The sequence below is a fragment of the Brachyhypopomus gauderio genome, chromosome 18 (genome assembly GCF_052324685.1).
Source record: "Brachyhypopomus gauderio isolate BG-103 chromosome 18, BGAUD_0.2, whole genome shotgun sequence".
Classification (NCBI taxonomy): domain Eukaryota; kingdom Metazoa; phylum Chordata; class Actinopteri; order Gymnotiformes; family Hypopomidae; genus Brachyhypopomus; species Brachyhypopomus gauderio.
In genome coordinates, this window is record NC_135228.1 from 3,562,510 (window position 1) to 3,833,631 (window position 271,122).

General features: G+C 44.0%; 12 protein-coding genes and 1 non-coding gene across 31 annotated transcripts in view; 2 read left to right on the top strand and 11 right to left on the bottom strand.

The window, feature by feature from the left end:
* lhfpl2a (LHFPL tetraspan subfamily member 2a) overlaps positions 1-16,397 on the bottom strand; it is a 43,095-nt gene extending 26,698 nt beyond the window's left edge. The window contains exons 1-4 of one of the 13 annotated variants that reach the window (XM_076980201.1): positions 16,198-16,397; positions 6,033-6,094; positions 2,174-2,231; positions 671-776 (exon numbers count right to left, since the gene is read on the bottom strand). The gene's annotated coding sequence lies outside the window, so the exon portion shown is untranslated. Of the gene's footprint in view, positions 1-670; positions 777-2,173; positions 2,232-6,032; positions 6,095-15,861; positions 16,070-16,186 lie in introns of all 13 variants that reach the window. The other 12 variants (XM_076980199.1, XM_076980200.1, XM_076980197.1 and 9 more) reach the window with 12 other exon arrangements.
* Positions 16,398-32,426: 16,029 nt separating this feature from the next.
* Positions 32,427-32,498, bottom strand: trnad-guc (transfer RNA aspartic acid (anticodon GUC)). The gene has a single exon. It is a non-coding gene; the product is annotated as a tRNA-Asp (tRNA).
* Positions 32,499-34,390: 1,892 nt separating this feature from the next.
* arsb (arylsulfatase B) lies at positions 34,391-38,680 on the bottom strand. The gene is made up of 8 exons (XM_076980253.1): positions 38,139-38,680; positions 37,848-38,034; positions 37,364-37,554; positions 36,682-36,889; positions 36,056-36,299; positions 35,856-35,926; positions 35,445-35,597; positions 34,391-35,190 (listed from the first exon to the last, which is right to left on the bottom strand). The coding sequence occupies exons 1-8, from the start codon at positions 38,400-38,402 to the stop codon at positions 34,928-34,930; spliced, it is 1,581 nt and encodes a 526-aa protein (XP_076836368.1). The 5' UTR covers positions 38,403-38,680; the 3' UTR covers positions 34,391-34,927.
* Positions 38,681-39,359: 679 nt separating this feature from the next.
* Positions 39,360-58,763, top strand: kif20a (kinesin family member 20A). The gene is made up of 19 exons (XM_076980246.1): positions 39,360-39,508; positions 40,544-40,731; positions 40,932-41,051; positions 41,642-41,761; positions 41,930-42,068; positions 42,305-42,480; positions 42,586-42,670; positions 43,025-43,237; positions 43,413-43,524; positions 46,422-46,496; positions 50,267-50,410; positions 52,229-52,397; positions 52,497-52,649; positions 52,869-53,008; positions 53,136-53,238; positions 56,465-56,750; positions 57,096-57,187; positions 57,410-57,547; positions 57,831-58,763. The coding sequence occupies exons 2-19, from the start codon at positions 40,552-40,554 to the stop codon at positions 58,173-58,175; spliced, it is 2,790 nt and encodes a 929-aa protein (XP_076836361.1). The 5' UTR covers positions 39,360-39,508; positions 40,544-40,551; the 3' UTR covers positions 58,176-58,763.
* A 585-nt stretch (positions 58,764-59,348) lies between these two features.
* On the bottom strand, positions 59,349-65,448 carry cdc23 (CDC23 (cell division cycle 23, yeast, homolog)). The gene is made up of 16 exons (XM_076980281.1): positions 65,294-65,448; positions 64,487-64,559; positions 64,261-64,398; positions 64,107-64,149; positions 63,733-63,838; positions 63,089-63,221; positions 62,438-62,615; positions 62,244-62,341; positions 61,857-61,938; positions 61,599-61,752; positions 61,346-61,465; positions 61,096-61,171; positions 60,948-61,009; positions 60,707-60,785; positions 60,337-60,456; positions 59,349-59,595 (listed from the first exon to the last, which is right to left on the bottom strand). The coding sequence occupies exons 1-16, from the start codon at positions 65,401-65,403 to the stop codon at positions 59,428-59,430; spliced, it is 1,740 nt and encodes a 579-aa protein (XP_076836396.1). The 5' UTR covers positions 65,404-65,448; the 3' UTR covers positions 59,349-59,427.
* Positions 65,449-66,656: 1,208 nt separating this feature from the next.
* LOC143482109 (UPF0461 protein C5orf24 homolog) lies at positions 66,657-74,280 on the bottom strand. Its single transcript, XM_076980372.1, has 3 exons — positions 74,062-74,280; positions 72,834-73,453; positions 66,657-68,722 (listed from the first exon to the last, which is right to left on the bottom strand). Exons 2-3 carry the CDS (start codon positions 73,451-73,453, stop codon positions 68,497-68,499), a joined length of 846 nt encoding a protein of 281 aa, XP_076836487.1. The 5' UTR covers positions 74,062-74,280; the 3' UTR covers positions 66,657-68,496.
* A 546-nt stretch (positions 74,281-74,826) lies between these two features.
* Positions 74,827-85,623, bottom strand: ddx46 (DEAD (Asp-Glu-Ala-Asp) box polypeptide 46). Its single transcript, XM_076979758.1, has 23 exons — positions 85,506-85,623; positions 85,115-85,291; positions 84,901-85,023; positions 84,687-84,768; positions 84,426-84,594; positions 84,053-84,255; positions 83,002-83,112; positions 82,727-82,892; positions 82,504-82,624; positions 82,161-82,336; positions 81,653-81,774; positions 81,445-81,523; positions 79,248-79,330; positions 78,884-79,048; positions 78,626-78,788; positions 78,040-78,233; positions 77,780-77,917; positions 77,538-77,687; positions 76,981-77,199; positions 76,418-76,636; positions 76,119-76,263; positions 75,445-75,518; positions 74,827-75,192 (listed from the first exon to the last, which is right to left on the bottom strand). The coding sequence occupies exons 1-23, from the start codon at positions 85,520-85,522 to the stop codon at positions 75,145-75,147; spliced, it is 3,144 nt and encodes a 1,047-aa protein (XP_076835873.1). The 5' UTR covers positions 85,523-85,623; the 3' UTR covers positions 74,827-75,144.
* Positions 85,624-86,558: 935 nt separating this feature from the next.
* On the bottom strand, positions 86,559-89,551 carry camlg (calcium modulating ligand). The gene is made up of 4 exons (XM_076980388.1): positions 89,246-89,551; positions 87,998-88,449; positions 87,838-87,903; positions 86,559-87,529 (listed from the first exon to the last, which is right to left on the bottom strand). Exons 1-4 carry the CDS (start codon positions 89,406-89,408, stop codon positions 87,338-87,340), a joined length of 873 nt encoding a protein of 290 aa, XP_076836503.1. The 5' UTR covers positions 89,409-89,551; the 3' UTR covers positions 86,559-87,337.
* A 2,404-nt stretch (positions 89,552-91,955) lies between these two features.
* LOC143482204 (NACHT, LRR and PYD domains-containing protein 3-like) lies at positions 91,956-155,095 on the bottom strand. The gene is given in 14 exon segments (XM_076980499.1): positions 91,956-96,675; positions 98,496-98,672; positions 110,219-110,395; positions 110,642-110,818; positions 111,372-111,548; positions 111,808-111,984; positions 112,136-112,312; positions 126,547-128,317; positions 140,592-140,778; positions 140,884-140,941; positions 143,282-143,398; positions 147,957-148,070; positions 151,621-151,699; positions 155,019-155,095. Coding segments are annotated over 13 exon segments (3,372 nt in total). The 5' UTR covers positions 151,662-151,699; positions 155,019-155,095; the 3' UTR covers positions 91,956-96,653.
* A 31,816-nt stretch (positions 155,096-186,911) lies between these two features.
* On the bottom strand, positions 186,912-214,174 carry LOC143482199 (NACHT, LRR and PYD domains-containing protein 12-like). 2 transcript variants are annotated; one of them, XM_076980486.1, is made up of 17 exons: positions 214,013-214,174; positions 212,214-212,361; positions 211,976-212,057; positions 210,841-210,957; positions 209,165-209,281; positions 208,903-208,960; positions 208,571-208,775; positions 206,636-208,412; positions 200,614-200,790; positions 200,248-200,424; positions 197,933-198,109; positions 197,438-197,614; positions 195,008-195,184; positions 193,638-193,814; positions 193,143-193,319; positions 191,389-191,565; positions 186,912-187,367 (listed from the first exon to the last, which is right to left on the bottom strand). In XM_076980486.1, the coding sequence occupies exons 3-17, from the start codon at positions 212,026-212,028 to the stop codon at positions 187,361-187,363; spliced, it is 3,750 nt and encodes a 1,249-aa protein (XP_076836601.1). In that variant the 5' UTR covers positions 212,029-212,057; positions 212,214-212,361; positions 214,013-214,174; the 3' UTR covers positions 186,912-187,360. The 2 variants fall into 2 exon arrangements, with proteins under 2 accessions (XP_076836601.1, XP_076836602.1); XM_076980487.1 differs by lacking the exon at positions 212,214-212,361.
* LOC143482216 (uncharacterized) lies at positions 202,283-207,115 on the top strand. 6 transcript variants are annotated; one of them, XM_076980521.1, is made up of 6 exons: positions 202,283-204,283; positions 204,387-204,624; positions 204,700-204,951; positions 205,147-205,452; positions 206,710-206,820; positions 206,980-207,115. In XM_076980521.1, the coding sequence occupies exons 3-5, from the start codon at positions 204,820-204,822 to the stop codon at positions 206,734-206,736; spliced, it is 465 nt and encodes a 154-aa protein (XP_076836636.1). In that variant the 5' UTR covers positions 202,283-204,283; positions 204,387-204,624; positions 204,700-204,819; the 3' UTR covers positions 206,737-206,820; positions 206,980-207,115. The 6 variants fall into 6 exon arrangements, with proteins under 6 accessions (XP_076836636.1, XP_076836632.1, XP_076836631.1 ...); XM_076980517.1 differs by lacking the exons at positions 206,710-206,820; positions 206,980-207,115 and having other exon boundaries at positions 202,283-204,296; positions 205,147-206,644; XM_076980516.1 differs by lacking the exons at positions 206,710-206,820; positions 206,980-207,115 and having other exon boundaries at positions 205,147-206,644.
* A 6,197-nt stretch (positions 214,175-220,371) lies between the features above and the next one.
* Positions 220,372-234,449, bottom strand: LOC143482218 (ribonuclease inhibitor-like). The gene is made up of 5 exons (XM_076980523.1): positions 234,279-234,449; positions 233,900-234,076; positions 228,511-228,687; positions 228,055-228,231; positions 220,372-220,842 (listed from the first exon to the last, which is right to left on the bottom strand). Exons 1-5 carry the CDS (start codon positions 234,338-234,340, stop codon positions 220,698-220,700), a joined length of 738 nt encoding a protein of 245 aa, XP_076836638.1. The 5' UTR covers positions 234,341-234,449; the 3' UTR covers positions 220,372-220,697.
* A 27,701-nt stretch (positions 234,450-262,150) lies between these two features.
* LOC143482356 (NLR family CARD domain-containing protein 3-like) lies at positions 262,151-269,348 on the bottom strand. The gene is made up of 6 exons (XM_076980700.1): positions 269,263-269,348; positions 269,084-269,149; positions 264,945-265,061; positions 264,560-264,617; positions 264,209-264,413; positions 262,151-264,063 (listed from the first exon to the last, which is right to left on the bottom strand). Exons 1-6 carry the CDS (start codon positions 269,346-269,348, stop codon positions 262,262-262,264), a joined length of 2,334 nt encoding a protein of 777 aa, XP_076836815.1. The 3' UTR covers positions 262,151-262,261.
* Between the last annotated feature and the right edge of the window lie 1,774 nt (positions 269,349-271,122).

A 271,122-nucleotide genomic window follows, 5' to 3' on the forward strand; every position in this document is an offset into this window, starting at 1 on the left:
ACAGGGTAGTGTGAGACAGACAGTCAGGGTAGTGTGAGACAGACAGGGTAGTGTGAGACAGACAGGGTAGTGCTGCTTTCCCCCCACACAATCGAATATTTATTCAAAATCAAATTTGTTTAATCAAATTTTCACAATAGAATGTCTGGTTTTATATTATATATAATCATATTTAGAATACTTGTTGACAGCAGGAAAACACACAGACACACACACACACACACACACACAGACACACACACACACACACACACACACACACACCAGAACCGCCAGACCCCCCCATCTGGAAAACCCCGCCATGAACCGGCTGGCTGCCGGTGAGGGTGCAGGAAGCCCGATCAGAGAAGAGGTCAGAGACAACAGGACGTGAGACGGAGTCCTATTTTCGTCCTGCCCGTTGGGACCCAGGCCCGTGTTTATTGTTGGAGCGGCTTTTCCTTCTTTCAAACAGCCTTGGCAGGTGGGGCCTGAACAATGTCACACACTACCCCGGGTCCCCTGCACCTCGGGGTAGAGCGGCCCGCTGAGTTGAGCGCTGACCTTGGTGGGCGAGTTATGTGTGTGGGTGAGGGATCAGGAAGGGGACGAGTTGTGTATTGGGGTTGTGAGGCATAACTGCATCATTTTATGATCGATTATGAGGCTCAACTAGTCACTGTCCACCTACCGGTGCAGGTGATGGGCTGAGTGGGCGGAGTTTCAGCAGGCTTCCTGTGGTTCCGTTAGCAGTGGTCTCTCTCCTGCTCACCGCCACGTCCTGGGGGCTCGGCCTGCTGGGGAAACACAGGAGGAATCTTCAGCTCCAGCAGAGCTTTGTGCTCAATCACCAACCCACAGACTCCCATGGTCCTCAGCTCACTGGTCAGGAACCTCCACAGGCCTGGCCTGCTGCCAACAATATGATTCCAACTAAAACTCTGACACACACACATACTCACTCTCTCTCTCACTCTCTCTCTCTCTCTCTCTCTCTCTCCATCCGTCTCTCCCTCCCTCTCCCCCTCCCCTTTCATTCTCTCCTCCATCCTCCCCCCCTTGGTTTCCCAGGAGTGGGGTGAGTCCAGGTGGTGTGTGGTTGTAGTGGGTGGAGAAGAGACGGGGTGCATGCCCAGCTCCATGAAACAGCGGCCCCAGTAGGGAGGGGGGTGTTTGACCGGCTACGCTGTGTGTCTTTATAAAAATAAAACTGCAATCTCTGCAGTCAGTGTGTAACAGGAGTATGGATCCTTCACAAAGAGCCATTGTGTTCATCTCTTCCCCCGGAGTCCGGCTGGCTCGCTCCATGAGTCTGTGAGTGTGTGAGGATGGGGGGGGGGGGGTCGGCATGACTGCACACACACACACACACACACACGCTGCCCGCTACACTGCACTCACAGCGACACCTACCATCAATACTTCAAGAACCACTCAGACCCCAGATCAATGCCTACAAACCACACACTCTTCACAGCACACGTCACACCAGCAGAGAAGAGGAAGACAGAGAGGAAGACAGAGAGGAAGACAGAGAGACGTGATGATGGCTGGAAGCAGTCTCGGAATACTAAATAAACTGATTTTAAAGTACCAAATGATCCGGTGTGGACGAGGAGTGTCATCTGTAATACGACGGTGATCTGTACAGAACAGCAGCATGAAGACTTTCTGTGTCTAACTGTTGGCACATTCTGATGGATGGTGTTTCATAGACAAATAGTTGTATTTTTATCTTCATGTATATCTTTTTACATCTGGTGTTGTCACAGAGCAGTTTTAATAAGAACATGGGGTCCTAAAGAGCACAACATGGCTACAGTGGTGAGGAAAAACACCTCATAAAAAGTCCTGACATCCATTTCCAATCATAAAATTACAGACATTACAAATGACAACTGTTCTCTACCACAAAACACACACACACACACACACACACACACACACACACACACACACACACACACACAAGCAAGCATAAACAAACCTGCACCTGCACACACAGATATGAGAAGTAGCCCCTCAATGCAACAGGAAGAGAAAGACATGAATATTAAAGCCTCACTGAGCAAATGGAGGGAGTGAGAGTGAGAAGGACAGAGAGAAAAAAGAAAGACAGAAAGAGTTTGTGAGAGAGAAAAGAAACACAAAAAGAGTGAGAAATCACAGTATGTGTGAGAGAGAGAGACCTTACCTCTGAGGGCTCCATGAATGATTTTCAAGCTGTTTTCTAACAGCAGGGCAAAAGCCAGCTAATGCAGAAGAATCACACACACACACACACACACACACACACACACATACACACACACACACACACACACACACTCACACACATACACACACACACACACACACACACACACACACACACACACACACACACAGAGTGCTGTGTGAATAGCACAAAGGACTTCACTTAGATATGGAACAGGCAGACAAGAGTATCCGTAGAAAAGGAAATGAAGAAAATAGAAAGAAAAAGAAAGAAAGAAAAAGAAAGAAAGAAAGAAAGACTTAAAAGAAACTGGTGACAGGAAGAATGATGGTTAGAAAGGGAAAGGAACAAAAGAAAGGGACAGAGAGAGAGAGAGAGAGAGAGGGAATGAGTGTGTGTGTGTGTGTGTGTGTGTGTGAGAGAGAGAGAGAGAGAGAGGGAGGGAGCGAGTGTGTGTGAGAGAGAGTGATTGAGGAAGAGGGAGGGAATGAATGAGGGCGATATTATGGGAGAGAGAGAGAGAGAGAGAGAGAGAGAGGGAGACCCTGATCTCCACATGTGCTCTTTAGCAGGACTTTAATGAGAGGTATCTGAGCATACTCTAAAGAGTTACATACACACACACACACACACACACACACACACACACACACACACACACACACACACATACACACACCCCTCTCCTTCCCATGAAACTGCCACAACCCTGTTCCAATGTCTATAACAGCTCCTAGTACTTCCATTACAGTCTGACATTTCAGGTAGAAAGGTCTCACAACCTTCCCAGAGTTTCAATGTTTAAAACTGTTCTTAAACAATGGAGAGACAAATAAATAGAGAGAGGGAGATAGAGAGAGAAAAAGAGTGAAAGGAATTAAAAGACAGACAGAGAGAATCAGAGACAGAGCATAATGAGGGAGAAAGAGACAGAAAAAAGAGACAGATGGCAATGGGAAAGAGACAAGAGTACTGAGAGCGAAAGCTGAGAGAGAGACAGACAGTAGTGAGAGAGAGACAGACAGTAGTGAAACAAAGAGAACTCAGTTCAGCGTCAGCAGCAGATCAAAGACAGTGAGAAGGCCTTCCAGAACCTTCCATTCAGAGCCACAGCAGTGAGGAGGCCTTCCAGAACCTTCCATTCAGAGCCACAGCAGTAAGGAGGCCTTCCAGAACCTTCCATTCAGAGCCACAGCAGTGAGGAGGCCTTCCAGAACCTTCCATTCAGAGCCACAGCAGTAAGGAGGCCTTCCAGAACCTTCCATTCAGAGCCACAGCAGTGTGGAAGCCTTCCAGAACCTTCCATTCAGAGCCACAGCAGTAAGGATGCCTTCCAGAACCTTCCAATCAGAGCCACAGCAGTGTGGAAGCCTTCCAGAACCTTCCATTCAGAGCCACAGCAGTGTGGAAGCCTTCCAGAACCTTTCATTCAGAGTCACAGGAGTAAGGAAGCCTTCCAGAACCTTCCATTCAGAGCCACAGCAGTGTGGAAGCCTTCCAGAACCTTTCATTCAGAGCCACAGCAGTAAGGATGCCTTCCAGAACCTTCCATTCAGAGCCACAGCAGTGTGGAAGCCTTCCAGAACCATTCATTCAGAGCCACAGGAGTAAGGAAGCCTTCCAGAACCTTCCATTCAGAGCCACAGCAGTGTGGAAGCCTTCCAGAACCTTCCATTCAGAGCCACAGCAGTATTGAAGCCTTCCAGAACCTTCCATTCAGAGCCACAGCAGTATCGAAGCCTTCCAGAACCTTCCATTCAGAGCCACAGCAGTGTTGAAGCCTTCCAGAACCTTCCATTCAGAGCCACAGCAGTGTGGAAGCCTTCCAGAACCTTCCATTCAGAGCCACAGCAGTGTGGAAGCCTTCCAGAACCTTCCATTCAGAGCCACAGCAGTGAGGAGGCCTTCCAGAACCTTCCATTCAGAGCCACAGCAGTGTTGAAGCCTTCCAGAACCTTCCATTCAGAGCCACAGCAGTGTGGAAGCCTTCCAGAACCTTCCAATCACAGCCACAGCAGTGAGGTGGCCTTCCAGAACCTTCCATTCAGAGCCACAGCAGTGAGGTGGCCTTCCAGAACCTTCCATTCAGAGCCACAGCAGTGAGGAGGCCTTCCAGAACCTTCCATTCAGAGCCACAGCAGTGTTGAAGCCTTCCAGAACCTTCCATTCAGAGCCACAGCAGTGTGGAAGCCTTCCAGAACCTTCCAATCACAGCCAGGGTAGCCATGCTGCCTTTGCTGCCTTCTCCACCTCTTTGCGGCCTTCTCTACATCTGCACTCTTTCTTTTCTCTCTCCCTCTCTAGCCCTCTTTCACTTCTCCTGCCTTCATCTTTTGCCCTCCTTTCTGTGAGGTTTATACATAATGAGCACACACACACACACATGCAGAAGCAAAAGTAAATGAACACACACACACACACATCTGCAAACAGAATCACTGCCTCACAGATGGACAGGCCATGAGTTAAGGAATCCAAACCTTCAGAGGTTGTTTTATTCAAATGAGAGAAAGTATAAAAAAGGATGCATTCAGCTCAATGCACTTGTGAAATGACAACTGATATTTATGCCAACACACACACACCACACCCCTACACACACATGCACACGCACACACACACACACACACACACACACACACACACACACAGACAGACAGCTATTCCTGTTAAAGGGATGCGGTACACCCCCTTAGGTCATTAGTGGAATTACAGAAGTGTCCAAAACTATAATTAAAATTTTAAAATTGCTGTGTGTCTGTGTCTGTGTGCCTGCAGACCATACACCAGGCATGACATCATCATCATCATCATCATCATCACAGCTGACTCATGTAGCCACATAGCAGGACCTCGGCAGGACCATCCTGCTTGATGCCTGATCAAAAATAACCCAACTTAAGCACAGCCTTAGGAGAGGAACATTACGCTTATACAACATCCTTATATGGCAGCCGTATACTGTTATAAAACCAGCACTACAGCTCTGTATCACACACCAGAGGAAGAGTGAACTATGTCAGCTCTGTATCACACACCAGAGGAAGAGTGAACTATGTCAGCTCAGTATCACACACCAGAGGAAGAGTGAACTATGTCAGAGGGTGCAGGACACAAATCACAGGGGTGACCAACCTGCTTAGATAATCTCACAGGTGGAGGAAGGCCAGCTGGAGTTCTGGTGAGACCAGTCCTGACCACAAGTCAACACTCTGTGAAGCCCAGCCAATCACTGGAGTTCTGGTGAGACCAGTCCTGACCACAAGTCAACACTCTGTGTAGCCCAGCCAATCACTGGAGTTCTGGTGAGACCAGTCCTGACCACAAGTCAACACTCTGTGTAGCCCAGCCAATCACTGGAGTTCTGGTGAGACCAGTCCTGACCACAAGTCAACACTCTGTGAAGCCCAGCCAATCACTGGAGTTCTGGTGAGACCAGTCCTGACCACAAGTCAACACTCTGTGAAGCCCAGCCAATCACTGGAGTTCTGGTGAGACCAGTCCTGACCACAAGTCAACACTCTGTGAAGCCCAGCCAATCACTGGAGTTCTGGTGAGACCAGTTCTGACCACAGGTCAACACTCTGTGAAGCCCAGCCAATCACAGGAGTTCTGATGAGACCAGTCCTGACCACAGGTCAACACTCTGTAAAGCTCAGCCAATCACTGCCAGCCTCTAAGAAAGTCACACAAGCCACTTCCTGGTCTCACACTACACCAGACGTCCAGTCAGACACAGCGGTGTGCTAATGCATCTGGCACATGGATCAGGACTGTGTGTGTGTGTATGTGTGTGTGTGTGTGTGTGTGTGTGTGTGTGTGTGTGTATACGTACGTGTGAAAGAAATGCAGGAACCGAAGGAAAACACCTGAACGCCTTCACAACGGGTATTTCCTCTGGGATTATGATGAAAAACAGAGGCAGCACATGTGAGAGAGTGAGAAAAATGGAGATGGAGAGAGAGAAAGAGGGAGAAGAAAAGGAAGAGAGAGAGAGAGCATTCATATGTAGGTGAGTGTTAGGTAAACAAGACCCAGAAGCGTCTCAGATTAGCTCATCATAACACATAATTCACAGTGCCCCAGTAGACATGCAAAGGTTGAGAGGAACTTTTCATAAAAGTATGAATATATGCACAACATATATACATATATAATATAAGTATATAAGTGTACAAACTAAACCTATAATGCACAATTGATCCCTGTAATCACTCTGTCCTCATTATCACAACATATATACATATATAAGTATATAAGTGTACAAACTAAACCTATAATGCACAATTGATCCCTGTAATCACTCTGTCCTCATTATCAAGTAAATAAAAAATCTGCGAAATGTCCATGGTTAAAAAAAAAGAAAAAAGCAAAAATAAAACATATTTTTATTCCTAAATACGTTGCACAGGCAACAGAGAAAGGATTTCAACTAAAGAGATTTTGAGGGATTTTTTTCCAAGACTGAAGTACACTGAAACTCTGGCAGAAGCTGGAATTCAGCCTCTGCTCAATCGTTTACGGTGTTAGTGTGTACTGTTCAAACACCCAGCGACAGAATCATCAGCTTCATATTTCTTGTTTTTCTGCTCTACAACTGACCACAGAGGGCTTCTCATAACACAGACACAATCACAATAAAAAAAAGCTCATATGAGTTTGTCTCATAACACGCAGTGTAAACACAATCATAATAAGACTGGTTCACTGTGGTCTCCCCTGTCTGATCCTGGACAGGCGTTCACACACCTGGGATTTAGATCCGCACCAGCAATACTGAAGGGGTTTCTCAATCACACTGAATTCTAATTTAAATCTTTTGGAATAGCAATTTTACATGTGAGAAAGCAAGTTTGTAGAAACCTTAACAAATCCTGCATTAACACTACAAGTGTAGATGAAGTTAGCAGGAACTCCAGAAAACCGTGACTTTGCGTTCCATCATTGTTGGAATCATTCTGACAGGACAGAACTGCACAACAGAACGGGACAGAACAGGACATAACTGGACAGAACAGGACATAACTGCAGAACGGGACAGAACGGGACATATCAGGACAGAACAGGACATAACTGCAGAACGGGACAGAACGGGACATATCAGGACATAACTGAAGAACAGAATGGGACAGAACAGGACATAACTGCAGAACAGGACATAACTGCAGAACGGGACAGAACGGGACATATCAGGACATAACTGAAGAACAGAATGGGACAGAACAGGACATAACTGCAGAACAGGACAGAACAGGACATAACTGCAGAACGGGACAGAACGGGACATATCAGGACATAACTGAAGAACAGAATGGGACAGAACAGGACAGAACTGCACAACAGAATGGGACAGAACTGCAGTGATATGGAACATAAGACAAGCACGGAATCTCCTCATTAGCAGCCAGTGAGCCCAGAAAATGGGCCGGAACATATGTTAGCATTCCACACAGACACTAAGCCCTGGATATGGGGGGTAGAGAGGAGGGGAGACGGGGGTCTGACAGGGGCAGAAGGGGTTGTAGGCAGGGGGCAGGAGGGGAGATGGGGTATAGAGAGAGGCAGGAGGGGAGACAGGGGTCTCATACATTAAACATGCAGCTCTATAAAATAAACAAGAATAGCCATCTGCTAAGGTCCCGGGCAGACGGAGAGGACCCAAGAGAGAGGGCAGATGTCCGAGCTCTGCAGCTGCCCTGCACACTGCTGGACCTCATGGCTGAGCAGTGAATCAAAGGGACTCCACACCCCCACCCCCACCCACCCCTCCACATTATCTCCCTTTCGTCTCTCTCACTTCCTCTGTCATTATTTTCTCATCCCCCCGTCCCCTCCCACTGGCTATCTTTGAATCTACACATCTATTCAGTGACAGTAATCTTCTGTACATCTCACTGTATCTCTCTATCTCTCTCTGTCTGTGCATTCAAGTCTTTCGCATAGCACACTCTCTCTTCTTCTTTCTCCGGGTGTTCGAATCTTACACAACTCATTCTCCTGTGGGTGTGTGTGTGTGTGTGTGTGTGTGTGTGTGTGTGTGTGTGTGTGTGTGTGAGAGAGAGAGAGAGAGAGTTACGATCTAACACAGCATGTACATGCAGTTATGGGGAAACCCAGCACCCTGCAGTCCTGAACTGTGTCACTGGTGTTCTGGGGCTCTGGAGAAAACCGTGAAGATCCAGTCTGCCTCTAGAACCCGTTCTACAGACCCTTTGCATCAATCATCGGCTGACAGAGGGAGCAAGCTGAAACAGTAAATCAAAGGTTAGCAAATGATTACAGCATAAGCACAACCAGGCCCTTCAGAGGCCGTTATTCACCTCCTCAGATGTGGGTGAACAGATACACCTAGCAGGGTCAAGGCCAGGAGAGTAGCTGCCAGAAGCCAGCAGGATTAACCCTAACCCCTAATGCCAACATCAGCTCTTTCACCTCACCCCAGTTCCACTGCACCGTCAGCGGTTTACCGCCCACCTCGGGCCTCCCAGCCAATCACCTCCTTCCTGTCCAGCAGTGGGTGGGGTGCAGAGGTCAGAGACAGGCATTCGTTGGACCCTGGTGCCCAAGGCTTCCTCTTAGAGACACGGAGCCCTGGAGATGAAATAACTAACACTGCAGTGCACCAATCACAAGCAAGACAACTGCAGGAGGCTCTGATCATATCTGACTACATTTGGATATGATCAGAGTGATGGATTGATGCCTATGGAAAACAGTAGGGGGTTGGAGAGGTGTATGGAACGTTAGAGAGATGGAGAGATGGTTGGAGAAGTGGAGACGGTTGTGAAGGGTCAGAGAGGTTTAGAGCTGGAGAGAATATTGGAGAGGTACAGAAAGAGTTGGAGAGGTTTATAGAGGGCTAGAAAATAGAGGGAGCATTAGAGAGGTGGAGAGAGGATTAGAAAGGTGTAGAGAGGATTAAAGAGGTGGGGGAGGATTAGAGAGTTAGGTGGAGGGGTGGAGAGATGGAAGTTGTAGGGAATAAAGGCCTAGAAATACAGGTTGGTCAGGACTCAGCCTGAACACAAACCACTCAGCCTGGACACAAACACTGTCTGAATACAAATTCCAGACAGCCAGTACTGTTTATTGGTCCAAAAGCCACTATGGAAAATGTATTTTGGGAGTTTGGTAGATGGTGCCAAGGTCAAAGAAACAGACCACTCCTCCATCACACAGACCACTCCTCCATCACATAGACCACTCCTCCATCACACAGACCACTCCTCCATCATATAAACCACTCCTCCATCACAAGACCACTCCTCCATCATATAGACCACTCCTCCATCACACAGACCACTCCTCCAACCAATAGACCACTCCTCCATCACAAGACCACTCCTCCATCATATAGACCACTCCTCCATCATATAGACCACTCCTCCATCACACAGACCACTCCTCCATCATATAGACCACTCCTCCATCACATAGACCACACCTCCATCATATAGACCACTCCTCCATCACACAGACCACTCCTCCATCACAGTGACCACTCCTCCATCATATAGACCACTCCTCCATCACATAGACCACTCCTCCATCACACTGACCACTCCTCCATCACATAGACCACTCTTCCATCACACTGACCACTCCTCCATCACATAGACCACTCCTCCATCATAGACCACTCCTCCATCACACTGACCACTCCTTCATCACATAGACCACTCCTCTATCACATAGACCACTCCTCCATCACATAGACCACTCCTCCATCACACTGACCACTCCTCCATCACATAGACCACTCCTCCATCACACTGACCACTCCTTCATCACATAGACCACTCCTTCATCACATAGACCACTCCTCCATCACATAGACCACTCCTCTATCACATAGACCACTCCTCCATCACACTGACCACTCCTCCATCACATAGACCACTCCTCCATCACACTGACCACTCATTCATCACATAGACCACTCCTCTATCACATAGACCACTCCTCCATCACATAGACCACTCCTCTATCACATAGACCACTCCTCCATCACACTGACCACTCCTCCATCACATAGACCACTCCTCCATCACATAGACCACTCCTCCATCCCATAGACCACTCCTCCATCACACTGACTGCTACTCCACACAAACACATACAGCAGGAAACGATCACAGCATCAGCACACATGGAAACAGGACGGGTTCCACATCAAAGGAATGCGTTTACACCAGAAAAGCCTGAGGTTGATTTAATCATTTGATGGCCTGAGGTGGAGTTAGAACCAAGAGGAAGAGAAGCAGAAACTGAAGCTCTGGACGAGAGTAGCATGTGCAGTTTGATGTGTTTCATCCCTCTCTTATCGTCACAGACGCGTATCAGATTACATCTGTGTTTTTTCTCCCTCCCTGTGTGTTGTCTTAGGCAGGACTTGCTCTTGAACACACGTGAGTATCAGACAGGGCATCTTCATTTACCTGTCTGACTGACGCTAGGACAGACAGGAAATGATCCACACATCTGTATGGGGTTTGTAGTGTATGTAGTGTCCTGCACAGCTACTGACCTGAAGCCAATCACAGAGAATATTCGCATATGTAAATGTGTGTGTGGTCCATACTTGTATAAACTCGTACCATAAGGTATGTGTTGTGTGGTTATAAGCACTAGTGGAGTGTGTGCAACTCAGTGTCAATGTGTCAGAGTCTGTCCCAATTTAATTACAACATTCTTCATCACCCCTGAGTAAAAAATACACAAGACTACATGAGCATGTACACACACACACACACACACACACACACACACACACACACACACAAAGACACACTATTTGGCTACAGGTCATAAAGATGGATGATTCATGCGGGATGTCAAAATACTACAGGACTTCTCCGCACATCTGCCAGGCTTCTTGAAAACAGTCGTGATGACGATGAAGATGACAATCTATTATGTAAAAGGTTAACAGGTTGCCTTGGTGACAATGAAAGCCCAGTACAACAATGTCTGAGTCACTGTAGGCTGCTCTGTGGTAAAGCTGTGTGGTCTTTCCATTACTAACCACAACACAGTGGCCAATGGCATGAGGAACATGCACACTGGCCAATAAGGAGAAAAGCAACATTCACAGTGGGCAATGGTGTGAGGATCAACCTTCACTGTGTCCAATGGTGTGAAGATCAACTTTCACAGTGGCCAATGATGTGAGAACTGACTGGCATGGCGTGACCAATGGCATGGCCAACTTTACAATAACAGCTGTAAATAACACGAAGCTCCTGTACTAATAACGAAACACATGTACTGTAATACTGATAAATAAGTGCAAATGGGAGTGTCTGACAAATACTTTAAATGTAAAATTAAAAAAAGAAACAGGAAAAGAGTGAAGTTGCTACCTGTTGAAATTACACAAACTTAGGGTTAGAGTGCAAAGACTATACCGAGCTGCTAGACGTCATGAAAATAAATCAGCAAAGTCATATTTATACACAGTAAGAAAAACATGTCTCTTCCATAGAGACAATGAAGCACTACAGTAACTCAGAATAAGATTGCCTGCTAAATGCTGTGAATGGAACCGGCACGAATCACTTAACATGCAACTATGTGCTAGTGCATGTGTAACGATCAATGAAGTAAAAATGTGCTAGAACCACATCAGGAACTAGTGGAAAATAAACATCAGATATCCACCACCTGTCCCAGGCTGGGACACTCAAGTTCTGTGATTGGGCTTTATGGCCCCTCATTTACATACAGCTGAGGGCCAGGGGCCCTTGGGGCCTCTTTCAACCAGCCAATCAATGGCCACAAAATAGCAGCATAATATCTGCAACCAAGGCAACCTGGCCTAAGTGGGGAGAGAAAGCCGCTGTGATTTTCTCTGGAACTCCGTTGTACTGAGTACAGCTTTCCATTAAAAACAGTGATCCGCTTTGCCAAAGAATTACTTGTACTGGATCACACAAATGTGCTGAATATAACTAAACATGGAGATCATTTAATACCATATCTGAACATTAAAAACAGAAAAGTGGCCATGGTCTTAAGGTTCTCAGCCAACACATTTTTGATTTTATTTATTTTATTGTTTTTTTTTGCTGTGGAGTTTGAGTGTTTCAAGTATAAAAGATTTAAAATTATTAATGTTTCCTGCACTGATAAATATATTTCAAACTTTAAATTCTTAATTATGTTACTTTATAAAACAGTTTATGTTACAATCATACTCATAACATAACATTTTGATGATTTCATGAGTTTTCACTACAGAAGAATTTCAAATGTGTATTTTACCATGCGGTTTGCAAAATATGCATACCGAACATGGTTTGGCTGCTATTATTTGACAGTATTTAAAGCACGTGGAAAATGTGTGTAAATATTACAGTGATATATACAGTGTAAATATATGGTGTTAGCACTGATGAAGAGCACTAACAGTTTTCTTTCCAGGGGAGCAGAGGGCCTGGAGCTCAGGGTGGCCTTGCAGGGACCACTCTTCAGACAGATTAATAATGCAGGAAGGCTGAGGGGGCCCAGAATACAGCCCTGTTGCACACCCTCCCCAGGGAGGAGGCCCTGCTCTCACAAAGCAAGATAGAAATTGCCGTTAACTGTTCCAACAGAGCCCAGAGGGGGGGCTGGGGAGAATGGGGGGGGGGGGCAGTACACCTCCCCCTGACAGCTTTGCAAATGTCTTATTCCGGTGGAGGAGCCAGTGGTATTCTGCAGGAACACACCCTGCTGCTTTTCACAGAAAGGAACATGCTGGGAGTTTGTGTACCATCCCTTCATACACACAGACACACACAATAACAATAAGAGACCTGTCTTTATAAGTGAAGCTTTTGAAGGATACAGACAGCAGAATTGAGGGGAGCAAGAGTAAAAATGTGCTTAACGTGGCAGTGAGTTACAGGAAGAATGAGAAAGCAAGACAGAGATAAAGGGAAGTGGAAAGGTTATCCAAGCACCGCCTGATCTGATCAGTCTGCATGACTAGAGTACAGCTCATCACACAAACTTCCAGAGGCCCACAACTAGAGGCATGGGGGGAAGGGGTGATCTAGAGAGTGACAGAGTGAGTGAGGGGGTGGCAGAGTGAGGGTGAGAGAGGGGGGGAGAGGGGGAGCTAGAGAGAGATATACAAAGGGGAGTAGAGGAGGATGACACAGGTAGGCACATAAGAAAGAGAGAGAGAGACAGATGAAAAGATAGCATCAGAAGAGGATCTAACTTATAGGGAAAAAAAGTCACACACACTCACAAAGTCCATCACATTTTCAATCAGATCTTTCTTTCCCATTACCACTCTTTTATCAGTCAGTTATTCTCTCCAAAAACTCCATCTGATATCACCTCAAAGTATTTACTCTCTGAGCAATTAAACCTCTGAGTATTTACAAAACATATCCAGGACATTAGAGGAGGCCCCACTGCTGAGGCTTCTGTGACTCTTTGGAATCTACGAGAGACACGGCTGGTTTTAATCCAATCAACCGTGCTCCTTTAGGGAGAATCGGATGGAAAATCTCCACCACGTAATGTGACCCACTTACAACCACTCCTGTTTCAGCAGAACCGGCCGCATCCAGATCCTGTCAGTTTAACTGCCGAAATTTGAATTTTCTTACTGTGGGCGTTCACGCAACTGCTGGAAATCCACATTTCACCCTGCTGAAGTTGACCAAAGCAGAGCTGAGCAGCTTGTGACCGCGTTGATAATTACCAAAAAAGAGGAACACAAAAAGTGCGGAGATAGCTTAGACACGACCTCTGACCTCTTTGATTCAATTAACGTTCCAAACTTCTCTCTATTTCACTGTGGCTCCTGGTTTGGGTTTCAGTTTTACACAAATACACTCACAGACACTCACATACCCACTCACAGAAACACACACGCACGCACACACACCCACACACAGATACAGACACACTCTTGATGGGTGACATTGCTGCTGATATAACAGCAAAGCCTCACAAGTGAATCTCCCTGAAACTGATACTGACACTGTACTGTAAAGGCTAATCTCAGACAGCTGTGTGGGAGTGTGAGCAGCTGTGTGTGTGCTGCGGTTCAACACCACCGTAAAGCAGCCTGGTGCCTTCAGACGGCGATCAGCTGACGCAGGCGTATTATTTTTAAAAAGGAGACGAAGAAGAAGAAGAGACTTGAAGAAAAAAAGAGAAAGGGCTGAACTCGCGGTTGGCGGGGCAGGGTGTGTGGTCTCGGACCAGAGAGGCCCGGGATCATCGCTCTTTATCAGGCATTTCCAGACGGACCGGGGTGGCAGGCGCAGGAGGTTCTCCGACTGCTCTGATTTTTCCGTTCTGTGATACGGCAGCCGCTGAGCTCGGAGGGTTTGAGAGAGGGGAAAATAACCAGCGCCATGAAAGACTCCTCTCCTGGTCCCCATGAAAGATTCTCCTCCTCCTTCTCCTCCTCTCCTGGTCAGCTACATCTCAGGTCAGGCCGGCCCTGTGCTGGCCAAGCCTGGGAGTATGGGCAGGGCTGTGGGCGGGGCTATGTGCGGTGGGAGGGGCCATGGGGGTAGGGAGGGGCTAGGAGAGGTGGGAGGTGCTGGAAAAGGTAATGCTCCACCCTAAATGCGTTCAGTGCCAGGACGCCACCAGCTGCACTTTGTGACCACAAAGCCACTTTATTCTTAGTTTAAAAACATACAGCCCAACGATGACCTAAGTGAAGTCGACAACCTCAAACAGGCCAGAGGCATAAAAGTCAGCAGCCAGGCATTCTGGGATACATACAGTCACACCGCAGTACGGCCCCAGAGTCGCTGCTGTAAAAGGGACAGTGTGTCCACGCTGCCAGAGCCTCAGATGACCTGCGACCTCATTTAAACAAAGGTCATCAGGTTCTGGGGGTTTTGTTTCTCTCTCTTTGCATGAAGACCAGTTTTTAACACTAAAAGCAGTATAATAGAAGTAGCACTTAAAAGACAGAATCTGCAGCCCACAAGAACAACGGGGTGTAACAGGACTTAGAAATGCAAGGAAAAATCAATAACTAATTCAATGAGCAGTGCTTGACTGGGGGGTAATTGTACTTTTCCTCTGCAAACTCAACCCTGCCCCCAATCACAGAGGGGAGGGGGGAAGGGTGACATGGGCTTATCACGTAGGTAGATGCAATTAGTTTGGTAAACAACACCGCAGTTCTACAGAAATGCCTTACCCTGAGAATGCAATTCTTCTGCACGTACAAGAAACTATAATTAATGACCCCTAGGGATGTCCCAAACCACGACTCCCATGCACTCTGATTACAGGTACACGGGTTATTCTGGATACAAAACAAGGTCTCCAGACTGCAACCTAACACGACCCTGTGGAAGTGCGACCAGGGTGCGCTCTGAGGGGCAGATTGATATATTTATGTCCTGGTGATATACGGTTATTCCACCCACTTCAAAGCAGCGGGTCGTCTGTCTCCTGAAGAGGTATCGTTACTCTGATCCAGGTAATATGACAACCCAAATATCAGCCGCGCTGCAAGTTAGTGAGTGAATTAAAGATTACACAGCGAAACCAACCGTTCAAAGTTGTGAGTAAAAGCACATCAACAAACAACAAACTGAGTCAATACGATGTAATCGGATGTAATATGTGTATTATTCTGTCCTCATTCTAAATAAAAGCTTTGACTGCTGCTTCTGATCTGTGTCCAAACCCACCTAGTGCAGCCAGAGGCGCTTAAAGAGGTTAACAGACACACGGTGGGTTTGATGAATAACCTGTGCGTAAAACGGATCTCAAGTCAGCAGCATAAAAACGCGTTGAGAAAACTCGGGGAAAATATTCTCCTGCTTGTCTTGGCAATATCTCTTCAAAAGAAAAGAACACACTGGGCTCCACGACTGTCCTGGTCTTCTGGCAACCTGACTGGGGTTTGAAGAGTAGAAGGACACACACTCAGTACTGACCACTTTAACCTTAAATCTGAAGAAGAACTCCAGAAAGTGGAGGAGAAACCGGCGAATTTCATAAACGGTTACTCACGGAGTACTCACGTCCGTGCACGGTGACCGGGCGAACTTCTGGTGGTCCGCTGAATGGAGTAAACCGGTCGGTCAAAGATCCAGAGACGTGAACGTGTTCGGCGCTCTTCTCGTCTCGCTTTTGAACCCCGTTACTTTCGCGTGAGTGGCGTGTCTTCCTCCCCCCGCGCGCGCTCGGCGGAGCGGAGATCTCGCGCGTTTCTCCGCGTCTCGTGCAGCCTTCGTCCAGATGTGTGACGTTACACACTACCACACGGTGAAAGTGTCCTCGCGCCGTCGTTCCTCAGAGCCAGCCTCAAAATGTCATTTACTCACAATAGTGTACGATTTTGTTTGTTAAAAATCTCTTAAAACTCTTAAAACAAATTACAAAAAAGTTTTTAGAATATTTAAATCTCGCTAAACAAACTATATGAAACAAGTATTTCACTCAGACATCATGAGTGGGTGGAGTGGGCTTCTTAAATCATATTTATCACACAATAAAAACAAACAAAAAAACACCCCAGATCTGAGGGCTCGATCAAATGATTGTGAATTGGAGGAACAGGAGGTGTTGTGTGGTGTATGGTGGTCGGCCCTGACCTCTGTAAACCGCGTCTTTAGCATGTTATGACTGGAATCAAGGCAGTTGGTGGTATGAACAGCTGCGGGAGGCTAGGTGTCTCTCTCCTCACATTACTCCTGTCTGACCCAAACTAACGAACTCAGAAACTGATATGAGATTAGAAGCAGTGCCCTTCGTGCCTGATAATCTTTTTTTAAAGATTCTGGTATGGATGGCTAAAGCCGAAACTTTTCTATGAATTTGAGATTTGACTATGTCTGCATTGTTTAATAATCAAAGCCCTCGATAGCCTGAATACCCACTGGAAAGCCTCAGATGTTTGGTGGTGATGTCAGTAATTTACAAAAAGTAAAGGCTGTTGATACTTTACAAGGCTGTTGGTGTTGGTACTTTACAAAGGCTGTTGGTGTTGATTCTTTACAAAGGCTGTTGATGTTGGTACATGGCTGTTTGTGGTAGGCTATTACTTTACAAAGTTCAAAAGCTCTGTGTCTTTGTCCTTTTTTTAAGTTGTCAGTTAATAAAATGAAACTTTGTGTTCTTAATCCAAAAACATGTGCACTTTTGTCACATATCAAGATGTCCCCTGCACTTTTCCAAGTAAAGTTACGCCTGTGTACAGTTGGCTTGGTGAACTTTTATCCATCATGTGATAAACTGATCAGAATTTACTCCGTGTTCTTCTTTTCCTTCTTCTTCCAAGACAAAGGAGCGCAGCCTTGTTGATGGCTGGAGGTTTTCAGAAGTTTCTGGGTGTATTAATATGCAATGGTTTTAGTTTGTGATAATGTGAATGTTTTATTTACCTAGGGATCAGCATCTCAGGCAGTTCACCATTCTAGTCCTGCTTACATGGACTCTAAGGAACTCTGTGAAGCATTCTATCCATAATCATTTTCCATAGTCATTTTTATATCTTCTTCTTCTTCTTTCGGCAATTCCCGTTTAGGGGTTGCCACAGCGGATCAAACTCCTCCATCTGGCTCATAGTCATTTTTATATAAGAAATCTTTTTTAAGGAAATGGTTGGTATTAATGACATATGATCCTAACCTGTACAGCCAGCAAACACACACACACGCACACACACACACCACACAACCCCCTTGTTTGGAATACCAGTCTGGAGTAAGAATTATGAGCTTGCAGACGGCATTCCCGGAGCCGTATCCGTGTGGACATGACGAATCATGGTACACGTGTTCCTTTCTCACTGTATCCATGACAACCCCCCTGCAATCCACCATCAACAACTGCTGCACTCAACGCTGGGGCGAAGCTTTTTTGCAGGTCTAAGATCAGCTCTCCCTTCACAAAGACTGGCCTGAACAAATCTAAAGAGATACCCTAGAACTGAACTCAGATCAGAGTCAAAGGGCAAAGTCTGTCAGCGCTGAGGCATCATCTCTCAGGCACGCCAGTGATTCGTCCCTCAGCCCCAGCTGAAAAAACAAAGGCAGACAGTGAGTGTCAGAGTGAAAGGTTACGGCTGAGACTCATGTTAGGGTCAGCTGTGCATATCGAAGTGGAGACCATCCGTTACACCCTGGAAGGAGTGCATTATGGTTGGGGAGAGTTCGGCTTTCAGTTAGAGGCAAAAGTGGGAAGATGAGACTGAACAAAGCCCTATACCCTACGCCCCACGCTGAGCCTGCATTTGGTGGAGATGATAGAACTGTTTAGCTACATTTTGCTGTTTGGTGGTTTCCCTTACACTGTCTGTCTTGTAATATCCTAACACACTTCATGAGATAGTGCTAGTTTAGGGCTAGTTTAGAGCTAGGGTTAGTTTACACCTAGGGTTTGTTTAGAGCTAAGTTTAGCTTAAAGTTATAGTTAATTAAGCGCTAGGGTTAGTTTTGAAGTTATTTTAGACATAGGGTTAGTTTAGACCTAGGTTTTCTTTAGAACTAAGGTTAGAGGTAAAGTTAGTGTAGAGATAAGGTGAGTTTAGATCTAAGGTTAGCTTACAGGTTAAGGTAGTTTTGAGATAAGGTTAATTTAAAGCCAGAGGTAGTTTAGAGCTACTATAGATGTTTCACATGAGATTCAGTCCAGGGACATTTACCAGTGGGTCCAAAATTTTCCAAATATCTTTCATCTTTACTGAGAAAGGATTCAAGGAGAGTTTACTGTGATATATGAGAAAGTGTTCACCAACAATTTTACATATGCTGCAAAATGATTTACTAAACAGAGAGGCCAGGAGTCATTTCCTATGGTCTCGTGTCAGACAGGTGTTACATGTGAATTACAGATGAGCTGATTCAAGCCCTGTGGACCAGTGACCAAGCAGTCGAGTTTCTGAAAATGTGTGATGTTGTGAAGCATTACTTGTAGTGATTTGGTTTGATTTGACTGGCTGTAGCCAGTCAGGAAACATGAATGTCTGGACCTAAAATGTCCACGCCATCGCTCCTGAGCTTTTGGAGAGGACCAAAACAGAGGACCAAAACAGAGGACCTAACGGAGGACCTAACAGAGGAGTGGCTGTCTGAAATTCCAAGTGTGCACAGCTGTGATCTCTTCACAACACCCTGGATTTTCTTTTATTCTGTCAGAAGCGTACACAGGGAAGCATACGTATATACAACTGTGTGTGTGTGTGTGTGTGTGTGTGTGTGTGTGTGTCTGTGAGTTTACATCTGCAGGTGTGATCAAGTAAGAACTATGCATGCATATACTTCCTTTACCCAATTAGTTCTCTTAGACAACAACTGGTACAGCTGAATCAGATGAAGCAGAATGAACAGATAAGGCAGATGGAATGGTTCCATGTTGCAAGAGGTCCAAACCCCACTTTCCTCCACTCTCCACCACTCTGCTGTCAGTCATGCCAGATCCCGAGACAAAGGTCGTTTCCCACTTTGGGTCGAGGTCTTCCACCCTCTGTAAGGGGAGTTTCCTGTGGAATACAGCAGGCTTCAGGTCACAGAAGCCAAAAGGTCATCCATCAGCATGCGACCATATGTGGGTCGACCAAATGTAGGTATGTGCTCTGAGAATGTTACTGTAAACCACAGTGTTTTTGACTGGTCTAGATATTCCACCAGGCAAAACAGAAATTGAAAAGTATTAAATGTCTGCTTTCTGCATGTGTGTGTGTGTGTGCGTGTGTGTGTGTGTGTGTGTGTGTGTGTGTGTGTGTGTGTGTGTGTGTGTGTGTGTGTGCATGTGCAAACAAGAGGTACATGTCTCTTCTGCTGTAAAGGACTTTATGTACAATGTGTGACTTACTCATGTAATATGGTCACGGAGGTCATTGAGAGGTCATTGAAGAATTCCTCAAGTGCACATGTCTGAGATCTGATAATGCAGCTCTTTAGGGAACAACCTGTTCTTGGGACCGCAAATCCCTTATCTCATCAGTGCTTAGGTTAATAGTCCTGGTGGTCAGCCTCACAGGCCACAGCCTCTATGTGTAGAGTAAGGCTGGTTAGTGTAGGCCCCATCAGTGTGATGATGGTGAGCTTAAACAACTCCCCAACCTTGGACCCCCTGGAGAAGCTATCATCCAGCTGACGCTGGTCTACCTGTATGGACTATATACTCTATTGTCATAAAGTATGGACTGGCTATTAACTGGGCCAAACACATTTATCAAACGCTCTTATCCAGAGTGCCTCGTGTCCTGACAGTGCGTACAGCCGTCCTGCGGCGTCCCGCAGCTGGGACACAGTTCGAAGAGATGCCATAGCTGGAGGCACGTGTCTCTGAGTGGTCATGTGGTAGGCCTCACTGTCCCAGGATGGTAGTTTATAAAGGGATACGGTGGGAACGGGCAACCACTAGAATGTAACAATATGTATATATGCCCTATATGTGACAAGCTGTAGTCTTAGGGCAGTCATCCAATGGTTAATTTTCTTAATGAACATACAGTAGACATTGTGTGTACATGTAATGTTTTATGACTTCCTTTGGAATGGACTGTCCCTTAAAAATATGTCCTGAAGGAATATGTAAGCAAATGTTTATTTACAGTGAACTGCTATCCACTTACATAGGATTATTTTAGTTAGGCTGTTCTCAACACATAGCCACAGCACACAAGACTGGGTGCTTGGGATACCCTGGTGTTTCAAAGGGTGTGTCCTTCATGTCTCAACAGCAAATCCTACAGAGACACACATCCATTAACCATTAACCAGAACAAGGTGAATAAGGGGTCGTAACCTTTTAACAGCAAACCCTAAAGCTGAGATTGTTTATGTTTTTGCATTTTTCTGTGTGACTGTGTACTTTCAGCACTGAGAAGCAGAATTTGGTCTCATCACCATCTCTACAGTCACTACCCTTCATCATCATCATCATCGTCATCATAATCTCTAGTCACTACCCATTATCACCATCATCATCAACATCATCATCATTATCATCTTTACATTCATTACCCTTCATCACCATCATCATCATCACCAAACACTGCAGTGTGATTCCCAGTATGCACCATTCTGTGTGGAGTTTGCATGTTCTCCCAGTGTTTGAATGGGTTTTCCCTCTGGTTTCCTCCCACAGTCCAAAGACATGCATTGATCGGTTGTATGGTGAGCTGTCCTTTGCCAGGTGATGCTGGCAACTCCCCAACCATGGCAACCTCTCCAAGTGTCTGAACAGTGCATGTCTGATAGAAGATGTCTGAACAGTGGGTGTCTGATAGAGGGTGTCTGGACAGTGGAGGTCTGATAGAGGGTGTCTGGACAGTGGAGGTCTGATAGAGGAAGTCTGATTAGTGCAGGGGTGGCCAACCCGCGGCTTGCGAGCCGCATGCGGCCCTTTGCCTGGTTTCATGCGGCTCCCCAGCCGGTCCGCGGGCTCACCTGCACAAACGGGGCGACACACTGCTACATTTTCGTGGTGCGCGGTTAGTTTACAAGCCTAGCGAGCCGCTAATACTTTTAAAACCGGCGTAGTGGAAAACACGCATTTGACTGTCTTCACAGCTAATAATTTACACTCGCCACCCCCCCCGCTCAACAGATTACACTCGCCCATGTACGATGTGGCTTTTGCCGTAACACAGTAAGAAAAGTGGCTCTTGGTCTATGACGGGTTGGCCACCCCTGGATTAGTGAATGTCTGTTAGAGGATGCGTGGACAGTGGATGTCTGATAGAGGATCTCTGAATGGTGGATGTCTGATAGAGGATCTCTGAATGGTTGATGTCTGATAGAGGATCTCTGAATGGTTGATGTCTGATAGAGGGTGTCTGGACGGTGGATGTCTGATAGAGGATCTCTGAATGGTGGATGTCTGATAGAGGATCTCTGAATGGTGGATGTCTGATAGAGGATGTCTGAATGGTGGATGTCTGATAGAGGATCTCTGAATGGTGGATGTCTGATAGAGGATCTCTGAATGGTGGATGTCTGATAGAGGATCTCTGAATGGTGGATGTCTGATAGAGGATCTCTGAATGGTTGATGTCTGATAGAGGGTGTCTGGACGGTGGATGTCTGATAGAGGATCTCTGAATGGTTGATGTCTGATAGAGGATCTCTTAATGGTGGATGTCTGATAGAGGATCTCTGAATGGTTGATGTCTGATAGAGGATCTCTGAATGGTGGATGTCTGATAGAGGATGTCTGAACAGTAGTCTGATGAATGCCAGGACTGCTCCAGCTTCAACAGTGGTGAAACAATGAAGCAGTAAAACACGTACTGAGTACAACAGCCACGGTGTAGTAGAGGTGAGAGACAGAGAGGTGCAGAGAAATGTAGTGACCAGAATACATCTCCTCTTACCTCTGTACAGTAAACACAAGTTTAACCTGTCAGAGTTCTCTCTCTCCCTCTAGAACTTTTGGCAGTATAATTATGGATCATATAGAACCAATCAGTGTTCTCTGATCTGAACTGATTAGGGCTTTGCCTTTCTTCTGAACCAATCAGTGCTCTTTCCTGACTCTCCCTTTGTCCTGAAGCAGGACTCTCTCTTAAACTGAACTCTCCTGGCCAGGCACAGTCAGGCATCTGCAGGGAGACTTTGTTTTTTAAAGCTAGGGTGTGACATTTCAGTGGTCAGACTGTTTAATGGAAGGAACACTGACTATGCGGATCGTGGCATTTCTGCTGGTGGTTGGAACATGAGGAGGAGAATGTTCCACATGGTGTATGCTTCAGGTAAAATGGGGGGGTCACATCATGCAGGGCGGACCGAATGTCCAGTCTTTGGAGAGATCTGTCAAATCAGCCGCCAACTCTAGTTGGTTAGTTATTACGCTCATGGCAGCTTCATGAATGTCATAACTCCAACATTTGTCAGTGACCTTCAAGATACATAGTTTCTCCTATAGAAGTGTCCAAAAACATCCTGACAGATCACAGACGAATGACAGTATGTCTGCACTGCAGCCTTCTGGGACACTGATGGCATCGTATATTAAAGACAATTTAATGTCTATGATAAATCAGCCTGAAAGGGCAGCTTTCATCTCTCTCTCTCTCTCTTTCTCTCTCCTCCTCTTTCTATTTTTCTCACTAGCTCTCTCAATTCAATTCAGTTCACTTAAATGGAACTTTAAGTTCCACTGGTATTGCCAAAGCTTTGAAAGCTTTGAAGAAGTAAGCTTTGATGAAGAAAGAAACTCTCTTTGTCTCTATCTCTGCCTCTATATTTCTATCTTTCTCTCTCTCTCTCTTTCTGTCTCTCTCTCTGAACATCAAACACATTTCTTTGTGAAGCTCCTTGACTCTTCCCACTCTTCCATTAAGACTGCAGCAGTGTAGTCCTGTCAGCACTCAACACGCAGTGATCTGATCTTCATAAACACGCAGTGATCTGCTCTTCATAAACACACAGTGATCTGCTCTTCATAAACACACAGTGATCTGCTCTTCATAAACACGCAGTGATCTGCTCTTCATAAACACGCAGTGATCTGCTCTTCATAAACACGCAGTGATGTGATCTTCATAAACACGCAGTGATCTGCTCTTCATAAACACGCAGTGATGTGATCTTCATAAACACGCAGTGATCTGCTCTTCATAAATATGCAGTGATGTGATCTGCTCTTTATAAACATGTAGTGATGTAATCGGCTCTTCATACGCAGTGATGTGGTCTGCTCTTCATAAACATACATAAGTGTGATATGCTCTTCAGAAACACACAGTGATCTGGTCTTCTTAAACACAGTGATCTGGTCTTCATAAACACAGTGATCTGGTCTTCATAAACACAGTGATCTGGTCTTCATAAACACATAATGATCTGGTCTTCATAAACACACAGTGATCTGGTCTTCATAAACACACAGTGATCTGGTCTTCATAAACACATAATGATCTGGTCTTCATAAACACATAATGATCCGGTCTTCATAAACACACAGTGATCTGGTCTTCATAAACACAGTGATCTGATCTTCATAAACACATAATGATCTGGTCTTCATAAACACATAATAATCTGGTCTTCATAAACACACAGTGATCTGGTCTTCATAAACACACAGTGATCTGATCTTCATAAACACATAATGATCTGGTCTTCATAAACACATAATAATCTGGTCTTCATAAACACACAGTGATCTGGTCTTCATAAACACACAGTGATCTGGTCTTCATAAACACATAATAATCTGATCTTCATAAACACACAGTGATCTGGTCTTCATAAACACATAATAATCTGATCTTCATAATCTGGTCTTCATAAACACATAATAATCTGATCTTCATAATCTGGTCTTCAACACACAGTGATCTGGTTCCTCCCACTCAAAACGTTTGCACTGCTCCCCCCGCCCCTTATGAAACTAACAAGGAAAGAATCCATTGTTTCTAACACTCAAAGACTTTTTTGTTGTTTACATAATACAAGTTGTGAAGGGGATGGGAGATTAGTGGGAGCCTGAGGGAGACACATAATCAAAACCCTCATAATCTAGCAGTGTAATCTGTTTTGGTGGAACAATGCACTAATCCCTCCTAATCTGGAAGTGCTTTAATGTTTGTACCTGCAGTTATAATCTCCACCCCTGGAGGGACATTGTTGCGATCCGTCACCATCGCATCAAGATTTTCTCTTTCATATGGATGTCTCTCATACACTTCCACCGTCACGCTGGGAAAACTCCTCAACATGATCGAGGAACGGGGAACAGCTTACATTACTGTCTAACCATTCACGGACTTCAATATACAGATTATTTTGACTCCTATGGTGAAGTGATATAGAGCACTGAAGGTAATCCCCCCCCCCCCCCCCCCCCCAGGCTAACAGTGGTATGCCCTGGCTAATATTAAGCCATTCTGGGAGAATATGAAACATTCCACTGTGTGTCAGTGGGGGGGAAGTCCTACAGTCATAAGACTCATTGTCTGGGATTTCCTGAGGTCTTTCCCAACGTGGAGTTTGGCCTCGTCAGCTAGATCACCATGTATTCAGTTTTTTTCGGGTTTTTTCAAGTTTAATCAGTTTTATTTCAGTATTAATAGTAGTATCTGTTTACCAGAAGGTTATTTTTGCTTCACTTCTAGATAATGTATAACATCTTTTTAAAAGCTTGCAAATAATGATGACCCAGAAATCCATGAGCACAATACTGCAACGGGAGTATAGTGTGGAGATATGGTATGGGAATTCAGTGAGGGAGTATAACATACACATAATGAGAGAGTATAGGGTGACTGTAGCAAGGATGTAATGAGGGAGTGTGAGTAAAGTGAGACATAGGGAGAATGAGAGAGAGAAAGAACCTGTAAGAGGTCAAGAGATCAAATCATAATTTACCAGTAGTGTGCGTGTAACAGGACTCCTCCATGTACAGATAGGCTTGATTTATGAAAGTGTGTATGAATGTGTGTGTGTGTGAGAGAGAGAGAGAGAGAGAGAGAAAGAGAGAGGGAGAGAAAGAGAGACAGATAGAGAAAGAGACATAAAGAGAATCAAATGCTTCTGTTACCCCTGTGTGGGGCAGATTTGTGCCTGTCTATCCTCAGCATTGACTCTTCTGTTGAGTGTTATACCCTCCCAGTCATTTAGTTCTGACACACAGCATCTCTTCTAAATGCTCCATGGAGGTCAGACCCAGGTGAAGACCTTCATCACCATCCAGCAGCTCAGGGCAGATCCAGGTGAAGACCTTTATCACCAGACGAGCTCACGGGTGTTTGTCACTCAACAGCACCTCTTTACTGTAACATGCCAGGTGAGGCAGAGACGGCCGTACAGGAGAACACGTCATTTATCGAAGTATTTAAAGCAGCGTATCACTGGTGTTGAACACAGAACACGTATCAAGCTCACAAAGACGCGCACGGGACAAGACGCACACAATACATACTTAACACACAATGAGCACCTTGTGTAGCACTTTGGATTAACAAGACGGGAGAACACATACACAAACAGCTACACCCACAGGAAGTACATATATAGACACAGACTAGGGAGGGGTCCGGGGCTGCAACGTGACTTTTACAATATTTGGAGAACCATGATTTCCATGTAAGTGCTGATGACCGGAAACTTACACGTACACACTTGCACAAGATCATCTCTAAAAAATCTGCCTATTCATTCAGCCATTTCAGTCCCTTCACACAGCTGAACGCTTTGGGAGATTTATCTGCAGACATTCCCAGCGAGGAAGAAGACTGCAAAATTCACACATGATGTGGTGTGAATGCACGTCTGTCCCATGCTGTATATGGAGATCCACCAGAGTGTTCCTCTGCAATTAACGCTCGTTTTAGCATCAGAGAAAAAAAAGACTAACCAGTTACTCTAATCTCGTTCTCACCACCTCCTGTCAGTCTTACATCCCTTTAAGAAAAGTGTGAGATGTTTGTGAGAAGCGTGAGAATTGTGAGAGAAGCAGGAGACGTTTGAGAAAAGCAAAGCCACGGTCTCAGACACACACTCTTACCACAGGCATCATGAGACATGAAGCAGAATGCAGCAATGCATTATTACAGACAAAGACACACACAGACACACACACACACACACACACACACACACAGACACACACACACAGACACACACACACACACACACAGACACACACACACACACACACACAGACACACACACACACAGACACACACACACACACACACACACACACACACAGACACACACACACACACACACACACACACACACACACAAACACTTACCCCAGTGGTGAAAGGAAGGGACTTCAGTGGACACTGGTTGCCGTTGGTGATAGACTGGGTGGTGATTTGTGGGCTTGGGCCGTGGCCGTGGGCTAATTTTAGCCAGAGAGAGTGCTTTTACTCACACCACCTACATCAGCTTGTGTGTGCGTGTGTGTGTGTGTGTGTGTGTGTGTGTGTGTGTGTGTGTGTGTGTGTGTGTGTGTGTGTGTGTGTGAGAGAGAGAGAGAGAGAGAGAGAGAGAGAGAGAGAGAGCGAGAGAGAGAGAGAGAGAGAGAGAGAGAGAGAGAGAGAGAGAGAGAGAGAGAGAGAGAGAATTTGAAGCACAAGGACATAAATGGCAGAGATCAGTAAAGACTGAAAGTGTGAGGAAAAATGAACTTTTCATTTTATAAAGTGAACAGCTGTGGTCTGATGTGAACTCCCATGTCCTGGAAGTAGAACATAAGTATCACTAGTAAGTTTTCAGTCTGTCTGTCTCTTACATTAACTGGAGATAGCATACACGGTAATATCTCACTTTAAAAGATCATAGATAACAAGTTTTCCCTGACCAGTCAGAGATCATTATCTTTGTGATGTTAGGCTCCGTCCGAAATGCCGTACTTCCCTCCTATTCAATACGCCAAAGCAGTACGTGATAACAGGTAGTGTGTCCGAGGTTATGAAAACTGACCAGTCACCTGCTGAAAGAACACGCTGCTTTAACGCTTGAGCAGAACGTACTGCATAGAAATCTAGTGCCTACTATACATAAATACTGCATTTCGGATTCAGCCCTAGTCTTACTGCAGGTCAGAGGTCATAGTCTCTGTGATGTCAGGTCAGAGGTTATGGTCTGCAATGTCAGTAATACTGCAGGTCAAAGGTTACAGTCTTTGTGATGTCAGTCTACTTTAAGGCTTTTAGAAAAGTTTTATTTGAAAAAACTATCCATGTTTACCTCTGTCTAAACATTCAGAACTAGCTTTCCAAATGTGCTGTGTGATACTTTCATCTGACTGATAAAATCATCTGTTCAAGGATATCTCTAGCTGTTGCAGTCTCTCTCTAGCTAATCCAGTCTCTCTAGCTAATCCAGTCTCTCTCTAGTTAATCCAGTCTCTCTCTAGTTAATCCAGTCTCTCTCTAGTTAATCCAGTCTCTCCAGCTGTTCCAGTCTCTCTCTAGTTAATCCAGTCTCTCTCTAGTTAATCCAGTCTCTCTCTAGTTAATCCAGTCTCTCCAGCTGTTCCAGTCTCTCTCTAGTTAATCCAGTCTCTCTCTAGTTAATCCAGTCTCTCCAGCTGTTCCAGTCTCTCTCTAGTTAATCCAGTCTCTCCAGCTGTTCCAGTCTCTCTCTAGTTAATCCAGTCTCTCTCTAGTTAATCCAGTCTCTCCAGCTGTTCCAGTCTCTCTCTAGTTAATCCAGTCTCTCTCTAGTTAATCCAGTCTCTCTCTAGTTAATCCAGTCTCTCCAGCTGTTCCAGTCTCTCTCTAGTTAATCCAGTCTCTCCAGCTGTTCCAGTCTCTCTCTAGTTAATCCAGTCTCTCTCTAGTTAATCCAGTCTCTCCAGCTGTTCCAGTCTCTCTCTAGTTAATCCAGTCTCTCTAGTTAATCCAGTCTCTCTCTAGTTAATCCAGTCTCTCCAGCTGTTCCAGTCTCTCTCTTTAGATATTGCACTCTCTCTTTATGTTCTGGTACTTTTTAACTGCTCTAACTCATCTGGCTGTCTGGGATATTCTCTATGGGAAAAGAATATAAAGAGCAAAGCAATGCGGTCAGTGTGGTGAGTATGAGGCAGTATAAACCCACACACACGCACACACACACACACGCACACGCACACACACACTCACATCGCACACACACACACACACACACACACACACACACACACACACACACACACACACACACACACACACACAGCCCAGCCACTTTATTAGGTTCACCTTGCTAGTACTGGGTTGGACCCCCTTTTGCCTTCAGAACTGCCTTAATCCTTCGTGGCAGATTCAACAAGGTACTGGAAACATTCCTCAGAGAGGAATTGACATATTGACATGATAACATCACACAGTTGCTGCAGATTTGTCAGCTGCACATCCATGATGTGAATCTCTCGTTCAACCACATCCCAAAGGTGCTCTATTGGATTGAGATCTGGTCACTGTGGAGGCCATTATAGTACAGTGAACTCATTGTCGTGTTCAAGAAACCAGTCTGAGATGATTCGCGCTTTATGACATGGTGCATTATCCTGCTGGAAGTAGCCATCAGAAGATGGGTACACTGTGGTCATAAAGGGATGGACATGGTCAGCAACAATACTCAGGTAGGCTGTGGCATTGACACGTGCTCAATTGATACTAATGGGCCCAAAGTGTGCCAGGAAAATATCCCCCACACCATTGCACCACCCCCCACACCAGCCTGAACCGTTGATACAAGGCAGGATGGATCCATGCTTTCATGGTGTTGATGCCAAATTCTGACCCTACCACCCCACCAGACCAGGCAACTACAACTGTCCAAATTTGGTTAGCCTGTGCAAATTGTAGCCTCAGTTTCCTGTTCTTAGCTGACAGGAGTGTCACCTGGTGTGGTCTTCTGCTGCTGTAGCCCATCTGTCTCAACGTGTTGTGCGTTCAGAGATGCTCTTCTGTATGCCTCAGTTGTAAACAACTGGTTATTTGACTTACTGTTGCCGTTCTATCAGCTCGAATCAGTTTGCCCATTCTCCTCTGACCTCTGGCATCAATAAGGCATTTAGCCCACAGAACTGCCGCTCACTGGATATTTTATCTTTTTCTGCCCATTCTCTGTAAACCCTAGAGATGGTTGTGCATCCCAGTAGATCAGCAGTTTGTGAAATATTCAGACCAGCCCGTCTGGCACTAACAACCATGTCATGTTCAAAGTCACTTAAATCACCTTTCTTCCCCATTCTGATGCTCGGTTTGAACTGCAGCAGATCGTCTTGGCCATGTCTACATGTCTAAATGCATTGAGTTGCTGCCATGTGATTGGTTGATTCAACATTTGTGTCAATGAGTAGTTGGACAGGTGTACCTAATAAAGTGGCCAGTCAGCGAGTGTATATATATTATATATATACACAAACATACAGTACACATAAACTCATAAACACATAAATGCACACATATTCCTCACACACACACACACACACACACACACACACACACACACACACACACACACACACACACACACACAAACACACACACACACATTCGTCCAGGCCAGAAGAGGCTGGCTTGGTGAGCTCAGCTCTGCAAACCACAGAGCAAACACACAATCTGGACCTCATTTAGGTGCCTTTCTTCTCTGTCCCTCTAACTCTCTCTCTCACACACACACACACACAGTCACACACACACACACACACACACACACACTCATAACCTTTCCCCTTTTTCTTTAGTTGGTCCATTAAAGTGAAAGCCATGCTGCTTTCTTGCTTCTTTGTGCTGTCAATCCAAAACCAAAAACAAAAAGAAAGTTTTGTATAAAAAAAAATGAATAAGCCATCAGCACACCAAGCTTCTGAGTGCCAGATGTGGAGCAAGAATGGAGTGAGGGACGGACACACACACACACACACACACACACACACACACACACACACACACACACACACGTGGACAGTAAGCCTCCCCAGAGAGATGGAAAGCACAACCTACCAATCAGACAGCTGCATGTACAGGAAGTGGAGAGGTGGGGGGGCGGGTCTGGCTGGAGGAAGCCATGTCTATAGACTCCAGCCCCTTTCTGGAAAAGCCCTTCTCATCTTCCCTCACTCCCCTGCTCCCTCTCTCCATCTCTCCCTCCCTCCCTCTCTCCATCTGTCTTTCTAGCTCTCCCATACAGTTAGCCTCTCTCTCTGTTGTCACGGCAGTGTGAGCTCCCTCTGAGTGGAACAGGGCCACGTTTTGGGGCTCTTCAGGGCTTCAAACATCCCTTCACCTTTCAGAAATCTCTCTGAGCTCATGGGGCCTCTTCCTGCGCACCGACGAGCCAACAGCGAGAAACAGAGTCACTAACGAGAAACAGAAATGTAGGCCTGGCTGGAACACGGCGGACGTCACAGTTAAACTAAACAAAAGACGTCAATGCTGCAGTGTACCGATGAGTACCGTGTAATGGAAATCAAGGACTGGATGATGAGAACTTTCTTCTGGAAAGTTCTTAATTCAGATTAAGCACTGCCACATGACCTGAAGGCCTGTAGACGTGAGCTGTCTGAGCATGTCTTGTATTAGTACATCTGACCAGGCCGTATGTTAGTACCCATTGTATAAGTACATCAGAACATCAGACAACTGTCCTGACTTTGCCGAACAAGCTCCAGGTGGTCCAGATGTACAGTCTTCACTTATATCACACCACCATACCCACCACTGAAAGTCTGAATTCGTGTCCTGAGACCTGATACACTACCCCGTCTGTCTTCTAACATCCTCCATGTCTGCTTCCATCAAAGGTTCAGCTGCAAGTTCGTACTTACTATCTAGAGCTATTCAAACTATGGCCTGGTTCTGACAGACGAGGTTGCCATACAGAGATAAAGTTTTTACAATGCACAGGGTACCTTGTTGCAGTGATGCAGTGACACGCACAGGAAATACTTGGAATTACACCAGTTCACTTTCCAACGTACTGTTTAAATAAGTCTCTTATAGAATAAAAATCCAACCTTATTTAAGAAACAACGCGCCAGGTATTTTACATAGTTAGGCCTATATATATTTATTTCTTAAACAGTCACCTTTATGGAGGGTTAAGGAAACGAGAAGAGCTCAACCGACTCAGGTGTTCAAATGAATTCAGAACCAGTGCTGTATAGAGAAGTTTACCATAGCACCCTCTAGCGGTACAGGAGAGAACAGCAGCAGAAAGTCCTTTGTCGAAGATATATGGGCAATAAAGTAACACTAGTTATTAAATTCAAGCCTGACTCTTTTAATATTTAATATATTCTTTAAGAATAGTTTAACGTTTTAAAATAAAAAAACACGTTAACGTTTAAGAATCTTTAACGTGTGTTTTTATTAAGTTTTGGTGCTGTTTGTTGAAAAAGCCTATCTTTATTATTAACTCAGAGCAGATCTATGTGCCACTTATCAAAAACATCCGGATAATTTCAAACATCGTAAACTGATTTTAGCACTGTACAACCAAATCATGCGCAGAATTCCCAGGTGAACCGCAGGGGTTTTTAAAGCAATATGTCAGAATCTCACACCTTACTATGTAGAGATGTGAAATATTCAATCCTCGTTGGTTAACTCAGAGACCTGTTTCGTTCTAAATGTAACACATTTATCTATCACAGGGTCCCCAACCTTTTGCAACTCGCGGCATACTGAATTCACCACAAAATGTTCCCACATAGCCTAAAGATTTAATCGACCATTTAAAAATCTACAGCACAGCAATTGTGCGCAATTGAACAGAAACAAAAATGAACACGCATACCATAGACGAGTACTACCCAGGCCAAAAGTTTGAAAATCTTGTAAAAGATACATTTTCTCCCCGTCGGGGAATCGAACCCCGGTCTTCCGCGTGACAGGCGGAGATACTGTCCACTATACTAACGAGGAAGATACTATCCGCTAAACTAACGTGGAAGATAGACTAACGAGGAAGATACTGGCCACTAGCCTATACTAACGAGGAAGATACTGTCCATTATACTAACGAGGAAGATACTGACAACTGTACTAATGAGGAAGATATTGTCCACTATACTAACGAGGAATATACTGTCTGCTATACTAACGAGGAAGATACCAACGAGGAATATACTGTCCATTATACTAACGAGGAAGATACTGGCCACTATACTAACGAGGAAGATACTGTCCATTATACTAACGAGGAAGATACTGACCACTATACTAATGAGGAAGATATTGTCCGCTATACTAATGAGGAAGATACTGACCACCATGGGCGTGGGAGTGGGGGGAAAAGTGGACCTGACTTCCCAGGGCCCGTGTAGGGAGAGGGGCCCATTTTGCTCATGTGCCTCATTTATAGGGGCTCACTGACATTGAGAAGAGCGAAGGGACCCTGCTACGATATACTTAGAAACTCTGCACAGTACACTAAATAAAAACAGCAAATAAAAAACTGAAAAAAGGTTATGATTATTACAATCTCATTATTGTAAACAAGGATTAAATGTTGTTTTACTCACTAATCGTTCAGCGCGTTATTTAGACTGTTTAAAGGGTTTGAATGACCAGTAACAAACACAGCAGTTGGTATCACCGGCTGTTAATGCTGATAAGTTATATAAGTAATCAGGCCTGATAGTTTTCAGGCGCCACGCCGGAATTCCGGCGTACCTGTCCGCGAGAAAAAAAAAATTGAGGGGGGGAAAAATCCGTCAAATCATAATGATAAACCACACGCGCGCGCATGCTATCTGTTTTGAGGCCGAAATATGATCCTTATGATCCTTACGAGGTTCCCAAGTTACGATTTTTCGTGGTTACTACACATCTCCCATTTACTGTATAAAGCCTCGTTTGGACCTAAGTGGTTCTGCGTCGTAAACGGAACTTGGTGTTTGGTGTGCGCGGCGTCAGGATTAGTTAAACGCAGCTATGGATAAAGGTATTGGCCAAAAGCCTAGCTTTAGGATAGGATAACTGCGTATAGTACCTTATTTACGTACAGTATGTACGTATGTTCCGATTTACACCGAAAATCGATTTACGACGGATCAACGTCGTAACCCGGGGACCGCCTGTATTTCAGACATCGGAAGAGCTTCAGAGGTAGCTACAAGATAAATTCAGTATTTTATCTTTATTCTGATTAAGTAAAATTTTTATCAGAAATATAAGAGTGCTTTTTTTTGAGCCGGTACAGGTGGTCAGATGATCTGGTTCATCCTGGCCGCCTTACGGCGTAAGGTGTAATACATGAACAAAAGCACAAAATGTATGTCCTAATAAACCAACACAAAATATTTATTAAATTTATTAAATTATATATATATAAACTAACTATAATCATAATACTTGTAATTCTTTTAAACTTTATTTGCATAATTTCTTTGAGTTGTCTGGTATCCTATAATTTACTAACAGTAATGAATAAATAATTAATCATGCCTGTTTTTAACATATTGTGTCTAATATAAATCTTTAGGTTACAGCATTTTCTCAGAATATTAATAGAAATTAGTTTTTATTTCACTATAATGAATACCTGACTTATTTATTATTAATTAATTTAAATATTAATTATTAAATATTCTAAATATGGTACACTAACACTCCACCCCCCCCCCTTCCCCCCCGCTCAGAAAAAGTTCAGGCTCAGGAATTTTTCCCACTATCACCCCTGAAGTAATTGTTTGATGTATTAGGTATTGTGTGTGAGCCACTTCCGGATGTGTGTAGTATGACAGAAGTGTGACTACACTATGACTGTAATGTGGTCTTACACAGCGACAGATATGGCTCGGTGAAACAGATCGTATAACAGAAAGTTTATTTACCAGCAGGAGGGCGCATACAACGGTTGAATGAAACTCATTTCGATATGTCCTGTTTTCATGCTGCTGTTAAAAGTAACTCTGACATGCTAAAGTTGTTTCACTAGAGCTCTCCAGTAGAGAACAGCTGGATGCTACACTGATCATACAAATATCTGCACTAAATGCTACACTGATCATACAGACCTGCTGTACATGCCATATATTATTCCATACTGATTATTTCACCAGTTTCATTTAATTAAGTAAGATGTAAAACTGTTCTCATAATGTGCTTGTGCATGCATGCACACACACACGCGCGCGTGCGCGCGCGCGCACACACACACACACACACACACACACACACACACACACACACACACACACACACACACAAACGCAGTGGCTATATCCCTGAGCTGTCCAGCATTTGCGCCACACAAGTATCATTAGAAAAGTGCATCATCTCTCCATCTGCGAGACCCAGAAGACGTCAAGAGACTCCACAGGAACGTTCTTCTGAAGGATGATTCTTTATCACTCCCAGGGGCCCCATGCCCCCAAGGGCTCAGGGTCGCACCCAGGGTCATCGGGGGGGAAGTTGATGGGCAGTGCCTCCTGTTGGTAATGCTGCAAGCGTTTCAGCAGCAGGTTGACCACATCTGGGTGTTGCGCGGAGATCTCATGCCTCTCTTCAGGGTCGCGGCTGATGTCGAACAGCATCACTTGTTTGAGAGGCACAGGTGTGGGTGTCGGCCCTACCTGGGCCACACCTGGAGGCGGGAACCACAGGGGACAACCTGCAGAGACAGAGCAGCTGTGGATCACAACTGGGATCTGGTAGATCCATCAGACAGTATCCAATAGAGCCAACTGATTCATAAATCAACACTTTGGCGATCCAAGCTTCAGTGAGATATGACAGAATGACTTAAGCACACAAACCAAGAAAACAGTTTAATTGGTGGACTGTTTAAAAGAGTCAGAAAAGGAGGGAGAAGACAGGAGATGAATGAAGCATGTTCAGTGAAGTACTGACTGACACAGCTGTTACCTGGGTAACCTGTCAGAAGCTTAAAGTTGCCATAACGAATGGCAGCATGTATGGAGATGTTAAAATGTGGGCGCGAGTCTTGGTGAGGCCCCAAAGAGACGCGTCTCAGTGAAGTTAGCAATTCCTCTTCAGAGCCCACATTCTCTGCAGTACCTAAGGATGAACAGAATAGAACAGAATAGAAATTATGGTAAAGATAACTGATGAACTGCATTCATTAGGATATGATACGGTAGACAAACGAGCACACCCCAAAACAGGCACACTGTTAAGAAACTGAGCAAACAAATGATTTAGTGAGTTTAGATGCTGAATAAATGTTATTTTTTATTTTTAAAATGTACATTTTTGTTAGCATGCTACTGTTTATTGTTTTCGGTTTTATTCGGTAAGATTCCCTCCCTCACTTACATGGTGCAATGTCATCATACAGAGGGTCGATATTGTGCAAGAGCTCCACTCGAGGAGACGCTGTCCCTTTACTGACACACACACACACACACACACACACACACACACACACACGTTTGGTTTTCATGTACTAATAGACTATTGGCTGATACAAATATGTTAGATATATTTATTTTATATATTAGATCTGCTTCTGTCACCTGATGGCGTTCCAGACGTTAAATCCATCCAGTTGTTTTGTGCCATTGGTTGATCCACCAGCCAGCGCGACCAGCGTAGGCAGCCAATCAGAAATGTGTATCAACTCTCGGCTGATGGTTCCCGGCTGCTCCACCAGGGGGCCAGTGACAAAGCCCACACCCCTGACTCCGCCCTCCCACAGTGACCACTTTCTGCCCCTGAGGGGCCAGTTGTTGCCTCCTTCAAGCGTTTGCCCGCCATTGTCTGTAAGTTGAATTGAAGAATTACAGATACAATACAGAATTGAAGTATACAGAGAGAACCAGTGTTAAAATCTGGGATACAGTGACATATAGTGGAGAGCTGGAAGTTGCCTTACAATGGAAGTTGGACGCTCTAACAGTTTAATCTGCAACTAACTCTTTCTTTAGTTACGTTTGGCTCAAATGTTTGAAACTGAGTAATATCTGGGAAACTTTAGCTGCTCCAGAGAGACTTGCTGTGTAAATATTATGTGTTAATGTGTATGTTAATGTGTACGTTAGCTTTAGCTCCTGAGCTAAGGAGTCAAACATCAGCTCTGGTTCATGTCTACAGTGTCAATAAAAATGTTGTTGTTCGGTATAAATTATCCACAGGCTCGTACCTGTAGAGAAGATCAGGACGGTGTTGTCCCACAGTCCAGCGTCCTGGAGAGCCCTGCTGATGTTCCCTACGGCCTCGTCCATTGCAGACACCATGCCAGCGTACACCCTGCGGTGCTTGTCCTTGATGGACACGTAGGGGGCGATGTAGCGCTGAGGCACCTCCAGAGGAGAGTGGACCGCCTGCAGGGCCACGTAGAGGAAGAGAGGCTGCACGCACAAATGAGAAGAAACTCAAGGCCTTAGTGCCACCTTGACACTGTCAAACCACAGTGAACCAACCAATCAGTTCACGCTGCACTTATCCATCCAGATCACAGCCAGCTAAACGGATGTTTTACAACAAGCCCATTTTACTCCAGTCATTACTGCAATCATGACTCTTCTCTGTTGAGCCACTGTAACTGACAGCGTTTCTCAACACGTCTCAGTAATGACACCATTGTGGTAGACTGGCAGTACTGCGCTCAGGAAGCCAAAAAGGAAGAAATGTGATTGGCCAAATCACATGCAGTTCATCTTGCAAGCAGATGTAGCTTAGCCTGCTTTCAATGCATTTTTAGGAGATGGGCTTCTGTGTTATGGTGTTCTTAAGAAAAGCAGTTTTACAACCAGCAGTCAATATATGCTGGATAGTGACTCAGTGTTTCAGTGTAACAGCCTGCAAGGCATGTGTTTGGGTACCTTGTTGGCTTTGTGCTGCTGTATAATGCTGGCTGCCCTGTGCGTGAAGAGCTCAGTGGAGTAGGACCCACTGTAGCCAGAGGCCACCTCCTCTCCCTCTCTCAGGTCCAGAGCACAGCGTGTGAGATTCAGAGGGGTGATGAAACTGCACCGCTGGTGAGTGTAGTAATCCTCAGAGCCCGTCAGGTAGCCTGGTGGGACAGAGGGTCAAGACACGGGGTGAAGACACAGCAGTGGAGGAATCAGACCATGCAGATCTGCTCCTGGACATGAAGAACCCAGGCTGATCTTCTCAGGAAAGCACTTAGCTAATCAGAACACGGCTTCCTTATGTCATCCTCTCACAGAAAACAATTTGTGCAGTAAACTCTTTGTAAACGTGTTATTTTTTGCCTCATAGTTTAACAAGTCAAATAACGTAAGCCTGCTGTGTATGGTAACGTCTCTTCACAGAGACGAGTCATCTGGCCACATTTCAACCCACCAAAGTAGGAGTCGAAGCCGCGGCGGGTGGGCAGGCAGTCTTTCCTGTACATGCCTAGGTGCCACTTGCCCACCATGTGGGTAGCGTAGCCCGCCTCCTTCATCAGCTGAGGAAGCATCTTCTCCCCCAGGGGAACGCAGTACGGCTGGCATGGCCAGATGATCTGATGCTGCATACCTGTGCGGATCTATCACACAAACCTTTACAATTAAGAGTGGAGACTCTTTCTCCCTCAAACCTGCAGCAAAGTAGACAAGCCACACTTAATGTTTAGAGTTGATCACCACTCACCTGATACCGTCCGGTCATTAGCTGGTTTCTGGACGGCGTGCACAGCGGCTGCACATAATAGTTTTCTAGTCTAACTCCTTTGGCTGACAGACTGTCCAAGTTAGGAGTTCTGATCTCGGATCCGTGATATCCGATGTCATTCCACCCGAAATCGTCAGCAAGTACGAAAACGACATTTGGAGGCGGTTTGGCTTCCACACGCAAGGCATTTAAAAGCAGTAAGAGAGCTATAACGACCGGAATAACGCATGTAAATGTGTGCATGTTTGAGTAGCTGGACGCCACACTGTAAACTTCACTTCCTTGCTTTATTTACACTGTAAACTTCACTTCCTCGAAAGGCGCGATTACTGAACGTGAATTGTTTGAGTCCTCAGTTGTAAAAAAACATGTAAAATATGTATCTCCATGGCAGATATAATGAATATAAAACACAGAAAATCCCTTCTATGCGATCGCCAAGTTAGCGAAACACATTCGTGCATCCACGGTGTAAACGTTATGAGTGTAAACTCAGACCCACGTTGATCAGTCGGGCGACATTTGGTCACATGAGTTCGTCATATGTTCAGACGTCATGACGAGTTATTTTTCTTTATAAGGCATAACAAGTTTTTTTGAAGTTGTTCCCTATGATTAATTACAGATAAGCATTTCTAAATGCTTTGCTGATATTGGTCGGTTGTTGATGAAGAGCATAAACAACAATTATTAATACTAATAATATTAACAATTAATATAATTAACAGAGTACTAATAGCAGTAGTAATAGTAGTAGTCATTATAATAGTAAGTAATAGTAAGAAGTAGTAATAATGGTGTTTTCAGCGTTAAACAGTTAAACATTCATTCAGTGTTTGAATTTGACAATGAATAAATAAATATCACAATATAAATAAATTTGTCACGAAATAAATGTGAATAAAAAATGTAAATATTTATGTGGAAATTGAAACGTTTGGTTCAACAGTTTTGATCTGCCTGTCCTTAAAATAACCTAATGTAGGAAAAGACCTGCAGCAATTTTTCACTTGCTTCATTAATGTTCATTATCTGTACATGTTTTTAAATTCGTTAACATTGATATATATAATTCTACAGGATCCTGTAATCAAATTCGTAAGAATTTGCGAATCCGAATTACTGAAATTATTTTGACGAAAGCACGCCGACCAATCAAATCGAGCGCTGTGGGCGGGGCTGAGCGTCGCGCACCGTGATTGGTCGGTTCTGTGGGGCGCGACGTTTGAACGGGTCGTTGATTCAAACCGAGTCGGTGGTGGTGGACGTGCGGCTGAGGGGGCTTTATACCACGGGTTCAACGATACAGACCGAGCACGCTACAGACCCTACAGACCCTACAGACCGAGGTAAAACACGTAGTTTTAACCACGTCTGTCATACTCCGTGTCGATGTGTGTATTTATCTAGTGATCTGGGGTAGATAACCTAACAACTACCGCAGGCCTGCGTCTCTAACTGAACTACACGGATATAAGTTATGATCTGTACACTCGTAGTCTCTATACATGTTCTAGTAGAGTTATATGTTTATAGACCTTTAATATCAAGTGATATGGTGCTAATGCTGGAGACATCCAGTGTTATGAGCTAGTTAAGTGCTGATATTACTGTAATATTACTATAACTGCTCTATAAACACGAGAACATGGCTGTGGTTATCTTAGTTCAGTGTGATGACCTCTGTGAGGCCTGTGAATGTGGACACCAAACATTTAGGGGAACTGGACACACTCAGCAGTCAGAAGATCTGCTGAACACACAGTTTGTACAGTATATTAACTAGATTATTGGGCTCGTTTAAATACGCCCATAGTGTAGGTGCAGTTGGGCTGCTTGCCAGTTGTCTTAATAAACGGTTAGTCATCTTTATAAATGAGTAGTTATCTTAATAAACTTTTAATTATATTTAAAGACATGGTTGGTTAACTTAATAAATGATTAGTTATCTTAATCAACGGTTAACTGTCTTAATAAATGGTTAATCTTTAAAACGTTTAGTTGTCTTACACACACCCATCACATAGGTATGTTATATAATTGGGCGGTTACAGACTTGTTCGTCCACTGGTCTTCTACCGCCTACAGGATCACTGCCAACTTAAACTTAACGTACTGTTGTGTTAGCAGCAGTTTGGATGTTTGTGTCCCTGCTGGGTTAAGCTTGGTCTGCCCTGGGTCTGAAACTGCCCCTTGATGAAGAACTGGAGGATAGCCAACACAAACCGCACAACAGCCATTGATAAACAGTCTCTAACCATAGCCTGTGGTTTTTAAATATCTTAAGTTATCTGTACTCTTTTATTTGTAAAATTTGTGAACTCCATGTAATGTACAACGAATGTTGGATGAGTATGGATGGATATCTTGACTGTTATTGGTAGGTGCCGAGATGTCAGCAGTGGTGCCGTCGCCGGGTGCCGTGTTCTCCGATGAGGACGAGTGTGGTGCGGTGTTTGAGTCCACGGCGGCAGACCTCAGGGGCTCCGTGCGGGTCCAGCTCTTTGGGGCACCGCTGCCGGAGCTGTCGGTCATCGCGCCCACAATGGAGCTCAAGACTCCCGCGAAGGAGGCACGTTCGTCTTTACGTTAACTTTAGTTTACTTTAAAATATACTGCCAGGTTACTTTTTTAAACGACAAATTTTTTTCTTACATTTTTTCTTACGTTACATTGGTTAATGATGTAATTGTGGTTGCAGAGATTCTTAAAAAGCCCCTCTGTGTTGAGCTGGTCAAATGTGTGAATTCTTTGTGCCTCTCCTTTGGGCAGAGGGGGCAGTCCAAGCCTGGCCTGAACGCAACAGCCAGCGCAGACCCAGCCGACAAGCTGCAGGTGTTCCTGCGCATCCGTCCTCTCACGGCGGCGGAGATGGACAGAGGAGAAGACCAGGTGAGCTAAATTAGGCTTCAGTGGGTTTGAACTTCTCCTAAGTAAACGGACTTCACTGGGTTTGAACCTCTCTTCAGTAAACAGGCTTCAGTGCACATCTGACATCCCAGAGACATGGGGGTTACAGCACTGAAGGGTTGAAACTCTAGCATTTCCACCAGATTCCTGTGGTTTAGTAACAGCTGATACCTGAGCATGCCGTGGAGCGAGATTCATGGAACTGGTTCTTGTGAAATTCTTAAATACATTCTGGAAGAAAAGGTGACTTGACAAACGTACTGATGGAAAACACCTGCAAGGAAAGATGACCTCAGTGTTGCGGAGGCTTCATAGGGAGCTGAGAACTGAGGACACTGTAGCTTCCACTGAGAGTTTGTGGAGTTGGGGACTGAGGGGACTCTGATACACCCCCTTCCCCCAATACTACCAGCCTGAGGAGACTGGTGTTGGGGGGGGGTGAGACCGAGGACACTAGTGGTGTTGTTTTGGGAGGTATCGGTCTGAGGAGACTCTGTTGTATTGGGAGTTATCATCTGGGGAGACTCTGTGCTGTTGCGTGTTGATATAGGCCTGTGTTTGTGCATTCGCAGGGCTGTGTGAGTGTCCAGAGTGAGGACACTCTGCTCCTAAAAGCCCCTAAAGACTCCCACAGCATGAAGAGTGCTGAGAGGGGCATCGTGCCCAGCCTGCACAGATTCAGCTTCACACAGGTAAGCAGCCAATCACTGCACAGATTCAGCCTCACACAGGTAAGCAGCCAATCACTGCACAGGTTTAGCTTCACACAGGTAAGCAGCCAATCAATGCACAGTATGTGCTGACAGTGAAGTTATTTGCATCTTTCACCAGAGTCTTTTGCTCTGTTCAAATCTGTTCAGATTTTAGGCCCGGAGGCCTCCCAGCAGGAGGTGTATGACCAGACCATGAGGGAGATGGTGCGGGATGTCCTCCGTGGAGAGAACAGGCTCCTCTACACCTACGGGGTGACAAACTCTGGGAAGACCTACACCATACAGGGTAAGGAGATGTATGACGTGCCTTGGGTCTACAGGAAATGTACGATATACAGGACAGGGACACATATCTACAGGACATATGGGACAGGGACACATGACTACCAGCATCTACAATGTCTCAAAACATTAAATTCTTATAAACTCAATTTGGGGTAGTCTTATAAACTCTTTTGAGTGTTCTGAATGGTGCTCACTAGCACCACCTTGTGTCTGATGTGGTCATCTTCTCCCCTCCAGGCTCGGCCTCAGAAGCAGGCCTGCTGCCCCGCGCGCTGGTCTCCGTGTTCCACAAGCTAGCAGGACGGCTCTACCCCGCCATGGACCTGAAACCCGTGCTGAGTCAGGAGGTCCGGCGGCTGGAGGCGGGCGAGGTCCGTGCCGAGAGAGTGCGGCGCGACGCCCTGCTGGCTGAGGTGAGTGTGGGGTGTCCGTGTCATGTGGTGTCACCTCTGCGATGGTCACCTAACCCTGCTGTTTGTAGTGAGGTGCGCTCCTGATTATTGTGTGTTGCCTTGCAGGTGGAGGCGGTGAAACCACGTGGAGGCGTCACGGCGGACTGGGACAGTGGTGTTGCGGGCCTCTCCACCGCCACATATCTGGAGGGTGAGCACCTGTCCTCCATGTCACATACACATGATTCAAACACACAGCTGGTTAGGAGAGGTCTTGCAGACAGCACATTCACAAGTTTAGAAATCTAGAACTTAGTTTGCAAAAAGGTCACCTGTAGATAAAATAAATCTAGTGAACTCCTAGGGAACCACGTGATTCTTTTGAAGGAGAGGATCTTTCTGGCCATCACTGTCAAAACTACGTGATCTCCAAACTAGACACAGCCATGGGAGAACAGATGCCAGCTATAACGGAAACGGTTTATCCATATTAAACTCTAATACTGAGACACAAACAGCTCCCAGCTGTAGAGTCGGACCCTAAGCACACGCACATCTTCCCCAGATTCGGATGCTGTGTGTCTGGAAGCGGACGGACTGTCTCTCAGCAGTGGGAGTGATCTGGAGTCTGGCCTCCAGTACTCCGTCTGGGTCTCCTTCTACGAGATCTACAACGAGTTCCTGTACGACCTGCTGGAGGTGCCACCATCTGTCCACAACCGCAAAAGGGCCACGCTGCGTCTGAGCGACGACAAATATGGAAACCCCTATGTGAAGGGTATGAGTCCACACACACACACACATTTGTGCATTCACACACAGAGACATGTATAAACACATGGAGTGATGGGTTAAACAACATCTCCCTGTAATTTATTCCTACATTTCTGTGTGAGCCAGAGCTCACTGTGCTGCTGTCCTTATGGCTCTTCTGTTCTCTCCTGTGTGGACAGACCTGACGTGGATTCAGGTGCGCAGCGCTGAGGAGGCGTGGAAAGTGCTCAGGGTTGGACGCTGTAACCAGAGCTTTGCCAGCACACACCTCAACCACAACTCCAGCCGCAGGTACCAGCACACACCTGAACCACAACTACACACTTACCAGCACACACCTCAACCACAACTCCAGTCGCAAGTACCAGCACACACCTGAACCACAACTACACACTTACCAGCACACACCTCAACCACAACTCCAGTCGCAAGTACCAGCACACACCTGAGCCACAACTACACACTTACCAGCACACACCTCAACCACAACTCCAGTCGCAAGTACCAGCACACACCTGAACCACAACTCCAGCCGCAGGTACCAGCACACACCTCAAACACAACTACACACTTACCAGCACACACCTGAACCACAACTCCAGTTACCTGCACACACCTCAACCACAACTACACACTTACCAGTACACACCTGAACCACAACTCCAGCCGCAGGTACCAGCACACACCTCAACCACAACTCCAGCCGCAGGTACCAGCACACACCTCAAACACAACTACACACTTACCAGCACACACCTCAACCACAACTACACATTTACCTACACGCACCTCAAACACAACTACACACTTACCAGCACACACCTGAACCACAACTACACTGTTACCAGCACACACCTGAACCACAACTACACACTTACCAGCACACACCTGAACCACAACTACACACTTACCCAGGGTACCCGCGGGTCCTTAAAAAGTCTTAAAATGTCTGGAATTTTATGAGGGGAGGCATTAAATTATTATAAGTGTGTGTTGTTCAGTTGTTCTGGCGCGATGTGAACTTTGCCGAATCTAGCACTAGGACCATGCAGAAAATAACCGCTCCAGGGTCCTAGTGCTAGATTCCAAGCGTTGGAGTATACGGCCTCAACAACATCAACAATTTTCGTCCCCCGCGGTCAACAATTCTCGTTCGCCACCCCCCCAAACAACGATGTGGAACACACCTGCATCCCCAGTAACAGTATTATTTTTTCTTGTGAGAGGTATTAAAAAGGTCTTAAAAATCATTGAATTTGAGATTTAAAAATGTGCAGATATCCTGCTTACCAGCACACACCTCAAACACAACTACACACTTACCAGCACACACCTCAAACACAACTACACAGTTACCAGCACACACCTGAACCACAACTACACATTTACCTACACGCACCTCAAACACAACTACAGTTACCAGCACACACCTCAAACACAACTCCAAGTACCAGCACACACCTCAACTACACACTTACCAGCACACACCTCAACCACAACTACACATTTACCTACACGCACCTCAAACACAACTACACAGTTACCAGCACACACCTCAACCACAACTCCAGGTACCAGCACACACCTCAACTACACACTTACCAGCACACAACTCCACACTTACCAGCACACACCTCAACCACAACTACAGTTACCAGCACACACCTCAACCACAACTACAGTTACCAGCACACACCTCAACCACGACTCCACACTTACCAGCACACACCTCAACCACAACTCCAGTTACCAGCACACACCTCAACCACAACTCCAGTTACCAGCACAAACCTCAACTACACACTTACCAGCACACACCTGAACCACAACTACACACTTACCAGCACACACCTCAACCACAACTCCAGGTACCAGCACACACCTGAACCACAACTCCAGTTACCAGCACACACCTCAACCACAACTCCAGTTACCAGCACACACCTCAACTACACACTTACCAGCACACACCTCAACCACAACTCCAGTTACCAGCACACACCTCAACCTCAACTACACACTTACCAGCACACACCTCAACCACAACTCCAGTTACCAGCAGACACTTCAACAACTACACACTTACCAGCACACACCTCAACCTCAACTACACACTTACCAGCACACACCTCAACCTCAACTACACACTTACCAGCACACACCTCAAACACAACTACAGTTATCAGCACACACCTCAACCACAACTACACACTTACCAGCACACACCTCAACTACACACTTACCAGCACACACCTCAACCACAACTACAGTTACCAGCACACACCTCAACCACAACTACACACTTACCAGCACACACCTCAACTACACACTTACCAGCACACACCTCAAACACAACTACAGTTACCAGCACACACCTCAACCACAACTACACACTTACCAGCACACACCTCAACCACAACTCCAGTCACACACCTCAACCACAACTACACACTTACCAGCACACACCTCAATTACACACTTACCAGCACACACCTCAAACACAACTACAGTTACCAGCACACACCTCAACCACAACTACACACTTACCAGCACACACCTCAACCACAACTCCAGTCGCAGGTACCAGCACACACCTCAAACACAACTACACACTTACCAGCACACACCTCAAACACAACTACACACTTACCAGCACACACCTCAACCACAACTACACACTTACCAGCACACACCTCAACCACAACTACACACTTACTAGCACACACCTCAACCACAACTACAGTTACCAGCACACACCTCAACCACAACTACACACTTACCAGCACACATCTCAGCCACAACTACAGTTACCAGCACACACACCTCAAGATTCTTATTTTGAGAATGCGTATTCTTTTGGGCTGCACCTTGAGTTTTGGATGAACAGCATGTGGTTTTTTGGTTGTTTGCACATAAATCATTCTGTTCCATTCAAGTTACACCAAAATCTACGTTAGCAGTTTTCTGACAGAATTTCACACACATTCCTGAATATAACAGGGATCATGTCTCACAGAATTACTTGTGTAGTATGTGTCTGGACCTCAGTTTTTATAAATATTAAGTTTTGACTTTCAACAAAGAATTTGATTTACAGACAGTGTCTTTACCCTTTGACCCTTGGACTACTGTATGTTTGCCCTTTGACCTTCTAGCTAACATAGTGTCTTTGACCTTTGACCTTCCAGCCACAGTATCTTCACTCTTCGCGTTCTGCACATCCAGCCACAAGCTGAGCCGGGACTAGGAACACGAATCAGTGAGTAAGTGAAACCACCCTTGTGTGTAATGTGTGTGTGTGGAGGTGTGTGAGACCTGGCGGATGTGTGTAATGTGTGTGTGTGGAGATGTGTGAGACCAGGCGGATGTGTGTAATGTGTGTGTGGAGGTGTGTGAGACCTGGCGGATGTGTGTAATTTGTGTAGAGGTGTGTGAGATCTGGCGGATGTGTGTAATGTGTGTGTGTGGAGGTGTGTGAGACCTGGCGGATGTGTGTAATGTGTGTGTGTGTGTAGAGGTGTGTGAGACCTGGCGGATGTGTGTAATGTGTGTGTGTGGAGGTGTGTGAGACCTGGCGGATGTGTGTGTGTAGAGGTGTGTGAGACCTGGCGGATGTGTGTGTGTAGAGGTGTGTAAGACCTGGCGGATGTGTGTAATGTGTGTGTGTGGAGGTGTGTGAGACCTGGCGGATGTGTGTAATGCGTGTGTGTGGAGGTGTGTGAGACCTGGCGGATGTGTGTAATGCGTGTGGAGGTGTTTGAGACCTGACTAGGTGATACTGTATGTATGTGTGATATGTATGTGTGATGTATGTGTGTGTGTCCCAGGCTGTCTGTGTGATATGTGTGTGTGATATGTGTGTGTGTCCCAGGCTGTCTGTGTGATATGATATGTGTGTGTGTCCCAGGCTGTCTGTGTGTGACCTGGCTAGGTGATATGTCTGTGTGATATGTATGTGTGATATGTGTGTGTGTCCCAGGCTGTCTGTGTGTGACCTGACTAGGGTTGCAGCGGTAACCGGTTTCACGGTATACCACGGTATTAAAATGCACGGTTATCATACCGTGTGCGTCTGCTTATTACCGGTAAAAAGCAAGCCAGCGGAGAAACTGACCCGCGCATGCGCAACTCCGCTCCGGTTCAGCTACTCAGCACACAGCGGTGAGAATGACAGAAAGTGCATCAGACTTAACAAATGTTAAAAAAAAAAAAAAAAAAAAAAGCTAAACTAAAATCAGCGGCGAAAATGACGTTGGCTCCACCCGTGCGCGAGGGTCTCGCGCGCTGTCGATTCGCGAGGTCGTGCACTATGCGCGCCGCGCCTCAGCGCAATGAACAAAGTCATGTTTGCAGGGTTCATACACCTTTATAAGGTGGAATTAAAGCACTTGTACGTAACTTTAAAGGTCCGTTTCAATATTTCCCAACACTTAAGTTAAATATTTATACATATACTCGAAATGATTAGCTTTTTCATCACATTATTTAATGGTTGTTTATTTTCAAAACGACCAATCTTAACGTCTTCACGTTCTCTCATTTTTCGTCCGGGAATTACAAGAGGCTCGTATTTGTTAACGTAAGACAAAAGAACTGTGCCGAGTCGCGCGCTACGGTCACTAGTGAAAGTATAATTCTAGCTTTTTATGGTCCTTGCTTTCACTGGATGTAAAAGACGCCATTAATTTACATGCGTTCATTTTCAAATTCTAACGTGTCTGTTTTTCATATGCTAAAACCAGACTCGGTGTGAACGCCTTAAAATAGAAATCTCTATTGTGACGGTCATGTCAGAAATAAATCCTCTCTTTCTGCAGTATCTGGTTATATTCTAACTTGGCAGTACAACGGACGTTTACAACAGTTGTTGATCAGACACTGACCCAGGCTGAGTTTATCAGATACTAAATAATTTAAACTTAAATAATTGTACTGAAATACATGATTTAGGTTTCTCTAATTTTGCAGTATTTATATAAACATGTTTACAGCTTTTTTTTTTTTTTTTAAAGGAGACTTTTTGTATAGCTACAATAGTTCCAGGTTTCTACAATAAATAGTTAATTGAACAAAAAAACTTGTAATTTCTTTAAGGGTCAGTGTATCTTTTAATAATATACAAACTAACTGTGATACCGTGATAACCGTGATACCGCGGTATTTTCTGAGACGGTTATCATACCGTGAAAATCTCATACCGTTGCAACCCTAGACCTGACTAGGTGATATGTATGTGTGATATGTATGTGTGTGTGTCCCAGGCTGTCTGTGTGATATGTATGTGTGTGTGTCCCAGGCTGTCTGTGTGTGACCTGGCTAGGTGATATGTCTGTGTGATGTGTATGTGTGATGTATCTGTGTGTGTCCCAAGCTGTCTGTGTGATATGTGTGTGTGTGTGTCCCAGGCTGTCTGTGTGATATGTATGTGATGTATGTGTGTGTGTCCCAGGCTGTATGTGTGATGTGATATGTGTGTGTGTCCCAGGTTGTCTGTGTGTGACCTGGCTAGGTGATATGTCTGTGTGATATGTATGTGTGATGTATCTGTGTGTGTCCCAGGCTGTCTGTGTGATATGTCTGTGTGTGTGTGTGTGTGTGTGTCCCAGGCTGTCTGTGTGATATGTATGTGTGATGTATGTGTGTGTGTCCCAGGCTGTCTGTATAATATGTATGTGTGATGTATGTGTGTGTGTCCCAGGCTGTCTGTGTGATATGTATGTGTGATGTATGTGTGTGTGTCCCAGGCTGTCTGTGTGATATGTATGTGTGATATGTGTGTGTGTCCCAGGCTGTCTGTGTGATATGATATGTGTGTGTGTCCCAGGCTGTCTGTGTGATATGATATGTGTGTGTGTCCCAGGCTGTCTGTGTGTGACCTGGCTAGGTGATATGTCTGTGTGATATGTATGTGTGGTGTATCTGTGTGTCCCAGGCTGTCTGTGTGATATGTATGTGTGATGTATCTGTGTGTCCCAGGCTGTCTGTGTGATATATATGTGTGATGTATCTGTGTGTGTCCCAGGCTGTCTGTGTGATATATATGTGTGATGTATCTGTGTGTGTCCCAGGCTGTCTGTGTGATATGTATGTGTGATGTATCTGTGTGTGTCCCAGGCTGTCTGTGTGATATGTATGTGTGATGTATCTGTGTGTCCCATGCTGTCTGTGTGATATGTATGTGTGATGTGTGTGTGTGTGTGTGTCCCAGGCTGTCTGTGTGATATGTCTGTGTGATGTGTGTGTGTGTCCCAGGCTGTCTGTGTGATATGTATGTGTGATGTATCTGTGTGTCCCAGGCTGTCTGTGTGTGACCTGGCTAGGTGATATGTCTGTGTGATATGTATGTGTGATGTATCTGTGTGTCCCAGGCTGTCTGTGTGTGACCTGGCTAGGTGATATGTCTGTGTGATATGTATGTGTGATGTATCTGTGTGTCCCAGGCTGTCTGTGTGTGACCTGGCTAGGTGATATGTCTGTGTGATATGTATGTGTGATGTATCTGTGTGTCCCAGGCTGTCTGTGTGTGACCTGGCTAGGTGATATGTCTGTGTGATATGTATGTGTGATGTATCTGTGTGTCCCAGGCTGTCTGTGTGTGACCTGGCTAGGTGATATGTCTGTGTGATATGTATGTGTGATGTATCTGTGTGTCCCAGGCTGTCTGTGTGATATGTATGTGTGATGTATCTGTGTGTCCCAGGCTGTCTGTGTGATATGTATGTGTGATGTATCTGTGTGTCCCAGGCTGTCTGTGTGATATGTATGTGTGATGTATCTGTGTGTCCCAGGCTGTCTGTGTGATATGTATGTGTGATGTATCTGTGTGTCCCAGGCTGTCTGTGTGATATGTATGTGTGATGTATGTGTGTCCCAGGCTGTCTGTGTGATGTATCTGTGTGTCCCAGGCTGTCTGTGTGATATGTATGTGTGATGTATGTGTGTCCCAGGCTGTCTGTGTGATATGTATGTGTGTCCCAGGCTGTCTGTGTGATATGTATGTGTGATATGTATGTGTGATGTATCTGTGTCCCAGGCTGTCTGTGTGTGACCTGGCCGGTTCTGAGCGCTGTAAGGAGCAGCAGAGAGGAGAGCGGATGAAGGAGGCGACCAACATCAACACGTCCCTGCTCACACTGGGCCGCTGCGTCAGTGCCCTCCGACACAACCAGACCAACAGGTCAGGAGGAGGAGTTAGCCTGCTTAATGAGGAGGAGGAGTTAGCCTGCTTAATGAGGAGGAGGAGTTGGCCTGCTTAACCCTCTACTGCACGGTGTTGCCATATGGCAACATACCATTTCTTTGCAATTTCCTGGTATTTAAAAAGAAACTTCAATACTGATTGGCTTTTACATAGAACCTGGGGCCTTAGTTTAACCAATTATGTGCTTGGGGGACATCACATGACATTTATTCCTTCCAAAGTCGTGCTTTTTCCCACACTGTTCCCATACTGAGGTCACCTGACGAAGAGCTGCTCAATCTACAATGATTTTGCCATTTTTTCGTCCATTTACAGCATTACAAAAAATACTGACAGATTCTGTGGGGCGTTATGACTTAATTTTATTAGAAAAATGTTTAAATTATGATAATATTGTCTTTTTATTCAAAAAATTAGGTGCGTTGCCAAATGGCAACATTGTGCAACAATGGAACAATATAGTCAGTGGAGCTAGACAGACACATAGATAGATAAATGGTGTAGGACTAGACAGATATGTTTACAGATATGCTTATATGCTTACAAATATGTTTATTCTTTTGTGTACCATGTCATAAGATAAATGGCACAAAGTGGTAGGCCACGTAAACTGACGGAGTGGGGTCAGTGGATGCTGAAGACCTGTGAAGAGGTCGCCAACTTTCTGCAGAGTCAATCACTACAGACATCCAAACTTCATGTGGCCTTCAGATTAGCTCAAGAACATTGCACAGAGAGCTTCATGGAATGGGTTTCCATGGACAAGCAGCTGCATCCAAGCCATGCATGTACAAGTGGAGGGAGATTATGGTGTGGGGTTGTTTTTGAGGAGCTGGGCTTGGCCCCTTAGTTCCAGTGAAAGGAACTCTGCATGCTTCAGCATACCAAGACATTTTGGACAATTCCATGCTCCCAACTTTGTGGGAACAGTTTGGAGCTGGCCCCTTCCTCTTCTAACATGACTGTGCACCAGTGCACAACGCAAGGTCCTTGGAGTAACGCAAAGACATGGATGGTAGAGTCTGGTGTGGATGAACTTGACTGGCCTGCCCATTACCCGATAGAACACCTTTGGGATGAATTAGAGCGGAAACTGAGAGCTAGGCCTTCTCATCCAACATCAGTATGTGACCTCACAAATACGCTTATAAAGAATGGTCAATATTCCCTATAAACACACTCCTAAACCTTGTGGACAGCCTTCCCAGAAGAGTTGAAGCTGTTCTAGATGCAAAGGGTGGACCAACGTCATATTGAACCCTATGGATTAGGAATGAGATGTCACTTTTTATTACAAATTTCTCATTGATTAATCAATTGTAACATTTTCCAGTGAACAAAACTAATTATACTCATCTATGAAAGTTCTATGATCTGTATGATCTTGTTTCCATTGTTGCACAATGTTGCCATATGGCAACGTACCAAAACGTACCCCTTAAAAAATAAATATTTCTAAAAAAACTTTAAATATGTAAATCTAAGTTCATTTTAAGTGATAAAAAACACTGTAAAAAATTTTTACATGTTGGTGTAATAATGCGTGCAGTAGAGGGTTAATGAGGAGGAGGAGGAATTAGCCTGCTTCATGAGGAGGAGGAGTTAGCCTGCTTAACGAGGAGGAGGAGGAGGAGGAGTTAGCCTGCTTGAGGAGGAGGAGGAGTTAGCCTGCTTCATGAGGAAGAGGAGGAGTTAGCCTCCTTAATGAGAAGGACGAGGAGGAGCTAGCCTGCTTAACGAGGAGGAGGAGGAGTTAGCCTGTCTCTGACCCATCCCCTGGGTTTCTGGCTGCAGGTCGCGACCCCCACAGGTGGTGCCGTTCAGGGACAGCAAGCTGACGCGGGTGCTGCAGGCCTACTTCTGTGGCCATGGACGCTCCTGCATGGTGGTCAACATCAACCCCTGCGCCTCCACCTACGACGAGACTCTGCAGGCCCTCAAGTTCTCCGCCATCGCCACGCAGGTAGAGGATGACCTGCCCCGCAACACTGCACTGTGGCCTCCCAAAATCTGCTTACCCTAAACCCCCCCCCCTCCCCTCCTTCTCTCTCCCTATTCTCAGTTGGTGCATGGTCCGTCCTCAAAGACACGTGTGGCCTACATCATGTCTCTCCTCCGGGAGCAGTCTGCCCATCCGAATGACACTACACTAATGGAGGAGGAAGAGGAGGGTGATAGTGATGATGAAGGAGATCTCACCATGTTTGACCCTGAGGTGAGTCGTTGATGGCCGTAAGCTGCTCCGATGGTCGGTGAGATTTGTTAAAACTTCTTGTCTGTTTGAGCAGTATTTACATCACAGGTTTCCATCTAGCCCTCTAAATGTGATGAACAGGTCATGTCTTGTACGAATGCTACTGTGATGGTAACACTGGCGAGGTCCGGCAGGTCCTTCAAAAGTGTGAGTGTGACTAACGTTATCATGGTCCTGCAGGCTCTGCTCAAGGCCATCGACGTCCTGAAGCGTGAGGTCCTGCGTCAGCGGCAGGAGAAGGAGGATCTGGAGGCGCGTGTGAGAGAGGAGGTCTGCTCTGAGATGATGGACGTCATCAACAGCATGCAGGACAACTTCAGGTGTGTGTGTGCGTGTGTGCGTGATGCATCCCGTCACCGCGTCGCACAGTATTTTTGAAAGCGTTCATACTTCTGCAGCATCTTTTACTTAGCAGCTCACAAACGTTTCGTCCTTCTCGTCGTACAGCATGACTCTTGAGAGCGAGAGGGACCTGATGGAGAAGAGGTGTGAGAACAAGATCAACAACCTGAGGAACAGCCTGAGAACATACTACAGCCAGGAGCTGGAGGTGACTGACCTCTTACCTTTCCCCTTTATCCTTGCCCGGCTCTCGTGTTTTCATCAGGGTTCGTACGGTCATGAAAAACCTGGAAAAGTTATGGAATTTGAAAATAGCAATTTCCAGGCCTGGATAAGTTTTGGAAAAACTAAAAATACTCAAATGTTTTGGAAAAGTCATGGAAATTTGCTTGACACAATAAATATATGTCGATAACCGGAAGAAAAAATAAACATATATAATATAGCCATGTTTTTTCTTTGTGCGGACCACTAACGTAACTTCACAGGTTAGTTCGCTATGTTAGCGTTGGACTCCAAGCGGAGCTGTAGATTGTACTTTGATGACGTGTAAATCAGCGTAATGCTGGTAAATGCCGATTCAACTATGGCTGCTTCAGTTGGACAAATACAAGCTATGGCTTGAGAAAGACAAGGACACGGGGCATGCAAAATGTGCACTGTGTGGTTAACCAACTGGTTAACGTTGGGGTTAGAGACTGAAAAGTCCGACGCAAAGCAGTTTTCGTCGTTAAGCGCGAACCTAGATTTAGACACGCCTTGATCGTAAACACAAAATAGAAAAAAACTAACAATGTTCTCGTGCGTACAGCGTGAGAAAGAGCGACCGCATTGCCGAGATGGGCTGCGGTGGAGGCTGTGCTGCTTCAGCTTATCGTACACAACACTACACAATAGTGTTGTCAAAAAAATCGATATATCGATACGTATCGATACTGAACATTCTGAAACGGTACAATACTCGTTTCCCTTAAGTATCGATTCTTTTTACATAAAATGCACTTTCGTTTGACCCACCCAAGCTGCCGTAATGCACAGGACAGTTTGTAATGCTAATATGGCAGCTAAAGCAAACGCAGTGCTGTTGGATTCGAAGCAGATACAAATGGAAAACCGAAGGATATGAACAAGCCCGTTTGCAAGCGGTGCTTTTGGAACATTTCAACGAAGGGCGCTAAAGCCTCGTTGAGTGACCATAGCGCTCGACTCCGCCCACCTCGCGCGAACCTCTGCGAGCGGTGGAGGTGGTAGTATAAAAGAAACACCCCTCAAAACAGGGGAATGCACACTTACCTGACGAATTTTAATGCTGCTTTGTGTTTCAGTGTGTTTCAGGTTTGAAAAGTGCTGCAATTTAGGCTAAAGTACTTGAAATGTTGAATGTTGAAATTGTAACTACTTCGTTTCACAACAAATATCTGTCTGACTGAACAGTTTTCTTGTATTACATTAACAAATACGAGCCTCTTGTAATTCCAGGATGAAACATGAGAGAACGTGAAGACGTTAAGATTGGGCGTTTTGAAAATAAACAACCATTAAATAATGTGATTAAAAGCGCAATATTTCGAATCATTTCGAGTATATGTATAAATATTTAACTTAATTAAGTTTAACGTGCTGGGAAATATTGGTACAAGCGCTTGAATTGAACCCTGCAAACATGACTTTGTTCATTGCGCTGAGGCGCGGCGCGTGCGAAGTTACAAAATTCGAGAGGTGCACGACCTCGCGTGCGCCGCGCTTCAGCGCGATGAACAAAGTCATGTTTGCAGGGTTCATACACCTTGTGGAATTCAAACACTTGTATGTCACTTTCAAGGTCCATTTCAATATTTCCTAGCACGAGCAAAGACACTTTGTCAGACGTTCAAAAGACGTCCACTGAAAAGCCAGAATGAAAGTTTTAGCGACGTCTTTTTTAAACGTCTATTACTGCCGTTCAGTTGCAGTTTTTGCACGTCCTGACATCCAATAAAGGTCCTAGTCAGACGTTCAGATAGAAAACTCGTCATAGACGTTCATGTTAAGTTAAAAGGTTAAGGTCCTAGTCACACTGTCAGATTTTGAACCAGTTTTGAACGTCCACCAGACCTGCAAAAATGGGTCTGGACTGACCGACGTGATACAGACTTTAACGTCTTTCTGACGTCGCATGTTTGTTGGGATAAGTTAAATATTTATACATATACTCGAAATTATTCGCTTTTTTATCACAGTATTTAATGGTTGTTTATTTTCAAAACGCCCAATCGTAACGTCTTCACGTTCTCTCATGTTTCATCCTGGAATTACAAGATGCTCGTATTTGTTAACACAAAAGAACCAGGGCTCTCAAGTCTCACGCATTGAGCGTGTGACACACGCATTTGACCGTCTTCACACGCTCACACGCCACACTTCCGATTTCACACGGCGAGAAAAAAAAATCTAGTTTATTTACCTCCGATCCATATCTATGTCGCCTTCCACTGGCGATCAATCGCGATATACAAACCCCCACCCCGCTCAACAACTTACATTCGCCACCCAACAATTAACGTTCGCCATCCCCCGTCAACAACTCTCACACTCTGACATGAATCCAAAACTTGAGAGCCCTGCAAAAGAACTGTTCAGTCAGACAGATATTTGTTGTGAAATGAAGTTACAATTTCAAGCATTTTCAAACACAAAGCAACATTCATTTGTTTGTTTATAAAAAAATAAATAAAAAGGCTTTAAAACGGAAATTAGCACCGTATCTGACTTTGGTATCGAAAATGGTATCGAATTTCAATATTTTTTTAAGTATCGTATCGAAGTTGTAATTCTTAGTATCGTGACAAGCCTACTACACAACACAACACTCCACTACACTCCACAACACTCCACAGTGCTGCCACTGCACCTCCACGCACCGCGCGAAATTAAGAAAAGTCGGTCGTAACTCCGTCCGTCGTTAACCAGACCCGTCGGTAAGCGGGAACTCACCGGCTTTTAGCCCGGATACGGCTTATAGCTACAACATTTTCCATTAAAAAAAACTTAGATGCGGCTTATATTGATATTGAAAATACGGTAAATGTTTATTTTTTCAATTAAACCATGTGTCTTTTCATTAATTGATGATATAGTGTGGAATTTTAGCCTGGATTTTTTCTTATTTTTCGTGTCTACACATATGTTTAGAGAATGTACAGTCATTGAAATTTGTCTGAAAGTCATGGAAAAGTCATGGAAAAGTCATGAAAATTAGTTGTCAAAAAAGTGTATGAACCCTGTTTCATGAGTCGTGTAGATTTGTGGGATTGTTACGATCCCGTTTGTTGGCAGAACAACAAATAAAGAACATTTGGGTGAGGGGGGGTGTCTGAATAAAAAGTGTAGGCCTACACATTCTAGGTGTGAAGTTCTGTTTGAAGAAGTGTTCTCTGGGTGCTGCGTGTGTGCAGGAGAGAGAGGAGCAGATCCGAGAGCTCACAGTAGCCCTGCAGGAACCCAGTGGGAGGGACAGCGCTCCCATTTTCCCGCCTCTGCTGGAGGGGGCGGAGCCTCGGCGCTCTAAGAGGCTGGCCTCTGTGCATAGGCGGGACACAGGCTGTGGGAAGGCGGAGCTGGGACTGTCCAACGCGGAGCTGCATCAGTGCAAGGCGGAGCTGGAACAGTGCAAGGCGGAGCTAGAACAGTGCAAGGCGGAGCTGGACCTGAAACAGACTGAGCTGAGACTGAAGACACTTGGTAAGTAGAGTGGCAGGAGGCTGCAGCCTGTGGGAGAGGAGAAGTAAGGGGGGCAATGGGCGGGGCCTATAGAGGGTATGTTGGGGAGGGTGGGCTTCTCCCAGGGGTGGGGTGTGCCTGTAGCTGTACTGTGCTTTTTTAACTTCTTTAAAAAGGTGTGGGTGAGTTTGTCACTGCCTCTTGGAGCTGAAGTTGAGTGATGGTGTGTGTGTGTGTGTGTGTGTGTGTGTGTGTGTGTGTGTGTGTGTGTGTGTGTGTGTGTGTGTGTGTGTGTGTGTGTGTCGGTGTGTGTGTGTCGGTGTGTGTGTGTGTCTGTGACTGACTTTCTTAACTGCCTCCCCTTAGAGCTGAAGCGTTTTCAGGAGCAGAAGCCCGTTAGCACCACCACTGGAACCCTAAATGCCGTAGTAGACCGTAAGCTGATGGAGGGACAGAAGGTTTGTGTGTGTGTGTGTGTGTGTGTGTGTGTGTGTGTGTGTGTGTGTGTGTGTGTGTGTGTCGTGGGTGCATATTGGTGACTGGTGCAAATATGAATATACGAATATGAAAATGTTACATAAAAAAAAAAAAACAAAGTATGTTGGCAAGCAAGCTATCGTTGTGTTATTAATCATTGTGTTACTCATTGTGTGTGTGTGTGTGTGTGTGTGTGTGTGTAGAACCTCAGGCAGCTGCGGGCAGACCTGCACACTCTGGGTCTGAAGCTGCAGTCTGGGGAGAGAGCCTGCTGCCGTAACACTGACGGAGAGAAACTACGCATCGCCCTCAGTTCAGCAGACCACACACTCGCTAAACAGGTACCACACACACACACCGCCCTCAGTACAGCAGACCACACACACACACCGCCCTCAGTACAGCAGACCACACACTCACTAAACAGGTACCACACACACACACCGTCCTCAGTACAGCAGACCACACACTCACTAAACAGGTACCACACACACACCGTCCTCAGTACAGCAGACCACACACTCGCTAAACAGGTACCACACACACATATAGTAGGTTGTAGTAGTGCTGCTGTTGGTCTGAGATCTCCTCAACCTTCTCCACCCCTCTGCTCTCCTCCCTCAGGACCAGATGCTGATGGAGCTTCACACCAGTCTGCAGATGGTGAAAGCCGAACTGCGCCACAAATCTGAAGCTCTGGCACAGCTGCAGCTGGGCTTGCAGCGCCCTCCTCCCGCGCAAGCCACGCCCACCTCCTGTAAGAGGCGGGGCTGTGGAGTGGCCACGGCCTACGTGGAGAACCAGCCCCCAGAGAAACGGCCTTTCCTGCGTTCCCTCTTCTCACGGCCCAAGACCCCTGTGGCGACGCCCACCACCAAGCACATCGCCACGCCATACGCCACTGTGCTGCGCTCCCGCCAGCCCTCCCCCCCACCTAGCCCCGCCCTCCGGCTCAGGGGCAGGTACTAACCACACCCACTGCCCGATGGCTCCTCCTCTTTATGCACACTAAGTACCAAATACTATTTTGTGTAATTGCACAGTACCCCCCCCCCCCCCCCCCCCCTCCTATCCTCTCTTAGGTTTGCCAGTCACCTGCTAAATAGCTGTTTTTTTTTTTTTTTTTTTGTTTTCCATTGTGGTAAGTGTACTCATGAAAAAGGGAAATGTTTTAATAATGTACCAGGGGTGCCTTTTTGGACAGGTCTGTAAGAATCTTCATGTTCATAATTCATCTTTTGTATTTACATATCCCTTTACATCTTGTCCTGCCTCTGCTACTGTATTGGTTTATATTTTTATACATGCTGCTGTCTACAGTTCCTGCATTGACTTGGTGTACATAGTATTTTTAAACATAACTTTGCTCTCCTGACGTTGGTTTCTTCTCTATATCATTCTCACTTTTCACTCTATGTATCATTGTATGTATCAATTTCACTTTCGTTTGTCATTAAGTAGTTTTTTCCATACTGAGTAGACATTTTAAAAGGATACTGTTAGGACGTGAGGACGCATGTCTGTACTCAGTCTGCACAATAAAAGTGTTTCCTTGTATACTCTGAAGTACAGCCTCTCTTTCTACCCCTTTCATGTTCTGAAATAAGCATCTCTACCTCTAGGTTTACATTTGTTCTGGTTTTAGATTACAAGGTTTTTCTCTTAATCCCAGTGGTCTGTACTACCCAGTTCCATGGGCTGGACTTACCCTGCTCTGTCCGTAAAGGTTAGCAGCTCCATCACCAATCCAGTCTGGACCACTGGGGTGAAGTAGCTGGATGTCACAGGCATGTAATTCTGTTTGGTACATATTTTACCAGCTATACCTTGTTTGATGTTTGCTCTACTTGGCCACTAGCACCTGTTCTCTCAAACTACAATTACAACCATCCCCCCAGACAGTGATTGAGGTTTAGTAAATCTCTAACCCCAAAGTAATCGGTGCCTGCAGCAAATGTTAAAGCCCAGCTGTACGTCTGTGTCCGAGCTGGGTCAGAGGGTGTTGGACACTCCACAAAACTAACAGTCTGCACAATGACCAATGTGCTATGGTGGTGAAGTAATAATACTGAATGTAGAAAATTATTGTAAATCCAAGTGTTACTAATCTGTCCAAATAATCTGGAGAATTTTAATTGTATACAAAATTCTTTTATTAAAAAAAACAAAAAACAAAAGAAAACGCACTCTCACAAAACTAACAGTGCACACATGGTTGGCGTTAGGGTGTGACGGAGGACAGGTCGAGAGGTGTCACTCTTCTGACGGGTGTGGTAGTGTTGGAGAGGGGGTTGAAGACACTGGGCAGGGACAGGTCTGCGGAGGACGACTCTCCCTGTTCTCGCACGGCCGAGATCTGCCTCAGCAGGGCCTTCCCCTCCTCTCGAGCCTACAGACACGGGGTAAGAAGACACGTAATTCAGCAGAACCCAAGGGACTGTTTCACTGCCCTGTGTTTGTACAGACATGTTTACACATGGACGTTACAGCACTGCCCTAAAGTCACTGGTCTGAGTGTGTTAAGGCGGTGTGCGGTGGAGACACTGGTCTGAGTGTGTTATGGCGGTGTGTGGAGGAGACACTGGTCTGAGTGTGTTATGGCGGTGTGCGGTGGAGACACTGGTCTGAGTGTGTTATGGCGGTGTGCGGTGGAGACACTGGTCTGAGTGTGTTATGGCGGTGTGCGGTGGAGACACTGGTCTGAGTGTGTTATGGCGGTGTGCGGTGGAGACACTGGTCTGAGTGTGTTATGGCGGTGTGCGGTGGAGACACTGGTCTGAGTGTGTTATGGCGGTGTGTGGAGGAGACACTGGTCTGAGTGTGTTATGGCGGTGTGCGGTGGAGACACTGGTCTGAGTGTGTTATGGCGGTGTGCGGTGGAGACACTGGTCCGAGTGTGTTATGGCGGTGTGCGGTGGAGACACTGGTCTGAGTGTGTTATGGTGGTGTGGTGGAGACACTGGTCTGAGTGTGTTAAGGCGGTGTGCGGTGGAGACACTGGTCTGAGTGTGTTATGGCGGTGTGCGGTGGAGACACTGGTCTGAGTGTGTTATGGCGGTGTGCGGTGGAGACACTGGTCCGAGTGTGTAATGGCGGTGTGCGGTGGAGACACTCTGAACCAGACACTCACGTCGTTGTAATCGCAGCAGCGCTGAGCACACAGCGAGGCCTCGTCGTACAGTTTGTTTTTGAAGTAGTACTGGCCCAGATAGCGCAGCGCTGTGCTCACTTCAGCATGCTCCAGCTGTTCCTGGGGGGCGGGCACACACACACACACACACACACACACACACACACACACACACACACACACACACACACACACACACACACACACACGTTTATAGTGTTCAGAAGGTTATAGTATATGATAGTATACACCAGTCACACTGTAGTCATAGTCAGTCTCTCTCTCTCTCTCTCTCTCTCACACACACACACACACACACACACACACACACACACACACACACACATATCACTACATTACACAGTCTTACCCCACAGGAGAAGATATCTTGGATGTAGATGATGTAACACTGGGCAGCGTCGTCCGATTCATTTAGCTGCTCGTGAAGTCTGCACACAGATTAACGCGATAGAAACAACACAAGAGCTTAAACACGCCACAGCACATTAAAGCTGGTTAGCGCAACACTAATCACACTACAAAACATTCAAGATTAGTGAGTGTTGTGTGTCAGGCAGCTCCACGACTGTTGGATGAAGATGTGCTCTTACTTGGCCAGTTTAAGAAGAGCCATTCTCTCCACATCACCCACGGAGTACGCTCGCCAGTAACACTGAGACACAAGAAGTACTGCTGATCACACAACTACAGCTTCAGACACACACACACCCACCCCTCCCTGTTTGCTGGGGTTCTGACCTTCTTGGCTTCCACTTGCTGGGAGAGCTTTTCATAGCATTCACCCAGAGCCACCAGCATACGCGAGTCATTCGGTCTGCAGAGGAAGACAAATAAAAAATAAACACAGACCGAAGGTAGGGTAGCATCTCTGCAAACACGAACACACAAACACGCAAACACTCTTCATGGAGACAGTAGCAGTGTAGTGTCTGGGGCATCTCTGAGGGGACCATCTGACAGGTGTGTGTTTGGGGCAGGTCTCACACACCTGAGCTGGTGAGCTTTCCTGTAGTAGTAGAGTGAGTAGAAGGGCATTTTGAGGATCTCGTAGGTCTGTCCAAGTCCATACCAGGCGCGGTAGTCTCGTTTGTTTACCTCGATGGCGTGTCTGAGAGACGCATGAAACGAGACCATCAGGACATACAGGTTTCACTTTAACACTTTGGACACTCACAAAACATGAGGACAGTGAGGTCAGCATGTAGCAGCCAGCTGTGGGAGGGTTCTGTTAGGGGGCGGACCTGTAGGCCTGGATGGCGGCCGAGGTGTTCTTCATCTCCATGTACTCGTGGCCCATGAGGGTCCAGGCCCCCAGGCAGCGGGGGTTCAGCTTCAGCGCCCGCTGGAAGTACAACGCCGCCTTCTCGTGCTGTGAGCGCAGGCTGTAGTAGTTCCCTACGCACGGAAACAGGGGGGGAGTCAGGTTCAGGGACCAATCACACAGCACACCTGCTCTCTGTACTGACCAATCACTGAGCAACTCCTCGTTCTGTACTCACCAATCACACAGCAGGTCTCCACTCTGTACTTGTCAATCTCCACTAGATTATGGGCCAAGTAGCTGAGCTCTGGCTTCATGCTCTGAGGGGGGGTTACACACCAGAAGACAGTTTCACCATCTCATATAGTAACACACAGCTGCTCAGTGAATCAATACAGCTAAAATCAAAGTGACCTTTAGGAAGGAATAATTAATTTACCTTAGACCCTTAGAGAAATTCAAGACTTTGAGCACAGGTAATAAAACATCGATCAATAAATAATTTTCCATCAATCAATTTCTCTCATATTATTGGGTCCCAATAATTATTTACTATACTGAGGGTTATACATATTGCAGACCAAATATCAGAAATAACAGGTCTACCAACAATTGATCGTCTCACCCTGACATACAGAAGGTTGGAGAAGGTATCCATGTTCTCGATGCGGAAAGGGTCTTGCTCCCGAAGTTCATTAAACAAATCTAAGGCCTGGTCAATATCTGGCAGAAACACATCAGCATGTCTTCATTGACTTCCCCGTTGAACAGAACTGAAGAAGCCCACATAAGCGGCTGCACGTTCGCTCAGTGACAGACCTCGTATGTTATGGTAAGCCACGGCGATCTGGGAGATGATGTAGGTGCTCTTGGTGAAGCCAGCCTCCATGAGACTCTGGTACTTCTGCAGAGCCTCTTTGATCATCTGGAGCTCAGTGTACATGTGCGCCATGAAGAAGTCTCGCACCCAGCAGTCTGGCAGGGACAGAGACTTCAGCTGTAGGGGGCGGGCAGAGGAAAGCCACTAATCAGGTTCCATTAGAAAACACCCATTCAGACTCAAGAGTGGAACGTTCTAGAAGCAGTGGGCAGTACCACTGAGCTGTACAAAGTCTATAAGCTTTCATTAAGGGTGGGGGGACAAAACAGACAATATCTCCATAAAGTAACTACCCTTTATCTCTACAGTGAGCATCTCCTAAAGCGTGTATGTGTCCAGGGCACTCAAAAGGCTAACAAAATAAATTTTCTATAGATCTCAATAACCATGAGACTAAAAGCTAAAGCTAAAGCACTTAGCATCCTAACTTTGTGTTTATTCCTGAACAGTAGAGAGACCCAGCGCACACGTCACGACCTGAAGCTGAAGAGACCCACTCTCTTACTAGACAGGCATTTCTGATTAACCTTCTGTGGACGTTTCACTTCAGAACATCACACAGCGTGATGAGAGCCTCTCTGAACATTTACCATTTCAGTGTTGGTGATGAGGTTACACAGTTCTAGCCACGCCCCCCAGTGGAGCGGAAGAGCGTGTGTGGCAGCTACGAAGATGTTCACCGCCTCCTTCAGCAAGTCCAGCTTCCGCAGAACCACACCGTACCTGAGGGGCAGAGACGAGGAGTTAGCATTGTCCCCAGGTGTAGGCAAACAAGCTCATGGTGTGGTACAGTATGTGATTGTGTGTTTGTGTGTGTGTGTGCGCTGTACAGGTAGAGGGTGAATCTGTCCAGCTCTCCTGTGCTGTGTGTGTGTTAGCTAAAGAGATAGAGGGTGAATCTGTCCAGATCTCCTACACTGTGTGTATGTGAGGTGTGCGCGCGCTGTACAAATAAAGGGTGAATCTGTCCAGCTCTCTTGTGCTGTGTTAGCTAAAAGGTAGAGGGTGAATCCATCCAGCTCTCCTGCACTGTGTGTGTGTGTGTGTGTGTGTGTGTGTGTGTGTGTGTGTGTGTGTGTGTGTGTGTGGTGTGAGGTGTGTGTGTGAGGTGTGTGTGCGCGTGTGTGAGGTGTGTGTGCGCGTGTGTGTGTGTTACAGGTAAAGGGTGAATCCATCCAGCTCTCCTGCACTGTGAGTGTGTGTGTGTATGTGTGTGTGATTGTGTGTGTGTTACAGGTAAAGGGTGAATCCATCCAGCTCTCCTGCACTGTGCTTCTTGCTGAGTTCCACCCGTAGCTCCCGCAGTGCCTCGTTACGGACCTGCCCCTTCTCTAGAGGACCTGCACCAACCACACCACAGACCCATGAGCACCACAGCACGCTCACAGTAACGGAGAACCACCCCCCCCAAGCCCCCCCCCCCCCCCCCCCCCCCCCTATCTGCAAGCACACCAACAAACAAAATCTTGCAGGAGGTGGTCAGTATTTGCATTAGTCCTGAAACTACTAACCTTGTTCATTTAACATTTTGCACTGCACACATTTCTACGTTTTTCTCAGTGTGCTGGAGCAGGACTAAAGTGAATCAGAACCAAACGGGGATCTTACCCAGGCTGTCAACCGTCTCGTCATCCTTCTTTTTCTCTCCCGACTAAAACGTGGGAGAAATAAGACGTGAACGGTCAGCATTCCAGAAGACGGCGACGCTCCAGCTACGTGAACAAGCCGAACATTTTAAAATACGCAAACAGCGTCTTCTCACCAAGTATCGCGAGTACATGTACAGGAAGTAGGCCTTCTGACTGCGACAGCCCCGCAGGAAGTAGGCGGCCCGGTCGTACTCCTTCAGGTCAAAATACGACTTGGCCAAGCAGAGGGCGTCCAGATCCACAGCGTCCTCCTGCACCAAGAAACACAGCCAAGACCACGGTCAATCTCCCATGTCCAGTCCCGGCCCAGCACAAGCTTGTCCTCAGTGACAGACTGACCTCAGCGAGCGGGGGAGGTGAGGGGAGGTCGTCTAGAGGGAGGTGAGGTAAGGAGAAAGCCAACTCCGACGCCCTGTAGGAAACAGCAAAGGTAGCTTAGGCTACAGGCTGGAGAAGGAACCATCAGTTCTCTCAGGATGAACAGGAAGTGTCTTGGCAATGGGGCAAACTGGCAGAACGTCCCTCTGCTAGATCCACACCCCACGTCTCAACTGCAAGTTTTATGTTGTGGGATCCTGGAACTGTGATGTCAGTAGGAGTGACATATTTTACAGCATGATTCCTGAAGACCATTGGTCTACACAGAAATGTCCTTCAAAAACAGAAGGAACTGGCATCATGTTTGAAGTGCCAGAAATAAAGGTCACACATTTGTCAAAGTTCATAAGGACATTTTAAACTTATTATAAAATCCAAGCAGAAAAAGAATAACATCAGTCAACAGTGTCAAATCTCACATTTTCACTACAATAGCTATCTATCACCTTCAGAAGCTGGTGCAGAAAGCAAACCCAGTACCTGTTAACGTCTAACGAGCTCTTCTTAATACATCTTTGATTACAGCATTTGTAGTTGTGTTTTCATTAGTAGCTGGCGAATCTGATCTAATGTAAGTGTAATGTGTCTCATACAGCGCTGAAGTGGACCTGCCCGTCTGGAGGCGTCCAGCTGCTCCACACAGACTTCACCCACAGCAGCAAAGAGGACAGCAGGCAGGGTCGGGCAGCTCGCCGCCTCCCTGCACCAGCACCATGCCGCACCGCACCGTCCACGGACCGTGTTTGCGCTAACGGGCTCAACACTCACCATTTGACGCTGTGTACGAGTCCCCTCTCCTTACACTGCGCTATCACCGAGATCAGCTGCTTCTTGATCTGCGCCAAGTCCCCGAACTCGCCGCTCAGAGTCGCCGCCATGTTTGGCGCGTTTTCATTGCGTCACCTAGACGTCGCAAACGGGGGCAGGTCTGCCTGTACTAATGCCCAGTAGGGCAAACGGGGGCAGGTCTGCCTGTACTAATGCCCTGTAGGGGAAACGGGGGCAGGTCTGCCTGTACTAATGCCCTCCCGGGTAAACGGGGCCAGGTCTGCCTGTACTAATGCCCTGTAGGGCAAACGGGGGCAGGTCTGTTTCTGTTTATTATGGGACATTTGCTGAATCGCATATTCATGGACAGACAAATAATAATCTCAAAAACTTTATGAATTAAAGTTTGTAGCTACAGGGAATGTTGGCTTCTTGTAGCTGCTTGGTGATAAACATTAGACCAAGAGAATGCTTCACTTAAAAATTAAACATGTAAAAAACTAAACGTAAAAAACATGTTGATGTAAAAATCAAAGACACTGAAAATCATTTACACAAATGAATAGTAGTGTTGTTTCTAAAGTACATTTACAGAATCTTCAGTGCTTTCTGACATTCATCATGTGTAACCTATGAAATGTGATGCAGTACCTGGTCAGTTGTATTAATCCTGTCACTTTATTAGCTGGTCCATGCAGATGACCCGAAGCGTCTCATCATATGATGTGGCCTGTAGAGTTACTGGTTAGCCCGTGTCTCTGTGTCAGCAGGGAGAGAGGACGTGAACTGCCCTATCACACAATACGGCTTGTCTTGTTGATGCCCTAGCCACAGACTACAGGCACCTGCCTCGAAACTGGACCCTGGTCCTAGCAACACAGTCCAGCTCTGGACTTTGAAGCAATAACTTCAGTAGTGGGGCTCTGTGACCACTACTGTTATTTACATAAACACAAACACATTTACATAAATGTCAATTGCAGAATATTGAAGAGATATTGACATCATAAATCATACCAGGACCTGGGCAGTTGGCAAGCTGCATTGCTCACAGCCAAAGTACCTATGTTTAGATTAAAGCTGATCATAAAATGTGAAGTGTTAGCATATAGACTGTTTTACTTACTGAAAAAAGCAAAGGACATCATTAATGTGTTAGCTCAGGGACGATACACTGCAAAAGTACAATGTACATGCACATTGTTGAGAAACCTGGACAAACTTTCCAATTATAAATGACAAAAAATAAGCTTTCTGTATAGCTGGCACAGTAGGGTGTATTAAAAACCTACACAGTATTTTGACTCTTTATTACAGATTAGAAGCATCACAGTCCTTGGGGGGGGGGGGGGGGGGGGGGGGTACACACAAATCTGAGGTAAATGTATTTTTCTATTAACCAGTTCGGTACACACATATCTGAGGTAAATAGGTTTTTCTGTGAAAATTATGTGCACTGTGCATCTGAGGTAAATAGTATTTCCCCTCTGTTGAGGTATTATTTCTTTAGCATCTTATAGTTAGGTTTCATGTTAGAAATGAATAGGCCTAATAACTGTAAATTAAACCTACATACACAATGTTTTGGGACCTAATTAATGAACAACAAATGGATATTTAAATGAAAGGAATGAATATGTGATATGAATGTATACCTATGTGACATGGAGACCGGAGAGGAAACCTAACACAATCCAGTCTTACGTAGGAATAATGAGCAGTATGGTTCATACCATGGTTGGCAGTTCTGATTCAGAAGTCTGTAAAGAAGTCAAGCTTAAAAATATCAATTAGGCCCTAGTGTGTGTAGTGATTCAAACATCCAGGACTAAATGGGGTTTAGCATTTTATTTGAATAACTAGGTCCTAATGTGTGTGTAGTGATTCATTTGTTCAAACAGACAGCATGCTGGTTGGTATGGACAATGGGACCTGTAGTTAAACTGATATGGTACAGTCTTAAAGCTGCAGTCTGTAAAATGTTCTTGTTTAATTTAAGTAATAAAACAACCAAAACAATTTACAACACTGTAAAACTCATCGTAAAAACAATAAGTAATTGTCCAAAATTTCGTTCAATGACTCTTCATTTTCTGGGTTAAATGTCCCGTAATTAACATACAAAATGGTGAAATCATCAAATAAACAATTCTGAATGGCTCATGAAGATGCTTTCAGAGGTGATGCTTATTTTGTTATAATGCAACATTGATACATCCTGCACAGCATTATATCAAAGCAAACATTAATTAATTTATTCATATATTCATATATTTATATATCTGTACGCCCAAAGATGAAACCTATGGGCAGAAGTCAAATGTGAATTGACCAGACTCTCAAAACAACACATTCACATCAGACCGGAGCCCAAATCTCATCTGAGGATGGGACCAGTCCTCTAAAACAAAGAAAAAACTGTGGATATTACTTCATTCAATCACATTACATTCTGAAATAATAATAATTAAAAAAAGATTATTGTAATGTCTGCTACCTTTCTAGTATAACTACATACCAATCACAACACAAGACTATATACCTTGGGTGACCACTGAAAAAGATATGAAAATAAACAAGGCTTTGGTAGTATGTGCCTTAGTTACTGTACTGTGTTTCCAGTCTTGGAGAATGTAACTCTGAGCACAGAGCAGTGTGTACTAAAAGTTATGGAGTCACTTATATCATCTGTGAACCGGGCAGATTTTATAAAATTCTTTGGTGGGGTGATGGCACATTACCGAATAGTAAACTGCTGAGAATAAACTGCATCAGTATAACTACCATGTCATTGTCATGCAGTAGTCACAAACATTAACAATAACTGCTTACCACAGAGAAAGTCTGCAACAAACACCACTGTGACTCCAATATAAAATAAAGCTTTCATGTTCCAATGTCAAATGTTAAGGGTATGCGATAAAAATATAGGTAAGAATGAAGGGGAAATTGTTGAAATACGTTATTACCCCCTCAGAAGTGAACCTACAACCGTTGGTGCTGGTTATCATCATCTAACCGTCTAGAAAGGTCTTATGCATTAGGGATGACATTATCTGGGAGCCCAACAATATTTTCCAAATAAGGTAATAAAAAACAAACCAACAAAAAAGACCAGGACGCAGTATTAAAACACTGGTGCGTCACATTTCTCTGTCCCGTCTGCTTCTACGTTGAAAAAGTTCCTGTCTGAAATCCCAGGTTTATGAATACGGTGGTACTGAAGCGTGTAAGGGCAAAGCCCCAACGCTGTCCGATTGTCTGTCGGCCCGGCAGAGGTCTGGCTGAGCGCACGCTCCGGACGACACCATGTTGCTCGGCGCTGCCGTTGCTATGGAGCTCGGGGGCGACGTTTTTTGACTTCGTGCAGAGGGAAACCCACCGACCAGGAACTGAGGAACTGAGGAAGCTAATGCCAGTTTTGGTGTCCTACACATAAACACAAAAGAACACACAAAATAAATGAGTCATGTCTTCTGACTAATTATATTAAACATTAATGAAACATTCACTATAAATCAATCTATAGGGTTCTAGCTGTCTAAGTGAATTTATAGGTTACTAGCTGTCTAACTGAATCTATACGCTACTAGCTGTGTAACTGAATCTATAGGTAACATACTGTCTAACTGAATCTATAGGCTACGAGCAGTCTAACTGAATCTGTAGGCTACTAGCTGTATAGCTGAGTTGTAAAAACAATCCTTCCTTCACACGACTTCAGGACTGCAGTCATCTGATAATACAGCGTCTACCTTTAAGGCTCTTAAATAGGGGGTGGGAACATGTTTCTCACAGTGACAGCTTGGATAACTATGCTTGTGTGGGCCTATTTAAAAAGCAAGACATTAAAAATGACCATTTACACAGGCCAACAACCATTTTGATTCCTACAAAAAAATAACAACAACAAAAAAAACCCTTCACTTAATGTTTTGTTGCACATTAAGTCCAATGGTTTTCAGAATGTCTACATCACCCATAGTTCTTTCTTTTCTGTTCTGGTATGTATGCTTATATGTCTTTATGTATAGTATAGAAATATGGTACCTAAGGAAGTAGATCACCTGTGAACTACTGTCGGACACTGGGACTACTGTTGGTCTCTGTAGAGACCATTTATAGGCATAAATCATACATTCTACATTTTAGAAGTTGGTTCATAATTTAAATGTAATAACTTAAATTATTTAAATTTATGAATATGTAATTTATAATTAATGTGGAATTTAATTGCCCAAATCACTGCTAAACCATATGTGATAGAAAAAGTCTAAAAACAAATTTGAATTCAGTGCAGAATGTACCATAAGGATAGTTTGGGGTGCAAAAAAATATCACATTTCTGTTGCCCAGTGAATTTTCTAATAGCTAATATTCATCCATCCATCCATTTTTGGGATGGGTCCAGGTTCGTGGGCAGTAGCCTAAGCAACGAGGTCCAGGTTTCCCTCTCCCCAGTCAGCTTTTCTAGCTCTTCTGGGGGGATACCGAGGCGTTCCCAGGACAGCCGAGAGGTATAATCTCTCCAGCGTGTCCTGGGTTTTCCCCGGGGTCTCCTCCCAGTTGGACATGTCTGGAGCATCTCACCAGGGAGAGACACAGGTGGCATCCAGACCAGATGCCCGAATCATCTCAACTGGCTCCTCTCTACTTAGAGGAGCAGCGACTCTACTCCGAGTGTCTCCCAGATGACCGTGCTCCGTACCTTATCTCCAAGAGAGAGCCCGGACACCCTGCGGAGAAAACTCATTCGAATACAAGCGCATAATAGCTAATATGTACAATGTAAATACAACCCATCTGCTTTTCTTAGCAACAGCTCATAGCTACCGTTGCCATGCAGAAAACTACAGTCTTTACTGTCACCGTCACTCTGGACGAAAGCACCTGCTAAATGTTTCACGTGTGCAAATATGATATGCCTGGCCAATCAAATCATCAGCAGAGGTCACATGGTCCGCAGGCCTTAAACAATACATGCAACTTCAGGATGTAGTACTAACACTTGATAACGTATGCAACAAAGTGGCGTGTTAAAAATGCAGCGTTTGACAGCTGATGCTTCTATTTCTGGTGTGCAAGACCTTTTTCAAACATGCTGACGTACATGGCAACAGCAGTGTGCATAAATCTGCATAGCTTGAGGATATGAGCCACATATGTGAAAATGGGACTCACTACTGCATATAAAACTACTGCATATATAAAACCACTGAATATATAAAGTACAAGCAGATGAAATGAGACTGATTTTCATATTGTGACTTTCAATGTTTTCTAATAACAGTCATAAATTACATATTGATAATTTTTTATTATTATTAATTTAAATTTAAATAGTGAACACTAATCTAATACATAACATTTATCATTAGTATAGCTTATTTTTTATTATTAATATTGTTATTGTTATTTCTACTATTACTGTTCAGAAAAAAAACCTACATTATGTGTATATGGTGTGCAGTCTTGGAGATCATATACAGCTGTGTTACAGGGATTTAAAATTCTATACTTTGATAAGACTTAGAATGAAATGACTAAAATGGGTTTTACTGCCAAACACTGCAACTGTCATTTACAGTATAAACGACATTTATTAAAAGAGAATCTTTGAATGCCTATTTCTGTTCAGGTAAATAGACAGGGTGGGGGTTAGTCATGTCTACAATTACTGTAATTTTGAAGGGGGGAGGGCAGGCATTTCTACAGTGAGTAAACAGGCAAAAGTGGGGGTTAGTCATGTATACAGTGGGGAAATAGACAGAAGTGGGGGTTAGTCATGTCTATTGTGGGTAAATAGGCAGAAGTGGGGGTTAGTCATGTCTATTGTGGGTAAATAGGCAGAAGTGGGGGTTAGTCATGTCTATTGTGGGTAAATAGGCAGAAGTGGGGGTTAGTCATGTCTATTGTGGGTAAATAGGCAGAAGTGGGGGTTAGTCATGTCTATTGTGGGTAAATAGGCAGAAGTGGGGGTTAGTCATGTATACAGTGGGGAAATAGACAGAAGTGGGGGTTAGTTATGTCTATTGTGGGGAAATAGACAGAAGTGGGGGTTAGTCATGTATACAGTGGGGAAATAGACAGAAGTGGGGGTTAGTTATGTCTATTGTGGGGAAATAGACAGAAGTGGGGGTTAGTCATGTATACAGTGGGGAAATAGACAGAAGTGGGGGTTAGTCATGTATACAGTGGGGAAATAGACAGAAGTGGGGGTTAGTCATGTCTATTGTGGGTAAATAGGCAGAAGTGGGGGTTAGTCATGTATACAGTGGGGAAATAGACAGAAGTGGGGGTTAGTCATGTATACAGTGGGGAAATAGACAGAAGTGGGGGTTAGTCATGTATACAGTGGGGAAATAGACAGAAGTGGGGGTTAGTCATGTCTATTGTGGGTAAATAGGCAGAAGTGGGGGTTAGTCATGTATACAGTGGGGAAATAGACAGAAGTGGGGGTTAGTTATGTCTATTGTGGGGAAATAGACAGAAGTGGGGGCTAGTCATGTATACAGTGGGAAAATAGACAGAAGTGGGGGTTAGTTATGTCTATTGTGGGGAAATAGACAGAAGTGGGGGTTAGTCATGTATACAGTGGGGAAATAGACAGAAGTGGGGGTTAGTCATGTATACAGTGGGTAAACAGGCATAAGTGGGGGTTAGTCATGTATAGTATACATGACTAACCCCCACTTCTGTCTATTTCCCTACTGTATACATGACTAACCCCCACTTCTGTCTATTTCCCCACTGTATACATGACTAACCCCCACTTCTGTCTATAGGTAGGGAATAGGTCTATAGGTCATGTCTACAGTAGGGAAATAGACAGAAGTGGGGGTTAGTCATGTATACAGTGGGGTAATAGACAGAAGTGGGGGTTAGTCATGTATACAGTGGGGTAATAGATGGGGTGTGGATTAGTCAGATCTACACTGGGAAATTCCACACATTTAACTATGTCTATTGGGGGACAAAATATAATTAAAATTTTAAGAAAACCGCCTGAAACATTAACAGCACTGAGCATAAATATATTATTAAGGCAAAATAGAGATTAAGGCCAATTTCCCAGACCCAGATTATGTCTAAACCTACACCAAAATCTATGCCTATTTTAGACAAAAAAAAAGACAAAACCCATGTCCTGAAATCCAGTGCTAGTCTAAACTTAATATGTGTCCTGCAAACCAGCCCTAAACCGCAAATTTAGCTTAGCCTGGGTTTACACTTAATCTGGGTTTGGGATTCTGGGATTCTAGCTGTTAAACTGGAAACATTGTACACCAAGTAAAGGAGAGGATACAAGATGAGAGGACATGAGAGGAGAGGAGAGGAGGAGAGGACATGAGATGAGAGGAGGAGAGGAGAAGAGAGGAGGAGATGAGAGGAGGAGAGGAGAAGAGAGGAGGAGATGAGAGGAGAGGAGAGGAGAGGAGGAGATGAGAGGAGGAGAGGAGAAGAGAGGAGGAGATGAGAGGAGGAGAGGAGAAGAGAGGAGGAGATGAGAGGAGAGGAGAGGAGAGGAGGAGAGATTTACTCATTGGCCTGCTGCTCCTTGGCGTTGGCGTCTCCTGCTTTGTGCATGGCGCTGTACGGAAACGCTGCCCCTGTGCATGTTCCATAAGCGAGCTTGTTGAGGCGAGACAGAGCCTTGATGCTGCCCGGGGGGCGGCCCGGGCTCACCTTGTACCCCGCCGCCTTGGTGGTGCCCAGGGGTCGCCCGGGGCTGGTTTTGAACCCCGCCGCCCTGGTGGTGCCCAGCGGCCTGCCGCTGCTCGTCCGGTACCCGGCGGACTTGGTGGTCCCCGCCGGACGGCCACGCTTGCCCGACCTGCCCGTCGCTTTCTTCTTCTTGGAGTCCTCGGGTTTGTCGCTTGCTTTGAGGTTCTGTCGTGTGGGGGCTCTGCCTGAAGCCCGGGGCAGGACAGGGGCCATCTGCCTCTGGCACGGGGCAGGTTTGGGGCCCTGGGAGGGAGCCGAGAGGTGGCTAAGAGACATCTGTAGGGAGGCTGGTGGGGGCGAGGGGGGGTAGAACTTGTTTGCGGGCGTGGAACATAGATCGAAGTGTGCAACCGGACGCCGGCCATCCTCAGCTAAACACAGGGGCTTTCCACTCATACAGTAATCATTACTACTGCTACCAACCTGCCGCAGCATCTGTGAAATTCACACACACACACACACACACACACAGTGCACAGTTCCATATGTTAGAGGAATTTGTATTTCAGAACAGCTCATCTTTTCACTTTACTCTCTATTTTGTATAGTACCTAGCTACGAGGCACTACTACTATTTGTTAATGTCTTCACTAAAGCACGTGCTTTTCCCAAGCCTTTGTGCCTCTTAATATTGTATAATATAAGGTGTATTCCGTAAAACAAACCGATCGTTTGCAAAGAGTGAGGAACGGAAAACAGAAAATGTGTGGACTGTCCATAATGATACGAGCTACAGCAATATATCCATGGACTCTAAACATGTAAGCATAGGTCGTGTCCATTAAAACAGCGCTGTAAGGTCTGCTATAAATCCCTAAGATATGTTTATGTGTAACATGTTTAAGATCGCAGCCCTGTACAACTCCAGCCTGGCTCGTACCGGAATGTCACCGTTGATCACAAAACAAAGAGTTTCTTTGTTACCGTTATAAAACCGCTGATACAATCACCCATCCGACTGTCAACTCGCAGAAGTGCATTTGTAAAGATGCAACTAACATTTCGGCGCATGAAACTGAAGACAAAGCAACATATCACCGTACCTTGATAGCTGTTAACGGAACGCAAAGGGTTAAACGCCAGAAACACGTCCCATCCTCCAAACTACAGTTTATTATACAGTTTATACACAGACGAACCGCTCTCCTGAATGCACTTGCGACCTATGGGGTGTTGCATGAAGCCCAATACCGGTCTGTTTTGTTTCGAAATTATTTCTGTCCAACCCGTGTGGGTTTAGATGAGAAAGGCAGCCATTTTCATTAAAAATTAATAAGTCAAGTGAGTCTGAGCATGCGCAGATCGTGGAAATAAAAGTGCTGCTTCTGCGACGTCGAAGAGCCTGATTAGCCATTACGGTCTAATTAATTTCAGTTTTTCAAGTCAGTTTTACAAGACGAGAAAACCCGAAAGGTTCGTGGACCGAAACAGCATCACACACTTCAGCACGAGGATTAACGTGAACCTAAAACCGGACCGAAACCGTCCCGATGTCGGTTCAGTTATCGTTTACATGCAGGACGTGTGAGACCGAGCCAGCAGTATAAATGATTCATTACTCTTGCCGCAGTTGTTCTTATAAATGTTTGAATAAACAACTCTGAATCTGGCCCAATCCCGCTCAGGGTTAGCCTTAATCCTTCTCAGATTAATCTAGTGTCCAGTATTAATTCATAAACACAAAGCTGAATAAACAGTACAGTTGTAGCTTCTATACAGGTACTTATGCTGCCCCCCCCCCCCCCCCCCCCAAAAAAAAAACCCATTTCAGAAAACTACCCAGAACACAATCACACCCATACTTAAAATCATTTTTGAAAACATTTTATTGTTGTAAAAAGACCATCTAAGCTACATGTCTTGGAAAGTTTATGATCAGCATACAGACACAAATTATGTGGCGTGGCTCCTGGATACACAGATGGGATCGCTGAGCAGAGGAAAACGATCAAAGTCACACTGTACAGATTGATACAGACGGCAGGGGGGAAAAAAAAAACAAAATACATTGATGGGTATATCTGAATCTGCACAGATTTATTTAAGATTAAGTTTAACCAAAGACATCCTAAAACGAACTCCGAAGAGATGGCGCTGCAGAGACGAAGACTGTTATTCTGATTCTTCTACAAAACCTTGTATCGTCCTTTCATGGCTGGTTGATAAGAATTTTGCTGGAAGGTAAGAAAACAAGAATTTAGTACGATAAACCCCAAACAATAATATTTATTAAAAAGGAAACAAAATTAAACAAAGAATAGCAAAAACAAAGCAGGGGTGGTCACTCAAACAACAAGGCTAATGAACAATTCCAGGACATTCTTATATTAGAGAATCAGTATGGAGTAATGCAGGAGAGTACTAGCAGGTCTCGGGCTGTACTGGAGTAACGAGGTTACTCAGGACAGGAGCGGCGGCTCACTCACCAGGCGGATGAGCTCCTCTTTGATGAGTCTTGTGATCTCCGCTTTGGCTTTCTGCACCGCCAGCTCATTAGCGCCTAAAGAAAGAGCCACAGTGTTTCAGAACTCACGAGTAAAGGCTCGTGTTCAAACGATCTTCCACGGTCTCTACTTCAAACATCAGGAACATACAACAGTTGAGAACAACATTCTCTAGAAGACCTGATAAATAATGATAAATATAGGCAAACTTGCCTGATAAATACCATGGAAATCATACTCTCAATACTCAGGCAAGGCAGATAATTAATGTTTAAAAACACAACCCCATTCTTGATAGAGACATACTCTCTATGGGCAGTTAAGTAATTATGGAAACATACTCTCTATGGGCAGTTAAGTAATTATGGAAACATACTCTCTATGGCCAGTTAAGTAATTATGGAAACATACTCTCTATGGCCAGGTAAGTAATTATGGAAACATAGTCTCTATGGCCAGGTAAGTAATTATGGAAACATAGTCTCTATGGCCAGGTAAGTAATTATGGAAACATAGTCTCTATGGCCAGGTAAGTAATTATGGAAACATAGTCTCTATGGCCAGGTAAGTAATTATGGAAACATAGTCTCTATGGCCAGGTAAGTAATTATGGAAACATAGTCTCTATGGCCAGGTAAGTAATTATGGAAACATACTCTCTATGGCCAGGTAAATCTTGCGCTCCCCTTCCTTGGGCTCTTTGCCTGGAGGGAAGTACGTTCCTCGGATGGTGATGGCAGCCTCGGAGTACTCGCCAATCCTCTGAAGTGCCTCCTTAGACGTCACCTTCCACCTGGCCGTCTGCAGGACAAAACGAGGATCAACTCTGTGTGAACGCTGGCGAACAGCTGAGAACTCACCCCGTCCAAATCCCACCTCCCGAGGAGAGCCCCACCCCCGAGGAGAGAGCCCCGCCCCCGAGGAGAGAGCCCCGCCCCCGAGGAGAGAGCCCCACCTGAGGGAAGTCGTTGATCTCCAGCTCCTCCTCGTATCTCTTGATGCTCTCGGCCTGCTCCGCAGCCTGCCGCTCCTCCTCCAGCTTCTCCACAGGCGTGTAGTTCAGCTTGGCGTTGATCTTCTCTGCCAGCTGCTCCGCGATGGTTTTGGCAGATACCGAGGGGGCGATCATGGTGCCGCCCCTCATGATGGCATTAGTCGCCTGCTGCATCACGTCCTGCCATAAGCAGAGGAAAGAAAATCTCAGACGCCGAGCTCCAGGAACATAACCAAACCAGTCCGATACAGGCCCGTGTCCCCCAAACCAGTCCGATACAGGCCCGTGTCCCCCAAACCAGTCCGATACAGGCCCGTGTCCCCCAAACCAGTCCGATACAGGCCCGTCTCTCCCAAACCAGTCCAATACAGGCCTGTGTACCCCAAACCAGTCTGATACAGGCCCATGTCCCACAAACCAGTCTGATACAGGCTTGAGGAGATGCAAACGCTCTACAAGTCAAACCAGTCTGAAAGCAGTCAGACCTTTCAAGACCGAAGCCCCTTTTCTCTTCTGCTGCTCACCTGCGCCTCTGCACCCAGGTTCTTCTGGGCATTGATCTTGGTCGCCAGCTTCTTGGCGAGTTCCAGTTTCTGGATGTTACCAGCAGAGGGGATTGCCAGCCCGGCGAGCCCAGCGGCCCCCGTGAAGCCGGGAGTGGCCCCGCCCCCGCTGCCGCCTGGAGCAGACAGGTCTTTCACACGCTTTTTAGAGTTAAACATGCTCTCGATCTGCTCGTCGATCTGCGAGGCGGGAAGAGGAGAGTTAGACACGCAGAGTGAATGCACCCTCCTGGCTGTGATGTCAGAGGGAACTTCAGGATGAGGTACACAAGACGCATCGGTGTTTTCATTGGTTAAGAATTACAGTACAGAAACAGGACTACTTAATTTTGCACTTTGTTAGATAGATCTACATATATACTCATCTAATTCACATTTAATCACCGTCTGAGCCTGTTATAGCTATCCATGTTTCCACACCTACTTTTCATACCCCTCCTTTTCTATTTCTAATAATTTGAAGGTGAAAGGTCATGCCCTTTGGCACAGGCACCCTCCCGACTGTGCAGGCAGCTCACATCCAGGGCGGTGTCCTCGTCGTCAGAGTCGTGCAGCCCCAGTGCTGCCTTCTGCAGTTTCTTCCTCTCGTTGGCCAGAGCGTGCTCCGTCTCGTCAAACTTAAAGCCCTTCCCCGAAAACCCACTGCTGCTCTTGATACTCTTGCCCTCCTGTTGGGAAAGAACGTGTGTGTTGAGAGAGGTGTGTGTGTGTGTGTGTGTGTGTGTATGTGTGTGTGAGAGAGAGATGCGTGTGCTCTTACAGCTTTCTGCTGTTCTTTAAACGTGGCCCACAGCTGCTCCAGTTCAGATGGCACCCCGGAGCCAGACAGCTCCAGGGCTTTGATGATGTCACCCGCGTAGCGTACCTGCTCTTCAGTGATGAACGTGTAGGCGTAGCCCTGCAACACACACCACCAACATTATTGTGGAGGACATTCTCCACCACCGCGCCTCTCCCTCAGAGGGGACAGGTCACCACCACACCAACATCCCCGAGATGGTCTGAACCAGTCCTGCTTACTTTGTTGCCGGCTCTGCCCGTGCGGCCGGCCCTGTGGACGTAGTCCTCGTAGTGGTTGGGGCAGTTGTAGTTGACCACCAGGATCAGCTGCTTGACGTCCAGCCCCCGGGCGGCGACCGAGGTGGCCACCATCAGACGACACGCCCCATTCTTAAAGTCGTTTATGATGCTGTCCCTGTCATATTGGTCGATTCCTGTGAGGCAGACCAACACATAAAAAAAACACACAGACACCCAATCAGATGCACAACATGCAAATGAGCTCTTATTCGAACACTGATCCGTTTAGATTAGCAGTTTATTCTACACAGTTATGTCACTTCAAAACGGTTGATGAGAATTTCACTTTGCCCAGGAGTTGTCCGTGGTCATGATCATGTGTGTTGTGACGTACTCTTACTGGGTGTTGGTTGTTGAATGTGGCTTGTAGAGATGGATGCACTTACAGTACCATGACCATCTGGCTGAAACGCATCTCAGACCACCTCCTGAAGTTTACTGGTCGCATTTTACACGACCAGTAAACGGAGTCTCTGCAAGGGATTCCCACAGATTCTTTTCCATTGCATGGAAGACGAAGGCTTACCTCCGTGAAGGGACATGCAGGGGTAGGAGGCCTTCATCAAGTCCTTGAGCAGGGCGTCCGCATGTTCCTGTTTGTCTACGAAGATGATGACCGAGCCTTTCTCCTGGTAGTGCCCGAGGATCTCCAGCAGCTTCAGAAACTTCTTGTCTTCCTCAATCACAATCTAATAAACAAACAGCGACATGACTGAATCACAAGGCCCTTTTCCTTTATCGGCAGTGGACACGTGGGACGTAAAAACCTGGTGCGTGCGCTCACCACGTGCTGCTCCACGTCGGAGCAGACGACGCTCCTCCCGCCCACCTGCACCTCCACGGGCTTGCTGAGGATGCGTCTGGCCAGCGCCTCCATGGCTCGGGGGAAGGTGGCCGAGAACATTACCGTCTGACGGTCCGGCCTCACGTTCTCCACGATGCGCATCACCTGCGCCGTGAGCACAAGCACTTCGTTTGTTTCTACACTAAGGAAACGGGGAGACTTCCGGTCCGTCGACATATAGCTCCCCCTCCCTCCAAATCAACCTGTACTGTACCTTTTAACTTCTCACGTGAGGCGAGAAGACTCACGTGAGACGAGGCCAGTCATGTGAGGCGAGACCAGTCATGTGAGGCGAGAGACTAACCTGTGGCTCAAAGCCCATGTCAAACATTCGGTCTGCTTCATCAACCACCACATACGTCACCCTCCGCAAGTTGGTCACCCGACCTGTACACCCAAGCACAAAACATCATGAGTAAACCATTATAAGAACAGGGAGGACACCACCTGTATAGAAGTGTAACTCGATTGAGAGCGTGTTAAGTGGTTAACGTCTACAGGCAGCCACACTAACACTAATGCTGTTTGAAAACTTCGATGGTTCTTTTCTTGCGTACCATCTGAGGGGCACGGCGGCACCTGCTAAAAGTCACATAGCAGCCACATCAAACATTTAAACAGAAGAAGACCGGCTCTTCACCTGGGAAAGAGACAAATTACAGATTACCGCGCATGTGTGGAAGAGAAATGCAAATTACAGATTACAATACACATGTGGGAGGAAAAGGGGGAGGAACTGAACACAGTGAATATTAATCAGCACTGTCACCATCTGTGAATCAACACTGTGTGAAATATTTACAACCACATGTACATGCACTGATAAAGGCGTCCCGACCCTGCTGAGGAGCAGGGCCTCAAATGCGTAATCCAAATTATGTATTTTAACATAAACGTTAACAAAAAACGTATCAAGCATCGTGAAGATTAATAAGCATAATTACTAGGCATGTTTTGGTCATATTATTTTGGAAATGTAGTAATCATACATCATTGATACTGGGGAATCTGGGCAGGGGGGCTACTCAGATGGTTATAGTAATGCTGACTGAATTAAATTACTAACTCTCCGTTGTTGATTTTAACCTAAATAAGCCTTGTTCTATGGCAGCTAGCAGTTACCGAGAAACACCATCTGCTGTCAGCAGGAAAATGAACAGAGATATGAAAAAACCCCTATAAAACATTTGCCACCAAGTTCAGGAACCCTCTCTACAGCCCTGGGAGTTAATGGAGTGAGCAGACCTTCTGGATCTCAATCTAAATCGCTCACCAGCCTGGGCGAACCTGAACCCCAACCTCTCACCTCCCCGATGAGCTTGAGCAAAGATGACTTCCTCCCACAAGCCCAAAAAGAAGGGGTGGTGGAGGAGGCTGGGGTGGAGGGTACGAATGCTCAAAGCTAACAAGCAAACAAAAGCAAGCTGAGAACATGCCGAAAGGGCGAAACCCTGCCCTGTTCACCCTGTGAGGATCGGCCAATCACAGCTCAGAGCAGCAGTCTGCAGGGTTGGTAAATGGCCCCTCAAGCCAAATCAGCTGCCCTGCCCCAAGCGTCCATCAGCAGAACGTTAAAACACACGACCACAGCACTCAAATCACAGCCTACAGCCATCTCAAGTGCACTGGGGCAGGACAGTGCATGACCTTTCACCCCAGAGTCCCAATAGATGGGATTTAGACTTCCCAGGAAATATAAATCTGGAAGCACTCAGCTTCCAATTGCCACGCCACGCACCCAGTGTAACAGCCGACCGTTTAATTTAAATTATAAAAGAAAACATTTACACAACATCTGCAAATCCAATTTGATCAAAGGCTTTTTTGCTAGACTGGAAATTAAACAGGATTATGCATTGGATTACCATTGGGTTCGAGAGCTCATCTGCACACTATTGATGCTTCATTCAGTCCAAAATAAACAGGCTAGAAAATGAACTTCTAATGAAAACAAGTGGAGGGGTGAAACCCTTTATGGTGCAGATGACCCGTCTTTTACCCTTTGAGCTGGAGAGCAATTGGTCATTGAGTACTTAAGGCACAATTTTAAAAATACACTCGATTCATTCTTTTTATTCTCATTATAAATGGTTTGTTTGACCTAAGATTCCTCAAAGCTGTTACGAGCTTTACCCACCTTTAGCTGGATCACCATGACAACACCTCAAACGTTTCAGCATCACATTTTCCAAAACAATTAAATAATATGGAAGCTTTGATAAATCACTGACATCTTTCACATTCAAATAAAAACCTCCAGCAAACCAACACGGAGATATTTTGCAAATACTGTCATTTATTAAATTCACATATGGCTCACCTTTTGAATTAAGAATAAACCTTGATATAAGGACAGACAGAAACAGACTGAGAAATCAGTCACACTACCTGCTAAAACTCTCGCCCAATCACACTGCAGACTGCAACCTCTCACCCAATCACACTGCAACCTCTCGCCCAATCACAGTTCAGATTGCCACTTGACTCGCGAATGCACTCACCACTGTTGGCGCCCAGCATGTCGATCATTCGACCAGGTGTGCACACTATGATCTCTGCTCCACGCTTCAGCTCTGCGATCTGCTCCCCAAGGAAGACACAGAAGAAACGGAGAGTTCAGCATGGTGTGGTGCTACAAACTAGAGGAGAGGTACAATGTCTCATTTTGAAGTGATTGAACTGAGTGAACCCCAGCATGGTGTCACAAACCTGCTCACTGATTCCAGTGCCTCCGTACACACACACCACCCTGAGACCCAACGGCTTGGAGAACTTCTTACACTCCTTTGTAATCTGCAGTGCCAGCTCTCTGGTTGGAGTCATGATCACAGCTAGAAGAGTGGGACACGTTTGATTATCAGGTAGTGACGCAGTGTAAAACAGTTTCAAGTGGATAACAAGTGCTCAAGTGAGCAGTAAGAGTACAGTTTGAAAAAGGATCAACATTTGCAAAGCGATCTTTTGGGATATGTGCGATCAAAACGACTATTATGAAAACAATATGACAACTTCTAGTCTAGAGTAAGTCCTGCATTTAGTTTCAGGTGTGCATGTTTAATACTGGCAATTCTGAACAATGACAACACCAAAGGCACAAAAGACTGGGCTTTTAAAAAATCGGTACTGAATAGGACAAACACAAACTGTTATAAATGTGAAGATTTGTTTATAAAGATTATTTTGTTGCTGTTGAGATACAGACAGCACAGGGACGTACCGATGGGGCCTTCGCCCTCCTCCAGGGGCCGCTGGTCTAGAATGTGCCGGAACATGGGTAAGAGGAAGGCGATGGTCTTCCCACTTCCCGTCTTCGCAATTCCAATGAGGTCCCTGCCGGACATGATGGCTGGAATGGCTTGTGCCTGGATCGGAGTGGGTTTCTCGTAGCCGTGTCTGAGATGGGATAAGGAGTGTTTGGGTTATACATCATGCATTAAAGTGCCCTGGGGGTGTGGGACCGAAGCACCTGTGTGTGTGTGTGTGTGTGTGTGTGTGTTTAGGGCCACCGCTCAGCAAGGATAAGGCACCGTGTCGGCCCCATGGTTAACGAATTCACTCACTTTTTCAGGGCGTTTAAGACCTTCATGGACGTGCCGCACTGCACCCAGGTCTTGATGGGTTTGGGGCAACCTTTGCCCTTCACCGTGATGCCCTCCAGCTCCAGACGGTATTCGTTCACCTCTGCAAGGCAACGATAGAGGTTTGTACGATGAGGTCAAACCCCCACAAATGGTGCTCAAACAAAATCAGCTTAAAAAAAAAAAAAAACAGTTGAAAACTTGCCCTCCTGAGTCATCCTGGCCATTTCAGGAACTTCAACATAGAAATTTTTGCGGTAGGACTCATACTGGATCTTCTGATGGTCTACAGGCTCGAGAATCTTGCGCTGTTTCGTCTGGTAGCCGGTGAGCGCAGTCTGGAGGTCCACTTCCTCCTCCTCAGACGAATACTACAGAGACAAACCATGTAAGACAACAACTCCTCCATTAAAAACACGTGAGACAACAGTCTAAATCAGACTTCCTGATCAGCAGATAAAGACAGAAGGTTCTGCCCACCTCCATGGCATCCTGGTCATTCTCCATCAACTCTCCCTTCTTCTTGGCACTATGAGGCAACTTCTTCGTTTTCACCACAGTTACAACCTTCGTCACGGTCATCCCACCTTTCTGTTGGGACAGAACTGATGTTAAACCTCAAAAATAGGACAAATATTTCACAGTAGTTACATTAAAACTAGTTACTAGGGCTGTCCACGACCACGGATTTTTTTGGTCGACCAATGGTCGTCATTTACTTCGACTAATCGACCAATCGACCTCTCCCCCTCCCCCTCCAAAAATAATTTCCCATTTTGACCGGGATACACATTGCCATTATTTCGCTGAGTCGCTCTGCTATGTTAGCAGCTGTGTGGCTCACTCCCAACTCTTTAGTTCAGTTATCAGAAATAAAATGCGCTGTGACCGTCATGTAACGTTCGATCTGGTTAGTCCATATATATCTGTTGTGAAACTGAGTGCTTTACAGTTTTCGATCTTGCCCTAAAGTGTTGTATTTGCTCTTAACCGCGTGCGTCACTGTTTCACGTTTTACGTTTTACCAGGCTGTATGCGGGCTTGAGGCATTCAATTAGATTTTTTAATCCCTCACCACTGACGATATTCACAGGTCGCATGTCCAGCGCTGTCCTTGTCAAACAAATCACCAACGGTAAATTCATGTCACGTCTTCCTTTGTCACGCAGTTGAAATTAAAAGTCACTGAGGCCCTTTGACGAGACGCAGCTTTTTTTTCTTTGCGACCAATGGAATTTGGTCGACTAGCATTTTTTTTGGTCGACCAACGATTAATCGATTATTTGCCGTCAGCCCTACTAGTTACAGTAGTCACACTAAAACTAAAATAACAGTAGTTACAATGAAACTAGATTACTACATTACACTCACTTTAAGAGTAATGACATTTTCCAAAATTCTGATACATAGATGAAATGTACTTATTTATTTACATATCCACATGTTTCTACATTAATTTGCAGAATTAACTTCATGCTCTAAAACAGCCAGATGTGGTGTAACTACCATTACAAAGTTCACACCCCCTCACCTTGTCATTGCCCCCTTTCATGGTGCCCATGTTGAACTTCTTGACCTCCTCTTTGACCTCCTCCATGTAGGCGTCTAAAGGGTCGAGCTCCTCGCCCGTCTCCTCCTCCATCTCAGCCGCCGCCTCGGCTTCTCCCTCCTTCTCCTGCTCCTCCTCCACCTCTCCTTCACGCTCCACTGAGGCGGGGCCTTCCTCGTCATCATCTAGAACAACAACATATAACACACAGCAAAATAAGCTTGGTTAAGCTTGGATCCATTCAACAATAAATGTCAATGATTTGTGTTCTTGCTGACTATTACTAAGGTGGTTGTAAAGTTTGTGGCTGTAACTGTTCAGCAATAACGGACTGCTATTCCCGACACAAACACACCATCGTCGTCCTCTAGACTCCACTTCTTGCCCTGCTTCATCTCCTCCAGCTCCTTCTTGATCTCCCCGATGTTCTCCATGGCCTTCCTCCTCTGCTCCTCCCGCCACTTCTCCACCCGCTCCTTCCTCTTCCTCATCTCCTCCTCCAGCGTGTTCTGGTCAAAGTCTTGCTGCACAGCATGTGAACATCCAGGTTAGTCTAACGCTGAACAAAGGCAACTAAAGTCTACAATCACCCCCCCCCCCCCCGTGTAAAACGTACATCTTCAGCCTTCTCCTCCTCTTTCTCCTCCTTTATTTTCTTTTTGTCGGCTGGCTGATCCCCGCTGTCCGTTTTCTCCTTGCTGTGACAACAAACAGAATAAGTTACATGACGTGTTTATGCTCCTGTATGGTGTCACCAGTGGGATGGACCGTGTAAGGCACACAGCAGGTAGATGTGATAAAACTCAGACTCTAGTGTCAGGGCTCCTCACCTCTCCGCATTTTTGCTACTCTTGCTGGGACCCAGAGACCCCGAGCTGCGACCTTTGCTCCTGCTCCTGGACCTCCTGCGCTCGCGACTCCGGGACCGTTTCCTCTCGCGACTCCTCGACCGCCTGAGCACCAACCGGGACACAACACACCGTTAAAGCGAGCAACGTAACCCACGCGACACTAACGGGAGTGATAAAACACGCGCGCGCGCACCTCTGGCGCTTCCTGTCCCGCGAGCGCGACCTGCGGCGCTCGCGACTTCGGGAGCGCTCGCGCCTGCTCCGGTCGCGGCTCGCGCGCTCGTCCTTCTTGGAGCGCTTGGTGTCGGGCGAGCGGCTCTTGGAGCGGCTCCCGGACCGGCCTCTCGACGACGAGCGCTTCCGGTAGTGCCTGTAAAACAACCGCAGCGTTAACGACGGGCCCGTCGGTGCACGTGCCGCTCGCGCGCGCTACTGTAGCTAGCAGCGTTAGCATGTGAAGCCAGTGTGATTAAAACAAGCTGTTTGTGTTTATCTGCCCACCACCGTCACTCACACGTACGTGTGTAACAACACAACTAGCGGAATTAATACTGTAAGACACAAAGCGGAGTCACTTATCGCACCTAGACTCCCGTCCCATGATGCGCAACTTTAGCCAGCAACTGTTTGGCTCCTCTTCTTCTTCTTCTTCCTCGTCGCCTTCTTCTTTCTCTTTGTTTATTGACGGCTCGCAGTAGTGATGTCGCGTGTTATACCGCCGCCTACCGGCCAAGAACGGGAACGGAGTTGAATTTATAGGCGAAACGTTGAATTTATAGGCGGAATGAACAAATAAATGCGTGAAATACGTGCATATATTGTAATACATACACAATTTAGGTGCAAATAACCAAATATGCTTTATTTATTTAGCTTATTTAGACTCCTATTTAATTGCCTCTATCCATGGGCGTGGTGGTGGGGGTGAAAGAGGACCTGACTACCCAGGGCCCGAGTAGGGAGAGGGGCCCATTTTGCTCATGTGCCTCGTTTACTGGCATTTATAGGGGCCCACTGACATTGAGAGTGTACAGGGTCCAGAATTTGCTGCTACGCCCCTGCCTCTATCACTCATTTCTGATGTGTAGTTGTAATTGTCAGGTGACTTTTCCACAACCCATGAACCATGGGTTCAGAGTTCCTTGTACTAATGACTGTAAGCGTCTTTGAGTTTGAAAAAAGCAAATAAATAATTATTATAATTGTATAATTATTAATATAAATGTGTGGACATAAATGCCCTAGGTAATCAACCAATTACTGCAGATCAGTAGAGAATATGTTATAAAGGCTAGAAGGATCCTTCAGCATGCCAGGATACACATGGTTTATTTTCATTACAGTAAATGCTACATTTGTGTTTCTGTGCACCTTTTAGTTTGGACCTGGCTGGCTTTCTAAGGTAATGCTGTTCATGTGACATGAACTCACGTGAACAGCAAGTTCATAAGAGTCACGTATGCCTAGGTGATGTGAACTCACAAGGGTCATTTGCGAATAGCTGGTGTGAACTCATGCACCAAAATCAGGGAAAAGTAAAATTGTTCCTCCACTGAAATGTTAAGAATGTGTAAAAAGGAATACAGCCATATTTACAGTCTGTCTGTACTTCGTGTGTGTTATCAAATGACACATGCTAAGATTTAGGTCACATTTATTGTTTGTAAATGGATTTTGGTGTTCTGGATCAGGATTAATTTCTTAATTTACAATAACAAGCAGCAGTATTTCTTCATTCTTGGTTGAAAGTTTACAGAATATATTAAAAACAACAACAACAACATAAATAACATGTATTTTACATAATTAATGTAAAAATGAAAAACATTTTTTCACAGATAATTGTTTCTTCTCAAATAAAGTTACCGATTTCAAACACAAAATACAATCATCAAAGACAGAAACAACCACAAGATACTAGAAACCAAACTCCTGCAAGTAGCACATACATCACAGCACACAATTTGTAGAGTAAGAGTTGAACGCACAAAAATAGTGCTGCTCGGGACTGCATTAGCATTAGCTCACGGAAAGCAGCTAAGTTTTTGTCCTGGGGTCCAGGAGAGAACAAAGTCTTCAACACACTAAACATAAACCTCATATATGGGACACACTGCATGCTTGAGAGAAAATGTCAAAGATTACCTGCGGCCAGCAAGAACACTGCAAAGAAAATGGTGAAGATGTATCTCAAAAGTAAACACATACGTAATTCAATCCTGTGTTTCGCTCTTAAGTGTTTACAGTTGTTTACCACGCATGATGACATCTGAGCACATGAACCCTGATGTCTGACTGAAATGTAGACATGGGAACGCCCATAAATTGTTTACATATTGGAGCAAACGGAGAAGGAGGCGGTGCGGCATAGGTGCCCACTTCCTGGACTCCATCGTCGTAACGACGCTTTCCCTAGTTAGGTTGTTTCGGAGCTGAATAAGAGCATTAGCTCGTGACACGTGATGAACGTAAAGAAATAGACGCAGAGGTCGGAGAAAACGTCGCCCATTTTCCTGTAAGTGTCCATGGAATGGTTGATCACCTCCGCTGGGATGCCAGACAGCAGAAGCGCTGCGGTGAGAACGGTGGTCTTCATCTTCTTCTCCACCTGGAGGTTGGAAACAGAGTCCCACATGAGAACTTTGCAGGGCCCTTCCTTATATGCTCAGAGACAGACCAAAACAGAGAGTGCAGCTGAGACCAGTAGCACTCCAACAATCAGTGTAATTAATAATGCAAAGTTAACATTCTCTGCGGAAAAATATACAGTGAAAGTATATAAACATACAGTGAAAGTATATAAATATACAGTGAAAGTATATAAATACAGTGAATGTATATAAATATACAGTGCCAACATGTGAAACCTCAGTAGCGTTTAATAATTCAATATGTACACCTGTGGGCAGGACTAACCTTCGGAAAGTATTTGTATAATCCCATATAGGCGAGCTGGAGAGTGAGAAACGGTGCGAATATGGACTGCAAAAAACAAGGCAAAGCACAATCAAATAAACAGTGCTGTCACCCAGGATACGGAGAAAGCGACTGGGCCTGGTGTAGCCCTCCCACTCACCAAGTACTGGCACACGAAGACCCGCACAAACACGGCCAGAAGAGCGCTTCCCGTGAGCCGGAAGAGCCGAAAGGAGTCCAGCTCCTCGCCGTCGCCACCGCCGTCCTGCGCCGCCTTCTCGCTGGCCAGCTGCCCCCTAAGTTTCATGGCGTCGTCAAAGCGAGACAGGTACTTCTGCAGGCCCCTACGTGGGGAGCGGGAGTGCAGGTCTGCGCCCGGTTCGCCCCCGGGCCTCTGCCACGACGCCCGCGCGACGACGTCCTCCTCGTCCAGGCCGGCCCGGCTGCCCAGGAGGGGCGAGCCTCTCCGCTCGGGCGTCTCGCAGGGGGTGGTGCTGCTCCCGCCCACCTCCCCCACGTATGGAGAGAGTCTTCTGGAGGAAACGGGTGGAGACCAGGTCTCGGTCCCGTCCAGGTCCAGGTGGAAGCGTGGCTCCATCACACGTCTGGATTCTTTGTTAAAGTGGAATAATGAACAAGAAGCTGATGAACTGATAGATCCATATGAAGCAAGAGTTTAATATAAACTAGTAGATCAATATGAAGCAGTAGATTAATATAAACTAGTAGATCCATATGAAGCAGGCGTGTTATTTTGCAATTTTCAAAGGAACACAAAAATCACATTTTAGTTCATCATGGAGAAATACTTCTAATTGAGACATGAAAAGAGAAAACTAAGGCTAAACCTTCACCATCTAAACATCTCGTGTCTCTTCAAAGTTGTAAGTTTAAAAAGTGACTGAAATATGAGCAGAACTCTTTTGCCCTTCTTGTAAAAAATTTCAACATTCAAATACATTTTTAATAGAAAAAATGTTATATCAGTCCCCAGTTCGCTCAGAGCCTCATGTTACCTTTTAACAGACTGCATTTTGACAAATGAAAAAAAAAAAAAAAAAACAAGTGGTGGTTGTTACAGATGGAAAACGCCCAACTGACAGACAAACCTCCATTAGTAACACCAGGAGTATGAATAATCTCAAAAATAACAGTAGCAACACCCGTAAAGGATGCACATGCAGACAGGAGTATCTAGGGATGCAAATGAAGACAGGGGTATGTGTGAATCAAATGAAGACAGGGGTATGTGTGGATCAAATGAAGACAGGTGTATGTGTGGATCAAATGAAGACAGGGGTATGTGTGGATCAAATGCAGACAGGGGTATGTGTGGATCAAATGAAGACAGGGGTATGTGTGGATAAAATGAAGACAGGTGTATGTGTGGACCGTGTGCACGTCTCACCGCTGTTCTCTCCGTCGCTCTTGCTATATCCCACTATTTTATTCATCCTGTCTTCAGAGTTCATTAGCAGTTTTCTCCTGCGGATTTCTGCGCGTTTCTGCGCAGCTGTGCGCGACGTTTTCTCCTCGTGGCCATTTTGACCAACGTCGTCTGATGTCTCCATGTTCGTGTTAAATAATAAACGTTGTCTACCTGTGGTGGTCACTTGTTCAGTGTGAGTGCAGCTTCCTCTTCAGTTACGGACACACGCAGCAGCGCAGGCCTCCATTGTGACGCACTCCAGGCGCGCGGCGATGACGTCGCACCGATGACGTGTGTGTGATGCGCGTGAAGAGCGACAGGGGGCGCCTCGATTCTGTGGCTCATGGGATTACAGAGAATCGCTGGAGCAGATTAAAAACACTGGTGCCTAGCAAACCTTTGTCATACTCCTGCCTGTGAGAAACTGTCACAGACAAACTGCCTGTGACGCTAAATTTATATACATGTTATCTGTTTAGTGAAGTGCATCTAATACAACCACGTCTTTAATATAGTAAAATAAATTATTCAAAACAAAACAGTATGAGATAAAAAAACAACTTCGAAATATTAAGCCTATTCAGAAATTTGTCACAGATACACACACACACACACACACACTGTAACGGCAGCCTATACAAAGCTAGAACAGCTTCAACTCTTCTGGGAAGGATACCCACAAGGTTTAGTGTTTGTGGGGATTTTTGACCATTCTCCCATTAGCACATATGTGAGGTCACATACTGATGTTGGACAAGAAGGTCTGGCTCTTAGTCTCCGCTCTAATTCATCCCAAAGGTGTTCTATCAGGTTAAGGTCAGGACTCTGTGAAGGCCAGTCAAGTTCATCCACACCAGACTCTGCCATCCATGTATTTATGGACCTGCTTTGTGCACTGATGCACAGTCATGTTGGAAAAGAAAGGGGCCAGCTCCAAACAGTTAGTGATCCAACTGCAGAAAGTTAGCGACCTTTTCCAACTATGCGCTTCACCATCCGCTGACCCCACTCCGTCAGTTTTTTTTTTGGTGTTTTTCCCAAACATTTCCATTTTCTTATAATATAGCTGTCAGTTGACTGTGGAATATTTAGGAGCGAGAACATTTCACCACTGGAATTCACTGAGCTCCTGAGAGTGACCCATTCTTTCAAAAATGTTTGAAAAAAGTCTACATAGGTGCTGAATTTTATACACCTGTGGCAATGGAAGTGATTGGAACACCTGATTCCGATAATTTGGATGGGTGAGCGAATACTTTTGGCAATATAGTGTATATTGAGTAGACCACAAAGATGTGATCATGTGATGTTTATTGAGCCTCTGAGCAATTTACAACACAGGATCCACAAAGGAAAGTCACAAAAAAACACCAGCAATGCTGGTCTTAAATGTGCAATTCGTTCCCAAAGTTCTTGTGTTATGGGTTCACTGCTGGTCATACAGTGCAGGGACGAAGCTGCTGTTACTGGCTTCTTCTTCCTGTTCACAATTGAAACTACTAAACGCTTTCCACAAATCACCTGACCCAAGCTCTGCTCTTCTGCTTTGCACCTTCTCGACCACAAACATCCACTGCACTCCACTCTGCAGATCCGCTTTTAACTCGTGCAGTCGCTTTCTTTGCTGCATCTTTAGAACTCATTCTAATAAATAATTTTGTGACTTTTCTCAGCATGTTTAAATACCTCAAATAAATTTGTCAGCTGAAGAATTAGCATCCCTCTCCCAATCCACACTTAAAATGGTACGGCACTTTCTTATAACCTTGTTCATAACCCTCTCCAGCATCTTATGCAATCTCATACAAGGCACCAAGCCAAACATCTGGGACCACCATTTCAACTCATCTGGTAAAAATTTTTTCTCAAAAGCATTCTCCACTTTTCAGCCCCATGATATAATCAATGTAAACTTTAAACAGCTATTAAACTTACTGAACTTTTCTTTGTGTATAATTCTTAAATGACAGCTCGGAATCAGATACTCTCCACTTTGCACAACATGGAGCTGCTGAAAGTTTCACTTTCACTTCAGGCATGGTGAACATGTGCGCTGAATTTCACACGTGTTCTTGCAGTTGGAATTCCCGACGACAAATGAGAAGGACTTACTTCCAAAGGGAATTGTATTAAATGCTTTCTTATTGGTCTAATAGAAATGTATGCAATAATTAGGTTGTGTGCTTCACTTATAATCTCAGTTTATAGCATAGCAAGCATGATGTGGACTCATGCTGAGAAGAGCGAGATTTATTAAACAGAAATCCATACTTAATAAATACATACTTGCTGTGGTTTAAATTGTCCCATTTTGCCAATTCGCCATGAATGTCATAATGAATAGAAAAAAACAACTAAGTTCAAACATAATTCAAACCAAACAAAGAAGCACATGGCAAATGAAAATGAGGACATGATTGACAGATATGGAGGGGTGTCAATTGTGACAGTGCTACGAAATGTTGAATTTTTTTAATCGAAGTAATAATTTTACATACATTCAAAATAAAATGTGGACTCAAGTCATATTTTTTTCCTTCTTCATTGTGACCTTGCACCCAGTGATGATTATTACACGCGTCTCCCTTCATTATAGAAATTTATTAAAATAATGCCAACATATTGTAATGCCAAGGGCATCATGAAGTGATTACGAGGTGGAAACAAGTGCTGGGAGGAGCAAGGTTTATTGAGAGTTTTGGTCATGGTCCAAGGTCATATCAGAAAATCCACACATTGAAAGAAACCCAACACGTAAAGATTTCTTGGATTATATAAAACAAAGAATAAGCCAAATAATCTTTACCAGAATACAGATACAAACACCAACAACAGGGCTGTATAATAGCCACCACATAAGACCAAACAAAGGTTTTAAACATACAAAAGTATATATGAGAATTAATGAAATCAATTACAACGGTTACAAAATACCAGGCAGGGAAAACCAAAATGAAAACAGAAGCATCTTGCTTTTTTAACTCCTTCAGTAAAAAGTAGTCTCAGAAATTTGGTTGTTGTTTTTAATAGTTCCTTGTCGTTTGACACCCATTGTATAACTTTAGTTCCTAACAGTTTTTATCATTTAAGAAATATTTCAAAACTGAGGTCTTTTTTATCACAGAAGGAACTAGAGATGGTTGTTCATGCTGTCACGTATGGCCTCGCCCCCTCCCTTAGCTGTCACTCCGGGTTCCCTTGTGTCTGTGTTCCCTGCCTGTTTATCCCGCCCTGCTCGTTTGTCTCCGTGATTCCTCGTTTGTTACCACACCCCCGTGTCATTGCCCGCACCTGTTCCCTGTTTAAAGTCCTGTATATATAGTCCCTGAGTGTCCCTTGTCCCTCGGCGATTGTTTTGGATGTTTCATTGTTTCTATTGCCTGTAGTGTGTTTCCTGGTTTTTTGATTCATTGCCTGTTACTCGTGTTTCCTTTTTGTTATGCCTGTGTACGCTTGTTTTTCGGACTGCCCTCCCATTATGAACCCGGACTGGCTTAGCGACGATGATGATGGTATGTCCTTGAATTAATCTCGCTCTTCTCAGCACTTGTGTCCGTCCTCTCGCTCCGCAGCGCGAGCTGCGTTACACATGCTTTTATTTCTTCTCGTTTAGATTACTGTAACAGTCTTTTTATATATTTTAATAAATCCTCCTTGGCTCAGCTTCAGTCTGTGCAGAACGCTGTTAACAAAGTCTCAGAAGACAGCTCACATTACATCTGTTCTGGCCAGACAAGACACAGGGTCTGGTTCAGGTAGGGTGCAAAGAAGTAGCATGTGTTTATTTAATCCCCATATAGGGGCAAGAAAACTATTTACAGGAACAAAGACATAAAAAAACAAAAAACAAAATGTGATAGTTCACAAATTCCTTCCAGTCACAGTTCAATCTTCAGGATACTTTTTTACTTTTAGCATTACCTGCTCTCCCACCAAAAAAAACCCCATATATGTAATGCTGTCTAAAGTCATGGCTCTTCTAATGTTTTTATTCAGCTACTTTTGTGCAAGAATGGCATATACTTCTGTTTAAAGAGCTTCTCCGTGCAGTTTCCGCCTTCTTTTGGCAGATCTGTTAAGATGATTGGCTGCAGTAAAAAATGATTGGCAGCTAACTCTGGCTGATAATTGGCTTAATAAAAATGATTTACAACGAAAGTCTAGTATCTGATTGGGTGCAGTCAAAAATGATTGACACATGCTCCGCCCTTTACCCACGCCCACCGGGGCTCCGGTCTGCAGCATTAAGCCTGCTTTATACCTCCGGACACGGACGAATTTCGTCCGTCCGTACCAAACGTAGCCTCCGTAGGGGGCCACTATACCGCTTTCCGGTTCCAATGTTATGATTTTTTAAAATACATCCTCTAGAGGGCAGTATAGTCAAATTTCCGGCACCGGCGCACCAGCAATCTCCTCCCAGCTGTTTTTGCATCGCTGTTTATCGCGATGACCTGGCACCGTAGCAGAATGTAGCCTCTAACCAACTCGCAAAGTTTCTCTTCTAACTTGAGCGTCATTTTTTAAAGTCCAGTACTCTTCTTCATTGATTTTCCCGAATTGGTGTACGTCCGATGCTTCTGACTCTCTACTGCCCCCTGATTTCCTGTTTATGTTGCTACGGATTCGTAAGCGCTCTGGCAACGGACCCACTGACGGATGAAACGACCTCCGGAACCGGACGAAAGGGTCCGTATCCGTAATTACCGTAGGGTGTGAATGGGCCTTTACCCTTCTCAAAAAATCTTTTTATAGTGCTACCCAGGAGTAGTGTGATGTCACTTCCTAGACTTTTGGCAGGAAACCCAACCCATAAAACTGTCTACAGAACCAAATCTGTTTTCTCAACAAGACAACATGGCTGCCTTCCTCTGCATACCAATCACCAGTAAGTGTTTTTTTTGTTGTTTGTTTAAATTGCTCAAATAAAATTCCCACATTTCATTACAGACATTATATAACTTTTCCTTTTTCTGTGCAGGTTCTCCCTTGGTAAGCTTATGAATTTTACTCAATAAAAAGTAAATTAACCCTCTATGGCATGAATTTTTATTTTAGGAGAAATTTTTTCATTCTAGTATTTGCTAGATTAGGGGTCCCTTATAATATATAAATAATAAAATTTGCCCCCCCACCCTCCTGCCCCCAGATTTTGGTTTGTTGCCTCAGGGCAACAAGACGCTATGAGGGTACTAAAACGCCAAGGTTTTCTGTAATTTTCATATAAGTGTAATGAGGTACAAAGAAGTATTAATCACATTAGAAGTTTTATTTCACAAATTCCACAAATGGTTTATCAATCTGTGGGTTAGAAATTAGCTGCAATGTGTGTTTGTGTTTCTGAATATGTGTTCCTGTGGGGTACAGATTGAATCAATGTTTCACTTTTTTTGGAAAGCCCAAAGCACTGCTGTACCCATGAACTGCTCCAGTTCTTTAGTAGTGAGGTTAAGGGTTTGTTGGTATCACACTGAATGGCATATACAGGGGTTGGACAATTCAACTGAAACTCCTTTCATTTTAGTGTGGAAGGTTTCATGGCTAAATTGGACCAGCCTGGGGGTCAACCTTCATTAATTGCACATTGCACCAGTAAGAGCAGTGAAGGTTCAATTAGCAGGGTAAGAGCACAGTTTTGCTCAAAATATTGCAATGCATGTGCATCCAGTGGTTCAAACATTGTATCCTGAAGACGGTGCCATGTATCAGGATGACAATACACCAATACACACAGCAAGACTGGTGAAAGATTGGTTTGATGAACATGAAAGTGAAGTTGAACTTCTCCCATGGCCTGCACAGTCACCAAATCTAAATATTGTTGAGCCACTTTGGGGTGTTTTGGAGGAAAGAGTCAGGAAACCTTTTCCTCCACCAGCATCATGTAGTGACCTGGCCACTAGAAGAATGGTTTAAAGTCCCTTTGACAACTGTACAGGACGTGTATATGTAATTCCTAAGACGAATTGGCGCTGTATTGGCTGCAAAAGGAAGCCCTACATCATACTAATAGATTATGGTCTAAAACCAGGTGTTTCAGTTTCATTGTCCAACCCCTGTAAATTTGACTGCTCTACAATAACTTCCAGAATGCCTTCAGAAAATATATCTGGAAGTGTTGATATAGGGACACAATATTGTCTGATTTTGGAAGGCTGGCCTGCAAATTAGTGATGTTGGGACTGTGGTGTGTTCTCCACCAAGGTATGTGTGAAACACCTTCCTCTGATACATCATTATCATCTTCATCTTCATCTGTTTTCAAAAGAAACCAGGAAGCATAAAATTACAATAGGTCATATACAACTGTCATAGCCCGCTGATGCGTGCGTACACACACACACACACACTACATACAGTATGTTCAGTATGACTGGACCATCATCCAAATTTTCCCCGTCACTGTCATCAATCTCACTGTCTTAAAGTATGAACCCTAACTGATGGATCATGTTCCTTACACCCATAACATGTTCTTGCATCCTTTTCCTGTGAGTAATAGTTGATAGGACAGCAAAAACAATGTTATGGAAATAAGTGTGAGTCCCTACACATCTCCATCCATGAACATGTCATTGTACAAACTAAAGTGGTCTAACTGCGCAATGTTGCCCTGAGGCAACGAATGAAAAACCTAAATTTTAGATATAGATAAAGAGAAAAAGTGTCTTTACTCAATCAAATATGCTTTTTCACATATTCATGCACATCACAGATATTTTTAAATACAAATTTAAAACGTTTAAACATGTGAAAGTGATATTGATCTTACCTTTTGCTAGCAGTGTGTCCAAGCATGCTATGCTCCAAAAAAGGAGTGCTCCACCCCCAGGTGAAAGACACACCCACACTCAGATCAATTTTTATTGGTGCCAGACTTATCAGCTGATTTAAAATGTGATGTTTTACCAAAAAAAATTTAAAGAGGCAGTGTGGGGGGAGAAATAGTGGTTTGTTGCCTGAGGGCTACACCATGCCATAGAGGGTTAAATCCTATGTGTCTTTAATTAGTTATCCACTTACAACATAATGAAACCAATGTCCATACTTGTGTGTTGTGTACATTGTGGTGGAGGGCAGCTCCATCACAGGGTGATCCATGATCTTGTGCAAATGCAGTCTGATGTTTCACTTATTTTTACCCTGTGATTGTAAAACTTTTTGTAGAAGAGATGCAGATGATCCTTTCAGATCCAGAGATGCTGATGAACAGAGCCCAGATCAGGTGTGTGTTGTCCAGATTCTGGTAGACGTGGGGAGGACACACAGCCCTGTGCTGAAGTCATGTTCACACATATTCACACTAACACACGTTACCATGGAGAATCATACACACAGTTGTGTGTGTAAATGTCTTTGGTGTCACCCTCTTCTCTGTGGTGTGAGGTCAGATCAATAGTGGCCTGATGCTGTAAGACAGAATAGAACAGAATGATGTCATCACAGAGACATCGGACTCTTCACAAAAGCTCAGTGAGTGTAAACACCAGCACACGCACATTCAGGCTAGAGGTTCCTGCTACCTTCCTCTATATTGTGTAGGGAGGAAAGATAAATGATTTTTATTGGTTTACATCAATAATATTAATCAGCCAATCCCTATTCATCCCTGTATGAGTTCTCTATGAGCTCACTGCTCCCATCTAGTTATCCAGTAACCAGAGTTGTATAATCCAGGTTCAGAAAGTAAAAGTCCTCACCAGGATTTTGCTCAAGCTTGCTAGATTTTCTAATTAGGGCAATTCAGGTAAAATTAGTGGAATCAACACAATCCAGGAATCCATGTTGTTGTCATGGTGACCGGTGTCGGCCAGAGGAGGATGGGTTCCCCCCCTGAGTCTTGGTTCCTCTCAAGGTTTCTTCCTCATGCAAAAAAAAAAAAAAACTAGGGAGTTTTTCCTTGCCACTGTCGCCCTTGGCTTGCTCACTGGGGGCTAGGACTCGGTACTTGTAAAGCTGCTTTGTGACAACAACTGTTGTAAAAAGCGCTATATAAATAAAATTTGATTGATTTGATTGAAAATCCTGGTGAGGACTTTTACTTTCTGAACCTGGATTATACAACTCTGCCAGTAACAGCTCATACCGTGGTTGGGTGTGTCCACATGATAAAAAAAAAATATATATATATACAGTCACTGCAGCAGTAGGGGAGATTTAGTCTCTTAGCATTTAGGGTGACCATATTTTTATTTGAGATTTTATTTTATTTATTTTAGGGGTTGGGGGTTTGTTGGCGAACGTTAGTTGGACCAGGACATTTCCTCATAAAAAAAAAAAAAAAAAAAAAACGGGACGCCGGACGTGAAATACGGACGTGTCCCGGGAAATACGGATGTTTGGTCACCCTATTAGCATTGTCTCTCTTGTCTCTGTGCATTTGTTATTACACTGTACTGAACTCTTTGGAACAGAATACAAACTATATGCGAGTTCTCCAGTAATTTTTTTAGTCATTCTCTCTCTCTCTCACACACACACACACACACTCATTTAGCCCTTCCATACAGTATGTGAGGATGAGAGTGGAGTATAGTAGCTCTTTTAGATGTTCAACATCTTCAAACCAGCATCGTACACACATTAAAACTAACAACCAAAGAGAAACTCTGTTGACCAAAGCATGAACAATCACAAGAAAAAAATGTCTAAACATGAAAATTAGCAGAGAGAAAGAGGGTACTGACGCTGTGTGCTTGCATACATATTTGTATGAGGATGACAGTGACAGTGATGTGTGAGAAAGACGATCTGAGCGTCAATGTGTATCTGAATATTTATGTATGTGTGAGTGCATGACAGCTAAATAAATGGTTGTATGAGATAAAACTATGAAAGAACTGATAGTGGGTGTGTGTTACAGAAGGGAGTTTGTAAGGGGGATATTGACCGTTTGTGTGTATAAACCAGTGGGGAACCGTCAGGGCCTTCTATGCGGCTTAACTGTATGATAATTTCCGCCCACTGTGGCGACGCTAGCTGGCGTTAGCGTACCACGGCTAGCTAGTTTCGATTTATTTCTTTGATGCCCTCGTGCGCATTGTTTACATATTCCGCTCCCGAGGAACACGGAGCTGTGAACCTTATTTTGTTGGAACCTCATTTTGCTTTAGAAGTTATCTAGTACAGATATTATTGTTTATTGCGTTTCTAAAGCTGTACTGTCGTCTCAGTTTTAAATTTTTATTTATTGCAGTTAATTAGAAAAGGTATACTGGTATAAACTCACTGTAGCATCTCCAGTGAAAAATGTGGATCCTCCAGTAGAGCAGAGAGCTGCTTCACTCCTGAGTCTCCTGGTTCATTGTATTTCAGATTCAGTTCTCTCAGGTGTGATGAGGGGTTTGACCTCAGAGCTGAACAGAGAGCTGCACAACCTTCCTCTGTAATACTGCACCAAGAGAGACTGCAGAGAGAAGGAGAAAAACTCTTCACAGTTACAGTTCAACACACACAGGGACACTGTGTGTGTTCTTGCAGATTTAAAAAAGTTTTAAAAAAAGGCAACACGCATATCCAGGCCTTATCCTCTTACTCTCATTGTGGCCACACAAAGCCAGCTCAAAGGAAAAATGTAACGCTTCTCGGTTAGGGTGCGGAGGCAAATGCACTAGCGAACTGAATTTAGCTTTAGTGCGGCGGGAATCCTTGTCTATGCTCACCGCCCCCATGCGACAGGTACGCACTCTACGAGGCATTCACAAGACTCACGCTCCAGGTCACTGCTCAATGATTATGGGACACCAACAAAGATGGAATACATTTACTAAACACAGAAGAAGGACAAACACCCAAGGCATAACATGAAAACCAAACTACAAAATACAATGTACAAACAATCCTAATTTCAAACAAAAGACGTAACCTAGCATTAAGACATAAGAATGAAGACACGTAGGGAAATTAGAAGGAAAGTTAAATACACACACTTCCAAACAAAACTATAACACCTCAGACAAAGAACAGACTATGCTATTTGTAAAACAATGAAGGAAGAAACTGAACAGATAACTCCAAGACAGTATACTGATGGGATACAGGGAAACAACATCAACAGGACTAACTTGAAATAAACAAATGAACCAACAACTAATGAAAATATCAAAGAGACCCTCAGTATGGCAGGGTTGCTAACTCTCACGCATTGAGCGTGAGACACACGCATTTGACCGTTTTCACATGCTCTCACGCCACACTTCCGATATCTCACGCCGAAAAAAAATATCCGGTTTATTTACCTCAGATCCACATATATGATTCAATACGTTACTAGTTCGCTAGCTCTGGCGCCATCCACCGGCGATATAACACTGAATCTGTGTCCATTTTACGTTCGCCACCCCCCCCCCCCCCCCCCCCGCTCAACAACCCTACTAATCAACACAATGAACGACACGTGAACTTATTAACAACCAAACTTGATGTATGATCCCTAAGGTGTAGTCTGAGACCAAGGTAAACTATATAACGAAGATGAAAAGGACTCATATGAAAGACAGACCAAAGAATAAAAACGTACACTGAACACTTGAATAAACAAACACAATCTATGAACCCCAAAGGTATAGTCTGAGACTAGGCAAAAGCATGAAATACAGAAACGGAAGCTTATACTAAGGACTAACCAAGGCATGAAAACATAAGGACCGCTCGACTCAAACAAGGACAATCTATGAACCCACAAGGTCTGAGGGGGAGGGTGCAAAATTAGGAAGAACTTTTAACTCTGAACTAGAAGACGAGATCACAGGACAAGAAAATACCCAAGGAAGATCACTAAGTTTACGGACGAGACACAAGGAGAAACGACACACGATACGAGCAAGGCGTGGGACAGAACGAATGTAACAGGCTCAACAATACAAAAATGACCCACACCGAGCCTTACTCACAACGAAGACAAATAAACATAATCACCAAAGAAACAAGGAACAGCTGAGACTAAATATATGCAGGATCAAACCATAGGCGGGACCAAACCAAAGGGGAAAACTGAATAAATTAAATACGAAGGAGGGAGGAGTCACATGTTGTAACGGTGGCGTACCCGAAGGTAGTGAGGGATCCATACGCAGGTGGAATAACAGGAGTTTTAATCAAACACAAGGACTGAGCAGACCCCGTAGGGAAGGCAGGCAACAGTACAAAAAGGGCAAGGCAAAAAGGAGAGTCAAAAAACCAGGCAGAGAGTCAAAAAACCAGGACAGTCCAATAGCAACAGGCAGAGGTACAGAAGGGCTAGGCAAACAGGCGTAAGACAAGAGGGCAGAGCTAGGATCGGTAACCAGGAATGCAGACAGGAATGTAAATACGGCTTGGTAATGCTACACGGGGAGGCAATACTTCGCACTGGTCTGTGTGAGCAGAGTCCTTAAGTAGGGCGTGGATGAGTAGCCGATCAGGTTCAGGTGTGCGGATCAATATTCGGGTGATGGCGCCCTCTGGCGGTCACGGGCGTGATTGCCATTCCTGACATCAGCCCCCCCTGAACGGGTGGCTCCAGCCACCCGAGAGACACGACGACGGGGACGGCCCCGGGGCCGCGGCGCAGGGCGATCCGGGTGGGCAGCGTGGAAGTCACGGAGTATGGAGGGATCCAGGACCTTGTGGGCGTCGACCCAGCTGCGCTCCTCAGGTCCGTACCCTTCCCAGTCCACCAAGTACTGCAACACACGCCCCCGTCTGCGGGAGTCCAGGATCTCGTTCACCCAGTAGGCCGGGCCACCGTCGATGTCCAGCGGAGGTGGCGGGGACGACTGCAGGTCAGGAGACAGACTGGAGGGCTGTGCAGGCTTAAGCAACGAGACATGAAAGGTGGACGATATACGGTAAGTAGGAGGAAGTTTGAGCTTGTAGGAAACGGGGTTAACCTGAGCCAGGATCTCGAAAGGCCCCACGTAGCGGGGGTTCAACTTCCGGCATGGCGTCTTCAGACGGAGGTCCTTGGTGGAAAGCCACACCATCTGGCCAGGTGAGTACGCGGGAGCCGCCCGTCTGTGGCGGTCGGCCTGGATCTTCTGGTGGCGGATAGCCATTCGGAGTCTCACATGGGCCGCCTCCCAGGTCCGTTTGCTGTGACGAAACCAGTCAGACACTGCAGGGAGATCTGAAGGTTCCCCCGACCATGGGAACATGGGAGGCTGGAAACCTAGGACACACTGGAAAGGGGTTAGACCGGTGGATGAGTGGGTGAGAGAGTTCTGGGCATACTCTGCCCAGGGCAGGAAACGACTCCACTCCCCCTGCCTGTCGCTGCAGTAGGACCTGAGGAAGCGGCCAATCTCCTGGTTCAGACGCTCCGCCTGCCCGTTGCTCTGGGGATGATACCCCGACGTCAGGCTCACTGAGATATTCAACAGTTTACAGAACGCCTGCCATACCCGAGACGTGAACTGGGGTCCCCGGTCTGACACTATGTCCTCAGGAAGCCCATAAAGCCGGAATACATGGCAGAAGATAGCCTCAGCCGTCTCCATGGCAGTAGGCAGCTTCGGCAGAGCGATCAGTCGGCAACCCTTTGAAAACCGATCTATCACCACCAGGATGCAGGTGTTTCCTTGGGACCTGGGGAGATCAGTCACAAAATCAACAGAGAGATGCGACCAGGGCCGCTGAGGGATAGGTAGAGGCACCAGTAGCCCTGCTGGCAGGCGTCGGGGGGTCTTACAACGAGCACAAATGTCGCATCGGTTTACGAAGTCCTTCACATCCTTCTGGAGCTCAGGCCACCAGTACTTTCTCTGAAGCAGCTCCACGGTCCGCAGGATACCCGGATGCCCAGAGGTCGGGGCTGTGTGTACCCACTGCATCAACTCCTGACGGTGTGTAGTAGGCACATAGGTCTTACCCCGGGGACACTCGGCAGGAGCAGGTTCGTCACGGTGAGCAGTCCGGATCTGTGTATCCAGGTCCCACTGAACGGGAGCAACCACCATGGAGGCCGGGATGATCGCCTTGGGAGGCCCCGACGTGTCGCTTCCCTCATAGAGACGGGAGAGCGCGTCTGCCTTGGTGTTCTTCGATCCTGGCCTGAAAGTGATGACATAGTTAAAGCGAGTGAAAAAGAGAGCCCACCTCGCCTGTCGCGCGTTCAGCCGCTTCGCCGCCTTGATGTACTCGAGGTTCTTGTGGTCGGTCAGGATCAAAAAAGGGTGCGACGCCCCCTCCAACCAATGTCGCCACTCCTCCAACGCAGCCTTCACCGCCAACAACTCCTTGTTGCCCACATCGTAATTCCGCTCCGCCGAAGAGAGCTTACGTGAGAAGAAGGCACAGGGGTGGAGTTTCGGGGGCGACCCATGACGTTGCGACAGAACGGCCCCTACGCCGGTGTCCGAAGCATCCACCTCCACTACGAAAGGGAGCGCGGGGTCAGGGTGTTTCAGAATCGGAGCAGAACTGAACCTCCGCTTCAACTGCGAGAAGGCGCCCTCCGCTGCCTGAGTCCATGGCAGCTTTTTCGGAGCCCCCCTCAGCAAAGACGTGGGGGGCGCAGCAACCAGACTGTAATTGCGAATAAAACGCCTATAAAAATTGGCAAAACCCAAAAATCTCTGGAGTTCTTTAACCGACCGGGGCCGTGGCCAATCACGCACAGCTCCCACCTTGCCGGTGTCCATAGCCACCCCCTGACGACTAATGTAATAGCCCAAAAAGTGCACACCCGTAGTATGAAAGGCACATTTCTCCAGTTTGGCGTACAAGTGATTTTCTCTAAGGAGCTGCAACGCTGCTCTGACATGCATGACGTGGTCCTCTGGGGTTTCTGAATAAATCAGGATGTCATCAATATAGACTATAACACAGCGATTCAGCAATTCTCTGAAAACGTCATTCATGAAAGCTTGGAACACTGAGGGGGCGTTGGCCAAACCGTATGGCATAACTAGGTATTCGTAGTGTCCGTTTGTAGTGATAAACGCTGTTTTCCATTCGTCTCCCTCCTTTACACGTACAAGATTGTATGCGCTGCGCAAATCGAGCTTAGTAAACACAGTGGCCCGACGTAACTGCTCCACTGCAGCAGGCACCAAGGGGAGAGGATATGAGTTTTTTACCGTCACTGCGTTTAGACCGCGATAGTCTATACAGGGGCGTAACCCACCATCCTTCTTCTCCACAAAAAAGAAACCAGCCGCTGCAGGTGACACAGAGGGGCGAATGTAGCCCAGTTGTAACGCCTCTTCCACGTATTCTTTCATGGCTTTTGTCTCAGGGATCGATAACGGGTACGCCCGCCCTCTGGGGGGAATCGCACCGGGCATCAACTCAATAGCACAATCAGAGGGACGATGTGGGGGCAGAGTAGCAGCGTTAGTTTTACTAAAGACGTCGGAGAAGTCAGCATACTCAGGAGGGAGACTAACTGTAGTCTGGATGACAGGGCTTTCGATGTTAGTCGTTCTGACTGCTGTATGTAGGCAACACTCGTGACACTTTTTGCTCCATTTAACCAGTTCTCCTGACGACCATGAAATGGTGGGGTTATGTTGAGCTAACCAGGGGAACCCCAACACTACGGGATGTTCTGGGGAGTGTATGACGTGAAATGACACCGTCTCAGTATGTAACAGACCCACTCGCACGCTGACAGGAATGGTGCGTTCGGTGACTGCACCCGATCCGACAGGTTTGCCGTCGATCCCTTTGATATGGAGAGGAGTAGTACACGGAATCAGGGGAACAGACAGATGGGTCGCGAACTGATGGTCGATAAAATTTCCCGCTGCTCCCGAATCTACCAGGGCTGCAACAACAGGCGCAGAAACACCCCACATTACTTCTACAGGCAGAGTCATCTTACGTATGTCGTAGGGTAGGGAGATAACAGGACTCACCCTTCGAGCGGTCGCTCCGCCACTCAACGCGGGGCAGTTTGCTCTGAAATGACCTGATTCGCCACAGTATAAGCAGAGTCTGTCCTGGACGCGCCGTTGTCTTTCGGTCTGTGACAGGCGAGCGCGTCCCACTTCCATGGGTTCAGGCTGGGTAGACGAGGGGGATACTGGGGCTGTGGTGGCTACGGCAGAACTCCTCCGTGACCGAATCAGATTATCTAGCCTGATAGACAGGCGTATCAAATCGTCTAACGACAAGTTGTCGTCCTTACATGCTAGTTCAGCTCGGAGCGTGTCAGACAAACTCTGGCGATACACGGTAAGTAGGGCTTTTTCGTCCCAGCCGCTGGCTGCGGCGAGGGTGCGGAACTGCAGGGAGTGTTCTGTAGCAGACGACCGACCTTGGCGGAGGCGCAGAAGTTGTTCCCCTGGGTCACGACCTGTTTCTGAGTGGTCGAAGACTTCTTTGAACCTGAGTTCGAATGCAGCATAAGTCTGACCTGTAGTGGCCGTACCCCCAACTGCCGTAGCCCACTTGAGGGCTCTCCCAGTAAGCAGTGACATGACGAATGCGATCTTTGCGGCTTCAGAAGGAAAGGCTGTAGGCAACATGCTAAAATACAACGAGCATTGTAACAGAAACCCCTGACAGAGACCTGGGGACCCATCGTACTTATCGGGGATCGCTAGACGCACAGGGGCGGAGTGCCCCAGACTAGGGTCTGAAACAGGTGGTGAGGGAACAGGCGGTGGCGAGGGCTGAGGCGCAGCTGACTGGGCAGTAGTAAGGGAGAGACCTTGTAGCGTGCGAGACAAACCATCAACTGCGGATACCAGTTGGTTGAGTAGCTGTTCGTGGCTTCCCAGCATGCGTCCCTGGTTCATCACCGCGGCTTGGAGCGCTGGCAGTCCTGCTGGATCCAATGGCGGCGAAGTATTCTGTAACGGTGGCGTACCCGAAGGTAGTGAGGGATCCATACGCAGGTGGAATAACAGGAGTTTTAATCAAACACAAGGACTGAGCAGACCCCGTAGGGAAGGCAGGCAACAGTACAAAAAGGGCAAGGCAAAAAGGAGAGTCAAAAAACCAGGCAGAGAGTCAAAAAACCAGGACAGTCCAATAGCAACAGGCAGAGGTACAGAAGGGCTAGGCAAACAGGCGTAAGACAAGAGGGCAGAGCTAGGATCGGTAACCAGGAATGCAGACAGGAATGTAAATACGGCTTGGTAATGCTACACGGGGAGGCAATACTTCGCACTGGTCTGTGTGAGCAGAGTCCTTAAGTAGGGCGTGGATGAGTAGCCGATCAGGTTCAGGTGTGCGGATCAATATTCGGGTGATGGCGCCCTCTGGCGGTCACGGGCGTGATTGCCATTCCTGACACATGTGACACAAAATTATTTTTTGTGTAGACGTGTAGATTTTTTATCACTTCTTCATTGTGCCTTCTAATGCCAGTCCTGAACCTTCTTCTATTTGTTGAGCGATGCTTCCCCAGAAACCCCAGCCTCAAAGCATTGTCAAGATGGCTGCAGCTATATAGTGTCTTGGCCTATGTAATATTTATTATAGTGGTTAGGTTTAAATGTAAGAATATCAGAAATTCAGATCCCTTGTAGATATGCGTGAGCTGGATAGAGAAGAAAGGTCAAAGGTCTAGTGGGGTCTCCTTCCTGTCTCTGGTTTAGTCTAAATTATTGAGGACCTTTCCTGTTTCTGTTTAGTCCCATATCTATGGAGCTTTTTTAGTGTTACCAGAACCTGAACCTGGAATCATTATTACTTGAAAAAACAGTCTGTAAAATCCATTCAGGTATGCAAAAATTGAAGTAAAAATTCAGGTTCGGGTCGAAATTCAGGTTCGGGTTGAAATTCGGGTCGGTAATGCATCCAGGATACATCTGGCCAATCACAAAACATATCAGAGGTCATTGGGAGGCGCGTCTTTCTGCTAAAGAAAACAGTGCGGTCCCTGTTTGGCGTGTAAGTAGCATGTAAGCAGCACGAAAGTGACCACGAAAGTGGGCAGCACGGTGGCTTGGTGGTTAGCACGTTTGCCTCTCAGCACTGGGGTCTTGGGTTGAAGTCCCTATCTAAGTGGAGTTTCCATGTTCTCCCTGTGTTTGCGTGGGTTTCCTCCGGGGTCTCCGGTTTCCTCCCACAGTTCAAAAACATGGAGGTTAGGTAAATTGGCAAAATTCTCCCTGAGTGTGTGGCTATTTCTCTCTCTGTTCAATAAAAAAACAAGTTGTTGTCTGAGTGTGTGTGCTTGTGTGCCCAGTGGTGGATGGTGCTCTGCCACTAGGGTCTGTCCTCTCTCCCCTTCCTGCACCCCATTCAGTCCCCCAGGGGGCTGTGGATCCCGGTAGAGAGTACGCTGTGCGCAATTGGGTGCTTCTCGTCGTTGTCTGTGATGTAGCTGTGTTAACAATTGTAAAGCGCCTTGGGTATCCTGATAAGGTGCTATATAAATTGAAACATTCATTCATTCATTCACTGTGCCACCCAGAAATGGCACCTTGTGGCAGCTGCCACATAATCGTGGCACTTAGTGTGACCAGTGCTGCGTGACTGTGGCCTCCGTTGTCCAGAAACGCCACCTGCCTCTGCTGACAGACATCTAAATAGTCTTTTGGGTGACTCTGCGTATCGGCCACTCGCTTAAATCATCCCGACGAGCCCCGAATCGTCATTTGTTGAAATGAAGATGGTTCATAACTTTTGTTTAAAAATTATGTTGAGTGAAATATACTAGCCGACATCCAGCTAGACAGCTCTATATTACTAGTTCAGAATACTGTTTAGCAATAACGTTGAATTAAGATGATAGGAGGGTATGTGAATTTACAGTGGTAGACCGTTAACAACAGCACAAAATTTAAAGCGTTTATTATTATAGATGTATGGTTATCAGTAAATGTTCCTCCACGCCATCAGCGTAATTTTAACCTCTGCGAGCAAGTGGCATCGCATTTAGTATTTGTGCAATTTGTAGTTTATTTTGCTTTGTATTGGTTTCGATTGTTAGTCTAGATTGTCAGCCGTTGTTACGACCCCACTATGTCATGGGTCTAGGTCTGGGGTGTGGGGTAGTAGCATGTACGTATTGGACAAGATGGAATTAAATGAACAATGTAAAAACCAGACGGATATGTAAAATAACTCTTTACTGCAGAGTGGTAATAAGTAGAAGAGCCTTTTCTACGCAGCAAAACACTTAACAGACACGTACGTACAAAAATACACGATTAACCATAAACCAACCAACCAAGGAAAGGAGCAGTAGACGGCACCAAAGAAAAGAAACAAACAAAATATACTACACTAAGTTAACAAAGCAAGACTCACACCTTACTAACAGAAATAAAGAAATATATCTACTACTCTTTATATCTCAAATATACCTGCGTGGGTCTTATTATTTAATTATCTAATTATTTTAAATAAAATACACACTGGCTATACGAAGTTCACCTCTGACCACGACTTTGCAGTATTACAGCAGTATTATGTCTAAATATCTAGTTAGGACAAAACTCAATTTTGTGCTCAATGAACTAAGTTAAAATCACTGTAACTCCGGAATATCATCTGTAGCGTTTTTATGCGTGTGCAAACGAAGGGACTCAGAATTCGGCACAACACGTTCGTTTGGAAAACATTCTCTGTCATGCCTGCTGCTTGCATGTGTTAAATGAAAATGAGCACTTTCTTCACTTAACTTTCTGTTCCACCCCTGACGGCTAAAGAAACATCTGCAGAAAAGCCACACCTCATTATAAGTCGCATGGTTCAAAGAGTGAGGGAATAAGTAGCAGTTTATAATCTGGAAAATACGGGTAGCAATCGCGGAGGCTCCGCTGTGGCGGGTCGAGGTCGTTCCGCTCTTCAGCTCTGTTTGCAGGGTTCATCCACCTTTACAAGGTGGAATTCAAGCACATGTACGAAACTTTCAAGGTCCATTTTCAATATTGTCCAGCACCTTCAGCTTAATTAAGTTAAGCACGTAGTCGGCTGTAACTGCACCAGCCTCAATTTGTCCAATTAGACTGTTTATTTCCTCTTTTATTCTGTCGTGAAAAGACATTTCTGCTGCTTTCAAGTCCAACTATGAGCGATTGCTTCTGACTGGAGTCTAAGCCCCGCCCCAAATTCAGGCGAGCGTTCCTATTGGACAGTGATTAGATTTCATTCTGGCACGAATACAGCTTCGCAGAGACACACAGTGGAATACAATGACGTTCAGTCGATTGCATTTCAAGGTGGCTTTTGGCACGAATTTAGCGTTTCTTTCTTTAAATACAAATCCACAAACACTGGAGCTTTTACTTTTCATTGTGGCATGTTTTCATCACATCAGTGTTTAAATCAATCTCGTGATCATTACATTTAAAGGAGACATTTATGTCAGAAATACCGTACGGTGAAAAGCAATACCTCGGTGCCGTGATTACATTTTGAGCTGTATTATATTCAATTCTGGCACAAATTCAGCGTTTTGGTTTTGAATGGTAATTCTTGTGTATTGTTTTTCAATAAAGAGATAAAGTGCATTGAAACGCATTTCATTGCGGCACGTATTCTGCATGTTTGTATGGAAAAGCAATGCATTTTGTGGATTGCATTTTCATTTTTGCCTAGTAGCGATTACATTTCGAATTGGCACTGTTCCCTCACCATAGTTTATATTTCATGTTCGGACAGCCTGCCTAATATGACCCCGCCTGTTATTACGACTCTGCCTATGGAATTTCATTTAATAAATCTCGCTCTCCTCAGTGTTTGTGTCCGCCTTCATGCTCTGCTTCATGCAGATCTTTACAAATTAATTTTTCACTAGTAAAAATGTTATTTCTACTAGTAAAAATTTTATTTTTACTAGTAAGAATTTAATTATTACATGAACAAATTATATTTTTTGATATCAATAATACAATTTTTACTACTGAAAATTAGATTTCTTACTAGTAAAAATTTAATTCCTACTGGTAATAATTTTATTTTTACATATAAACATTTAAATTCCAGCAAGGCAGTGATGGAGGCTTGAGTGGTGGTTTCCAGACAGCTTGCTACAAATAGTAAAATCAAAAGCTCTGCTGTCTTAAGGGTCAAAAATTACCTGCCACCACATTTAACTGAAGAGACTGCATTTAACCCCATATTGATATTTTTTCAACATGACATTTGATTATTTTTCCTACAGTGTTTCCTCTTTGTTAATATTTCCATGAAAGGTGTACAACTCCAGGGTCATTTTTTATCAAATCACTTACATTTCTCAAAACCCACAAAATCTCATACTCAGGCACACACACACTTACACACACACACACACTCACACACACACACACACACACACACACACACACACACACACACACAGAGAGTCTTGTGACAGTTCACATTAAAATAAACTAGTTCAAAGTTCAGTTCATACTAATGAAAATGAACTACCAGTAATTCATGTTAATAGTAAATTTTTTAAAACACTGCAGATCGCTCACAATGTAACCCAGTACAAGCCTGTTCATGTCTTGGGAACGAAGGCAGCAGATGTTTACAAAACGCTGTGAGCTTCATTTGGGTGAATGAATAGGAATAAAAGTTAAAATGGCTTGCTATGAAAACAAACTGTCATGATAGGCGACCCTGTAGCACATGGGAGATGCCCACTCAGCACCACACCTCCACCACGTCACTCCCTCACTTCCAGTCACTGTATGACACACCCCTCATCAATCACAATCACCTGTTTCTCATTTAACCCTTATAATGTTAACAAGTCCGCCGTTCAGTGCCGCGTATTCATGGAGCCTGTCCACCTTGAGAGAGTGTGCTGAATGCCCTGAACACTTCTTCCAAGGACTTTACCTCGTTATTTTGTATTTAGTGATCGCGCTGAATGCCTTTTGGTGCTCCCTTTGAAAAATGTTAAAACACTATAGAAAATATATGGTATGATTCACTTTTTCTCTCCTAACGTGGACAATTTCTTTATCGCACTACACCAACATTTTATAAACGTTACCAGTCCTCTTTGCTGCACTGAACCACTAATCACTTGCTAATAAAGGTACAGTAAGATAGCAACTCAGTAACTCAGTAACTAACTGTAGTTTCTCCAGTGTACAGTGTGGATCTTCCAGTAGAGCAGAGAGCTGCTTCACTCCTGAGTCTCCTGGTTTATTGTTGTTCAGATTCAGCTCTCTCAGGTGTGATGAGGGGTTTGACCTCAGAGCTGAACACAGAGCAGCACAGCCTTCCTCTGTAATACTGCAGTCAGACAGCCTGCAGAGAGCAGGTGAAAAACTTAGCTCAACACAAATGGACTAGCATACACATGCCATACACAAAATGTCACTTCCACTTATGCACACACTCACTAACATTAAAACACAAAGTTGAAATGAAGTGTCACCACTTCACTAAAAAAGAAGATAAAAAGAAAGGGTGTGTGTGAGAGAGACAGAGAAGAAATTGGATATAAACTGTGTGCATGTGTGTGTGTGTATAAATTACTACTATGTAACTCACTGTAGTTTCTCCAGTGTACAGTGTGGATCCTCCAGTAGAGCAGAGAGCTGCTTCACTCCTGAGTCTCCTGGTTTATTGTAGTTCAGATTCAGCTCTCTCAGGTGTGATGAGGGGTTTGACATCAGAGTTGAACACAGAGCAGCACAGCCTTCCTCTGTAATACTGCAGTAAGACAAACTATAGAGAAAAGAAAAACTCCTCACACTTACAGATCAACATACACATTGTGTGTTTATAAAAGATTAAGTTAAAGTGTGTGTGTGTGTACAAATAGAGAGAATGAGTGAGTGAATGTGTGTGTGTGTGTGTGTGTAACTCGCATGCACAAAGATCTCTCTCCCACACACACACACACACACACACACACACACACACACACTACCACATACACACAATAATACTAACCAATATGCATGTTTTGGTGTACTGGAAAACAACCATACAGTGTAAGTAAGTGAACACAGGCATTGTGTGTGTATTCACGAGAGATATGCAGTGGGGTGTGTGTGTGTGTGTGTGTGTGTGTGTGTGTGTGTGTGCATACAGAGATAATTATCAATAAATTCTGTGTATGGGAATACTATTAAATGCACTGATAGTTCATGTTTCAGAGAAAAAAGGGGGATACTGACCATGTGTGTATGTGTGAATGAGTGGAAATTGTCACTATGCATTAGTGGGGAATATTGACTATGTGTATGCATGAAGAGCCAGTAAGTCAGTAACTCACTGTAGTTTCTCCAGTGTACAGTGTGGATCCTCCAGTAGAGCACAGAGCTGCTTCACTCCTGAGTTTCCTGGATTATTGTATTTCATATTCAGCTCTCTCAGGTGTGATGAGGGGTTTGACCTCAGAGCTGAAAACAGAGCAGCACAGCCTTCCTCTGTAATACTGCAGTTAGACAGACTATAGAGAGAAGGAGAAAAAATTCTTCACACTTACATCTCAACACACACATGCGAACACAACACTGTGTGTTCATGAGATACATGCAGTAATGTGCGTTTGTATATAGGGAGTATTATCAAGAAAGTGTGTGTATGTGAATCTAATCAAAACAGTTATGATGAGTGTCTGAGAGAAAAAGGCAGGGAGGGAGGAGATACATACTCTGTGTGTTTGCAAGTGTATGTGTGTGTAAAGAGATAATAAGTCAGTAACTCACCCTAATATTTCCAGTTTACAGTGTGGATCCTCCAGTAGAGCAGAGAGTTGCTTCAATCCTGTGTCTCCTGGTTTATTGTGGTTCAGATTCAGCTCTCTCAGGTATGATGAGGAGTTTGACCTCAGAGCTGAACACAGAGCAGTACAGCCTTCCTCTGTAACACTGCAGTAAGACAGACTGTAGAGAGAAGGAGAAAAAAATCTTCACACTTACAGCTCAACACACACTCACACAAACACTGACTGTGTGTGTGTGTGCGTTTGTGTGCATGTCAGAAAGGGTAATATTGACACTGTGTGTGTAAATAGCGAGTAAGTCAGTAACTCACTCTAGTTTCACCAGTTTACAGTGTGTATCCTCCAGTAGAGCAGTGAGCTGCTTCACTCCTGAGTCTCCTGGTTTATTTTCATTCAGATTCAGCTCTCTCAGGTGTGATGAGGGATTTGACCTCAGAGCTGAACACAGAGCAGCACAGCCTTCCTCTGTAATACTGCAGTTAGACAAACTGTAGAGAGAAGGTGAAAAACTCAGCTCAACACAAAGGCGAGTATGTGTGTGTAAAGAGATAATAAGACATGAACCCTACTTCATTCTGTGGAGCTCCTCACACTGTGACACTGTGGTGTGTCGTCGTGTGGGCGCCTCCCCTGTGATCAGAGACCGGTCTACCGTGACAGAACGAATATAGCCTCAAAGGTGCCTTCACGCCGTCTTGAAAATATAATACCCAAGATTGTTGACCCTGACCAAACGGGCTTCATTCCAGGTAGACAATCGTTTTACAATATGCGACGCTTGCTCAACATACTCCACTCTCCTCAGATATCCCAGCACCTGGAAGTCATACCTTCTTTGGATGCTGAGAAAGCCTTCAACCAGGTCGAATATCGAACTATTTGCAGGCAATGTTAGATAAATTTGGGTTCAGTCCATCTTTCCTTACATGTATAAAAATTTAGTATTCCTCTCCAACGGCTAGTGTTCGTACGAATGCAATTAGATCAGAATATTTTCCACTCCATAGATGGACCCATCAGGGTTGTAGTCCTTCCCGATTTTTATTTGACCTTGCAATCGAACCACTGGCTGTAGCACTGAGAAATCAGCAGGACATAGTAGGTGTCAATAGAAACCAAACAATACATAAAGTATCACTGTATGCCGATCTTTTATGGTTTTTATCTGACCCACTAGAACCTATCCCCAAGCTCATAGATACATTACAACAATTTGGAAGACTATCAGGCTACAATTAAATTTTTTAAATAGTTTACTTTTCCCCATAAATCAACAAGCAGCATCCATCGACTACAGTTGTCACGTAGGGCTACGCCCCCCTCTCTTGGCTGTCACTCCGGTGTCTCTTTCCCCATGTCTGTGTTGTTCCTTGCCCGTTAGCTCTGCCTGGCTTGTCTGTTGCCCCGGTTTCTGTCTATCTGCCACGCCCGTGTCATGATTGTTTTCAGCTGTGTCTCGTTTTAGTCTGTCACGCCCAGCTCCGCCCTCCTCCCTTGTCCCGCCTTGTTTCCCTGTTAAATTAGTTAAATTCCTGCGTTTGCGTCATGCCTGCCCGTCGAAATCGTTACAGAATGACCGACCCTAGTAATGCAACGCAGCAGGTGAATCTTTCCCGGGACTATTTGTGTGTACACCGCGGCAGTGGTAACCAGTTACAACGGAGGTTAGAGACCCTACAGTCATTCCTAGATAAAGATTCTCGTGGTAACCCCATCTCCTTGCCTTCCCTTGCCCGTTGCCCTGACGTGTACAGTGGCTTATATTCATCCGCCGACCATTTTATTCGCCAATGTAACACGTACATTCGGTTGCTCACCTGTCCCTCTCCACCGGAGTATGTCTTGGTTTTGTTTATCAGATCCTTACTAACCGACAAGGCACTTGAGTGGGCAGATATAATCTTAACGACTCGAGGAGAGGAAGCCTGGTCTGTAGAGGGGTTTGGCACCCTGATGCGTCTTCGGTTTGCATCGGGTGTACTCCAGTTCGTCTCACCCCAAGGACCGAATTGTAATGCAGCGGTGCTCCCCAAGGAAAAGTTTGGTGTGGGCTGTGCCCTGATGCACTGCCCCCTCGTGGCCAAGGTATTTGATCCCATCCACCATGTGAGGGGTATCAGTGGCCTGAGGCCCACACCCTCGAAGGTCTCCAAGGCAGCATACCAGGCCCAGGTCTCCACGCCCGCCTGCCCGGCCCAGGTCTCCACGCCCGCCTGCCCGGCCCAGGTCTCCACACCGCAGCCAAGCAGTCTGGCGGCTCCTGATGATGTCTGCCCGGCTGCTCCGCCCCCGGACGACGACGTCTGCCCGGCCGCTCCGCCCCCGGACGAAGACGTCTGCCCGGCTGCTCCGCCCCCGGACGACGACGTCTGCCCGGCTGCTCCGCCCCCTGACGACGACGTCTGCCCGGCTGCTCCGCCCCCTGGCGACGACGTCTGCCCGGCTGCTCCGCCCCCTGCAGACGACGCCGTCTCTGCGTCTCCGGCTCCTGCAGACGACGCCGTCTCTGCGTCTGCGGCTCCTGCAGACGACGCCGTCTCTGCGTCTCCGGCTCCTGCAGACAACACTGGCCCTGCGTTCCTGCCTGCTCCAGGTGAGACCTGCCCGGTGTCTCCTACTCCAGACGACGCCTGCCCGGCGTCCCCGACCGCTCCAGACGACGCCTGCCCGGCGTCCCCGGCCCCAGACGACGCCTGCCCGGCGTCCCCGGCCCCAGACGACGCCTGCCCGGCGTCCCCGGCCCCAGACGACGCCTGCCCGGCGTCCCCTGCATCCCCGGCTCCTGATGACGCCGTCCCGGCCTCCCCAGCTCCTCTGCCTTCTGACAACGTCTCACTGGTGGTCCTGCCTGTGGCTACGCCGCTTGTGACCATCTCACGGACCCAGTCTCCTCCAGCCGTCTCCTCGCCGGCCTCAATGCCCCTGAACGCCTCCTCACTGGCCCCAATGCTTTCCCTAGACAATGCCCAGAGAGGGTTACCTACAGCTCCTGGCCCTGCAACCCCGAGGGAGTTGTCCACGGCCCATCCGCCGGACCTACCTGTCCCCGTGGATCTTCCTCCGGCTCTGCCAGCTCTTACGGACAATCCTCGGTCTGCACAGGCCCCCACAATGACTGCCTTGCCCGCATGTGGGTCTGGGACTGATTCGGTGCCTGTTTTGTGTAATGCTACTCCCTGTGTTGGTCCTGTTCTGCGCTTACCTATGTTCCCTTTGTTGCCCTGTCCCGTTCCTGGTTTCCTGTTGGTGCCTGTCCCTGTGTGCGTTTTTGTTCGTGTCCACGTGCCCGTCCCTGTGTCTGTCTTTGGAGGCTTTCTCCAGGTCCCTGTGCCTGTATCTGTCCCCCAGGTCATCACCCACTTTCCCGTCCCTGTCTCCGTCATCCTCCACCTATTTGCCTCTGTGTCCCAGTCTCCCCAAGTGTCCAGTCCTGTGCCCTCGGCCCCGTCCTGTCCGGTCCCCTCGGTTCCGCCTCCTGTACCTGTCCCCGGTCCTGTCCCATCTTGTCCTGTTCCCGTGTCCCTGCCGATTCCTGGTCCTCCCTTGGGTTTGGCCCGTAGTTCCTTGCCCCTGTCCTGCCCTGTGCCTGTTGCCCCTACCTCGCCCCTTGGTTCCCCTCGGCGGCCCGCTTATTGTGTCTCTGGTGTCTGTTCTCCCCTCCCTGTTTTGGCGTGCCCCGGAGTTGCACGCCTTGAGGGGGGGCTCTGTCACACCCAGCTCCGCCCTCCTCCCTTGTCCCGCCTTGTTTCCCTGTTGCCTTAGTCCTTTCTGTCTGTCACACCCACGTCTTTAGTATTTCCACCTGTGTCTCGTTTCTCCTCCTTGTTTTCTGTGTATTTAGGTTCCCCTGCCCCATTCCTCCTTGTCGGTCATTGTTTGTATATTCTCCAGGTCTCTTTGCTTCTTTGCCTTGCTCTCCCTCCTGTTGCTACTTTATGTTTCGTGTGCTTTGCAGTCCCGGTTGTTTCGTTCCTTGGTGGTATGTTTTCTGTGTGTTTTAGCTCCTTTGTTTCTCTGTGTTCAAGCATTGTGTTCCGCTATTTCTTGTCTAGTTAATGCCCTAGTTCCTGTCTTGGTTTGTGTTTTACATTGTAGCCTGCTCATGTCCTTAGCTCTGTAGCCCTCCTTGTTACGTATGTGTGCACTGGGTTCGTTTTCCATTGTTTATCTAATGTAGTATTGGTTCTTGTTAAGTATTCCCCGTATGAGTGTTGTCTGGTTGGCTATGGTTTGGTTCCTTCTGTTTTGCGTTTCTGGTTCTCTCCCTGGGCTCTGTGTATTGTAGGTAGTTTGGTCATCTTTTGGAATAAATTAGTTAAATTCCTGCGTTTGCGTCATGCCTGCCCGTCGAAATCGTTACATAGTCCCTGTGTATTCCTAGCCCATTGTCGGATATACGTGGTTTGTTCTTGTTGTTCTCCTGCGCTTCTAGTGACCTTGTGCTCTCTGTTATATCGTGAACGGTTGTGAGTTTTGTTTCTTGTACAGTCGCGTCCGTCTGTCTAGTGTTCTTCCCATTGCCTTGTGTTCTCCGTGTGTTGCCATGCCTGTTTATCTGTTATTCGGATTGCCCCCCCGTTATGACCTGTGACTGCTTCGATGACTACGATGATGGAATTCCCTATAATAAATCTCGCTCTTCTCAGTGTTTGTGTCCGTCCCCTCGCTCTGCAGCGCGTGACGCGCTACAACAGTAAATTCCCTTTTAAACTAGAATGGCACTCGTTTACTTATCTGGGTGTCAACGTCACACAATCATATGACGACCTCTATGACCGCAATTTGAAGACACTTTTAGAGCGTACTAAACAGGGTTTGCAAAGATGGTCACGAATTCCCATTACACTGGCAGGCCGAGTAAACATAGTTAAAATGACAGTACTGCCGCAATTTTTGTATTTATTTCAGATGATCCCGATTCTGTTAACTAAGTCCTGGTTCAACACTCTAAATAGCCATATCACTACATTTATCTGGAGCAACTCCCATTCACGAATTAAAAAGAACCACTTGGAGATGTTCAGAAGCAAAGGGGGTCTGGGCCTACCTAACTTTCTATTCTATTATTGGGCTGCCAATATCTCTAAGCTGAACTATTGGCTGTCAGTGTATGAATATAACCAAGGTCCAGTATGGGCTACCATGGAACTTGCATTCAATCCACAGCTCTCCCCTATCTCTCTCTTAAGTTGTGCCTTACCCGTGGGCCTAAGCTTTCAAGACCTGGGTCCAACTATTAAGATTTAGAAAGCACTTTACTTTTAATCAAGCAAATGTTTTCCTATGAACGTCATAGTCGAATGTTCCATTCTGACTGCATGGGGGTGCCCAAGGATGCTGCTAAGCATTAATTGTTACATGAAATGTCTTTGTTTTCGTTATATGTAGCCTTTTGTCAAATAAAATTATCATAATTTCTGTGTGTGCATTAGCAATAGTCTTCTTCCTTACTACACATTAATAAATCACACCCTGCAGTTGCACAATCCAAATGAGCGGAGCTGAACACGCTACAGGATAGTCAGCATCTGCCGAGATTATAATGGCTACTAAAAAAACTTCAAAAGTATTTTGAAAAAGATAAAGATGAATCAAACAAAGTAAAGTGCAAGTTATGTCATCAACGTCTTTCATTTCACATGACAACAACCAACATGGCATACCATTTAAAATGCGTAAGGCTGAAAAACCAGTTCAGCTGTTTGTCGTTTCGGTTGTGTCGTGTCGTCTCGCCGCGGTGCGTCTCGGCAAGTAGGCCTATAAACATTTTTTGTTGTTGTTTGCTTTTTAAACCCCGTTACTTGAAGCATTACTTATAATTTTTTTGCTGTTGTGTGGCAATTTTTAAAAATATTTTCAGGCAGGTATATTTTATTTAAAATATTTTTGACATTTTACTCAGTGCCTGTCTTACAGTTCGATATGCGCACTGTGCACTGATGGTGACTTTTTTTGTTAATGTTCTCTAACATTTCATTAATAAATAAATAAATAAATAATTAAAGCTGAATAAAGCCAACCTACCATGTTTATTCATTTATCTGAGTGTTTTAGGTTTTTACTTTGAAGTGGAAAAAAGTCCTCAATGAGAACAGGATCCCGTTTAAGGTGCTCTAGATAACAAAAACCCGATTCGACTATTAGTCGACTAAAGGGAAAATCTGACGAATCAGATTAGACTATGAAAATCCTTAGTTGAAGACACCTAATCTCTAATAACCACTTTTTCAGATATCTTCAGCTATGTAGTTTTGCAAAAAAACACCTCCCATTCCCTTCCATCCCAACAAAAATTCAGATCACATTTTAGAATTAGATCCATTTGGAAATGGGGCTATATCAAAAATTTATCAATCAATTCAGGAAATCAGTCCCCCTACTAATGAAATTGTGCTTTCTGAGGAGACCTGGCAACACAGCTTGAATTGTGTACATACCACCTCCTTCTGCATTAGACATGGACTTATTCAGTTTAAAGTTATTCACAGGCTAAACTATTCAAATGCAAAACTAGCCATAATCTTCCCTGGAACCAATCCTGGTGTAACGTATTGACCAGACAGAGAGGGATCTAACTGCGGAAGCTGCGCAGTAACAACAGCAGCGTTTTCGTGGGATGGTCAGGACGGTCCAGGGTCATAACGGGGGGGCAGAATCCGGGAGGTACAGGAGGGCTAGGCAGGAGGCGAGGTCTGGAGAGAAAGCAAGGGTCAAAGCACAGGAGATCGAACAGGCAATGGAAACGCTTGGTATGCTGCATGGGAACGGCAATACTTTGCGACGAGGAAGTGGTGGGAAGGTGTATATATGTGACTGAAAAGGGGGCGTGGTAATTAGTAGCAGGTGTAGCTGGGAGGGACATATCAGACGGCATTCCTTACAGTACCCCCCCTCAAAGGAGCATCTCTTGACGCTCTACGACGAGCCGGGGGTCGACCACGGCGTCGGGGTGCCGGAAAGTTAGGGTGCGCAGCGTGGAAGTCCACGATCATAGTGGGGCAGAGAACATCCCTCGCAGGGATCCAGGCACGCTCCTCTGGGCCATATCCTTCCCAGTCAACCAGGTATTGGAGACCTCTGCGTCGGCGTCGGGACTCCAACAATTCCCGGACTATATAGGCAGGACGACCATCGATGTCCAGAGGCTCCGGAGGCTTGGCAGATACGGGAGGAGTGGTGAAAGGGCTGTAGTGAACTGGTTTCAGGAGAGAGACATGGAAGACAGGGTGAATGCGGTAGTGTGTAGGTAAGAGGAGTTTATATGTAACTGCGTTGACTCTGCTGAGTATCTTAAACGGTCCGATGTAACGTGGGCTGAGTTTTTTGCTCCGGTGTTTCAGATTAAGGTCCCGTGTCGATAGCCATACCCTCTGTCCCGGGTGATAGATCAAAGCAGGAAGACGACGGCGGTCTGCGTTGAGCCGGTGCGTATGTAGGGCGCGTCGTAAATGAACATGTGCCATCTCCCAGGTGCGGGCACTGCGCTTCAACCACTCGTCCAAAGCCGGAACGTCGGCAGGTGTCTTGTCCCAGGGAAAGAACGCAGGTTGGTAACCATAAACACATTGAAAAGGAGTGAGTTTAGTGGCAGAGTGCACAATTTAATTCCGGGCGTACTCTGCCCATGGGAGGTACTTATGCCAATCGTGTTGGGAGACGCAATACTGTCGCAGAAACCTCCCTAACTCTTGGTTGTACCGCTCTACTTCACCATTAGATTGGGGGTGGTAACCCAAAGTTAAACTGACTGTGATACCAAGAAGCTTGCAAAACTGTTTCCAAACTCGGGAGGTAAACTGCGTCCCTCTATCAGAGACGATATCTTCAGGTAAGCCGTATATGCGAAATACATAATTAAACAGATCAAGAGCTGTTTCCATGGCTGTAGGTAGCTTCGGGCGTGGAATTAGACGACACATCTTAGAGAAACGGTCTACGATCACCATTATCACTGTGTTACCTCCTGATGTGGGCAGATCAGTGACGAAGTCGATCGCGAGGTGTGTCCATGGTCGGAGAGGAATGGGCAGAGGAAGGAGTTGTCCCGCGGGAAGAGTACGGGGAGTACGGGACTGGGCACAAATGGAACATGCCAGAACGTAATCACGTATGTCATCCTCCCAGGACGGCCACCAGTAACGTTGTGAAATAAGATATCGTGTGCGTGTGATACCTGGATGGCCTGTGCCTGCTGTGGGCGAGTTGGAGTAAACGCCCCCGGAGAGAGACGGGCACATACTGCTTACCCTCAGGACATTCGTCTGGACTAGGATCAGTGCGTAGAGCTTCGTTCAGTTCTTCTTGTACGTCCCATCTTATGGCTGCGAGGAAGCAGGAATCTTGCAGAATTCGCTCAGGTGCTTTGACTGCCTCGTCCTTCTCGTAGATCCGTGAGAGTGCGTCTGCCTTGACATTTTTAGACCCTGGTCTGTAAGATACGGTGAAGCGAAAATGGGAAAAAAAAGTGCCCACCGGGCTTGTCGTGGATTCAGGCGTCTGGCCGACTTCAAGTACTCGAGATTCTTGTGGTCAGTATAAACTATAAAGGGATGTTCCGCTCCTTCTAACCAGTGACGCCATTGTTCAAGGGCGAGTTTGATGGCCAGGAGTTCTCGGTTTCCGACATCATAGTTCATCTCAGCAGGTGATAATTTCCTGGAAAAGTAGGCGCAGGGGTATAACTTGGGGGAGTTCCCCTGCCATTGTGAGAGACACCTACTCCTACTTCAGAGGCATCTACCTCCACGATGAACTGGAGCTGTGGGTCGGGAAGATGCAGAATGAGAGCGGACGTGAAAGCCTTTTTGAGGAGTGAGAACGCTCGGTCCTCTTCGGCTGTCCAGGTGAAGCGCCGATTTCCCCCACCCCGTAAGAGATTAGTCAGAGGGGCTGCTAACTCACCAAAACCACAGATGAAACAGATGAGCAGGGCGTCAGCCACGTCGTGACAGCCTCCACCTTTTCAGAATCCATGGAGATCCGACCAGGGGAGAGAGTACACCCCAGGAACGTCATCGATGAGCGATGAAACTCGCACTTCTCTGCCTTTACATAGAGATTATGTTCTCGTAGGTGTTGTAGTACAGCAGAGACGTGTCGGACGTGTTCCAAGACAGAAGGGGAGTAAATCAGGATGTCGTCAATATAAACGAATACAAATTTATCGATCATATCGCGGAAGATCTCATCCATGAATGCGTGGAAAACGGAGGGGCTGTTTGTCAGTCCATACGGCATTACTAAGTACTCATAGTGCCCTCTAGCGGTAACAAAGGCAGTCTTCCACTCATCGCCCTCTCTGATACGGATCAGGTTGTAAGCACTCCATAAATCCAGCTTTATGAACACGTTAGCTCCCATAAGGCGTTCTTGTGACGCGGCGATAAAAGGGAGAGGGTACGCATACTTGGATGTAACGGCGTTCAGGGCACGGTAATCGATACAAGGACGCAATCCCCCATCCTTCTTTTCGATGAAGAAGAAACCGGCCGCTACTGGAGAAGTGGAGTGTCGAATAAACTCTTTCTGCAGAGCTTCAGTGACGTAGGACTCCATCACCAGATCTTCAGGACGTGACAGAGGATAAGTTTTTGTCTTGCGAGGTAAGGGGGCTCCAGGTAAGAGGTCTATTGCGCAATCACAGGGACGATGAGGAGGTAGACGACAGGCGCTATCCTTGTTGAAAACGTCAGCAAAGCTTCGATACTGCTCCGGGACGACGTCAGACAGAGGAGAGTCGGGGCTTTCCACCGAGGAGGACCGGAGGGGTAGGTGCATGCATTCGCTGAGGCAGCTGGCCTTCCACCGTATGAGCTCACATCTTTTCCAGGAGATTTCCGGGTCATGTGTAGACAACCACGGGAATCCGAGTATGATGGGATCTCGGGGTGTGGAGATGAGGAAGAATACCCGCATTTCGCTGTGGAACAGGCCTACTCGCAGTTCAATGGGACAGGTACGAAGTGTTATTATACCCTCGCCTATAGGTTGACCGTTTAGCTAATTCACCTTCAAGGGAGGTTCGACAGGTAAGGTGGGGAGGTGTAGGTGATGGGCTAGATCCCGATCTATAAAATCACCGGCAGCTCCCGAATCAACCAAAGCTGACAGGTGCGTGACTATACCTCCCCAGGATATTTGTACGGGTAGGTTTACTTGGTTATTTCTTCGGGTAGCTAGTAAGGACTGACACATAAGTGGGGATCTACCCAGCCGCAAGCACTCGTCAGCAGCATGAAGGCTAGTGTCACGTCTGGGATGGCGGTGTGCAGGATGCGGCGAGGGGGGAGTCAACACTATTAGAACAGTAAGTTTTCAACAACTTGTCAACGTGTATGGAAGCTTGGACGAATTCCGCTAACGTGAGGGTTTCACTCCTGCAGGCGAGTTCGACCTATACATCCGTTTTCAGACCGCAGCGGAATACCGTTTTCAGGGCCGAGTCACTCCATCTACTCCCTGTGGCCAGTGTGCGGAACTCCCTTGCATAGTCGGCTGCACTTCGTTGTCCTTGTTGGAGTTCGTAAAGTCGGTCCCCAACGTCACGGCCGTCTACGGGGTGATCGAAGACAGCTCTGAACAAGGCAGTGAACTGATTCTCGGACTGGAGAGCTGGGTCGTTAAAGTTCCACAATGCTGTGCCCCAAGTACCTGCTACACCCGTGAGAAATGACAGGATGAAGTGAATCTTTTGCTGTTCGGTCTGGAATCGGGCAGGGTGGTATGTAAAGTATATAGAACATTGCATGAGAAAATTTCGGCAGCGGTCAGGAGACCCATCGTAACGCTCAGGTTCTGCCACAGGGACGTTCATGGTTGTAGAAGCAGCAGCGGTGACCAGACAGACAGTTTCCTGGAGCGTAGTGAGGTTTACCCCTTGATCTTGTATGATCTTCGCGAGTTGGTGAATCGTCTCGGTGAGTGTCGTAATGGTAACTTCTGCTGGATCCATGTCATAGGCGAAGTATTCTGTAACGTATTGACCAGACAGAGAGGGATCCAACTGCGGAAGTATACCGCTTTTATTCAAATGAGTCACGTTTACAAGAAACGGCACGAGTATCACTAGCGCTAGGCGCAGTAACAACAGCAGCGTTTTCGTGGGATGGTCAGGACGGTCCAGGGTCATAACGGGGGGGGGCAGAATCCGGGAAGTACAGGAGGGCTAGGCAGGAGGCGAGGTCTGGAGAGAAAGCAAGGGTCAAAGCACAGGAGATCGAACAGGCAATGGAAATGCTTGGTATGCTGCATGGGAACGGCAATACTTCGCGATGAGGAAGTGGTGGGAAGGTGTATATATGTGACTGAAAAGGGGGCGTGGTAATTGGTAGCAGGTGTAGCTGGGAGGGACATATCAGACAGCACTCCTTACACCTGGGTGTACAAGATGTCATCATAGTCCAGCCACATTAGACCATGTGTTTTGGTCATGCAACTTATTAACTGATTTTTAGGAGAAGATTTTTGAAGCAGTCTCTTATATATGTGGGGGAACAGTGGATCCTAATCCCACTATTGCAGTCTTTGGGGTATCTCCACTGGAAGAACAATTCACAGCTCTCCAGTCAAATGCTATTGCTTTCGCTACACTGATGGCCCAGAGGCTGATTCTCCACGAGTGGAAATCAGTGAAACCCCCCTCTTTCAAACATTGGGTCAGAGAAGTACTGGCAATGATTCCATTGGAGAAGATGAGATATAATCAGACTGGCAACTGTACTAAATTTATCAAAATGTGGGCTCCTTTTATAGAATTTGTTGATAGCATAACCTTAGTTTGATGCATCATGCTGCAATCTTATTCATATGTATGGTCAACAAGTTTTTAGTGTTATTCAATTAGTCTAAGACATTTGGTATAATCTCTGATCAAGAAGAAACACAGAGCAGATAAAGAGTTTACTCTCATGTGTGTAGGTCATATTTCTTCCAGTCATTTTTTTTTCTTTCTCCTTTTTGTATTATCATTTTGTGTGTGTATAATTGCATTTGGATAGATGCTTGTGAATGTGTTAGGATAGTTACAGGTGTTGTCACGTTGCGGTCCCCGACCCCTCCCTTTTGGGTGTGTTTACGTCGTCTGCGTCTACTCTTCTGCGTCTGTGGATCTCCGTGGATGCGGTTATGTCTTGTGATCATCCGTCTCACCCGTGGCTCGTTTCGTCATCACATGGGGTTTATGTAGTTTGTCTATTTAATGTGCATTCGCGCAGTGTCCTGTGCTCGTCGTTGTTTGAGTCGTTGAGTCTGCACGTTGTGTATGTGTACATGTGTTTTTCGTGCGCTATCTGTGCTTAAGGTTAAAAATAAAAGTAACGTCAGTGCAAGCCAGAGTGGTCTCGTGCCTCGTCCTTCCAGCCGCACCATACGTCACAGAACGACGAGCCGAAGATGCCAGGCTATGCCACCAGGGCCAAGAAGGGGAAGAGGCCCAGCAGGCACCACCATGCTTCGTCCCCTGCCCAGCACCGCAAGGCCACCGCCAACCCCGAGCTGATGGTGCAGGACCCGTTATGTGCGTGCATGCTGCGTCAGGCTCGGGAGACCACAATCCCCGGGATGGCAGACTACTACCGCGAGGAAGCGGTACGGATATGGAGGGAGCGACACCCCTCTCCTTCCCGAGAGCTCTCGCCTCTGAGGGTGGGTGCCTTCGAACTCTGCTCCACCGGAAAAACCCCGGAGTGCGAGTTCTCGGAGGAGGAGGAAGGCGAGGAAGAAGACGAGGGTGAAGACCACGCTCCCTCTGTGTGTTCCGCCCCCACCGTGGATTATGGTGAGGGTGAGGAGGAGGAAGATGGCTATCCTCCTTCAGTGTGTTCCGCCCCCACCGTAGGGCACGGTGAGGGTGAAGAGGAAGAAGAGGAGGCGAACTATCCCCCCTCCGTGTGCTACGCCCCCACTGAATACTACGGTGAGGGCAAGGAGGAGGACCGGCCTCCCTTCGTGTGCTCGGGTTATACCGAGTACACGGATAGCGAGCAGTACACGGAGGAAGAGGAGGGGGGGGGAGTTCGTGCCATTCGGAGTACTCAGCTGGGACCGTGAAGGGGAGGAGGATGCCTGAGGAAGGCGTGTTCTCCGCGCACTCCGAGGGCAGCGCCATGGACTACTCTCGGGGTGAGAGCCCGGAGCAGCCCATGAGCTGGAGCCTTGGCAGTGAGGAGGAGGAGATGGAGATCGAGGACACTCCCACTGTTGAGTCCAGAGAGAGGGCGCTGGAAGGAGAAGGTCCCCGGTATGGTCGACCGAGAGGAGAGAGAGAGCGCGGGCGGGGCCATCCTGTGGCGCGCCCCTCGGGGGCTACTGGAGAGACCAGACGCGCTGCACCAAGCGGGTCCGCCGGCCGCACTGCACCTGGTGGAGGGTTTGCGGCGAGGGCGGGAAGAGGACCACCCACCGCAGCGCCTGCAGCTTCCGCAGCTTCCGCAGCTCCTGTGTTCTCCCCACTGGCAGCTCTCCTCCTGGTGCGAAGCCTGGCGCCGTCTACATGTTTGTACCTGTGTTCGTGAACATTCCCATATGTCTGCCTAATCCCCTCTTCCCTTTTGTGCATCTGTGTGTGAATGTTCCTGTTTGTGTGTTCGTTAACGTCCCGTTATGTGCGTCTAACGTGTTTTCCCCGGTCTTCCCAGGGAGGGTGTTCTAGGCTGTTCGTGGCGGACTCTACACCGAGGGCGGTCATCTCCCAGACGCAGGGCTGAGCGCTTCGGGTCCGCCCATCGATGTGGGTTCGGGGCACTTGGTGCTGTTGGCACCTCGGGACGGGTAGTGCCCTTGGTGGGGGAGTCTGTTACGTTGCGGTCCCCGACCCCTCCCTTTTGGGCGTGTGTTTACGTCAGGGGTGGCCAACCCGCATGCGGCTCTTTGCCTGGTTTCGTGCGGCTCCCCAGCCGGTCCGCGGGCTCACCTGCACTAACGGGGCGACACACTGCTACATTTTCGTGGTGCGCGGTTTGTTGTTTACAAGCCTAGCGAGCCGCTAATACTTTTAAAATCGCCGTAGTGGAAAACACGCATTTGACTGTCTTCACAGCTAATAATTTAACACCCCCCCCCCCCCCCCCCCCGCTCAACAACTTACACTCGCCGCCCGCCCCAAACCCCCCCCCCCTGCTCGACAACTTACACTCCCCACCCCGCCCGACAACTTACACTCGCCACCCCCCCGCTCAACAACTTACACTCGCCAATGCATGATGTGGCTCTTTGCCGTTACACAGTACAAAAAATGGCTCTAGGTCTCTGGCGGGTTGGCCACCCCTGGTTTACGTCGTCTGCGTCTGTGGATCTCCGTGGGTGCGGTTATGTCTTTTGATCATCCGTCTCACCGGTGGCTCGTCTCGTCATCACGTGGGGTTTATGTGGTTTGTCTATGTAATGTGCGTTCGCGCAGTGTCCTGTGCTCGTCGTTGTTTGAGTCTGCACGTTGTGTATGTGTACATGTGTTTTTCGGGCGCTATCTGCACTTAACATTAAAAATAAAAGTAATGTCAGTGCAAGCCAGAGTGGTCTCGTGCCTCGTCCTTCCAGCCGCACAGTACATCACAGGTGTCATACAACATGCATACGTTAATTTATATGTGTATTTTATATACACTCAGGTGCTGTTCTTTGCATTGCTTTGGGGGGGGGGACTACTGAAAGGGTTTGTTTTTTGTAATGTTGTCTCTCAATGATCTATAAATAAAATTATATATATAAAAAAAGAAAAAGTACTCACACAACTTTTCTGGATGCTCTGACCACTGGCATTAGTCTCAGTAGACATTCCTCTGATGGGTAATATTTCCTCAGGTCAAACTCATCCAGCTCTTCTTCTGAGTTCAGCAACACAAACACCAGAGCTGACCACTGAGCAGGAGAGAGACTAGCTCCACATAAACGATGATTACCTTGTCTGTACACGTATGTTTGGACTTCCTGCACTAGAGAATGATCATTCAGTTCATTCAGACAGTGGAACAGATTGATTGATTTCTCTGGAGAGGGATTCTCCCTGATCTTCTCCTTGATGTACTTGACTATTTCCTCTTTGCTGTGAGATCTGCTTCCTGTCTGTGTCAGTAGACCTCGTAAGAGAGTCTGATTGGACTCCAGTGAGAGACCCAGAAGGAAGCGGAGGAAAAGGTTCATGTGTCCATTCTCACTCTGTAAGGCCTTGTCCACTGTGTTCTTAAGGAAGTCAGACATCGTTGACCTTTTGACGTCATGTAGGTCTGAAGAGGTTTGATTTTCCAGCTCATTTGTGTTGTTGGAGATGAAGGAGAGAAATGCCTATAAAGCAGCCAGAAACTCCTGAACACTCAGATGCACAAAGCTGAACACCTTCCCCAGGTGCAGCCCAAACTCCTCTCTGAAGATCTGGGTACACACTCCTGAGTACACTGACACTTCTTTGACATCAATGCCACACTCTCTCAGGTCTTCCTCATAGAATATCAGGTTGCCCTTTTCCAGCTCCTTAAAGGCCAGTTTTCCCAGTGCCAGAACACTCTTTGTAGTCTGGTCAATATCAGTGTCAGATTTGCCATGGTACTTTCTGCTCTTGTGTTTGATGTGAAAGTTCAGGAAGTGTGTGTACATCTGAGTCAGAGTCTTGGGGATCTCTCCACTCTCTGCTTCACCCAACATTCTCTCTAGAACAGTGGCTGCAATCCAACAGAAGACTGGAATGTGGCACATGATGTAGAGGCTTCTTGATAACTTCATGTGTGAGATGATTCTGTTGGCCAAGATCTGATCACTGATTCTCGTCCTGAAGTACTCCTCTTTCTGAGGGTCACCGAACCCTCGTACCTCTGTTACCTGGTCAACACACTCAGGAGGGATCTGATTGGCTGCTGCTGGTCGAGAGGTTATCCAGAGAAGTGCAGATGGAAGCAGATTCCCCTTGAGGAGGTTTGTCAGCAGCACATCCACTGAGGTCAACTTTGTTACATCCCACAAACTCTCATTGATCTGGAAATCTAGAGGAAGTCGACATTCATCCAGACCATCAAAGATGAAAATGACTTTGTAAGCATCTATTAATTGTAATTGTTTTGTTTCTGGGAAAAAGTGATGAAGCAGACCCATCAGACTGAACTTTTTCTCCTTCATCAAATTCAGCTCCCTAAAAGGAAGTGGAAATATGAAGAGGACGTCCTGATTGGCTCTTCCTTCAGCCCAGTCCAGAATGAACTTCTGCACAGAGACTGTTTTCCCAATTCCAGCAACTCCTTTAGTCAGCACTCTTCTGATGGGTTTGTCTTTAAAGAGGTCATTACATTTGATGGGTGTCTCCTGTGTTGTTGGTCTCCTGGATGCTGTCTCTATCTGTCTCACCTCATGTTCATTATTGACCTCTCCACTCCCTCCCTCTGTGATGTAGAGCTCTGTGTAGATCTCATTCAGAAGGGTTGAGCTTCCATGATCTGATATTCCTTCATTTATTTTTTTACATTTCTCCAGTAGTTTGTGTTTCAACTTTTGCTGATATAAAGAGACCAGCTCTAAAACAACAGAAATACATGATAATGTCAGGAATGTCACCTGATAGCCATTAAGAACTCAGCTGTTCCTCATCACCACGCCCACATTCCAGGCATTCATATACACCGTCATCACAACACCTCGTCGCGAAGTATTGCCAACTATGCTCAACTATGTCTGAGCAGGGCTGTGTTTAACTATGGGTGTTGTACAGTGTTAGTTGTGTGACCAGGGCTGTGTTTAACTGTTGGTCTTGTACAGTGTTAGTGGTGTGACCAGGGCTGTGTTTAACTGTTGGTCTTGTACAGTGTTAGTGGTGTGACCAGGGCTGTGTTTAACTGTGGATGTTGAACAGTGTTAGGGGTCTGAGCAGGACTGTGTTTAACTGTGGATGTTGTACAGTGTTAGTTGTGTACAGTGTTAGTTGTGTGACCAGGGCTGTCTTTAACTGTGGGTGTTGTAGTGTTAGTTGTGTGACCAGGGCTGCGTTTAACTGTGGGTGTTGTACAGGTTAGTAGTGTGACCAGGACTGTGTTTAACTGTATAAAGGACTTTGGGGTCCCAGTAGACTGTGGTGCTGGAGTACAGAGTTCAGCTTCAGGAGACTGAAGACCAGCAGACTGTATCAGAGTAGGACGTGTGGACAGGACTGAGCCTACTGTGTGTCAGAGTCAGAGGGGGTTTATTGATCAGTGTTATGTTTTGTTGAATTCTAGGTTTGAAATGGATTTCTAAATTGTTCTTAACTCAGTTCTTGGTATAACTGTGTGTTCATCATTATAGGTGCATGCTGGATAGCTGTGGTGAGTGCTGGTGTTGTGAATAAGGAGGGAAGCTGGTATTGGTATTGGATATGTATTAATTTGATTCTGATGGACATGAGTTAGTAACTGTAATAGGTTCCTCTTTCTTTAGTTGAGGGGGCATTACACCCTGTATATGAACATGAGATAGTATCTGTAATAGGTTCCTTCTTCCTTTAGTTGAGGGACCATTACACCCTGTATATGGACATGAGTTAGTAAATGTAATAGGTTTTAGATTTAACCAAATGAATGTGTTTGAGTTTTTTTCCTCTTTAAGAATATTGATTTTAACATCAGACATAATACCCAAATAAAGTAATTATTACCAAACTGTGTATCTGTATTGCTGTTATCTGTAACATATGGAAGAGACAGAGAGGGATCCTTATGCAAAAGCACAGTGCTCTTTATTTGGTCACACCACTAACACTGTACAAGACCAACAGTTAAACACAGCCCTGGTCACACCACTAACACTGTACAAGACCAACAGTTAAACACAGCCCTGCTCACACAACTAACACTGTACAACACCCACAGTTAAACACAGCCCTGCTCAGACCTCTAACACTGTACAACAGGGGTGGGCAATTAATTTTTACAAGGGGCCACATGAGAAACCTGAATTGTGTCAGAGGGCCACACAAATAAAAATGACATCATTACGGTGGCCCCGCCCACCTCGCACGAACTTCCGCAAACGGTGGAGGCGTTTATACTTGCCGCTTCACATTCTGTGTAGTGTTCTCCGAAACGATGTGTTAGTATAAAGAAACACCCCTCAAAAACAATGGAAGGAACATTTACCTGACCAATTTTAATGTTGATTTTTGTTTCAGATTTGAAAAGTGCTGGAATTTAGGCTAAATACTTGAAAATGTTTGAAACTGTAACTACTTAGTTTCACAACAAATAGCCATCTGAATGAACAGTTTTCTTGTATTACATTAACAAATACGAGCCTCTTGTAATTCCAGGACGAAACATGGGAGAATGTGAAGACTTTAAACAACCATTAAATAATTTAATTAAAAAGCGAATTATTTTGAATCATTTCGAGTATATGTATAAATATTTAACTTAATTAAGTTTAACGTGCTGGGAAATATTGAAATGGACCTTGAAAGTGACGTACAAATGCTTTAATTCCACCTTGTAAAGGTGTATGAATCCTGCAAACATGACTTTGTCCATCGCGCTGAGGCGCGGCGTGCGCGCGAAGTTACAAAATTCGAGAGGTGCACGACCTCGCGAATCAACAGCACGCGAGACCCTCGCGCACGGGCAGAGCCACCGCGATTACGTCATTTTCGCCGCACGGACCCCCGCGATGTTCGAGCCACGTCGGCTTAAACCTAGCTTTAGAGCACTTCTACGGCACTTTCAAGGTCCATTTCAATATTTCCCAGCTGACTCAGGTTCTCTTTAAGCTCAGTTTCTGGAATGGAAAACCCTGAGTTTTCGTTAACTCTGAGTTTACTTACCCGGTTTCATCACTGAATCCGTTTTCTGGAATATCCCCTGTTCAGTCAGCTATTTGTTGTGAATCGAAATACACTTACAATTTCAAGCATTTTCAAGTACTTTAGCCAACATTCCAGCACTTTTCAAACCTGGAACACAATTCACAATTATAATTTGTCACGTAAATGTTCCGCCGTTCACGGAGGTTCGTGCGAGGGGTGCGGAGTTGCGTGCTACGTTCACTAGCAAAAGTATAACTTGTCGCTGATCACCTACAGTGTTTCTTGCACAGCTCACACACAAGCACGTACATCCACACGGAATTAACAAAAACGTAGCGCTTTCAAAATAAAAGCGTCACAGTTGTATTGCACGCACGACATAGATATTTGTTAAATTTATGATTGGCCTCTCGCGGGCCGTGGTTTGCCAGGTCTGCTGTACAACATCCACAGTTAATCACAGCCCTGCTCACACAACTAACACTGTACAACATCCACAGTTAATCACAGCCCTGCTCACACAACTAACACTGTACAATGCCCACAGTTAATCACAGCCCTGGTCACACAACTAACACTGTACAATGCCCACAGTTAAACATAGCCCTGGTCACACAACTAACACTGTACAACGCCCACAGTTAAACACAGCCCAGGGGGGTATTCCAAGAAGCGAGTTAAGCGATAAAACTGGGTAAGTTAACTCAGGATTCACGGAAACTCAAGAAACCGAGCTTAGAGAGAACCTGAGTCAGTTACTATAGCAACTTATGCTCTGAAGCTAACCTGCTCGCTGGCAGGTTAACTTGTACCTAAACCAGAGCTACAAACACGTCATCATGACCAGTCGGCTAAAAATGCTTAGTAGTTTGGTGCTCTATGAGACATTTTACAGCACAAGAAAATGATTTCACGGTGGTCTTAGAGGGCAAACGGTACGATTTGACTTGATGTGTATGTGACCTGGCTGGTGGGGACGGGAGAAGAAGTCTATCTGTAACCGTGCGTGCTGTGCTGAAGACGCTTCCTTCCACTCGCTGAACTGAACTGCTGCTGCAGCGCATCTGGTGTTAAAGGAAGAGAGAGGTCGAGTGTGTGCGAGGTGGTGGCTCATTTCAGGGCATTGTTTTTAAATCGCTTAGGTTTTCAAAAGATCATTTCAAACCGACCTCAGTAAAATGATGATAATAATAATAATAATAATAATTATTATTATTAAAAAACGAAGTTTCAAAAGGGCACTTTCGTTGATAAAGGGCAGAGTTGGTGGTGCTTTAGTACCACCTGAGGTCTATATGTGCACGCCACTGATTACTTACATCCACAACATTATTAAGTGTCACATTTCAAATATGACACATCGCAGCCCTCAATTCTCTCCAGATTTTTATACATCGCTCTTCGTTTTTTTGCTAGTGTAAGTTTTTTTTTTTTTTTATAGTGTAGGAGATGCGGAACCTGTCAGCAATTTAAAGCTACTGTATGTCGGTCTGTCTGAAAAGTATGTCTGGCATTAAAACGGCTAGTGCCCAGTTTTGTTGTGTTTCCTGGGCATTATGGACATCAAAGAGGAATTCTACAGCATCGTAGCTTTGTCTTTAATTCACACGGACAATAAAGAAATTAAGCATATATTAATATATAACAAACTTCATTCCATTTACATTTTAAGGATTTCCTAGAGTGATTGGTGGAACCCACATATGCTTTCTATTTGTAACGCAGCATGGGCTGCAGAGCGCGGGGACAGACACAAATGCTGAGAAGAGCGAGATTTATTACAGGACATTCCATAATCATCGTCACTAAAGCAGTCAGGGGTCATAACGGGGGGGCAGTCCGAATAACACAGATACACGGGGATAACGCAAACAAGGCAAACACGAGCAAGGCAGGGAAACGCAGAGAACACGAACCACAGGCGAACGGCAATCCAAACTGGAACAAACCACAACAACCAAACATCCAAAACAACCGACGAGGGACAAGGGACACTCAGGGACTATATATACAGGACTTTAAACAGGGAACAGGTGAGGGCAACAGGGCAACGGGTGTGTGGTAACAAACGAGGAATCACGGAGACAAACGAGTGGGGCGGGATAAACAGGCACAGAACACCGACACAAGGGAATCCGGAGTGACAGCTAAGGGAGGGGCCGCGGCCATACGTGATACTATTACAGCACAACTAAAACATGAAGGCGATTACATAAACAGAAAATCCATCCATAGAATTAATGTACAGGTACTAACCTTTATAATCCTTAATTAATAATGTACTTATCTTTAATGGTAACAAAAATAACGTAGCTATTGTAACTGACCGTTCTCCCCATCAAGATCATATGTGATGCTTCCCACCTCATCACAAATGTTGAAGCCAGATGGCCAGGATCCGTGCATGATTCCACACTGTACAACAAATTTGAACAGGGTAGGCCTGCAGTAGTTTTGCTACTTGTTCACATGCAGTGTAATAGTTAAATCATTGCAAAACCGTAGTGTGATTATAGGACACTGACGGCCTCCTTCATGGAGACAGAGGGTATCCCTGCCTGTCCTATAGCCTACCTTATGACTCCTTATTCAGATCCTGCACCTGGACCACAGTCCCACTACAATCAGGCCCACAGCAAAACCAAGGCAATAATTTAAATGACCCTAGGAATCATCGAGGCCAGGTTCCAGTGCCTGAAGGGGCTCAGAGTAACCCCTGATAGGGGGTGCCACATAATAATGGCATATGTGGTATTACACAACATTGCAACCATCCAGGAAGAGCGACAGCCTACCATCTCTGACATGCCCACAGATGAGGAACCTTACATGCATGTGGGTGACAACAGAGATGGTGGAGTTGTCAGAGACTCCATCTGCAATCACTGCTTTTCACATTAAATTATGCACCCCCCCCCAACCCTGTAACCGTTTAATATACAATACAGTCAAATTATTCCTGTAACTAAATATATTTTAGAAAATATTTTAAGAATAAGATATAGTTATGTACAGCCATACCACTTTGTACAATATTCTTATACTTCATTTTTATCTGATGCTTTTTACACCACTCAGATTAGACCTGGAATTAGTAAGTGTTCAATAAAAAAAATTAAAACCTCAATACAGTATTATAAATGTGGAGAATATAATAAAAATAATCGCACTCTTCTGCTAAATATAAAAATATCATTTTCACTCACGCATTAACTCTGTCACTATACTAGTGGTGGGACTTTACCGTGTTAATTTCGATTAATTAATTACAGGAAAATTAACACACTAAAAAAATTAACGCATTTTAACGCATGAGACACTTTTGCACTGCCACGAGTTCCAGACATACAGATTATATGGACGCACAATAAGATCATGATGGAGATGACTGAAGAGGCTACGCTGGTGGATGGGAAATTTAAATATAAGAAACTTCCAGATGGAAGTACAAACACAAATAGTGTTATTTGCACTTTATGTAGGAAGGAGTTCACTTATCACGGGAGCACTTCCACCCTTCGTTACTACCTCAACGCAAAACATGTTGGGGCTAACGCACAGGTCAGTAATGATAACTTAGCTGCTAAAGGTATTCCTAGTACGATAGGGTGACCAAACGTCCGTATTTCCCGGGACATGTCCGTGAGGAAATGTCCTGGTTTTTAAATTACCTTCATTGGACCATTAAGACTGGATTAAACTTTGACTCTGCACGCGTTTATACATGACGCGTCACATTATTTGCATTGTTGTTCGTTTTCTGTGGTCGAAGATAAAGACTTACAAGAAGCACTGCACATTGCGTCAACTGATGCAAGTTACGAACTACTGTCCAGAAAGACAATGTCGAAGAAAATCCAGCAGCTGTAGGTTTTGGAAAGGGACTGGGGATCACTGGACCTCTGTTAGCAACAAGAATTATCTTGGTGTGACAGCTCATATTATAGATGATGAATCTATAGATGATGAAGATCCAGTCATTTGCTTTGAGTCATTTGCTTTGACCACTAGGCACTATGGAAATGTCTGTGGCAGAGGCCTGGGAAATTAAAGAAAAATATACCATCTAAAATAGTATCTTCTGTTTTACTTCAATTCTTCCAATATCCTGAGCAAAACTCCCAAAATTAAACAATATTTTTGGTCAGAATTTCCAGTGTTCTGAACTGGTTTCTGCACTGTAAAAAATTTTGAATTTACGGTAATAAACTATAAAATAGCAACAGTAAAAGATCATAAAGTAGAAAACAGTATATCACTGTAACAGATGCAATAGTTTACTTTAAAAAAATAAACGGAATATAAAATTAATTTTTACAGTCATAATATGTAGAAAGCACACATTTTTTATGTTAATTTCAATATTTTAGGTAAAATATATTGGAAAATTCCGTAATGTAGTAAACAAGGAATTACCCTAAAAATAAAAAAAATATTCAGTCTAAATTACAGATTTTGCTGATGAATAGCCTACATTTCAAGTTACAGTGAAAACCATTCATCAATGAGCAAAATCGCACCTTGATTTCTACAGAAAGACGTAAAATGGACACAGATTAAGTGTTATATCGCCGGTGGATGGCGCCAGAGCTAGCGAACTAGTAACGTATTGAATCATATATGGGGATCTGATGTAAATAAACTGGATATTTTTTTTCGGCGTGAGATATCGGAAATACGGGACAAATACGGGACAAATAAAAATACGGGATGATGCCGGGACAGAGCAGTAAAATACGGGACTGTCCCGGCCAAAACGGGACACTTGACAGGTATGCTCTCCGCTCGCATTACCGTCTGGACTCGGACATATACAACTACTGCCGCTCTGTCTGACTTAATCGCCGACCGCGCTACATACACCGATCAAGTAAAACTCGACCTAGGCTGCTCCAGCTATCAGCCTGTATCCCAGCTGTTTGGACAAATGGCCGTGGCTACAGGAAATATAAACACAGCCGTGGAGTCGACACTAGTGTTTTGCGCCCTGTCCCACAAGCTACTATCTCATCCCAATCCTCCGATTCATCTGGTCTGTTTAATCTAGCTTTATTTAACTGCCGTTCGCTCACAAACAAAGCTACTCTACTAAACGACTTAATTGAACATAAGCAACTTGATATGCTGTTTCTCACGGAGACTTGGCAGACACAGGGGGACTTTATGCTCCTAAATGAAGCTTCTCCTCCTGGATTTACATACTTTTGTTCACCTAGACTAACAGGTAGAGGTGGCGGGTTAGGTGTCATTTTCAACAAGAAGGTGAGACTAACTCTGCTTAAACTACATGAAGTCTTTGCTTTGGAATATATGGCTTTAAAGGTGTCTGGCTTGTCCACTGTGAGTTTACTGTTGATATATCGCCCACCTAAACTGTCCACTGCTGACTTTTTATCTGAACTTGGTGAACTACTTACCATCGCTAGCTCCAAGTCTCCATCTCTGGTCCTACTCGGAGACTTTAATATCCATATGGACACTGTTTCATCTTTATCCACTGAATTTTTATCTCTGCTCAAATGTTTTGATTTAACTCAACATGTAGATTTTCCCACGCACAATCAGGGCCATATTCTTGATTTAATTTGTTCTGCTGGATGTACTGTTAATAACATCTCTGGTACTGGCTTGGGTATATCTGACCACAAAGTTATCACTGCTGGCCTCTGCCTGCCTATACCTAAGACCCCCTCTAAAATGACAATATCCTTTCGTAATCTTTCTGCTGTTGATTCTCTCGCCTTCTCCAAACATCTCAAATCTTCTTTATTCCCTTCGATTTGTAACATATCTAACGTTGAGGATGCTGTCTCTTTGTATAATGATACACTCGCTCCACTTAAGACGAGGACTGTACCATCCACGCACACCTCTCCCTGGTTCACCCCTGAACTACACACACTGAAATCGACCGGCAGGCACCTTGAGCGTCTCTATAAAAAAACAGGTCTTCAAGTTCACGCTATGGCCTTTGCTGAACATATGCTCACCTACAAATCTGCACTACAATCTGCCCGTTCTCTGTACTACTCCAACCTTATACATGGCTCCAGACATGACCCTAAACATCTCTTCTCTATTGTCAACAAAATTTCTTGCCCTACTACTCACACAGTCTCATCCTCTCCTGAAATCTGTACTTCTTTTCTCAATCATTTCCAAGATAAAATTACTTCCATAAACAAAGGTTTTCCTAGCTCACCCTCCCCTGACTTCTCTTTCTCTCCTCCCAGTCCTATTAACACTCTGTTTTCTCATTTCTCTCCGGTTTCTGTCAGCAACACTGCCGAAATAATTTCTAAGTCCAAATCCTCATCCAGTCCACTTGACCCCGCCCCAACTTCCCTCCTAAAGCTCTGTCTTTCGGACATAAGTACTCCTATAACACATATAATTAATCTCTCTCTCTCCACTGGTTATGTTCCCTGTTCTCTTAAAACGGCTGCCATTACTCCTGTTATTAAAAAACCTTCTCTTGATAGTTCTGACATACAATCCTACAGACCAATTTCCAATCTACCTTTTATTTCTAAAGTTCTTGAGAGAGCTGTCGCCATACAGTTACAGGCTTTTCTCACCACCAACAATCTCTTTGAGACATTCCAGTCTGGATTTCGTACCTTACACAGCACTGAGACTGCTCTTCTCAGTGTTTTGAATAACCTGCTCCTGTCCTCTGACTCTGGGCGTGCATCTGTCATTCTTCTCCTTGATTTAACTGCTGCTTTTGAGACAGTTAATCACAAAATACTCCTCTCACGTCTCTCCAGTTTTGGTCTGTCTGGCACTGTGCTCTCTTGGTTTTCATCCTACCTTACTAACAGATCTCAGTTTGTCAGTATAGGAAAGCACAAATCCATTTCTGTCCCAGTCACCCAGGGAGTACCACAGGGTTCCGTTCTTGGTCCCCTACTATTCATTACATACTTACTTCCTCTTGGTAACATTATTCATTCCTTCAACATCAACTATTACTTTTATGCGGATGACACACAGCTGTATCTGGATCTCCACCCTTCTGACTCTTTCCCTCCTACCACACTGCTGTCCTGCATCCAGGAGATAACTCACCGGTTAAACAATAACTTCCTCAAACTAAATCCTACTAAAACTGAGTTCATGATCATCGGCACCAAGTCAGCCATCTCTGCCCTCTCCAACTGTAGTCTATCTGTTGATAATATCCAGGTTGCCCAGTCTTCTGTTGTGCGTAACCTAGGCGTTTCATTTGACTCCTCTCTCACTTTCATCCCACACATAAACTCTATCCGTAAATCTGCTTTTTTCCATCTCCGCAAAATTGCCAGGCTCTGCCCCATACTTTCACTAAAAGATGCCGAATCCCTGGTACATGCATTCATCACTTCCAGACTAGATTACTGTAACTCCCTGCTTTATGGTCTACCTGCTAAATCACTTCGCCCCCTACAACAGATACAAAATTCTGTAGCCAGAGTTCTAATGTCCACAAAGAAATCTGCACACATCACTCCTATCCTCCATCAGTTACACTGGCTTCCTATCTCTGAACGCATCCACTATAAAATCCTACTCCTAACATTCAAATTTCTGCATGGTCTTGCACCCTTCTATCTCTCCAACCTTCTCCACCTTCATACCTCATCACGTCAGCTCAAGTCCTCTAACCTAGGTTTGCTCTCCGTCCCACGACACAGACTCTCTACTATGGGTGGCAGATCATTCAGTGTTGCTGCCCACACCCTCTGGAATTCGTTACCTCCCTCTATTCGCTCCTCTGACTCTCTCTCTACTTTCAAAACTCAACTCAAGACTTTCCTCTTTTCTCAATATTTCCACTCTTTCTAAGCCCTGTATTTTTCCCCTTTCATTTGTGTACAGCGACCTTGGGTTTAAGAAAGGCGCTATATAAAATAAACATATTATTATTATTATTATTATTATTATCAAGTCTTGTGTTATCATTGCTGCCTTCAGTCGAATGGTGACTGTAGAGACGCTTCTCCCGGCTGTTCTTTACTCAATTACGTTTTACGTAATGTTCTCTGATTAGTTTATTGCTGCCAGTGTACACATTATGTATCTGTGTCAGGGACAGATTTTTGAATTCAGTGCACATACAAGGCGCACTGCTGATTTTTGAGAAAATTTAAGGCTTTTCTGCTTAAAGTCTGAAAAATTGTGTAGCGTTGGTCCACTGGGGGCGGCGCTACTTCCCATGAGCCCCCGCGGTTCCGTTATTGATACGCGTTATGTGTAAGTGTTATGACATGCTGTTGTTGATTATGTATTTGATTGTGTTTTGTTAGTTTAAGTCACCCTCTATTAGTTTATGTAGTTGTACATTGGCTGAGTCTACCTACTGTGTTTGTGTAATATTACAGTGCCAATGACCTGCCCTCATGTTTCACGTATTGTGTGTAACACGCGTGATCACGGTTTCATGCGTGATTACGTTGCTAAGGCAAAATAAATGTGCCTTGTTGTCTTAAAATGCGGCAACAACTGGGCGGCCTGAGTGATGGGGGTCTGCCAGTAATTTACTGTGAAGTTGGACTTTTCAATAAAATACTGTAAAATAATAATGGTTGTAATGTGTTCTTCATAGAGATAAACAGTAAAACAGTTGTTTTTAAAATGATTCACCGTAAATAGGTTTATTTTAAAAAGTTGTTAATTTTACAGCGTATTATTGTAAGCTGTAAAAAGTCATTTTCCGTAAAAAGAACGGTTCTAAATTATGCAAATTTACAGTTGTCAAAAAAGATACCGTAGTGTTTTTTACATTGTCAGCATTTTTTTTACGGTGAAGTTCTGGCAACCACAGCTGCCAGTATTTTACCGTAAATTTACCGGATTTTTTTTACAGTGTGCACTCATCTATTGGTCTTTCTCATGTTAAATACTGAAACGCGATTAAAATGCGATTAATTTCGATTAATTAATTACAAAGCTTCCGATTAATTCGATTAATTTTTTTAGTCGAGTCCCACCCCTAATTTATATTTAATAATATCTAAATATTCTGCATATGCAGTCATTAATATTTCAAGCTAGTGGTGTGAAATACGATGCTCGGCTGATTTTCGCATTTAAATCCATGATAAATCTTATTTTCTGCGTTTCATTAAGAATGCCTTTTATAGTTACGCGTGAATGCGCTTCTGTCTGGGTCAACCTACTCAGAGTTGAGCGACCCTGATTACTTTAACTCCGATCAGCCGTTTTGGAACCGAAAACTCTGAGTATGTCAGCTCGGGGTATGACAACTCAGAGTTCAGGGTTAAGTTTAGAGTTTGGTAAACCCGCTTTCTGGAATACCCCCCTGGTCACACAACTAACACTGTACAACACCCATAGTTAAACACAGTCCTGCTCAGACCTCTAACAATGTACAACATCCACAGTTAAACACAGCCCTGGTCCAGAATTAAGATGTGGTGCATCTCAAACAGACCATATGACATAACCCAGTGTTGTCCAAACAGACCATGTGACATAGCCCAGTGTTGTCCAAACAGACCATGTGACATAACCCAGTGTTCTCCAAACAGACCATGTGACATAACCCAGTGTTCTCCAAACAGACCATATGACAAAACCCAGTGTTCTCCAAATGAGAGCAAACATGAGTTAAATATCTCTCCTGAGATTCAAAATCATGATGGGTGCTGACCTTAAAGAGACACAATACTCTGGACAGGTACTCAATTCATATAGGTCCTACCCATCAGACACAGGACCAAAGGTGTCAATTTCAGGTTCAGAAAGTAAAGGTCCTCACCAGGATTTTGCTCAAGCTTGCTAGATTTTCAAAGCCTGAGCAAAATCCTGGTGAGGACTTTTACTTTCTGAACCTGGAATTGACACCTCTGCACAGGACTAAATGTAGTTAGAGTGATACTGCCATCATAGATTCATGACCCAGATCTCTTACTGGTCTGGAGTGTGTTAGTGAGGTCTGTCTGGTTCATGACCCAGATCTCTTACTGGTCTGTAGTGTGTTAGTGAGGTCTGTCTGGTTTATGACCAAGATCTCTTACTGGTCTGTAGTGTGTTAGCGAGGTCTGTCTGGTTCATGTTCTTCAGGACGTGCAGTGTGATATTCAGTGTGACACTGCTCTGATCCTCCAACTCTTCCCCAGAGCATGCTGGGTAATCTGGACTCAGTATCTTCTTAAACCTCTTCAGCTCCTTCTTCACCAGAGAGATGATTTTGTGCTCCAGCTCCTGGTGAATAAATACCAACAATCACATATTAGTTGGATAAATATGTGGGATATGATGAACCACCTTTGCACTGTTTACAGTGAACACACACACACAACCACACACCTTGAATATGGATGCCACATGTTTTCTGTAGGGCAGCACAAATTTCTCCTTTTGTTTACTGTGGACAAACACAACACTGAGTTTAATGGGGAATATGTAGCACATTCATACTTGTAGAATACACCATTAAACACACCAGCAGATAATGTAAAATGCAGACTGGATTAACTGGTTTTATCAGGTTTAATCAGGTGGGACTGGGAGTAAGGAACACTGTCCTAAACCAGGAGACAATGATTAACAAACACAGTTATACCAAGAACGGAGTTAAGAACAATTTAGAAATTCATTTCAAAACTAGACCCCTCTGACTCTGACACACCCCAGTCCTGTCCACGTGTCCTACTCTCATTCAGTCAGCTGGTCTTCAGTCTCCTGAAGCTGAACTCTGTACTCCACTACCACATTCTACTGGGACCCCAAAGTCTTTTACACAGTTAAACACAGTCCTGGTCTCACAACTAACACTGTACAACATCCACAGTTAAACACAGCACTGGTCACACAACTAATACTGTACAACATCCACAGGTAAACACAGTCCTGGTCACACAACTAATACTGTACAACATCCACAGTTAAACACAGCACTGGTCACACAACTAACACTGTACAACATCCACAGTTAAACACAGCCCTGCTCACACAACTAACACTGTACAACACCCACAGTTAAACACAGCCCTGCTCACACAACTAACACTGTACAACACCCACAGTTAAACACAGCCCTGCTCACACAACTAACACTGTACAACACCCACAGTTAAACACAGCCCTGCTCACACAACTAACACTGTACAACACCCACAGTTAAACACAGCCCTGGTCACACTACTAACACTGTACAACACCCACAGTTAAACACAGCCCTGCTCACACAACTAACACTGTACAACATCCACAGTTAAACACAGCCCTGCTCACACAACTAACACTGTACAACATCCACAGCCTCCACCTCAATCTGTTTGAAAGGGTAAAATCCAGAATTAAGATGTGGTGCATCTTAAACAGACCATATGACATGTTTTCTGTAGTGGGGCACTAGTATATCCTTTATATCCTTTTGTTCACTGCAGTTTAGTGTTTTCCTGCTCCAACACACCTGATACAGCTCATGAAGGGCTTCATGATGAGTTGAGTGATTTTAATCAGGTGGGACTGGGAGTGAACATGTCGGAGCTGGCTCGGATGCCGTTCTTCCAGCCACCACTGGGGGCACCCAAGTCAGTCCTAGACTCAATCAGCGCAATCAGCAGTGATTCGCCTCAGCTGTTTTCTTGGCTTCATAATTAAGGAAGCTTGTTGAAACAAATCACAGCTGAATCATTTTGGTTATGCCATCATGCTTCCAGCCTTTCTCTGCATTCTCTAGTGTTGTGTATCATTACAAGGTGTCTCGCCACCTTTCTCTCTCTTACCAATCTGTCACTTATTTGAGTCTCTATCTCCTGCGCTGCTTCCTAGTCATTCTCAAGTTTTCCTCCATCTCTTTCTCTTCCTATTGATTTGACCTTTGTTTTGGGAAGGTTTTGTTTGTTGCAGCGTGTTTTGCCCGCTGCCAGTCACTCCCCCTGGCATCCTTGGTTTCGTTTTACGCATTGAGTTTTTTTTTTTTGGTTGCCTTTGTTATTTTCTCCAGTCTCTCTACAATTAAGTTTCGTTTTGCATGTGTTAAGTTTTCTACATTGCATTTAGTTCTATTTTCTTCAGAGTACTCGTAAACAACAAGTAGACGTTGTTTTATTTTTTACGCGTTAATTTGTCCACGTTGTTTTGAGTTGTTTATTTTCTATTGTGAGCCCGCGTCTCTCTCTCACACTGACGATGACTATCTTATCATCAGCGTGAGCCAGCACTTGGGTCCACCTTTCTCACAACACTCACATTCCTACATCATCATTACCTGAACTCAGTACAACACTCACATTCCATCATCATCATTACCTGAACTCAGTACAACACTCGTATTCATAAATCATCATTACCTGAACTCAGTACAACACTCACATCCCTACATCATCATTACCTGAACTCAGTACAACACACGTATTCATAAATCATCATTACCTGAACTCAGCACAACACTCACATTCCTACATCATTACCTGAACTCAGTACAACACTCACATTCCATCATCATCATTACCTGAACTCAGTACAACACTCGTATTCATAAATCATCATTACCTGAACTCAGTACAACACTCACATTCTTACATCATCACTACCTGAACTCAATACAACACTCACATTCCTACATCATCATTACCTGAACTCAGTACAACACTCACATTCCTACATCATCATTACCTGAACTCAATAGAACACTCGTATTCATAAATCATCATTACCTGAACTCAATAGAACACTCGTATTCATAAATCATCATTACCTGTGTTCTGAAGGGTACATTCCCTCACTGAAGATAGGTGGTGTTCCCATTGACCAGTCACTCTTCAAGGACACACAGCTGGATTCAGGTGGCACAGATTTCTTACCCTGAATAAGACTAATCAAATTTAAAATATTATAATTGATGCCAATATGCTAAACAATGTACATTTATAAATACTGTATGTATTTTTTGACAATATTTAACATGAAATGCTAAGAAATAATATTAAGAATGTAGTGGAGAAAGCAGAAGTTTTCCACTCCCTTTGTCAGGAGGAACACCTGATCACCTGATCTTCCTTGCCACACCCATTTCCCAGCTATTCTTATACACCTGCGCTTCACTTCCTAGTTGCAAAGTATTGCCAACGATGTTGCGTACTAACCATATCTGGTCCTATATCCAAGAATGCCAAAATTGACCATGATTCTTATAACTGTCTCTCCTAGCTGTCACTCCGGGTTCCCTCGTGTCTGTGTTCCTTGCCTGTTTATCCCGCCCTGCTCGTTTGTCTCCGTGATTCCTCGTTTGTTACCACGCCCCGTGTCATTGCCATCACCTGTTCCTAGTTTAGTTTATGTATATCAGTCCCTGTGTCTCCCATGTTTGTATCGGTTATTTTGTTCTCTTTGTTCATGCTGTTGGTTTTGTGCTTGGCTGTTCACTGTTCATCTTGTTCGTAAGTTTGCTCTGTGTTTCCCCCGTCGTGTTTAGTATGCCCGTGTACCTGTGTTACTCTGACTGCCCTCCCGTTATGATCCCGGACTGTTTCTCTGACGACGATGATGGTATGCCCTGTAATAAATCTCGCTCTTCTCAGCATTTGTGTCCGTCCCCTCGCTCCGCAGTGTGAGCTGCGTTACATAATAACCGATCTACCAAGGACACAGTGAGAGAGCGGGACTCTGGTAAGTTCGATCGCTGTAATGAGATGTTGGCTGGTTTAATTTGGTTCGACTCTCCTGTATTACAGTACGAACAAACCAGAGACAGGAATACCCCTGGCGCTGTGGGAACAAGGAGGTCTCGTCGCAGACCTAAGACAGCGCAGCCGCTTTCAGTATCGGCTGGCCTTCGCGACGAGACTCCTATCGAGCGCTCTGTGTCTGCCCGGCTTGGCGAACACTACAGGCAGGAGCAACCTGTAGTGCAAGTCGCGGGCAGACGGAATGAGCGCACAGACGAGCGTTGGCTTAACGCTCGAGGGAGGCGGAGCCGTCGGAGAGAGAGCAACGAGAGGCTTCTGTGTCTGTGTGTTCTTACAGGCTCGCCCAGGACCCCGAGGAAGAGGACCTCCCTCCGCTGACCACGGAAGCCACTCCCCGAAGGCTCCCCAAGACTTTTTTTGGGGGGAGTAGTGGCCACGTCAGTATGGCGGTCCCGCCCCCTGGTGACGTCAGTTTGGCAGTCCCACCCCCCGGTGACGTGAGTATGGCGGTCCCGCCCCCCGGTGACGTCGGTATGGCGGTCCCGCCCCCTGAGGACGTCGGTTTGGAGGTCCCGCTCCCCGAGGACGTCGGCATGGCAGCTCCGCCTCCCGAACGCACCTCCTCACCTCGGCCGCCGGTTCCAGTTCTCGCTGCCCATTGGCAGGCCATGCCGGTTCCAGTTCCCGCAACCCAGGAGGGGTCGTCCATGCCGGTTCCAGTTCCCGCGACCCAGGAGGGGTCGTCCACGCCGGTCTCTGTTCCTGCAACCCAGGAGGGGTCGTCCACGCCGGTCTCTGTTCCCGCGACCCAGGAGGGGTCACCCACGCCGGTCTCTGTTCCCGCGACCTAGGAGGGGTCGCCCACGCCGGTCTCTGTTCCCGCGACCCAGGAGGGGTCGCCCATGCTGGTCTCTGTTCCCGCGACCCAGGAGGGGTCGTCCACGCCGGTCTCTGTTCCCGCTGCCCGCCAGCCGACCGCGCCTGTTCCCGCTGCCCGCAAACCGGCCGCGCCTGTTCCTCTAGTGACTGTGCTGCCCTCTATAGGGCATGGACCCTGTTACCTTGCCTCTGTACCTGTGTTCCCCTTGCTCCCGTGTTCCGTCCCTGGTTTTGTGTTGGTTCCTGTCCCTGTGGTTGTGTCCGTTTGGGTCCGTGTTCCAGTTCCTGTGTCTGTGTCCTGTGGTGTTGTCTCCGTCCCTGTTTCAGTGCCCCAAGTCGTGACCCACTTTGTTCCTGTCCCGGTCTCGATCGTCCAAGCCGTCTTTGCCTCTGCCCTGTTTCCTGGCCCCACTCCTGTGTCTACTCCCGGTCCTGTCCCGTCCAGTCCTGCTCCCGTGCCTGGCCCTGTCCCTGCCTGTGATGCCCCGTCCCAGCCCAACTCCTGGCCAGTCTCTGGTTTCTCTGTCCCTGCTATGCCCCGGTCTCCGTGCCCTGCTTTCCCCTGGTCTGTTCCTCCGGTCTGTCCAGTGTCCGCTGTCCCTGTCCCTCACTGTGTTCCGTGGTTCCCTGTCCTGTCTGCCCTTGCGTGCCCCGGGGTGGCACGCTTTGAGGGGGGGTTCTGTCACGTGGGGCTCACCCCTTCTCCTAGCTGTCACACCGGGTTCCCTCGTGTCTGTGTTCCTTGCCTGTTTATCCCGCCCTGCTCGTTTGTCTCCGTGATTCCTCGTTTGTTACCACACCCTGTGTCATTGCCGTCACCTGTTCCTAGTTTAGTTTATGTATATCAGTCCCTGTGTCTCCCATGTTTGTATCGGTTATTTTGTTCTCTTTGTTCATGCTGTTGGTTTTGTGCTTGGCTGTTCACTGTTCATCTTGTTCATAAGTTTGCTCTGTGTTTCCCCCATCGTGTTTAGTATGCCCGTGTACCTGTTACTCTGACTGCCCTCCCGTTATGACCCCGGACTGTTTCTCTGACGACGATGATGGTATGCCCTGCAATAAATCTCGCTCTTCTCAGCATTTGTGTCCGTCCCCTCGCTCCGCAGAGCGAGCTGCGTTACAATAACTCTGTATTCTGAGATTGATACTGGATTCTAACCCCTCCTAGAGGAAACAGCTCTTTAACACCAATCCAAAGACACTAAATTTGGAATAATTCTAATAAAGGAAAGGATAACTTAAAGATAAATAATACAGGAACATCAGATCACATAGCCTTGCAGTATTCAGTGTCTGGAACATAACCATTTACATTTACATTTACGGCATTTAGCAGACGCTCTTATCCAGAGCGACTCACAAAGTGCTTTGCATCTGTTCACAGAATTCATCCTAGGTAATAGTACGGATAGGCCAGAATTCAAGATACCATTGAATCAGACTACTACTAAACAGGAGTCAATGTCATTACCTAGTGTTTTGGAAAGTTAGACATTTGCCAAGAAGCACAAGAGGTAAACAACTTAGTAGTAACAACAACCAGATAAATACATATAACCAGACAAATACATATACATATACATAACCAGCGAATAATCTACTGTGCAATCAGGACTGGTGATTGAACATGAAGATTAATTCCTGTATCATATTAATTGAAATGCTATGTAAACTGTGTTGATGCATATATAACCTGTTTGTCAAGTATAGCTCCACCCTTCACCCCTGTCTTGCTCTCGTGTGTTTGGTTCCGTTTGGTTCCATTCTCTCCTGTCAGTCATGTCTTTGTTTTGTTTCTCCATGTGTTCATGTTTTGGTTTCGCCATGTGTTCCCATCACACCCCTGTCATTTGTAACTCTGCCCCCTCATCATTGTTTTCAGGTGTGTCTTGTCTGGTTCTCAGTTTAGGCTGTGTATTTAAGTCCTGTGTTTTGTAATTTGCTTTATTGGTCATTGTGTTAATAAGTACTGTTATTCATGTATCTCTTTAATTATTAGCTTATTTATGTACATGTTTCCCCAGTTCTATGTAATAGTGTTTTCTGTCAGTATTCGTTGGTTTTCTTGGTTAGTGTTTGATTTGTATTCACTTATGAGATTAGTGTCACATTTCTATTATTCACATTAATGTAATGTATATGTATTTATCTGGTTATTGTTACTACTAAGTTGATTACCTCCTCAGCTCCAGTATGGTGAGTTACGGAAGCCTGTTAAGTCATACATGGCTTTGGAAGAGTGAATGCCAATGATATGCTTTTAGTTAAGGATGCAATGATATCCTTAACTAATATATCCAGACAAACCAATTTTTCTACTTTCAATATTGACAGCCAGGTCCTCCCTTATTGCAACACCCTCAGATCAATACTTAAATATCGAAAGAGTTGGGGATATGAGAAGCCAAAAGATCACTACAAGTTTTGTTGATGCCTAGATTTATGGCTTTTGGGTCCACCTTTATCACAACACTCACATTCCTACATCATCATTACCTGAACTCAGTACAACACTCACATACCTACATCATCATTACCTGAACTCAGTACAACACTCACATTCCTACATCATCATTACCTGAACTCAGTACAACACTCACATACCTACATCATCATTACCTGAACTCAGTACAACACTCACATACCTACATCATCATTACCTGAACTCAGTACAACACTCACATTCCTACATCATCATTACCTGAACTCAGTACAACACTCACATTCCTACATCATCATTACCTGAACTCAGTACAACACTCACATTCCTACATCATCATTACCTGAACTCAATAATACACTCACATTCCTACATCATCATTACCTGAACTCAATAATACACTCACATTCATACATCATCATTACCTGAACTCAGTAGAACGGTCTCCCTCTCTGAAGTGTTCTGGAAGTTCCATGAATTTTTCTCTCTTCATGGATACACTTGGTTCTGGTGAGCCTGATCTATTGCCCTGAATCAGACTAACACACACAATGTTTTTTTCAATTATTTGAAAGGTGTATTTGCTCAGGTCATGCATCTTCCCCATTACAATGTAATTTTCCATACTCCATACTTTACATACAAAGTGAGTGACTTTCTAAACTTTTCTTAGTTCAAATCAGTAAAAAAGTCTGAAATCATTCTCCATTTCTACGTAGCAGATGTTTTTGTCCACAGTGACTGACATCAGCCATTTACATGAACAGCACCACTGTAACAGTTTGGGGTTGAGGGTCTTACTCAGTGGTGCAGGTGTCGAGCTCCAGTCCAGGAGGACCAGAGTGCAGCACAGTTTGGTAGTTTACCTGCTCTAACACACCTACTAAACCTGGTAATGAACTGATGAGTTCAATCAGATGTGTTTGAGGAAGTAAACTGTGCTGGTCTCCAGTCCTCCAAAAGCAAAGCTGGACTCCCTTGTCCAAGGACATCAGGGGTGCGCTTCCCAAAATGTTCGTAACTCTAAGTACTTCATAACCTTGTACTTACGAATATTCTTAAATTTACGAGTGTTTTCCGAAACTCTTTGTAACTTACGTCGTACTTAGTAGTATGTAACTTAACAATATTCGGACCCGTTTGTAACTCACTAAGTAGGCCTACTTCCTAACTTGAAGCTCACGTACAGTTCTACCTCAAAAAGGACATTAGCCTATAATTAGCCTAGTATTTTTTTTTAAGTAATTACATCGCATATACCACATTAAGTGTCAATAAAAATCAAATGTACTACTTTGAATTTTTTAGCATTATCTGATATGTTCCCAATATTTAATTAAATATCTCCGTTCATCATTGTGCAGTTAATTGCGTTTCAGACTTTCACAGTTAATGTATTCTTTGCAAAGAAATGGCTACAAGTTGGCCTGTTAAGCTTGTTTTATCTTAACCATTCAAATTGATTGATCAAGCATTAGCATATACGTAACTTGGATTAAGGCTAGCAATTGTGCTTGTGTGATGAACATAGCAGCTCATCAAAGAGTATTGGCTTTGAAAAGAAGACACAATTTAAAAAGACAACATAATCCACGAAGCCATGTCGTTCGCCTGAATGCAGAACAGCATTTAAATATGAACCCCCTAGATTTTCCGGTTGATATGCTGTGTGACAGATTCTGGCTGCGTAGGGAAGAGATCATGGCCCTCCTTGAACTTGTGCAGGAGGTGCTGACTAGAGGAACGAGGAGAAATTTTGAACTTAGCCCCACGATGCAGTTACTGACAGCCCTGTGATTTTATGCCACAGGTCGATTTCTGCAGACTGTTACTAAAGTATTGCTTCGCCATGCAGCAACATATATAGAATTTCCAAGGTCTAGGCATGCATTACATGAAACCATAATTTGTTTTCATGCAATTGTAAACATTCCTGGAGTTGTTGGTGCAGTGGATGGCACTCTGATCCCCACACACACGCCCAGCCTCTTGAGCCCAATATACATCTGTCGCAAGGGTTTCTCTGCTTTGAATATAGACATTGTGGCCAAGTGGCCTGGGAGTACTCATGACTCCTTCATCTGGGCCAATTCTGGAGTGTGTCAGATGTCAAGGGACGGTGCATTTGATGGTGGACATGTACTAGCTGACAGTGGATATCCACTTTGAAGCTATCACACAGGTATTTTGTGGTGTAAGTGTTTCAGGTGGAGCTTTCTCTCTCTGGCCTGAGCACAGGAAGGCTGTGGAGATGCCTCAGAACTGCTGCTACGTGAAGGTTGTCCTGGGTATGTAGGTTCAGGTGGGGTAGATGGAAACTTACCCAAAGACACATCTATACCCCCTGGTATCCCTTCAGTAGTTGTGGGGCCCAGTATCCCCAGTGCCTTCTCCTCCTCAATTGTAAAGGCACTTGTGGACATTTGACCTCCACTTAGCCCTCTCCTTTCTGAGTTCTGCCCCCTTATTTTTGGCTTGACTAGAGAAGTCATGCCACATGCCATGCCATTTCTTAATTCCACTACATGCACTGATATTCTTGGCAATATCGTCCCATTTGTGTTTTGTTTTTATTTTCAGAATTTGAGGAACTTCCTCGAGCTTTTGAAAACAGTATACTTTTCATCTACCATTTAGCTCAGTTCACTCCACAGAAAGTTTCATTTTCTCTGCTTTTTTGCCATGGCTTTTGAATAACATGTGAAAGGTTAATTCTGTGCCTTATTTATAGCCTTGATATGCCTACGATTGGTCAGAATTGCAAAGGCAGTAGTTTTAGAGTGCTTCTCATTTTGTCTTATACTTGAAATTACAACAACTATTAGTTGGTAGTTTTTATGATTGTCATTTTCCCAATGATACTTTTGTGTCGAAATAATGAAAAAAATGTATGTAAATGGGTGATTCGGTTTTTGACTAGCGGAGCTTTTGCAGATGCAGAGGCGGAGTCAACAAAGAACTACTTAGAACTCTTTCGTAAATTTGGAGACTAAGGAGTGTCATTTAAGATCACACAAGAACATTATGATTTAGTAAATGTCCATCTGATTAGCAGAAAAACTGTGAATAACGTTGATCAGTGATTCAGTTTAGTGATTCATTTGTAATCATATTGTCACGTAGGGCTATGTGCCTTGTTTGTCAGAGGAATGTGCAGAGACAGAAAGCTTGTGTACAACTGATCAGTCAGTCTCTTCCACTAAAAACAGGAATGCTCCATATTTGGAGGAATACACATGTGAGATGAAAGCTATCTACTGTGCATTTTCCCCCCTCAGTTTCTCAGTGTGTCCAAATGTACTGTAAGCATGTGATGACAAAGGAATAAAGGAGATTTGACTGTAAACATGTGATAACAGAATAAAGGAGATTGGACTGTAAACATGTGATAACAGAATAAAGGAGATTGGACTGTAAACATGTGATAACAGAATAAAGGAGATTGGACTGTAAACATGTGATAACAGAATAAAGGATACTGGACTGCCCTCTCTCCTCAGAGTTCTTGTTCTAGACGAGACTCTCATGCTTTTTTACTTTTGTAATAAAACTCTCTTTTAACCACGTCTGAGTCCTCATCTATTTTCAGGAAATTTTCACAACAGAAGGCTTTTGTGAAACACTCCTAAACATGTCCTAAATTTGGCATTCTTAAAGTTATGTCGTTCTTAAAGTTGTTCGTAAATTTCTAAGATTGTTTGTTATCGGGAAATGCACCCCAGATCAGTCATCTCTAAACCTCCTGAATGTGTGAGTCTGGCCTCTTTAGTGCTGGTGAATGTTACAACATTCACTCTTCTTTTACAGAGTCCCACTGTTATCTCACCTCTCTCCTTTGTGTGTGTGTGTGTGTGTGTGTTATTCTCACCCACGGACGTAATTTTGGGGGGGACGGGGGGGACATGTCCCCCCTACTTTTTCAAAAGCCGGTTTTGGTCCCCCCCAGTTTTTACGGTTAAAACCAAATATTTAAATAGCGACGAATCCATGTCCCCCCACTTTTGAAATCAAAATTACGTCCATGTTCTCACCTCTGTCCTTTCTGTGTGTGAGTGTGTGTGTGTGTGTGTGTGTGTGTGTTATTCTCACCTCTCTCCTTTCTGTGTGTGCTGTTCCTCTGAGAAACTCATTCTGGATGTATCTACTCCTTCAGATTGCAGCTATAATCCTGTAAGCAAACACACGCACACACATGCAATGCATTGCACACATGTTACTTCATTACTAATATTACTTTAAAACACTCTGTATTGTGAATTCAAATGATCAGTTTAATTTTACTTTAGTAATAATGCTGTGGCAGTCATACATGGTTCAGTAATCTGGTTCTGTATCCAATCATTCTTTCAAACACTAGCGCAGATTCTCTTTTCGAGAGGAACATAAGGTCAATTACTGCACAACCAGTGATGGCATTACAGAAACAGTATTACATGTAATATTACATGTACTCTCTCCCAACAAACAAAAGACATATAGTAACATCTGTGGTCAGTTAATTTTTACTGTAATCCGCTTCATTAGGACTTTTTTCAAATGTGTGTATTTTTGGCAACATACTGTGTACACAATGAGGGATATTTACTGTAACGTACAGTTTGGAATGTAGATTAGACAAAAACAGTTTTGCAGTAAATGTTGTATTTTACTGTATTAGGGACATTACTGTAAATTGTAGCCTAACCCAAAAAATAATTACTGTAATTGTAAACAAAATATACAATTAAAATAAAAAATACATGTATTCAAAAAAGGCGGGAAACAAACAAGGGGGGTAAAAACAGGATACAAAACTGAAAAGTCTTGTTATGTTATGTAATCTTCAGCATTTGGCCACATTTTTTCATCCACATCACATCTGATATTGGCCCTTGACATGAACCTGGGATAAAACCGCTTGGTATACCTTATCCACCCCTGGCAGTCTTCAGCTGAAATGTCTCTGATTTCTGCTTCTGGAAACAGTTGTTGGTAGAGTTCATTCAAAAATGAAAGAAGGTGGTCACTGTTATAGGGACCAATCTGGCAAACCAGCACTTGCGATTGCAGGACAAATTGTGATATTTACTCCTCTCTGATTCGGTACATTACTGTACTGCATTTTATTTCAATAATCTGTATGTGCAAAAATGTGTATTACAGTAATAGCTTTTCACCTGCCTTGTTTGTAGAACTTTGCATTTTATACAATATTTAAGGTTTTGAGCCTTAGGTTTTCATTTTTGACATGCTGTGTGCAAGAATTTTTAAATGGGTGGCTCGCTGTCTGCCACCAGAGGGCAGTGAGGAGCTGGGAATGAATCAGTTCTCCTGAGGTCCCCCTGGTGGTCTCACTCCTATGTGACTGCTTCACAAAGGCCACTCATGAAGTCTGGATGTGTGCAAAGTGTGAGCTAAGATGGCCAGTAATTTACAAGTGTGAAATTCTCAGCAAGAATTTCTGTCATCTTTCCTGCCTGAGGGACAATCATGAGGGACAGTCATGCAGGATCACACAGGTTGCCATAGAATAGTTTAACATCAAGGAATCCTCACAGTGCTGAAGAATAGTGCAGCAGTGAATTCTCACACTACCGAAGAACAGTAAAAATCTGGTAAAGATCTAAAGCTTAAAGACAGTAAATCTGGGACAGTGAACATTTCAACTGGTTTTCTATTTTTGCACCTATAAAAAAAAAATTTGGCTAATTAAGGCATATAGTGAATGTCTGAATGTCAGGAAACGGTCCAGGCCTTTGCATTTTTAATAGAGTAGACAATACAATGTCCGCCCACACGAGATCTTTACCCCTTAACAGAGAACATATAAAAAGAACGAGAATATTCTCCAGTGGTGCAGGACATGTAAGAAAGTGAATGTACGAAGTACGCAGCGTGACTCCATTATATTCCTCAGGACAGCGGGATAAGGTAGCGTGGTAAGTTGTCCCAAGCAAAATACGGCTGAAAATTGTCTAACTGTTCAATAAAGCGGTTCTTGTGACAGGCTACCGGCAGGCTACTAACCGTACTACTCTCCTGCTGGGTCAAATTTTGTTCTGTCATTTTGTTGTGTTTGCACTAGGCAGGCAGGACGCAAGTACAGGAAAAGTAGGTTTATTAAAATAACTGAACCGGTAAGTAAATACAATGATGAAAGACAGACAAGGGAAACATACAGGAATACCAGAACAGGCTAACAAAACACACACGGCTACAAATACACTAAGAATGAGGAACTACCAAAGGAGGGAGCACAAAAATCTTAAAGGCAATACAAGGAAACAATACCAAGGAATTACACGATCAAACCTAAAAACTAAACAGCAAGGCAATGCAAACAACTGAAAGGAACTTAGAGAACAAACTAAAATGAGACACGATGGGTACACGGAATGAGCAAGCATACATACACTAAAATGAGAGTATACAGATGTCAAGGGAAACCAAGAAGGCATAGAACTTACAATGGGCGACAGGGGAAACTAAGAAGTCATTGAACTGACAATATAAGAATTGCAACAAAGAATGTAACATCAAACAATGACCGACACTGGGTTACAAATGATGTAGGGACAAAGAGGCAGGGAGAACATTGACACACAGAACAGGAAAACAGAGACTGACAGCTTGTAGAGGGGGGTGAAGCCAGACGTGATATGGGGAAGGGGCTAACCATGGCATCCATTAACATTCAGATTCGGGTTGGTGGCGCAGTAGCATAAACAAGCAGGCTCAGGTATCCCTCTCCCCAGCCACGTCTTCTAGCTCTTCTGGGGGGATACCAATACTCATTCTTTTGGTCACTACGTGGAGCTTGTGACCATAGGTAAGAGTCATCCCGTAGATTGACCAGTAAATCAAGAGCTTTGTTTTTTGGCTCAGCTCTCTCTTCACCACAACGGTCTGGTACAATATCCACAACACTGTGGCTTTAAAAGTAGTAAAGTGCATGTGTACACCAAAGATATTAAAATACGTAGATTACACTGTTTCTCTCTGATTTGGATGTTAGATTGCAGTGAACGATGAAATACTGTAATTCCCAGCATTTGGATTTTAAAAACACTATTTTCACCCTAAATTTAGTTTGACACTAACTGTAGGATTTTATAAGTCTTGTCAAAGAATCTTGACATCAGTGCAGTTAAACAACATGTTGCCACACCGCAATATAACAAGTCCACAAGACCAAAGCAGAACCAATGAGGAAGTAAATGGTATTGTTGCATAAACATATGTTAATGACAAAAGTTCACAGCTGACAACAGTGTTATAATCAATACACAGTCCACATATGACTTAGACAAAAACTAACAAATCAAAATAACAATGATTGAATTATAACAAAAATTGAGGTAAATTGAGCTATGAGAAAGTGAAAAATGAATCTACAGTAGGACTAAGGACTAACTATAGAAGGAGCTCTATGATTGATGTACTATATAATACATCTACTGGAGTTTCAGTACAAATTCTGAATCTACAGTACAGAATCACATACTCACAGTTTTCCTCTTAAATAGATTCATGTGTCTCTTAAAAACGATTATCCTGCTCAGTCTCTCTCACTCTGATCTGAAGCTGTTTGTTCTGTTCAGTTTCTCATATGACTCTGTTGGAGGAGGAGACTCAGATTCAAGTTTATGTTCATATTTTAACAGATTAGTATCATACTGTTACGTTTAACCCACCCCCCTATCTTGTGTCACGCTTCCATGGTTCCTATACGTTTGTCCTTACTTTGATTTCTATGATCCTTGCTGTATTTGCGTTTCTAAGTTTCCTAGTCTCCTAGCTGGTTTGTTAATTGTCTTTTTATGTTCAATATCCTTTGTTCCTCTGATTCAGTGGATAACTGTAGTCTCGTAAATGGCTGAAAACGTTGATTCGAGTTGGGTTCCTTGTGTATGTGTCTGTGGTTAACTACAGTTGCATGTATAGAGGTACTCAGTGTTTCATTTCTCTGAAGTGTGTGTGTTTGTGTTTATTTTCTCTTGTTTGCATTCGTTGTTAAAGCTGTGACGCTGGGACAGAAGCAGCAGGAGACAGAGGCTGAGGGTGACCGGTTTTATTGTCCATAACGAAACTTAAGAACTCAGACACCACGGCAGTAGAAACAGTAAAGAAAAAGAGCAATCAAAGGCAGTATTGAAGACGAAGGCAAAGACACAGTCGAGTAATAACTCTTTCTCCCATGGAGCGAGGCGGGGTAGCAAGGTGAATGCGCAGCACTGGACGGCGCGACCTGTGGAAATACATACACCCCAGCTGATTAGTGAAAGGTGTCAGTACTCCGGTGATCGGGAAGGTGGGATTGACCGAGACTGAGAGGGTGTGCTTCGTGTGGTTGTGGGCGTGCGTGTGACCGAGGGAGTGTGTGTAGGCGGCCTCCAGGCTGACCTACCATGACAAAAACGTTAACCCTAACCTGGTTAATCTACCCCCATTCTTTGTTGCTGTATGTTGTGGTTATGTATGCTTGTGTTTGTGTGTTGAATTTATTTGGTCATAGCTATTATTATTCTTTGTCTGTGTACGTTGTGTTTATGTATATTAGTAATAGGGATGCACCGATCCGATATTAATATCTGTATTGGTCCCGATATTGGAAAAAATTCTAGATCGGGTATCGGTGACAATGTGATCGATCCATGAAGACAGATCTATTTAGACAAATTCTATGCTTGTAACACTCTTCGGAGTTAGTTCAACCTTAAATATCCACTCCGACCTGGATAGAAGTGAACTTGGACAGTTAACAGGCGAGTGAAACAGAAGCACACAGAGGAGAGGTGAATCACTGACTTGTACTTGCACTGGTGTTATTCCACTTAAGCTAGGTTTATACTTTACGCGTCGAGCGAAAATGACATAATCGCGGTGGCTCCGCCAGTGCGCAAGGGCCTCGCACGCTGTTGTTTCACGAGGTTGTGCACCTCTTGAAATTTGTAAAGGCTGAATTATACTTTCGCGAGTGACCATAACAGGCAAAACTGCGCGAGCGGCATAGGAGTTTATACTTGGCACATCATATTCGTTGCAGTGTTCTCCGACACGATATGTGGTAGTATTAAGAAACACCCCTCAAAAACAGGGGAAGGAACATTTACCTGACGAACTTTAACTTTTAATTGGTTTATTTGCTGGTTGACCAAAATAAACCTGGGCTCCAGCACTACTTGACTGTTCAAACATGAACTGGTGAGTTGTCCAAAGCTCATTGAATACGTTACTTACAGAAATAAAATAAAGATAAAATAAAGAGCGGGGGCCAGTGGTCTGAGTTAGTGTACTGTAGAAAGCTAAAAAAAATTGCTCCCTTAAAGAGACAGTACACATATTTCTGGCCATTACATGCTTTGTGCTCTGCATGATATCTGCGCAAGCGAACTAGCTGAACTAACTCCTCATTTATTTAAAATTATATTTAGAATTCCTGAACAATTTCAAAGGTTTCTTGCATGTTTGACCAAAGTTGTGAACCTATAGTTTTTGTCAGTTTCAGGTTCTTTGGTATTATTTATTTTACAATGTTATAGTCATAATTGCACTGACTGAACAAATGCAAGTTGTGTTGTTTTTACACGTTTTTATGTGTGTTTAAGTGTGCTGTACTGGTGCAGAGTTTTCAAAAAACTTCTAATTCAGTATGTTTGTGTTAAAAAAAATGTTTTAAGTCGATTCAGCACTGTTATCAGATCGGTATCGGCTAATACTTGTCACATTGCGGTCCCCGACCCCTCCCTTTTGGGCGTGTGTTTACATCGTCTGTGGATCTCCGTGGGTGCGGTTACGTCTTGTGTTCATCCGTCTCACCTGTGGCTCATCTAGTCATCACGTGGGGTACATGTGGTTTATCTATTTAATGTGTCTATTTAAGTGTCCTGTGCTCGTCGTTTGAGTCATACGTGTTAGTCAAGTGTACGTTTATGTTTGAGTGTTCTTTGTCTGCGCTACTGTTATAATAAACGTTACGTGTGGAAAGAAAGCCGGATTTCTGTCTCATCCGTCGCCGTGCGCCACACGTGACAATACTAAGCCACAGATATCTGAATCGGTATCGGAAGTGAAAAACGTGAATCGGTGCATCCCTAATTAGTAAGTTTTCATGTATCAAATTTATTTGGTTATAGCCAGGGCTTAATTTGAGCCGGATCCTGCCGGAACAGGATCCGGGAACCGTTTCATTTTGAAGGGTGCATTCCGGGAACTGTCTGCCTCGATCCGGTAACTTTCAAGCCTACTAATTCATTAAAGTTATGAAGAAATATGTCTGCGTTGAACCAATTAATTGAACAAATAATTAAATAAAAGACATTTTTAAACACAAGATCCACATTTAGGCTTCCTAAATCACATAAGAGCTCTCCCTTTTAGCGATGCCTTTCTGCGTCTCCCTCATAAAGCATCCGCCCACCCCTCACACGGCAGTCCAAAGTCATTAGCATTTTTATTATTATACACAAAAATATAATAAAACAACACAAATGAATCAGTTTTACGGTTTATGTGGGTCATTAATAAAAAAATATAATTATTTATTACATTTTACAATAACAAATAGAAATGGTTGATGTGAAATATTTTGTTTTACATAGATATCAAAGGCGCCAATTTGTCAAAATAACAGCAATCAATATGTCGAAAACTTGCTTTCCTTTTTTAACAAAAAAACATCTAATTGTATTACTAAACAACTGAGACTTGAAGCAAATGAAGGCAGCGCCAGTGGAGATGTTATTGGGGCAGGTGCGAGTGTGGTTGAGTCCCAAGCTGTCACATTGTGGGGGGGCCCCCTACCGGTTGCCCCCGGTTACAGCGGCAGCGGTCCTGTTTTTGGTCACGTGATGTTCGTCCCTCAGGTGGGCGGGACCCGTGATCCGTCTCACCTGAGGGTCGTTTGTTCGTCTATATATGTCTTGTCTTTGTACCAGTTGACTGCTGGTTATTATTTCCTTCATTCGGAACAATGCACGGGTTTTTGGTTTGCACACTTTCTATTAAACCATCCTATTTCCCTGAGACTTGGCGTGATCGCTTCCTTTTTAAGTTGCTCACCCTGCCCGTCACAGAATAACCAGCCACCTTCGGAAGCCTCCAGTCTCCCTTACTTTCTCCTTCGTTCGTGGTCATGTCTCGTGGTAAGTGTTTGTCTACGTGTTTGTCGTGTTTTGTCCGAGAGAGTGTTGAGTCTGTCCCCACTCGTCCCGCCGTGTTTAAATGTTGTTTGTGTTAAAACCCGTAAGTAACACGGCGGTGACTAGAGCTGGGGACCAGTAGACTCCGCTTTTGCCCAGCAAAACTACCGGTGCCTCACATTGCGCACATCCGTTGTTCGTTATCGTCTATGTATGTGTGTGTGTGTGTGTATGTACGTTGTAGTGTTTTAATAACAACGCAGACGTGAGCGAGTGTGTGAGTGTGCCGTGGTGTGTGTGTTTCGCTGGTGGTGTTCGTGTGTGTAAGTAGACGGGTCCACCGATGCGTGCTGCGCGCTAGAATGCGTGAGACACGAATCTCTCGGCTCCTTTCGCCTCGCTCACCCGATATCCCGCGGTGACGGGGGTGAGTGACTGCGAGCCAGAGAGACGCGTCGCTGTGGGCGTGGCACGCAAGCCGCTCGCGTATAGCTCTCTCTCTCCAAAGATCTACGGATCCCGTGGTGAAAACGGTGAGAGAGAGAGCTGGAGTAGGCGCATTGCGCTCCACAGAGCGCGCGCATCGGTGGGTCCTGTCCGTTTGTTTGTGTTCTGTCCTTGCGTGTTCGTTTTGTCCTAGAGTGTAGCGTGCTTTGTTTTATGTAATTCCTCTCTTGCACCCCTCTTCACTGTGTGTGGGGAGGGGCCCATTAGAGGTCCCGTGCCACTGGATGTGGCACGGAGGGCATCTCGGGTGCGTATATGTTATATGTTGTGTTTGTGTTTTTGTTTTGTTGTTCCCCAGAGGGGCCCCCCCTAAATATGTTTTTGGGGGGGAGCTATGGGGTTCCTGAGCCACGGCATGTGGCTCAGAAGGCGCTGCTTCATAGGGAGAACTGGCCTTTGGGAGGGACCCCTGAGCAGGGAGGAACCCCTGTACCCCTTTGTAGGCTGAAGATGCCTGGGGTGTATGGACAGGGTGTCTCCTCATGCCAAGAAGGGGTCCCCTCCCCCCTGGGTATAAGGGGGTGCAAAGGTCAGGGCAGTGCGCATTATGTGTTGTGTGTCGTCTGTGTGCGTGTGTGTGTGATGTGTTGCAGGTCGCTCCTGGTGGTGGACTGCGGCACTCCCGGACCTAGTGGGGTCTCCAGGAGGAGACCCTCCCCTTCAAGCTCGGGGTGACCAGCGTGTCCCTGATGTGGATTGCCAGGGCCCTGGTCTCTGGCGCTCCTGGGTTGGGTGGAGGAATCCACCTTGAGATGAGGGGCCCCGGGAGGGGTTCACTCCCCAGGAGTCTGGGGTGACCCCTAGCGAAAAGGGCAGGGGTCAGCTCCGAGCGAGGAGGTAGGTTCCGTGGCCGCACCCCAGTGTGGCGGCCTGCACACATCCACACCTGTGACATTCGTTGGGCCATGTGCTCCCAGTCCGCACTCAGCGGTGGGGCTTAAGCAGCCTAATGGCCGGTTAGGGCGCGAGGGCCCTGTGACCGACCGGGGCGTGGTTATCGTCTTGTTGACGGCCCAGTCGGTCCAGGGTCCCGCCCAGGAGGCGAGCTAACCTGTCTGTCTTTTTATGTTTTCAGCTCCAGGACTGCAGGGAACGGGTCCCTGCCTTGTCTGCGTCCTGCGACGAGGAGCTTATGTGTGTTGTGTTTCAGCTCAGGACGGCAGGGAACGGGTCCCTGTCTTGTCCCCGCCCTCCCGCCCCTTTGTTGTGTTTTGTGTGCTGCTGCTGTAAGCCGCACATCCGGAGGGGAGTGCGGCTTTGGTGGGGGGGTCTGTCATGTTGTGGGGGGGCCCCGTACCGGTCGCCCCCGGTTACAGTGGCAGCGGTCCTGTTTTTGGTCACGTGATGTTCGTCCCTCAGGTGGACGGGACCCGTGATCCGTCTCACCTGAGGGTCGTTTGTTCGTCTATATATGTCTTGTCTTTGTACCAGTTGACTGCTGGTTATTATTTCCTTAATCTGGATCTATGTCACGGGTATTTGGTTTGCGCACTTTCTATTAAACCTTCCTATTTCCCTGAGACTTGGCGTGATCGCTTCCTTTTTTAGTTGCTCACACTGCCCGTCACACAAGCTATATACTAAACAACTAATAAAGTAAGAAACGATTCTGCACTTAAAACACTTATAAAACACACGTAAATCATTTAAAAGTAATTTATATAAACAAATTGGCTTGTTATTTTGACATTTGTGCGCCTAAGCGTTGCGTTTTGTGTGCGATCCGGTGACATTCTTGGCCTCAGTGACCCCGTGTCTCATGCCGCTGTTTGCGTTCCGGCATCGTTTGATTTACAAATTAAGCACTGGTTATAGCGTCATCATGTTAGTTCTGCCGTTTTGTAGCAACCTAGTCTTGGTGTTGTGTGAGTTAGCAAGGTAAACATGTTGCGTCGATCTCGTGTTACATATACTCTCCCAGTGCTGAATAACAGGTGTGACAGGCGAGAAGTACAAATAAAAAGGAAGCGATCATGCCAGTCTCAGGGAAAAGGGGGGATTTAATGGATAAAGTGCACAACACAAAACCTGTGATATGGTCCAACAATAAGGAAACAATAACCAGCAGTCAACTGGTACAAAGACAAGACAAATATATAGACAAACGACCCTCAGGTGACCCACCTTAGGGATGAACAAAACGCAACATGCAACAACAACAGGACAACATGAAATACTACAACTGCAAATGTTGTCTGTACCGTGACAACAGGCCCATAGTGGGTCACAGGTTAGAATGTGGTAAAGAATGCAGACAGACTAGTAAATGTACAGTATGTTGTGCATGACAGAACTACTTGAAATAACCAACAACTAATAACCTGAGAACAGTGTACTTTTCCCTCACAAAGAAAAAAATGTAGATTTAGATAGAACATGCAGTTCCCAGATCAGAGGCCCCTTCGAAATTACAGTAGAGGAACAGACCTGCCCAACTAAGAGTGTTTTACAGCCTGTTCATTGATGAACTGATCAGAGATCAGTCCAAACAGAGAGGGATGTTCAGACTGCAGGTTTAAGTCTGTGTCAGTGCCTGTTAACTGTACTGATGAGACACAGACACTGTTCAAAGCTTCTAGTCAAACCCAGTTAGAGTCAGTGAGCAGTGCTCTGAATCAGGACTCAACACTGGACTGGATTCCTACTGTTCACACTAGAGCTACTTATGTTTGGATCAGAGGCTTTCACCACATCCACACAGACTTACTACATGATTATTACACTGGAATAACAATGAAAATGTTTTTACACATTATAAAGTGATCATCGTGACTAATCTGTTGTCTGAATGTTATGTGACAGTTTATAGTTCCACATGTAATGTAGTGTGTACAATGACTGTACTGGAGTGTCTTCTGCTATCAGGATCATCAGGACTATTAATATTTGTCTGTACTGGAGTGTCTCCTCCTATCAGGATCATCAGGACTATTAATGTTTGTATGTACTGGAGTGTCTCCTCCTGTCAGGATCATCAGGACTATTAATATTTGTCTGTACTGGAGTGTCTCCTCCTGTCAGGATCATCAGGACTATTAATGTTGGTCTGTATTGGAGTGTCTCCTCCTATCAGGATCATAAGGACGTTTAATGTTTGTCTGTACTGGAGTGTCTCCTCCTCCCAGGATCATCAGGACGTTTATTGTTTGTCTGTACTGGAGTGTCTTCTCCTCTATGTCCACCTGTACTATTGTCTTCTGTTCATGTCCCAGTTTGGGAGGCGTCTCCATGTTCTCTTCTGTTACGTGGGTTTGCTACAGGGTTTCCTCCCACTGTTCATGGAGGTGGATTGGCTATCCTAAGTTCATCCTCAGAACTGAATCTTAATTGTTTTGGTGTGTGTGTGTGTGTGTGTGTGTGTGTGTGTGTGTGTGTGTGTGTGTGTGTGTGTGTGTGTGTGTGTGTGTGTGAATGCTCCTAGAAAGGTGCTGTATAAGTGTAACTTCATTCATCTATTTCATTTTCTGGCTCTTGGCCCACCTGGTCCCCACAAACTTCCATGTGATGCAGGCCTGGGGTTTATAGAGTCACGTCAGGGAGCGCACCGCTCTCCAGGTGACTCTCCACCATAGACCACAACTCTCTCCAGGTGAATCTCCTCCACTCATCCGTGGTGTCTGTGTGTGCAGGTTGCCTCCCTGGGGCGTGGCTACACCACCCACTAACCGCTCCTGGCTACTTTACCTCTCGGAGCTGACTCCTGCCTTCCTTTAGGGGTCACCCCAAGCTCCTGGGGAGTCAACCCCTACCGGGGCCGCTCTTCTCAGGAGTGCCAGAGACTAGGGCCCTGGGCACCCCATCAGACCTGGGAAATCCACCAGAGGAACACCCTAGTCACCCCGAGCCTGAAGGGGTCTCTGTCAAGAGATCCCACGTAGTCCGGGAGAGCCACCTCTCACCTTCAGGAACCTGCACACAACAGTACTACACACACCATGACATAATACAACACATATATAGGCGCCGAGGTGTGAGGACGGGGAGCAACGGCTCACCACACGTCCAACCACACCAACACAACATATAACACATATGCGCATTACCCTGACCATTCTAACCCCAGTACATATGGGGAAATGGACACCTTCTCAGCAGGAGGTGACACCCTGCTACACAATGCCCCAGGCATCCCCTGCCTTTTTAATGGGGCTCAGGGGCACCTACCGACTCAGGAATCCCTCATAATGGTCAAGGCCTCCTAATGGAGCTACGCCCTCCGAGCCACATCCTGTGGCACAGGACCCCATAGCCCCCCTCAAAAAGATTGGTTTAGGGGGTGGTGCCTCCGGGGAATTCCACACACAACAAATTTAGACACACCAACACACAACACAAAACACATACGTGGACTTACCCTGATCTTCTTGGCACCCCGAACCCGGGGGGAGGGGTTTGCAACTCAGCAGGAGGGTACACCATACAAACTAAGGGGAATTACAAGACAAAACAAACAGGAGACCCGCATCACAGTCGCCCGCTCTAAACCTCATTGTCAGACAAAGTGCTCACATATACACATACAAAAACATGGGGGATGGGGGAGCAAACATGCGAGGTGCATGCAGTCTCTATCGAGGATATCCGTATAAGGGTTGCAAACTCTAGTCACCGCCATGCTACACTTAGTGTGCAACACAAACATTTACACATGGCGGGACAAGTATAAGGCACACCCAGCTCCCTCTACATACACATACTATGAACAAACATCACGCAGACACTCACCACGAGACATGACCACGAATGAAGGAGAAAGTAAAGGAAACTGGCGGCTGCAGAAGGGGTGCTGGTCATTCTGTGACGGGCAAGGAGTGCAAAATAAAATGGAAGCGATCACGCCAAGTTTCATGGAAAAAGGAGGGTTTAATAAATAAAGTACACAAACCAAAAACTCGTGACAAGATCCAAATGAAGGATACAATGACCAGCAGTCAACAGGTACAAAGACAAGACATATAGACAAACAAACGACCGTCAGGTGATGCGGATCACCAGCTGCTGCTGTATACATGGGCGACCAGCAGAGGGGCCGCCGAACTGTGACAGAACAGCCCTTGACTCCTCGGGCATGTCTTTATTTTTTGTTTGATTATTATTTGTTAAATTTTTATGTCTGTTCTCTTGTACTATTTGCTGATTTTAGTTAAATAAACTCTACTTTGTATTTAGAAATTTAGTACAAGTGCATGACTACATCAAAGATAAAAAAATGGAAGGTGCAGCAGTGGCCGAAATGTCCACAGGTGGCGCTATAGTGCCGGAGGAATCCTCAGAAGATGATGCAGAAACAGGCATCCTCAGGGGCTGCTGCAGTGAACCTTCCTACATGGTTGATGGGGAGAACTAGATGCGATATGATGGCTGAATACCAGGGTTCCCTCCCCCATCCAGGAAGTAGGGAGTTTTTCCTTGCCACTGTCGCCCTTGGCTTGCTCACTGGGGGCTAGGACCCGGCACTTGTAAAGCTGCTTTGTGACAACAACTGTTGTAAAAAGCGCTATATAAATAAAATTTGATTGATTGATTGATTGAAGTATGGAAAACTGTTGTAGTATCTGGAGAAAAAACTCCTTTAAAGTCATTCCTTCCTTAGCCTTCCGTGCAACATATGTCAGGAGTGGGATGTGATTCGGTTGGGTGAAATGATTGTTTTGCTTTATTTATGCAAGGGTTGTGCGGTGGTTTGCAGGTGTTTGTTGTTACAATTACATGTTGACTGGACTAGGACTTATTTTTAAACTGCGATGGTAGTAGGTTTGGGGAGACTTCTGGAATCGGCAGAATGAGAATGCAGGATTCCCTGGGAAAATCGCAACGTTGAGTCAACGTGCTGAGCAAGTAAAATAAAGGAAAGTCTGACTTGCTACAGTTTTTCCTCTTACGTGGATCGAGCGTAGATACGCTTGCTGATGCAGTTTTGTTTATTTTTATAGGAGTGTTCGTCGTGGAGGTGGATGGAGTTGGGCACAGTCTGTGACAAAGCTCAACATTGGAGTAGCGGTGCACACTACGGAGGAGCGCGCAGTAAAGAGAGGACTTGTTTAAGTGATCCTGGCCAGGTCGCTTTTGGGACTTCGTGAGTTATATTATGAAGGGTTTTTTTTATCGGCGTGGGGGACGCCGATTGATTGTGTTTCTTTCACCTTCCTTGCGTGTGTTTCCCGTGTTTTAGTGTTGCTTATAAAAGGGGCGTGTCAAGGAAGGGTTGGGGGAGTGATATCAGGTTCAGCGGTTCTTATTGTCAGGGCAGGCCCCAGCACTGCCCCGCCTATAACCACCAGAGGGCGCTCACGGTCTACATCTAGTAGACGTAATCAGCAAAGATGAGATGCAACTGATTTGTTCCCTACTTAGGGAGGCCGCTGCCATCTCTTCTTTGCTGAGTTGTTTGTTTCTCTAGAGCAGTCAGCCGGTAATGTTTGTTGGTATTCTCCATGTTGCTTTTGCCCTCTCTCTTCTCTCGAGCTATTTTCTTCAAGTGTCTCACCACCTCTCTTGAAGAAAATACCTCACCGCCACCTCTCACCTCCAGGAACCTGCACACAACAGTACTACACACACCATGACATAACACAACACATATATAGGCGCCGAGGTGTGAGGACGGGGAGCAACGGCTCACCACACGTCCAACCACACCAACACAACATATAACACATACACGCATTACCCTGACCATTCTAACCCCAGTCAGTACATATGGGGAAGTGGACACCTTCTCAGCAGGAGGTGACACACTGCTACACAATGCCCCAGGCATCCCCTGCCTTTTTAATGGGGCTCAGGGGCACCTACCGACTCAGGAATCCCTCATAATGGTCAAGGCCTCCTAAAGGAGCTACGCCCTCCGAGCCACATCCTGTGGCACAGGACCCCATAGCCCCCCTCAAAAAGATTTGTTTAGGGGGTGGTGCCTCCGGGGAATTCCACATACAACAAATTTAGACACACCAACACACAACACAAAACACATACGTGGACTTACCCTGATCTTCTTGGCAGAGGGGACACCATACAACTACCCCTTACCGAAGGGGAGGGGCCCCTACCGGCTCCGGAGAACACCCTCGTATCCCTGGTCAAGGCCTCCTAATGGAGCTACGCCCTCTGAGCCACATTCCAGCACGGGACCCCATTGGGCCTCCCCCCAAAACACGTTTAAGGGGGAGGTGCATATGGGGAATTACATGAAATAAATCATGCAACACGTTAAGACAAAACACATGCTAAGACAAAACAAACAGGAGACCTGCATCACAGTCGCCCGCTCTAAACCCAGTTGTCAGAAAGTGCTCACATATACACATATAAAAACATGGGGGATGGGGGAGCAAACACGCGAGGTGCATGCAGTCTCTATCGAGGATATCCGTAAAAGGGTTGCAAACTCTAGTCACCGCCACCGCCAACTCTTCTCTCGAGCTATTTTCTTCAAGTGTCTCACTTCTGTGCCCGTTTGGGTCCTTCTCAAGTTTTCCTCCCGCTGTATTTTTCTCTTGTCTCTCTCTCTTATCGTTTTGGGTAGTTTTTTATTTTTCGCCTTCCAGTTTGGTGAGCCGGTTCTTCCCCCGGCGATTTTTGTTCCCTGTTTGTTTATCTTTTATCGCGTTGAGTTCCTTCTGCGTTGAGTTCCTTCTGTTTCAGAGTATATCTTCCCTTCTGTTTCAGTCCTCCGTGTCGGTCAATGTTAGTAAGTGCATCCCTCTATGTTTTCCTTGCCCTCGCTCTGCTTCGCCTACCCTTACGTGTTTTCTCTGTCCGTTAAGCGTCCCTAGTTGTACTCTGTGTCTGTTTTTAGCTTCCTTGTTCAGTCTCCTTGTATTCTGTAGTTTTCCCCTCGGTGTCTTTGTTTAGTTTTCTATCGGTTGTGTCTTTTATGTTATGTTACTGTCTGCAGCCCTAAGCTTTATGTTTAAGTTTGTAGCTGTTCCCGTGCGTATAACCCTGAGCCTTATGTTCGTTTAGTCCTCCTTGGTTTCTAGTTCTGTCGTACAGTTACGTGTGTGTGTTTTCGTATTAAGTCAAGAGTAGTTCTGTCGTTTTGTGGTTCTGTTTTGCCGTCTTGTTGTTTGATGTTTCTGTTACGTGAATTCTCGTGTACCTTGTAGTTTTGTCAGTCTAGTCTGTTTCTTGTTGTCTTTAATAAATTACCTAAAACTTGCATTTGTGTCACGCCTGTCCCCCTGAATCGTTACACCGTGTTTCTTTCTTTCACCGTGTGCACATGTCCCCACATAACACTTATTGTGTGGTTTTACTTTTGTGTATGGTGATATTGAGGTGTTTTTATTAGGGGTGGGATGTGATAAAAAAATGTATCAAATTAATTATAAGCTTTGTAATTAATTAATCAGTATTTAATCAGTTAATTTCAGTATTTAACATGAGAAATATTAATTTAATTTAATTAATTTAAAATATTAAGTTTGAATGATGAATGAATCAATGAACATAAGCATAAACTTCAACATCTTGTTTATTTTTCAACCAGTCTATTACACAGACCAATAGATGAGTGCAGAAAACAGAGCAAACTGTTTTCAGAACACTGGAAATTCTGACAAAAATGTTGTTTAATTTTGGGAGTTTTGCTCAGGATATTGGAAGAATAAGAAGAACTGAGGATAATCAGATGTTTTTAAATACCATTTTAGATGGTAGACTTTTCTTTAATTTCCGAGGTCTTGTTGGGGCTTTAAACTTCTATCAACCACTTTAGCCCAGCGCGTTCGTTTGATGGAAAAGAGAGTGCAGGAACAACCATACCAAAATTATAGCAATACCAAAAAGGCCTTTATTAAAACAGATATCTCTGGGGATCTCACATTCTAACATTTACATCAGAGAGACCCAACAAGTGTGTGTGCAAGCAGTCTTTATATACTATTTCTCCACCCCTAAAACCCTCAGATCTTCTTGTATACCTTACATGGTGTTGTTCGAGCAAACATGATTTTGCTGTTCAAGCAGACATGACTTATCCATTTGTTTCAACATATTAGAATATGTGTTCGAAGAAATGTTATCATATGCCAGGATATCGTAAATTTCCCCTCATCAGTCTACACATCTTCTTCAGTCTCACACTGCGGTCCTCCACTTTCCGTTGACTGGGTCATCTTCTCTTTGAACTCCTTACACAGCATGATTTGCAAGGCCCTTCTTAGGGTTCACAGCTTAACCACATCTAATGCAGTAGTTATATTTAATTCCTATATTATGTTTAATGGTAAGCAAAATATATCATTGCTAATGCTATTGCTAAGCAAAAACCCATTATCTCAACAAACCCCCTTTTGATCTCTGATAACAGAGATCACAAAATGTTACCCTCTCATCTGACTCCCCATGATACAACAGTGACATCATAGCTGCTTGTCCCTGAGGATCCCTCTGTTCAATCACCGTGCTGATAAAGCATCACACTAAGTTTCTTACGCATGGAATACAACAACAATTTTGCAGTTACTATTAAGACAATAAAGGCCTTGACCCACCATGGACCCACATACACAGGGGGCAGTCCCCTGAAGGTCTTGGTGAGACAAACATTTTATGGCTTCACATTCAAATCAAAATCAAATCAAATATATTTGTATAGCGCTTTTCACAACACATGTTGTCACAAAGCGCTTTACAGGATTTACAAGGTTAACAATACTATGGGTCCAAATCCCTAATGAACAAGCCAAAGGCGACAGTGGAAAGGAAAAACTCCCTATGATGGTGGGGAATAGGAAGAAACCTTGGGAGGTCCAAGACTCAAAAGGGAACCCATCCTCCATTGGGCGGCTGTTAACATTCTGTTACATAATAATCATCACATTAGTGCCAACTTTAATAATAATGCAGAAACAAACAAAAAACAAATAACAATAAACCAACAATAAACAAAGTCAAATAAACAATGTTAAACTAGGCCTTTAACGTGCCCCAGCTCTAGTGTTATTTTAACTCGTTGTTTGAGAGCTCCGTATCTGTGCGCGCTCAAGGGATGGTTCTGATGGTCGGCAATGGCTGAAGTGATACCACATTTCTCCTTTGCCCTTCAATTGGATGGCGTGTGATGTCTTCTCAATGACTTGGTGACTGGTAGATCTGCTCATGGCGTTGATTCTGACTTCTCCTTACACCTGGACAGAATAAGCTTCACAGACAGCTTTTTAGTGCATTTTACCTTCTTTGTTCGACCCCGTGTAACCTGTCAGTTTTCGCAAGCGCGTTGGGGGACCCCCGAAAACTTCTCACTGTCATGAGCTCATACAGAGTGAATCCTGTAACAAAATTCACTGAAGATCTTCTGGCCAACAATACAAACACATACATTTGTGCACATACCTTTACCTTTATCCTTTGTTACCATTTATCCTTTCCACTTTACCCTGAGATTGAGAATGATAAACCAACCCATATTTGTCTCAAACCCAAATTTTGTTCCACAAATTTTAGCTCCTAGCTAGTGAAGTACATCCCATTATCTAAGCATACTTAATTTAGTAAACAATGGTGCAGTATCCAGTAATTTTATTAACATTTTGCAGACTGACCTCGAGTCCTCTGCCCTGGTGGAAATGCTTCTACCCAACCTGAGAATTTATCCTCAGCCACTAACAAATACCTTAGTCCTCGTATTGGTATTACCATACCCATGTAGTCAATCTGAATTTCTTCTCCTACATACATTGCATATATATTTATACTCTTTATTTATTTTGTCGTTTTTCTGATTCTTACATATGTGTATTTCCTTACACAATTCTCTTCTGCTGTAACAATGCAAATTTCCCCACTGAGGGATTAATAAAGGATTATCATATCTTATCTTATCTTAGCTCCTGTGGTCCAGGGAACTTGCCTAGACCTGGTCTTAAAGCATGACAGCTGTTATGCACATTACAAATGTCACATTTCTCTGTCCAGTTCGCTATTATGTCAGTATGGGTGCCATCAGTAACTAAAATGTTCCTTCATTTTTGCTGCCCCATGTGCTTCAGATAACACTGATTTAATCAATTGACTTGGTAAAATCGGTCTCACATTAGGTCCTTTCCAAACCTCCTTACCTCGTTTACCACCTTTGTTTAATCACAACATTTTTCCTGTAGTTTACGTAGCTCTGAATCCTATGTCAGAGGAGACCACTGTCCTCTGCCCTGTAAACCATCTGATGGGCTCCTGTAACATATCCTGCCTCTTTTTAGCACCCACGTCTGCAGCTGCATTAATGCTGTATTTGATTGCTCCCTTTTGATAACTTGAACATTTAATGATAGCAACTCTTACCAATAGTAACAACCAGAGCCGGCCCTGACCAATGTGGTGCCCTAGGCGAGATTTTGGTTGGTGCCTCCTGCATCATCAATCATTGTGTTGATTGTGTCACTACTAAAGAAACAAATAAAAAGCAAATGACTTAAATATTACCATATAACAAGCAATAAATATAAAGGTGTTGCACAAAAAATATTTTTAAACTATTTTACATAACGTAGTGCAGAGAACAACTTTTAAATATTAATAATAAATAAAAAATAAAAATAAAAAAACAACAACTACCACCAGTGCAAATCAGGGCAATTTGCCTACTGCAACATTATTATTTCAAACATAATATAAACATAATGAACAGAGGTTTTAGTATATATTTATTTTAAGCTAAGCTAATCATAGCACCTACTAGGATTGGGCAGTATGATGACAGTGGCGGTTTTCACTAAGATCATACAGAGGGGGAAAAGCCACAATGACGATTGAGTGTTGTGAGTCAAGCGAGCTGGTTTCAAAGAAAAACACAACAGCCACAGATTGGCAACATTTTGGTTTTGTTTCAAATAAAAAGGAGACCATTGGAGCACGTCCCCACGATTTTAATTCGATAATATGATTGGTTGATAAAACTGCCAATCTATAATAAAAGCTCTCAATGTAAAAGGGCCTTTCTCTCTTTTACCTAGAAACAACGGTGTGAAATATTCTGATTGGTTGATTTTTTTATTTCACCGCTGTATGGAATGCCACCTGATCTTCCCTAACTAGCCTCACCTGCCCCTCATTACCACGGCCCCTTTCAGTCATACATATACACCTTCCCCAGCACGTCTCAGTCGCGAAGTATTGCCGACTCATGCCGCGTACCAAGCCTTTCTATTACCTGTCTGCTCTCCTGTGTTCTGACCCTCGCTTACGTCCCCGACCTTGTCTCCTGCCTAGTCCCTCTGTACCTCCTGACTTCTGCTCCCCCGGTATGACCCTGGACCGTCCTGACCACGCCAAGAAAACGCTGTTACTTATCCTAGTACTCGTGATTCCCCTGCCTGTTTCTGTGCCAGCGTCTCATTTCAATAAAAGCGGTGTTCTTCCGCATTTGGATCCCTCTCTGCCTGGTCAATTCGTAACAGAAATACTTCGCCTTAACATGGATCCAGCAGAAGTAACCATCGCGACTCTCACCGAAACGGTCCGCCAGCTCACGGATATCATACGGAGTCAAGGAATCAACATTGCGGCCCTCCAGGAAGCTGTCCGCCTCGTCACAACCTCTTCTTCTACCTCCGTGAGTGTTCCAGCGGCAGAACCTGAGCGCTACGATGGATCTCCTGATCGCTGTCGAAATTTCCTCATGCAATGTTCCATATACTTCACGCATCATCCAGCTCGGTTCCAGGCCGAGTTACAGAGAGTCCACTTTATCCTTTCGTTCCTCACGGGAGTAGCAGGTGCCTGGGGTACAGCGTTGTGGGAAAGCCAAGACCCTGCCCTCCAGTCAGAGAGTCAGTTCACCGCAGTGCTCAGGGCTGTTTTCGATCATCCCGCAGACGGACATGATGTGGGAGACCGGCTCTACGAGATTAAACAGGAACAACGTAGTGCTGCTGAGTATGCGAGAGAGTTTCGTACGCTGGCTGCAGGGAGCGGTTAGAGTGACTCGGCCTTGAAAACAGTGTTCCGCCGCGGTCTGCGAAATGACATGCAGGTTGAACCCGCTTGCTGAAGTGAAGCCCTCACCTTGTCTGAGTTCATTCAAGCGTCCATTAACGTTGACAAATTGTTATTGACCTACCGCTCCAGTAATACCAATGTCCCTGTCATTGCGTCCTGTGCGCCACCTTCCCATGTACATGATCCGAGTCTTCAGACAACAGACGAGTTTGTGCAGCTTGGCAGGTCCCCACTAACATGTCAGCCATTCCTGCCTATTAAAAAATATAGTCAAGTTAGCTTGCCCGTACTAATATCTTGGGGCGGCATAGATACAAACCTGTCTGCTTTAGTGGATTCGGGAGCAGCAGGCGATTTCATAGATCAGGACCTCGCCTACCACTTACACCTCCCCACTGTATCTGTAGATCCTCCCTTGAGAATAAATTCACTGAATGGGCAGCCTATAAGAGAGGGTGTGATTACACTCCGTACCTGCCCTGTAGAGCTACGTGTAGGTCTGTTCCACAGTGAAATGAGAGAGATCTTCCTCATATCCACGCCCCGAGACCCCATCATACTCGGGTTTCCATGGCTGTCCATGCACAACCCTGAAATCTCCTGGAAAAAACGAGAACTCGTATGGTGGAAGGACAGTTGTCTTAGAAAGTGCATTCACCTACCACTCCGGTCATCCTCGGTGGAAAGCCCAGACACACCTCTCTCTGACGTCATCCCCACTCAGTATCGTGCATTTGCGGACGACTTCAACAAGGACAGTGCCTGTCGTCTGCCTCCTCATCGTCCCTGTGATTGCGCAATCGACCTCCTGCCTGGAGCCCCCTTACCTCGTAAAACGAAACCTTACCCTCTATCATGCCCTGAAGATCTGGCGATGGAGTCCTACGTCACCGAGGCTCTGCAGAAGGGGTTCATTCGACCATCCACCTCCCCGGTTGCTGCTGGTTTCTTCTTCGTAGAGAAAAAGGATGGGGGATTATGCCCTTGTATAGACTATCGTGCCCTAAACGCAGTCACATCGAAATATGCCTACCCTCTCCCCTTCATCACTGCTTCGCAAGAGCGCTTGATGGGAGCGAACATCTTCACCAAGCTAGATTTACGCAGCGCTTACAACTTGGTCCGTATTCGGGAGGGCGATGAGTGGAAAACTGCCTTTGTTACCGCCAGAGGGCACTATGAGTATCTTGTCATGCCATATGGACTAACAGCCCCGCCGTATTCCAAGCATTTATGGATGACATTTTCCGTGATCTGATAGATGATTTCGTATTCGTTTACATTGATGATATCCTGGTTTACTCCCCGTCCGTTTCAGAACACGTCAAACACGTCTCTGCTGTGTTACAGCGCCTTCGAGAGCATAGTCTTTATGTGAAGGCAGAAAAGTGTGAATTTCATCGCTCCTCGGTGACATTTCTGGGATGTACGCTGTCCCCTGGCCAGATCTCCATGGATACGCAGAAGGTGGAAGCAGTCACGAACTGGCCGACCCCTCGTTCCACTAAGGAGCTGCAGCGATTCCTGGGATTCCCCAACTTCTGTCGCCGTTTCATCCGAGGCTTCGGTGAGTTGGCTACCCCTCTCACTAATCTCTTAAAGGGAGGGAGGACTCGGAAATTTGCCTGGACCGCTGAAGAGGAATGAGCGTTCTCACTCCTTAAGAAGGCATTCACGTCGGCCCCCGTACTGCACCTTCCTGACCCCCAACTCCAGTTCATCGTAGAGGTCGACGCTTCGGAGGTGGGAGTGGGTGCTGTTCTTTCTCAGAGGCAGGGAAACCTGCCGAAACTGTATCCCTGCGCCTACTTCTCCAAAAAACTGACAACCGCTGAAATGAACTATGACGTCGGAGACCGGGAACTCCTGGCCATCAAACTCGCGCTCAATCAGTGGCGTCATTGGTTGGAGGGAGCAGAGCACCCATTCATTGTATATACAGATCACAAGAACCTCGAATACCTGAAGTCAGCCAGACGCCTGAACCCGCGACAAGCCAGATGGGCACTGTTTTTCTCCCGGTTTCGTTTCACTGTCTCTTACAGACCTGGGTCAAAGAACATCAAAGCCGATGCCCTATCACGGATCCACGAAAAGGACGAAGCAACCCAAGAACCTGGACATATTCTGCCGGAGTCCTGCTTCCTCGCGGCTATCCGATGGGACGTACAAAAGGAATTGGACGAGGCTTTGCGCAACGATCCCAGTCCGGTAGAATGCCCGGAGGGGAAACAATACGTACCCGTATCCCTTCGGGGGCGTATCCTACAGCTTGCACACGACACAGCGGGCACAGGCCACCCCGGTATTACACGCACACGACATCTCGTTTCGCAACGTTACTGGTGGCCATCCTGGGAGGACGATATTCGTGATTATGTCCTAGCATGTTCCGTTTGTGCCCAGTCACATACTCCCCGGACGCTACCAGCAGGAGAAGTCCTTCCTTTACCTGTTCCTCTTCGGCCATGGACGCACCTCGCGATCGACTTCGTCACGGATTTGCCCACATCTGGAGGGAATACTGTTGTTACAGTAATTGTGGATCGGTTCTCGAAAATGTGTCGTCTCATTCCTCGTCCCAAGCTACCCACTGCCATGGAGACAGCTCTTGACCTCTTCCAGTACGTATTCCGGATTTATGGCTTGCCTGAAGAAATCATCTCCGATAGGGGCACGCAGTTTACATCTCGGGTTTAGAAACAATTCTGCAAACTTCTTGGTATTACTGTCAGCCTGACGTCAGGCTACCACCCCCAGTCTAACGGAGAGGTTGAGCGTTACAATCAGGAGTTAGGGAGGTTTCTCCGACAATATTGCGTTTCTCAGCACGATTGGCACAAATACCTCCCGTGGGCAGAGTATGCTCGGAATTCTATTGTACACACCGCTACCAAACTCACGCCTTTTCAATGTGTATATGGTTACCAACCTGCGTTTTTCCCGTGGGACACAACACCAGCTGATGTCCCAGCCCTAGACGAGTGGTTTAAACACAGTGCCCGCACTTGGGAACTAGCACATGTACATCTGCGACGCGCTCTACACACACGCAGGCTCAACGCGAACCGTCGTCGTCTCCCAGCATTGATTTACCACCCAGGACAGAGAGTATGGCTGTCGACACAGAATCTCAACCTAAAGCAACGGAGCAAAAAACTTAGTCCGCGATATATTGGTCCATTTAAAGTCCTCAGCAGAGTTAACGCAGTTACCTATAAACTCATTTTACCATCACATTACCGTATTAACCCTGTCTTCCACGTCTCTCTCCTGAAGCCGGTTCACTACAGCCCGTTCACCGTACCCCCTGTGTCTGATAAACCTCCTGACCCTCTGGAGATCGACGGTCGTCCGGCATACATCGTTCGAGAGCTCTTGGAGTCCCGACGCCGGCGAGGTGGTCTCCAATATCTGGTGGATTGGGAAGGATATGGGCCCGAGGAACGGGCCTAGATTCCAGCAAGGGATGTCCTCTGCCCCACTATGATTGCTGATTTCCACGCAACGCACCCCAACTTTCCTGCCCCCCGGCGCCGCGGTCGCCCCCCGGCACGTCGTAGAGCGTCAGGTGCCGCTCCTTTGAGGGGGGGTACTGTAAGGAATGCCACCTGATCTTCCCTAACTAGCCTCACCTGCCCCTCATTACCACACCCCCTTTCAGTCACACATATACACCTTCCCCAGCACGTCTCAGTCGCGAAGTATTGCCGACTCATGCCGCGTACCAAGCCTTTCTATTACCTGTCTGCTCTCCTGTGTTCTGACCCTCGCTTACGTCCCCGACCTTGTCTCCTGCCTAGTCCCTCTGTACCTCCTGACTTCTGCTCCCCCGGTATGACCCTGGACCGTCCTGACCACGCCAAGAAAACGCTGTTACTTATCCTAGTACTCGTGATTCCCCTGCCTGTTTCTGTGCCAGCGTCTCATTTCAATAAAAGCGGTGTTCTTCCGCATTTGGATCCCTCTCTGCCTGGTCAATTCGTAACAACCGCTGAGGTTTTTTTCCAGCACAAGTACGAAAAGTGGATTTGAAAGCCGATTTATAGGAAAAATACAAATTATTGGTGAAGCGTTATTAACATATATTACATATAATAGATAAAGCATCCTTTTTAAGATCAATTAACCTTCAGAGAAGGCGTTGAAGTCCCTGACGATTCGCCAATGGTATAGCGTTAATTCACCACATATTACCATTATATTACCTGTTTTTCTGCCTTTTTGAGGTCTTTACAGGGAGATGTCACTCACTCTGCGGTGTACAGAGAAACAGTAACGAGGTGCGCAGAGCGCGCGGGGGAGGGCGGGTTGGCGCGCGGGTGATAGGTGTGTTGTTATTATAAGAATTATTAATTTGACTAATATTATTAAACAATGAAATTATGATTATGTGGACTTTGCTTGTTTTCACATTTATTAATTGTTCATTTGTTAAAAAAACAAGCGCCCCCCTGGACAGCCGGCGCCCCTAGCCGGCGCCCCCTACCTAATGGAAGGGCCGGCCCTGGTAACAACACCTTTTACATCTTCTTAGCATTTAATGAATTTACCTCCTGAAGTGGTGTAACCTACTCTCTTTGTACAGAGTTCTACATGAACCACTCCTACCACGTACGCAGAGTGTGTACAGATGTTAACTTCCTTGCCTTCCACCCACCTTAGTGCTGCAATCCGCATTACAACCATTCACATGTAGCAATGTAGCAACATTTACAATGTTATAATAAGCCATGGTAAATAACAGCAGAGCAGCACCACTTATAATGTATAAATATTAAATAACTTTCTTAACACTAGAATTAGAATGAAAATAAATAAAAGAATGCTGTAGATTCCAAATAAACAATTGAGCAATGAACAAATAATCATGCAAATTAATAAAGACGGCTTTACAAAAAAAATAATAATAAAACCAACTGCAAACAAACAATGGCCAATGAACAAAAATAATTCTGCTCATAAATAAAGAAGAAGGCTTTACACAAGTGCACAGCGAGCTTTCCTGGCAGCAAAATCACTAATGAGGTCATCAAAAGACACTGTGCTACTTCAGCATTGATGCTGATGACGGCAAGGCCACTTAAACGCTCCTGTCCCATTGTTGACCGTAGATATGTTTTAATAAGTTTCAGTTTGGAGAAACTACGCTCAGCAGATGCAACTGTGACCGGAAGAGTCAAGATGATTCTGAGAGCAATCCACAGATTTGGGTACACTTCTTGCAGGCTATAACTTAAGTAATCAAACAATTTAAAACTTTAACACGTACTTACCAACAAGTGTTGCACAGGCATCATCTTTTTGTCTTTTTTTCCTCCGCTTTTCAGCTCCGGAGTCGTGCTGTCTCTTCATTGTTATTTATTTCATTGTCATGTAGGCATGTAATTCGAAAGTGAGCTCGCATTGCTACATTTAGGACCAGGGTTGCCAGATTGGGGAAGTTTTTCCATCCAATTAGTTTGTTTAGGGTAAAAATATGGCACTGGGCGAGTTTTTTGTATAGAATTGCCACACATTTTAAAAATCAATTAAAATTGTGTTGGATTAAGCACCTCTATGCATTTATTGGATGCATTCATTGAGCATTTATTGGACTGGAAATCATCACATCTGGCAATATTGGTGTTAGGTGACACAGCGAACAGAGAAAGACAGGACCGTGCCATTTCAGGGATTCGGGGCGGGGGTGGATCATGGGGGCTTTATGTTAGGCAAAAAACTATTAATTTATTTACCCCGATTAAGTAATGTGGTAGGGGCACATACATTGTTTAAAGACAAAAACTGTATCATAATTTCAACACATTTTTCAGTAAATTGGAGACCCCGCAGTATGGTTGGGGCCCTACGCAAGCTGCGTGGTCTGCGTATGCCGAACGGCGGCACTGGTGCTACCCAGAACTTGCCTGCGTCTCCCTGAGCTTCCATTACCACCACAAATCCTGATTCAACACCACCATCTCGACTCCTGAACCTGCACCCGTCTGTCCACATGTTCTCTACCCCAGGGATTGGTTCAATTTAGCTGCATATGCCACCTCAGTTACACACTCATGTGCCAGACCCTGTAACATACCATGCCATATTAATTCCTTCAAGTGAAAACATTAAGTTTTAAAACACAAAACCTTCTGTAGTGTGAACATTCGTAATTTTACAAAAGCCATGATGCTGTGACTGGTTAGAATATATAATGAATGTCTTGTGACTATGTGTGCTGTTTTATTTATTTAAACAAGTTTTGCTATGTAACAGGTTGCTGAAATAAATCAGCACCTTCCTGCCCCCCCCCCCTTTTTTTCTGAAACACAAGGGGGTGTTTCAGAAACATCTAGAGTAATCTGCCTGTGTCTCAAACGCAGCTGGTGGCTGTGAGATGAGGCCAACGTCATGAGGTCCCTCTGACCACAGAGAAGCTGTTATCTGATCTAAAATTAAGATATGGTCAAGATGATTGCAGCATTCTCTCTCCTGGAACCTGCTCAACATATCACATTAGAATAACTTTGACAAATGACATTGTTTTAATAAACCAAGTATTACAAGACTTAGCATAGCTCACACATGGAATATTAAGTTATTACCCAATCCTTAGCTATAGTGGCTCTCCTAATCATACACCAGTGTTGCTAAGCAGGTGTCAGCCTCACAGGACCACCACACCCTCAGGTCCAATATGCCCCTGGTTGCAATCTCCCATACCTGATTCTGTAGCTCTTCCTCAAATTCCTCCCCATAATCTGGATCCCCTATTGGGTCATAAAACAAAGGAACATGCAGTGGGTCGGGTGGCAGGATGCAAGGCTCAGAGTGATCCACAGCTTCTAGGCCATGGACACAGAGTGGACGCTCCTCGCAGTGCAGGAATCTGGCTCCAGAAGATGTGAACTGTGGGAGGCCATTCCGTGGAGATCACCAGTCCTAGTGGGCTACATAACACAGTAGTTTAAAAATGTCTCTTCTGCAGAGGTTATCAGGTGCAGTCTCTGATATGAGGAACTTGTGGTTAATGACCTGCTGGCCACATTGCACAGTCATTGGAACAGCTTTATGCAGACTTTGATTTTCGGTATAACGGTCATAGAATCAGTATCAGGTAAAACGCAGTTGATTGCTGAATGAGTTGCTCCCTTGTGTCAACCAGAAATGACAACCTTTGAGTACAGACAGTGAGGGACAGCATGGGGTCTGCCGCAGCTTTGGTTTGGTGCTGGTACATACGGACTTCTGGACCTCCCTTGTCCAACGGAGTTCTGAGGACACTCCCTCGACCAGTTACACTTCTGCCCACAAAGAAACATCCACCCGACATGCCACGACCACAGTTGCCAGGACAACCGTCACCACCGTTGCCCCTTGCCCGACCCCTCCCTCTTAAACTTGAGTTAAATCTCATTGGTGGGTACTCCCACCCCTGTTGCAGATAGGGAACATATTGAGGAGTCTGGGGCGGGCCCAGGACGCGTACACTGCCTGCGTACACCCTTTTCTAAACCAGTTAAGGTGTGAGCGTTGGGACCCTGGGTGTATACCAGTTTGGGACATCCAGATGTATGCTGCTTGGCTCAGATAACTTGTGGGAGTTGACTTATCCAGCCATGTGACTTTAGAAATGGCGGATGCTGCACGTACTGGCCATTTTACAGAGGGTCTCACCTAATGCTCCATTATGTCTAGTGAGGGGTACTTCATGTAACAGGTGGGTTGTGCCTGCTGCATACTAAAAAACACTTAACTTAAACAGTAACTTCACTTTAACACTAAGAATATGAAGGACCACCGTGACTATGCAAGGAAGAGAAATTTATATGTAAGGGAATGTTAACATAACACAGGGCACAGGGAGAACACCATAGAAACTAAAGCAAACTAGCGATACAAAAACAAAACATAACCTTAATAACAAAACCAGACTGCTAAAAACATGTGTAGCAAGGGAACATGTCAGTAACCTAAACCGAAGAGAAAACTGCTAGACAGGCAGATGCAAACACTAATAATGCATGAACATCTATCATACTTTCAGTAATAACCAGACATCAAAACAAACTAAGGACAAGGAGGCTAGATGAACCAGTAAAATCCAATACCGGCAAAGCTTCTAAACATTTACCTAGACAAACTTATGACCCAACTGACCAGAGTAACAGAGGGAAAAAACACAAGATCACAAACACAATAACCCACGATCAGAACATATAGATAGATAGATACTTTTATTGTCATTGTACATGTACAACGAAATTAAGCAGCAATCCTTAAGGTGCTAGGACAGAATAACAATAAAACAGTAGAACAACAGTACAAACAAAGTCTAAACGTGGGCTAAGGACTGTTAACCCTAACTGGGTGTGGACAGTGAAGACAGTGGGGTATATATATACACAATAGTGGAACATTAGCAGTAGTAGATGTGGTTATTGCACAATCCTATAGACAACACTTGAGACAGTTACTGCACTGTCTGAATAAATAAATAGTAAAAGTGACAATAGTGCATGAACACTGGGCAATTGAGGCAGATATTGTACGTTCTGAGTAGATAGAAAAGTCAGAAAAGTAGTTCAATTTGAGTAGTTCAATTTTGGAGGGTGGTGTAAAATGTCCAATTAACCAGTTCGGTGGGTGTATTTGTTAGTGTTCAGTTCCCTTATCGCACTGGGGTAGAAACTGTTTTTAAGTCTGTTGGTCCTGGATGTAGTGGACCTGAGACGTTTCCCAGAAGGCAGTTGCTGAAACAGTTGATGTCCAGGGTGAGAGGAGTCTTTCAAGATGTTAGCTGCTCTGCTGAGACAGCGGGATTTGTACAGGTCCTCCAGACTGGGCAGTGGGCAGCCAGTGATCTTCTGGGCTGTTTTGATCACTCTCTGAAGTGCTCTCCTTTCTGCTGCTGAGCTGCTACTGTACCACGTTGAGATGTTGTATGTTATCACGCTCTCAATGGCACTGCGGTAGTAGGACACCAGGATCTTCTCTTGGATGTTATTTTTCCTGAGAATTCTTAGGAAATAAAGTCTTTGCTGTGCCTTCTTTACAGCAGCCATGGTGTTTGTGGTCCAGGAGAGATCCTTAGAGATGTGAGTGCCCAGGAATCTGAAGGATGGTACACTTTCTACACAGTCCCCATTTATGGAGAGTGGTGTGTGTTCTGACCTTTTCCTCCGGAAGTCTATAATGAGCTCCTTTGTTTTGGAGGAGTTCAGGGACAGATTGTTTTCTGCACACCATATGGCCAGTCTTTGGACTTCGTCCCTGTAAGCGGTCTCGTCTCCTCCGGAAATGAGTCCCACCACTGTTGTGTCGTCCGCAAACTTGATGGTGTTGCTGGGGTGAGTGGGGGTGCAGTCGTGAGTGTAAAGCGCATAGAGAAAAGGACTCAACACGCAGCCCTGTGGAGCTCCAGTGTTGAGTGTTACACTGGAAGAATGATAGTGTCCTAATCTGACAGACTGTGTGCGATTCGTTAGAAAGTCCATGATCCAGGTGCAGGTGGGTTGGGAAAGTCCCAGGTCTGTGAGTTTGGCCACCAGTCTGCTGGGGATGACCGTGTTAAATGCGGAGCTGTAGTCAATGAATAGCATCCTCACATAGCTCCCCTGGTGTTCCAGATGTACGAGTGCTGTGTGAAGAGCAGTGGAAATGGCATCCTCAGTCGATCTATTTGCTTTGTAGGCAAACTGATGTGGGTCGAAGGTGGGTGGAAAGATGGCTCTGATGTGCTTTAGAACCAGTCTTTCAAAACACTTCATTACTATTGGTGTGAGAGCTACAGGGCGATAACTGTTAAGGTCGCTGATAGTGTTCTTTTTTGGCAGCGGGATGATTGTTGCAGACTTCAAACATGGTGGAACGATGGATTGGGACAGGGACAGGTTGAATATTTTTGTGAAGATACCACAGAGTTGATCTGCACACATTTTCAGCACTCTACCCGTCACGCCATCAGGGCCCGCAGCCTTCCTGGGGTTCACTGCTCGAAGCACCCGTCTCACCTCATGTTCCTGCACCGTGAGGGTGTGGTTGTTGGAAACAGGTTGAGATTTTGTTGTTGTCTCCACTATATCCACCTCAAAGCGAGCAAAGAACAGTTGAGTTCCTCAGCCAGTGAGGCGTCGCCCTCATTCATCACGGAGTTCCTGGACTTGTGGTTTGTGATGTGCTGGATGCCCTGCCACACCTGTCGTGGTTCATTGTTAGTGAAATGGTCCTCAATTTTCCTCTTGAAGGCAGTCTTGGCCTCCTTGATGCCTCTCCTCAGGTTGGATCTTGCCACGCTGTACAAGACACTGTCTCCTGACCTGAAGGCAGTGTCACGTTCTTTGAGGAGGGCTCGGACCTCTTTTGTAACCCAGGGTTTTTGGTTCGGATAAATCCTGATGTTTTTATCCACTGTTACAATGTCCACACAGTTCTGTATGTAGCAGAGTACAGTAGATGTGTACTGTTCCAGGTCCTGGTCCTCAAATATGTCCCAGTTTGTCCTTTCGAAGCAGTCCTGCAGCTGTGTGGAAGCTCCTTCAGGCCAAGTCTGGACAGTTTTTGTGATGGGTTGGGATTTCCTTTTGATGGGGGTGTATGCTGGGGTTAAAAATATAGAACAGTGATCTGATTGTCCCAGATGGGGCAGTAGTGGGTTTTATAACTGTCCTTTATGTTTGTGTATACTTTATCCAATGTGTTCTTCCCCCTGGTAGCACATTTGATGTGCTGGTAGAATTTTGGAAGTACAGATTTTAAGTCAGCATGATTAAAATCACCAGCCACTATGTAGGCTGCTTCAGGGTAGCCATTTTGTAAATGAGTGATAGCGCTGTGCAGGTAGCCTAGTGCTATTTTAGCGTTAGCACCGGGAGGTATGTAAACGGCCGTTACCATGACGACGGAGAATTCGCGCGGAAGATAAAACGGCCTGCATTTAACTGTCATGTACTCCAAATCAGCAGAGCAGTGATGATCAATGATTTTAGCATTTGTGCACCAGCTGTTGTGTGTGTAGATACATAGTCCCCCTCCTTTACTTTTACCTGAGTCTTTGTTTCTGTCCCAGCGAAACGCGGTGCGGCCTGTTAGCTCGATGGCTACGTCTGGGACGCGCGAGTGCAGCCACGTCTCTGTTATCACAAAAATGCAGCAGTCCTCGATGAATCTGTTTGTGGATATCATCAAACTCAGATGGTCAAGTTTGTTGGTGATTGCTCTGGCGTTGGTGAGAAAGATGCTGGGTAGCGCAGGCTTGTGTGGTTGTTTCTTTAATCTGGCCACTAGACCGGATCGACATCCCCGCTTTTGCTTCCTGTATCTCCTCCGCTTTCGCCGCCTTCCGGAGCCGACAACAATCCACGGAGCGCCCGGTGGTCTGGCTATTTCTTCCGGGATTTTGTGCGAGTCCACAAACTCTTTTGTAACGGCCTCATTTTGCTGTAATCCGATGTTTATGAGATCCTGTCGGCTGAAGATAGGGTTCGCGGTGCTAAACGAGACTTTAGCGAGTAAACATATAAACAAAAAAACGACAAAAGGGCACCAATTCGGAGAGCGTTGAGCCGCTGCGTCTATGCGCGCCGCCATATAAAACCAGGAACTAAATCCCAGACAATAATGAGATATAATCTAGGAACAGCTGAGATGGCAAACGAAGGCAGAACTATACAATAAATGTATGACAGTGCATCAACGTGCTACCACACATCTAACGTCTCCCAAAGCCAAGATCTTTCCTGCTGTCACTCTGGCATGTCTACCTCACTTACTCACTTCGCTTATCCCGGTGTGTGCGCTATCTATAACTATCTCCACCCAGTCTCTTCTAACACGCAGTTAACACTTTACCCCACGACCTGATTTACTTTTATTGTCTATTTCCCTTTTTCTTGGTCCCTTAACTCCCTTCTCGGTCTTTCCTAGTTTAATTCCTTTAGCAGGATTAGCACGTTTTTTTTTTCTATCTCTGCTCGCCTGCCTGTCTTCTGTGTGCAGCGTGTTCTAATGTTGTTCACCACTTCCTCTGTCAGTCTCTTCAGAGTGCTCAGACTCACTTCCTGAGCTAGCTTCCTGTGAACTGTCCCAGTTCCCTCCCCCCCTCCTTTTTGCTCTCATCTTGTCGAATGACTGAATTTGCATGGGGTTTTTTACACTCTTTATTGGGGGTTTTAACTATTTGGAACATGGGTTTTTTACACTCTTTATTGGGGGTTTTAACTATTTGGAACATGGGGTTTTTTACACTCTTTATTGGGGGTTTTAACTATTTGGACTGTTCTTGTTTCTACATTAACCACTGAATAGATTCCTTTTACTTCTCCCTGAGTTTTGGTGGCATTCTCCTGTGAGGAAGCTGTGGGCATCACCGGGCCTTGATAATAAGGTGGCACATTTTTCTGACTTTCATGTTGCACTTTTCACTTCGAGACTGCGATGATTTATGGTCAATTATGTCACCTAACGACACACGGTCGTCACCTGCCTTCCTGCCTTGGTCACCCATACGTTTAAGTCAGCATAACAGTAGTTGTATGAATTACTTTACAAGTCACAGTCATTTGTTCCTATAAAGTTTTCCACTCACATAAACCAACACCATAAACCAACCATTTTACATCAAACTTTGCATACATTTCGCATTTCCTCACCAACCATGTTGATAAAAAACTGGTACTCACTAGAAGTAGTCCAAAAACTTCATTGCCAGACTGAGACACCGTAAGGTTGCATCACCCTCAATTAATACAGGTTCTTGGTCCGAAACTGGGCGATTTTCGGGGTACCTCAGGTCCCCGGGACGCCTCCTGACCCAGCTGACTCGAGAACGCCGCTCGGTCTTACCGTTGCCTCGTCAGGCAAACGGGAGGGTTTACCACACCCCAGGAAACAAAAAATCACTTATCAGTACATATATACTTTACGCGATTTGCCTTATTTTATTCCTTATTCCTTTTTCCTTTTAAACCATATATTTTACCTTTAAAGCAAACCAAAAAAAGATGAAAAATTGCTATTTAATTTAGCATCGACCAAACACCATTAGTTAATCAAAATTTGGTATTATACAAATGTGCAGAAATTTTGTTGTAACAGGTATTCTGCTTTACCTTTAATTGAGCCGGCTCGGATGAACTAACGGTATTTTAGAAGACGTGTTCCAAAAATCTATCTCTTCCCATCACGTTGGAAGGTCACCAATTGTTGGGGCTTTAAACTTCTATCAACCATTTTAGTCTCTGCCACAGCCATAAAGTCCTCTGCACAGGCATCTCCATAGTGCCTAGAAGTGGTCTTCTGCATGCTCAAAGCAAATGACTGGATCTTCCATTCATCATCTATATGAGCTGTCACACCAAGATAATTCTTGTTGCTAACAGATGTCCAGTGATCCCCAGTCAGAGCCACATTTGTGGCGTTCTTCACAATAACCTGTTTTACTTCCCTTTCCTCATCATACAGCTGCTGGATTTTCATCGACATTGTCTTTCTGGACGGCAGTTCGTAACTTGCATCAGCTGACGCAATTTGCAGCACTTTTTGTAAGAGAGCGGTCTACAGTCCACAGCAATCCAGCTTGCCAGTGAATTGGTCAATTTGTCTGACGTGGACTTTGACATTTTGTTTCTTAATTTGAACCCCGACATGTGGTCGAGTGTTGACTGGTGACACTGTTTGCTTGTACTAGGAATACATTTAGCAGCTAAGTTATCATTACTGACATGCTATGTGGTATGCCTAACCCGCTCTGCTGCAATTCATCATGGGTAACGTAGTGTGGAAGCCAGTATGTTATTAACTAGCCAGTATGTTAACTATTCTCAGCCGGACACTACGTTGCCCACAATGCATTGCGCACACAACGTCAAAACCATTTCTGTCTGGTGATACATGATTTAAGCGGGACCAGCAAGAATACAGGAGGGAGGAACTTTCTCTCGTTGCGTTTCAAAAGAGAAAACAGATGTCACTCAGTTTTCAATGGAAAACAAATTCCAATTATGTCTGCCATTCATGACACACAATGTGAACTAATTCAAGTTCAAGTTCTTTATTTTAAAATGTATTGCGTTCAGTTCAACGTTCACGAAAAAATGAGCGTGTTCAATGAACGCGTTCTTTTGAACTCATTTACGCACAACACTGGTAATGGTAATACATGGTAATTAAAATGTTATATGTTTACATATGATAATAATGCTTACATATGATGATAATGATAATGATGTTTAAATAAAATGATTCATGAAAACAATAAAGTATGAAATTTTCCATTACAGCATTTATGTGCAAATTTTTTTCTGCATGCTTTTTAAAAAATTATTTATTATGGGTTGCATGTCATGGCTGCTTTGCATGATAGGATGCTGTACACCATGAAGGCAGCTGTGTTCATGTACTGGAACATTTTGAAGATGTAGTACATCATCCTGGGATCTTTTGTGTACTGGAAAACTTCATTTTGGTCATTTACTGCATACTGGGGCCCAATCAGTTTGAGTAGTGCATTAGTATGTAGTGCAGTAGTTGTAGTGTAGTATGTAGTAGACTGTAGTAGTATGTAGTACGCTGTTTCGAACAGAGCCCCAGCCTCTTCCTTTTGTCCAACCATACCAAATACGCACCGAACCATGATGTGAGACGAACTGTGAAGTTTGGGTACTGTTACATCCCTAGTACAATACTAAATATGTTTGTGTGTCTGTGTTCTGTCGTGGAAATTCTCCGTCACAACAACCGGGGTCTCTCTCTAAGAAAAGATACGAGCTCGGAGAGTGATAAATAGTGAAAGCAACACACACACACGTTGGTTACTTTACCAAATCACTCTGGTTTATTGTTCAAACCTCCAACCCTTTTATACAGTTTTAGGGGTGGTTGGTCATGTGAAACATTATTAGCACAATTACAGTCAGATGATGTATTCGTAAATACATGACATGATTGAATGCATGTGTGCCAAACATCAAATGTAAGAATAATTCTGCAATCTAAGGGGAACGTTTTCTTGCTGGGCCTGCTGTCCGTCTGGAACATAAAACGTCATCTGCCTGGAACATGTCCTCACTCCCGCCTTCTCTCTGTCTAGTCTCCTTGACCCAGTGGATGACCTCAAACTTCCTCTTTCGGTAGCACACCATGTTCTTAAAACACTTCTCTGGGAAAGCAGTTTATGAAGTCTATATTTCTGATTTTTATTACAGTTCGTTCATCATCTCCACTGTGTGAGAGACTCAGACCAGATCAGCAGATTCATATTTTTCAGGTGTGTGGTGTCCAGGTCAGATACTGTAAGAAAATGTCAACATGATCAGACATGAACACACTCACAGTCGCCTACTAGACTGTACACAGGTAAGAGAAGTGTCTCTATGACACCATTACACATTCCCTCCCACACACCCACACACAGGCTCATACATGTTGAGTATGTTTGAAAGATTCTTATTGGTTTATATCAGTAATGTTAAACAGCCAATCAGCCTAAGAGTTTTGTATGAGCTCACTGTAACCATCCAGTTCTCCAATAATAGCTCATACTGTGGTTGTGTGTGTCCACATGATAAAGCACGTTTGGGATTTATGTTACTGCAGCTGTAGGTGAGATTGTATCTCAGTAAATTCTTAGTGTTTGATTTATTAGAGAACTGGATTTTTTAGTACACTGTAAAAAATCCAACTTTTGTTTAGTTCTCGAAACTAAAGTAAGAATGTAATTTGAACTAAAAAGAAAAAGTTGGTAAGGTTCACATATCATCTTAAGTAATTTCAACAAATTCAGCTCCAACGTATTCCTAACTTATTTTCCTTTGTTGATGTAACTTACTATTTTACATTTCTTGTCCACTGTACTAACTTGTTTAATGAACGCATGCGCACTTTAAGTTAGTAGCGTTTGCTACGGGGTTTCCCGGCTGTGCAGGAGCTTATGCACGTTTGCAAGTCATTTACCTAGTACCGCAACCGCACGAGGTATGGAGTACATTTTCAGTAGTAAGTCATGTTGCAGATAAATTTACTTTATTTTCACATTTCCCAAGATTGTATACTTAAAGGGTCAAAGTAATTCTTGAGGTTAAAATCAAATATTTCAATATAATAAGCCAAATAACACTTATATATGACTATATGCCCAGCTGTCTTGTATAAACAAGTATAGAAAATGTTATTTTCAAATAAGTCACTTTCAACAAAGTTTTAATGTGTGTTAATGGTCTCATTTCCACTAAAGGCCAATGCAGTTAAGGTGTAGCAGTGTTAGCATAGTTCTAAATGTATGCAGACGTTCTTACATTAGCCTGGTAGTGTATAAGCAGCCCCGTCGACAGGGGGGGACAACCGGGTCTGTTGTCCTGGGCCCCAGGATCAGGGGGGCCCATCAAAGAGCCCAGCAATTTATTTTTTATTTAAAGTCTATAATTTTAAAATAATCTTGAAATCTTTCATTAATATAAAATTCTGTACTCAAAATAAGCTCAATGGCCAAAATATATGTGTTTTTACCTATTTGCATATTTTCCATTAAGTGCATACACCCCCGCCTCCCACTGGAAAATGGTTTGATCCAGCACCGACCGTAACTGGCTGGTACCCGCACTACAGCGGGAAATACAGTGATGGATAGTTAAAGTAAATACAGAAATCTGGAGCGCAGACAAGAAAGGAAAACATTTACCTGACGAATTTTAAAGTTGCATTGTGTTCCAGGTTTGAAAAGTGCTGGAATTTAGGCTAAAGTACTTGAAAATGCTTGAAATTGTAACTACTTCGTTCTCTTGTATTACGTTAACAAATACGAGCCTCTTGTAATTCCAGGAGGAAACATGAGAGAACGTGAGGACGTTAAGATTGGGCGTTTTGAAAATAAACAACCATTAAATAATGTGATGAAAAGCGAATTATTTCGAATCATTTCGAGTATATGTATACATATTTAACTTAATTAAGTTTAACGTGCTGGAAAATATTTAAATGGACCTTGAAAGTGATGTACAAGTGATTTAATTCCACCTTATTAAGGTGTATGAACCCTGCAAACATGACTTTGTTCATTGCGCTGAAGTGCGGCACGCGCGAAGTTACAAAATTCGAGAGGTGCACGCCCTCGCGCAAGGGCGGTGCCACTGCGATTACGTCATTACCGGGGGGGGGGGGGGGGGGGGCACATGAAACTTTCTTGTCCTGGGCCCTAGCAAGACTGTCAACGGGCCTGTGTATAAGTAAAGGACATTATTGTCAAACAATCATTTCGAGATGTTGTAAACGTCCTAATTCTGATGTAGCAACAAAGCAAATGGAAAAATAAACCGTAGACGGTCTGACGGGTCCTCACATTTGCGACTTTAGCTAGCAGGCTAGGTAGCAACCACCGGCAGTGGAAAAGAGGCCTCCCGTCCCGCGCTGCTTAAGTTACCACATATAATGAATTCTGAGTGAATGTTCTTCACGGTGTGCGATTTCAAAATAAGAGCGGATAGCGCGATCGAAAAAAAAGATTCCAAAAAAAAAAAAAAACACTTTTCAAAACAGCCTGCGGGCCGCATTTGAGTATGGGAGCTTCAGGCTTTAGTATCCTGCTGTGTGTTTCGATATGAATGTTTTTGTGACACTGTAATATGTAAATATTGAAGCAGTTCTCTCATTATTGATATTTTTAATATTGTATGTCTGTCTATGGTTATTTGTGCTTCTTGGCAAACGTCTAACTTGCAAAACACTAGGTAATGATATTGACTTCTGTAGTTTAGTAGTAGTCTGACTCAATGGTATCTCATTTTTATAAGTTGTGATAGCTTTTGTTCTCCCAACTAGCACTGCTTTGTCCTGTAATTAATTCTATGGACAAAATATTTTAGGTTAAGTGAACTCGTAATATAACTTTATATTTTGAGTTGGGCAGACTTTTGAGGGAAAAGTTCAATTTACTCAAAAAATCACTTGTAATAAGTTGACAATTTTTTTTTGTTTGCTGAACTTTTTTTTTTTACAGTGTAGGAGCTTGAGAAGCTCAAAGTAACCCAACCTTGATGACACGTAGGGCACGGGAACGACGAGGCATTATAATTAAACACCCGACACAGACAATAGAAACAAGGTTATGACTAGACGACAGAACCAACAACAGTACATGAAGCAGGAATACAATAAACATAAGAATTATGGGTGGGCATAGATTAATTTTTTTAATCTAGAGTAATCTCACTGAAATCTTGAAATTAATCTAGATTAATCTAGATTAATATGCGTGCTACCCAAGTAATGACTAAAAGTCAGTTTTTGAGATAGGGTTTCTTAATACAGAGGGTGCATTAGACCAGGGGCTCATCTCCTGTTTCCAAAATGCATCAATGACTGCTTGAGAAAGCTGTTCTACTTTGATACTTGAAGAAAAAAAAACATTCTCAATAAAATGTAGGCTACTCGTGTTCAACGGTTTATTCAGTTAAACATGAATTTGTAAGCCTACATACTGTACATTAAAAGGGGTTGATAACATGTTTATTCAGCTAAACATGATATTTGAAATGTAAGCCAACATTTAGTACATTTAACCTCACGGACGTAATTTGGGGGGGACTTTTTCAAAAGCCGGTTTTGGTACTCTGCAGTTTTAACGGTTAAAAAGAAATATTTAAATAGCGACGAATCTAGCGCTAGGACCATGCAGAAAACGACCGCTCCGAGCTCCGCTCCGGTAACACTTTACGTTCCTAAAAATGAATTTTCCATGAAGCAAACCTGGCGACTTCGTGGCTGCATCCATGTAAACACACGTACGATTTGTAATTTACAGGTTTGAAAACTCGTTCTCGCCCCTACTGTGCAATTTGGTTAGGAATACAGCCGAGCTAAACTATCAAGTTGAAAGTCATTATAGTTTGCTTACCCATTTTGACCCAGTTCCCAACCCAACTTTAAGAATAGATTAACGGCGATAATTTTTATATCGCCCGATAAGAGTATCAAATTAACGATCGCCGTTAACGCCGTTAACGGCCCACCACTAATAAGAATACATCAGGGCATAAACAATGGAGAAACTAAGAACTAAACTAAGGATGCTACAAAAGGACTAGACTCAAAGAATGAAAGTGCTAATAAACACAATGAAAACAGTAGATCTATAAGGGAGGATTTGAACACACACAGAATATAAACCAAACTAATTACACCGAAAAACCACAAGCCAGCTGATATGACTAACAATGGGGGGGGCAAACAGAAGGAAAACCAAACAAAGAAGAAACTAAGGGGGCATGAAAGCAAGATACAGAGGTGGAGGGCGGAGCTAGACATGACAGTAACTCACTCTAGTATCTCCAGTGTACAGTGTGGATCCTCCAGTAGAACAGAGAGCTGCTTCACTCCTGAGTCTCCTGGTTTATTGTCTTTCAGATTCAGTTCTCTGAGCTGTGATGAGGGGTTTAATCTCAGAGCTGAACACAGAGCAGCACAGCCTTCCTCTGGAATACTGCATCGTTCCAATCTGTAGAGAGAAGGAGAAAAATGTATATTTTTAACACACCCTACATTGCTAAGAATATTCACTCATCTTCCTTGACTCCTATATGAGCATAAGTGACCTCCCATTCCTAATCCATAGTTCAATATGACGTGGGCCCACCCTTTGCAGCTAGAACAGCTTCAACTCTTTTGGGAAGACTGTCCACAAGGTTTAGTGTGTTTATGGGGATTTTTAACCATTCTTCCATTAGCACATTTGTGAGGTCACATACTGATGTTGGAGCAGAAGGCCTCGATCTCAATCTCCACTCTAATTCATCCCAAAGGTGTACTATCGGGTTGAGGTCAGGACACTGTGCAGGCCAGTCAAGTTCATCCACACCAGACTCTGCAATCCATGTCTTTATGGACCTTGCTTCATGTTGGGAGAGGAAAAGGCCAGCTCCAAACTGTCCCCACAAAGTTGGGAGTATGGAATTGTCCAAAATATCTTGATATCTATGCGAGAAATTCAGCGTTCCTTTCACTGCAACTAAGGGGCCAAACCCAGCTCCTGAAATCAACCCCACACCATAATCCCCCCTCCACCAAATTTGGCACAATGGAGTCAAACATGTACCATTCTCCTGGCAACCGCCAACCCCAGACTCATCCATCATATTGCCAGATGGAGAAGCGTGATTTGTCACTCCAGAGAACACGTCTCTACTGCTCTAGAGTCCAGTGGCAGCATGCTTTACACCACTGCATCCGATGCTTTGCATTGCACTTGGTGATGTATGGCTTGGATGCAGCTGCTCAACCATGGAAACCCATTCCATGAAGCTCTCTGCGCACTGTTCTTGAGCTAATCTGAAAGCCATATGAAGTTCAGATGTCTGTAGTGATTGACTCTACAGAAATTTGGTGATCTCTTCATACTATGTGCTTCAGCATCCACTGACCCCGCTCTGTCAGTTTACGTGTCCTACGACTTGATGTCTGAATTGCTGTCGTTCCCAAACACGTCCATTTTCTTATAATACAGTTGACAGGAATATTTAGGAGCAAGAAAATTTCACAACTGAATTTGTTGCACATATGTCATCCTATCACAGTTCCACAATGGAATTCACTGAGCACCTGCAAGTGACCCATTCTTTCACAAATGTTTGTAAAAACTGACTGATTCTGATTATTTGAATGGGTGAGCAAATACTTTAGGCAATATAGTGTATTTTCGTGCACATACACAAACACAAAGTCATCTAAACACATCTACAGTACACATGTACACACATTCATGAGTATGTGTATCTGATTAATTGGTATAATATGTGTGAGAGAGACATAACATTTATGTCTGGGTGTGTGGAAGGGAGAGTGAATAAGCATGTGAAAGACTGATGTTTGCGGAAGAGGAAAACTAAAAGAAACCAATAAGTCTGAGAGCTTTACAGTTATAGAGGTTGATATATTTATAGCGGAAAGAAAAACAAAGAAATGTGTTAGAAAGATGCACTGTACATCTAAGAAATGAATGTTTCCTGTGTGTGTGTGTGTGTGTGTGTGTGTGTGTGTGTGTGTGTGTAAAAAAGACACAGTAAGTCAGTAACTCACACTAGTTTTTCCAGTGTACAGTGTGGATCCTCCAGTAGAGCAGAGAGTTGCTTCACTCCTGAGTCTCCTGGATCACTATGGTTCAGATACAGCTCTCGCAGTTGTGATGAGGGGTTTGACCTCAGAGCTGAACACAGAGCAGCACAGCCTTCCTCTGTAATACTGCAGTCAGACAGACTGTAGAGAGAAGGAGAAAAACTCAAACTTAGAGATAAACACACACAATATGTCTCTCCTACACATGTAAACATGCATATGCACACACAGGGTTGAGCAGTAGCCTTGGCCCGCTCACACACACACACACACACACACACACACACACACACACACACACACACACACACACACACACACACACACACACACATATATATATATATATATATATATATATATATATATATATATATATATATATATATATATACATATATACATATACACACACACACACATACTGTATAAAAAAGAGACTGTAAGTCAGTAACTCACTGTAATTTCTCCAGTTTACAGTGTGGATACTCCAGTAGAGCAGAGAGGTGCTTCACTCCTGAGTCTCCTGGTTTATTGTCATTCAGATTCAGCTCTCTCAATCGTGATGAGGAGTTTGACCTCAGAGCTGAACACAGAGCAGCACAGCCTTCTTCTGAAATACTGCACTTAGACAGACTGTAGAGAGAATGAGAAAAACTCCTCACACTTACAGCTCAACACACACACAAATGTACACACATTTGCATGCATGCTTGTGCACACATACACACAATAACACTTATACATGCCCACACACACATGCAGTGTTGCGAATAACGCCGTTATTTTAGGTAACGGCGTCATTTTGTCAGTAACGGGATAATATAATTAATTACTTTTCCTGTCGTTACAACGCCGTTGACGTTATTGGTCATTAAAAGCAGTGCGTTACTATATATTGATATACTAACAGTAATGCGAGCGGACCCCTGCCCAGGTTAGTGAGGAGTAACAGATCTCGATAGGTCACAGTTCTCGGTGTAACACCTGTTTAACTTAACAAGTCAGTAAGCGATTGGCTAAGGCAGCATTATGGTAGCCAATCAGAGCCAGTGTTTTTACACACGCGCCGAAACACGCCAGTGACACGACACAAACGGAGTAGAGGCAGAAATGGTGAGTCAGGAGCAAGCCGAAGAAAAATTAGCATTTTTAAGGTGGCGATATAAACATTATTTAAGAAAACACTTGAAGTTCTTGAATGTCTACCAGACTGGGTATTTGATTTATTTAATTAAGAATAGAGGTTTTATTGTTAAGTTTACTTCTGTTGGGAACAAACCAGTTGTCTCAGGTTGAGAGAATTTAATTTAATTTGATAAATGTAAATGCACTTTATATAGTGTAACTGTTTACGTTTTTTTTTTTTTTTTTTTACAAAGATTTGAGATTTTAAACGATTTTATCCTGCACTGGTCTGTTGATGTGCAATAAATATCAAAAGTTAAACACCTTTCTGATCTACTTATTTCAACTGACTGTGAAAACTGATATTTTAAAAAATCCTTTTTCATTGGAATATAACTTTTTTTAACTGTAATGCAAATAGTTACTTTCCCTGGTAACGAGTTACTTTTATTATAGAGTAATTCAGTTACTAACTCAGTTACTTTTTTGAACAAGTAGTGAGTAAGTATAACTAATTACTTTTTTAAAGTAACGTTCCCAACACTGCACACATGCACATATGTTACAGGTATAGAAACAAACAGTCAAAGAAATAAGGAGAGCACATGCTTGTATGTGTGAGAGATATTGACTCTGTGTGTGTGTGTGTGTGTGTCTGTGTGTGTGTGTGTGTGTAAAGACACAGAATGTCAGTAACTCACTGTAGTTTCTCCAGTGTACAGTGTGGATCCTCCAGTAGAGCAGAGAGCTGCTTCACTCCTGAGTCTCCTGGTTTATTGTAGCCCATATTCAGATCTCTCAGGTGTGATGAGGGGTTTGACTTTAGCGCTGAACACAGAGCAGCACAGCCTTCCTCTGTAATACTGCAGCGTTCTAGTCTACAGAGAGATAGACGAAAAAGCTCAGTACACACACACACACACACACACACACACACACACACACACACACACACACACACACACACACACACACACACAGTGTTTTCATAAGTAAGCAATATGCAGTGATTCAGTAGCGAACCGTGACCATTAACCTGGGCCTGCTCCCACCCCCCCCCCCCCCCCCCCCCAAAAAAATTGTTTCCTTTCTTTATTAACTGCAATAAATAAATAACTGAGACCACAGTACAGCTTTAGAAACGCAATAAAAACAATAATATCTGTACTAGATAACTTTATAAGCAAAATAAGTTTCCAACAAAATAAGGTTCACAGCTCCGTGTTCCTCAGGAGCGGAATATGTAAACAACGTGCACGAGGACATTAAAGGAATGAATCGAAAGTAGCTATCATACAGTTAAGCCCGCCCACTAAGAGGGAAGATGTGATTGGTCAATTTTACTGTCATTTGAAACTGGTATTGTGCTGAATTATAATGGCCAGGCCCTCTGTAAACGAACAGCGGGCATCACAGTCCTGATAGGGGGAGACACAGGCTGACAGGCTTCCACTTAACCCCTCACATTCCAACACAGACTGAATAGACACGGGTGAATAATTTATTTGCTTATATTTTTGTAATTGTTTAGATGTCGACTGTCAAACTGTAAGTAGATAAAATAAAATTGGATAAATTATATTATATATATTTTAGGGGTGGGACGCGATCAAAAAAATTAATCGAATTAATCGGAAGCTTTGTAATTAATTAATCGAAATTAATCGCATTTCAGTATTTATTTATTTTTCCACCAGTCTACTACACAGACCAATAGATGAGTGCAGAAAACAGTTCAGAACACTGGAAATTCTGACCAAAAATGTTGTTTAATTTTGGGAGTTTTGCTCAGGATATTGGAAGAATTGAAGTAAATCAGAAGATGTTTTTTAATACCATTTTAGATGGTATATTTTTCTTTAATTTCCCAGGCCTCTGCCACAGGGATCTCCATAGTGCCTAGAAGTGGTCTTCTGCATGCTCAAAGCAAATGACTGGATCTTCATCATCTATAATATGAGCTGTCTCACCAAGATCATTCTTGTTGCTAACAGAGGTCCAGTGATCCCCAGTCAGAGCCACATTTGTGGCGCTCTTCACAATAACCTGTATTACTTCCCTTTCCTCATCATACAGCTGCTGGAGTTTCTTCCACATTGTCTTTCTGTAGTTCGTAACTTGCATCAGTTGACGCAATGTGCAACGCTTCTTGTAAGCATTTATCTTTGACCACAGAGAACGAACAACACTGTAAATAATATGACGCGTCATGTATAAACGTGTGCGGAGTCGCGCGCTATGGTCACTCGCGAAAGTTTAATCCAGTCTTAATGGTCCAATGAAGGTAATTTAAAATCCAGGGGTGAGTTTCCCAAAACGTTCTTAGCGCTAAGTACTTCTTAACCTCGTACGTAAGAACGAGCTTACGAAGTACTTAGCGCTAAGAACGTTTTGGGAAACTCACCCCAGGACATTTCCTCACTTTAAAAAAACCCGGGACAGGATGTGAAATACGGACATGTCCTGGGAAATACGGACGTTTGTTCACCATATCGTACTAGGAATACATTTAGAAGTTATCATTAGCCTACTGACCTGCGCGTTAGCACCAACATGTTTTACGTTGAGGTGGTAACGAAGGGTGGAGGTGCTCCTGTGATAAGCGAACTCCTTCCTACATAAAGTGCAAATAACACTATTTTTGTTTGTACTTCAATCTGGAAGTTTCTTATATTTAAATTTCCCATCCACCAGCGTAGCCTCTTCAGTCATCTCCATCATGATCTTATTGTACGTCCATATAATCTGTACGTCTGGAACTCGCGCACTGAGAAACATTCCACGGTGCAAAAGTGTCTCATGCGTTAAAATGCGTTAATATTTTTAGTGCGTTAATTTTCCTGTAATTAATTAATCGAAATTAATGCGTTAAAGTCCCACCACTAATATATTTATGTTTTAAGAATATTTTAGGCCCTCTGAGAGGGTGTAGAGGGCCCTGACGGTTCCCCACTGCAGTGATTATATGTGTGTTTATATATGAGAGAGATTGAATGAATGAGTAGAAAGTCACTATGCCTATCTGATTTATACTGTGATAATATGTGTGTGTGTGTGTGTGTGTGTGTGTGTGTGTGTGTGTGTGTGTGTGTGTGTGTGTGGTGTAAAGACACAGAATGTCAGTAACTCACTCTAGTTTCTCCAGTGTACAGTGTGGATCCTCCAGTAGAGCAGAGAGCTGCTTCACTCCTGAGTCTCCTGGTTTATTGTTGTCCAGATTCAACTCTCTCAGGTGTGATGAGGGGTTTGACCTCAGAGCTGAACACAGAGCAGCACAGCCTTCCTCTGTAATACTGCAGTTATACAACCTGCAGAGAAAAGGAGAAAAGCACGTCACAATTGAGTATAAAGAGTACACACACAATGTCTTTCCCAAACACATGTACACACATGAACACTGAGCCGGAGCGTGTGTATCTGAAATGTTTGAAAGATATAGTCAACGTGTGTGTTTCATACACAGTGAAATTTTTTTGTGAGAGAAAAATCTGAGTGCATGTGTAAGAAACCGAAGAAACAGGTACAGATGTACGTAAGAGACATAAAGAGAGAGAGAGAGAGAGATGAATATTAACTGTGTGTGTATGTGTATTTCTGTATAAAAGAATCAGAAGTCAGTAACTCACTGTAGTATCTCCAGTGTACAGTGCGGATCCTCCAATAGAGCAGAGAGCTCCTTCACTCCTGAGTCTCCTGGTTTATTATATTTCAGATTCAGCTCTCTCAGTTGTGATGAGGGGTTTGACCTCAATGCTGAACACAGAGCAGCACAGCCTTCCTCTGTAATACTGCAGTTATACAGACTGTTGAGAGAAGGAGAAAAACTCACATTTATAGATTAGAACATACAAACGCAAAATGTCTCTTTCACACAAATGTACACACATGTACATGCATGCTTGCACGCACACACACCCACCAACAAATGCACACAATTTCTCTCAGACACACACATACTGTCTTTTCCACACCAACACACACACACACACACACACACACACACACACACTCATAAATGAAGCTGTAACACTCAACACCCCAAACACATGCAAAACATTAAGAGGGTGTGTGAGTGAAAGACATTCAAATTTATTTACATTTATTTTGCACTCTTTACAGCACACATCACAACACAGCTTTACAAATGTCTAGGTCCAGATCCCTAATCAGCAAGGCGAAGGCAATGGTGACAAGGAAAAACTCCCTGGGTGGTTTTAAGGAAGAAACTTTAGCAGGACCAAGACTCAAGAGTGATCCATCATCCCCTGGGCAGCCAGTAACCATCCCACACCAGGGCCCATAGAATATTTAGGATGCCGACCCCCACCTGCTTCATCACAGTATCACATCTGTAGGGTTTGAGAGGATCCCAGTCAGATCTGATAGATCTGGGAGATTTTCAATAAACCCAGGTGCAGTGGGTGACGTGATCATTGTCTGGTGTGGAGTGGCCATAGTATGTTCTTTATGTCTGTATCATACATCAGCACTAAATCAAGTATATGTCCACCTCGTATATTCTCTTATACACTGAGTAAAACAAATCGATTGTAGCATAGAACTGAAGGCTGATCTCAAAGGGTCTTGGGCACTATCAAAGTGAATGTTAAAGTCACCAACAATAACTTGTAACAAAAAGAAATCTCCAAACTCATTAATGAACTAAAAGAGGGTCCTGGTGTCCTGTAGATGCTAACAACTGAAAATGGCTGGGTGGGCTTCTTTTTACTGTCAGTGTTGTTTATGTTAATACAAAGATTTGAAATCATAACCATTTTCCTAATGTGTCATGTAACGTATTGACCAGGCAGAGAGGGATCCAACTGCGGAAGAATACCGCTTTTATGTAAATGAATCACTTGTACAGAAAATGGCAGGTGAATCACTAGCATTAAGATCATTAGTAATAGCGTTTTCTTGGGGTGGTCGGGACGGTCCAGGGTCATAACAGGGGAGCAGAATCCAGGAGGTACAGAGGGACTAGGCAGGAACCGAGGCCTGGGGAGTAAGCAAGGGTCAGAACATGGGAGATCAAACAGGCAATGGAAACGCTCGGTACGTGGCATGTATCAGCAATACTTTGTGACTAGGAAGTGGAATGAGGGCGTATAAGTATGGTAGAAAGGGGGTGTGGTGATGAGTGACAGGTGAGGCTGTTTCAGGGGAGATCAGGTGGCATTCCTTACATGTCATTATTAATAACTGCATTACTGCCTCTTAGACCAGTTAGACAAGGGCGGTGTACATAGCTATATTCATGAGCGCTGGCTTCATTTAACTCATTTAATGTTCTTCTTTGACCCAATCGAGTTAATTAAATCCATGATTAGTGATGATTTCACTTGTGTGTCATGGTTTAATTGAATACTAATCAGGTTCTAAGATTTTTTTGGTGTCTGTATATTTCCTTAGCTCAGGGAGCACCTCGAGTGCTAGAATCTTTACCAACAGGCTAGTGATTATTCTAAACATCTCAAAAGATAAAACAATCACAAACGTCAGATGTAAACATGATGTTTTCAGTTGGTTATGACTATATGCAAACCAAAGGCTCCAAAAAACTAAGGAAGCTCTGTATCTCAATGTATTGAAATTCAGAACTGTATGATGCTATGACAAATAAAATTCAAATTAGCTGATAATAGATGATAGTTGGATGATAGGACACTTAAACAGTAGCATTCATGCTAAACATTTGAAAAGAGACAGCAGCTTCAGGAGTGTCAGAGCATCAACATATGTTGCCATATACAGAGATGTGTGTGCATGTGCATCTGATTAATACCCTGTATGTGTGTGAAAGAGAGTGAAACAGCAATTGTGTCTGTGTAAGTGTAAAAAAAAAAAATCAATGTGTGAGAAACAGATACAGTGTGTTTAAGAAAGAGAGGAACATTTACAGTGTGTATATGTATTTCTGTGCAAAAGAGAAACTACTCACTGTAGTTTCTCCAGCTTACAGTGTGGGTCCTCCAGTAGAGCAGAGAGCTGCTTCACTCCTGTGTCTCCTGGATTATTGCTGTTCAGATAAAGCTCTATCATGTGTGATGAGGGGTTTGACCTCAGAGCTGAACACAGAGCAGCACAACCTTCCTCTGTAAGACTGCAGCACTTCAACCTGCAGAGAGAAGGACAAAAAAAAATCACATTTACAGCTCAGTACACACAAAGTACACACACAGTGTCTCTCTGACACACATGCACAAAATGCATGCATGTGTGTGTGTCTGTGTCTGAGACAAAGACAATAGCAGGACATAGCAGTTACGTCTGTATGCGTGCTTTTTATGAAGACAAAGTAACTCACTTTAGTATTTCCAGTTTACAGTGTGGATCCTCCAGTAGAGCAGAGACCTGCTTCACTCCTGAGTCTCCTAGTTCATTGCGGTTCAGATTCAGCTCTCTCAGGCGTGATGAGGGGTTTGACCTCAGAGCTGAACACAGAGCAGCACAGCCTTCCTCTGTAATACTGCATCTAGATAGACTGCAGACAGAAGGAGAAAAACTCCTCACACTTACAACTCAGTACGCACATGGAGATACACATACATACACACAAATGCACAGTCTCTTTATCACAACTATACATATGCTGTCTCTCCCATGCATAGACATACACATCCACAGAGAATCTATGGGGTATTGTCTAGAGGAAGATGAGAGACTCCCGACCCAACAACGCAGATGAGCTGAAGGTTCGTCAAAGCAGCCTTGGCTTCCAGAACACCTCAACATTGGACTTTCAGAACAATTCAACCTTGGCTTCCAGGTGTCAGGTCACTTCAACCTGGGTGTCAGGAATGGCATTTCTCAGTGGCTTTTTTTTAGTCGCTTTTTACTACAAAAAGTCTCTAGAGGGTCTGAAAAGTCGCTACATATATTTTAGGGCGTAGAGGGCCCTGACGGTTCCCCACTAAAATAATTATATATATATATATATATATATATATATATATATATATATAATTATTTTATAACTGCTATAAGTGTGCAAGTGTGTCCTGATTAGATTTGTCTTCTATGCTGGTAAGGTAGGCTTGAGTATTCCAATTTACTTTTGGGCTTAGACTGCTTGTTACCAGGTTGTTTGCTGGTTCTAGAGCTAATTGCTATTACTAGTTTCAGGTGTGGTTTCAGGTTAGCCCAAGGTGTGAAACTGCTGGGAGTGGCCTTACTAGCCACCAGGCAGATATATTGAGAGGTTCCGTCTGTAGCGGTATACAGCGACTAGACGGGTTACTACTTCTACCTCGTCCCATTATACATCAACACAGAGGCAATCTCCTTCAAATTTGGCTAAGTATTTCTTTCTCTCACTCTACTACTTTACCATCAAGTTACTTCACTGCTGCACTTTAAACATGTGTTTAAGCCAGACGTTCCCATAGTTACCACAAGAAGCGCAATGCAAGGAATCTCATCCATCCCCCAAGGTCGTCACATTCTCAGACCAGGGTGATGGGTGGACTCTAATTGCCAATCTGCGGTTCGGAAAGCTGACTTCATCTCAGCCTTAGCATCTCATCATTCACTGCACTTCCTGGCTTTGACTGAGACCTGGATCACTCCTGAGAACTCTGCGACTCCAGCAGCCCTATCCTCTGCCTTTAACTTCTCCCACTCTCCGAGACAGACTGGCAGGGGTGGTGGCACGGGTTTGCTCTTGTCTAGGAAGTGGAACTTCACTCCACTTTCATTCTCACATCTCTCTATATCTTCTTTTGAATATCATGCTGTTACTGTATCTTTCCCCACTAAACTTCATATAATTGTCATTTACCGCCCTCCTTCTTTTCTAGGTAACTTCCTAGACGAGTTGGATGTTCGACTGAGTCTCTTCCCCATTGATGGAACCCCATTGATTCTCCTCTGTGACTTCAATCTTCCATCGAACAAGCTGCAGTCATGTCTCGAACCCAGAGGTGTCAAGTAACAAAGTACAAATACTTCGTTACCTTACTTAAGTAGAAATTTTGGTTATTTATACTTTACTGGAGTAATTATTTTTCAGCTGACTTTTTACTTTTACTCCTTACATTTTTACACCATTGTCTGTACTTTCTACTCCTTACATTTAAAAAAATAGCCTTGTTACTGCTATTTCATTTCGACTTGTTTTCAATCCGGCATGTCATTGTTTAAAAAAAAAAAACCCTATCCTAATCACGCCATCCGGATAGAGTGAATTTGATTGTGGTTGGATGAGAAGTATAAACATATAATATTCCGACACCCTATTGGTTTGTACGTGATCCATCACACGTCACATCACACTCCAGCGAGGGCATAGCAGACGTACGTAGCTTAGTATAAAGATGTCTGTGGCAGACTCAAGAGAGTTTGTGTGAAGTGTCCCAACTAAGCAACAGCGAGGAGGTTGGTAGCCAGGATGACCAACCAACCCTTGTACTCAAGTACATTCATTTTCAATGGGCATATGTGCCCATTTTTTAACATTAACATTTTAATATAACATAAAATAACTGCTTCTAAACTGGTTCTTCGAGAATGTTGGCCACTGACAGCAAATGTTAGCCAGTTAGTAAAGCTACTTACTTTTGTAAACGGTGAACAGGAGTACTCGGTGGAAGAGCGGCGTCATTGGCTATAGCTCGTAAAACCGTTGATCGTCCGTTAACTGGTCAGCTCGCGCTACCTTTTTAAATTCGCCACGAAGATTCCAACAATATCGCACACATTCGTGTTTCGTGCTTAAACATACTATCAGATAACTAAAGAATATTGTTTAACAAACAAGCGTCATTACTAAGTGTTTCATTCTTCCTTGATGTCACTTGTATGAACTGGTGATACTGCGGCAACGTGCTGTGGTTCTGTCTGAAGTGCAAGTTAATAAAGGGTTTATAGTAATAACTGCCTTCCATCGTGGTGTTTCGCTGCTACAATACGAAATGGTGAAAGGCAGTTATTGAGTGGACATAACTTTTTGCGTGTCGCGTTCATATGTCAATGTTAAACAGTCACGGAATCTGTGCTGTCAAATTGCAGATCAGGTGTAGATGTAAAAAACACCTCTATGGGCTAGTGCACTATAGACCCCTGGGGTGCGACCTAAGCTTTTGTCCTTAATGGCTTTTTTTCCTTACATTACTTTTACTTTTATATTTTAAGTAGTTTTGAAAGCAGTACTTTAACACTTTTACTTGAGTAAAAAGCTTGAGTTGATACTTCCACTTCTACAGAAGTACTTTTAAACCCTAGTATCTATACTTCTACTTGAGTAATGAATGTGAATACTTTTGACACCTCTGCTCGAACCGCTGCTCTCATCCTTCAACCTTGCTCTTAACCTGACCCCTCCAACGCACAGAGCAGGCAACATCCTAGACCTGATCAGCAGACCAGCCCCAGCGCTGGATATGACAGTAACCCCCATGCACTGCTCAGATCATCACTTTCTATCTTTCACATTCTCCCTTACTGCTCTCCCTATCAATGCCTCTCCTTTAGGCTCGTCATTCTCTCGACGTAACCTGCACTCCATCTCTCACTCATCTCTGGCTTCAACTATCCTTACTACCCTTCCACATCCTGATTCCTTTCTATCTCTTTCCTTGGATACAGCCACAGATAAATTGCTTTCTTCACTCTCGTCTGCAGTTAACCTTTTGAGTCCTCTTTCCTCCAGGCCAGCCAGATCCTCCCCACCTGCCCCTTGGCTGACTGAAGTCCTACGCAGCAACCGGAAAGAGCTAAGAAAGGCAGAGAGGAAGTGGAGGAGGAAGTGGAGGAAGTCCCAGCTTGACTCTGACCTACACTCCTATCAAGCTCTCCTCTACAAGTTCTCAACAGAGGTTACTGCTGCCAAGTCATCCTTCTACAAGGAGAAACTGGAAGAATCAGCGTCGGATCCACGCTGGCTCTTTAGGATCTTTTCCTCTCTTCTCAAACCCCCCTCTCCCCCACCATCCTCTTCACTTACCCCGGAGGATTTTGTCACCTTCTTTGAGGAGAAGGTTAACAAAATCCGTCAGTCATTTTCCTCTTTCTCTACTTCCTTCACCAATACTCATCCTCTTGCCATTAATTCCTTAACATGTTTTTCTCCTCTTTCCACAGATGAGGTCCTACAGCTACTTAAATCCAGCAACCCAACAACCTGCCCACTGGATCCCATTCCATCCACACTCTTCCAGACAGTCTCCATGGATCTGTTACCCTTCATCACGTTCATCATGAACAGCATGATGACAAGGAGTCATCAGGCCAGGTCCCAGCTGCATTCAAGACTGCCAGAGTGGTCCCAATTCTGAAGAAGCCCACCCTGGACAGCTCAGATGTCTGCAACTACCGACCGGTATCACTCCTTTCTTACCTATCAAAAATTCTTGAGCGTGCTGTATACAACCAACTGTCTCTCTCTCTCACTCAGAACCTGCTCCAGGACCCCAACCAGTCGGGCTTCAAACCAGCACACTCAACAGAAACGGCCTTCAAAGCGGTGACTGAGAAGCTCCAGACTGCAAGAGCATCCAAATTGTCATCGGTTCTGATGCTTCTGGACCTCTCTGCAGCTTTCGACACAGTGAACCACAAGATCCTCCTATCTGTCCTCGCTGACCTGGGAATTGCGGGCTCTGCATGGAAGTGGTTTGAGTCCTATCTAGAGAGACGTTCTTACCAGGTAACATGGAGAGGGTCTACATCTGCTCCTTGCAGTCTCCTTACTGGTGTCCCTCAAGGCTCAGTGCTAGGTCCTCTCCTCTTTTCACTCTACACCCGTTCTCTTGGTGATGTAATTACCTCTCATGGTTTCTCGTACCACTGCTATGCTGATGACACTCAACTAATGCTTTCCTTCCCACCATCTGATACTCAGGTTTGCAGCCGTATCTCGGCATGTCTGAGTGACATCTCTTCATGGATGGCAGCTCATCATCTAAAGCTCAATCCCAGCAAGACTGAGCTGCTGTTCATCCCTGGAGCTACAGGTCCTCAGCAGGATCTTGCCATCTCATTTGAGAACTCTTTGATTGTTCCGTCTAAAGATGCAAGAAACCTTGGAGTGACTCTGGATGACCAGTTGTCATTCTCTGCCCATATTACGAACCTGACTCGGTCATGCAGATACTTTCTCTACAACATCCGACGTATCCGACCCTTCCTCTCTCAGGAGGCCTCCCAGGTGCTTGTCCAGTCTCTTGTCATTTCAAGGCTCGACTACTGCAACTCTCTCCTGGCTGGTCTTCCTCTGCAGGTCATCAGGCCCTTGCAACTCATCCAGAATGCAGCAGCAAGGCTTGTCTTCAATCTACCCAAGTTCACTCATGTCACTCCACTGCTGCGCTCCCTTCACTGGCTTCCCATGGCTGCTCGCATACAGTTTAAAATTCTGATGCTTGCCTACAAAGCCAAAAATGGACCAGCTCCTTCATACCTTATGGTAATGGTCAAGAGTCGATCCGCACCTCGAGCCCTTCGCGCTTCAAGTACGGCTCGGCTTGACCCGCCATCCCTCAAGATTCATGGAAGACACGCGACAAGATGCTTCTCTGTCCTGGCTCCCAGATGGTGGAATGAACTTCCACTGGCTATCCGAACAGCGAACTCTCTCACGGTTTTCAAATGCAGACTGAAGACCCATCTCTTTGTAAAGCACTTAAAAGCACTAATCTACTGAAGCATTGGTATAAATCGTAATTGCACTTTATCTCTGGGAACACTTGCTAATGTAGTCTTGTAGGTATTTCAGTCTTGCTAGGTATTGCTCTGTGTCTAATCTTATATTTTGTTGTCTTCTTTCTAGGTATCAGCACTGGCAACTGTTTATGGCAGTGCTTGAGCTTGAGTAGTTTGGACTTAAACCTGTTTATACTAGATAGAGATGCATATTCTGACTAAACACTTAGCACTTTTGTAAGTCGCTCTGGATAAGAGCGTCTGCTAAATGCCGTAAATGTAAATAACTGTCTTGTACAAGTACACACACACACAGGCACAGTAGTCTCTCTCTCTCTCACACACACACTTTAAATAGTTTGACTTTTAAGTAGTGAGCATAAGAGTTTTAAGAGCTTTAAAGTGTCTCATCATAAGTGGTGTGTTTGGTGGGCCCTGCCTGTAGTCTTAGGAAAACACTTAAGACATATTTTAGGATTAATGAGTGGATCAGCAAGCACATATAACGATGACTAGAGTACAGGATATATTGGTTACAAAGGAGTCCAGGAAATGCTGACAAATTTATAAATGACCTTATGAAGGTGTGAACAGATCTGCTTAGCCTTACTATGTTTTTTTTTGTACTAGTTTTTGATGTTTTGGGAAACTCCTCCAGTGCATTAATGTGTATATGAATGAATACTCACACAGCTTTGCTGGATGCTGTAACCACTGGCAGCAGTCTCAGTAGACATTTCTCTGATGGGTAATATTTTCTCAGGTCAAACTCATCAAGCTCCGCTTCTGAGTTGAGCAACACAAACACCAGAGCTGACCACTGAGCAGGAGAGAGACTGGCTCCATGGATACGACTGGTACCTTCTCTGCTCAGGTATGTTTGGACTTCCTGAACTAGAGAATGATCATTCAGTTCATTCAGACAGTGAAACAGATTGATGGATTTCTCTGGAGAGGGATTCTCCCTGATCTTCTCCTTTATGTACTTGACTGTTTCCTCTTTGCTGTGAGAGCGGTTTCCTGTCTGTGTCAGTAGGCCTCGTAAGAGAGTCTGATTGGACTCCAGTGAGAGACCCAAAAGGAAGCGGAGGAAAAGGTCCAGGTGTCCATTCTCACTCTGTAAGGCCTTGTCCACTGCACACATAAGGAAGTTAGATATTGAGAAAATCCTTTCTCTGTTTTTTTTTCTCTTTTTCTGCTCCAACACATTTTTGTTGTTGGAGATGAAGGAGATAAATGCATATACAGCAGCCAGAAACTCCTGAACACTCAGATGCACAAAGCTGAACACCTTCCCCAGATGCAGCACAGACTCCTCTCTGAAGATCTGGGTACACACTCCTGAGTACACTGACACTTCTTTGACATCAATGCCACACTCTCTCATGTCTTCCTCATAGAAGATCAGGTTGCCCTTTTCCAGCTGTTGGAAAGCCAGTTTTCCCAGTGCCAGAACACTCTTTCTAGTCTGGTCAAAATCGGTGTCAGTTTTGCCATAGTACTTTCTCTCCTTGTGTTTGATCTGAAATATCAGGAAGTGTGTGAACATCTGAGTCAGAGTCTTGGGGATCTCTCCACTCTCTGATTCACTCAACATTGTCTCTAGAACAGTGGCTGCAATCCAACAGAAGACTGGAATGTGGCACATGATGTAGAGGCTTCTTGAAGACTTCATGTGTGAGATGATTCTGTTGGCCAGGATCTCATCACTGATTCTCTTCCTGAAGTACTCCTCTTTCTGAGGGTCACTGAACCCTCGTACCTCTGTTACCAGGTCAACACACTCAGGAGGGATCTGATTGGCTGCTGCTGGTCGAGATGTTATCCAGAGGAGAGCAGAGGGAAGCAGATTCCCCTTGATGAGGTTTGTCAGCAGCACATCCACTGAGGTCAACTCTGTTACATCACACAAACTCTCGTTGTTCAGGAAATCTAGAGGAAATCGACACTCATCCAGACCATCAAAGATGAAAATGAATTTGTAAGAATTACAGTCTATAAATTGTAATGGTTTTGTTTCTGGGAAAAAATGATGAAGCAGATCCATCAGGCTGAACTTTTTCTCCTTCATTAAATTCAGCTCCCTAAAAGGAAGTGGAAATATGAAGAAGACATCCTGATTGGCTCTTCCTTCAGCCCAGTCCAGAATGAACTTCTGCACAGAGACTGTTTTTCCAATTCCAGCAACTCCTTTAGTCAGCACTGTTCTGATGAGTTTGTCTTTGAAGAGGTCATTACATTTGATGGGTGTCTCCTGTGTTGCTGGTCTCCTGGATGCTGTCTCAATCTGTCTCACCTCATGTTCATTATTGACGTCTCCACTCCCCCCCTCTGTGATGTAGAGCTCTGTGTAGATCTCATTCAGAAGGGTTGAGCTTCCATGTTGTGAGATTCCTTCATTAATTATTTTACATTTCTCAATCAATTTGTCTTTGATCTTTTGCTGACAGAAGGGGACCAGAGCCTCTAATCATTAGAAAAATGTGAAAAAAGTCATTATTAGGTACTAGTTGACATAAAAGTCTAACAAACCTTAAAATGACTTGTACACTCACAGTGGCTGATCAGTATGTAGTGTCCTTCCTGTAAAGTTAAAGTGATGAAGTACTGTAATAAGCTCTTACTGGTCTGTAGTGTGTTAGTGAGGTCTGTCTGGTTCATGTTCTTCAGGACATGCAGTGTGATCTTCAGCGCCTCCTCTCTGACACTGCTCTGATCCTCCTCATCCTTCACCTCTCCCCCAAAGCATGCTGGGTAATCTGGACTCAGTATCTTCATAAACCTCTTCAGCTCCTTCTTCACCAGAGAGATGACTTTGTGCTCCAGCTCCTGGTAATGAATAAATACCAATAGACAATCAGTAAAACATAACCATCTCTAACATTGTGATATGTTTCTATTATATATTTTAGAACATGTAACAAATTACTGGCAACACATGCACACACAGGTGTACCTTGAATATGGATTCCAAATTACTTCTGTAGGAGAGCACTAACTCCTTATTTTGTACACTGTGGACAAACAGAACATTGAATGTGCTACATGTTTGCCATTAAACATAATCACCAACAACACAAACCATAAAAGACAGCAACAGATAGTGTACAGTGCAGGCTGGATGAACTGATTTAATCCCCTAAATCAGTGTTCCTCACCCCAGTGCTGGATGAACTGAGAGTGAAGACCACTGTCCTAAACCAGGTGGTCATCCTTACCTCTCCTCACCACCACACCCTCCTTCTTTGAAGTTATGTGGATCGTCCATTGACTGGTCACTCTTCATGGACACACAGCTGGGTTCTGGTGAGTCTGATTTCTCTCTCTGAATCAGACTAACACAAACATTGGGGAAAAGATGTTATTAAAACCATAAACACTTGAGGTCATGCATGTCTTGACTGGTTTATATACATGCATTATTTAAAGCAGGGATGTCAAAGTCAAATACACAGAGGGCCAAAAAACCAAATTTGCTACAAGCCGAGGGCCGGACTGGTTCAATGTTTATTAAAACATATTGAAATGATTGCACATAGCCTATTGAACCAAGACCTAACACAGTGTATATCATTTAATGCTTAAATGAATAAAGCAATATTTTCTTATGGATCTGTCAGTAATTTCAAGTGAAAACATTTCAACAAGCAAACAGATTCTATTCCTTCAAAGAAAACATGTCCTGTACATTAAATGAATAAAGTAATAAAGGTTTGAAAAATGCTGGAATTTAGGCTAAAGTACTGGAAAATGCTTGAAATTGTAACTACTTCGTTTCACAACAAATATCTGTCTGACTGAACAGTTCTCTTGTATTACGTTAACAAATACGAGCCTCTTGTAATTCCAGGACGAAACATGAGAGACCGTGAAGAAGTTAAGATTGGGCGTTTTGAAAATAAACATGTCACGGTGAGGCAGCCCCCTACCGGTCGCCTCCGTCCACAGCGGCTGTTGTTGTTGTTTTGTGACGTCGTGTGCGTCCCTCAGGTGGGCAGAGCCCGTGATCCGTCTCACCTGAGGGTCGTTTGTTTGCCTATATATGTCTTGTCTTTGTACCAGTTGACCGCTGGTCATTATATCCTTAATTTGGATCTATTGCACGGGTTTTGGTTTGCACACTTTCTATTAAACCATCCTTTTTCCCTGAGACTTGGCATGATCGCTTCCTTTTTAGTTCGCACACCCTGCCCGTCACAAAACAATTAAATAAACAACCATTAAATAATGTAAATAAAAAGCAAATTACTTCGAATCATTTCGAATATATGTATAAATATTTAACTTAATTAAGTTTAACGTGCTGGTGCTCACAAAGTTACAAAATTCGAGAGGTGCACGACCTCGCAAATCGAGAGCATGCGACGCCCTCGCGCACGGGCAGAGCCACTGCGATTACATCATTTTCGCCGCGCAGACCCTCGGTGCTTTTGTGCGCTGCAGTTCGCGGGCTACCGTTGCATTGTGGGGAATGTAGTGTTTGTGCGTGCCAGCGGGCGGCTGTGGCCTGTGGGTCGGGTCTAATAGTAATTAAATATCATCCAGGGGGCTATAGATAATCAATTCGAGGGCCGGATCTGGCCCGCGGGCCTTGACTTTGATATGTGATTTAAAGGGTATTAGCTCAGATTTAACAGGAAAAATAATAATGCTAAAATATAATGAATAATAAAAATTATATACTACTGCTAAAATGTATGTATGTTCATATTCTTTTCCACACACCTAAGAACTTATCACCCATCTGTCCCTACTGTTTCCATCTCTGGTTTCTCTTACACTCATGTCTTATTTAACTCTACTGTCTCCTCCTCTTTAGTACAGCTTAAATATGAAAGACAGTATAAAATAATAGTTTTATAAATAATAATCAAATACCCTATATCATCATTACCTGAACTCAGTAGAACTGTCTCCCTCTCTGAAGAGTTCATCAAGGCCCAGTGACTGGTCACTCTTCATGGACACACAGCTGAGTTCTGGTGAGTCTGATCTCTTACCCTGAATCAGACTACAATACAATCATTGTGTTGGATTAGTGTATGTGATGAAACTGTCATGCATCTTCAACAGTATTTCCTTCACTGATGTGTAGTGGAGAAAGAATATTCACACTCCATCTTGCAGCTTCACCTTTGACTGACCCTAACAACACCCTACTTAGATGACCTGGGGTCACCCCCTAAACCCACACACTGGGCCCACAGGATTGAGGAAACCATTCTTATCAGACTCACCAGGAACTTATGAGGAATCATGTCTTGCAACAGGGCAGAGGGCCCCTGTTTATGGCCTTTGTTGCTTATCTTGGTCCATTCCTAACCATACAGCATCGACAGACCAATATCCAAGAATGCTCAAATTGACCATGATTCTTATAACTATATTTTGAGACAGGTACTGGATTCTATTCCCTCCAAGAGGAAGCAGCTCTACAAGACCAACCCAAAGACGCCAATTTTTAAATTAATAAAGAAAAGGATAACTTATAAAGAATACAGAATCATGGAGTACCCCCAGCAGTATTCAGTGTCTGGAACATAAACAGCCAGTCATACACTGTGCTATCAGGACTGGTGTTTGAACATTAAGATTAAATCCTGTATCATTATTATTGAAATGCTATGTAAGCTGTGTGTTCCATTTTGATGCATATATTATATTGATCATATTTCCCATTTCACCATGTTATTCACTTACGAGACTATTATCACAGTATCACTCTTATTCCTATTAGCATAGTGTATATGCATTAATCTAGTTGTGCTGGCTGTTCACCTTTGGCTTTAGTTATAGTGTATCTTGAGGATATAGATAACAAAGACTATTACTTTTATATGCCTCTGGCTTCTTCTGTGCCGCTAACTACATCACACTGCACTGTTTCCTTTCACCTCTGATCTCAGTGAATGATTTTCATAAATTTATGTTCTCTTTAGTGCTTTAATGCATTTACAGAGTCCCACTGTTCTCTCACCTCTCTCCTTTCTGTGTGTGTGTGTGTGTGTGTGTGTGTGTGTTATTCTCACCTCTCTCCTTTCTGTGTGTGATGTTCTCCAGAGACACTCATTCTGGAGGTCATGTATCGTCCTACAGATTACAGCTGTAAACCTGCACACACATGTAGATACATAATGCAGGACACAGTCAATTACAATCTGTAAAGTGCAATTTACTTACAATATTTACTACATTAAATTTACAGGAAAACCTTCAAATTATTAAAAAGTCAATTTGTTTATGTTAAAATCAGTTAAAACTGCTTACCAGAACAGAATCATATGAATACACTACAGCTGGGATAAAAATACTCAGTGAATATCTCCACTACAAAGTCCCTTTGTCCCTTATGTCCCTTTGTTCATAATCTGATGTTACTCAGAGGCCCAGTCCTGAATGTGAAGTTCAGTGGAGTCTGAAAGTAAATTTTTATGAATACATTTTTAGCAGTTTTCACTCTGTAATCCAGCACATTGGAGTTGAAATGCAACTGCATTTACATACAATAAATAAAACACAAACGCGCCTCAGACGCCCTCCGTGCCATACCCAGTGGCACGGGACCACAGCCACCCCCCCCCCCCCCAAACACACATTTAAGGGGAGGAGCATGTGCGGAATTACATGTAACAGTTGACAACACGCTGGGACAAAACGCACACACTAATACTAGACAAACAAACAAAAACGGTGTGCAAACAGACAGACGGGACCTACACATGCGCGCTCAACATAAACACACAGTGACGCGCCGCTCAGAGTCGCAGTCGCTCCCCACATTTAACACAAGACACACGGGGAGGGAGGCGACAGTGACAAGCGGCGACCGCGTCACACATAAAACACGTAACATTAAACACAACGAGCACGCACACTGATCCACACGTCCGTTGACATGTACACACGTTTTAACACACACAAGACATGAAGAGCCTTTCCAGGGAAGACGCCCTGGTCCTCGCCGTGCCACAAACACAAACATGGTGGAGCTCTTCAAACAAACAAACAAACAACAGACACGAAGAGTTTTCCCAGGGCAGACAGCCCTGGTCCTCGCTATGCCACAAACACAACACATGGGCACGGCGAGTCTCTTTAAACAAACACCACGCAGACAAACACTTACCACGAGACATGACCACGAAGGAAGGAGAAAGAAAAAGAGACTGGCGGCTTTCGAAGGGTGGCTGGCCATTCTGTGACGGGCAGGGGTGAGCAACAAAAAGGAAGCGATCACGCCAAGTCTCAGGGAAAAAGTATGGTTTAATAGAAAGTGTGCAAACCAAAAACCCGTGCGATATCTCTGAATTAAGGATATAATGACCAGCGGTCAACTGGTACAAAGACAAGACATATATAGGCAAACAAACGACCCTCAGGTGAGACGGATCACGGGCTCCGCCCACCTGAGGGACACACATGATGTCACCAAACAACAACAACAGCCGCTGTGGACGGAGGCGGCCGGTAGAGGGCCGCCTCACCGTGACACCCCCGTTGAATGAGATCATAATTATTTTAGCATTATGGGACATGTTAGAGAAAGAGTTAATGAGATCAACAAGCATGAAATGGCAATATTAGTTAATCTCTAGGTAGAATGTTTTTAATATGGATGTGTGAATGTCATCGGAATCTAAATTTAGTCTGGCTCTAAATATAGGACACAATACATCTTGTCACAGAATCCTTGAAATCAATGCAGTAAAACAAAGATGTTGCCACACCCAAATAAAACTAGTTCCCAAGACAAAAGCTGAACCACTGAAGAAATAAATGGTATTGCTGCTTGAACAGAAGTTCATGGCAAATGTTCACAGCTGACAACAGTGTTATAATGTTACCACAGTGTTACCACAAAAGTCTACCTCTCACTTACAGTAAATAAAAACGAACAAATCAAAATAACAAGACTGAATTATAACAAAATTGAGCTAAATTGAGCTGGTTAAATCAGAAAGTGAAAGTACAGCAGGACTAACTATCGACGCAGCGCTATGATTGATGTCTAACACAACTACAAGAGTTTCAAATTCTGAATCTACAGCACAGACTCACATACTCACCGTGTTCCTCTGAAATAGATTAATGTGTCTCTCATAAAATTATGATCCTGCTCAGTCTCTCTCACTCTGATCTGAATCTGTTTGTCCTGTTTAGTTTCTCATATGACTCTGTTGGAGGAGGAGACTCAGATACAAGTTTATCTTCATATTTTAGCAGATCAGTATTAAACTCTCTCCATGCTGAATAACAGGTCTGACGGGTGAGGAGTGTAAAATAAAAAGGAAGCGATCCTGCCAGTCTCAGGAACGAGGGGGAGTTTAATGGAAAAAGTGCACAACACAAAACCCAGTCCAAATTATGGTATGATATGAGGAAACAATAACCAGCAGTCAACTGGTACAAAGACAAGACAAATATAGGAAATAAACATGTGTATAACAAAACATGTGTAATTGCAATAATTTTCTGGGAGAAATATTTCATTTTCTGGACAAAATTCAGGGGTGCCAACACTTTCGGCCATGACTGTATAGACAGACAAATCACAAAGGACCCTTAGGTGTCGGGAAACCTAATAGGCTCCGCCCACAGGAGGGATGAACACAACACAACAACAGGGCAACATAAAATACTGCCGCTGCAGACATGGTCCTTACCGTGACAACAGGCCCAGAGTGGGTCACAGGTAAGACTGTGGTAAAGAAGGCAGATAGACCAGTACATGTACAGTCATGTACAACATTCAGAACTACTGGAAACAACCAACAACTAATAACCTGAGAACAGTTATTAGTTCCCTCATGAAGAAAAAAACCTGGATTTGGATAGAACATGCAGCTCCCAGATCAGAGGCCCCTCCGAAACTATAGTAGAGGAACAGACCTGCCCAACTAAGAGTGTTTTACAGCCTGTTCATTGATGAACTGATCAGAGATCAGTCCAAACAGAGAGGGATGTTCAGACTACTGGTTGAGTTCTGTGTCAGTGCTGTTTAACTGTGTACTGATGAGACACAGACACTGTTCAAAGCTTCTAGTCAAACCCAGTTAGCGTCAGTGAGCAGTGCTCTGAATCAGGACTCAACACTGGACTGGATTCCTGCTGTTCACACTAGAGCTACTTATGTTTGGATCAGAGGCTTTCACCACATCCACACAGACTTACTACATCAGGGGTGGCCAACCCGTCATAGACCAAGAGCCACTTTTCTTACTGTGTTACAGCAAAGAGCCACATCGTACATGGGCGAGTGTAATCTGTTGAGCGGGGGGGGTGGCGAGTGTAAATTACTAGAAGACAGTCAAATGCGTGTTTTCCACTACGCCGGTTTTAAAAGTATTAGCGGCTCGCTAGGCTTGTAAACTAACCGCGCACCACGAAAATGTAGCAGTGTGTCGCCCCTTTTGTGCAGGTGAGCCCACGGACCGGCTGGGGAGCCGCATGAAACCAGGCAAAGAGCCGCATGCGGCTCGCGAGCCGCGGGTTGGCCACCCCTGTACTACATGATTATTACAATAATAACAAAGAAAACATTTACATATTATAAAGAGATCATCATGATCACATCATGGTATGTGGTGAGTGAAATGACAAACACTGTCTGTACTGGAGTGTCTCCTCCTATCAGGATCATCAGGACTATTAATGTTGGTCTGTACTGGAGTGTCTCCTCCCATCAGGACTATCAGGACTATTAATGTTGGTCTGTACTGGACTGTCTCCTCCTATCAGGATCATCAGGACTATTAATGTTGGTCTGTACTGGAGTGTCTCCTCCTATCAGGATCATAAGGACGTTTAAAGTTTGTCTGTACTGGAGTGTCTTCTCCTATCAGGATCATCAGGACTATTAATATTTGTCTGTACTGGAGTGTCCACTAGCAGGATCATAAGGACGTTTAATGTTTGTCTGTACTGGAGTGTCTTCTCCTCTATGTCCACCTGTACTATGGTCTTCTGTTCATGTCCCATTTTGGGAGGCATCTCCATGTGCTTTTTCTGTCATGTGGGTTTACTACAGGGTTTTCACTGTTCACGGAGGTGAATTGGCTGTTCATCCTCAGAACTGAATCTTAATTGTTCTGGTGTGTGTGTGACTAACTGTGTGTATGACACTCATAGAGTTTGGTCACATTTGTGTTTATATGTTTACTTGGTTTCATTTGATGTGTTTATATGTTTGGTTCAATGCAGTTGATTTTGCCATTGTGATCCTCTTCTCAATGCACTTTAATTATATCTCTTTAAATAAGAGTGTAGGGATTCCTGTTTTTCTGAGGTGCTACCAGTAGGGGGCAGTTAATCGCTGACTGTGCTGCGATTATCGACGGTTCTCGAACTTTCCTCTCAGACCAGAGAGGCGTTCGTGAAAGCAAGCTGTGTTGTCTGTCTCATCCTTTTTTAACCCTGTTTTTCAGGTGAGCACTGTGTGAAAATATACACTAAAATCATCTTAATACGGTTACTATGACATATATATACATTTATGTTGGTTGGTGCATTGAGTAGAGGCGAATTACTTACCAGTAGTTAAAAAGGCCGATGTACAAATTGAGAGTGGTGAAATGGCGGTCGTCACTTTGTATGTATTTATTTAGTTTTTTTCTTATTACTGTTAAACTGATATAAGAAAGTTTCTGAATGTTAAGTACTGAGAAGATGATGATTTGGGGTGTGAGCAAGACTAGCTATTTTGCTATTCTATGAGATGAGGTAACGCTACTTAGCATATAGCTATTGGCTCTCCACTGAGTTCAGTTAAACACTGTTGGCGAGCTTCTCGTTTTTGGTCTCAAGCACCTATGTAACAGACATTCAGTCAGCAATATCCAAGTGTCAGTCAATTACTTAGTATATGAAATACTCCAAACTTCCAGAGGACTAGTAATTAAATCTTATTTGGGAGGGTTTCAGCTTTCATATGAATCATTTCTAAAACCAGTAGATGAATTTAAAGTCAGGTTATAAGCTTTTATTTTCACAACATGGATAAGTGACAGAACTTGTGTTAGGGACTGTACAGCAGATGGACAGGATAACAAAGTCAAAACTGAAGCATTTTTGCATAATGTGTTGAATTAGCAATCCAATTAATGTGTTGAACAGAGGTGGGTAGAGTACTCAACAATTTTACTCAAGTAAAAGTACTGTTACTTGAACCAAATGTTACTCAAGTAAAAGTATGCATCCAAAAATTTACTTGAGTAAAAGTAAAAAAGTACTTTGATTAAAAACTACTCAAGTAGTGAGTAAATGCATGAGTACTGTCTCGTGTCAATAAATTACATCATAGGAAATTGTATTACTGGAAACAATGACTTAATGATAACAAAAATAATGTATTATAAATAAATATAATATATAAAAATGATTTATTATAAATAATATGTATTTTTGTTTGTTCCTAATTATTAGGCCTGTGTAACTTTAATGTGTTCGACAAAGGCACTAACTGATGAGACTGTCAACCAATACGTGTAGCTACAACTTTACGCCAACTGAATCAATTTGTAGCAAAATTCATCATCGTATATTGCTAGTGTGTACACTCAGAGTGTGAACTGGTATTTAGTATTGCACTGTGTTACATTTAGTAATTACATCATACAAACGTTATCAGAGATATAGCATTACACAAAATTATACATACGGCAAACTTATCGCATCCTGTTTCCTCAAATCTGATGTTGAGTTCTTGTAGGCTGAAATGTCCACACGTTTGGCAGACACAACTGACAGCGCATTATATAACTGTCCTTTTTACACATTTGTAATGTAAACATTGGCTGTATGTAAGGCCAGGGATTCTCGGTAGATTTTTCTGTCACCATACTTTCTTGCTACAGTGGAGCAAGTTTGCATATGTGATCATGTGACTGACCGGCTTCATTTGATTGGTCACTCATACTCAGGTGACGAGACGTTGGTCAGTCTTCTCACTGAAAAGACGAATTATTTACAAAACTAAAGTAACGGTAGCGTGCAGCACCGATTGTATCTGATTGTAACGGAGTAAAAGTCACGTTTTTCTCAACATACATTTACTTATGGAAGTAAAAGTCTTCCATATTAAAACTAGTGATGGGCAAAACAGTTCTTTTAGATGAACTGAATCATTAGAATCAGTTCACTAAAAAGATTCGTTCAAAAGACTCGTTCTTTTACGTAAATTGTTGGGGGGGGGGGGGGGGGGTTATATTATATCGCGATCGATCGCCAGTGGTTGGCGCCAGATCGAACTAGTAACTCATTGAATCATAGATATGGATCAGATATAAATAAACTAAATTTTTTTTCAGCGTGAGAAATCGGATGTGTGGCATGTGAAGACAGTCAAATTATCCAGCCTTATAAACTATTCAGCCTTAACTGATACACGGCTGAATGGTTCATGTTTCAGTTTAGTTCACGGCCTCATGGACCAGGAGATGAGAGTGTTGTAGAAAATTTATAAATAAAAAATTTGCAACTAAATGTTGGGTTTATTATAGGAAATATAAATTACATTACAAATACAGTAATTCCTCCTTTATTGCATTCTGGAGATTCCAGAACTACCCGCAATAACCGAAAATAGAAACGGTATATTTAAGTATTTATACACTATATTAAGGCTTTATAAACCCTCCGCTCACCTTTACACAAACCTTTCCTATTCACTTAATAACCATCCCCACACTGTTCTGTGCATGTGTGCTTGTCCAGTGAGCAACCAGTCGTGTTGTATACAATCTCATGTAGGCAAGTAGCGTCTCAGGCAAGTGATGCTGGTTCTCATTTCTGAGAGTAAATATGCACTATTTACTGTCATTCGTACTATTTTATTATTTATTGTGATGCCGGCGGCGTCGGGATAGAGGCAGCCAGAGACGGGGGTTGAACACAAGGATGTTTATTGTCCATGGCAACCAAACCAGTAAAGCTCTTAGCGCACACACTGCAAGTGATGCAAGGTAAAGCTCGTAGCGCACTAGTAAGGCTCTTAACGCATGCACTGCAAGTGATGCAAGGTAAAGCTCGTAGCACACACCAGGTAGGGAACGCAGTGACGGACTCGCTGGAACCAGAGACGCTCATGTAGCGGCAATGTGCAGCACTGGACCAGACGACCTGCGGGCTTAAGATGAGCAAAGTAAATAAGAAACAGGTGTTCAGTATGCTGGTGATTGTGACTGTGGGAGTGGTTGCGTGCACGGGGGTGTGTGCTGGGATCGGCTGCTGGCCGGGATGCGCGCCCTCTGGTGGCGACCCGGCCCCCTCACCGTGACATTTATAACATTCCTTGTTAATTGTTAGAATTAATACTTATAATTAACATTTTGGGATTTTGTCATGTAAAAAATCATAAAATATATATTTTTTCAGCCGATCGAATTCCGCAGACAACCGGCGAAAAAATGAAGACCCGCGAAAAATTTTTCCCATTAATATCTTATAAAACCAGTGAAAGAGTGAATTCACAAAAGCTGAAGCACGAACTGCCGCAGGATCACTGTAACATAATACAAAAAATAAGTATGAACTAACCTACAACTGAGTGCAAAATAAATATTAAATTAAGAGCAACATTAAGATAAAAACTGTACATTCAGATGAAAATATCAACCTAAATGTGCAATCAAAAAGAAAATGTGAGTGAGTGGCAGCGCAAACGTGAATCATGTCCTTAGCAACAGTTCTCGGGGTGACAGTATATTCAGTGAACAAATCAGAAAATGAACAAGAGCTTTCAGTTCATGAACAAATCAGAGTGAACGAGAGCCCTCAGTTCATGAAGGAATCAGAGAGTGAACGAGAGCTTTCAGTTCATGAACGAATCAGAGTGAACGAGAGCTTTCAGTTCATGAACGAATCAGAGAGTGAACGATAGCCCTCAGTACAGTGAACGAACCACTGAGCATGCGCAGTTCCCTCGCAGTAAATGTCTCCGCCTCCAGATTCGCGGGTGATTTGGTGATTCACAGACCACACTGTAGTTCCCCTGCCGGCCTGCAGGGGCTGCTGAGCTCAATTACTGAACTGAAAAAGGAATGAATCAACTGAGGAAATTAATGTTTAGTTTATTTGAACGAATCGTTCGCAAATGACACAACAGTAATTAAAACTACTCTTACAAGTTCATTTTTGTCCAAAAAGCTACTTGAGTAAATGTAACGGAGTAAATGTAATGCGTTCCTACTCACCTCTGGTGTTGAATAAGCAATTCAATTAATGTGTTGAATTAGTAAACGGAAGGGCTATGAATAAGCTCACAGAAACCAGTATGTTCACTATAAAATCAGTACAGAAACAAACCTTGGTTTGATGCACATTAAGGATGATTCCATATTCTTGGATAGAAGAAAACACCAAGTCAAGTCACGTCAAATTTATTTATTTACAACACGTCACAAAGCAGCATTACAATCGTATGGGTCCAGAACAGATCCAGCTTTACAGCTTAATACTACAAACCCAACATATTCACATATGAACCACATCACCCACACCTTAAAACTACAAACCCACATATTCACATATGAACCACATAACCCACCCTAAAGCTTAATACTACAAACCCCACATAGTCACATGAACCACATCTCTCATACACACATACACAATGATACAGAAATTAGCGACGTGAGTGAGAACATGGAGAAAAGGTGTGAAAGAGGTGTAGTGATGGAGGCAATTGCATTCAAAATGTTTGAGAGATCATGTTTATGGATTATGTGGGAGAAAAACTGCGTGTGTAAAGACAGGTCAGAGTGTGGATCTCTGTTTCTTCTGTTTTAATCCTGGTTTATTGTAGTTCAGATTCAGCTCTCTCAGGTGTGATGAGGGGTTTGACCTCAGAGCTGAACACAGAGCAGCACAGCCTTCCTCTCTAATCCTGCAGTTAGACAGACTGTAGAGAGAAGGAGAAAAACTCCTCATAGTTACAGATCAACACACAAGTAGTACTACAAAACACCACATAAAAGATTTCATACACTCATCAGAAAAGTAGCACCATATGTCACTAGGGTTAGGGTTACATTCATGAGACATTCACTCCCTTTCTTTCTTCTTTTGAAACCCTGATTTCTGCAGCATGATGTGGGCAGCATGATGTGTAGCCCCCAGGTCATTCAGTCTAGGCTCACTGATGTTACCCTTGGCGCTAGACGCCGTTAGGCGGACTAAACCATTTTGGGCCTCCAAAAATATCCAATATGTTGAGAGGACTATGACTAAAAGTTCATTGCCTCAGTTGATATTATCAATATATTTGTTGAAATATTAATTAATAAAAATTTTTTAAAAATCAGGATTTTTATGGGCCCCTCTCCCTACTCGGGGTCTGGGTAGTCAGGTCCACTTTTGCCCCACTACCATGCGTCCACTAGACACAGCAGCCAATGCCACACAAACATGCAGAACATCTCACACTTTTGGGAAAAGCAAACTCTTCAACCAAAAATCTTTCAACTCTTGCCAAATCTGTATTTTTGCATCTAAACTTTACACACAAATATCAGATGAACAGCCTTTCCTATTTGACGAATGACGACACACTGTGTATATATACACACATACATACACACACACACACACACACACACACACACACACACACACACACACACACACACACACATATAACGTTATTTATCCGTATTCAGTACATTTACCCCATAAAGTGAAACAATTACAAGGGGAAGGGTTATGTTGATTTTGCATGAACACTACAGCAACACATGCTGTATGTACTGTAAACACATGGATAACATCAACTATTCAAAATAGGCTTTGTACTGTTATGTTACCCAATGTGACGCATGTCCTGTATTGGTATTCAGTCAACTAAACTCTATCCTACACCACTTGCTCCAAGGAACAGGTGTGTGTTGAATTATGACAGGATCCATGTATCCCTCTATGTACCAGGCACATTAAGTGGTTAAGCTCTACTAAGCTGCCATGCTATATGAACTTGAATTAGATTCACTATATTAACAGACATCAAAATTACTACAATAATCACATGTATAATTGACTCACTCGTATTGCCACTCAGAGGGGTAGAAAGGGGTAGGTGGTTTCAGGTTGCAGAGATTGCACTATGGTTGCTTGCCTCATGCGAGAACCATATTTTCTATATATTTCTTCCTTTCACTAATTAGCTCAACACAGTGAACTACGCAAACCCGAGCCCTGTATAGGCCTGAAGAAACATAAGGGATGCTCCCGTACAGGCTTGTAACTCCAGCACACTAAATTAGGGTGCATCTTGTCCCGAATTTGGGTCTTCCGTGGCATGCTCCCTCATCAATGTTACCTCAAGCTTACTCCATGGTCTTCTGAGTGGATTTGCATCAGTGAGGTTGGCGACCACACCCATGCCAAATCAATAGTATGGAGGAGGTGTAGTGACTGTTCAGTGAACAAGTTTGCACTTGAGCAGCCTGGTGCAAATGTACGTTGTCCCAGACATTGTTGCTTCATCCATGGTTCATCCCCCTAGTGTTGGAGAATGAGCATGTTGTGCTCTGTGTTGAGGAAGGTGATGAGCACAGTGTTGTAGGGACTAAGAACACCCCCGTTCTGGCAAACCCGTTCTGGGTGCACACATTGTGATGTTGCCATCATGCTGCCAGGGATTCGAACATTAGCATGGTGTCCTATGATATTTACTGCAGTATTGAAATTGTGTTCGAAATAGCCTACTACACACTACTGGCATACTGATTGGGCCCCAAATCAGTATCCGGTATGTGAATAAAAAGAATTTTTCCAGTACGTGAAACATCCCCAGATGACATACTTCTTCTTCTTCTTTCAGCAATTCCCATTTAGGGGTCGCCACAGTGGATCAAACTCCTCCATCTGGCCCTGTCCTGAGTGTCTTCCACCGACACACCAGCCACCCTCATATCCTCTACCACTGCATCCATAAACCTCCTCGTAGGTCTACCTCTCCTCCTCTTGCCTAGAAGTTCCATCCTCAAGACCTTCCTACCAATATACCTCTCCTCCCTCCTCTGTACAACTTTATCTCCAAAATATACTGCATGTGCTGATCCTCTAATAAACTAATTTCTGATCCTATCCTTCCTCGTCACTCCAAATGAGAATCTCAACATCTTCATCTCAGACACCTCCATCTCCCTCACCTGTCTCTTTGTCAGTGCCACTGTCTCCAGTCCATACAACATAGCAGGTCTCACTACTGTCCTATAGATCTTTCCTTTCATTCTAGCCAACACCCTTCTGTCACAGATCACCCCAGACACTTTATGCCATCCACACCACCCTGCCTGCACTCTCTTCTTTACCTCTCTTTCACTTCATTCATTACTCTGTACCCTCGACCCTAAGTAGGTAAACTCGTCAACCTTCACCAAATCAACTCCTTGTAACTAAACCTGTCCACCGTCTGCCCTCTCATTCACACACGTACTTTGTTTTACTCCTGCTCACTTTCATTCCCCTGCTCTCCAAGGCATATCTCCATCTTTCCAAGCTCACCTCCACCTGCTCCCTACTCTCACTACAGATCACAATGTCATCAGCAAACATCATAGTCCAAGGGGACTCCTGCCTAACCTCGTCCGAACAGGAAGGGACTCAGGGCTGATCCCTGATGTAGTCCTACCCCAACTTTAAACCCATCTGTCATTCCTACCACACATCTCACTGCTGTCACACTGTTCTCATACACATCCTGCACTACCCTCACATACTTTTCTGCTACTCCTGACTTCCGCATACAATACCACAGCTCCTGTCTTGGTACTCTATCATAAGCTTTCTCTAAGTCAACAAACACACAATGTAACTCCTTCTGTCCTTCCCTATACTTCTCCATTAACACTATCAAAGCAAACATAGCATCTATGGTGCACTTAGCTGGCATGAAACCATACTGCTGCTCACAGATCTCTACCTCTCCTCTAAGCCTAGCTTCCACTACTCTTTTCCAGATAGATTTTCAGGCTGTGACTAATCAACTTTATTCCCCTGTAATTACTATAGCTCTGAACGTCACCCTTATTCTTGAAAATCGGCACCATTATGCTTTGTCTCCACTCCTCAGGCATCTTCTGACCTTTCAAGATTCTGGTAAATAACCCAGTCAAAAACTCCATTGCTGTCTCTCCCAAACATTTCCATGCCTCCACTGGAATATCATCCGGTCCAACTGCCTTACCACACTTCATTCTCCGAATTGTAGCCCTTACTTCCTCCTTGCTCACCTGAGGCACTTCCTGATTCACAACCTCTACCTCTTCCAACCTTCTTTCCCTTTCATTCTCTTGATTCATCAGTTCCTCAAAATACTCCTTTCACCTTCCCAAGACACTCTCCTCACCAGACAACACATTTCCATCTTTATCCTTTGGCCAATCTGTACAGATTAGGCCTGTGTTGAAAAAATCGATTTTCCGATTCAGAATCGATTCGCATATGATGATCTGATTATCGATTCGTACGTCCAAAGATCGATTTTTTAGTGAACATTTACCCCCGCCTCGTCACTGAATTCACGCAGGCGTGCTCGGTCTAACTAACTGTAAAACGACTTGGCGTCGGACAGTGCCGGTAACGACGATAGTCAAATCGGAAATGTAAAAACAGAAGGACAGTTTATCCAGTGTCAGTGACTATTTACAGTTAGTCCGTGTCACTGACCGTTTACCCAGTGTTTTTACAGTTTAAAAAAAGTTTAAAATGTTCTTGTAACGTTGGGCGCAAGGCGATGGACGAGACAGAATCCTTTGCACTTTCCAAATCGTTACGTTTATTACATTTACCGAAGCGCAGACAGCGCACATAAAACACGTTTACATAGAACATGTGTGACTCAAACAATGACGAGCACAGGACGCTGCGCGCGCAAATTAAATAGACAAACCACATAAACCCCACGTGATTACGAGACGAGCCACAGGTGAGGACTATCACAAGACGCACCCGCACCCACGGAGATACACCGACGTAGACGATTAGACGCAGACAACGTTAACACGCCCAAAACGGAGGGGTCGGGGACCGTAACGTGAGAGTTCTGTTCTTATATTCTCACTTTAAAGAAAAATACATGTTTACATTTTATACTTTCAGTTTATTAAGTGTGAGCACTTTAAAAATAAAAATGCATTTGGTAGCAACAGCTTTTGGGTGAATTCTTAATTATTTCAATCATAATAATAATGCACTGGTTAGTGTCCCAGTAGGAGCCCACTGTTGCAGATATAGACACCTCAAAGATGTCCTCTGTTTATTGTCCTGGATTACCTTTCTTGAAGGTAGATTTATGATGACCCTTTTCACCAGTCTTCCAGCCATCAGTAACTACCAACTACCAGTAACTATTTGCTGATTAATATCTATATAATACTAGTTTTAACATGTTGCTTCTGTACACAGTCAGGAAACAGCTCAAATACATTTTAAATAACACTAAACCCCGAATTGGATCGAATCGGATCGAATCGATTAAATCGGATTAAATAGAAAAAATCGATTCTTAATCTTCAGAATCAGAATCGGATCGATTCTTGGAATTTGAATCAATACCCAGCCCTAGTACAGATCCTTTTCCCCTTCCTTAGTGTCCAACTTCTCATACAGCTTGCTATATGCCTTCTCTTTAGCTTCTGCCACTGCTTTCTTTGCCTTGCGACACATCTCCTTATACTTCTGTCTACTTTCTTCATCTCGCTGAAAATCCCAATTCATTTTAGCCAACTGCTTTCCTCTCAAACTTTCCTGAACTTCCTCATTCCCCCACCACAACTCCTTGTCTATCTTCCTCTGTCCTGAGGTCACACCAAGTACTTTCCTAGCCACATCCCTCATCCCAGTCTCATCCCAGGTATCCAGAACACCACCATCATTACCTAGTACCTGCCTCACCTCATCCCTGAATTTTACACCACAGTCCTCATCCTTTAACTTCCACTACCTGATCTTAGGTTCCGCTCTCACTCTCTTCCTCTTCTTCACCTCCAAATCCACCCTACATATCACCAACCTATGCTGTTTAGCTACACTCTCCCCTGGTAACACCTTGCAATCACTAACCTCTTTCAGGTTTCGTCTCCTACAGAGGATATAGTCGACCTGTGTGCATCTTCCCCCACTCTTATACGTTACCCTGTGCTCTTCCTTTTTCTTAAAGTAAGTGTTAACTACAGCCATCTTTATCCTTTTAGCAAAATCTACCACCATTTGTCCTTCCGTATTCCTTTCTTTAACACCATATCTACCCAACACCTCCTCATCATCATTGTTCCCTCCTCCAACATGTCCATTTAAATCTGCTCCAATAACCACTCTCTCTTCTTTAGGAACCTGCAAAACAACTTCATCTAACTCTCTCCAGAATTCTTCTTTCTCCTTCACATCACAACCTACTTGAGGAGCAGAAGCACTGATGACATTCATCATCACCCCATCAATCTCTAACTTTACACAGATCACCCTGTCACTTACTCGCTTTACCTCCACTACACTCTTACTAAATTCATCCTTCAGGATTACCCCTACTCCATTTCTCTTCCTGTCTACACCATGATAGACGAGTTTGAAGCCACCACCAATGCTCCTGGCCTTGCTCCCCTTCCACTTGGTCTCCTGTACACACAGTATATCTGTCTTCCTCCTCTCCATCGCATCAGCTAGCTCTCTCACTTTACCTGTCATAGAGCCCACATTCAACATACCAACTCTAACCACCTTCCTGCTCTGCCTCCTCTCCTTCAGCTTCAGAACCCTCTTCCCCCCTCTCCTCCTCCTCCTTGTCCCAACAGTAGTCCAATTTCTGCTAATGCCCTGTTGGCCAACAGCACCAGTGGTGCAAAATATTCCAGTACGCAAACAGAACTATCTTCATGGTGTACTGCTTCCCATCATGCAATGCTACGTTCATGTGACGCGGTAGGATGCTTTGCTTTTGTCGCATACTGGAAACTGTACTTCATACTACTACGAGGACCAGTATGCAGTATCCAGTGTATACTGAGTGCAGTTGCAGTATACAGTATGTAGTAGGCTATTTTGAACACAGCCAGTATGTATTGACAGTATGAAATAGGTATAAAGTTGTGAGCACTGTATGGCACCGGACACTGGACTAAAGTACCAGTGAGAGGACAGCAGAGCATGCTTTCATATATTCGTAGCGCAATTGTTTCATGACATCACAGGCCCAGGGCAGATAGGCTCAATGAATGGATGCTGGATGGTGACTTTGCCAGTAATGATGTGCTGTAGGAGGATCACATATGCTATTGTTTGTTCTGACTAGATTGACCACGGCCAGATTCTGTTATGAGGTGGAAAGCCATCTTCGTCCACCAGCAAGGGGTACTTTCCTAGTGCAAATACTTGATGTAGTATATATAGAGGACCGGTCTACTTGTATATTCTCATTCTGAAATGTCTGGATGATGCCACAGTGTAGCAGCACAGATTAGGCTGGACCCTTTGCCTCTAGAAAACTCAACGCATGGTTGACCAGGTCAGAGTGACACTGATCTCATCCATTATGGTTGCTCATCCTCTTCCTCCTCATCTCTATGCAGTATTGGACTCTATGGATGTGCAAACCAAGATTTGCAGCTTGTGGCCTCTTTATAGGGATTAGGCTTCAATGTCTAAAGATTTGTAAAAAAAATTAGCTTAGTAAAAAAATAGTTGTAACCTGTGAGGACTGGGTTTGGATTTTGGTAGGTGGGTGTAGCAGTTGCATGGCAATGTTTTCCAAAAGAAACATGGTTTTGTTTCAAATGTTGCATCTTACATAAAGAACTGTATTTAATGTTTGCAAAAAGTGTGTCTAAGCGTAAGGCGAAGAATGTGCTTAAGGTTTAGTGCACCAGGTCAGTAGATGGGCTACATGGATTAGTGGTTTCCAAAATTGGATCACTTTTGGGTCTTAGCAACTGCCAAAAAAACACAGTGATACAGTGTGTGTATGCACAGTGTAATACAGTGATGGAGCGTGTGTGTATGCACAAACACAGGTGAGGGAAAGAAAAATAGCTGTGAATGAAAACCTAGCTTTCTTTTTGTGTAAACGCGTGTGTGTGTGTGTGTGTGTGTAAGCAGGGTCAGTAAATCAGTAACTCACTCTAGTTTCTCCAGTGTACAGTGTGGATCCTCCAGTAGAGCAGAGAGCTGCTTCACTCCTGAGTCTCCTGGTTCATTGTAGTTCAGATTCAGCTCTCTCAGGTGTGATGAGGGGTTTGACCTCAGAGCTGAAGCCAGAGCAACACAGCCTTCCTCTCTAATATTGCAGTCAGACAGACTAAAGAGAAGGAGAAAAACACCACACTTGCAGATCTTAAAGCACACACACACACACACACATGCAGCTCTGAAATGAAGTAGCACCACTCTTCAAACACCTGAAGTGTGTGTGTGTGTGTGTGTGTGTGTGTGTGTGTATTAGGTGGGGGGGGGGGGCTGTTAAAATAGAGACAGATAGCAAAAGATCGAGACAAAGAGTGATATTTTTTGTGAGAGAAAGTGAAGAATATTGATGTCATGTGTATATGTGTAAAGAGCCAGTAACTCAGAATCTCACTGTAGCTTCTCCAGTGCACAGTGTGAATCCTCCAGTAGAGCAGAGAGCTGCTTCACTCCTGAGTCTCCTGGTTTATTGTAGTTCAGATTCAGCTCTCTCAGGTGTGATGACGGATTTGACCTCAGAGCTGAACACAGAGCAGCACAGCCTTCTTCTGTAATCCTGCAGCCAGACAGACTGTAGAGAGAAGACGAAAAACTGCTCACACTTACAGCTCAACTCTGTGACATACATTTAGGGCTGGGTGATATGGGGGGAAAAAACGTATGATAATTTATTTTATATTAGTCCATATTGAAAAGTTAACTTTTAATTTTTGTGTAAGACACACTAGGGCACACTGAAAAGTGTAACGTTTGATATGGGCAAGTACAGGAGATTACAAATTTAATAAAGATAATTAACAAAAGGATAACAATGACTAACATTAAAAGACATAAAACCTAACCAAACTACAGATAAATAAGCACCAATAAACTAGCCAATAAACTGAATGACAAGGACTAGCAAACAAGGTGACTACATAGGAACTTGCGTATGACAGGGAAACAAACAATAATCACCAGAATCTCAGAGGTCACCAGAAATAAACAGACAGCATTGTTCTCACACAAACAGAAAGCAATAACAGACAAAGGTAACATGAAAACACAGGGATTAAATACCAAACTAAATTAAACAGAACTAGAAACACCTGAAACCAAACTAGGAGGGCAGGGACATGAACAAGGGTGCGTGACAGAAGTGTTGCCTCATGGAGAAAATTAAGTAATATTAATTGGGAAAAAAAACAATCCCTAGGTTTACTGGATGATTATTTAACAATGAAAAAAAATCCGGAGTTTAGTTGAAGCGGATGTGGTTAAATGTGCTCAGTATAGTTAGTTCTTTTTATCTTTTTTTCTGATTGGATGGTGTACCTACCTCTCGTGCTTTGAGTTGGTTGATTGAGTTTTGGGGTGACAAGAGAAAGGGGGCGGGGTCCAGCGGAAAAAGGAAAAAAGTTGAGTATGACTTGTCGGGGTAGACATTAGGTTTTTGGGATAACGAAGAATGTTCTCACGGAGAAACTCTGCGTAGCGTAACTTTTGCTTTGAGAGTTAGCATTGAGTTCCTGTTAGATTTACAGGATAATGGGGAGTAACGTTCTCACATGGAGTAGTCTGCCTAACTTTCGCAGGGTTGCCAACTCTCACACATTGAGCGTGAGACACACGCATTTGACCGTATTCACACACTCTCACGCCACACTTCCGATATCTCACGCCGAAAAAAAAATCCAGTTTATTTATCTCTGATCCACATATATGATTCAATCAATGAGTTACTAGTTCGCTCTGGCGCCAACCACCGGCGATCGATAGATCGCGATATAATACTTAATTTGTGTCCATTTTATCGATAGATCGCGATATAATACTTAATTTGTGTTCATTTTACGTTCGCCCCCCCCCACCGCGCTTGACAACTTATGTTCGCCACAACCCCCCCCCCCCCCCCCTCCCGCTCGACAACTTACGTTGACAACTCGACAACAAAAGTTAACACACAACACACAAATTACACAAAAAAAAAAATAAGTTGGCAACCCTGCTTTCGGTTCGAGAGTTAGCGAGCGGTGAGTATCTAGCCACAGCATTGGCTAGCGTTTCAGTTGGCTGGAGCAGTCAGAAAAGACTGAGGTGCACATTCACTGTCGACGACAAGTGAGCAGTGGTGGACTCTGACAAATACCTCAGGGGGGGCAATTGTTGTGACGACATCCAAGGTGACCATTTCAGTGGGTAAATAAAAAACTTACGTGACGTAACCAATGAAAATATAATCATAAATATATATTTCTCTTTACATTATAGACTGTGCAGTATTTGTGCACTGATATATCTTGTAAATATCATCTTGGTTAAAGCTCTACAATGACTGAACAATTAACCATTTCTGAATTTGCCCTCACAAACAACTTTAAACATGGAGAGAGGCCAGATTTACCATAAATTAAATAAAGTGAATCTTTCCCACTCACAGTCATTATTGTATTCCTCAGACAGCATTTTATTTTAGGTTTTGCATTTTAGAATATAAATGGGCAACAGCATTAAGGATGGAACAGAATGCAGGGAAAACAGAACAGGGCGCGCGCTACTTCACAGCCTGCTAGCCATGTTTTCCCTTCATACGAAAATCCCCGGTTATATTCTTTTCCTCACTTTGTAGACACTACACTTGTTTGATGTTTAAATTCGGTCTCGGTGGCCCTAATTCCTTAGTTGCTAGTTTATCTTGATTATTATGATGACAGAATGGCACTTCTCTTAATGAACGCTGGCCATGTTGAGCAGATCGCTAGCTGCTGTTATTTTTCCTAGGTTACGTCTGACGCAAGCACCACGGAACCCATAGATATTGTATTGCATACAATAATTTTATACATTACGAATGTTATAACAAATTAAAATGGTAAACAATTGGTGGTTACCATGGCATCAAGGGCTCCAGACCCCGAATTGGATCGAATCGGATCGAATCGATTAAATCGGATTAAATCAAAATAAATCGATTCTTTTTCAAAAAATCGATTTATTTTGATTTAATCGATTCGATCCAATTCGGGGTTTAGTGTTATTAAAAATGTATTTGAGCTGTTTCCTGACTATGTACAAAAGCAACATGTTAAAACTAGTATTATATTGATATTAATCAGCAAATAGTTACTGGTAGTTGGTAGTTACTGATGGCTGGAAGACTGGTGAAAAGGGTCATCATAAATCTACCTTCAAGAAAGGTAATCCAGGACAATAAACAGAGGACATCTTTGAGGTGTCTATATCTGCAACAGTGGACTCCTACTGGGACACTAACCAGTGCATTATTATTATGATTGAAATAATTAAGAATTCACCCAAAAGCTGTTGCTATCAAATGCATTTTTATTTTAAAAGTGCTCACACTTAATAAACTGAAAGTATAAAATGTAAACGTGTATTTTTCTTTAAAGTGCGAATATAAGAACAGAACTGTCATGTTACGGTCCCCGACCCCTCCCTGTTGGGCGTGTGTTAACGTTGTCTGCGTCTACTCGTCTGCGTCTGTAGATCTCCGTGGGTGCGTCTTGTGATAATCTGTCTCACCCAGAGACCGTATATACAGTCACTGGTTTCACCTGTGGCTCGTCTCGTCATCACGTGGGGTTTGTGTGGTTTGTCTATTTAATGTGCGTTCGCGCAGCGTCCTGTGCTCGTCGTTGTTTGAGTCACACATGTTCTATGTAAACGTGTTTTATGTGCGCTGTCTGCGCTTTGGTAAATGTAATAAATGTAACAATTTGGAAAGTGCAAAGGATTCTGTCTCGTCCATCGCCTTGCGCCCAACGTTACAAGAACATTTTAAACTTTTTTAAACTGTAAAAACACTGGGTAAACTGTCAGTGACATGGACTATCTGTAAATAGTCACTGACACGGGATAAACTGTCCTTCTGCTTTTAGATTTCCGATTTGACTATCGTCGTTGCCGTCACTGTCCGACGCCATGTTGTTTTACAGTTAGTTAGACCGAGCATGCCTGCGTGAATTCAGTGACGAGGCGGGGGTAAAAGTTCACTAAAAAATCGATCTTTGGACGTACGAATCGATTATCAGATCATCATATGCAAATCGATTCTGAATCGGAAAATCGATTTTTCAACACAGGCCTAATCTGTACTATTACCTAGGAGGAATTCTGTCGTCAGATGCAAAGCACTTTGTAAGTCGCTTTGGATAAGAGCATCTGCTAAATGCATTAGAGATAAGGCTCTGCCTTAGAGATAAGGTATGGAACACAGTCATCCGGGAGAGCCTTGGAGTAGAGTCGCTGCTCCTCATAGAGAGGAGCCAGTTGAGGTGGATCGGGCATCTGGTTCGGATGCCACCTGGGCGCCTCCCTAGGGAGGTGCTCTGGGCATGTCCAACTGGGAGGAGACAACAGGGAAGACCCAGGACATGCTGGAGAGATTATATCTCTCAGCTGTCCTGGGAACGCCTCAGTATCTCCCCAGAAGAGCTAGAAGAGGTGGCTGGCGAGAGGGAAACTTGGGCCTCTTTGCTTAGGCTACTACCCCCGTGACCCGGACCCGGATAAGTGAACAAAAATGGATGGATATTTTGGTACTTTTGCTAATACTGTCTTAAAGTTATTGAAGAAAGAATTCCGAATATGCGAATATGCGAACATGAAACCAACTTTACTGAAGTTTCCTAGTATGCATACAAGTGACTTTTGATCCCATTAAAATTAACTTAAAATGATGTACAGTTATAAAGGAGTGTGTCCTCTTTGGGTCAGACAGAGATGTAGACTGTGAAAAAATTTGATATTTTTTGCTTGGCCATTTTCAATGCTTAGTGCTAAAGGTTCAGCTCGGCTCCGCTGCTTCGCGAGTCCCACTGGTGATTGATTTCCCACATTTGTTGATGGGCAGAGACATCCATGTGAGTGGGAGCTACAGCATATCATTTAACTTTTTCAAATACAAAATCAAAAGAAAATGGTGGATATTTTTTCCAATTACAAAAATCTTCACCCATAAAAAATAATGTAAAATAATTATATTAATCGCAAGTTAATATTTATGGTCATGATTGCCACCATTTTAGTCGCAGTCTGGATCCCTGGCATGTCTGACGCATGCCTTTCTGTCTTTTTTCAAGATAAAAAAAGACAAGCCTGTGTCATCCATCTCCACCTGTGTCTAGTTTAGTTCTTCCTTTTCGACTCTGATTTTGGAATTCCCTTCATTAAATCTCACTCTCCTCAGGGTCTGCCTCCTGCAGCGCAATCTGCGTTACAGTATCGCTCTTTTAAGCATTAAAAGGAATCCGTTGTTATTCTGTACACAATGACATTCTAAATAAAAGCACACAAATAAGAAACCATTAAATAAAATCAAAATGAGGCGTCACTGGGGGAACCACAGTGAGGAGGAATCGTGACAAAAAGCTGCAGTATGACACACTGCACTTCACTAAACAGACTGAAAAACTTAAAATATACAGAGAGGCAGTGTTTATTTGTGTGTACAAAGAGAAAGAGAGAGAGTGACTGACCAACAGAGAGAATGGGGGAGTGTGTGTATCTGATTAATATAGTGATAATGTGTGTTTGAGAGAGGAAGAAGGATTAATGTCTGTGTGAGAGAGCAAAAGCTAGAGAGGGATGTTTGTGTGAAGAAAGACTAAAAAAATATAGAGGAATGTTGCCTCTGTGTGTATGTGTGTGTGTGTGTGTGTGTGTGTGGTGGAAGGTATTAACTGTGTTCGTACGTATGACAAAAACTCAAAAAGAGACACATACAACCAAAGTGTGTATATATGTGTGTATGTGTGAGGGTGTGTGTAGAGCCAGTAACTCACTGTAGTGTCTTCAGTTTACAGTGTGGGTACTCCAGTAGAGCAGAGAGCTGCTTCACTCCTGAGTCTCCTGGTTTATTGTAATTCAGATTCAGCTCTCTCAGGTGTGAAGAAGCATTTGACCTCAGAGCTGAACACAGAGCAGCACAGCCTTCCTCTGTAATACTGCATTTATACAGGCTGTAAAGGGGAGGAGGAAAACTCACACTTACAAATCAACACACAAAATGTCTTTCCTATAATTGTACAGACACTCAAAACTGTAGTAGTTCACACTCTTTACAACTTACTAAGCACATGCAATATGCAACAATAATTATATTTGTGAGTGTGTCTGTGAGTGAGAGAGAGAGGACATTGACTGTTTGTGTCAGTAACTTACTGTAGTTTCTCCAGTTTACAGTGCAGACCCTCCAGTAGAGCAGAGAGCTGCTTCACTCCCATCTGCCCTAGATTGTTATAGTTCAGATTCAGCTCTCTCAGGTGTGATGAGGAATTTGACCTCAGAGCTGAACACAGAGCAGCACAGCCTTCCTCTGTGATACTGCAGTCAGACAGACTGTAGAGAGAAGACGAAAAACTGCTCACATTTACAGCTCAAATCTGAGACAATACATTTAGGGCTGGGTAATATGGGGGGAAAAAAATCTTATGATAATTTATTTCATATTAGCCCATATTGAAACAAAGTTTACTTTTAATTAGGGGTGGGCATAGATACATTTTTTAAATCTAGATTAATCTCACTGAAATCTTGAAATTAATCTAGATTAATCTATATTAAAATGGCTCATATGCGTGCTACCCAAGTAATGACTAAAAGTCAGTCTTTGAGATAGGGTTTCTTAATACAGAGAAATGCATTAGACCAGGGGCTCATCTCCTGTTTCCAAAATGCATCAATACCCGGGTTTCCATCCAAACCTTTCGAAAAAACAATGCGCAATTTCCAAGTTTCGGCAGAAATTAAGCCTTGTTTCCATTCATTACAGTTATGCAAATAAACTTTAGATCACGTGAGAGGACGCCAAACAATAGTGGTTTTTACATCCATCTGATCATGATACGTCATCGTTTATGCGAAAAACCCTTTTCCATCCAGCTTTTCCGAATTTTGGCGATGCGATAGTCCAACTTTTCCACCTCCTCCTAGCGTAAAAATCTTTTTGCGATATTTGGGGCTTTTTTCGAATTTTGGACTTTTTCCATCCAGCTTTTTTCATGTGCATTTTCAAAATGCGCAAAAACTCGGTGGATGGAAAACCCTCTAATGACTGCTTGAGAAAGCTGTTCTACTTTGATACTTGAAGAAAAAAAACATGCTCAATAAAATGTAGGCTACTCGTGTTACGGCTATGGTTTATTCAGTTAAACATTAATTTGTAAGCCTACATACTGTACATTAAAAGGGGTTGATAACATGTTTATTCAGCTAAACATGATATTTGAAATGTAAGCCAACATTTAGTACATTTAACCTCATGGACGTAATTTGGGAGGGGGGGCACTTTTTCAAAAGCTGGTTTTGGTCCTCTGCAGTTTTAACGGTTAAAAAGTGTGACGGGCAGGGTGAGCAACTCAAAAAGGAAGCGATCACGCCAAGTCTCAGGGAAAGAGGATGGTTTAATAGAAAGTGTGCAAACCAAAAACCCGTGCATTGTTCCAAATGAAGGAAATAATAACCAGCAGTCAACTGGTACAAAGGAAGACGTATATAGACGAACAAACGACCCTCAGGTGAGACGGATCACGGGTCCCGCCCACCTGAGGGACGAACATCACGTGACCAAAAACAGGACCGCTGCCGCTGTAACCGGGGGAGACCGGTAGGGGGCCCCCCCACAACATGACAAAAAGAAATAAGAATATAGCGCTAGGACCATGCAGAAAACGACCGCTCCGAGCTCTGCTCCGGCAACACTTTACATTCCTAAAAATTAATTTTCCATGAAGCAAACCTGGCGACTTCGTTGCTGCATCCATGTAAACACATGTACGATTTGTAATTCACAAGTTTGAAAACTCGTTCTCGCCCCTACTGTGCAATTTGGTTAGGAATACAGCCGAGCTAAACTATCAAGTTGAAAGTCATCATAGTTTGCTTACCCATTTTGACCCAGTTCCCAACCCAACTTTAAGAATAGATTAACAGCGATAATTTTTATATCGCCCGATAAGAGTATCAAATTAACGAATGCCGTTAACGCCGTTAACGGCCCACCACTACTTTTAATTTTTGCGTAAGACACACTAGGGCACACTATACATGAATATTTTTTTATATATACTCCGCTCAAAAAAATAAAGGGAACACTCAAATAACACATCCTAGATCTGAATGAATGAAATAGTCTCATTGAATACTTTGTTCTGTACAAAGTTGAATGTGCTGACATCAAAATCACACAAAAATCATCAATGGAAATCAAATGTATTAACCATTGGAGGCCTGGATTTGGAGCCACACACAAAAGGCTGATCCAACTTTGATGTAATGTCCTTAAAACAAGTCAAAATGAGGCTCAGTATTGTGTGTGGCCTCCACGTGCCTATATGACCTCCCTACAATGCCTGGGCATGCTCCTGATGAGGTGGCGGATGGTATCCTGAGGGATCTCCTCCCAGACCTGGACTAAAGCATCCGCCAACTCCTGGACAGTCTGTGGTGCAACGTGACGTTGGTGGATGGAGCGAGACATGATGTCCCAGATGTGCTCAATCGGATTCAGGTCTGGGGAACAGGCGGGGCCAGTCCATAGATTCAATGCCTTCATCTTGTAGGAACTGCTGACACACTCCAGCCACATGAGGTCTAGCATTGTCCTGCATTAGGAGGAACCCAGGGCCAACCGCACCAGCATATGGTCTCAGAAGGGGTCTGAGGATCTCATCTCGGTACCTAATGGCAGTCAGGCTACCTCTGGTGAGCACATGGAGGGCTGTGCGGCCCTCCAAAGAAATGCCACCCCACACCATTACTGACCCACTGCCAAACCAGTCATGCTGAAGGATGTTGCAGGCAGCAGATCGCTCTCCACAGCGTCTCCAGACTCTGTCACGTCTGTCACATGTGCTCAGTGTGAACCTGCTTTCATCTGTGAAGAGCACAAGGCGCCAGTGGCGAATTTGCTAATTCTGGGGTTCTCTGGCAAATGCCAAGCGTCCTGCACGGTGTTGGGCTGTTAGCACAACCCCTATCTGTGGACGTCGGGCCCTCATACCATCCTCATGGAGTCGGTTTATAACCGTTTGTGCAGACACATGCACATTTGTGACCTGCTGGAGGTCATTTTGCAGGGCTCTGGCAGTGCTCCTCCTGTTCCTTCTTGCACAAAGGCGGAGGTAGCGGTCCTGCTGCTGGGTTGTTGCCCTCCTACGGCCTCCTCCACGTCTCCTGGTGTACTGGCCTGTCTCCTGGTAGCGCCTCCAGCCTCTGGACATTACACTGACAGACACAGCAAACCTTCTTGCCACAGCTCGCATTGATGTGCCATCCTGGATGAGCTGCACTACCTGAGCCACTTGTGTGGGTTGTAGAGTCCGTCTCATGCTACCACGAGTATGAAAGGACCACCAACATTCAAAAGTGACCAAAACATCAGCCAGAAAGCATAGGTACTGAGAAGTGGTCTGTGGTCCCCACCTGCAGAACCACTCCTTTATAGGGGGTGTCTTGCTATTTGCCTCTCATTTCTACCTGTTGTCTATTCCATTTGCACAACAGCAGGTGAAATTGATTCACAATCAGTGTTGCTTCCTAACTGAACAGGTTGGTTTCACAGAAGTGTGGTTGATTTGGAGTTATATTGTGTTGTTTAAGTGTTCCCTTTATTTTTATATTTAGTGTATAACAAGGGATAAACACAGCAACAAAATAATGGGAATGAAACACAGGAAGCAAAAAGCGATATAGTCAGGGACCTTAAAATCAGTGAGGATGCCAGGAAGACCTAGCAGACCCAAGCGTGTTATGAGGGTTTGCTGGGAACTTTGGCAGAAGAAACCATCAGAAGGATGTTCAACTGCCACATCCTGCAGAGACCATTTTATGGCTCCTGCAGAGGCAAAAATGTGGGTGTGGGAGGAATTCCGTGAGGTCATGGAAAACCATTTTCAGTTAGCTCTGAAAATGGGGGGTTTCCTCCCGCAGTCCAAAGACATGTGTGTTAGGTTGTTTGATCACTCTAAATTGCCCGTAGGCGTTCGTGCGTGTGTGTTGGCCATGCGGTGGACTGGCGACCTGCCCATGGTGTACCCTGCCTTCTCCTGGAGTTGCTGGGATTGGCTCCAGCCCCCCCCGTGACCCCGACTAGCGGGATTAAGCGGTTCGGATAATGGATGGATGAATAAATAATAAAATAGTATATATAAATAGTGCATATAATAGTGCATATTTATGTAACAAATCAAAGGGCGGGCGTGACGCAAACGCAAGCAGTATTATAATTTATTAAATCAAACAAACACCAGAATTGAACAAGAGAGTACAACTACAGAAAAGAGATACACACAGGGCGAGCAGACGAGAGACAACACAACCAGCACATAACACACTAAAACAGAACAAACTGGATCGGCGCACGGGAGAAGCGAAGGGGAAGCACAAGATACAGAACGCGGAGGGCATGAAACACAAGAAACACAAGAAACCTTACAAACACAATGACCAACAACTAGAGGATAAGACAGATGGGATTAAGTACCTGGGAACAGGGAGGAGAAACGAGACACAGGTGTGGGCACTGAAGACAGGGGCATGACAGTCAGAAGGGGAACCAAGGAAACGGGGAAACTAGGCGGGACCAGGGAGTAGGGCGGAGCTGGACGTGACAATTTACTCTCAGAAACAAGAACAAGCATTGATTGCCTGAAACGCTACTCGCCTACATGAGATTGTAAACAACACACGATTGATTGCACATTCACAGAACAGTGTGGGAAAGGTTATTAAGGGAATGGGAAAGTATTATGAAAAAGTGTGGGGAAGGTTAATAAAGCCTTAATATAGTGTATAAATACTTAAATATACCGTTTCTACTTCGCAGATTTTTCGGTTATCGCGGGTGGTTCTGGAACGCATCTCCCGCGATAAACAAGGGTTTACTTGTTTACTGTACTTCAAGGGTCTTCTCAATGCCACCAGCTCGCCTTCCACAGAGGAAGCATAGCTCATGGAATTGGAGAAAAGTTCACATCACTTGGGCTGAGTGACCAAGATTGTTAGTGTTGAGATTTACATTTTAATCCCTTCATATATTGTTTACATTACAGTATTGATCAAGCAGCTTATCATAATCCATATATAATTTGACCAGTCTTAAAGTATTAATTAAACTTCTAATATTAACCACTTTATGTTTTGCTTACAGTATAGTATTAATCAAATAGCTAATTATCAAGTGTGTCTGAGAAAAGGCCTGTATGCTCTGTCCCATATTCCAAGTGCCTGTCGTTTTCTAAAAGAACAGGATGCTTAAGAAGAAGAATAAGAACGTATATCAGTTTGACAGGACCAGGAAGCGAAGGCCTCTCTCCCACTCTTAGTAAGGAAACATCTGTATGTTTAACGTATGTGATCTACGTGCAACTCCTATGTATGGAACCACTATTAAGTCTGTGAAAATCATAATTGGCAAAAGTCATTGTAAGATTTAGGGAAAAAACAAGATGAGCTCAGCGGATTGTGAATGTCTTAGACAATCAGCCTTTGTCTAACAGGCTAGGTTAGGGAAAGTCCAAAAGAAACGGGGGGGCTTATACCCAGGCCACAATATATAGAACAGGAGGAAAATGGGTCGGGCAGAGACCTGCGCACAGAGCCATAGGGTAGAGTAGATAGGCTTGTGTGTGTTCTCTCCAGAGCGCTCTGTATTTTTGTATACATTTAATAAAAGGATAAAGACAAGACTGGTAATGTTTTCTCTTGCAATCAACGAGCATGCTGTGCTAGGTGAAAGAGGATCAAAGCACGACAATTGGTGACCCCGACGTGATTGCAGGATATTTTGGAACTTTTTTTCTCATCTAATGACTGTCAGTTTGTCCGTGCCGGCACAAGAACATTGGTAAGGCAGAGCCAGTTAAACACTAAATCTGCAAAATTGAATTGTAACCAAATTGTGGTGAACTGACAGTACTTGGATGATTCTAAATTAAATCCAGTCTTTTGTCTAAAAAGGTAAAAGTATATGGTTAAAAAGTTGTAACCAAGGAATAGGGTTTCAGTCCCTAAGGTAAAAAGGGTTTGAGTCCCTACCGGCTTAAGTTGCTTTATTTCCGTGGTTTGGCGAACCGAACCTTTCGTTTGACGAGACGATTGGGATACGCAGGGGTTCGAGTCCCCGCGAGCTAGGTTTTGAGTTGACCTTTGGACCGGAGGAATCCATAAATAGACTTAATTTGGACAAAGCAAAAAGCCGGACAAATAACCTGAATTGATTGAGGGTGGTAAAACCTCGCGGTGTCAGAACAGAACTCTTATTCTATATTTAAAACTTCAGGTGAGTATCTGTTTTTTATCAACATGTGAGGAAATGCAGAAGTCATACAAACAGTTTGATGTAGAATTAAATACTTTAGAGGAACAGATGAATATGACCAGTAAAGTGATTTATACTATTGAAGAAAATCATAAGAAGTGGCTGGCTGTTATGCGACATTAAAAAGTTTGGGTGACCAAGTTAGGACTGTTCACTGTACACCCAGGTTTGGTTTTAATTAATTATTTTAGTAATCATTAATTATTATTTCATGTTTTATAAAAAAATAAATAAATAAAATATTGCCATTACTAAATATAACTAGTTGTTATCAATATTGAGCTGAAATAGGCATTGCAATGATCATGTAGTAAGTAAAAGATAACTGAATATGTTAAGTTTATGATTGGTAGGGGTGGGGCCTGTTTGAATCGGACCACTGCACAGTGCGCATGAAGAGTTGTTCTGGTTGTGCATATTGATTGAAGAACCTTTCGTTATCACCCCGCTGCAGCCCAAATGTATGAGTTTTGAAATGAGTGTTTCTTAAAATGAGTGTTTGCAATGTTATCAGCTTTCAGTGTATGTAACTTATTTAGTTAACACAAATATATTCTTATCGGTTCATATAGCACTAGAGCAGGTGTCTGGCATTCATGATCATAGTTTAAGTATAACCGTAGCGTTGAAATATGTGTTCTGACGGTTCGGAGATTATGGCTAATTTCAACTATTAGTGTTGTATATTTTGATATTGAGGCGTCGGTCCAATGGGGGACAGCGCTGCTTCCCATGAGTCCTTGCGACTCCGGTATCGTTCTCTGTTAATGTGATGTTTATGCATCTAAGTTGATTGATTTGTGTACTTGATTATGTGCGTTGGTTTAAGTTTCCCTTCATCAGTTTATGTAGTTGTACTGTGTGAATTATTTCATGCCATGTTTGTGTAGTGTTGTCATGTTATTGCCATTCCCTCATGTTTCGTGTATAAATTAAGTTTATTTTATTCATATATTGTCATTGTTTGAGTGTCGTCTACGTTTCAGGCCTTCCCCTAGTCTGACTATACCTTTGAGGTTCACATATTGTGTTTGGTTAAGGGTTAAGGGTTTTCATTCGTTGGTCTGGCGTTCGTATGAGTTCTTTTCGGCTACGTTGTAGTTTGCTTTGGTCTCAGACTACACCTTAGGGATCATAAATCAAGTCTGGTTGTCAATTAGTGCGTGTGTCGTTTATTGTGTTGATTAGTTGGGTTTGATATGCTGACGGTCTTTTATATTTTAATTGGTTGTTGGGTTTGTCCTGTTAAATGTTAGTGGTTTCTCTGTATCCCATCTATATATTGGCTGAGTCATCTGTTCAATTTCTTCCTTCGTTGTTAAACAAATAGCGTAGTCTGTTCTTTGTCTGAGGTGTTCTAGTTTTGAATTGTAAGTGGGTGTTGAAATGAGGATTGTTTTTTGTAGTTATGCCTTGGTTTTGTCCTTCCTCTGTATTTAGTAAAAGTAATCAATCTTAGTTGGACGTCTTGAGAAAAAGTGCCTCGCCGCGCGTGCACCTGTCGCGTGAGGACAGTGTGCTTAGACAAGCATTCCCGCCGCTCTAAAAGTTACATTTCATTCGTGTATTTGCATCCGCCTCCTAACCGAGAATCGTTACATCTTCGGAAAATAGACCGACTGGTTAAAAGTGCGCACGTTTAACTCGCAAAATTATCAAACGCGGAAGATCTAAAAAGATTTAGATCTGAGACACATAAACGTGCAGCAAAAGGAATTTATTCAGGAATTAATGTAATAGTAGAAACTGTACTAATAGATAAAACCGACGTCGTTGAGTTTAAAAAGCGCGAACCGCCCTTGATACTAGATATTAATACTTAAGGCTAGAAAAAGGGAACTCGTGCCGTGGGGTAAAAAGTGTTAACTGCGTTTTAGAAGGGACTTGGATGGAGTTAGTTATATATAGCACACACACGGGGGTAAGTGAAGAGAGTGAAGATAATATGTCAGAGAGAGAAACTATGGGGGCAATGGTTTGAAGTCAGGAAGTGTTTCCCTAGGAGAGGAACTTATAGAAGCCAGAGAAGAATGACGTAATGTCACAGAACAGCTTCTCTCACTCCAGAATTTTGCACTAGAGTGTTCTGAGTTGATGAGTCTGTAGGCCCGTACCAGGGCACTAGATCTAGGAAAAGTGAATCAAAATTATAGGAACATGCCATTTTTTTAAACATGCCATTTGTGCACAGGCCCACTGGCCTTGGAGAATATCAGCCTCTGCCATTGACTGACGTCACTGCCCTGTCTGACCGACTCTCAGTGAGGGAGGAGGCAGTTGGCTAGTTAAACTGGACAAGCTGTCAGCAGGAAAGAGCTTGGCTCTGGGAGATTTAGAGGAGGGGTAATTATGATAATAAATAAACATAAAAAAAAAAAAAATACTTGAAATCGTTTACACTGCGGGCCCTGAATATATAATCCATGAAAGTAGTTTTTTGGATATTAATCAATGTTTCCATGTTTTTCTAATTTTTGGAATGGGTCTGTGAGTTGTCAGTTCAATATGAGGAACCTGATGCCAGTTAAAGTGACTAGGGAACAATTAATAATAATAATCTGTATTTGTATAGCACCTTTCATGCATACATGCAACTCTTAAGTGTTTTATAGAATAAATAAATAATAATAAAAAAAGAAATATTAAAAGGGATTAAAGACAAAAAGAAAATGTTAAAAGAAATTAAAGATAAAAAGGAATCAAACCTAATAAAATAATGTAATAAAGTGACAAATTATAAAATACTAGAAAATATTGCAATAAAGTAAATAAGATGGCAATTAGAACAGAGTTGGAGTTTCTTAATTAAAAGCAGATTTAAACAGGAAGGTTTTGAGACTCTTCTTGAAGCTGGGCAGAGATGAAATGTCTCTGAGCATGTTGTTGCACTACAACAGCCCTCAGAGCGGGGGTCCGCCCCAGAGACCTCAATATGACCCCTAAGTGTATTATTTTATGCAGTAGTATCAACAGTTTGGGTCTAACCTAAATTTTAGAAGAAGGGGTTTTGGGAAGGGGCAAGGAAGGTCACAGTGATCCTGGCAACTTTGTTGTGGCAGGTGGGGTGGATGTTCTCTTTCTGTTCAGGAGAGTCCCCACAGAACCGTAGGATGAAGGAGGGCCAGAGGTCAGAGGTCCAGCACCAAACCCTTCTGCAGTACCAGGGCAATGGCGGGGCCCTGATGAGAACTCGGACAGCAAAGCTACGGCAAACCCTATGCTGTCCCTCACTGGCGGTACTCAAAGACTATCATTTCTGGCTGGAGAATATCAAAGTCTGCACAGAACTGTTCTAATGACTGTACAATGCGGCCAGCAGGCCACTAAACACAGGTTCCTGAGATCAAAGACTGCACCTGTTAACCTGTGGAAGAGACATTACAAATGCACTGTTCACAGACAGCAGACACCTGATGTCCACAGACTGGCCTCCATGGTTGCTATCTGCAGGGGTTTCCTGAAGCCTCACTCATGAACCGCGAGGGGCGTCCACTCCCAGTTCATTTCCTAGAAGCCGGATCACTTTGATTGAATGTCCCGCCACCCGACCCACTTCATGTTATTTTGTTTTATGACACAGGAGGGGATCCAATTCATGGGGAGGAATTTGAGGAACAGCTACTGGGGCCTGGGGGTGCTGCAACCCCTGCAAAGCTGAGACATGCCCAGCAGTGCTGGTATATGATGGGAGATTCAGCCACTCCACACATCTCATTAGCTTCACACACGGGTCACATGGGAAAGGAGTAGGTAAACATGATAAGGAGAGACAGTACACTGAAAAATTTTGAGTAGCCTATGGTTTACTAAAAAAAAAAAAAAAAAAAAAAAAAAAAAAAAAAAAAAAAAAAAATAATAATAATAATAATAATAATAATAATAAATAAATAAAACTTAGGAAAGTTTTTCCACGTAGAAACAGCAAGTAAATTTTACAAAGTATATATTTAAGTAATGTTTACTCATAATTTCAGTGTATTTAACTACAAAATGTTTATGGTTTACTTTGCTATTTAGACTAAAATATACAAATGTATTTGAAGACAAACTATTATAAAGAAACACCAAGTATTGTATATAATTTTATGTGAGATTCTTAAGTCACCAGCCGGGAATATATTATTCTTTTAGATAGTACTTAAATTAACTTAATTATATTTACAAAGTCAAAAATAATTTTTTACAGAGTACAGCAAGGCATTGGGTAACAACTAACTTTCTGAAGAGTGAGCTAATTTAAATCTTTTAATACCTAGTTTATTAAATTTATAGTATTTCGCCACTACAGAGAAAGACAATACATTAAACTAAAACAGGCATTGGCACAGGCCGTGGACTTGGCAGTTGCTGATTAAAACGTACCATTCTTAGAAGTTCCTGAAACACAGTCCTGAATGTGATTTCAGGAAAAGGGGGTGAGGAAGTCAACTTCCTGTTAGACAGCACACAGCATGAAGCAGAAGTCGCACACACACAGTCACAGGATATCAAAAGGGGGGCGAGCTGAGAGACACAGGCAAGCAGGTTGTGTCACAGGAGCCCATCAGATGGTTTGCAGGGCAGACGAGGAGTGATCTCCTCTACCACAGGGCCCAGAGCTACTTAAACTACAGGAAAAATCTACCCCAGAGAAAAAATTAAATAAATAAATTAATTAATGAAATAAAATAAAATGGCATTGTTGAACAAAGATGGTAAGAGATAAGGAAGTCTGGGAAGGACCAAACGGGGTACAGAGTCTATTGATCAAACCAGTGTGAACTGAGGCACACTGGGTAGCACGTGGGTAAAAATAAATGAAGGAAAATTTTAGTTACTGATGGCACCTATACTGACGTAATAGCAGACTGGACAGAGAAATGTGATATTTGCAATATGCATAACAGCTGTCATGCTTTAAGACCAGGTCTAAGCAAGTTCCCTGGACCACAGGAGCTAAGATAAGATAGGATATGATAATTCTTTGTTAATCACTCAGTGAGTAAATTTGCATTGTTACAGCAGCAGGGAATAGTGTAAGGAAATACACATATGTAAGATTATGTACATATGCAATGGAAGTAGGAGAAGAAATTCTGATTGACTACATGGATATGTTAATACAAATACAGGACTAAGGTATTTGTTAGAGGTTGTGGATAAATTCTCAGGTTGGGTAGAAGCATTTCCACCAGGGCAGAGGACTTTAAGTCAGTCTGCAAAATGTTGATAAAATTACTGGATACTGCACCATTGTTTACTAAATTAAGTGTGCTCAGATAATGGGATGCACTTCACTAGCTAGGAGCTAAAATTTGTGGAACAAAATTTGGGTTTGAGACACAAATATGGGTTGGTTTATCATTCTCAATCTCAGGTTAAAGTGAAAATTATAAATGGTAAGTATAAAGGTAAAGGTATGTGCACAAATGTATTTGTATGGTTGGCCAGAAGATCTTCAGTGAATTTTGTTGCAGGATTCACTCCGTTTGAGCTCATGACAGTGAGAAGTTTTCGGGGGTCCCCCAATGCGCTTGCGAAACCGGACAGGTACACTCGGGGTCGTACAAAGAAGGTTACAATGTACTAAAAAGCAATTTGTGAAGCTTATTCTGTTCAGGTACAAGGAGAGGAGTCAGAACCAACATCATGAGCAGACCTGCCCGTCACCAAATGGGTCCGGCTCAAGGTCATCAAAGGAAGTGGTCAGAGCCCAGGTGGACCAGTCCAGTCGAGGTCACTGAAGGGAACATCACACTCCGTCCTACTGAAGGGCAAAGGAGAAACGTGGTACAACCTCAGCCGGTGCTGAGCATCAGAACCAGCGCGCCGAGATACGGAGCTCTCAAGCAACGGGTCAGAATAATTTACCCGAGAGCAGAGGTACATCAGGAGGACAGTCTATCCTCACCTCCAACGCGGGCAGAAGAATAGATGACGCTGGCAGAGATGGAGTAAAAGTTTTGTGATGGATTTGGATTTTTAGTAATATTTTCTAATGTTGTTTTACAGGCCTTGTGTAACATTGTTTATTTGACTATATGTTTTTGTATTTTTATTGAAAGTAGTAGCAGTGTGATTGTTAGTATTTAACAGCATGGTGGGTCACCAGGATCTTACAGGGGACTGCCCCCTGTCTATGTGGGTCTATGGTGGGTCAAAGCCAATATTGTTTTAATGGAAACTGCATAATTTGAGTTTGCTTGGAGAGTTTCACATAAAGCTTCAGGAGTTGACAATCCTACTACTGGCCGGCTGGAACGGTCATTTAGCAAGTATAAAGTTCAAGGGTTAGCATTATTTTCTCAGAGAGACGCACATCCTACCAAAAAACTAGTTACTAATTGGGATGTTTCATCTGTAGTACTAGCACATCCCCAGCACAGGTCGCGTGCCGTATATCTAGTAATAGGAGTGGGCCAATCGGGCTCAGACACCTCAGGCCTTATTAAGACCTGTCCCAACACCGGGACCAACACTTGCAGCTAATACATCAGAAATTATATAAGGCATCCGATCACATTATACTAAATGGAACCGACAGCAGATAATTGAATTAACTACAGGGTATGCAGGAGACAATATTTGGTTACTGACTGGTTGGAAGGACAATTTGGAAAATATAAAGGTCTTATTATGTCTGTGTTAACTTCTGTGGGTATATTTTAGGCTATTATGATTACATGTGGATGTTGGTATATTCCAATGCAGAAGAAGCTTAGTGAGAAGCTTAATCAGCAGTAAGATTTAGAAGGAGGAACCACAAAGATGATTGGGTATGATGTCATTGTTGGAGTCAGAAGATGAGAAGGTAGTTTTGGATTAACCTAAAGTTTGATCTATTTAGAGATCAAAAAGGGGGAATTGTTGAGATTTACATTTTAATCCCTTCATATATTGTTTACATTACAGTATTGATCAAGCAGCTTATCATAATCCATATATAATTTGACCAGTCTTAAAGTATTAATTAAACTTCTAATATTAACCACTTTATGTTTTGCTTACAGTATAGTATTAATCAAATAGCTAATTATCAAGTGTGTCTGAGAAAAGGCCTGTATGCTCTGTCCCATATTCCAAGTGCCTGTCGTTTTCTAAAAGAACAGGATGCTTAAGAAGAAGAATAAGAACGTATATCAGTTTGACAGGACCAGGAAGCGAAGGCCTCTCTCCCACTCTTAGTAAGGAAACATCTGTATGTTTAACGTATGTGATCTACGTGCAACTCCTATGTATGGAACCACTATTAAGTCTGTGAAAATCATAATTGGCAAAAGTCATTGTAAGATTTAGGGAAAAAACAAGATGAGCTCAGCGGATTGTGAATGTCTTAGACAATCAGCCTTTGTCTAACAGGCTAGGTTAGGGAAAGTCCAAAAGAAACGGGGGGGCTTATACCCAGGCCACAATATATAGAACAGGAGGAAAATGGGTCGGGCAGAGACCTGCGCACAGAGCCATAGGGTAGAGTAGATAGGCTTGTGTGTGTTCTCTCCAGAGCGCTCTGTATTTTTGTATACATTTAATAAAAGGATAAAGACAAGACTGGTAATGTTTTCTCTTGCAATCAACGAGCATGCTGTGCTAGGTGAAAGAGGATCAAAGCACGACATTAGCTACTTGGCTGCAAATCTTTTTGAATATTCAAGCCAAGGGTGGATACTGTACCAGTTCACAATGACTGAATTCTATGGCTCTAACTGTCTTTATTATTATTATTTTTTAATGTCACGTATAGCTCCGCCCTTGACACCTGTCTTGTGTCGTCTGTCCTAGTCCCGCCTTGTTTTTTAGTTTCCTTGGTTTCCCTTCTGTATAGTTACATGCATGCTATGAAATACTTCATATGCAGCACATTGTCATAATCATTAGCCTGGATGACTGCATGTTGCCAACTCCTCACTAAGAAAAGTAGCTATTGGCTGTCCTGAAATGACATAACCCCCTAAAAAAAGAGTAGCTAGAGGGGTCTGAATACTCACTAAATATAGCGACAAAGTTGCTAAGTTGGCAATACTGGTGCTGCTTTATCATTCACAAAAATTATGTTTCACAATATGCTTCATTTAGGGGGGCCTTGGGCATCCAAGAATGTTGTGACGGGGCACTGGCCCCTCTAGAACCGCCGCTGGGGTGGGTGAGGTCCAGCCTGTTACTTAAGGCATTGGATATTGTAGGGCTGAAGTGGTCACACTCAACCTCTCTAGCAAGGTCTATGCAGGGGCACTGGAGAAGAGACTCTGGCTGATATATGAACCTTAATTACAATAGGAACAAAGCAGGTTCCATACCGGTTGTGGGACCAGTGTTTTCCAGGGGTGGAAAGTAACTAATTACATTTACTCACATTACTGTAATTGAGTACTTTTTATGAATAATTTGTAATTTTCTGAGTAGTTTTTGAAATATGTAATTTTTACTTTTACTTGAGTACATTTTGACCCAAGTAGTTTTACTTCACTACATTTGAACACCCTCACATTACTGAATAAAAAAATATTGATGGTGAAAAATTTAATGCAGGCAGAAATTAAAACTTCTGAGTCCCAGAACTGAAGGCCAATTGCGTGGCTTTGCCTTGCGCGCGCCCTTTCCATTGTCTCATAATCAGGTCGTAATCTGGTGCACTTTTTTTTCCAAAAGGATGAGACTGTTCTATCTTTAAATCTTCTATCTATCCAAAATGACGGAGTGACACGTCAGGCAGCAAACCGGCAGAAGGCGGAAGCTTTGGAACATGGCGGCAGGCCACTGCTAAACAAAATTAACAATATTTTTTATTACCCGCTAAAATAATTTAAGACAACCTAAAAATATATCATAATAATCTCTGTGTTTGTTTTTCTTTTACATAGGTATCAACGAACGCAACAACTCTGGAGCACCGCAAAGATTTGGACAATATATTTACGTATATTGACAACTGCTTCGATAGAATTATCATGAGCAAACCAGACAAGACGCCATCGACCAAGAGGAGCCGTGCCGAAGCTTCCCCGGGAGCGGCTTCCCCACACACCTGCAACACGGCGGACATCCTGGAGTCCATCAACACCAAACTGTCCCGGTTTGATGCGCGCCTGGCGCTGGTGGAAATTCTCCACCAAGAGTTTCAGGCGTTGCGTGAGTCGGTGGAGTTTAGCCAGCAGCAAGTGGAAGCACTCGCGGCTGAAAACACGGTTCTCAGAGAGTCGGTGAAATCGCTCACCAAGGGAATGACCCGACTCTCTGAAGAAAACAAAAAAATAAAGGAAACTGTCATTGATCTTCAGTCCCGCAGTATGAGAGACAATCTTATATTTGCAGGTATCCCGGAGAAGGCGGACGAAGACCCCGAGACTACGGTGAAAACATTCATACAGACTCACCTAAAAGTCTCAGAGGCAACCGTCAAAACCATCAGCTTTCACCGCGTTCACCACCTGGGGGGGAAACGGCCAGATGCGCGGAGACCCAGACCGATCGTGGCAAAATTTGAACATTTCAAACAAAAAGAACTGCTGAAAAGCCGCGGCCGGGAGCTGAAGGGAACCAACTTCAGTATTAACGATCAGTTCCCCAAAGAAATCCTGGAGCGACGCAAGGTCTTGTTTCCCATCCGCAAGAGTTTCATCCAGGCAGGTTCCCGGGCTGTAATATCAGTGGATAAACTCTACGTGAACGGTCAACTCTACCGCGACACCAACACCATGGCTGTTCTAAACAGGTGAACTGTATCAACACCGACACCAACTCCTTACTACACATTACTTTTCGCCTAGAACAATAAGACATGTTTAAGTTTAAATAACTAATGCCGGTCTAATTAGCACCGTACTGTATGTTTTCCGTCATTAGTCCTAGTTGTTTATACTTTTTTTGTTGTATATGCACTTTCAGTGTACGTCTCCTTTTCCCTTCCCCTCTCTTTTTCTCTTTCTACACTCACCCAGCGATTTGTTCACCCACTTTCAAGACTGCAATGTATTGTATGCACACACACACGCACATGCAGGCAGGTAGGCAAAACAGACACACACGTAGACATATAGCACAATCTCACACTAACACACAGGAGATATACACACATGACCGATTCATGCAGGCACAGACACACAGGCATGTAGCGCAGACGCAGACACATACACGAAACATTCAACACAGGCATACTACACAGAAGTGCAACACACACACCTTTAGCAACCATCCAACACTCAAACAAGTAGTTTTAACATTAGTTCACTGAAGTTCGTCACATGGAATGTACGTGGAACTGGTTCGAGGGAAAAGAGATTGAAAATTTTTAATCGGCTAAACGACTTACAAGCAGATATTGTCTTTCTACAGGAAACACATATGTCTAAAACACCTACATACACACTGACCTCTCCTCAGTTCCCACACTTGTACTCAGCCTGTTACAACTCAAAACAAAGGGGGGTGGCCATATTAATTAACAAAAGGATAAGCTTTTCCATTAGCAACAATATAACAGATCCAGATGGTAGATACATAATACTCAACCTATCCATTCTAAATATGCGTTTATGTTTGGCTAACATATATGGGCCGAATGTTGACGACCCCCTTTTTCCACAATATTTTCACTGCACTCTCTGATCACTCTGACACCAAACTAATAATAGGAGGAGACTTCAACTTGGTACTTGATCCAGATATCGACAGGCTCAGTACAGCAGTGAGTCAAAGGAACTGGCAGTCTATAGACACCCTAAAACAATATATGAACGATTTTGGGCTCTCTAATGCGTGGCGTTCACAACACCCCACTCTCCGGGACTACTCTTTCTTTTCGGCAGTACACCACTCACATTCTCGTTTAGACAACTTCTTAGTTAGCAATTCCATTATGACAGATGTCACAGACACTTGTATTCACCCTATCACTATCAGTGACCATGCACCGGTCTCTCTCTCTTTGACACAGAAAAGAACCACACCAGCAACGAGGAACTGGAGATTAAATACATCATTACTTAAGGAACAAGATTTCATTAATTACTTCAAAAAAGAATGGGCAACATATTTAGAATATAACAATCTACCAGGTACCTCTCCGTGTGTTCTTTGGGAAGCAGGGAAGGCAGTAATGCGGGGGAAAATAATATCCTACTGCACACATAAGAAAAAGACAGAAAAAACACAGGTATTAGAATTGGAAGAAAAAATAAAATCTTTAGAAGCTGCCCATGCTGCTTCACCACAAGAATACACACTGAACAAGCTGAGGAAACTCAAACTGGAATTAAATGAAATAATAAACTACCCCAGTAGTTTAGTTATTAGTAACTATGCATCCAAAAATATTACTGAGCTAAATACCTTCGATCCTATATCGCAAAAAGAGCTCACAACACTGATTAATTCGTCTAAGCCTACATCATGTATATTTGACCCAATTCCAACCCGTCTATTTAAAGACCTACTCCCAGCCATTGCAGGGCCCTTACTTAATATGATTAACTCCTCCCTTAACCTAGGTTACATGCCCAAACAATTAAAATGCGCCGTAATTAGACCCTTGTTTAAAAAACAGAATCTCGATCCACAGATTCTAGCTAACTATAGACCTATTTCTAATCTCCCATTTATCTCTAAAATTTTAGAAAAAGCAGTTTCCAATCAGTTAAACCACTATCTCCAATCAAATAGTATCCATGAAAAGTTCCAATCAGGATTTAGACCAAACCACAGCACTGAAACAGCTTTACTCAGGGTAGTGAATGATCTACTAATATCGGCCGATAATGGGCTTGTCTCGTTCCTTATACTGTTAGATCTTAGTGCAGCTTTTGATATTGTAGACCACAACATTTTGCTGGATAGACTAGAAAACACGGTAGGTATTAAAGGAGTCGCACTCTCCTGGTTTAGATCATATTTAACTGACCGCTTCCAATGTGTAAGTGTTAATAATAAAACCTCTAAATCTATGCAGGTTAAATATGGTGTCCCACAAGGGACAGTCCTAGGACCACTTCTATTCACACTGTACATGTTACCCTTAGGCGAGATTATGCATAAGCATGACATCAGTTTCCATTCCTACGCAGACGACACTCAGCTATATTTATCGGCAAAACCCGATGATTTAGGCGCAAACAGTAAGATTGAGAAATGTGTAGAAGAGATAAAACATTGGATGGCCTGTAACTTTCTAGCACTCAATCCCGATAAAACAGAATTAATAATAGTTGGGTCTAGGGCTGCGAGAGACAAGATACATAATGTAGCATTGAATCTACATTCTTTTACTATAACCCCCAGCGCAGAGGTAAAGAACTTGGGCATCACAATAGACCCAGATCTCTCGTTCAATACACATATTAATAATATAACTAGGGTAGCGTTCTTTAACTTGCGCAACATTGCCAAAATTAGAAACATATTAAATATTAGTGATGCAGAAAAACTAATCCATGCATTCATATCCTCTCGTTTAGATTATTGCAACAGTCTCCTAGCTGGATGTTCTGGTAAATCGATAAACAAACTCCAGCTGGTTCAGAACGCAGCAGCACGAGTTTTAACAAAAACTAAAAAGTTTGATCACATTAGTCCCGTACTATCGTCATTACACTGGCTGCCAATTAGATTCCGTACTGACTATAAAATACTTTTATTAACATATAAAACGCTGCATGGCTTAGCTCCAGACTATCTTAGTGAACTTATTGAACAATATAACCCAGCGCGTTCACTTCGCTCTCAGGACACAGGGTTATTAACTGTTCCTAGGATCAAAAAGATCACAGCAGGTGGAAGAGCCTTTTCTTTTAAAGCTCCACAATTGTGGAATAATCTTCCTGCCTCTATTCGGGACTCAGACACAGTCTCATTGTTTAAAACTCGATTAAAGACTCATCTGTTTAGTTTGGCCTTTGATTAATCTGTTACATAGTTACTACATCTCGTATCTTTTCTCCGAGGTTCACCTGGAGAGTAACATTGCAGTCGGAGCCTACAATACCAGCATCGCTGCTCCGACATGGAATGAAAGCCTGGCGTTCATCAACAGACATTTACAGTGACAATATCAAAACCCAGAACTTTCATTTTTACCTTTACTTAGTCTGATTGTGTGATTTGTGTGTGACTTGTGTATTTGTCTGTATTTTGTGTAATTTGTGTGTTAACGGGCCGCCCAATGGAGGATGGGTTCCCTTTTGAGTCTTGGTTCTCCCGAGGTTTCTTCCTAATCCCCACCATCATAGGGAGTTTTTCCTCGCCACTGTCGCCTTTGGCTTGCTCATTAGGGTTCTGGACCCATAGTATTGTTAACCTTTTAAATCCTGTAAAGCGCTTTGTGACATGTGTTGTGAAAAGCGCTATACAAATAAACTTTGATTTGAAACTTTGATAATAGATAAAAAGACACAATTTTTACTGCAAAGACTGCGCTGGCAGAATTTTGAACATGGCAATAAATCTGGAAAATTCCTTGCTAATCAGTTAAAGCTTAATAAGGAAAAAACAACTATCTCCTCTATTAAGAACTCAACAGGTAGCATTATTCACGACCCACAACAAATAAATAAAGCTTTTAAAGAGTTTTATAAAGCTTTATACGCATCACAGATTAATCCATCTGATTCAGCTATTGAAGAATTTATTAATAATATAAATCTCCCAAAGCTAGAAAACGAACAAATTGTTGCACTGGATTCACCACTTGCTCTGCCCGAATTACATGAAGCCCTACAGCAGCTACCAAATAACAAAGCTCCAGGACCAGATGGATTTCCTGTAGAATTCTACAAAGAATTATGGTCGGTGCTAGAACCAACCTTTTTTAGAATGGTAAATCAAATTCAAAAAGATCATGTCCTGTCTCCAGACATGAATTCTGCTAACATCAGTGTACTTCTAAAGCCAGGCAAAGACCCTACACTTCCTTCCAGCTATCGCCCCATTTCACTCATAAACGTAGATCTTAAAATTATTTGCAAAGCACTTGCCAGAAGATTAGAGGAAATCACCCCACTTATAATACATCCAGATCAAACAGGTTTTATCAAGGGTAGACAATCTGCCAACAATACACGCAGACTAATAAACATAATAGATTACTGCACAATTAACAAATTAGAGACTACCATTGTATCTTTAGATGCAGAAAAAGCATTTGACCGGGTAAACTGGAAATATTTATTAGCAGTTCTACACAATTTTGGATTTGGCCCATCCTTCATAAACTGGATCAAAGCCTTACATAGTTCTCCTAATGCACGGGTTAGGACAAACGACATCACCTCACAAAGCTTCACTCTGCAAAGGGGCACCAGGCAGGGCTGTCCACTATCACCCTCACTTTTCGTTCTCTTCGTTGAGCCATTAGCAGCAGCAATTCGACAAAATGCAAATATTACAGGAATTAACACAGGAACCACAAACCATAGGATAAGTCTCTACGCAGATGATGTATTACTTTTCCTACAGAACACACAAGCTTCCCTTCCGAATACAATCAAACTTATAGACAGCTTCTCTTCTATAACAGAATATTCCATCAACTGGGGCAAATCAACAGTTTTGCCTATAAACTGTAGTTTCCAGAACACGACCACCACTCCACTACAATCAGGTAATATTAGATATTTAGGCATACATGTCTCTGCTAAACTGTTAGACTTGGTGCAGTTAAATCATATCCCTCTATTAAAAACAATAGAAGATGATCTCACACGTTGGAACGCTTTACCTATATCACTCATGGGGAGAGTCGCTACCATTAAAATGATGGTTCTACCCAAAGTTAACTATTTATTCTCACTAATCCCAAATAAACCCTCTGCTGCTTGGTTTAAATCGTTAGATTCAAACATCTCAAAATTTCTATGGAAAAACAAGCCATCAAGAATAAGTATGAAAACCTTGCAAAAGCCAAAACGCAATGGTGGCTTAGAATTACCAAATTTTTATCAATATTTCTTAGCCAATAGATTACAGTACATTTTAAAATGGGTCAAATACGACTTAATAGACAGGCCATGGTTGGACCTAGAACAAGCATTTTGCGGGAAAATAAAACTCTCAGACCTACCTTACATTAGCTCTAATATTAAGCGTCAGGAGTGTTTTAAAAGCCTTAATATAAATACTTCACTGACAGCCTGGTGGGAATTCCTTAAATTAACTCGGTCCCCACTCATCCCATGCAGCCCCGTCGACAGGGGGGGACAACCGGGTCTGTTGTCCCGGGCCCCATGGCCAGGGGGGCCCATCAAAGCGCCCAGCAATTTATTTTTTATTTAAAGTCTATAATTTTAAATAATCTTGAAATCTTTCATTAATATAAAATTCTGTACTCAAAATAAGCTCAATGGCTAAAAATATATGTTTTAACCTATCTGCATATTTTCCATTAAGTGCATACACCCCCGCATCCCACTGAAAAATGGTTTGATCCAGCACCGACCGTAGCCGGCTGGTACCCGCCCAACAGCGGGAAATACAGTGGTGGATAGTTAAAGTAAATACTGAAATCTGGAGCGCAGAAAAGAAAGGAAAAATATTTACCTGACGAATTTTAATGTTGCATTGTGTTCCAGGTTTGAAAAGTGCTAAAGTAGGCTAAAGTACTTGAAAATACTTGAAACTACTTCGTTTCACAACAAATATCTATCTGACTGAACAGTTCTCTTGTATTTAGGGTTGCCACCTAGGTCTGACAAAAAACAAGGACACACTGTCATACGCGAACGTAAAATGTTACCGGGGGTGTAAAATGGACACAGCGAGAAAAAAAGACGGATTTAAAGTGTGCAGAAACATTCTAAACAGTCGTTTAAACTAAACTAGTGAAAACCGGGACAGGTGGAAACCCTACTTGTATTACGTTAACAAATACGAGCCTCTTGTAATTCCAGGACGAAACATGAGAGAACGTGAAGACGTTAAGATTGGGCGTTTTGAAAATGAACAACCATTAAATAATGTGATTAAAAAAGCGAATCATTTTGAGTATATTGTGACGAAGCCAAGAAGGAGGTCGGATGCGGGTAGCTCATTTTCGTGTAGTTTATTTGGGAAAATCAACAGTGCAGTCTTTTTGCTCTTTTAGGCTGCACTGAGGACGCACCAAGCTTTGCTCTTTCAGTTGCACTAAGCACACACTACAGTACACATATACGCACTCGCGTCCACACTCCTACTGAACATCAGGGACAGAGGGTCCGAACATGTAACTCACAGAACATCATGGGAGTCGCGGATACTCCGCCCCCTTACTATACCCGCCCAATCACAGAACAACAACAATAACACCCTTGCGACGCTACATTATGTATAAATATTTAACTTATTTAAGTTTAACGTGTCGTGAAATATTGAAATGGACCTTGAAAGTGACGTACAAGTGCTTTAATTCCACCTTAGAACATGTTATTAAAGATGGAAACTTTGTCACATTCCAGGAACTTGTATCAGAATATGGAATAAACAACAGTAGATTTCTGGAATATCAACAATTAAAATCCATCATTCAACAGAGATTCAACCGCAATCAACTGAATTTAGAAATATCAGCATGGATAACTGAATTTTTAAATCTGTATACTCCTAAATTATTATCAAAACTGTATAAATTATTGTTAAAATTTGATGACTCAATCTCCCTTCCGATAGCCAAATGGGAACGAGATCTATTTATTAATCCAGATCAACACTTCTGGACCGACATATGTACAAATATCTTCAAAATAAGTAAAAGCCCCAACTTACAACTTATACAATACAAAGTCCTTCATAGAACACACTATACAGGACAAAGGATGTTCCAAATGGGCCTAGCACAATCAAACATATGCACCCACTGTACAGGCAATATAATTGATAACTATATGCATGCTATATGGGATTGTAGGCCTGTTAAGGAATTCTGGCAGAAGGTATGTGTAGAATTGTCCACGGGGCTTAAAAGCTGCATCCCAACTTCCCCCAGACTGTGCATCTTAGGAGACGTCAGTGAACTAGATACAGAGGCAAACATATCACACATAGTTCTCACTGCCCTATGCATCGCCAAGAAAACAATTCTTATCAATTGGAAAACGAAAAAGGACCTGCATATTACTCATTACAAAAATGTATTACTCGATCACATCTGTCTGGAGAGAATGTCTGCTTCCTCTAAAGACCAGTTGGAGGAATTCAATTCTCTTTGGTTCCCACTGATCAGTTCCATTAGCTAGTCGGGGTGGTTGGCGGGGGCCTCAGCTCCCGGAGGGCCGGTTGGTGGCTGGGGGTCGACCCCGGGGAGACTGCTCATGCCGGCCACTTTCTTGGTGGGGGGACCTGCGCCGCTGCGGTGCGCCGCTGGGTGGGGTGGGTCGGTCGGCTTGGGTCGGGCGTTGGGTCTGGGCCTTGGGGCTCCGAGGTGCCTGGGTGGTGGGAGTGGGGTGGTGGATGATGGGGATGTCTGGGGTGGGCCGGGAAGTAGGGTTCCGGACTCCGACCAGCATGTCCTCAATACTGTTGATGTCTGTCATCGTTTGTTCACTGTGCGATTGGTATGGCTGTGGGTGCTTACACAGGGGTGTGGTGTATATGGGACAAGCGTGTGTGGGTGTATATGTATGTGTAGATATATATGTATGTATGTATATGTATGTGTATGTATATATTTATATATATATGGATGGATGTATGTATGTATATATGTATATATTTATGGGTTAAATGTGTGTGAGTGCATACGTGTATGAAGGAAAGGTGTGTCTAGGTGTATGTGGATGTGCGGACCGGCTGATCTCTGTGGTGGGGGTGGTGTGGATCCGGGCTTGGATGTGGTGGTGGGGAGGGTTGCCGCCCTGGTCTCCCCGGGTCGACCGCTCCCTGCCCTGAGCTCCCTGCCCCCCCCCCCCCCCCCCCCACACACACACACACACACACACATCCTTGCTCATGTAGGATTCTGGGGACAGGCATGTACCCAGAGGTTGACGAGGTGGGCCTGCTACCATGGCTCACCCGTCTCCTCACCACTGTCTGTCCCTCAGTTTTTACTGCACTTTAGACATTGAGGGCCTTTGAGGGGACGGTGTGGACATGCACTCACGTTTGTCCTAGCACCTGTCCCCTCAATTTTAACTGCACCATAGTGTCACACACTACTACACATGCATATACACCAACACCTACACACAGCACTGGGGGTGGAGGGGTGGGAAGGCCTTCCTTCACCCGCTTCCTGCTCCCTGCCGGGGCGGGGGGGGGGGGGGGGGGGGTTGCTGGCGCGGGACTGGGCTGGTGGCTTCCTAGGACCACTGCCGGTCCTTGCTGGTCCAGCCATTTGCCCCTGCCGCAGAGGGTGTGCCAGTCTGGATAAGTGTGTGTCTCTGTCTTTGTTTTCTTCTTGTCCTTGTTTTCTTCTTGTTTCTGAATGGGTGGATGAATGAGTGCGTGTTGGAGGGAGGGGACATATGGCCAGGTTTGGAGGTGTGAGGGTGAATTTGAGTGTATGTGTGTGTGTATGGGGGTGGGTGTGTGCATGGTGGGGGTGTATAGGGGCGAATGTAGTGTGGGTTTGGTTGTGTGGGTGACGACAGCTGGTTCTGGGTCGGGGCTGGTCGTGCCCGGTTCACTCCCGGACGCTCCCCTGAGACTACTGCACCACTCCAGAGGGGGGGCGCCTTGGGGCTCCGGAGTCCGGCTTGGCCCGCTCCCCTGGGCGGTGGTGGTATGGGGCGGCCAGGTGCTCCTCGGCGGGAGGTGGGTGGCTTTCTGGGCGCGTGGCGCCGTGGCTTTGCCACTGGCCCACGATGGGGGGGGGGGGGGGGGGGGGGGATGCATATTGTTATCACTATATATTGTTATCACTATACTATATATTATACAGAATTGTTATAATTGCCATTTAAATCTGTACATAAAAACAAAGTTATCCTCCAAAGATGGGGGGGAGGAGGTGGGCCAAAAAAAAAAAAAAAAAAAAAATCTTCTATCTATCAGGTTCTTTGGGATACTGTGGACATTTTATTGTGAAAAGTGGAATCCTGTGGGCACTGTATTTTGAATAGTTGGATCCTGTGAGCGTTTTAAATAGTGGAATCCTGTGTGCATTTTGTTTTATTTTGAGTTGTGGCAACCTGTGGGCATTTTATTGTGAATAGTGGGATCCGGTGGGCACTGTATTTTGAATAGTTGGATCCTGTGAGCACTTACTTTTAAATTGTGGGATCCTATGAGCATTTTTTAATTTTTGATGTGGGATCCTGTGGGCATTTTATTGTGAGTAGTGGAATCCTGTTGCATTTTAGTTTGATTTGTGGCATCTTGTGGGTATTTGATTTTGTGTGCATTTTGTTTTTTGACTAATTTGTAATTTAAATTTCTTTATTATCATTGTCACGGTCACAGCTCCAGACCCTTCCCTGTGGGCATGCCGCTATGTCGTCTGCATGCTGTTATGTCCATATTAGTAGTTCCGTGGGTGTGGGTTGTTTGTGAGCGTGTTCGTAGTCTCACCTGTGCCTTGTCCCGAGATCACGAGGGTCTGTGTTAATCACCTATTTAATGTGCGTTCGCGCAGTGTCTTGTGCTCGTCTTTGTCTAAAGTTCATGCCCGTGCAAGCATCCGTGTCAGTGTGCTTGCACCGTTTGTGCTGAGCTTTACGTGTTTGTTGTCAATAAACGTTGTATGTTGCACCTTGCAACGCTCGTCGTGCATCCTTCCTGCGAGCGTTACAATCATAGTGTTGTCCGTTGGACAATAGGACTGAAAATAGTTTGCACTTTATGGTACAGGTTGTGACTGTCCTTGTGCTGTGAGGAAGTATGTTCCTGAGCCCAGCTGATCTTTTTGCAAGTGTGGATTTGCACTTAAATACGCTTTGAAATTGATTAAAACAACTTGTGCTGAATTTGGTTCATGATTCATCCATGCATTAAATAACTGAAAGTAACTAAGTAACTTTTACTCAAATGACATTTTAAATGAAGTAATTTTGTACTTTTACTCAAGTAAATTTTGAGATGGTTAATTTAACTTTTACTCTGAGTAGATTTTAGGCAAAGTAATGATACTTTTACTCAATTACAATTTTTCAGTAATCTTTCCACCTCTGGTGTTTTCATTATAACTCCATGTTATTGCCTTAACTCCATGTCTGCTTTTTGCAGATGGTGTGCTCATGTTGGAGTCATCAAGCCAGGACCTCCAGCTCTTACTGGATCAGTTTGCAACCAAGTGTGAAACAGCCAGGAGAAGAATCAGGACCTCTGTTACTGTGATAGTCAGAAAGGGGTCGAATTCTTTCTCCAGTTTGGGAACGAGCTCTTGCCTCAAATTGAGTTTAAGTATCTCTGGATCTTGTTCATGAGGGAATGATGGAACAGGAGGTGGACAGGCAGACTGGTGCATTGTCTGCAGTATTGTGGACTCTGCACCGGTCTGTTGTTGTGAAGAGAGAGCCGAGCCAAAAGGTAAAGCTCTCAGTTTTCTGTTAAATCAATGTTTTGAACCTCACCTATTGTCAAGAGCCCAGAGTAGTATCAGAGAAATTGTGCCATTTTGCTTATGTCATTTAAGACAAAATAACTTTTTTTGTTTTTTTTTATGTGCCATTTTTTCTCAGTGTGCCCAAATGTACTGTAAACATGTGATGATAACTCGGCCTGCTAAAACTGTATAAAGGAGATCGGACTGCCCTCTCTCCTCAGAGTTCTTGTTCTAGATGAGACTCTCATGATTATTTTACTTAGGTAATAAATCTCTCTTTTAACCACGTCTGAGACCTCATCTATTTTCAGGAAATTTCCACGACAGTAGTGACCAAAAGAATGAGATTGCAGATACAAGTGATGGAGTTTGGTCATCTAGGAGAGGTTCAAAGTAGAGCCACCACCCCTCAACAAAGGGAGGAACCAGTTGAGGTGGTTCGTGCATCTGGTCCTCTCTGGTGAGATGTTTCAGGTACGTATGTTTCAGGTAATAACCAGGTTATGTTGGAGAGATTATATCTCTATGCCTTGGTAACCTCCTGGAAGAGGTGGCGGGGGAGAATGCTGTCTGGGCCTCTTTGTTTATGCTGCTGCCCCCACTACCCATACCTAGATAAGAAAATGAATGGATGGTCCAGAAAGGCATTGGTCAAAAGATCAGATAAGCCAAGCACTAGCTACTGGTGGATATAACAGTCACTCAAGGCTGAAAGATCAGACAGATCAACCTGTGCATGGCCTGTATTGATTGTAAGAAAGCTTATGATTCAGTGCTCCAGCTTTTGGCATGCTGGAGTCTGAATAACATCAACAGGACTTTTAAGAGCCTTCATAAAGAACTTGATGGAGCTGTTGAAGACAACCCTAGAGGCTAACTTTTAAGACAATAGCAAGAGTCACCATCCCATAAGATTTACCAAGGAGATGCCCTGTCTTCACTGCTGACCTGCATAGGTCTGAACCCCCTCAATGAAATCATCACCAAGACAGGCTACAGAGCAACCATCAACCTCCTCCTTTGGACAACATCAAGCTGTGTACCAGAAATGAATGAGAAGGCACTGATTCACTAATCCATCTCACCATGATATAAAGCACCAACATCAGAATTCCATTTGGGCAGAAAAAGTGTGGTTGGACGGTGCCAAAAAATGTAACTGAAGCGGAACTGAGGGGATTACCAGAAGGTAACATAACAGATGTTGACCTCTTTCTGCAGAAGTGCAGATAAATTGAAAATGTCCTATTCCATCTACATGCATACCGATTTTCAGCAGTTTACATGCAGCCCCATGCATCATAGTGATTAGGCTACATACCACATTAGTTACAAAAATTAACAATTTTTATAGCAGAGTTACTGACAATCTTAATGCAATAATGTGTATATGAATGAAAATACTCACTCAGCTTTTCTGGATGCTGTGACCACTGGCAGCAGTCTCAGTAGACATTCCTCTGATCTGTCATATTTACTCAAATCAAATTCATCCAGCTCCTCTTCAGAGTTCAGCAACACAAACACCAGAGCTGACCACTGAGCAGGAGAGAGACTGGCTCCTTGGAGACAACGACTGGCTTGAGAGTGAGGTTTGTAACCGCGTCTGCTCAGGTACGTTTGGACTTCCTGAATTAGAGAATGATTGTTCAGTTCATTCAGACAGTGGAACAGATTGATTGATTTCTCTGGAGAGGGATTCTCCCTGATCTTCTCCTTGATGTACTTGACTGTTTCCTTTTTGCTGTGTGAGCTGCTTCCTTTCTGTGTCAGTAGATCTTGTAAGAGAGTCTGATTTGACTCCAGTGAGAGACCCAGAAGGAAGCGGAGGAAAAGGTCCAGGTGTCCATTCTCACTCTGTAAGGACTTGTCCACTGCATTTTTAAAGAAGTCAGACATTGTTGACCTTTTGAAGTCATGTAGGACTGCAGTGGTTTTCTGTTCCAGCACATTTGTGTTGTTGGAGATGAAGGAGATAAATGCATATAAAGCAGCGAGAAACTCCTGAACACTCAGATGCACAAAGCTGAACACCTTCCCCAGGTGCAGCACAGACTCCTTTCTGAAGATCTGGGTACACACACCTGAGTACACTGACACTTCTTTGACATCAATGCCACACTCTCTCAGATCCTCCTCATAGAAGATCAGGTTGCCCTTTTCCAGCTGTTGGAAAGCCAGTTTTCCCAGTGCCAGAACAATATTTATAGTCTGGTGAGGATCATGGTCAGTTTTGCCATGATACTTTCTGTCATTGTGTTTGATCTGAAAGATCAGGAAGTGTGTGAACATCTGAGTCAGAGTCTTGGGGATCTCTCCACTATCTGCTTCACCCAACATTGTCTCTAGAACAGTGGCTGCAATCCAACAGAAGACTGGAATGTGACACATGATGTAGAGACTTCTTGATGACTTCATGTGTGAGATGATTCTATTGGCCAGAATCTGATCACTGATTCTCTTCCTGAAGTACTCCTCTTTCTGAGAGTCACTGAACCCTCGTACCTCCGTTACCTGGTCAACACACATAGGAGGGATCTGACTGGCTGCTGCTGGTCGAGAGGTTATCCAGAGGAGAGCAGAGGGAAACAGATTCCCCTTGATGAGGTTTGTCAGCAGCACATCCACTGCGGTCGACTCTGTTACATCCCACAAACTCTCATTGTTCTGGAAATCTAGAGGAAGTCGACACTCATCCAGACCATCAAAGATAAAAATGACTTTGTAAGCATCGCAATCTATTAATTGTAATTGTTTTGTTTCTGGAAAAACGTCATGAAGCAGATCCATCAGGCTGATCTTTTTTTCCTTTATTAAATTCATCTCCCTAAAAGGAAGTGGAAATATGAAGAGGACATCCTGATTGGCTCTTCCTTCTGCCCAGTCCAGAATGAACTTCTGCACAGAAACTGTTTTACCAATTCCAGCAATTCCTTTAGTCAAAACACTTCTGATGGGTTTGTCTATAAAGAGGTCATTACATTTGATGGGTGTCTCCTGTGTTGCTGGTCTCCTGAATGCTGTCTCAATCTGTCTCACCTCATGTTCATTATTGACCTCTCCACTCCCTCCCTCTGTGATGTAGAGCTCTGTGTAGATCTCATTCAGAAGGGTTGAGTTTCCATGATGCAAGATTCCTTCATTAATTCTTTTGTATTTCTCCATGAGTTTGTGTTTGTGTTTTTTCTGATATCCAGAGACCACCTCTAACAGAAGAACATCACTTTTTTATTTTCATATTATCTCTGATGTTGAAATCATTAAAAAAACTAAAACACTTTACCCAAGCACAGAGGTCAAATTTTAGTTAGAGTGATACTGCCCTCATAAAACCATGACCCAAACTCTTACTGGTCTGTAGTGTGTTAGCGAGGTCTGTCTGGTTCATGTTCCTCAGGACGTGCAGTGTGATCTTCAGCGCCCCCTCTCTGACACTGCTCTGATCCTCCTCATCCTCCACCTCTTTCCCAGAGCATGCTGGGTAATCTGGACTCAGTATCTTCCTAAACCTCTTCAGCTCCTTCTTCACCAGAGAGATGACTTTGTGCTCCAGCTCCTGATTAGCAACAAAAAACAACAATCATAAAACACCACAATGTTGCAGAGGGCTGATATTATTTCATTAGTCTATATGATGAAGCACACTCTACTTATAACTGCCTACACATGTTCTCTCTTTCTCTCTCTTACCCACACACACACCTTGAATATGGACTCCACATGTTTTCTGTAGGGGAGCACTAATTTCTTCTTTTGTACACTGTGGACAAACATCATTGAGTTTAGTGGAGAATATGTAGCACATTCATATCTGTACAATACACAATTAAGCAGACCATCAGATATTGTAAAATGCAGACTGGTAAACTGATTTATTCCCCTTATCCAGTGTTCCTCACTCCCAGTGCTGAAGACCTGCATCACTGCACATTTAGTGTTTTCCTGCTCCAACACACCTGATGCAGATCATGAAGGACTTCATGATGAGCTGAGCAAGTTTGATCAGGTGGAGCTGGGAGTGATGAACACTGTCCTAAACCAGGAGACCATCCTTACCTCATCATTACAACCAGGAGACCATCCTTACCTCTCATCACTATCACACTCTCCCTCTCTGAAGGTAAGTGGATCTTTCATTGATGCATCACTCTTCATAGACACACAGCTGGGCTCAGGGGAGTCTGATCTCTTACCCTGAATCAGACTAACAGAAACAATTAACCCATCATATAATCTGGGTGTTACCAGGTTATTACCACAGGAAAAGGGACCTACATGTGGTGAGTTAGTCTCTACAGGTCCCCTTTTGTAGCTAGATTCATTACAGGGAAAAACCCTGAAATGGTTGTTGTAACGGATAGCTCCGGCCCCTATGTCATTCTCATCCTTGTCGTTGTCTACCCTCAATGCTTTTCCATTCCATGTGCTTTTGTAATGCAGGGGGCTGAGTAAGCGTGATGCAAGTGCAGGAATTAATAATGTTTATTAAAATATAGAGGCAGACAACCAAACAGGAGTGTAGAACAAGGCACGAGGAAACACACGACAAAAAACTAACTGACCGAGAGGAGAATAGGTAAAACACTAACGGGATCACAACCACTAATACACATTACCGTAAACAATGCATAAAACAGGCATAGAAAACAACCTGAAATACCAACAACAGGAAGGGAAACTAAAAATGAACAGAAGTGCTGAACTAAAACATGAATGAACAGAGCTACAGGAACCGGGAAAACAATGGAAACGATAATCAAGGAGGGATGGTGAATAATAACAAATGAAATATTCAAAGTAAATTTTCTCTGCTTCTGAGAATGACTCCCTTTCTAATCATTTGAAAAAACAGAACAAAATGGAAGAAATACCTACAAATGTCCACTATGGAGCACATTTTTTAAACACTTAAATACTATGCTAAAATACAGTTAAAATAATTCAGAAAATGATTTAGAGAGACTTAAATCATTCAGAGACTTATATAAAATTTGAAAACAACATTTCAAGCCAGAATTTGCTCAATAAAAAGGTCATTCCAGGATTTTGGTACATTTCCTGTCCCACCACTTAAATTTCAAATGTACATATCCAAAATATCTATCTGACTATTTTTTTTAAACATGGTACTTGTTATAAGACAAACTGTAAAATTTGGTGGAAAAATAAGCGCCTTAGATATTATTCAAAAGACCGAATACCTTTGAACCACCTCACAAAATGGCCATTTTCTCTTGTCCCACACATTGGGTGACCAACTCCTTTGCCAAATTTAACAATTAAAATAAGCTCTAAATAAATTACTTCCTCTTGTATATTGTTGAAATGCATCTCCTTTACTTATGAAAACAACTTATTTGGTCTACATTGTATTGCATGGCACAGTTTTTACACTATTAAGTTGTGTCCCACAACATGCGCGCAACCCTGTTACCATAAGGAATTTTATCTGGCAGAGAAAGGGTTAAAAATATTTGTGTACTAGCACAAAGGAATTTGCATCACAAGGACATTTCCTGCCCACATGGCAAGAAAAATGGTAAGTGCTCTAACAATTTTCAAGGTTTTTTTCCAAATATGTTTGTCCAAGTTGTGTGTGTCACTCAGTGAATGCAACCCTGTTCCTCATATTGTAAGACTAATATTGAGTAGAGTCAAAATTTACTTTATATACTTATATAACCATATTTGTCCTTGATCTTGTATACATAGCTAAATTTTACAGTGAGCATCTGTTCCTGGGGTAGACCACAACTTAGCCTAAATTTGCAACCCTGTTAGTCGCAACCGTTACTGCATACCAATTTACTGCACACCAATCTAATAAAGAAAAAACTTCTTCCATATCTGAGATTGACGAATCAAACTTTTTGATAGTTTATAACAGGGGTCACCAACGTGGTTAGATTTTCGTTAGATTGATGCGAATTCATCTGGTAGCCCTCCACAATAATTGGTCTCCAAGAAGTAGCTCCCAGTTTCAAAAAGGTTGGTGACCCCTGGTTTATAACCTGTAGATTATAAATATATGATTTAAAATGATCAAATTGAAGATCAAATTTTCAGAAGTTACCACCCCTGAAATGTACCAAAATCCTGGAATGACCCAAAAAGTATCTTGCACTTACTTTTCCTCTTCCCATAAAATGTGCTTGTACTGACAGATGCCATTTTCCTGAATGTGGAAGAGAAAGTTACCAAAGCCCCACCCCTTCAAATTAGGTATCATTGCAAAGCCCTAAATGTCCTCTGTAGAAACCAAAATGAGTTAATGCAGTAGTTTGCAGTGCTTGGGAGATATTTAGGTTTACAAATGTCCTCCACAGAGGACAAATTTGAACTATTGGTAGTCAGGAGGCTGTTTGTTTACATTTTTCTGTCTGTACACCAATGCAGATGCCTCAGTAAAGCGATATGGTTCCAATAGTGAAACGGTGTCCGTGTGTGTCCTCCCAGGGGTTGTCTAAAGGAACCCACAACATAACACTTGTCTGTTCTGGGTTGTTTTTGCACCCTACTCAGGTGGTGTGCATCTTGCCTCATTCTCCATACCACCTGTGTGTTATGTTTCTGTTTCCATCACCTTTGTTGGTCGCTGATGTTACGTTGACTTCTTTTGTTCCAGTTAGTACTTTTATATTTGGTTTTAGTTTTGTTAATTTCATTAAACTTAGTTTGTTTCAACCATTAGTTTCAGAATCGTGGAAATAACTGGAAATATGTATGAAGGGAACAGGAGAATTGAAGCATATGGATTAAAGAAGCTGGGGCTTGTTAATGAAGATTAATGAAGGCAGAGGTTATTTTCCCGCTGGCTATTAATAGGACAAAGAGGATTTTTGTACATTGAGAAAATTCTGGAATATTTGGCATATTTGACATTCTCGCTTGAGGTTAGTTTCAGAACAATTTCAGTTTGTATTGAAGTTGTATTGTTATGGACAGAACAATGGGCTAAGTACTGGAAAAGTATATTATTGAGCTATTCAAATTTGCCTCCAAGTTGTTGAAATGGCACAAAGTTTCTATTGTTGTATGAGCTTTTGTGCTTTTCTAAATAAATATTTTCTGAAATCATGAAGGCATTCTGGTCCAATGCCTTTTTTTGCAGGAGTAATACAGAGTACATGTGTGTGAATGATAGGGCAGACGGTGGACAGGTCCAGTTACAAGGAGTTGATTTGGTGAAGGTTGACGAGTTTACCTACTTAGGGTCGAGGGTACAGAGTAATGGAGGAAGTAAAAGAGAGGTAAAGAAGAGAGTGCAGGCAGGGTGGTGTGGATGGCATAAAGTGTCTGGGGTGATTTGTGACAGAAGGGTGTTGGCTAGAATGAAAGGAAAGATATATAGGGCAGTAGTAGGACCTGCTATGTTGTATGGACTGGAGACAGTGGCACTGACAAAGAGACAGGTGAGGGAGATGGAGGTGTCTGAGATGAAGATGTTGAGATTCTCATTTGGAGTGACGAGGAAGGATAGGATCAGAAATGAGTTTATTAGAGGATCAGCACATGTAGCATGTTTTGGAGATAAAGTTAGAGAAGCGAGATTGAGATGGTTTGGACATGTACAGAGGAGGGAGGAGAGGTATATTGGTAGGAGGGTCTTGAGGATGGAGAGGAGACCTGAAGAGGAGGAGAGGTAGATCTAAGAGGAGGTTTATGGATGCAGTGGTAGAGGATATGAGAGTGGCTGGTGTGTCAGTGGAGGACACTCAGGACAGGGCCAGATGGAGGAGTTTGAACCGCTGTGGCGACCCCTAAATGGGAAATGCCGAAAGAAGAAGGAGGCATTCTGGTCCAAAGGAATTCTGACACAATCCCACAATTTAGTTAGGAAAATTGGTATCCAATGGAAGAGGTATCAGGATATAGGAAGTACCATTATTTTGAATGAGCTAATACATCCGGGCAGAGGCATTGGTAACTAATGTTTCTAAATCTGTTTTATGCAGAATTCACTCCAGATGTTTTTTTGCCATCTCCTCTGTGAAATCAGGGAATATGTGCATCTTCTTGACCTGATGGATCAGCAGGGCTGCCTCATCCACTCGCTGAAGGATCATGTTTTGTTGTGGGCTGACTACAAATGGTCTCAACCCTGGAGCCAGTCCTGACAACATGTCAATTCATTTTTCTTTTGAACCACACTGAAAACATATGCATAACATGTAAATATAAATCTTAAAAGCATTTATGCTTTGCAGAGTCCCAAAATCCTCTCACCTTTCTTTCTTTGTGTGCCATTTCCTAGAAATACTCATATTGAAGGTGATATATCCTATGTTGAACCTGCAAACACACATGTACAAATAAATTACACAGAACATGTAGCTGGGCCACCCAAAGGAGGATGGGATCCCTTTTGAGTCTTGGTCCTCCCAAGGTTTCTTCCTAATCCCCACCTAAGGAGTTTTTCATTGCCACTGTTGCCCCAGGCTTGTTCATTAGGGATCTGGACACATGTGCTTGTTAAGCTGCTTTGTGACATTGTGTGTTATAAAAAGCGCTATATAAACAAATTCGACTTTATTATTCGAATTATTACACTCCATGTAGTGTAGATATACTGTATAAATATTAGGGGTGGGCATAGATTAATTTTTTTAATCTAGATTAATCTCACTGAAATCTTGAAATTAATCTAGATTAATCTCGATTAAAATGGCTCATATGCGTGCTACCCAAGTAGCTAAAAGACTAAAAGTCAGTCTTTGAGATAGGGTTTCTTAATACAGAGGGTGCATTAGATTAGAGGCTCATCTCCTGTTTCCAAAATGCATCAATGACTTGAGGAAACTGTTCTACTTTGATATTTGAAGAAAAAAAACATGCTCAATAAAATGTAGGCTACTCATTTTCAATGGTTTATTAAACATGAAAATAGTACTTTATGCCTACATACTTTAAGTCAAACATTCAGTCAAACATGAATTTGTAAGCCTACATCCTGTACATTAAAAGGGGTTGATAACATGTTTATTCAGCTAAACATGAGATTTGAAATGTAAGCCAACATCAAATTATCAAATCAAAAGTATCAAATTAACGAACGCCGTTAACGGCCCACCACTAATAAATACACTCCATGTAGTGTAGAGGTATATCAATACACTCCATATAGTGTAGAAGTATTTAAATACACTACATGTAGTGTAGAAGTATACACTCACTGGCCACTTTATTAGGTACATTTTTAGGTACATTCATGTGAATGACAAGTTCACGTCAATGACATAAGTTAAATGTGGATACCTCTCAGATGTAAGTGTTTAAACCTTTTAGATTAAATTATCCAAAACAAAGCATCATAGCGTATTAATTAGTAGGGGTTACCTGCAATAGTCGCTGATTCGACTATAGTCGACTATACCCCCTAGTCGACTATGAACGTCATAGCGAATGTACCATTCTAACTGCATGGGGGTGCCCAAGGATGCAGCTAAGCTTTAGTTGTTACATGAAATGTCTTTGTTTTCGTTATATATAGCCTTTTGTCAAATAAAATCATCCTAATTTCTGTTAATAAATATTTTTAAATGATGTTTGCGCATTAACAATAGGCATTTTCCTTACTACACATTAATAAATCACACCCTGCTGTTGCACAATCCAAACGAGCGGAGCTGAACACACTACAGAATACGCGCAGCATCTGCCGAGATTATAATGGCTACTAAAAAACTTCAAAAGTATTTTGAAAAACATAAAGATGAATCAAACAAAGTAAAGTGCAAGTTATGTCATCAACGTCTTTCATTTCGCACGATAACAACCAACATTGCATACCATTTAAAACGGGTAAGGCGAAAAAAAACGTTTGTCGTTTCAGTCATCTCGTCTCGTCGCGGTGCATCTCGGCAAGTAGGCCGCCTATAAACATTTTTTGTTGTTGTTTGCTTTTAAACCCCATTACTTGAACCTTTCCTTGTATTTTTTTGCTGTTGTGTGGCAATTTTTTATATTTTCAGGCAGGCATATTTTATTTAAGATATTTTTGACATTTTGCACAGTGCCTGTCTGACAGTTCGATATGCGCACTGACGGTTAATGTTCTCTAACGTTTCATAAAAAAATAAATAAGTAAATAAAAGCTGAATAAAGCCAACCTACCGTGTTTATTCATTTATCTGAGTGTTTTAGGTTTTTACTTTGAAGAGGAAAAATCCTGAATGAGAACGGGATCCCGTTTAAGGTGCTCTAAATAAAAATAAAAAAACCCCGATTCGACTATTAGTCGACTAAAGGGAAAAGCTGACGAATCA

Coding starts and splice junctions, on each gene's coding strand:
- arsb (XM_076980253.1), bottom strand. CDS start 38,402: ATGCACACATTTACATGCGTTATTCCGGTCGTTATAGCTCTCTTACTG. Junction 38,035..38,138: donor TAATGACCGGACGGTATCAG/GTGAGTGGTGAT, acceptor TTTGTGTGATAG/ATCCGCACAGGTATGCAGCA. Junction 35,598..35,855: donor GTATGATGACATTGCACCAT/GTAAGTGAGGGA, acceptor GTTCATCCTTAG/GTACTGCAGAGAATGTGGGC.
- kif20a (XM_076980246.1), top strand. CDS start 40,552: ATGTCAGCAGTGGTGCCGTCGCCGGGTGCCGTGTTCTCCGATGAGGAC. Junction 41,052..41,641: donor TGGACAGAGGAGAAGACCAG/GTGAGCTAAATT, acceptor GTGCATTCGCAG/GGCTGTGTGAGTGTCCAGAG. Junction 52,398..52,496: donor TCTCCGCCATCGCCACGCAG/GTAGAGGATGAC, acceptor CCCTATTCTCAG/TTGGTGCATGGTCCGTCCTC.
- cdc23 (XM_076980281.1), bottom strand. CDS start 65,403: ATGGCGGCGACTCTGAGCGGCGAGTTCGGGGACTTGGCGCAGATCAAG. Junction 61,939..62,243: donor CCAACCTTCTGTATGTCAGG/GTGAGACGATCA, acceptor ACCCCCCCTCAG/AGCATGAAGCCAGAGCTCAG. Junction 61,466..61,598: donor GCCGCCATCCAGGCCTACAG/GTCCGCCCCCTA, acceptor TGCGTCTCTCAG/ACACGCCATCGAGGTAAACA.
- LOC143482109 (XM_076980372.1), bottom strand. CDS start 73,453: ATGCTGCGGCAGGTTGGTAGCAGTAGTAATGATTACTGTATGAGTGGA. Junction 68,723..72,833: donor AAGGAGCAGCAGGCCAATGA/GTAAATCTCTCC, acceptor GTTTATGTGTAG/GACACCAAAACTGGCATTAG.
- ddx46 (XM_076979758.1), bottom strand. Junction 79,049..79,247: donor ACATGGGCTTTGAGCCACAG/GTTAGTCTCTCG, acceptor CTCACGGCGCAG/GTGATGCGCATCGTGGAGAA. Junction 75,193..75,444: donor AAGAGGAGCTCATCCGCCTG/GTGAGTGAGCCG, acceptor CTTACCTTCCAG/CAAAATTCTTATCAACCAGC.
- camlg (XM_076980388.1), bottom strand. CDS start 89,408: ATGGAGACATCAGACGACGTTGGTCAAAATGGCCACGAGGAGAAAACG. Junction 88,450..89,245: donor GAGCGACGGAGAGAACAGCG/GTGAGACGTGCA, acceptor ACTTTAACAAAG/AATCCAGACGTGTGATGGAG. Junction 87,904..87,997: donor TCTTCGTGTGCCAGTACTTG/GTGAGTGGGAGG, acceptor TGTTTTTTGCAG/TCCATATTCGCACCGTTTCT.
- LOC143482216 (XM_076980517.1), top strand. CDS start 204,820: ATGCTTCTGGACCTCTCTGCAGCTTTCGACACAGTGAACCACAAGATC. Junction 204,952..205,146: donor TAGAGAGACGTTCTTACCAG/GTAACATGGAGA, acceptor TCTGATACTCAG/GTTTGCAGCCGTATCTCGGC.
- LOC143482199 (XM_076980487.1), bottom strand. CDS start 212,028: ATGACCTCCAGAATGAGTGTCTCTGGAGAACATCACACACAGAAAGGA. Junction 209,282..210,840: donor GACAGTTCTACTGAGTTCAG/GTAATGATGATA, acceptor TGTTTGTGTTAG/TCTGATTCAGAGAGAGAAAT. Junction 193,320..193,637: donor TGTAAACTGGAGAAATTACA/GTGAGTTACTGA, acceptor TTCTCTCTACAG/TCTGTCTGACTGCAGTATTA.
- LOC143482218 (XM_076980523.1), bottom strand. CDS start 234,340: ATGGGAGTGAAGCAGCTCTCTGCTCTACTGGAGGGTCTGCACTGTAAA. Junction 228,688..233,899: donor TGTAAACTGAAGACACTACA/GTGAGTTACTGG, acceptor TTCTCTCTACAG/TCTGTCTGGCTGCAGGATTA. Junction 220,843..228,054: donor TGTACACTGGAGAAACTAGA/GTGAGTTACTGA, acceptor TTCTCTCTACAG/TCTGTCTAACTGCAGGATTA.
- LOC143482356 (XM_076980700.1), bottom strand. CDS start 269,348: ATGTCACAAAGCAGCTTAACAAGCACATGTGTCCAGATCCCTAATGAA. Junction 265,062..269,083: donor TGGCACACAAAGAAAGAAAG/GTGAGAGGATTT, acceptor TGTTTCTGTTAG/TCTGATTCAGGGTAAGAGAT. Junction 264,618..264,944: donor GAGTGTGATAGTGATGAGAG/GTAAGGATGGTC, acceptor GTTTGTCCACAG/TGTACAAAAGAAGAAATTAG.